Source organism: Phalangium opilio, unplaced genomic scaffold (genome assembly GCF_054372755.1).
Source record: "Phalangium opilio isolate 3A_F unplaced genomic scaffold, DU_Popi_V2 ptg000070l_1, whole genome shotgun sequence".
NCBI classification, from domain to species: Eukaryota; Metazoa; Arthropoda; class Arachnida; order Opiliones; family Phalangiidae; genus Phalangium; species Phalangium opilio.
Genome location: NW_028324182.1, coordinates 9,002,982 through 9,270,542, shown reverse-complemented (window position 1 = coordinate 9,270,542; position 267,561 = coordinate 9,002,982). Strand labels below are relative to the sequence as shown.

General features: G+C 36.7%; 10 protein-coding genes and 6 long non-coding RNA genes across 27 annotated transcripts; 8 read left to right on the top strand and 8 right to left on the bottom strand.

Annotated features, from left to right (window-relative positions):
• Positions 1-15,370: 15,370 nt before the first annotated feature.
• LOC149661436 (sperm-specific sodium:proton exchanger-like) lies at positions 15,371-18,404 on the top strand. Its single transcript, XM_089842953.1, has 12 exons — positions 15,371-15,704; positions 15,761-16,018; positions 16,083-16,353; positions 16,412-16,555; positions 16,617-16,788; positions 16,853-16,934; positions 16,996-17,180; positions 17,244-17,360; positions 17,426-17,523; positions 17,625-17,685; positions 17,752-18,087; positions 18,143-18,404. Exons 2-12 carry the CDS (start codon positions 15,838-15,840, stop codon positions 18,359-18,361), a joined length of 1,866 nt encoding a protein of 621 aa, XP_089699079.1. The 5' UTR covers positions 15,371-15,704; positions 15,761-15,837; the 3' UTR covers positions 18,362-18,404.
• LOC149661435 (sperm-specific sodium:proton exchanger-like) lies at positions 18,404-21,061 on the top strand. The gene is made up of 9 exons (XM_089842954.1): positions 18,404-18,585; positions 18,660-18,824; positions 18,883-19,008; positions 19,076-19,174; positions 19,227-19,418; positions 19,482-19,619; positions 19,679-19,876; positions 19,951-20,154; positions 20,353-21,061. The coding sequence occupies exons 2-9, from the start codon at positions 18,663-18,665 to the stop codon at positions 20,413-20,415; spliced, it is 1,182 nt and encodes a 393-aa protein (XP_089699080.1). The 5' UTR covers positions 18,404-18,585; positions 18,660-18,662; the 3' UTR covers positions 20,416-21,061.
• Positions 21,062-21,124: 63 nt separating this feature from the next.
• On the bottom strand, positions 21,125-50,610 carry LOC149661434 (uncharacterized). 3 transcript variants are annotated; one of them, XM_089842951.1, is made up of 19 exons: positions 43,818-46,316; positions 43,467-43,728; positions 42,425-42,573; positions 41,604-41,721; positions 41,320-41,502; positions 40,818-40,940; positions 40,275-40,756; positions 39,483-40,217; positions 39,279-39,410; positions 39,080-39,217; positions 38,710-39,006; positions 38,535-38,645; positions 38,345-38,467; positions 38,127-38,248; positions 35,660-35,786; positions 22,521-22,631; positions 22,187-22,444; positions 21,880-22,118; positions 21,125-21,817 (listed from the first exon to the last, which is right to left on the bottom strand). In XM_089842951.1, the coding sequence occupies exons 3-18, from the start codon at positions 42,533-42,535 to the stop codon at positions 21,924-21,926; spliced, it is 3,366 nt and encodes a 1,121-aa protein (XP_089699077.1). In that variant the 5' UTR covers positions 42,536-42,573; positions 43,467-43,728; positions 43,818-46,316; the 3' UTR covers positions 21,125-21,817; positions 21,880-21,923. The 3 variants fall into 3 exon arrangements, with proteins under 3 accessions (XP_089699077.1, XP_089699076.1, XP_089699078.1); XM_089842950.1 differs by lacking the exons at positions 43,467-43,728; positions 43,818-46,316 and adding an exon at positions 50,339-50,610; XM_089842952.1 differs by lacking the exons at positions 43,467-43,728; positions 43,818-46,316 and adding an exon at positions 43,027-43,169.
• An 82,804-nt stretch (positions 50,611-133,414) lies between these two features.
• On the top strand, positions 133,415-224,615 carry LOC149661429 (uncharacterized). The gene is made up of 3 exons (XR_016368910.1): positions 133,415-133,524; positions 195,400-195,513; positions 224,408-224,615. It is a non-coding gene; the product is annotated as an uncharacterized LOC149661429 (long non-coding RNA).
• LOC149661433 (uncharacterized) lies at positions 163,460-163,889 on the bottom strand. The gene is made up of 2 exons (XR_016368906.1): positions 163,826-163,889; positions 163,460-163,743 (listed from the first exon to the last, which is right to left on the bottom strand). It is a non-coding gene; the product is annotated as an uncharacterized LOC149661433 (long non-coding RNA).
• Positions 170,465-218,265, bottom strand: LOC149661431 (kin of IRRE-like protein 1). 7 transcript variants are annotated; one of them, XM_089842945.1, is made up of 15 exons: positions 217,815-218,265; positions 194,123-194,248; positions 191,227-191,565; positions 189,334-189,444; positions 187,285-187,488; positions 184,616-184,912; positions 182,293-182,583; positions 181,654-181,941; positions 179,268-179,561; positions 175,971-176,096; positions 175,886-175,907; positions 175,376-175,464; positions 174,510-174,631; positions 173,780-173,983; positions 170,465-172,512 (listed from the first exon to the last, which is right to left on the bottom strand). In XM_089842945.1, the coding sequence occupies exons 2-15, from the start codon at positions 194,217-194,219 to the stop codon at positions 172,462-172,464; spliced, it is 2,535 nt and encodes an 844-aa protein (XP_089699071.1). In that variant the 5' UTR covers positions 194,220-194,248; positions 217,815-218,265; the 3' UTR covers positions 170,465-172,461. The 7 variants fall into 7 exon arrangements, 6 of the variants coding, with proteins under 6 accessions (XP_089699071.1, XP_089699069.1, XP_089699072.1 ...); XM_089842943.1 differs by having other exon boundaries at positions 174,510-174,654; positions 175,388-175,468; positions 217,815-218,264; XM_089842946.1 differs by having other exon boundaries at positions 175,388-175,464; positions 217,815-218,264.
• Positions 196,040-217,825, top strand: LOC149661432 (uncharacterized). The gene is made up of 3 exons (XR_016368909.1): positions 196,040-202,514; positions 216,509-216,700; positions 216,885-217,825. It is a non-coding gene; the product is annotated as an uncharacterized LOC149661432 (long non-coding RNA).
• Positions 218,865-221,103, bottom strand: LOC149661430 (uncharacterized). Its single transcript, XR_016368908.1, has 2 exons — positions 220,560-221,103; positions 218,865-220,476 (listed from the first exon to the last, which is right to left on the bottom strand). It is a non-coding gene; the product is annotated as an uncharacterized LOC149661430 (long non-coding RNA).
• Positions 224,616-225,808: 1,193 nt separating the features above from the next.
• LOC149661428 (uncharacterized) lies at positions 225,809-228,347 on the bottom strand. Its single transcript, XR_016369108.1, has 3 exons — positions 228,120-228,347; positions 227,588-227,784; positions 225,809-226,984 (listed from the first exon to the last, which is right to left on the bottom strand). It is a non-coding gene; the product is annotated as an uncharacterized LOC149661428 (long non-coding RNA).
• Positions 228,348-228,806: 459 nt separating this feature from the next.
• LOC149661427 (uncharacterized) lies at positions 228,807-231,385 on the top strand. Its single transcript, XR_016369107.1, has 3 exons — positions 228,807-229,070; positions 229,407-229,603; positions 230,233-231,385. It is a non-coding gene; the product is annotated as an uncharacterized LOC149661427 (long non-coding RNA).
• Positions 231,386-244,459: 13,074 nt separating this feature from the next.
• LOC149661426 (uncharacterized) lies at positions 244,460-247,600 on the top strand. Its single transcript, XM_089842942.1, has 4 exons — positions 244,460-244,611; positions 246,489-246,767; positions 246,832-246,961; positions 247,030-247,600. Exons 1-4 carry the CDS (start codon positions 244,572-244,574, stop codon positions 247,271-247,273), a joined length of 693 nt encoding a protein of 230 aa, XP_089699068.1. The 5' UTR covers positions 244,460-244,571; the 3' UTR covers positions 247,274-247,600.
• A 572-nt stretch (positions 247,601-248,172) lies between these two features.
• Positions 248,173-249,763, bottom strand: LOC149661425 (rhomboid-related protein 4-like). The gene has a single exon (XM_089842938.1). It carries the CDS (start codon positions 249,466-249,468, stop codon positions 248,284-248,286), a length of 1,185 nt encoding a protein of 394 aa, XP_089699064.1. The 5' UTR covers positions 249,469-249,763; the 3' UTR covers positions 248,173-248,283.
• A 91-nt stretch (positions 249,764-249,854) lies between these two features.
• On the top strand, positions 249,855-251,394 carry Trs23 (trafficking protein particle complex subunit 4-like protein Trs23). The gene is made up of 5 exons (XM_089842940.1): positions 249,855-250,063; positions 250,133-250,307; positions 250,370-250,473; positions 250,975-251,101; positions 251,169-251,394. Exons 1-5 carry the CDS (start codon positions 249,880-249,882, stop codon positions 251,239-251,241), a joined length of 663 nt encoding a protein of 220 aa, XP_089699066.1. The 5' UTR covers positions 249,855-249,879; the 3' UTR covers positions 251,242-251,394.
• On the bottom strand, positions 251,131-253,157 carry LOC149661423 (uncharacterized). Its single transcript, XM_089842941.1, has 6 exons — positions 253,016-253,157; positions 252,818-252,931; positions 252,577-252,709; positions 252,407-252,510; positions 252,146-252,337; positions 251,131-252,069 (listed from the first exon to the last, which is right to left on the bottom strand). The coding sequence occupies exons 1-6, from the start codon at positions 253,052-253,054 to the stop codon at positions 252,028-252,030; spliced, it is 624 nt and encodes a 207-aa protein (XP_089699067.1). The 5' UTR covers positions 253,055-253,157; the 3' UTR covers positions 251,131-252,027.
• A 94-nt stretch (positions 253,158-253,251) lies between these two features.
• Positions 253,252-258,659, bottom strand: LOC149661422 (solute carrier family 22 member 15-like). Of its 3 annotated transcripts, XM_089842935.1 has the most exons (10): positions 257,749-258,659; positions 257,352-257,684; positions 256,867-257,294; positions 255,826-256,056; positions 255,548-255,762; positions 255,311-255,428; positions 254,274-254,346; positions 254,053-254,203; positions 253,806-253,835; positions 253,252-253,327 (listed from the first exon to the last, which is right to left on the bottom strand). In XM_089842935.1, the coding sequence occupies exons 2-9, from the start codon at positions 257,631-257,633 to the stop codon at positions 253,810-253,812; spliced, it is 1,524 nt and encodes a 507-aa protein (XP_089699061.1). In that variant the 5' UTR covers positions 257,634-257,684; positions 257,749-258,659; the 3' UTR covers positions 253,252-253,327; positions 253,806-253,809. The 3 variants fall into 3 exon arrangements, with proteins under 3 accessions (XP_089699061.1, XP_089699060.1, XP_089699059.1); XM_089842934.1 differs by lacking the exon at positions 253,252-253,327 and having other exon boundaries at positions 253,708-253,835; XM_089842933.1 differs by lacking the exons at positions 253,252-253,327; positions 253,806-253,835 and having other exon boundaries at positions 253,869-254,203.
• Positions 258,660-258,854: 195 nt separating this feature from the next.
• LOC149661421 (uncharacterized) lies at positions 258,855-264,367 on the top strand. Of its 2 annotated transcripts, XM_089842937.1 has the most exons (5): positions 258,855-258,994; positions 260,895-260,979; positions 261,422-261,745; positions 261,807-262,149; positions 263,160-264,367. In XM_089842937.1, exons 3-5 carry the CDS (start codon positions 261,422-261,424, stop codon positions 263,675-263,677), a joined length of 1,185 nt encoding a protein of 394 aa, XP_089699063.1. In that variant the 5' UTR covers positions 258,855-258,994; positions 260,895-260,979; the 3' UTR covers positions 263,678-264,367. The 2 variants fall into 2 exon arrangements, with proteins under 2 accessions (XP_089699063.1, XP_089699062.1); XM_089842936.1 differs by lacking the exons at positions 258,855-258,994; positions 260,895-260,979 and having other exon boundaries at positions 261,077-261,745.
• Positions 264,368-267,561: the final 3,194 nt, after the last annotated feature.

Below are 267,561 nucleotides of genomic sequence, written 5' to 3'. Positions count from 1 at the left end.
ATAAAAATGAAGACCAGCAGCGTTGTGGGTTTTTAATCCATCCCTGGTTGTAAAACTAGACGACAATGAACATTAAGAAACGTTGGGTGGGTTTCCCTTCGCACCGTCTTTTTCCATTAATATACAACAAGAGGGGATTATTTAGCTTAAGCCAATTCAATACCAGAGTGGAACGGAACGGAAAAAGATTGTATGTAACACGGAAAAGGGTTTACGTAGGATCGATTGAATTTTGGAATAGTTGTCCAAGTTGTTAACTTTTGACTAGCTTGTCTTAGGTAAAACATTATTGAATATGGTCGTGGATAACCTGTTATAACTCTACCAGTTAATGTCTATTTATTACATTTTTGTTGAAACATTGTTTTATAAATATTGTTGACATATCGGGTATAGAGTGAACATGTTCAAATTTTACTCACCAAATGTACGATTTTACTAGTTCCGCGTAGAAACAGAACCGTCCTGACCCGAGGTTACTGTACCAGTTCAAAACCGAATTTACGAATTTTCCAGTGTAAAGCCTGACTTGCAATATTTTTGCATCCGGTTTATAGTTATGGTATTTGGGTGTCGCGTTTCATTCAGCCCCACCCTGTATAAAACCGCCATTATAATAGTCAACATTGCGCGGTTAGTTTTCGGAACGGCATTACATCGTATATATTCGTATCCAAGGTATTAAAACTCGTACCGAACTTTCAGGGGTTCGTGCCTTTTTCTTCCCTTTCTCCTACACACACACAAAAGTACGGTAGCTACCCTCGTTCCTAGAATTGTGTTTGGACGGACGTTGGTTGTTGGAAGACCCTTTATTAGAAACCATTTCACCGCCGTACCCCGTACCTTCCCCCGCTGTATTACACGAAGGAAGAGTGTAGGATTCGAGGCCTATTCTAGGGCTACTGTCATCGCCGCCATTATTCGTAATTGAAAGTTTCGGTTCCAGTTGTCTAGAGGCCAGGATGGGTCTCCCGGGAGTCGTAGACCCGTTGCTTCGCTTCGACTCGCTTCTGTAGTATATCCTTTGTTTCTCCATTCTCTCCGAGGAAAAAAAGGAGCCTAGTAAAGGGGCCCATCCCTCTTTCAAGGCTTAGCCTAACGCCATTTGGAGTAATTTGTAATATTTCTCCTCGCACGCGTATGGTGCTTCGTTCGACTATCGCGTGAATAACGCCATGAAAATTAATATGTTTTTCCTACATGCTTTCCCCTCCTTTGTAGTACCTATTTTAATCCTTACCCTGAGATTTTCTTGGTGCATTGCAGAGTCAAGTTCATTTGGGAACATTGAGTTTCATTTCTTAACCGTAAATACAAAGCGAGTTCTGATTTTACTTGTTTATTTAAGGATGGATTGATATATCTCTGGGGTGCATTAAAATAATTGGGCCATAGAATTCAATTATAACAGTATTTTATCGCGGTACAGTGCATTTAATGCGAACAAAAAGAGCCAGACCGAAACGGGAAAGATAGTAATTCTTTACGTTTATTAAAAGTTGCCTGAAAATTTGATACCATCTTAATCCGTATTTGCAGAGCAACCAGCAAAATTGCATTTTCCACACGCATGATATTTATTCCTCGCTCAAAAACTGTGTATATTTTCGTGTTTTAATTTATTTTTTCTGTGTCATAAGAGACGATCGAATATTGAAACGCGTGTCATTAAAGCATTTTCTAATTTGACGTTGCGACCTTCCCGCCAAGAAGACTTCAAATGAATTCTCCTCGCAGCCTTCTTTAATTAATTTCCCCCACCCCCAAGTAGCATCCCAGGACACTTTTGGATTAATTCTTGGCCCTCCAAATTTCATTTCATTGACACGTCACAACTCGTTCGCTTACGAAGCAGTCATTCCCACGTCATTAAATGTTTTTTCTATCTTTCTCCTAACCAAATATGACCCCGGCTTCTTTCTCATGAACCCTTTTAAAAGTCATCACGATCGTCGCGGGGATTTTAAAATGATTTTGTTTCCAATTAACAGCGGCTTTAGAAAAAGGAGAAAAATTGTGTATTTCCTCCTTTTGAATTTTACGTTATTAAAGAACATTTGATTTCGTTTATATTTATTTTAGATTTTTGGTAACTGCGAGATCATTAGTGGTCCATCCAATTAACGAACGTCGACCGCAAATTTAATCAAATTAAAAGGGATTGAACTATAACTAAAAAAGGCATAGAATTTTTGATTAAATTCAATAATATTTCAGTGGAATTTATAGAATTTTTTTCTTCCTAGGATAATGAACAAATTGAGGGGGGTTTAAAGTAGTCCTAAATATCATGGAAACTCTGTGACTTTGAAATTTTTTGTTTGAAACGTGAGGAGTCTTAATTTTAAGAAAATCTTAGTTAGAAAAACCCTTTCGTTTTTATAACAAAAATCACTGAATATCGTATGAAAGATCGGAAAACGTGGTATTATCGTAGAGTTTCAGTTTGTATTTTTTGGCAACCATGTACGAAAATATATCTTTAAACCAGTATTATATTTATAAAGACAGAGTTCCTTTTCGTGTAGAAAAAGCGAAGAAAATTCGTGGCGGGCGAAATGTAATATTTAGAGTTTTTACGAGCCAAGTCTTAAAAGAGGATTTTGTTTCGGTAAACAATATAACCAGATTTAAAGCTTTAAAAATTTTCTTCCTTGGTAGCTTGGTGAATTTGGTGCCCTAAATTCTCTTTTAACCACTCTCCACCGGTCTTCCTTATCCCTATTTTTCACGTCGACATTGTATAACGCCATATATTGTACATAGCCGCCGATTTTCATCAAGGGCTTTCGGAACCCTGGGAAATAATATATTTTATCCCTTGGTTCTAAGTAAATTATAGCCAGAGAGAAAAGAGAGGAAGGGTCGGTTGTTTTACGCTCTTGTTTTACGGGCCTCGTAGGTGCGGAGACCTCAACCATGGTGACGAAGAGTGGATTAGTTAGTCGAGAGCAGCCTTGAATAAACCTTTTCGATGTAAAAAGGGGTAGGCAACATGCAAGGGGGGTTGGTACATTGCCGTCTCTGCATAATCTCGTGATACAGAAAGGCTTAAGCGCATGTGCAAAAAGGCCTGGTGGAAGGCAAAGTTTGACCCCCGCGTCCTTCCCTCGTGGTTACATCGAAATGGTCTATTACCATCTTGTAATCTGGGGAGTTTATTCAATGCCAGTAATGTGATGACCATCTACGTGTTTATTAATCTCCTTGGCTTCATTGAAGTGTTCCGATAAAATTCAAGAGCACCTTTCAAAGACACGTGATTGTTTTCATACTATCCAATAAAAGCTATGGTTTCATTTAACTAAGCCACAGTGTAGCATTTTCCAGTATATTTTGATAGCGCATAGTCTATCTACAATAGAACCAACCATAAGTTTATGAAACGTCCAAATAAGTTATAAACAAACAAAGTTGTTTAAATGTAGATTTTGTGATGTTTTACTAGAGTACCAGATGCGAACAATTAATTTTCTAGTAACGTTTTCAGCATTTTAAGTTAACAAATATAATAGCAAATTATTGGGTTACTTTGGTGTTTTGGAGGAAAACTTGGTTGTTTGTCCGTTATACCTTATCGGGGGTAATTCTTAACTTATGGTAGAATATATAGGCTGGATCCGGTAATGAAGTATGCGCGGTCGAATTTCGGAGGAGGAAGGTCCGCCTGAACGGAGGAAGATAGGCGCGGTTTTTGCGCCTTTTTAAAAGCACGTGTTGGATTTACAACTTTGGGTGACGTAAGGGGGAGGCAACGCGTAAAATATAAATAGCAAAAAGTAAAGAAAGTCATAAGCTCGGACGCGTTTCGTTTTACATGCAGTTTTTACGCCGTCCTTCTTCTCTTTTATATTTCGAGCCTCTAAAATTTAAGTGTTTTTTACGAGGCGAACCCATTTCATTAATACGCTTTATTCTTACCCACTATTTTTAGCTTCCGGACCTTGTTTTATACCGATATACAGGATGGATCGGATCAAAAACTTAACGCGCAATTTCCATCAATTTTCTTCATAGAAACATACGGTCTTATTATAATGTTCTTTTATCCAAGCCACACGTTTGCAGAATATCGTAGCTATAGCTCGTTTATTTCACTGCATGCCCCGCCCTATCACCATCTCTTTTTTTCATCAGCTCCTGGGAATTGATTATTATAGCCTTCCAGTATATTTTTTTTAAAGAGTAGGATTGGAAATTCAGCTTTATTCAGTATACTTGACGTGGGTGTGTATCTGCTTTTTAGCTACGTCTAAGGTTATATAACCAAAACGTAGCTTATGGAAACGTAATTTTGAGAGGCCTTTAGAGTTATCTCTCCGTGTTTATGGAGCTCGAACACACGAAACTTTGTGAGGTTAGAATTTTGTACATTCAATATGAAATTTTTATCAAAATCTCTTTGAGGTTTAACACTCCCTGGAGTTATTTTTATTTAGTTACAATAACACGCGTAGTTATTAATATTACGTAACTGCAGTTTTTCCTTTAATAATTTAAAAACCTATTTCGTTTGCACTGAACCTTTACCGAAATGTTTGGAGCTTTCGGGTGAAGACTTCTTAAAGGCGCTAAAATCTATATGTATTTTCAATTCACCCCTGTAGAAATGTTTCTACTGCTGCACACCAATGTTTGTTTAAAACCAAACTTTTAGGGGTTGAAATTTCTGCCGCTTAAAGCAGTTTCAATTCTGAATAATTCATTAATTTCTAAAATATCATTTAACCCCGTGACTCTTAACTTTAATCCAGTTTTATCCTCCAGGAACTCGTAACATTAAATCTATTCTAAACTCCTGTGGGAAAGAAAACACATTCAATTTTGTAAATCATTAATTTATATAATATCATGAATATTTAATAATTGTTTTTATAAATAGCACGCATCGCTTGTTGCTCCATCGCTAAGTGGTTTATGGTGGATTTACCTCTCGCTATTTAATTACGCGTGATTGATAGACTCCTCGTTGATATTTTGCCTGCGCTCAAAGAAAAACTAACGAAGATAAGAAGAAAAAAAGTGGGGAAGGTTTTCTTTAATGAATTTGGGAGGACCTATCAGGCTTCTTCTTTGGCTATAACTTCGTTAGAAACAAAGTCAGTGGGAGGTGGGATGAGGGTAAATCCCCAAATCCGATTATTGCCGTCAGTCCCCAAGTATGAGCCGACTCCAAAGCGAATACGAAGTTAAGAGAAAAGATGACTTTACGCTTCATTACTTACGACACATTAGATGGGCCGATTTTTCCACCATCTCCTCCTCCTCCTTTGAGAATTAGGCATAATCTCGAGCAACTTAAGCCTTGCCAATCTCTTTAAGTACTTTCTTCCAAATTTTCGAAACGTTTAAGAAATTAAGTTGGTTCTATTAGGTTTAAACAACAACGCTTAATCACGGTGCAACTTATAATGGAGTGGATAATGGCCTATTTTCTCCCTCTCTCTCTCCATCTTTCCAATCATATAAGGAAAAGATTTTTCTTATTTTTCCATACCCTAATATTTGTTTTTAGGATATTTAGAGAGTGGAGAAAAGGGTTGAGGCCATAATTAAGCCTAATTGACGTTGAGAGCCTTATTTTTTTCCCCGTCTCAGTGTAACCCTACTTTCTCTCTCTCCCTCTCTCTCGCTTCTAATTGGTTGGAGGTACTTATATACAAGTTTTTGATGCTGCATTGCCCCTACAATTATTCGACGCCACATCTCCCATGCCTAGAGACTTTCATTTTGTACCGGGACTAAAATCGAGTGTTGCCTACTTGATCAGCTGATTGGAACTTTAGATGGTCTTCGAATTTGGGAATTATACACAATTCAATAATGCATGTGGGAAGAAATGATACATATTATACGGGAATTAAAATCAAGCAATTCAAATTACATGTCGAACAGCTCACAAACTGAGAAGTTATTTGTGTCATAATTCATGGACTCTCTGTGCTATAGAAAAAAATATTTCAATTTGTTTTTTTTAATTCCCAGTAACTACAGAGTCCGTGCATTGCGTTGTACCCCACTTCTTTGTTGGTCTTTCCTTTTTTGCTAGCGCTATAGTCTCTGGTATTTGGACCCTGAGATGAACAAAGGCTAGAAAGAAACTGGAGGCACAACCCAAGCAATATAATCTTTCTATTCGGAAAAGAATCGTTAATGATAGCCCATGTATAGCTCAAACAACGGGAATTAATGGAGTCTGGCTGCGTTTCTCAATTAGTCATTTCGTTCTAGCTGGTATGCCTCAATACATAACCCTCTCATTCGTCTACTGTTGGCCAATGTCATTTGGAGAAATTCAAACTAATTGCATAATCTCCAAGGAGATGTATTTTCTTGTTCGAGCATGCAGTATTTGTTTTTAAGAAAGCCACAAATCTTCAGAATATTTCGAGATTCTGGAGTACGTTTCACCCATCACCCATAACCACCAAATACTAGTATTTCAGTACTAAACAGAAACAAATAAAAGGTACATTTTCCCAAAAGAAAACATCTTTTACATTTTTAAACAATACTCCTGTCGTTCTATACCATAGTTAAAAAAATTTCAACTTCAGTTCCGTATTCTTTTCCTGCCTCTTTTATGACTTGACCCAATACTTGGTATTCTCTCTACGGATTCTTTCTTTTGTCCCGCGTCGTTACGTGACACTGGTTGGGGATCGGGATAACAGCTGTCAAAACTTTATATGAAAGTATAAATATTCATTCTCAATTGAACTGAATAACCAAACAATATTTAGGCCTACCTTTAGTTTCCTATCTCTAAATTTAAACCTAAAGAAAATCAGAGACTGTCTTTCAAAATTAAGAGGAAGTCTGGAAAATGTTACAAGAATTCGACTTAAAATACTTTTGTTTTAAGCAAAGATATAACTCTGTCTTTTCTAAAAGTATTTTTGAAGGAAGGTATTTAAGTTACCTTTTTTTAACTAGAACCTGATAAATACGAAGTTCTCTTCTTTACAGAGAGAAGAATACTAACATTATTTCTACCCTAGAGTTATAATTACTTTGAGTTTATTAACTTTTCTTCGTAAGCTACCGTATAACTCTTTTATTTCTTTCTTAGTTCTTGAGCATTTTTGCTTTGCCCCTACTTTTCTCTTCCTTCTATTTCCGGTGTCTTAAACGGGAAGGTTTGCTCAGTTTGTGGCAAATATAAGAGCGGGTAGCGAGCGATATTTCAAATATATCTTTGTTGATTTTGCCACGAAGCTTGTAAGGAAAACGAAAAAGAATTTTTCATTTTGAAATGATAAATGATATTTCTTTAAAATGTATAAAAATAATTTCATTTCCTCAAAAATGAGCCGTTTTCGGGTGCGCCCCCTCGACTTTATTACGCGGATAAATCAAAATTCCTTTTACTCAATGCCCTCGGCCGCCAGGAACGTTTTTTATCGTTCCCATTTGTTAGAGTTGGCCTTTTTCCCGCTTTTTCGGGACGAAATCAGTCCGTCTTGACTTTGCTTTTCTCTTTAGGTTTTTGGGATCTAGATTTTTATAAGGGGGAAGGGCCGGAATAAGTTTAATAGGATACGAGAAATCTCTCGAAACATCGATATCGGTTAACCGAAATCTACAGGTTTCCCCCTCATGATTCACGGGGGAAAAAAAGAAGGGAGAAATTCCACTTTTCCCGCCTTTTTTTCGCTTAGGAAAACGTGAAATTTTTATCACTAAGCGGTTTCACTTTTTTTTACACCAATAAGGTGGAATGGTGGAAAGAAATACAGCGATTTGTTGATTTTCTTTTTCTCTAAGATCGAGTTGGTTTTTTCATACAGGTTGTAATTTCAATTTGAAAATCACGTTACCTTGCACTCATATATCATGAGTTATGGAATAGTCATTGATTTAAATTAGATTGGAATTTGGGTAGATATAATGAAAAAATTAATTGAAAATTTGGGGATATGAAAGTTGCTTCATAATGAAAGCTTTTCGTATTACGAAAGTTTCTAATAGACATAGATAATCAACCGCCGTCGCTTATCTTTATCTTTGCTATACGCATTGAAAGTTGTTACTAGAGACTAAACGAACGCCTTATAGTAATTTGGCAGACGAATGTAATTTCGTAGCGTTCATTGCTACACTTGCCAAATTCCTCTACTTCTTAAACCTAATTCCATCAGCGTCTAGAATATATAATCCTTAGGCTACTAGGCCTAGGTCCTTTTTCTTTCGAGACTAGCATCTATAACTGCACGTGAATGTAAAAATGTGCCATTGTTGTTAACGTTAATTTCCGTTATGTTGCAGCAAAAAAAATCTAAGCTTATCTTTCTAGAATAAGCTGATCGCACCATCCTATATTTGGCGAGAGAAAAAAAAAGTGAAAAATAAAATAAAATAGTGTCGATCCGTAAACTGTCATTACTGGACGTATTACGATAAAAGGCTTCGTTTTTCTGGCGGCACAATCCGGTAATTGTAAAACAAATACCCGATAACCTAAATTCGCGGTTGATGATGGAGCCTAAAAACGCTTTTTCTCGGCGCGTCGGGTAAATTCGTTTCTTCGGATAATCGGTTTCTAAGCACTTTTTTTTTCCATCCACCAGCGCGAGAACGCGGCTTCTATCGCTCAAATGGGTGTGACTTGATGGATTCCGAGTTAGAGTCTGCTGCCTATAGAGAAAGAGAAAGATATAGGGAGGAAAAAAATCGTACTTGTCCAATCGGCCATCGTATCGCATTAAGTGCGCAATCGCCTTCGATGGGATCGAGACGAGATGGAAAACAAGATGAGGCGAAAACCATATATGCAGTTTAACCTATGGGAAAATCCACTAACCCTGATACGCTAAGCGTCTCCTCGCAGTGTTTCATTCGCTCCAGTTCTGACTTCCCATAGATTCTCGAACATTAAATTATAATCATTTCTGATTTAGGCCCAAGTATTTGCTACTGTTTATCTGAGTGTAATTAAATCTAAACACAACCTCAACCAATTCTTCTCTAAGCGATTGAAGGTTACTAAGATCTGACGTTCAATGAGGTCTCAAGTAATATTTATTTTCATCTCTGAGACTAAACAGAAATATCTTCGTAGAATTGAACTGCAATCAGATAAAAGTTATCCTGGAAACACCGTTTATTTTGGTTGAAACTGAAAAAGTGATGGAATGAAATATAGCAAAAAAAAATCCCTTTCCGGGTTAGACGTTTTAGCAAGTATCCACTATTGGCTCCCCAAACCATCAGACCGGTAAAAATATTTTTTTTTGTTACCGTATACGAAAAGTATTGACGAGCCAAGAGCGAGTAACGGATCTTAGATGGAACTTCTAACTTGTTTACACCACCGCGTTTTCCAAGGGAAATAATGATTTTGGAAAAGGGTGTACTGCTTTCCTCGCCTACACACTCTCTCTACCCTTCCCCCTTTTCCTCTTTAGCTCAGTAAGAAAATCCGAAAATGGGTGACGGGTCGAATCCGGCTCTCAGAATGGGTTCAGTGACGAATGGCCCCCGGATGGCGGCGGTCTGGGGCCCAGGGTGTTGGATCGAAAGAGTGTTTAGGGGTGGCTCTTGGCCCTCGCCAATTGATAATGCGAAATTGAAAGCCCACTTTCTCGGGAACTTAGGTAAATGGGCTAAAATTCGCTCGGCTAGTAGCTGTTACGCCCCAAGAATGAAGAATGGCTGCTTTTAGAGAGAGATGGGAAAAATGTACGGAAATTTATATTCGCTTCCTGTCCTCCTACGACTTACGTAATGTTCGCCATTTCCCCAAAACTCGCAATCGTATTCTCGGATATTCTAATCCCTTATAAACCCTACAAAGCCTTTTACCCTCTTGACCCCTCAAAGTTTCCCAAAGTTTACTCCCATAGAGTCAGTAGCTTGAAAATCATCTTTGAATTCCATCTTTCCTTCTTTCGATCGCCAGTGATGACGTAACAAGAAGTATGAGAGTTTCCCTATAGAAGCTGTTACTACAGAAACACAAAAAAACGCTTCAGAAATGCGCTATAATTTTGTGCCTACTCATAAGTATGTTCAGTTCAATTAGAGATCGGGAAGAGCCCAGAGGATCCCATTTAGGGACTGCCCTTAGGTTTCTTAACCATCTCCTGATTTAGCCTGAATTAAGACTTTGGCTTAGTTATCTAGAGACGACTACGTCTCTATCAGACACCAATTTCAACCGTATGGAATCTACTTTATGATATTTTGCTTTTGCAACGTATTGTTGGTGTGTGAATAAGCCTCGAAAGTTACTTTTGTTTATCGAATGTTATTTTTTAAGTACTCAGACTGGTTCACTAATAGGCCTTGATTAATTAAGTGACATTTATATTGTCAAGAGTCATAAGGGATTTGGGAAACTAAAATAAACACTACTGAAACGTCTATTATAGTGTTTTTCAAAACTGACGGATAATATACGGCCATCTTCTGGCTGTTTAATTTGATTACATGAAATGTCTATTTTCATTAATTTTACGAAAATCATTTTATTGCACATCACTCTTAATTTACCGTTAATCAATTAAAAATCTAACTTAGTTTTTGTCAATAGATGTAGTTTCAATGCTAGATGGCAACAACCCAAATTTCTGGGTGGAAAATATCTGATCAATAGTTATAGGGTTGCGTTCCCATTACACGCTCGTTTTACGGCGTCCTGATAAAATAATATTCATCATTCCTGAGTTTAATAATAATATTAATATACTTTTTAAAAAACAAATTTACTGTGAATAACTCAAGTGCCAAACAATTCTTTTAGTAAACGAATTTCCATCGGGTTTTTAAAATAATCCTTAATTCTCAAAATTGTCTCGTCGCGCATCACTTGCTTCGATCTACATCCTTTTAAGTGATGCACTAATGTCATATTTGATTCCACCATCAAATGTCTGTAATTTTTGCGAGTAAAATTCCTGATATAATGTATAGCCGCTTCCACGACGAGATAAGGTTTAAGGATAGCCTTTGACCTCTTCATTTGAGGGAAAATATATTTCTCTCTTGTCAAGCTATGAACGATCCCTAGTTGGTTTACGCGCGCAGCCTTGGGAATTTTAGGCCGACAAAACACGCTCATTCTGAAAAGAAAAGCCCCTATTTTCGGGGTATCCCAAGATTTCAACATCTGAAGGATATTTTTGTGAGATTTTTCCCTAGGAACTATGTATTCGTCAACGTCAATGGGCATGACGTATTTGTAACGACTGGTATAGCGATAGATACAGTCTTGCAGAGCGGCGATTTGCCCGTATTGCCAAACGTTTAGGTTTTTTGGACATTTCCATGGTAAAATATCAATGGTGACTGAGGCGCTTTGATTTGTATATTTGTACTGTAATTCTTGCAAGTAGAGCTTAACGTTCTCGCGCGTTTGGTAATCGTAGAAGGCGAAATGGTTGACCCCCATGACCCGATAAAACGCCATAAACTCTGCCAGGCTTCTGGTATCTATAGACAAAGACGTTAAGACCTATAGTACAATTACCAGAATAATGTCGACCAGATCTTACTTTTAAAAGGGCCATAAAATGGCCGAACGCAAATGGTCAAATCTTTCTTTTTGATTCCATCATATTCCAATGTTTTGACCGGTAACTCGATGACTTTCATCTGAGATCCAACATCTTGTAATACTAATTTAATTGGATATATGATAGACGCGTTTAAATATCCAATTAATTTACAAACAAAAGTAGCCGCGGCGAACTTCCTATGGTGATGGTCGTTTATAATATCTTTCCGTAACCTCACGGCAACTGTCACTTTCAGTCTAGGATCGTTTCTCGGTTCTTTATAAACCAGAAAACATTTTGGTAGAGTTTCATTTGTGACGATTCGTGAACCAATCCCTATGATCTTAACAACCGGTTCTTCCATTCGAGTATCGAGATACGCGGAATAAATAAACGAGTTTGATGAAATGTTTTGAAATTCATCTATTTTCAACATCGACACTTCCCAATACGGGACAGGCGGTTTATTCTTGACCAATGCATTTAACAGTTCCACGTAAAATGCACCGTAGAATGCCAGACCGAACAGAGAAATTAGAAAAACTATTTTATAAAATATCGAGTACTTTTTCATAGCTTTAGAAGAAATGTTCTTCAGTCTTTCAGATTAAACGTCGAACTGAAATCTCATCCCTAGGGATATGTATATGAGATTATTTTTGCGAGAAATTGGATACGACGCTCAATTTAACGTTTTTGGAGATCAACTAAAGCAGGCTCGTGTTATCTCGTATAGATATGTTGATAAACTATAGGATCAAAGAATCTTAGATGGTTGTGTCAGAAAATTAATGGAACTATATGCTCATTGAAAAATATTAACAAGTCTTGTTTTTGATTAAAAGCAATAGATTTCAACTATAATAGTATATGAATTTGAACGTTTAATATATGAAAGTGTACGCCAGCTACTACATTGCCTGATTTAGTAACAAAGAAGAACGTTGTCTCTAAAAAATTAACCTTCATCCCATTCTTAATCTTGGAAAAATATTTTCACCTTTCGCTGTTTGATTCAGTGATTAGATCATAACCGTGTCTGGCGGAAAAAATACCTCGATGGTGAATGGCACCTGCACCATAGCGTGCAACGCCATAGCTATAACAACAGGGTGACGTCATAAGTGTGCAACCAAAGATTATTTAAATCGCATATATTACAATAGATATTTCCCAAAACACATATCAAGGCTTTCTTCTTAAATTATATTTTATTTGGAATAAAGGTTTCAATCCAAAATTTAATTATGCTGTTAGCAATTTCATTAGTTTATGAACACATAATGAATTTGAATGACTATATTATCGCAGAAATTTCAGGAGCATTCATTAGTTTATTCTTAAATCGTAAAATACTTTCATCTCGTATAAGAGACTGATTTTCTCTACAACCTCTGTAATGATTTAATAAAGCCACGTTGGGATTTATTACAATTTCTCTCGATGTAGTCCCGATAAACTTTGTGACATAGTGGTAGCTTCCTTCTTCAATTAAACTTGGTTTAGCAATATATTTAGATCTCAAATAAGCACTAAAAATGAATTTTTCCCGATTTGTATAATTAAGAATTCGAAAATCATTGCGAGATATTTCAGTATGATTGCTATTCTTGCAAAAAAAGCTCGATCTGAATTGAACTGATGCTGAATCGTTTAATTTTATAAGCTCTAGGAGATCATTAGCTTGCTTTGGCACTATATATTCGTCCACGTCAAGAACGGCCACGTATTTGTATCGGCTAGCTTGACGATAAAGGCAGTCGTTGATAGCTGTCAGTTGTCCGAGCTCGTGGACATCTACGTTCTTCGGTAAGCTCCACGGTAAAATCTCCACAACTGGGAAACTCGCGTTTGTCATAGACACGCCGGAGATATTCCTCAGATAATTTATGACTTCAGAACTTGTTTCATAATCGTAAAAAACGAAATGATTGGCGCCCATAATCAGATAATAAGTTAAAAACTCTGCTAGCTGTCTTATGTCGTTGTATGGTCCAAAAAATGGTCTCACGCACACGGACAAGTTTTTCTTTATTTGATCCGCGTTTATTATCTTCTTTACCGGTATCTCAATTTTTTCATTCTTATAAGGCATTACTAGTTTAATCGGGTTAATTAATTCGAAATTAATTTCACCTTTTAAACCACATTGGAAGAAGGAACCGGCTATGCTTCTACCTTGATATTCCGGCATTAAATCAATGGAGAGTTGGACTTCATTCGTTTCAAGTAATTTGTCCGTGTTGTTTACAGAGCTTTTGTAAATGAGGTAACATTTTGGCAAGTGGTAGGAAGGTCCTCTCGCGTAAGCAATGGGTGCCATTCCTATGAGACGTACATAAGGGGCACCCATCCTGGTTTCCAGGAAAGCAGAATATACAAACGTATTCGGGGCTATTTCTTTCAAGTCTGGTTCTACTTCAATCAAGTCTGGTTCTACTTCATTCAAGTCTGGTTCTACTTCATTCAAGTCTGGTTCTATATCTCTCAATTTTGGTTCTATATCTCTCAACTTTGGTTCTATATCTCTCAACTTTGGTTCTATATCTCTCAACTTTGGTTCTATATCTTTCAAGACTGATTCTATTTCTTTGAACTCTGACAACAATTTTTTCAAGGCTGATGATATTTCTTTCAAATCCGATTCTATCTCCCAAGGCTTAGGACTCTGATTGTAGATTATTCTTGATCCCTCAAAGTACATGAGAGTTGCGATAAAGCAAATCCCGAGAATCAAGAAGATCTTATTCATATTCAATAACCTTAAGTACAACAAAAACTTTCATTATTTGATTCAGTGCAATTCCCAAAGAATAAAGCGAAAACAAAACAACTACATTTTTCAGATTGAACATACCTTTGAATAAAAATGTTCCAATTTGATCGGTGTGGGGAAAACATTAAAATTTTAATAGTGGAAATGAAATTGTTACACGGTTAAGTGTAAATTCAGCTGGAAAAACGTCAGTTTTACCAAAAATAAATAGGATATCCTATTTATTTTTGGTTTCACTAATGAGGATACAAGCTAATATTTGAAAGTGTAGGATTGTTAACAAGCATTAACAGTGACTGAATACGCAACGTACAGTACTAGTAAATGAAGTAGGCAAAAATAGAGATTCCTTTCGCGGAGTCTGCTTTTTCGTCCAGCTGCAACATACTGATTTTAGTTCAACGCCAACATTGCTCGTACATTGGAATAGTTCATATTTTCTGCAACCTGTTAACCTTGCAGAATTTAGATATTTATTTTCGATGCTCGAACATAATGTTTCCTTAATAATGACGCAATATTAATCAAAATTTTTCTCCCAAAAAATACTAGATTTAATTAATTTTTATTAATTCCTATAAGAATTTAAGAGTTGGTCGTATAATAAATAACCAAGGAGCTAATAACTCTCAAATTCCTTGTACGGTTTTCGTGTTATCATTTTAGCATTAGGATATTTCAAGAATACGTATCATTTCTTTAGTATAGCCAAAGATAAAGTGTGTACACTGATTACGCCGAATGAATGGCCTCTCGTTAGTAGCTTTAAATTAGACAATATTATAAAGCCAATTTTATTTTATTTATTTATTTATTATTTGTTTCTTAACTTGATAAAACCAAGTCTGCACTCGTGACATAAGAGCGTGAATTTAGTATGATAAATATATCTCGTGATTTTAATAAGCCTTCTATATTAAAAAAATCTGTTTAAATTCTCGGTTAGGCTTAAAAGTTAAAATGGATTTGATGATTTCCATCGATGCAGCGGCGCTTTCTTTAAACTCTACGATGAATGACTCAAAAGGCCTCCTCAATTCTGCATCTCAACACGAAAATCCAGGCCCAACTATGCTTTTCTTGGTTATTTGTGTTCTGGCAGGTGGTAAGCGTTTAGTAAGAGACTCGTTTTAAAATATTTTACTTTCGACAACAACTACTTTGCTATCAAGCCGCGGTTCGTTGCCTATTGAAGTCATATAGAATTTACTACACTGTGGCTCTTTTCGTCATCGGGGCTTTCTTCGGCTTCTTATCGGGGAGATTCGAGTATTTCAACAACTTGACTGCCTTTACTAGAATAAACCCTCATTTGCTATTGCGTATATTTCTACCCATATTGTTGTTTAACTCGGCATTTTCATTGGACGCTCATACCTTTAAACATAGCGTGTATCAATGTCTTTTGCTATCTGGTCCCGGCGTTGGTACGTTGTACGAAGGTTAAATCAAATTTACGGTTAAATTTTAATTGCATTTCAAGTCTTCTGTACTGGGATAACGGCCCTCTTTTCCAAATACTTGTACTGGCAATATAATTGGAGTTGGTCTGTCGCTTTCATGTTTGGATCCATATTGAGCCCGACTGACCCGGTAGCCGTAGTGTCTCTATTACGAGAAATTGGGGCTCCGACCGATTTAACAACACTAATCGAAGGTGAATCTCTTCTGAACGACGGAACTGGTGTAGTTCTCTTCGAAATATTTCTTCGCATTAACGAATCGCAAGAGACATTTAGTGGTCGGTAAACACACCAATATTGCAGAGTTCCAAAAATTATACACCCCATAAACTTTTAATATAGGATTTTTGGTCTTTTTGTACGTCTTGAAGCTAACCTTGTTAGGCCCCATTTCCGGTTACTTATTCGGTAAAGCGACAGCGCTTTGTTTGTCGTACGTCAATAACGACGCGATTGGAGAAACGGCCTTTATAATCGCTGGGGCTTACGGAACTTACTTCGTGGCTGAGGTTATCTTAGGAACTTCCGGTGTCTTAGCTACTACCACAATGGGACTGATCCTTAGCGCCCATAAGTCATGTATCAGTCCCGAAGTCGTTCGTAAAGTAGAACTGTTAGTTGCAAACTTCAACTATTTTCTTTGAAAAATTACTGACATGATTTCGCGCTAGATTCTGGTCGCTGCTATCATACTTAGCTGAAACTCTGATATTTCTGACAGTCGGAATTGTTATTTCGGAACAAGCCAGCAAGTTTATTGACAAGAGCGATTGGATACTAATTTTCGCGTCATACTTGGGAACAATTTTATCTAGGTACATACTGATGAATAACTTCACTCGTTAATTAGTGCGTATATGTTACTTAATACCTTAGAGCCCTGATGGTAGCTGTATTCAGTCCAATTTTGACCAAAAGCGGTTATGGTTTGCCTTTAAGAAACGCTATTCTTCTCATATGGAGCGGGCTTCGCGGAGCAGTCGGGCTTGCTTTATCTTTGGCCATTGCCAAAGACTCTCATCCTGTCACAAGGGACCCAGGTCAAAAGGTGTCGAACTTTAATACCGTATATTATATCGATCAAAAACTACAACGTTAAATATAATTTGTAGATTTTTATTCATTTGTCGGGCGTTGTTGTTTTAACGCTACTTGTAAATGCTCTTACCTTGAGACCCCTTTTGAATCTTACTGGTGATTGTGGTACTAGTTTCTCCAACTAATAGTTAAGTCTAATGGAATTATTTTTGAAAAGGAATGCTTCGTATTAACTTAATCACGAGAGTTAACGTAGCGAAGGCAGTATCTCACTTACGCCACGTCATTGAGAAATCAATTCAAAAACAACGAATGGATTATTTCACATCCAACGCCAACTTTAGTTGGATCGAAAAGAGAACTTCGATACGTGATCCTTATGCCAATATGAAACTTCCGGATGTTCGTAACCGCATCTAAAAAATCCGATGACGAAATTTTACAATATCCTTATATTTTATTAAGGATGTTACCAATGAAGATATCGCGAGAGTTGTTCAAAACCATCGAGAGATAACGACGGATTTAGAAAAGAGTATCCTGAACATGGAAATCAGGGAAAGGATAAGCAAAGCGGAAAGGGTTAGACTCTTTTTGTATTGGAAAATTCAAGGAATCGGTTGTGAATTCGCATTGAACCTTTAAAGGTCTGGTTAGAGCGCCTTTTTGATCGGGGATTATTGGAACGCCGTTCTTTTAAGACATTACTTAATTTGAACAAAATTGCGACCGATAAAGGACAGAGGTATACTTACACATGCCGGCATATTTAAGTCATAAACTGGCGTACATTTTGAAGAGGGTTGTTGTTGTAATGACTTACAACTCATATGATTTCATAAATAGTGGTATAGAAATTGAAGCGTTGAAGAAAGCAATGAAACTATCTTGGTTCCATAGATTTGTGGTTAGTTGTAGTATTCTTCTTAATTAAGTTATTTGTCATAAAGCAGGGTTTTGTAATTATTATTAGAGAACAGCGTTCGCAAATGTGTTCCAAAAAATACGCTTAGACCGTCAAAATCATGGATCTTCGCTTTTGGAAGCCGACGAAAATGACGACGAAGACAACCTTCGAATTGCGAATTCAATTGGGATAAAGAATTTCCGCCATTTCGCGTGGAAATACGTCAGTCATTACGCTAGTCGTAGTTTAAAAGCATTTTGTTTGATCTCGAGCAGTTCCCTGGTACTGTACGAATTATATTTGATGATCAAATTAGACCAAGTTGACGTGCCGGATCACAATACTATAGAAATTCTACAATGGTCTTGTCTGATATACTTCGTATTTCACGTCCTATTCAAAGTAATTGCTAATTGACCCTTAGAAAGTACTTGTGCAAAATCGTAATGTCATTTAGCTCTACGCTATTGGCTGGAAAATGTTCTGGTCGAAATCATGGAACCGATTCGATCTACTTTCGTTCCCCGTCATTGGGTTGAATTTAGTGGCGTATGTTGTGTCAACCCAGACAAAATCGAAAGGTGCTTTGTATTATGTCTTGCTGGCAAAATGCGTCATGCTTTTGAGACTTCTTCGACTTGGTGCTCTTACTAAGGTTAGAAGAAACCTGAAATGAAACGTAAGTGGCCAGCCATGACTTAACGTTTTCAATAGCCAATTGGGAAGCTCGTGGTGCGCGTTTACCGAAGCTATTATCATTCGGGAATTTTCACGTCTTACGATATTGGACGTGGATTTGTCGTCATCCAAAATGAGATTGAAAAGAAGCTTTCGGAATTTTGTCCTCACGGAGACGTTTACGATCAAGTTCGATCGAGACTTACCGAAAGGAGACTGGCGGTTTGACTCATTTTGACAAACACCCTAGAAAATATGTTTAACTTTATTTAAAAATAGTTTCGCCCGCTAAACAGGTCATGAAAGAAATGTCAGAGATCCAGAGATTTCACCCCGAAATCGTTGTCGCGGCAAAAACGAGATACGCGGCTCGCCATGTCCTAAATGACGCGCTAGATACTCTTGACGTTTTAGCTGATGAAGCTCTGTTGGGCGAAAGAGAATACGTTTTGTTGTCGACAGTTAGGTTAAATTTCAGTCTAAATATTACGCATGGTTAAACTAAAATTGAATTTTTAGAAAATTGACAATGAAATTCAAACGCTTGTCAAGTCTCCTTATATGATACCTTCAAACTTAAAGCCAGGAGAAATAGTTCGAAAAATTCCTTGGTTGATGGACAAACGTGTGTACAGATTTCTTCTTGTAAGATATTGCATTTTTGGTTTGGTTTGGGAAATTTGCTGATGTTTATAATTAACGCGAGTAACAGGAGCACATGGCAATTGAAAAGTATGGAGCATGCTCGCGTCTTAGTGAAATTGGAGACTTGCATAATGGATTAATGATAATCATTTCGGGCATGGTTAAAGTATAAAGCTATTTTGGATTAAATATGGACGTAGCTTTAACCAAAGTCTTAGGTTACAGGGACAGTGATTCCAAACGAATGCGAAATTATTCAAAACACTGATACCTTTAAATATTTCGAAAGTACTAATACGAAATCGGAAACTATCGAGGACTACCTATCAACTGGAAATGTCCTCGGTATGATGGGGACTTTGACCAGAAAACCCTGTTTAACCCGAGCTACCACTGAAACTGAAGTCACGGTATTGTAAAATCGAGTTTTTCCTGAAATGAAATTATTTCAATTAATTCGTGATAACGAACAGGTTGTCAAAATACCATTTTCGGCCATACAAGAAGCGATTCGCGAATTTCATACACCCGATAGTTTACTATACCGCATGTGGAGGACTGTAGCTATTCAAATTTCGACAATTATTTTGAAGGAATTACCAGAATTTAGGGTAATTTATAAGTTATAAAAAAATATTAGCGAGAACGAACTGTTTCGATTACCAATTAGGATATGGATAGCGGCGCGATTAATACCAGATTGCAAACGGCTTTAGTCCCAAATTTGAAACGATCATGTTGTTTCGTAATCAATGATCACGTTAAACACGTCGTTCTAATACAAGGAAACGCTAAAGTCCCCGACTCTGAGGGCTTCTTTTACTGTCCTTCTTACATTCCAATTTCGTCTGGAAAAATTATTTTTAAGGTTTGCTATTATATTAGACTTTGACCAGTGTAGTTAATGGTTACGTGTCGTTTCAATTTTGAAACTTTCAAAAGGATCATCCGCGAAATCGAATTCGTCCCGTTTTATTGGTTGTCACCCAAGACTGTTGCAGTTTACCCTCAAAGTTAGATTGGTCAGGAAAATCGACTTTAAATGACGACCAATGTGGTCAACATAAAGGCCGATTCGTTTGTGAGTTACAATCGTGTGAGGATAATTCGTGCTTGTTCGCCTTATCCCCATCTACTCAGACCATTGTAAGATTGGCTTAGTAGCTAGGATGATAGATATTAAGGAACCAGGATGTGAATTTACAATTATTGGGTCATTAAATTTAAGTATACCAAATACTATAGTTAAAAAAATAAACATTCTTGACCTGATTTTGGAAAATGCACGTCCTGGTTAAGTCAATTACATTATTATATGAATATTTCGTTTTTCAACTTACTGAGGCTGAACTTCAAGAACCAGAACAGGAAATTAACGATACTCCTTCGGAAGTAACTCTTAGATAGTCTAAGAAATTTAAAACTAATTAATTAGGAAAAATTAAACAAAATTAGGCAGTTTTTTCGTTAGTCACTTTAAGGATTTTTTGTTTTATTTTTCTTAAACACCAAATACTGACCAAACATGATATGTGAAGCAAAAAACGAGTTCTTTTTTTTCGTTATTAAAAATTTTGTTATAGACAATAGAATTAGTATATATGAATACTTTTTTCTCCATTTATATAAAGACTTTTGTTAAATTTGTTGTAAAGATATCCTATATACTATTTCTAGGTATTTCTTTACATATAAAAGCTATAGGCTGCCACTTTTTTCTTAGTTTTTTATGAAATCTAAGCTTAGTAGAAAATGTTTTGTTTAGGGCAGAGTAGAAATTCGCGTACAGTTTTTAAAAGGTACATTGTGAATTTTACAACAAACATGGAGTAATAATAGAGGATACAGAAGATTATCCTGATTATAAGAAATGAAGATCAGACCTTGATATCATTTAATATTATTCCTTGTTTCTGTGGTGGTATTCACGTAATTCATGGGGGTGCTTATAAAGTTATTTCTTAATAACTGTTTAAATTTACACGTTATCTGAAAAATATACTTCTATGATGTGGAACTCTTTTTATCTTGAAATTAAATAGATTTTATTATTTTTATTTTTTTTTAAATTTTCAGTTGAGGTTTTTAAGGCGCTATTTTTCGTTAAGTGAGTAAATATGAATTTGATGAAGGCACAAAATTAAATTTGGCCCATTTATTTTAGTAGTTATTACAAATCACGCTCCGCCCTTGTTCAAAAGTTATTAAGCTAAAAACAACACTTAAAGAGATGTACGACATTATAATATAGGTACATTTACAATCAGCAACGCTCTTATTTTTTTTTTCGAATCTGGGATTTTAAAATGTTTGTGACAATTGGATGGGTGACAGTTAGAAAATAGATTGGGGTTTCTTTTATATATAATTTGAAGTTCGTGTCATAATTTAAGCGAGTAGAATTGATGAAGATTTGTATTTTAATTTGAAATATCAGTCTCTTTTTAATTATTTAATTGAAAATGAAAACTACAGATAGCACCTTTATGACGAAATGAGTTAACAGTTTTTATCCCAGAGTCTTGGATTTCTTTTGTTTCCCCTTAAGTTAGTGATTATTTAAGCGAGCGAAGACAAGATTTTCATCTTAAACCGTTTCACAATTACAGCTACACGTCAGATGGTGTAAACATTTTAGCAACTGTCCATCATCTCGATGTAAAAACATATTTACAATGCAATTGAAATGAATTCATAAAAATTGCCACAACCCTTGTATCTTTCATAATTGCATATATTTGCACAATATAGTTCATGACTGGCTTTTTAATTGCGGATTTTGCGGTCCTGGGCAGTTCAACAGAAATATCTATGAGATGAAACGTTTTTTAGTTTAGTAGTTCATTTACAGTTTTGATGGCAATTGTTTACCCCTTTTGATTTTGGAGTATTTTGCGTTCGCGCCTCTTTACCGTTCACTGTTCACCTTCCGCCAGGAATTCCAGATAACCTTCAGCTCCGGTAAAGATAACGTCCACCCATATCCTCATGGCTTCAGGGTTGGGTGCCATTAGATAGTAGACTCTATCGTATGTCTTCATGCAAAATGTGGCTTGTGGGTGAGGGCTCTTAACCGAGTGCAAGTGGTCCACATAAACTTCTTCGATTGCCTATAATAATTATAGACGTTTCAAAACTGCCCAAGTACTTGTGTGTATGGCAAACAATCTTCGCTTACTTGAAAGGATACAATCCCTCTCAATTTGGTCTCGCTCTTGTCACTGCAGTAAATAAGAGCTCTCTTAACCCGGTCAAAGACAAACCACCTTTTTTTCCACGTATGCCATTTGCCACCGAGTTTATGCAAGTAGCCCCTGCAACTCGTGGCGTCAACTCGTACGTGAGGACATAATTCAATCTGATGACCCGCTGACTCAACGTGTTGGCGAAGATCAAAATCTTGACTTCGAATGGGTAGATACCGCGTAAGGGGCCTCTGTAACACAAACCGGAAAAAAGAAAAACCTTTCAAGTCTTAAACTTTCAAACTTCTAATCCTTATATAGAATTACCTGAGCTCTTTCCTTATCTCTTCGTTTTACCCCTGACGTCAAAGTATTTTCTGGTTCCGTCAGTAAGGAATTAGTGTCCTGATGGGCCAATAGATGCTCACGATTTCTGACCTGTAATAATGTAAATAAATGAAAGGATAATTAATAACCTAGAATATGCTCTTGAGTTTAATTCTAAACTCTTTTTCTTTTTTGTTAATTAGTATATTAGAAATCGCTTGGTTGTATGAATTCTTTGCCACTACCTTCGCCGCTGCCATAACGGAAGAAATTTGAAATTGGTTTAATATTTCCTCTGCCTTATCAAGAATTCACTGAACTTTGAGGTACAATGTAGTGGTAAAGATATAACTCAGATAAGACTTGGTTAGTAGTAAAACCAACCGCCGCCTTTGTTTTTGACGTATAATATCAAAATGAAAACGGAACGGACTGCATCGATATTTTGTTTTAATAGTAACATTTAAAATTTTGCGTTATCATCATTACTTAAAATGTATTTTAGTTTCCATTTACTCTATCTGTGTTTATGGTTAGTGGCCCGTAGAAAAACAAAACAAAGTACGCAATAACAAATTATAAAAACGAATTAATTTACCGGCGCCTGTAGGTAGAGGACAAACGGGTCGCCGAACATGATACCTCCCTGCTATAAATTTGAGAACGTTTCTACTATAGCAACGAAGTCTTTCTCTTTGAAATGAAATTTTTCCAAATAATTTATCGTGATAACCCTTGAAAACTGATTATATCTAAAATGTTTTCCGCGTCTAACGATAATAAAACTTCCAGTAAGCTTTGAGAATTGATAGAGCAACGGTGGGGACAATACCATAAATGACGTAAACGTATAAAAATAGTATTAGTATTGTTATTATTATTTTTAACAAGGATCGGTTTTTTGATAATAACCAACAAATAGATAATTTGTTAAAATATCACTACCATCTCCCTAGTAATACTCGCAACTAAAAGGGATTAATATTATCTCAAAGGTCATAAACGATATGAATTTTGATCCTTTTAATCGGAAATATAATAAATAGTAAAATTATATTTCACATGTCCCTGGTGCATTCAGGGACGCTATTTATGGTGTATCACGAAAAACTGCATCAAATATCGATCCATAGTGAACCGACTTCAATTTTTCTATGTATTCATGTAGAATAGATACATACGCGTGGCCTAACGCGTCACGAGGCGCAGAGAACGGTATGGTTAGACCGGGCGTATTGGAAAGTAAACCCGAAAAGGTTGATATTATTTTATCACCAGATTTTTTGGAATGAGAAAGCGGGAAATATAAAAGAGCGGGAGGGAATAACAGCTTCCACAAATGTAAATGAGGTGTCTTTCCACACACAGAGATGTTCACTAGCGCGTGACACGATTTAAAAATAAACCTAGAGAGAGCGAGCACCACGGGCACGGATAGACGCTGCCTGAAAAGTGCTATAGTTCAACCTCGAATCTGTTTCAGCCCGTTAAATTTTTTGTTTTGTTTTTGTCAATTCCACGTGACGCAACGGAACTCTAACCCTAGTTAGAAGTTGATCAACACGAAAGTATTATAATTTCCTCAACAGCATTATTTCATATCTACCAAAATCACAACAACAGTTTTTGCATATTTGGAAATACAAAAAATGGCTGCGGTTATCTTTGGAGGTGGTTTGAAGTTTGCGAAAAAGTATAACTAATCGCGAGAAATATTTGCTGAAAAATAAAAAACACGGGGACTTTGAGAACGTCACGCTAATTTATGTCTTTCTCTAACCAGTAGCTTTCAATGTTACAATAAGAGAAAAAAATTTGGTGACGAAATTTCTCTCCCTAAGTTTCTCGACATTTAATTTTAGGTAGGTACACCTTAAGGCTCATTATTTCTATCAGAATGTAGAGTATTTCTCAACCTTTAACAAGCAACAGGCGTCACGTCCAAATGTATATTAATTACTTCAATGATACGCCTCAACTACTTAACTGCGGATCTAATTGAATTCATGGTGTATTAGTTAAAAGAACATGCAGGCAAAATGACTCTGAGGTAGAACTTCAAAAAACGGAGGTTGGCTTGTACACGAGCATATGGGCCGTTTGTTTTAGATAAGACCCTAAAACTCCGAACGTCACAACGCACGCTTGAGTAAACTTTGTCGTCGCAGAGTCTCCGATGAAGAAAATGATACGAGAACGCTCTGCCTACACTCTGGACTCAAAGAAGAATGCTTTCACTTTTAAAAATAGAGAAATACAATACTGAAGAAGATGTTTGTTCGAGAACGCACGAAAATGCCAGCGAAGGCTTGATCGCGACGTTGGCGATAAAAACAACTATCTTTCGCGCCACTGAGAAACAACGGAAGCTATTTTAGTTTTTTGACTAACCTAAAGATACCACGCTCTACTTAGGAAAAGGACAAACTCTCTATTGAACCGTATTGAAACTGCATTAGAATTTCACAACAGTGCTTGCAACTTATTTCAGAGGCATTAGAGTTCACTTCAACCCGAGGTTAAAATTGATTTCAGCAAACACTGATTTGATCTGCAAATCTGAATTGTAATGTCCGACATTAACTATATCAAACAAGTCCACCTCAATGATTATATCATAAAATTTGTTCACTTAACAACTTTATTCAATTTATCCCTGTATATCACAGGGCTTGGAAATTTTCCTAAAACCAATAAAAATTTTAATATTTGGCCCTACTGAACCGTTTTGGTGTGTCTATAATCTCCTAAGACTCCTGATGGAACACATCTGCTACGTAGCTAGCGTAGCGGATCGGTATGACGCGAAAGAATGTGAGCAGCCTCTTATGGTTCAACATATCCACGTCAATGAAGATATGTTTTGCGAAACTATAGACATTACTAGGACCAACATCGCCTCGGTAAACTTGAACAGGGATAGATGCTAAGTCCATCACAAGCGCTTGTCTGGCCCAAGAGCGTTACTAAGGCGAAATCGTAACCGACAGATTTAGATCAAGTCATCTGTTGGCTAAGCTAACTTTTCGTATCTCCGGTTTAATTTTAAAAAGAATTTCAAGATGTAACTTGTTCTAACCATGACGGCAGATAATACATATTTTAGCGACTCGGGGAGAGATTTTTTTCTAGAGTTAAGAGATGGATGGAAGGGGTCACGTTTTATAAATAGGTTTTAATTCGAGAGAAAAACTGTTTGCGTTCGCTTTTTTAATCCCAAAATTTTCCACTGGCAAAAATTATAAATTACGAATGATAAGCTCGTGGAACGAGGCCAAATAAATAAATATCGTGCAAGGTAACCTTCGGACATATTTAATGTCCTTTTAAAGACAACAAGCCTTTCTATCTTAAAGGCTATGTAACTTCCATGACAACCAACGACTCTGAAAGACTTATATAACTTCCAGAACCTGACAAGCTACTTAACTACTTACAAAAATTATTTTCCCACGTTCTTAGTAACGTCAATGAGTAACTTTGAAAAACTTGAAATTAATCGACCCGAAATGAATGGCAATATGTTAGACTGTTACTAAGAGCTTCATAAATAAATAAATACCTCAGTTTAATATATTTCTGAAGATTTATAGGGTCTAGGTCGAACAAGATACGGTACATTAACTTTACGAAACTGTAACTTGCGAAAAGCCAACTCGTGGTTTTTGCTATCAAACCGAAACCATCATCGAGACCTGTATCACTCTCGTTAGTGTTTTTTACCCCCAGCTCCAGACACGAAAAATATAAATCCATGCTGTATATAAACCAACAGACTCTCCCTCCTTTTCCCACCGACCTATATAGAATCAAGAAGCGTGTTACGAGTATTTGATTGCTCTTTCAAAATAGTTTTCAAACTTCTAAGCTGTTAAGCCTAATCCTCCCGTCTCCATCTTGTCACAAGAGGGTCTACCATCGGTGCCTCAAAGGATTACCTATTCATATCTCCTTCTCTAGGACTAGGGGTCCTTTTATCTCTTGCTTATGCAAAGACATTAATATTCGAAAAACACCATCAATCATTTCACATCACCCGACTCGTAAATGATTATTTTACGAAAATCCCCAACTGAAAAGGGTGGATCAAAAATAATATTTCCTATGTAAGAAATTTACGAACGACCCCTCATACGAGTTGCGTGTTAAAGATCAAAGTTTAATAAATTTTGAGAAAGATGTTTCAGTTTTAAAACGAGTGGAAAATTTCCAAAGCTTTGTGGCGTTTCACTTTATTCAATCAAAATGAGTCATCGCTCCCTTCCCCTCTTTCCTTGGGATCGACAGATTTTATAAAGCATTTACGCAATTATGCCTATTTTCGCCTATTATTTTTCTGTTAGTTTTTAATGAGAACAGAGCGCGCATTCGTACGCCGTTTTTGGCTGCTGGCGTGCTACTCTTTTATCGCAAATTTGGCCAGTTATTACTACGGAATATTTTACTTGTAACATAAATTTAATTATAAAATGAGTTTAAGTTGAATTCAGTTTAAGTGTTAATGAAAATAATTAGAAGCTAGCGACTATTTTTCATTATTCGTGATGAGCCTTGGACTGCATTGTTTAGCGTTAAGCCCTTGGCCAGGGAATTTAAATTGTAAATGTAATTATTGTAGATTATTTATTTTAATTAATAGCTATTAATATTGAATCAATTTTTATTATTTCAGAAACACCTGTGGATTATAATCTACAAAGTGGATATTATTTTCAACGATTTTAAATTTTTCTCAACGTCATTCGTGATCTACGGTTCATCGACTTCAGGGGAAGGCAAGATGGAAACCATTTTCGTGCTCAATGGGTGAGCTTAAATATTTTTTAGTAACTCGCGTGATTGGGGGGATTTCACGGTTGATAATTGCTGATGCATATTTACGAGAAATTATCAAAATTATTTTGAAAGCTTCGTCCTAAAGTTTAACTCGGGGAAAATATGCACTTTAAATTAATATTTGAAAGGTTTTGCGTCAGGAATTAGCCATAAATTATTCGCATCTCATTATAATAAGCATCGTTAACCTCGTGTGACTTTTGCACTTGCTATTGTGGGTTTAGTAAATGGTAATAATTTATTACGTCATTATATATAGAAAGAGGGCCCCTTTTGAAGACTAACTCGCGAGTTTTATTATTAGTCCCTGGAGACGCAACGCAACGTAACTTGGCTCGTTATAAGTTTCTAAGAGTGTAGCAGGTGCGTTAAAGGTACACTTCAGTGATAATGAGTTTAGTTAGAACTTTCGACTGTGAAGATATTTGTATCCATTCATCTTTGTCTGTATAAAAATAGGTTCTATGTGTCTTGATATTCAGGGTTAAGTACACTAGTAACTAAAATAACTTCGGGTTAATATATTTAAGCTCGTGATTCGAAATAGCCTAGTTCGCTGTCACCTTTGACAAGGAATCCACTTCAAAACTCTCACGTGCAAATGAAAGGTGAACTTCAGTCCGCACGAACATACAGACGAAATAGCCCATAATGAGGTTTCACCCAGGATGCCATTCAAGAAGAAATCTTTTTGCGGGATGGCGGGTCAAAGCCGCGTATCAATAATGTTCTCTCACTCCCTCGCTGGAAATTATAGACATTATCAACTTTACTTGAGAGTGAAAATGCACCGTTACTTTATGGGGAATGGCTCCCTTCACAGGGTGCAACTAAACTATACGCTAGAAGAGTCTGGCTCGTGACTCATGCCAATTTCTATCCCTGGTACTTTTGGTACAGTACAGATGATAGCAAAAGTATATTAACCCTATCTCTCCGGTATCAAAAATGGCCCTTAGTTTCATTATATTTTTTAAAGAAGTACTGCCATTTTATGCATTTATAGTTTACTTTAATAAAGTACTTAAAATTGCGGGAGATTTCGTAAAGTGGTCCTCTTCAGCCGTGCTAACTTAAAATGAAACCCTTTTACAGTTTTGCCTATTTTTAATTTCATTTCAGTTAAAAAAAACAACTGTTCGATAGGTTGTGAAATTTTAAGAACCAAATTTATAAATAAACTATAATTTCATTAAGTAGCGGTATCTATTTGATTTTATAAAATATCAGTCAATATAAGTGAAAGTCAACCCATTTTGTTTTTATAACTTTGGTTTTACCAAAAATAAATAGGATAAAAAGTGAGGGACTCTAGGGAGAGAAAGCCTTCCGCAGCGTGTGTTATGATATTTACGAAGCAAATTCTCGTTTTCTCTCTGGCGCTTTTGGCCGACCAATCAGCGCTCTCCTTTATGACGTTATCTTTCTGCAAAATAGTTCAGCGTTCGAGGATCTCTGGGATGCTCAAATATTTTTCGCCATAGATGACGAAACCTTATTTTTCCTGCTACAGAGTGCAGACGACTGAAAATCGTACTGTTGTGCTCTTAACTAAGTCGCGTTAAGTTTTTAAGTGATAACGCAAGTATTGTTTAGTTAGTAATCCATTGGTAAAAAGAGTACTGGAAGCCCGAATAGTTTCCTGAATCTTCGCGTTTAGAGTCTTGAAATTGATCCTTCAAAACGTGAAATTGTTCCCACATAGCCTTTAAAATAGGATCCAGTTTTTCATTTTTAACTAAATATTGAATTATATCATTCCTTTTTCCAGATCTGTCTGTTGTGAAGAAAGTGTCGTTTTCATACTTGTCAATAATTGACGAAACGCTTAACCCTTGGCCTTGTATGGACATTTTATTTTTTTTTTCTAAACTACCCTAACACAAAACTTAAAAAGCCGTCTCCCGAGTCCCGACTCCCGACTCCCGTCCCGGGCTTAAGAGGCTAGCGGGCGGCTAGCTTACGACTTCACGCCGCGTGAACTATATTTACACTGCGCATTCGTATCCGTTACATGCAATTTGGTCGGGGCTTGTCGCTCGGTGCCAGTATTCATACGCGAGTCCCCCAGAATACCGCGGGGGGCAGGAAATATATTTCTCCGTGGCTCAGAGGCAACGAGAATATCACGTCGCCTACGTTTTCTATAGTCCCTCACTTTCTATCCTATTTATTTTTGGTTTTACCGAAGTCTGGTGAGAGAGTTGCCCTTCCCTGTACTGTCTGTGATTGGTAAGGATTCCCACGGAAGAATTGGGGATTGACATGCAGGGGCTGCGTTATATTTAATTCCGAAACCCCTGAAGATGGGCCCGAAATGTTTTTGGTGGGGTTCGAAACGATCATTCTTCCAAGGTATGAATGAGCTTGAATGTCTTTCTCGTGGTATTGAGGTCTGTTGAATGGAATGGGTCTCTGCTAACAGTATGGCAGCTCCCTGCTTTATAACATATTACACTCTATGGGGATATAGCACGGAATGCCCCTACTATAAATCCCCCACCGTGTATTGGTCTCTTTGAGTCAGAGTATCCCGGATTTGTATAAAGCCCAGCGGGACAATTTTATACCGTTATGGTTAGCGGTTAGTTAAAATATTCATGTTGGGAAAATGGGCATACAATAGCTCGGTAATCCCAAAAAACTTAAAACATCTGGAGGCCCCACGCCACTACGCGATCTAAACGGAACTTAAGAAGGAGATGGGTGTATTTCACTACTCGCCTTTCATTTATATAGGAATTAAATCCGGCTAAGTTTAGCAAATGTGGGTTTGGATTAATATTTCTTACCGGTCACCTACTGTGCGTTGACATTAATTTATGCATTTTTTGAGGCAGGGTTACACGCTGTGTACTTTAATATAAAAATGCCACGGAAAATAATTCTTCCAAAAAACCTTTAAGACCGTCTTTCTTGGGTGTCTGAGAGTTGGTAAGGGTGCAAAATATTAGAAATTTTGGCCTAAAAATCTTAATCTAACACATTTTTGTGTAAAAAATCACGTTAGTTTATAACTACAGATATTATATTCGCTCTAAAGATTAACTAAAAAGACAGTGACTACGTTTAACAGCAAAAATACTACAGGTACGCGAAAGACTAAGATAATTTTTCACCTGTTGCTGGGGTGTTCGCGGTAATCCTGGCGGAGGAGGCAAGGAATGATGTCGGACGTGAAGTTCAGAAACATGAACTTGCAAATGGTCATGGTGGTCATGGTGGTGATGCTCGTGATGACGGTGTTTGTCTTTCCCCTTCTTAATCCGGGACACGTAACCCATAAGTATAGCTGACATAGTCACTTACTACGAAAATAATCTCTCCTTTTAAGTTGTAAGCTAGAACCACAATAGAGCACAAACTACCTCGAAATTAACAATTTATGGAATTGATTTTGACGAGAACAAATACGTTCATTGGTTTCAACATTATTCACGATAAGATACAGTCCTCGATTGTAGTTAGAAATTCCACCAAAAATTATCAAAATAACAAGCGAAACTTGATTAAAAACTTGCAATGCGATATCACCTTAGTAACTCGGTCTTGGATTAGATCGCTTGTCGATTTCCAAGCATCCTTTTCAATAAGAGAAGAGAACCCGAATGTGGGATGCTACCCGATAAATTCTCACGTCGCGAATGTTTGCAGTGTGCTCGTGTAACTGTGGGTCGGTTCGGTTTGGTTTGGCTAGAGGGAGGTGGAGATCATCATGAGATCACGACTTACTCCAACGTGGATTGGAAAAGGAGTTTAGGACTCTAAGAGGGGGAAGAAATGACGAGTTCGGGGATGGGGCCAAAAAGAAAGAAACCGTGAGACTTTCAAAGGGGATGCTAGATACACTGGAGGGAAATTGAAAAGAGCTTAAAGCTAAAGGAAAAAGTTACATGTATCGAAAAGTTTTAAGCTTCTTATTCATGGAAGGGATTATAGAACGATGTCCTAACTTTGAAGTTTGAATAAAAAACGAGTTGCCACGCCGGCGCACGTGCTTAACTTGAGGATTAAAAAAATCTTGAAACTTTCAGATTTGGTACTTTTCCATAATTTTTCGAATATTCCCACAAAGATTATTTAAATGAAAATTGGATCACAAATCTTTAAATTTTTGGCACGTACATAAGTCACGGTTTTAAAATTGCACCAAGGCATCACGAGATTCAACAATTCTTAGAAGAATTCTAGAAAAATTCGGTCTTTGGACATTGATTCTTAGCTTTGTTTACTATCTCAACTGTAATGATAAACAAAAAGAAGTCTACAGGGAGTTGGAAGCGATAGAAAGTGGGGTGGCGAGAGTGCAACGTGTTGAATGAAACCTCTGGGGTAATTAGACTGGTGGTGATAGATGGCTTATCCGCCACTCCAGCTGTAGACGTTTCCGGAAAGAAAACCTATTTACTCCGCAAACTCTTAAAAGTAACTCTTCCGTGACACTATAAGACCTAATTAAAATTAGAAGCGAAATTCACAACAAAACCCGGACGTCGTAACTCGTAAGGCTACATGAAACTGAGCTAATGTAGCCTCGGATTTAGTGTTTGATATAATGAAAGGATTCTTGGGTAATTACCGGACTTTATACTTTGGAAGTTATTATTTTGTCTAGAGGTACAGACTACAGAAGACCTACAAGGCCAGGGATTGTATAGATTTGTTATCTGAGATGGTGGGCGTTAAACACAGAACAGGGTCATTCTTTTATGTTAAAGTCAAGCGTACAAAGCTAAAGAGTAATGAATAACAGCTGCGATATTAATTACGTGGTTTTCTTAAAATACAGAATAGATTCGAAGTAATTGGTGTGTCGGCGAGGCCTTTTAGTTCGGATTGAAAAATGTTAATTTTGAATGGAAAAATATTTTCGTATAACTCGTTAATAAATTAAAATCATACGATGCCAAGTGCGTGGTTCTCATTTTTATTCGGGCCAACTACTTCATATTTGTTAGTAATAAATACGGGTAATTAGGTAAACAGGTGTTTTAATGGATTTAATCTTTGTTTTAAAATCTTTCTTCATACTTCAAAACATAAACGTGATTCATGGTAGAGTCTAGATATTAAACTATAATGGTTTTGTCCCAAAATTCTTTTTATAAAGACGTTATTGTTATTAAAGTTAAATGTCACTTTGTTTGGTTTAGGTAACGTAAATCGTTATTTTTTTGGTTTATATAGCTTAAACGCGAGGTGTTGGATATTTCCAAATGAGATTTCCAGTTGCTTATTTCAAGAGGAAATAGATTTTTTATGTGTATTCAAGACTTAAAATTGGTTTCACTAACAACATTAACTAAATTTAATAATGGTTTTGTCCGACCCCCAAGTTGAGGCCTAAGAAGTTTCTTTTAAAAGTGCCTTATTACGATCTTAAGGACCCTGAGTGCTTAGTTTTTGTTTTGTTTTCCCTTCAACGTTTTCATCAGTGCTCTAAGAGCGAGAGAGAGTGTCTTCTGAAGAAACTCTTTAAGGTATCTCATCCAAGATAATAGAAAAGGAATAGAATCTCTGCCACACAGAGCCCGTCAGAACGTTTTAAAAATGTACCTTTAAAAATATAGTTCACCATCCATCCATTCTGTGAATGTAATGAATCTAACTGGTTTAGCTTTCATTCCTTATCCCTATTTTCATTTATCTCGCGAACAGCATCTTCCATGATTCTCTTTCAGTGTGTCGTTTCTCTTATCCTTTAAGTAACTCTCTTGGTAAAAGAGCTGATCGCGATGGACAAGGGAGATAAAAGTCCCTCGCCGACAAGTTATTACACAGTGGCTCTCCCAAATCACTCAAGAATCCCCTGGCTGCCTACTTTTAAAACTGCGAAGCTAATATAAAGGATGGAAATAATAATAGGATGAAACTCTTTGGAGGAAGGAAGGGGTTGCTCCTTTGGGATTGAGATAAATTTCGTAAATATCACGCCCCGACCAAATTCTTAAGTCGGCTAAACGTTACGACTTGCTTTCTTTGTCACGATGCCAGCCTTAACTGTAATAGCTTGTACTCCCACGTGTTAAATTAGACCCCTTCGTCGCCTTGAATACCACGCGAAATCAATTCAGAACTTTTAGTAGGATTCAAAAGTAATACTATGTGATAAAGTTGTGTCTGTCGCATCGTATACCTGTGATTTATATCCTAAAGCAGATTATTCTATTGAGAAAATTTTCCAAACCTTATGAGTCACCCACGCTAATTGATTGCGATAATAGGTCGAGATTCTATAATTAGCTACGTATTGCACTGTTATAAATATTTATCAAAAATGAAGTCTTGAATATTTTCCAACGACGCCATTGGACTATTTAGAGCGAATAAATTTCATGTTTCACTTTAGAAATAAGAGCCATAAGATTTTGGCAAATATCCGAAATGATTTTTAGGTCGACTGGAATATTACAGTCTTTTTTATGATTGGGATGTAATGGTCTTATGGATTTATTTAATCCGTGGTAATGCTAAATTTTGTTACACCACTTGCGAAGGAAAGCCTACATTTCTCACGGTATAACCCCAATGATTCTACGTGGCCCTGTGGCAAAATGAATTTGGTGATGGAAGAAGACTTCTTAAGCGAGCAAAAGACAAGCTAGGGTCTTGTTGTGAGATCCCGGGTAAAAGCGGGCCAAATATCCGTTATACTGGAAAGAAATTCAGAACTCGAACAACCACGATGTAATGGTTACAAAATTCTCAACGCTATGACACGTCCGCCAGCTTTGTTCGAGTTTAGGTTCCACGTATTGTTTCTAAGCTAGTAAGCTTCTCAAATCAAAAACCCATCCTTCGTTTTGGCAAGCCAATAACAGGCGTCTAATAAGAAGAATGAGATAATTTTCCTCTGTTCCAGAATCCGTCTATCTCTATCCCTCTCTCTGCAACCACAATTCTCTATTTTCTTCACGCATTCTAAGGTTAGGCTTAGTGAAATTTATTTCAAACTCGCATATATCTCACTCTCTGGTCTGTTAATTACAATGCAAGTGTATGCAAGACATTCTTATCGTCGTTTTGGAGTGACGTAAATAAACTGGTTGTGAATGAGGATTTACAACATTTGAAAGTCTCGAAACTGTTCAGTGCAACTGAAATGAACTTATGGTTTGAGCGGGCAATTTAAACAATGCTTTTAGTGTAAGATTGAGATGTTTGGCATAGTTTCTTGACTGAGTTTAAGTTCTTGAACTTTGCAAAATAATCAAGCTGCACCGTAACATAAAGTTCATACGCTTGTTTAGTTCAGGGCAATTAAAATTTTTAACTCTTCGCACCGCGGCGAAGTTAAAAAAGAATCAAATTCAAGTAGGTAGTTAAATAGACATATTCTCTTGACAGGAGTCAAGCGAAGTTAAGACGCGCCTCGTCTAATACGTCTTTGACAAACGTCGCAAAATCTTAGTCGGAGGTCCTTATTGTAACAACAAATAACGAGTAGCGATGGTGCTTTAATATATCCTTTAGTTCTTCGGAAAGCTAAACATCACCTCCCCTCAACCTTAAGACGGTTTGTCACTACTGGAATATTATTGTTCTCAAGGCTAAGTGTTGCTTAGGTTAATTCTAGCAATAAAAAATCCATCGTTCTTGGGAATGGGACGCTCTCCAAAAGGGTTAAACGAATGAACGAACCTTTGCATTGGAATGAAACGGAAAAACAAATTCTAGTTGTCTCGGGCAAAGACAAAATTTAAATATTTTAGTTTCTTTTCCGGTCGTAAGGACTGTTCTCAGTTGGATTGAAATAGACAAGGGCAAAAATCATTTTGAAATATTCCGCGTGGTTTCGAATGTGCTAAGGTTGTATAGCACCCTTCAACGCGTTAAGGCTATACAGTGGCAATGCCAAGAAAACGCCACAATTTCCGCGAAGTTAGACAATCTCATTTGATGGGCGTTTTAGTTATAATCTGAAAACCCATAACTACTTGTAATTCATTGTCTTCCACGCACGACGTAAGATAATGTATTGCCCACCGGAAAGCGTCAAAGGAATAAATATCTCGGGGTTATGGGGATTGGTTTAAAAATACTCTCAAAACCAAGCTCAGGGTCTAAGCAGAGGGTACTATCTTGTCAACGGTAGGTTAATTTATGAAGAGGATAGATAGGCGTAGTACACCGTTTGGGCCAGAGAATTGACGAGCCGGTCCCCGACTAACAATGTGCCAAGTTATGATAAATATGTTGTTCGATAAGACAGTACCGTCCCATCTTGAGAATATCTTCTCAAGATGGAGTCTGAGCGATGTGTGAAGCGCGTTTCGAAAAATATAAAGAAATTCGAGGCTTACGTCATAGTTTGGCTCCTCTGAATTTGGCGTGGAAACGGGACCAGAATCTTTGCTGGCAGCCGACACGGTTCCGTCTTGTTGAAGGCTGGTGGGCCGACTTCGGTCATTACTACTGCTGCTATAAGGGCTTATGAAAAATAAAAGAAAAAAATTTAGAGATGAATTAGCCAATCAATTTCCCACCCCAGTAAGATGCTGAACGTTTAATCTAATAGTCGCTAAGTTACCAACGAACAAAGAACACCGTTTAATTTTAAGTCTATTAATAGGCGCTAAATTTTTCGCGCTTTCAAATTTTATTTTTAATCTCGCTTTTGAGTCATTTTAATTCATGTAACATTAAACCGGACCATAAATATGATCGTATCTTCGTGAAAGCGAGTGTCGCCTCTGTCTTTCTAAAAGTAACGGTGTTGAGTTTAGGCAACTGAGGAAAGGAAAAAATGTCTAGAGACTTAAAGCAAATGTCTGCTCCTATGGCGCTTCTAACACGCTGGGTAATCGTCTACACCACTTGACCTCGAGGGCGGAGCTAAAACTAGCTTTTGCTAAGCTTAGAGGGCTTGTCAACTTCACCCCTCGACTATGGGGGCATCTTGTGGCAAGTCTTTAAACTAAACAACAGCCGAGACTTGCTTTAAATTAATAGAAAAAAACCGTGAAATATATATAAATCATCTTGCCCAAAATATGATATAAATAGCCCATTAGAAGATACTACTCTCCTTTTTGATAAGAAACAGCATTTGGTTTTTGGAAAAGTTTTGGAATGGTTCCTAATTTAGAGTGTAAAACTGAAATCTTTCTCTTCTACCTTATTCATTCCAACGGATATAAAATAAACCGAAGCTTTCCAATGCTATTAAAAGCAGATGTTCATGTGCAATTGTCTCGGATGGAAAAAATATCATTTGTGGAATATTTCTTTATGACAGTTTTAAGTTTAATCTACTACTGTTTTCACTCAACCAGACCGCCTACTATACAGTATTCCTTGCCAAATTTTATTTTTTATATCATTTCTACCCTGAAGTACCTATAGTTAAGAGAGGGTTTCGGATTACAGTTTTAAACCACAATTTAAAAAAGAATTCTTTCTTCAAATGGGTTCTGTAGATGAAAACGGTGGTAGAGGGGTGAAGGAATTAAGGAAGAGGTCGGAGATAAAACACCATGCTCTTCTTTAGAGTTAGGAGCAAAAAACATCATCATTAGGATTTTAATTTTTTCAAGCTCGGCTAATTTGAAATCATTATTTCCCAGCTTTAATTGTCCCGGTGGTTGTAATAACGTCATTCTTTCTGGTTTAAAAAATGTCCGCTCGTTTCACGGTCCGTTTTAATTCTAATTCCTTGACAACATGCCACCATTCTCTCTAGGAACCGTTGTTTCAATTACGTTTAGTCACGGCCAATTGAAAGATCTACTTATATTGCCCTCTTTATCCCAATTTATTTAGTAAGAGACGAGGGGCTATTCACTCTCCTTGGGTCATTTGTAATCACTGTCAGTAAAGATTACGCGTAGTCCCTAAGTACAGATACATCGCGAACACAGATTGTGGTGAGTGACGCGCCCCTCGGGAGGAGATGGTGAGGGTATTTAGATAAACTAAAAAAGGGGACCGTCCTTCAAATTGAAAATTAGGTAATTGTCTCGTTTGCGTGCAGTGGGTGGAATGGGTTATAGAATGGAATAATACTGTAAAGGGAATCATTTAGATAATGGAGTAAGAGACACATTTACGCGCAGAATAGCCCTAATGGTGTTACATTAGTCCTAAGTGTGGGGTTTCCTACAGTATTATTAGTCTGTGTTAGGTACAGAACTTCGAACTTGGGACTGGAAGAAAGTAATAACTAAACCGTGTTTTATTGCCTAGACAAATCTCGCGCCAAATTATTTGTTTTGTGCTGTGTTTGTCCTACATTTCGGAAATAACTTAAGAATTTTAAAGAAACACATTGGCAAATAGTTGTTTAGGGGAAAAAATGCGTTATAAAGCTTTCCTCGCTGTCGTATTTCTTGCAATGGGTATTTTATACCGAAAATAACCTAAATTTATATCCAATCAATGCTTGTTTTTATTGAGACTGTGACAGTTATTTTTAGTAAATCTCTTTTAGGTCTAGCTAGCCAGAACAATAAATTTTGTATGTTGTAGCTAAAGGCTAATTCCTAAAGGCTAAAAATCCTAGCTCTAGTATTTAAAACAACAAAATAACTTGTTCTGTCCATGCCAATTTTAAAGATGAGAGATAAAATTATCGTCTTCAATTATTACGAAATATTTGAGTGCAAGGATCAAGATAATGAGGTTTAAATTAGGAAACTATACTGTTTTTTCTGTTGATTCACAATTTGTTATGATTATAACTAATGTCTAACATTGAATTTCCTATAACCCCACTCTACCCAAAAATTGAAATTGTTAAATTCTATTACATGCAGTTTAAATTATGCCTACCTTTCATTGGGCATGTCGCTGCTAACTGCACTGGAGGATTCAGAGTCCATACTATGGTAACTCCTACATCCTTCATCTCTCGTTTCTCTCCATTCTTCTTTGTCATTTTGAAACTTCTGAATCTGAATAGAAAATGCAAAGAATTCAACAGATTTAAAACGATATAATATATAGCATAAGTCTATTATGTAAATGTATAGTAAACGAAGTTGATTTACCATTTTATCAGAATTTGATGATCTTGGACTGCTCTCAGGGCTACTAGCTGCCAATTGCGCACTGTTTTCTAGTTTTGTTACCCGCCTTAGTGTCATTTCCAATGAATCTAGTCTCATTTGTAACTATTTCAAAGATAATATTGTTAACATTATTGAAATTTAATTATATTTCATAGATCCAGAAACTTACTTCGCATAGCGTTTGACTAATTTGGTGTTTATTGATATGGAAAGACTTCTGTTCTTGTTCTACTTGCTCGCTGAGTGATTTTTGTTGAGCTACCAGTTCAGCAAGACGATCCTAAACCAATTTCACACAGATTGTTTTCAAAATCCAGATTTTGAACTTAAACGAATGTATCTACCTTTCGTTCTTTAATTATTGATAGCATTTCTGTAATGGCCAACATAAGAGCTTCCCTCTCTTCTTCCCTGTGCGTTTGGGACTCCAATTGTTGAAACTCCAAGTCTTCAAAAGCTTTTTTCTCGGCTTCCATTAGTTCCAGTTCTCTTTTGTAACTTTCATCAAGACTGTTAATTAGTTCTACTTTGTTCTCTATCGATTCGTTCTGAGTCAAAGCGTCTATCTTCTCCCTCATTTCCTTTAGATTGAGCTCTCTGTCGTGTAATTGTTGTTTGGCTGAATCTAGCTGTTCTTGCTCCTGCATATGCAAAATTGCGAATAAGTAACTACATCTAGAAAGGACTGATTTCTTGTTGGGGGCAAATTCTTACGTCTTTTCGGTCTTTTTCGGCCATTTCAGTCAGTTTCTTTTCTTCTTCTTGTAATTTTTCCAATTGTTTCAGTTCCTCCATCAGCAAATTATGTTCTTCTTTTTCCTCACCAGCGACTAAAGCTAATTCCATGTCCAACTACTCAACAAAATATTTGATTAATATAACATATATTTCTAAGTTAACTAGAAATTTTTACCTCTCTTAGAATTTCGTTTTCTTGAGCTTCTATGTTGGCCAGGGATTGTTTCAGGGAAGATATCTGTCGAACGCACTCAATTTTCCATCTGCAAAGCTGCCTTAGTTCGTCGTGTTTTTCAGTCGCGTTTGGCTAAATATAAAGCCAAATGAAATTATTTTTTACAAATAAGATAATCTTGAGCAAATAAACAAAGATTCATACCTTATCAGGCTGGGAAACCGGAGCTCTATTCTGCCTCACCCAAAGTTCTTTCCGCATTTCTTTAGGAGCTAATTCAATGTCGGCTTTCACCACAATTTGTTTACCCTTGTTGTATTCTGATAAGGCGTGCTGATTTTCGTAGCATTCGGAGCTGTTTCTTTCCTGAACGCTACCCTCCGTTGAGTCTAATTGATTAGGGTAACCCAAGCTTCCGATACCCATATGAGGACTAGTAGATTGCTGTTCGTTGGGTATCTCTCGCGTTTTGTCCCTTGATAAAATTTCGTTCAGTTCATCTTCGGAAGAAGCGGGTTGCAACAGGGCTTTAGGATTCATGATGAGCGTAGCCCCTTCGACGTTATCCGTGAAGGAATTAGCTAAGGTAGTTGGTAAACGGTCTCTGGGTAATGATCCGTTAGTTTTTATACCACCATGCGCGACAGGACCGTGGGAAGGGGGTGCGACAGCGTTCGAATGAGTGTGGTTATTGTGGTTATGGTTAATAGGGGTAACGTTCGTTTTGACATGAGCCGAACCAGGGTAGTTAGACGTTATGGTTAAACCGTTAGTGGGGAAACCGCCGTAGTTCGTTAGTCTTTCCTTGGGAGGCTGTACGTGAGAGCCGTTTCCTTGCCGCGATTGTCTCTCGTATTCTGCGCACATGTTGAGTATGTCTTCTAATCTCTGTTCTTCGAAACGACGTTGTTCTTCGTCCTTTAACCTCTCGAGTCTCGCCTTCAATTAATGACGAAGTTCAAGAGCAAATACTAATAATAATATTCTGATTGTTACCTTTCGATGCTGCTTCTTCAGCTCATCTTCGCAAGCTTTGAGGTTTTCTTCGCTATTGCAAACGCCACTATGAAGATGAGGAGATGTTGGTGTACATCTTCCCGACCAGAAATGAACCGGGGATCGTCTCGCGCTTATTGGTTCGGGCGTCCGACTTTGCAGCCCTTGAATCCTTTTCACACGAGGCGAGACGGGAGAGCCTTCAAAACCCAAGGCCCTAACAGTCCTGGGGTCTAATTTGGGAGAAGGGAAGGAGCTCGAGTAATTGTCTTCGACACCATTAGGAGACCAACTAGCTCCTCCTGATGAACCAGATGAAGGGGAGGAAGGAATCCTAACACCTTCGTGGATGAACCATTTTGGGGTATCTTGTGACGTCATGGGTGGTGATCGACTGTGAGCTAGGTATTCGAATTTTGAGACTTTTTCCACAAAGTCTGAACTTTCCAGGGGCAGATACGATGGACCATCGTTTTCCAACACTACCAAAATGTTATTGTTTTAACCATGGCATTATATTATCGAAGTTAACGTAGGTCTTACCTGGCATAAACGCGGCGGGTGTCATAGAAACTCGGGCCCCTGGTAAAATTTGCTTTATAATTTTGGCTTCCTGAGGATGATTGAAACGAAAGAACGTCGATCTCCCCAAACATATCATTGAACCTGATAGATGTGGATTATAAAGCCATTGCAAATAGTGGTATTCTTATTGTGGTACATTTAGATTATGAATAATATTGAGTTAAATTAGTGCGAACACGGCTTCTCTAACTGGAAAGACACGTTCACACTAAGCACGTTTTGCTGAAAAGTATCAATGACTCATTTTGAAGTAACAACTAAAGTTAGACTAAATTTTCCAACAAATATTGCATAATCTGAACAAACTTTTAACTAATGACGAAAAAGTTTAACATTAATCTTACCCTTAATAACGTCCTATTTTTGTAAGCAATTTATATTGTTTAAAATAATCAAGGTTACAATATCTTAAGGGTAAAATCTAAACTGAGAGATCAGATTAAAAATTTCCAGAACAAACCTTGGGACAAGCGAGTGGGTTCCAAGATTCTCATGCCATCCAAGGCGACCATCGAGTTCAAGGGGTGTATAGTAACAATTCCGTCTGTGCTTTCGATGAAACAATGCTCTGGTTCGATGCTCGTCCCTTCAACCACGATATCTCTTTTAGTGGGCGCTTTCCCGCTTCCGATTGTCGTTATCCCTGTAAATAAATCAGGGCCCATCAAAAAGACTATCGAGCGACGAGGGACTGACTACCTTATCGGTTTTCCCCCCGCCAAGTCATAAACAGAGTATACTCACCTTCGGGTAAAGGGTGGATTGTGACGGCGGTACTCAGTCTTCCTCCTCCCAGACTCACCAAATGCGGTCGATCAGTTTCAACTCTTACTGATCGATTGGTTTCCGTTACCTCCAAACCCTTTGAAAATCAATAGACTTACTTTACGACCAAATTGATAATGAGCTAACCAACGAGTTTAATATTATGTATGAGATATCTCGCGGTTCACCGCATTCCCATAAAACTAAACTGACTCCAGGGGAAAAGAGAAACTACTCGGTAGTTGGTACTATCTTTTACGCCTACCCTTATGACGGGTCATTAACGTTTTTAGGCCCTTTTTTCGTGGCTTATCTAACCGCTTGACCAATTCTGGGTTCGGCAAAAGAAAAGTTTAACGCGCTGTTGAAGGGATAGGCCTGTGATGTTTTGGGTCACTGCTTTGGAAAGAGAAGTTTTAGGAAATGAAAACAAGTGAAGTTTCTTTGTTATTTGCTATTATTTTGGCCATTTTGGTGACCTCCTTAAGTAATTAGCTTTCGTGTTTCCTAGAACTTACAAGTAATTTAATTTGAAATAATGGCTTGGGGTGTTTGTCTCTATATATTCAACTAAACAAAGAGGTCGAACACTTGTATCGTATTCTATCGAGAACTAAATACATCAATTAAAATCCATTGCAATATTGAATACATCAACCTTATGTCTAATATAACACTAAGGCAAAATAATAAAATAATATATTAAGCTCATATAAAAACACGTGGCAAGCTCTTTTCTATTCCAAAGATTGATGATGTTTATAAATTAATATTGAATTAAACAAATATTATTTATTTACTTTAGATGGAGAAGGCGACGACGGGCTTCTAAACGACGCGGCGTTGTCGACAGAATTGTTATTGTTTGGGAAAGAATTCCCTGGACTAGACAGAACTCCAACCGACGCCATTGACTGGTAAAGTGCCTTTTAAGATAATTTTATTTCATCTGAAAAATAAGGGGAAAAAACCATCTTATCAATTTAACTGTCCTCAACAATTGTCGAGTAGTATTTTACTCCAAAAATTCCATATCAAGCCTTAAGTTAATCTACGACGACATTTCTAATCACGTTGTATCGTAAATAACTGGGCTACAACAGACTGTAAAATACTATTATGTATTGCGTAAGGTACACCTTGCGTTAGTTTATAGATAAGATCAGTTACGCCTCGAGGGGCTAATAACTTCGAGTAATCCGGCTACACTTTCCCTGAGTAATCTTATGTTTTAATAATTATAAATAACCCCAAATAGTTTTTCCAAGAAAATATTATATTGTTACACCCTCTTCCTTATCATCTAAAAGGACACGAGTGGGATGTCACGAATCTTTAAATTATCTTAAATAAAGCCGCTTTACGTATAAAACGGAACTTTAGATAAGCTAATACAACGTACCTATCCTGACAATCGAAATGATGGTTGTGGGTTGGCTGTATATTTGGGTACATTCTTCACGGTCTGGGATGTAAATTTGGCGGCGCGCATACGATATTAAGTCAGGGAACTTCAAGTTGAAGTTGAACGACACTCTTTGTTTACCCTGACTTAAAAATATATTTTTTCCTGCAACTCCTTGTTTTAGTTTCTACGGGGAATTTTAGGGTCTCTAACAATGTTGTAAAGTTGAAACCAGTATAAAACGTTCAAAGGTTTCTTGCTGGCGCAATTGAAGATTATTTATAGAGAACGTTTGCAATCGGGGACCTTTCAATGTACGACCTTATGATCCTCCCCCGCCGTTCCCCGCGGGAGTTTTCACGTAGGATAAATCGTGAATTCTGTTCAGACCTTAGTTTGGAGAAAGCTCCCCAACAGGCTAGAAACAACGTGCTTACTCGACGAAAACGAGGCGCCGTTATGGCTATGGTTGAAGCGCCATTCTTCCCAGCCCGTAACCCCTCGGTTAACTAATGCGCAATGTGAACATAAGTGGTCGAACGTTTGCGGATGCAACTCTCTTTCAATCTCTCGAAGGACTTCAGCAGTATAGTCTGAACAAACCCACTGATTGAGGTACAAAATAATTCGAGGTCAAAATTCTAATAGAAATCTAATCTACCAAAATTCGGTTGAGCACACCACGATTTAAGCTCCCTTCTGTAAGAAAATTAAGGAAGACGTAATGACGCTTTAATTGCTTTTTTTTTCTTTCTCTCTCTCTTTTTTCTAAAAACTACGTAACGTACCCGGTCTTGGACGTGAAAGTAATTTTTGCAAGCTCCCTAATTATTATTTGGCGGTATATATTAACATAAATTAACATACTAATGTTTCTGGTAGGGTGTGTAACATGTACCCATTACCGAAAAGTCAATACCGGCCATGTAAAACGTTGTTTACATCATGTATGGGTTTTGCGCCAAGGTTTAAAATAAATCACGGTGTTCTTAGCATCTGCGGAAGTCTAGGCTTTTGCACGATGTATACCAGAAATGTCACATTGTCTCTTGATGACAGGGAAAGGATGTTTCTGGGAAAATTTGCACCTCTCATTTTTATTTGGCTCTTGAGGTTTAACGCGCTGAAATTTTGGGTCAATCTAACACTTGATAAAATAGGAAACCTCGGGGTGGTACACCAGGGAACAGACTAAACTGTCTCGCACATGTGGTCTCCATCACCCTCGACTCATCTTTAAGTCGGCGTAAATAAACCAGCGTACCACAAGTAGACAATTTTGTTGCTCCCTTCGGAAATATAATATAGTTTGAGCCGGTCGGCGTAAATAATCAAGACGTATTTACCTTTCTCTGACTCTGTTTTCTTGATAAACTGTATATTTCTCAAGGTCGAAAAATGTGTGGAAATTACGTTAAAGTGCTTTGAAACTATTCTTTTTCACTGAAACGTGGCTATAACATCCGAAGCTGAACTTGAGATTAATGTACGTGTAGTTTATTATCCCTGAAAGGGGTCTTTTAATTAATATAACCACCCGGAATTTCCTCCCACGCTCATGAAGTCGACATTGGCGAGAACATTTAAACATTCCCGAGGCGATATAGACTGCTGGGGTGGTGACGGAACATAATCCGGCGCTCCAACGCAGACTCGACTTTATTATCCTTCGTCTGAAATGCCATAGAGCGCCAAAAATAGGGGGTGCGAACAAGCTATACAAGGCCGGAAGACAGCGGACGCGAATGTAGATGTAGAATACCAAAGTTCGTTCCGAAATCCTAGCCGGAACGACTGACTGACCGGATCCGCATTTTCCTCATGAGTTACCCCAAAAAACCCCTCATTTCCGGGGACGTCCCCCCCATAAATGAGTCGCCGGTTTTTGTAACATTCTCGACTTAATCTCGCGTAATATTGACCAAAAAATGTAGCCAAATCCTGTACATTATCTGCAGGCTGTATGAACCCGGTTTGCTGACCACGTTACGAAATTTAACTGGACATAATTAAAATTTAGAAGCTTTCAAGGCTGATTTTTTTTTTATGCAAGATATCTCTTATTCAATCGTAATTGGCTGTAGATCCTGTAATTGTCTGACGATAACAACCAACAGAAACGTACACTCTGAATTGCGTGTGCATGTATACACAATTGGAAACGATTAAATCTACTATTATTGGTTAAGCCTCAACAAAACTTTGAGTTATAACGTATGAAAGACCTCCTTTACACAGCACCCAGCCACACTGGCAACGAGCCTTGGCCCTCACGCGAGATGTCAACGGTCATAAACAACTGAAAATTGGAAATTCTATTCCCTTCAATGTTAATAGCTTCATACTTTATATGGGCACCCATTCAGAGAGAAAAATTAACAGGAAATAGTTCCTTGTTAAAAGAAGAAATAGACGTAGGAAGGTGGTCTCGCTCTTTTTTTTTAATATGCATGTCTTTGAGACTGTCAGTGACAATAATAGATGAAGTACTTACACTAAGGGACCAATTCAACTCAATTCCTTTTCATATGGCTTTTCAGCCATAAAGGTCTTTAAATATATCCTTTGAATGTTATGTTACACAACTATAGGCTATAGTTTGGATCAGGAGAAAGAAAAAGGGGTCTGGTTTTTACGCCTCAAATACAAATCATGTGAAAAGAAGTCTATATGGTTAAAAACATCTGCTTTCTGAGTTCACGTTCCCCTCCTACACTCTTCTGGAAGAAGCGTAACCGAACCTCTATTTAAACTGGATTCGCCATCATCAATGTTTAGTGTACAGGGTATTTGTATAACTTGCACATTTCCTTCAATATAAACTCATGTTGGAGGGTGTAGTCGCAACTTCTTGCTTGTTTTCTAGCATACTTCTGAGACTCCTTGCAGCTTCCGCAATATTCCCATTGCAAATTTCACGACTAAAACTATTACTGTCTCTAGATATCCCCAAGAAAATCACAATAATATCATAACATCCACTTAGGAAGAGATTCTAGTTTCATGTTCGTGTGAAAATTCAAGTTGAATTTCAATATATTTTACGTTACGATAAATGTACACCGATTTCATTAGTAATTCTCAAGTTTTACTTCCTCATCACACCCTGTATCTAATGTCATAATAACGTGTAGAACGTTCACCCACACTGTTAAACCTTTGCAGAGAACGAACTCTTGAGGTCCAGGACCAAATACACAACGCTACGGTTATCATTCCCCCTAAATCTACTCGATACGCCTCTGTCTTAAATTGAAAATAAGCCTACGCTGAAGATGTAATTTGTAACCGTCAGATAAGTTTTTTTTCTTTATTCCAACACGAATTTTAAGCTAAGTCAATATTTGAAACCCGTACCATCCTTCATGCCACAAAGATAGCAATTCCTTTTGAGAGATTTTTTTTCACGAAATTCAGCGAAATTAGCGCTAGGAAATGTTTATACACGGATTTACTAGTGTTTGTAAAACGAGATCTGAGAAATTTAGAAAATTTCCATTGGCAGAGGCCCTTTAAAATATGATTTTTAAACCGTCCTTGCATGCTACCTACGCGATTACCGTAAATACCACAAGGTATCGGACACTTACTTAATTTATAGTTTAAATTTATAATTGTATGTCGAAATATTCAATCATTTTAAAGAATTTAGTCATCAACCAAAGATAAAAATGAACTGTTGCCTATATTGCAAGAGTTGATGATCAATACATTACTCATAGCAGAAGTGAGATGAGACTAGAAGTGAAGGGCTCTAGCATTGGCAGTAGATCCTGGAACTAGTGAACAAATTTGAGGATTTTATGCCGCTTCCCACGCGCCTACGCTAGAGAGAAAAAAATTGGTCGAGTTCCAAAAACATTTCCTACCCCCTTCCCCTCAACCTAAAGCGGCGAAACACGGACGCGGGTGCTTGAATCTAGTTCGGCCGTCTACCGCCACGAGCGTCTCACGTTTTGGAGGGATAATTCTGAAACCGCTACCAGAGGGCCAACCGTTCGTGTGTTATCAAGAATATTCACTTTCGCCGAGTGAAGAATTTGGTTAGCTCAGTACTTCTAGTCTCATCTCACTTCTGCTCATAGTAAACTGAGTGGCAATTATCCAACGCACTGATATACATATATGTATGTATGTATGTATACCTTTCGAAACGAGAATGACGTTAGCTAAGTTATTAAATATATACGAAAACTACACTTTATATTTTAATATTTTCAAGTACACGATTTTTCTCTTCCCTTTTTGTCGAGTTGGGGCTCGGAAAAGAAGTATCGCGTGGGTTTTATTAAGACGATAAAATTGAGCGGAGCCGTTCAACTCCAGGCGATAATCTACCAGTCATTCCTTTTTTTCATTTTCTTACATATTTTATGGGATAAATAGGGTTATTGTTTGGCGAAAAGTGCCCGTTAAACCGAGAAAATTAAGAACACCTGCTGCGAAAACGTGGGCTCTTTATGATTTGATTAAGATGAAAGAGTATACATTTTTGCCTCTATACCAATTGTTCGACGCACCTTGCTGGGTGTTACAAGAAATTGACCATTTAAATCGTTAGGAAACAAACGCATACACAATCCTTCCTTCCTGTCATTATTTTGAAGAACAGTATCTCCTTCAGATTCGGTAAATACATGTTGCAGCCTTTTTTTAGTTTTCTGATTAATATTGCATTTCAGTGTTCAAACGTTGCACGTATACGTTTCTAAGGTTATACATCTATCTTGAGCTTTATTTCGATTTTTGCTTCAGTTAAGTTTGACTTCAAGAGATGGTGAAACAAGCAAGATTTTTTATTCACCTGGAAATTTAACAGAACTTAGGGAATTACGTAGGTTGATACACTAAAATCAGTACTGATGGAAGTTTAACGTTATCAGTAACAATCGGATTCAAATTTCTCAGCAGTTATTGCAGAATAAACTACAGCTCATTCGCTAAACAGAAACTTTTAGGTTTTTTACAAATAAAGAAATCTCCATAACGAAATACATATCGTTTTATCATACCTTTATTCAATTTAGAGTCGACCACTTACCAAAAACAGTTCATTAATATTTTATGAAGTTTCTAAAGATGACGTATTAAGCCTACCGTTAATTTTTAACAGATATAAACAGCACTTGCTGCTGAAAACTCACGTAGTGTCGCGGTTCTTATAGCGATTTTATTTTAGTTAAAATAATTGTTAGGCTTAGCATGCCAATAAAAGTAACTGATAATTTTTAGTACATGTTTTTCAAATGTGTTTGATGTTCTTTTATTATTTCAAAACGATGAAGAAATGGTTGCTGTTTCACAACCACTTCATTCTCCCTTTAATACAATGTACGCCTGGAAATTGCTTTTTCCCAAAAAACCAATAAGAAAAGTGTCTGCTTATCAAAAGAAAACAGTCTAGTCACGTTCCTTTGGGTGAAACTAACTTCTTTTTCCATATTATCTTCCGGAATAATAACTTATATAAGATGAATCGCGTAATTTGATACACGAAACAAAACCAAATAACGATTTATCATAAATAATCATCACCCAAAAACAATACACTGTATTTTGAAATAATTTTTTTTATGAGGCTCCACTCCAAAAATGGTGAAAGTATTTTATACTAACCACGTGTAAAAGGGGGTAGATATAAAACCGTAATAACAGTAACACACTTTTTCCTTAAAAAAAAAAATAATAAAACATTGCTTAGTTTCCTATAACCCTCTGGCACATTAAATGACCGAGATATTAAAGACATATAACTTTAATACATAACTTGACTTTTGTAGGTGTATGTTTTTAAAATATTTCGTTCGAAGAGAAAGAGGGTATAGCTCTAACCATAAGTAAATAATTGACTATAAGTTGAAGTGAATTAGACGTTTATTTCAGTTTATTTATAGGTGGGATTGTTCTAGCAGAGGGGTCAATCATTCAATAACCGAATAGAATAAATATTTATCACTTTTCTATTAAATAAAAAATATATACACTCTTCAATTTTTAGTTATAAATAATAATGGGTTTAATTATTAATACTAATCCAGGTGTTATTGTTAAAACGATATAATGTCATCTTATTTTATTTTCGAATGCTCAACTTATTGAGGCTAATTATTAATTTATGCTCTAACTACGGGGTGCCCTATTACAAAATGTTGACAGAAATATGTGAAATTAAAAAAAAACATTACGACATCTTAGGAGGTAACTTGAAAATTTCGAATAACACTCTGTTTCCAGGAAACTATGAAGAAATTATTTATTTTAGGCATATTTCCTTCTTTTTTGGTGGGTATAGAAAGTACCTTTCCCTCGCGCGTGTTTTATGAATTTTACATTAATCTGAAAATTAACTTTAATTGTTAAGATTACTAATTATAATAAAACAAAAAACTTCAAAACAGCTAATGACATCATTTAGAAACTTCAGTTTATTATCAATATAGACTCATGATCTATAAATATAGTTTTAGTATAAACATATTTATTTATTGAGGCTCTATAAAATTAAATGTTTACGCATAGAAAATTATATAGAAACAAGCCTCTACGTCCGATTAGGATCGGCCCATAAAATAAACATGTACATTAAGATAAGGCAATCATGTTCTAAAAACCTTTCCATGAACTAGTATATTGTAATCGAAAGAATATACAATAATCCATTACCACGTTTAAACAATTTAACTAACCATTAACTAACATATTTATCCAATATAAATATAACCTTTTAATGTTTAAATCCATAAACTGCATTCCATAAACCATGCTTTTAGTTTCTGGATCGATTAGATCGAGGGGTAAATCACTCCGAAAATACTGGAAATTAATTCGAACCATTTCTCTCATTTATTTTATTTTATTTATTTTCTCCTAAAGTTCGAGATATTCCCTTTTAATTCCACCCTGATTCCATGAAAATACAGCGAAAAAGGTTAGATATATTTCACTAAAGACTAAGTATATAATAATAGCGAATTCCCTTAAATTTCAAGGGATAATCACATAGTGTAAATGCCCCTCGATTAGACACTCCTATTTATGATATAACACGTTACTATAAAGTAAACAAGCACGGCCGGTTTCAAGTCTAAAAGCTTGGAATTTTAAAATATTTAATTTTATAATCAGCGTCGGTCCCCCGTTTAATCTGGAAATTTACCTTTACTAATAAAGGGATAATACAACGTTGTCAACTTAAAATTTAAAAATATTAACGTACTAACGCAAGTAGACAGTATTATACACATTTATTTGACCAAGGCTTACAGGGAGTAGTATTTAGGCTTAATACTAGCATGGAAAAGGCACTTACTATCGTATCGAACGGTTATCGTTAGTTTAAAATCCAGAAATCCATTCGGTTTTAAGCAGATTTTCTTTGGATCACATACACAATCATTCCTTTTTAGATAGTAGCCCAAAAATGGGCAAAATATACTAGTATACACTTTATAAACGAATAAATATAAGCTTCCTCCGACAACCCAAGCGCTTTCTGCATCATACACTTTTCCCGCTCTAGCCGAAGCGACTCTCTCTATCGCTCTCACTAAAACTCTCTTCCCTCAAGTTCTCTCTGCTCTGTGTGTGTGCTGTTTTCTTTGCCAATGGAGATAGCCTACAACGGGGGTCCTACGTGGGGGAACGCTCTACTATGTAATTAAGGTCCATTCACCAGCGCCTTTATCAGTCATCTGGGTTTGCCACAGAATTTTCATTTCAAACACTCCTGGACGCCTACACAAATTTTTTGGTCCAGTTCCCACACGTTTATTAGTAGAAAACTTAGAGTATTCTGTTTAGAAATGAACTGATTAGTAATTAAAAATATTAGGTAATGATATACATAGTTTTCAGAATAGGAGGATTCTTCCCATTTACACAAGGGAGTCTGGCACTCAAAGCCTGCCTAAACTTTCCCTAGTAGAAATTGCTTTTCATACGATTCTAGTTAGCTGTGAAACATAATATAAACCCCTGTCAACTTGTTTTTGTTGTGTAAACACTATTTTTTTTTTAAATTGAAATTTTTCTCAACGCCCTTTAAGCGAGAGTAAATAGAATTTAGATGGAAACGGACCTTTAAACATTCATGTACGATTGTAAAATATCAAGGAAAACGGTTGTGCTTTATTATACCACGTCTGTATTTTGTACAATCGCTCTCAAACTAAAAAAATCTCTAGCTTGCTAAAGACAACAAGTAAGGTTTATTTTAGTGATATAAAAATTTCAAGGACGTTAAAGTCCTTTAATTTAACATTTCCCCCCTTAACATCCTCGCATTACCCTTAAATAAGTAATTTGAATAGATTTAAGATAATGACTTTTTATTGTACACGGAAGAAATTAGATTTTATTTAATTAAAAGCAAAAGCTTATATTATTTAAATTGAAAATAATTGAATCTGAAAAAAGAAAGTGTAGAGTCGACTGTCCCGTCGATATTGATTTAAAATAGTTTAAATATAAATGATTAAGATTAAAGGATACGTATTAATTTAAAATTTAATTCTGCATTTTTAATTAATTATCCTTGATGAAAAATTTAATCTGAATTGGTTTTTTTGCATTATATATACCATAGTTAAAGATGGCGCTTTATAATTGGTACATTTTTGATAAAATTTAATCCCTTTCGATACTTGAGATTTTGTCTTTAAAAAAATTTGTGTAAAATTCTGAAATTTATTGATTGATTTTTAGTTTAAAACATTACACTTAAATTCAAATTATCTGGTAGAAGTCGCTATGTTACGTCTTTTCTAGCCGCAATTTCTGTTTCCTCTCTTCTATAAGTTGTGTTCGCACTGACCAAACCTTAACCAGCTGCCAAAAAGAGCAATTTCACACAAATCTAAAATATCCACGTCGAAAAAAAAAAAAATAAATAAATCCCAGATTTTAAAACAATTTTCTTCATTAAAATATACCCTTCCGTTTTGGACCAAAAGTAACTAGAAATTAATTACATTTCAAATTAAACTTTCCCTTTCGAAATCGTTTTTAATTTAAAGCAAATTGGAATGGAGAAAAAGGTACTAGTAAAAAAACTTGTTTTTCGTAATTTCAAGTTTCAAGAAAAGTAAAAAGAAAGATTTAGTGAGAAAAAAAAACATTTGAACCCCGAGATAATTAAGTTTTCTTTATTTTATTTTTCGATTGAAAGAAAGTTCTAACCATACGTTTTTGGCGGGAAAATATGGTAGGAGAAAAGGCGGGAATGAGCCATGGTTACCTCTCTCTCTGAATAGAAACGTAACATACGCTCACGAGATTAATTAACTGGCATCATTTTTCTGTTAGGAAGGGGCGAGGGTGTCACGATGTGAAAGATAGAAAATTAAGAGAACCATCTGAACAAGTTTCTCTTTCAATTTCTCACCTACAAATGGTTCTGGTTGCCAAACAAAAGCTCTAATTAAGACCTTTCCCTGGGTTTTGTTTCCCTTTTCATCTTCTTCCCAAGAGGTGGGATATTAGTCGAATATTATAATGTAAGTCGGTTCATTTAAATACCATTATGGAGATCTAGTGTCCTTTCTCTCGAACTTCCCAAGCTTTTTCGTAGAAGAAAGGTTTTCTTTTTACTCGCCAATCCAAAAAGCGTCGAGAATATGGCCCCAAAACCTAACCAAGTACAACCCAAGATCGGAAGGCCTGCCGTGGGTGGTAGTACTTGTTTGCTTTTGTCTTTAGTTGCCAACTAAAAGAATAGTCAAATTAGTCTTCTCTTTTTCAAGAGAGAGGGTGGTCTCACTCCGCTTCTTCCTTCTTTCGCTTTCTGTTGGAATTAAGTTACGGGTTAAGGCACCCTTAGCAAGCGAGGGTCCCTGAATTTTTGTCAGCGGTAACTTTGGAATAATAGCTATAGATTCATCGTGGCTGCTTGTATCTCGCTCGCGGAGTAATTAAGCTTCGCCTTTGTTTTAAGTTAATTCACGGTGACTCACCTTGATCTGAAGCAAATGGAAGGGGGTCTGTTTCAATGAAAACATGTATAATACTAAAGATAATTTATATTTTTCCATCTGGTGTCGTCTGTAGATCAGTCAATTCGATCGAAAATTACGCATGATATTTTTCAAGTTGGCTTCGTAGCACGTCAGATTTAGAAATAGTCCCAAAATAAGGCTTACATTTTTTAAAAAAGTTTTTTTAGGAAAATTCCAAAGTGTTTAATTTTGATAATTCTATTCTATACTAGTTTAATATCAATATTTGTTCTCATAGTTCAGTTTTATACTATTTCTCGTGTTATCGTGCAAAGTTCTATTAAATTGAGTTGACCGTTCCTTCTTTGCCTCTCATCTTAACCCGATTCTCTCTAATCTTCTATGGTAAAAAGGTCGAGAACGACCCGCCGCACCCGGTGCTGGAAGTAGAGGTGACAAAACCCTACACCATCCTGCAATTTTCTTAATTATTTTTCACCGCTGCCACTTTTGAAAAGGTGCACTGGCTGTGCGTAGGTTGCTACGCCTGAAAGGGTTTTTCTTAGCTCTATTCACACCGAAAAACACAAAAATGATGAAGCGAGATACGTAATTAACTCGAAGTAAAAGAAGTGAACTCCCCTTCCCCAAAACGTTTCCTCCTCCTACTTCTCTTCTTAAGCTTTGACATATTCATGAAACTAACCTTCTTTCCCATGAATAATTGTTGGCGAGAAGCTCGTTGAACAAATCAGAATATTTTATCTAAAATTCAGTTATAACCTGAAATTTTAGTAGATTGTTTTAATTAGTAATGGGGTTTCTTCGGATAATGATATTAATTTGTGGAAACAGTTCATATGCTACGTTTGCAAGAATTTCTCTGAAATAATCCGAGTATTTAATAACTAGATGTAATCTAAAAATCAGCTAAAACCAAAATTTTTTTTAGATTTCTTTTTAGTAGTTGTTTTTCTTGGGCTTATGATATTAATTCGTGGAATATATAATCTTGGCCTTAATTTATTTTCGTTGTCGTTCGTTCTTCGTTATACGAAGTCGAGTGAGGTAGGAAAAAAGTTGTAAGAGGCTGCTATGCGTTGTTATAAGCGACCTATTATTAAACAGCTCCAGTTCTTTCTTTCAGAGTGCTCTCTATCCAAAAGTAGCTTCGAATTACCGTCCGACGAGAGAGGCTTAGCTATATTAAAAAGTTCCCATTCATTAGGGATAATTGCCAAAGAGGCCTGGCACCCAAAAATAACCACTTACATATAAATTACTATTAGCTTGTAAATAAATATATCTTAGATAATCTCCTTCAAGTTATCAAAGGATTCAATAAAGAAATTTTCGTATAGTATAATGTAGCTTCTATGCTCAACCAATCAGCACTGAATATTACGACGTGGTTTTTATTCTGTCTCCTATACGAAAATAGTTAAACTTTTGAGGTATTCGGGTTGTTCAAACATTTATGGTTCATGGTAATCATAGCTATGACAGAGTATAATTTTAAATATAATTTGATTAAACTTGAATTTTTCCCTTCTTCTATATTTATTTTTCGTTAGCTAAGAAGCAGTTTTAATATCTGCGTTATTCTTGCCGTTTCACCTTCGACTTCACTCCTGCTGTAGCATTTACGGAAATTTTATAGGTGCCAGAGTTAACAAATATTACACAAATGTTGTCTCACTTCCTGAGAATAATTTGGCGTTAACTTCAATGTTATAACGCGGTAACCCTTCTACCATTAACCATTATAAGTCGGGGTAGATTGCGAAGGGAATTTAGGGTTTGCTTGTATAACGAGACGAAGATCGATTTTCTTATCTCAACTCCGAGAATTACATTATTCTCAGATCGCCTTAGTACTTAGAACCTTCCCAGTATAATATTTAGTTCGCACCCCGCTACTATTTATGGCTGTATAACCAAATGGCCCGATGGAAATTCAACGCTTTTAATTTTGCGATTTATCCCTTAACGATCGTGCAAGATGTTAATGTCGCAGAGTGGTACAGATCAAAAATGAACATGGCCATTGTTTCTACATTACTAACGTTTAAATTCCGTGTTAATTTACTTCGGGAGGGTAAAAACTAAATTTTCCCTGATTTTTCAAACCTCAAAACTTCATCTTCTACAGGAACATGTGTACGAAATAGACTAAATGCCCAAGGAGTATTTCTAATAGTACGTGTTCAAAATCATAAATTTTATTTTTTTTTTAGTTTTTTTTTATCCGAACCACCCTGTATAGTTTATGGAAAAATCCATAGGAAAAAAATTCAGAGCAAATATGGTGACGATTTACTTTTGGGTTGGTCATTTATTCTTGTAGGATATGTTCCAAGGCCTAGTTCAGAGTGTGAACGAGTGTAACGATAAAAATGAACACCCGCCTTCATATGTACTAACGGCCTCGCTATGGATCTGTACTAAAAAAATAGAAAGATGCTATTTAGGAATTGCCTTTTATGATTTACGATTTTACTTTTTTCACCATTTACTTCTTGGTCTAAATTCACTTACTTTTTTAGGGGTCCCACCCTTTTGTTGATAATATATATGTTTTTACGCGTTAATAATAACGTTTGTCAAATGTTGGAACGGGCGTGGACGTTGTTAGCATCCGAAACGATGCCGCGTGTTAGCCACAAAAGATTAGGTTTTGTTTCATTTATTAGGAGGGGTTATGCTGTAAAGGATAGATTATACTGTAAATATGGACGTACATTTGGCACGAAAAAGCCGTCTTGTAGGGGCTGAGTCTCTAATGCGTTTTCCCATAGCGCCTGTAGAACGGTTCAACCGCAATGCATCCGTGTTCGAGGTAAAGTTGGGACATTTATTGTTTTTAATGTAGTTTAATCATAGTCTAATTTTTTAAATAGCGATTTTTATTCGTAATTCAATCAAACAAATTTATATATTGAAATTAATTGAAATTGCAATTAAATTTTAACACCGAATATATTCATATTTTTAATTATGTTGACATTACGTGGGGATGCTCTAATTATGACTACATTTAACACTGATAATAATAAAGCAAAATAAGCATTTTAATCACCTTCTAATCAGCTAAACGAACGAGATGATCTAAAAATATATAATTTAGAATATTAATGCAATTAAGCCGGTTAATTTTGCGATGGGATGCGCTGTCCCTATAGGCGCTGTCAATTAATTCTTATTTAAAATTGAAAATGATGAATTTTGCCTTAGGCCTTTTCTGACATGTCTGTCGTCACGTGAGCAGCCGTGATTAAGGGTAATCGCTTCGTACAATATTCACGAGGATCATTTACGCGTTTCTCATCGCTACTATTGGCTATAAAGGTCTAGATGTTACGACCGAGCTCGAGGAGGATAAGATCTATAGCTTCTGTCCAATAGTGTCATATCCGATGTATTGATTACCTATAAAAGCTAAGACTAGGCTCCTTTCCAAATCCGACTCAAACTTTCTTGGTTTTTTTTTTATATTTTTATTTCGATTTTGAAATGTCGTTCGTCCATTTCTTTTCTTTATAAAAATATATATTGACTTCATTGGCGGTTTGACAAAATATCGTACGCGCGGTCACACCACGTCTGCCTTGAAGAGAAGCTACTAAATTTAATTTTAGTTGATGTGAGCTGATAAAATATTCACGATTTTACGAACAAAACTCATCAAAATCAACCAAATACGTTAACCAGTTCCGTCCTTTTTTTTAAATCTCATAGAATACAAAGCCATCCTGGAAAACGCAATTAGGCTTAACGGAATAATCCTAATTTTTAGACGAATATATTACTTCATTTAAAGAAATAATAAATATCATTCGGAATTGCATTTGATGGATCTCTGTGAAATATTATTTGTCTTTTAACGGCGCCTGAAAGAATAAAGATTCAGACTGTCTGGAACATCGATAAAAATATACTTTGCCTGGTGACACAGGTTTACCGTTATTCCAATGCCCTCAAACCAATGTCCGCCGTAGATTACAATTTCCGTAACCCCTTCCCTCTCTCATGACGTCATGTTTTATTCATATGTTGGTCAAGCCATCTATATTTAGAATTGGGTTTGTGTTTCTTATTGTGGTTTGTGATGTATACAAATCATTACTAGATTAAGAAAAGAAAAAGTACGCCAAAAAGAAACTCATGTAGCGGTTTTCAGAAGAAAAAAAAACTATTTGGAAAGGTGAAAGTCCTTGGAAGTTGAATGAATCGAATCTGTTAAAAGTAAGGGAAAATATTTCCAAGTACTTTGGCTTAATCCACTTTTGGTAATAAGCTTCTTTAGGATGTGATCTCAAAGAAGAATTTAACTTAGCTTTCCGTACAATGAAAGTATTAATTAAACAAACCCTGTGCTATATCCACATTTTTACCACTAGAATCCACCACTGTTCCAAGTTAACAACCTAGATACGATAAATTATATTGAAAATACATGATATCCTCCCTATAAACTCTGGTTAAACTTCAGGTATATAAGAAGCGAAACAGTATTATTAAGGCGATTTACTCAGGTTTCTCTGATCCTGGTGTACAGAGAATTTTATTGGTTCGTTGGAACTACCAACAAAGTATTAACTACTACTACTTTTTTGTCTATTTCCTCACCCCACAAAAAGATACTTAGACCAAGGCTTAAAGGTACTTTGAGATGGAAGCTATCGGAAGAACATGTTTGAGAGCAAACATCTTGGTGGTTGGTAAACCAGGCTCTAATCCAAAGCCTTAGACCACGAAACAAGGCAATATTGTATATCTCTTCAAAGTTATTTGGAGCTTAGACGTTAAGTTTTCAAAAACAGTATACCATTTTATCCTTCGTTGCACTAAAATTGCTTTTGCAACAAACCAAGCTAACCCTTCTTATACGCAACTAAGACAGACATAGAAATAATATTGTAAGACAGTGTAAAATGAAGTGCTTTTTCTCACAACCAAAAATGCATGGAAGAGTTGAGGAAACCTTCCTCATTAACGTAACGTTACGTACAGTGGAAAACGGAAATTGCTTTGTAATAAATTTTTTTTGCCCATCCCTGTTTCTTGGCTTAAGATAAGAAACACTCCATGGATTAGACGAAGAAAAACACGCGGGAGATTCTCTCCTCAATTTCAATAGGGAAAAGATAAATTAAATTAAGCCGTGGCGTGCTGTATTTTATTTTTACCCAAATTGTACCTTTTTATTTTCCGATACTAGTAGCCGATAAGGTTCGGTTCGAATTTTTTCTTTAAAATTTATGTTTCTAAGCTTTTTTATTTCCTATGGATTAGAAAGAGAAATTTTTATTTTTTATTATTGAAATGGAGGTTATTCGCTAATGATGAGACTGAATGTATGTTACAATATTGCAGCAACGATTGTTTAAATGTTCTTTGGCAATTCAGAAAAAGATTGAAATTGGTAATGTCTTTTAACCAAGTTACACGTAGGACATTTAGAAATGTTTCAGTTTTTGTTCAACAAAGCAATCGAGACTGTTTCTTTCTAAAATGGCTAGTTAAAACTAGCATCTTTTAATAAATCTACCATATTATTCGAAAGGAAAGTTTTCAAGTTTAAGTTAGATTTTGAATTTTATCCTGGGGACCCTAAAACCAAATATTTGCATTAATTAACGTAACATACCCAAAGTTATTTATAACCGCTTTTACTTATAAGTTAAATAATGGGGGAAGTTTGCTATACAGTTTAAAATTATGGAAGCGTTAACTAAGTCGAATTAGTGACAAGTGTGAAAATGCGCATAGCGTAAACTGTCGGGGCGATCCTTCAATTTTGCAGCAAAATAACAAGTCGTTTATGGAAAGCCGCGATCAACGGTGCGAACTCCCTTCGAATTTGTCAAGACCCTTATTTATCCTTACAGGATATTGGGAAAGTACACTTAGTTAAAGGCGTATTAATACGCAATAATAAGTATCGTAAAAGAGAAAGTAGTGTGGATCAAGCGCATAAGAACTTGAGTGTAATGAAACTCGTTGGTTGGTATTTAAGATATAAAGGCTCTGTGTCCAGCCGTAGAGCGAATATCGGTACATGGAAGTACCACCATGTCTTGTCTCTGTTAAAAATAGACCGATGGTAAGGCAAGATAAAATATAGCTAGGGTAGCAAACATGGGTAAGGTTCACGCAAACTTGAACCTCAGTAACGGATAGTCCCTATATAGGGTGAATGGGTCTAAAGATATTTTGAAGCTTTTAGCGAAAGCTAAAACTAGATTATAATGAGAAAAGGGGTTTTTAATATTAACACTTCGTTGGAGGTCCTTTTCCAGAGAAGACCTACCGATTTTTAAAGGTGGCGCTCGTCTAGTTATATGGCGCCAATTTTCGGAGAATCGATTCTTTCCTGAACTTTCCTTTCAAAGGAAATCAAGAAGAGGAGTATAAGGCACTGCAACGCAACGCAAAGACGACGTTGTTAGAAAGCCCTCTTGAACGATTGATTATGTTGAAAAAATTACGAAGTTGGACGTTTTATAATTTATATTTCCTAACTATAGCACGATCAATTTTTAAGATATTGCATTCTCGCAACGACAGTGGAAACGAATACATTTTGGTTTCACGTCCATTTTTAAGTTTTTAAGCCTTTATCAGCGTGCCACTTTACATAAATGAACATTATTGATAGCTCGTCTAATTTCTTCCCTTCCCTTGTCTTAATTTCTAAGATTAGTCGTTTCGTATATCGGCGTAAAAGAAGGGGCGTTTTGTAGCCTGTTTTAAAATTAGTTCAAGCCGGAGACAGATGTTAAAATAAAGTATAAAGGATGTAAAATTTATCAGAGATGGGAGAAGGGGGTGTGGCCCGAAACGAACGTATTACAAAGTTTATTTACATTGAAAATCTTCAAAGAGATTCTGCATTTTTAATAGAGGACGGCCTGGATTAAAAGTTTTAGAAATTGTCTATTTTTCACTATGGAAATTTGTGGTCAAATAATAAGATTATTATATACTTAATTTAGTTTGATTTACAGGGTTTTTCAACTGGGTGGGGTCTCGCGATTTCGTCCTAGAACAAAATACCTTTTTTATTCTGGCATACGATTCATAAACCGTTATTAATTTGGGTTGGTATGTCGGTTTCGTGCATGCTGCCATAGTAATGTATAAATAATAAGCACGAATTTATTAAATTCCTCCATGAATTATTAATCGCAACGAGTGCTGGAAAATACTTTACTATTCAGTCGTCGCGCCACACCGTTACCTTACACGCGCTTACGTAATTTAACGTTCTGGTTTTTGCTTTAACATAAACTAATATAAAGTTATTATTATTTATTTTTCAGTTTCAGGACGTCAAAATTTCTTTTTATCTTATCTATTTGTGAAAAGTTCCATTAAGAAAATGGTCTGCACGCGAAAACGAACTCGAGCATTACTTTGGTATATAATAGATTATAAAAGCATTAACCTAGTAAGGGTGGCCTATCACGTTCGACCATCGATTTATTGAGAACGAAATAAAAGCGGCGAGGGCCGTTATAATAAGGCCAAAAACACCTTTAGCCCTCGAAATATTTCCGGAGATATTGTCACCCACCTAACGGCTATTTCCCGCTTCAAAGTTCTCTTCAGGACCTCTATAGTGGAACCTCGCGTCTAGTCTTTTCCTCTTTTCTTTCAACTTACCCTCTCCACTTTTCCATCCTCCTTCCTTCTCCATCCTTCTGGGGCTCTTGGTCTTCTGGCTTAGGCTTATGGTTGGATGGCGAGCGCGCGAATCAAACTGGACATGATGGACGACTGAACGCAGATGGTCTGCCGGCCGTTTATTTTCAAAAATGCCCAGGACGTCATAATCGCGTGGACGCTAACTTGGTCGCCAAAACCCTAGCTCGAAACGCGATTAATCATAAGTTATCAGAATTAAATACTCTCAACAAATCATTAGGAAAGCATGCAAAATTAGGAAGGAATATTGTCTATAATGTTCATATATATCGGGTTAAAATGGCCGTGTTCAAGCTCTGAAATCCAATTGAATAATACTGTAGAACCCTTACAATGAAATCATTTGCAAAAATTTTGTATCAAATATTGCGTTCCCTGGTTTGGTCTTTCTATAGTGGCTATTCCATTTCAGTCTGTCAAGATCATGATAGAAAACCTTCCACATGCTCTTTTCACGCCTTCCTCATTTGACTAAAAACTTCAGTCTCGGTTCAAAAATATCTACTTGACTAAATAAAAAGAACTTAATCTCACATCAAATTAGTGTTTATAATATTTTCCGATTTATTTACTTCATACTGGACCCAAATGAAGACGCCGCTCGACGCTGATAAAGCTTGAAGTGGATCATTTCTTTTCACAGCGTCTCCGCTAGCTCTTTCTCTCTCCCCCCTTTCCATCTAGCACGACTTTACAGCCAGCCAGGCTCTATTCAAAAGGATCGTTCATTTAATAAGAAAACGCCTAATAAACTTTGAAACAAATATCTTTGCGCCAGACGGCGTTTGCACCCTGCTATCCTAAACTAAACTGACTTTCCTTTAATATATTAATTCTATCCGACTTTTTTTTTTCGAAAAAGAAAAAAAAACTGAATCGAGGCTTGCAAACTCTTTTGTCTACACTTCCCGGACCTTTTTCTTAGTCTTTTTTAACTCGCTTTAACCATATGATCCCTAGTTTACGTTATGTCGTACTTTTTCTGGTAAATTAATAAATATAACCTTCCTAAGGATATTCTCCCTGGTCGACATAGAAAGCTTTGATAGGAAAAAGCCTTTTTGGATTGAAGCGGGGCTTTTTTTTTCGGGAGATTTATACAGTGTCAAAGTTATAAGGCAAAGCGCAGGGTGACATGATCTATGATCTGTCCAGGGATGGATTACCGCTCTAGTTTTAATGACGAACCTTGTTAGAGAAGCGGGAAGAGCTACAGGGTTTGCAAGGATAGTCCGTGGTTTATAACGTATTGTCTAAGAGTCGTAAGAAACTATAGTTTTCACCAAGAGGTGCAATTTTAGGATTCCGGGTAACGTTTTCTCACTACAGTCTTTCAAAACCTGATTGGTGTAGGTTGAAGAGGTAAATTTGGGCTATATGCATCAAAATTCCAAAATCTATTGAATTCAGTGTTTTTATTTTGATGTTCTAAAGTTGGGGTTCAGATCGAAGCCTCGCATGAAAAAATCGCTTATATTATTGATAGATATCGTTATCTCAAGGCCTGATTGATTAGGCTTAAAGGTTTGGTATCAAATCAAAATTTTAGCTACAGAAATCTCAGCTTTTAATACATGTTTTATTTCAACTTCAATAAAATTTAAAGTCTCCTGAGAAAGATGTGTCACTGATTTAGTTCTCCTATGTTTCCCCAGAAGCGTGTTCCCATCTTCGAGGGTCGGCTTTGGTTCACTTCTTTATTCTTTTTCTATAAAGCGCTTTTGGAGTTTAAACTTGGAGTCTTCGGCGTCTTTGGTACAAGCAGACGGGAAAACTCCATTAAACTTTGGAAAATAGTTTTTTTAAGTCGGGTTCAAGCTAAAATCCTCGGTGTTATAGCCTTCTTCGGACGTCCCTAGGGTGCTGTCTGCCGTTTATAGCCTGTTAAGCTCGGTTTTCGCGTCTTTGGTCGGAGATTTTTCTGGATGGCTTTAAAAATGGGATCAGAGATGCTATAGGCGGAAGTGGGGAACGGAATCACAACGAGTTTTATCGGCAAACTCTTGCCACTTTTCTTTATACTGTCGAATTTTTTTAAATAATTATGCCTAGCGTGGTAATTGGACGGGATGTACTAAGCTCTTTCTGGTGCAATATAATTTTTTACTGAAAAATAATAACGTAGGAGAACCCACACTGCAAAATGGAGTCTCATATATGGTTTGAATGTAATTCTAGATGAGTGCATATATGGTTCAACATTATTTTCATGTCAACGCGTGATGTTACTCCCCCAAAGGTATTATCAACTCTTCATTTCTTTCCTTGGCGAGGCCTGTCCCTTTTCCTATAGCTCTTTGGTAAGCCGATTAGTTAATCCTGGCGAGCCGTCCCGGTCTTACCCGATGGTGGGTCATTAGAAGAATGTTCGGTTATTTTCGGAAGCAAGAAACGTGTCGGTTGAAGCCCCGTACGGCTAATTACCTGTCGTTTCTACATTATCCCCCACTCTTTTTTCAATAGTCTTAAGGTAAAAGAGCTCCGCTCAAATATCCTTATTTAAAAATAGCGGTTCGAGCCTGACATAATCCCAGTTAGAAACGTTACGACCCCAATTCGTTAAAATTAAAATTAATATATAGTAAAACTTAAACATGCCTAGTCCTGTCATAATTAAAAAATGGCTTCATTAAGTTGTATCGAACGTGATTCACGACGATGTTGCAATATTTTATGTATGTAAAATATAGACATAAAACGTAGTAATACATAGCTTTAATCTGATCAACTGGAGAAGCCTCCTGGCTTGAATAAAAGATTCCATTAATATGGTGGTTTTTCAAGGAAAATTTCGAACAAAACCAAGGCGCCGAAAGACTTGTGTTTGGATGATAACTCATTGAATAAAAAATAAAAACAAGGGAAAAATCTATAGTGAACGAAGAACAATGAGCTTCTAACCCACGTATAATCTTGGAAGGAGAGCCTTTTAGTCGTATGAAAGAACAATAGGACTAAAGGATGAAGGTTTTTAGGATGTGGAAGCGGGCTAGGTTAAAAGGGATCGCTATATAGGAAAGCAAATCCTCGGAAAAGCATTTTGGGGTTAGGGACCGATGCCCGGCTATTGGCTATAGCCGCAGTAGAACCCGTAACGTCATTCCAGATTAGAGGTTTGGATCATCAATTCAACGCTAGAACTAGATTCCTGTCACACTCCAATCTCACGGCCGATGGCCGAGCTTTTTCGATCCCTTTCGAGTCTGTTTTCCTCGAGAAAGAGCTATTGGTCTTAGATTGGGCGTATGCCGCAATATGCTTTTCAATCTTCTCTCTCTGTCTGTCTGTCTGTCTCTCTCTCGCTTTGATCTTTTTCGATTCTCCTCTCAGTCGCGGATAAAGATTTGTAAAGAGATCTATTACCCCTTCGTAATTCGTTTCCATCTTTTTCACGATAGGTTGCTTGAGGTTTTAGTTTTTCCTTCCGGTTTAAAAAAGCGAGACCCAGCCAATAAGCTCTTTTTCTTACATAGGTCCTTCTCCATAATCTAAAGTAAATTTAGCGATCTTCTGTTTGCTCAAAATTGCGTTTGAAACTAAATAAAATTAAACCAAAGTTAAAGTACCTTTCAAAAACCTATTTTAATGCATTATTAACAAACTATTACCTTATTTTTAATTTCGTATTAATCAACTTCCAGAAAGGCTTATAAAAATCTCAGATCGTGATAGATTTAGTCCTAAATGATGCGAGACACGCTATATATAAGAGGTTGCGTACGTGTTCCTCGGCTCTAGTTGTACCTACAGAATGTTATAGAAAAGTGACTGGTCACGTGAGCGACCCGGTTTTTCCCTGGGATTTCACGTCGGGGGCTTTGAGCACACGATACACGTAGACTAATCAATTGTACTGGTAGACTAGGTTCCGCATCGTGCCGCAAAAATCCGTCAATCGAAGCCGATTACCGATTATTAATTGGTATAATCCTGCTTCAGAATTTGCTCTTCCAAACTTCCTTCGCCCCACCAGGGACCATTTTTTTCCATCAACGACAAAACGTGTTTCTTCCGAATTCGTGACACCCGCGACGAGCTCGAACCGTTATTAGAGCTTACTTTCTTTCTCCCTGGGCTTACAGCAGTGATTAAATCGTAATTAGACAGATTTAGGTTACCAGCGTTCCTTGAGTTCATTTTTTATTTTTGGCTTCCCAAGACTTGAAATATTTTTAGCCAACCTAATCAGGAATATTTTCGTATACTGTCAAATAAGTGATAAAATTATTTTAATGATGTGGTTTTCCATTCAAATAACTTTTAAATTATTTCACGTCCTTCCCATAAGCTACGGTTAGCAACTACCAAACTTCGTGGAGCAATTTCCCAATCCTATGCATTACTTCATGCAAAAACTCAACTTTGCCTATTTAGGCTATTTAGGCTGAAAACTGATGATATCTTAAGCTACTTTCTCCAACAAGAGTTTATTCCGAAGTAAATTTTATCACCCTTTAGCATTTATGTCTCTTTTAATCCTGTTTCGTTCTCTACAAATCGTTTGGCTGGCAATAGCCAATCAGGTTAAGAGAGCTGCTTCTCTCTCATACACCATTAACGTTAGCCCTTAAATCCTCGGTCTATTAATACTTATTGATGATCTTAATGTTGCCTCGATACTGACAAGAAAACTTGGTGAACTGAAAGGGACACAAATTTATTATTCTCTTAAACAAGGGCTCGTGCGATCACCCGTGTTAGGGTACCTACCAGAAGTAAACGAATTCAAACCTAAATTCATTATTTTTCCAACGCAAAGCCCATGTTGACACGTGGTGAGGTAAAGTTTTTTAAGAAGTTCACTTCCGTCGTATCTACTTCCGTTTCTATAGAATAAAAGACTATATTAAGGAAGGATAACGGTCAAGAGTACGCTATGACCATGCGGGGTTTCAAATGGGTAAACCGGAATAGGAAAAGATCGAGGGTACTTTTTTTGAGGATCCGGAGGAACACTAATTGGAGAAACGTGGCTGATCTAAGGAGCCAACGTCGGGCTTGTTATTGAGGCTTGCTGGACAATAAAGGAATGACGACGTCGTAAAATAGAAAGAACGAAACAAAACCCAACTTTTCCACGTATAACCTTTGATCTCTTTGGAGATCAATAGAGTTAAATAGTTGCTATCCCAGCATCATTACCCCTTTGCTAAGAAAAAATACTTTTTACACTCTGCGGATCTATTAATTTAGTATTAAAGGATTCGCTTCCGGGTTTCAACAGAGAGGTAAATAATAGGTCTATTTAATTTATATTTAGAACATATGAATTATTTGTACAGAAGTCTGGGATTACTTTAACATAAGTATAAATCTTTATTTTTACAACGACTCGAATCATAGCTGTTATGTTTTTGAAACTATGTTGGCGCTTCTTATTAGTGGCTTTTCTTTTTTATTCCGCGAAGTGGAGACTCCCCGTCGTATAAACTAACTGAGTTAGAAAAGAAAGAGGAAAGTGTCGCCGTCCCGTCCCGCTGCTCTTCTTAGTATGCCATACTAGCTTTCTTTTAAATCCGTGGTGGCTTCTTTTAGGGAACCTTCAATTAAGACTCTTCTCTCCGCAATCCCCTATATACTTTATCCAAGCATCTTTTCTCTCGAGAAGGGGTGCCTCTCTGCCGCCGTGTTTGCTTTATAACCAGACCGCGGCAATTTTGCGTATTAAGATTGACAAAGAACTATGGTAGACTTGGAGGATCTTCCCTTTTGCCGCGAAAGAAATGACGTCCCTCTCTAAATGTGGTATAAATTAAGGACGTTTCGCGTCCTCCAAACCTTGACAAAACCGTATTATCTTTAATTAATGAAATATTAATCATTTGTAGACATAAATGCAGTTCCGATAAACCATCAGAGGAAACTAACATTTCAGTCTGTTGAATATTCTTGCTTTATGAAGCTACTTCCCTAATCAGAGCTGTTTAATTTTTGGTTAAACGCAGAAGGTATCTTTCTTAGATGGCTTTCTCTGATTGGTTTCTCTCACTAAGCTTTGGAAACATAGGCATTACCACAAACGTAGCGCAACTCCTAGATTTATTTTATCCAAGTTTCCTCGAATTCTTTGTTAGTTTTCGCTAGGGAGAGAATTCTTCCAACCAAGGAATTTTCTATGTACTGTAAGGAAAGACAATCAAACCTCGGAAAATGCAAAGTATGTCAATAGAGAAAGAGAATTTCTTAAACCCTTTTCTATGACAAGTAATATTAATTGAAGAATTTTTCTCGGTTATTCTCTCCCTTCTTTTATTGAAAAGGTACATATTTACCTCTCTAAACCTTAACTTCCCTTCTCTATTATGAACGTACTAATTCTACCTGAACTATGATTATGTTATGAAAAGATGTATTTTTGTTTAAAAGTCCTTCGTTTAGAAAACAATGGTTTTTAATTTTGGGGTATTTGTAATGGAAATGCGAAATCTGGTGAAATTTTCTGTTTATTCTGGTGGTGTGGTGCTCCTGAAACACTTTTCAGGCAACGTTGGTAATGCCTAGAAAACATAGAAGCGACAAAAGAGAATCTTTACGGTTCTGAAATGATATTTAGAAATGTGGGAGGAGATTTACAATGACGTCACCATGGCCCAAACGTCGTAGGTAGGAATAATCGAAAGTGGATATTGAATTTTTCAAAGCGAAATAGTATAAAATAGAGAAATTAAGTCACAAAATTAAGAAAAGCAATAAACCCTCCAAAACACTTCATAAACACTACTTAAACTTTTACGATATTAAACAATAAGTATTCATTCGCCTCGACTTCACCATTTATCAATTTTATTTCAATTTTAATATAATTGAACCTTTCATCTCGCTTGCGGGAGATATTCTCATCTGGAAGCACTTTAATTTATCATTTTATAAATTTATTAATTGCCTTTAAAAATCTCCTAACTAAATAAACAAATTAATAACATTAAATGAGCAAATAACGAAGAAAAATATTAGAACTAATCAAAGATTAACAAGATTTACTTCGGGGGATTATTTGGTTTACCCGGGACTTTTTTTAAATTTTAATAGAGGTTTTTTTAAGTCCTACGGCATCTAATGAAGGCAAAAGATACTTTATTTTATTAAGCCCCTTAAAGTATTTGTTCTTTTTAAATTTTATTTTATTTCAAACTTTCTTTTCTTTCGTTTCGATAAAAAATCCAATTGGAAGTAGTTTTTTCCTCTTACTGCAGTATGACTTTTTCCCAACAACTATTCCTAGAAAGAGAATTGGGAAAGAGAGATTTTCAAGAGAGGGAGAGATGAGAACGAACGAAGGAACGTGTAGTAGAATGTTAGAAGCAATTAGTCGTCTTATTAAGAGGATCGTCCATCTTATTAGAAAGGGACAAATGGCGTCCGAAGTAATCCGGTTATTCCGCGTTGCCCCCTGCAGTACCAATGAGTTTAATTGAGAAGTTTCTGCTTCGAAAGCGTCCTCAGCTGAGATTCTTTTTTTCTCCGTCATTCCATCACACACACGCATTCGTCTAACCAAGGCCTAACGAATTTAATTTTGCGCTAGGAATGTAGGATGGTTTAGTTAATCGGGGCTTGTATCTTCTTTGCGATAGTATTTATCTCCTAAATTCAAATTTGAAAAACAATTCATTCAATGAATTCTAAAATGCAATGCGTAAACACTGAAAAGTTAAAATATTCAGAATAATGGGTAGTTTTGTTGTAGAGAATTTAGTACAGAATATAAAACATCATTGTTTCCGATTAACTAAACTATTATTCTTTTTTTTAAATTCTTGTACCATTTTCTTTTTCAAAACTAAATAAGAAGGTGCTGTTAGAGATGTGTAGATGGTGTTCCGTACCCTGAATTAGATTTTGGTGTCACTTTAGACAACTTAATTGGATTTTATCAATCCGCAATCTCCTGGTTTATAAGATGTCCTTAAGGCCAACCAATCTTAGTGGCTTCCTTCAGAACTGGCACCTTTCCGAGGATATGCTATATGGTTAAAGAGAGAGAGAGTTGTTTACCAAACTCGCTCCAGCCAGTTATCTTACGCTGTGCGTGTCCCCCTACTATTGACAACGAAAGATATTTATTTGAAGTAAAACATTTAATCATTTGTACACTTACGAGATATTTTAAGAACAAAATTGAGAGAATACGGAGTTTGTTCCAGGCGTCAAAATATTGCGTTGAATATTTCGAATTTTCTTACTAACCAAACAACTAAAGAAGTTAATAAAACCTTTGGAACTCTGCTGAGTCCCTTCATTTAATGGTGTACTTCGGGTATTTGACTTCGCCGCTCAGCTCATAAATAACCCTTTCTCCATCTCGTGCGTGTAAATATTTTGCATTTAAGCAAAAAGCAGTAGTAGGGTTGTGTATTTGGGCATGTAAGGTTCTGACTTATATCTAGGTTTTGTCACGCCTTGTTACGAGTTGCTGTAGGTTTTCGGGAGAGTTTGTAACGGGATAAATATGATAAACATCTCGCGTTAAGACGTACCTGCCTTCCCACTTTAGTAACAACGCCGACTCACTCTCCGCGTTTGCATATTTATTCCGTTAATTTTGAAGGTAGACTTTTCATTACAACTGGCGAGCGGAAAAGTTATTCTCCCTAACAATAGTAGATGAATCCGAAGATAACACTTATCTTAGATACCTTTTTCACAAGTCAAATGTTTATAATGAATAATGACAAACGTCATACATAACACATTGTATCACCTGTGCTCAAGTTGAGCACACAAATTCAGAAAATGCAGTTTTAATTTAAAATTTGAAGTGAATATTGGTATGAATTCATCAGTGGCTTTTGAAAACTTTGACAGTGCGGATGTTTTTATCTTTGCTATTGTAAAGCTCCGAACTCAAACTTAAAACTTCAAGTTTGTCTACTTCAGCTCATCCCGCTTTAGCCATGCACTACCTGAAATAGTTAGGAGACAATAGAAAGCTATAGGGCGTTTTACCCTTTTCCCGTAAACATTAAACCTACAACCACTGATATAAAAGGTCCTGGATGTTTCAGGTAACCAGCTTCGTTAAGACCAAGGCCTAATCGAGCGGGGAACCTCCCCTTTTCTTGGTTGGGTTGTAAAAGATATCTGAAGTTACCACCACCACTACCACCACGCACGGTAGGGACCACTTTTAATTACCGGTTTATAGAACGGTGTAGCACCGTTTACGCGGATACGGTTTCAGTTTTGTATGGAGGTCCCTCCTATAACATTTGAATAGATTTGGTCTCCGAAGATATTCTTCTCTCCCCTTTCCTTGCCGGTCTTTCAGTAATTAAAAGGATACGCGATACCAGAACCTTACTTTCTTCCTAGTACTATGGACTAAGGGAGAACTTTACAAAGGGTACGTGGTAGCCACGAACGAACGTCTTCAATTAAGTCGAGACTCACGGCAGGCACACCACCAACTAGCAAACAATGCAACAGTTCATTTCGCTCTGATATTTATATATATATATTTTCTTCAAAAGTCTGTTAACTCGAAGCGCGTAGTGCGTTTTGTGGGTGCAAAACTAACCAAGGAGTTGATAGAATGTTTTGGCAAGGAATGTATTTTCTTTCCTTAAACATTCTATATTTTTGTGACCCGTTTGGTCTACCGATTTTTAATGGAATATTTAAACTTGATGAGAATGAATGTCTCTTGTTAATGGATGAGAATAATTATTGTAATTTCGAGTTTATTATTTTCGGATTGTGATACAATATATAATATAGAAAGGACACCGCCTCTACTTTCGCTTTATATTATTTCGGGAGAGAGAGATAATTTTGGCCGCGGAAGTGTAAAATTCCTCCATCCAAGTTTGTCACGCTGACCTCTCGCTTTCGTGGGGGGCGTAACTCGGTCGGTGGCACCATTAAAAGTGAACAGTCTCTCCTCTTCTTCCTTTTTGGCTATTCTGGCGAATCTGTTGTTTTCCAGACATTACCTAATGAAGTCGGTTCCTTCGAGAGCCTCTTTCCCACTCTTCGCCACCAGCCACCATCAAAAGCCACGTGCCAGTGTGACCTACGTTCCTATTCATTTCCGCCATTGTTTCCTTATAATTAAAATTCTGCCACCGGCGGATAGATAGCGCGCGTACGATATACCTAAAAGGCGGGAATTTGCTCCTACGCGCTCTCTTTTAATAATTGAAAACGATTATTCAAATGGAGAGAGAGAAGAGCGAGTGAAACCCTCGAAAAATGCCTAAAAGACAATTCTGATATATTTCCAGGGGATGAAATTCCTTATGCCATATACAGTAATCGAGGGGAAAACCACTTGGAGGAAAAAAATAAACACTGATTTATTCTATTAGAAAATTCAAATAATAGAACTCAAAATAGTTGTATAGGCTTCGTTATTCTGTACATCCGAGTGGTTTCCCTCTTTATTCCAACTTACTATAATCTTTTGGCACAAAAACTCAAGAGAGCAGCGAATTAATTAACTAAATCGGCATATTTTTGCCCGAAAAATGATAACAATACACATTTTCTTTTGCCAACTAAGCATTTAATAAAATCCTTTACTTTTACTCCTGTTCAGGAGCAGTTAACGTAAGAAATGTTAACAGGGTGCACGAATGACCCCGTGCAAGACCAATTCTAGACCTTATTCCTTCGAATCTTGATTGGAAATGAAACAATCTTTGCTCGGGCCAATTACCGTGGCATTTTCAGCTCACTTAAGTGAATGGGCTAATTTAGTTTCGGGCTTTTTTCCTCATTCTGATTTCGATTTAGCATCGGCACTCCGCATTAGCGCGAGTACCAAGGGCTCTCTTGGCCCCAATTTCTTAGAACTTTGCTCCGTCAAGGAGTAGTAAGTAGCGCTTGTATAGAGACGTGAATTACTTATTCCGGGAGCTCTTTCGTTTTAACCTAATGTAAGCTAAGCTCGACACCACTGCGAGATGGAATGAAAAAATACATTTCTGTATTTTAGATTCGCCCGAAACATTTTTGTGAAATTAGTTTATTGTTGTGTTTTAAAGATGAAGTTCGAAATTCAGTTCAAAAGAAACAAAATATTATGAATTTTCAAACGCTAGTAAGGCAAATAACCCCAAAATTAAATGTTTTAACGGGAAAATGTGATGAAGTAATCCCGAATTCGTTGATCCCTGTTAGGTTTTCAATAAGTGTTTGATAACAGGTCATTTTATTAATGAAAAATTTCGTTTTGTAGTGAGTTTTCTGAAATCCCACAAATATGTAGCTTGATTAATAGAGGACTTAGGAAGAAACTAAATTAGGGTATTTTTCATCTTGTTCATTCACGCTCTTCTTATTCCTTGAAAGAATGAAAATGGAGGCTAGGTATTGGAGATGGAAGCCAGGAAGCGGAACATATTCGTGTCTAGATTCTGATTCTATACCGTATAGAGTGCTTTAAAAGGCCGAATCCCCGATCCCGGCCCGAAAAAAACAGGCTTCCGACTAACGCGCAGACATATTATAAGACGATGCTCTTTAAGAAAGTTGCCAATGTTCTCTTCTTTTTTGTCTCGTTCGGCCCCATTTTTCCGGCCTTGGCATATACGGTAGTGAACGCGAGCGCGTTTCTAATGGCACTTAATGTTACTCGATAGGCTTTTTACTACACTAAAGGGATACAAGCTACTAATCGAAGGCCCCAGATGCCTAATACAAGTACTTTGCAAACAGAATTAGCCGCGCTCTCCTTATTTTTTCATTCCACGTACCGAAAATAAATGAACTAGATGTTACCAAATCATACCGTGTAACTCTCACCTAACACTCGAACGTACTTAAAAATCGTCCAGATATTTCATATTTTTGCGTTAATTTATTTCTGAAATACATTGCTTTAACGACTCTCTCTTTCTCTTTCCGTTCGAACGTCTTTTGTTTCGACTTAAGTTATTTTAAATCAAGGAAAATGGTTAGGTTTCGTCCGTATTAGTCTAAACTCGCTGCATATTTTGAGTTTAAAATAGCATATGTGTTTCTCAGTAATCTTCTTACATTTTAAGGAATTTGTAATTTCTTTAATTATTTTAATTTCGCATTTTAGGTAAATGCCTTGCAAAATTATTCCAACGCAATTAATTAAAATAGTTTCCACTGTTTATTTTTCTTATTTTAATTTTACCGTATTATCTTTCAAAGGGGTCTGGTGGCATTAACATAGCGTTGTGTTTCTCTGCCCAAAATATTATGGAATGCTTGAATGGAAAGCTTACAATCAAGGGACTCTTGTCTCACTTGAGATAAGAATCAAGAGAGTCTCATCTTTGAAACCTTATATGTAAAGAGGTAGACTATGCATAGTAACATAATCTGATGTTAATTAAGAGAAAATGTTAACAGAGAGGGCTTCTTAAACTCTAATACATTTATAGAATGAAATCAATCATGGAATAGTGAAAAACAATTAGAAATTGGAGAAATTTGCATCGGAACACTCGTCAAATTGAATGACGCGAGTCACAAATTTCTGCAGACAAAATTCACAATCTGAGAAATATGATTAGGTGTAGTGATTCCTCAAATTTTATTAATTTGAAAATAATTTAAAGGGAAACTCGATCGTGAATGGGAGGTTTTGATAATGACTTTGTAAGATTTCATCATCCCTTTAAGACGCTTCGCGATATTGTTCTCGTAAAATCCTCTGGAGAGTCCCAAAATATTAAGTTTTGTAAAAGAAGATCTGAGAAAGTTTCGTCGAAAAAAGAATGCGCCATATGGAATAGTTTGTCCAAAAAAAAAGAGAGAAAGAATAAGTACTTTGTTGTTGTTCACTGGGGCTTTAAGCCCTTAACCCGTCACTTTCATTTTATGTCGAACGCCAAATCTCTCAGCGCTTTCTGACTTGAAGAAGAAAAACCAATAATATCTATGAGAGTACCTAGTAAGCTCAATAGGCGCCTCCTTTGTGTTTTTCACGTTACGACGACGTTACGATCTTTTTATACATTTTCCGAAGTAGATAAACATTCGAGTTTCCGAGTTGTAAAATGCCTCTAACCTGTCCGTAGTTAATGTTTAGTCCATGGGGAGGCAGAAAAAACAAACAAGAAAAAAACCAGACTGATTTTTTAACATTTATGTTTGTGTAAATAATTTTTAGGGGAAAAGTATTTCTTAGTTCGTAGAATCATTAAATTTCGATTAGTAGGCCATCGTTTAAGTGAAGATGTAAGTTGTTCCAGAAAAATCTAGAGTAATCTTAAGCGTCGGGTCGAAGTTTAAATATATAAATAATAAATTAAAAATAATATTAATGCTTAATTAACAATTTTATTTTTTTTTCTTTCTAATTTTCAACTAAGCCTAACAAATCCAATTCATCCTCCCTTTTAAAACTTATTTTTGGAATCCTTTTAAACTCTCTCTCTCCCTATCCTCTTTCACCATCCTCATCTTTGCACTATGGAATAATTGAAACGTTGAAGTCTTTATAAAGCGGTCTACTTGATGATCCCTTGGCTGAATGTTACGAATCATTACCGCCCTCGCGACTATTCTCTCTCAGGGGCCTTTGCCGCTTAACACCTTACTCTCTCTCTCACTCTTGCAATTTTTATTTTTCCGTTTTTATCTTTAACCCTTTTAGTAAAAAAGAAAAAGAAAAACGAATTTGTACTTCTCCGGATTATAGCAAGGACGGTTTTTCACGCAATGCGGGTGTTAGGATGCATCTTTTTTTATTTCACATAGTTTTTCAAAATTACATCTTTAGACATAATCAGAAGGAAATGAAAACGAAGATTTTAAAAGTATTTAAGGTTAACCAATTTAAATCTGATTTTCTTTCTTTACTTGAAGAGCTTAGGCGAGTAATTATGAGGACTAGATTGATAGAAAAATAAGTTGTCAAAGATGGAAACATAAAATGAACTGACACAACTTTATTTATCCAAGTTTTCGATAACTTTGCGTTACTCTATTTTTATCATAATGAAAGAAGAATTTTTTCACCTTGTCTTTTTGTTATAGTCCAGAAGATGATGGGGATATTTTTCCTTTTTTTTACCGGTGCTTTCATCTCTTTCCGCTTCTTTTCTGTTCAGAACCTGAAGATGAATGTAGATAAGTTTAAAAAACAGTACCTTTCATCGTAATATCGAGGCTTATCTCCATTCAGTTTGGTTATGTGGATAACATATATATGAATTTTCATGAAAATGACAAATATCGAGTCATTAGTCTTTGCCTGAAGCTTGAATTTCAACGCTCTTTCAAAAACTTTCCGCATAATAACTAAGTCTTTTATACAACTTCGTGGTTGGTTTGTATGTATTTGACTGACTCTTTTTAGCCATATCGTAGTATACGATAGGCTCTTAGTTTGACCCGAGCCGTAGTAGTAACAGTAGTGGCCGGAGTTTTCGCTATCGTTATCGTTATATTTTAGCTTAAAAGGAACTTTATATTACCACAACCCACCCATAGGGGTAACTGGGCTCGGTTAGAGATTTAATTTTAATTTTTTCAGGTCAGACCCGGGAATAGAACCCGGGTCGCCGGCGCAGCAGACAGAGATTCTACCACTGAACTATAGAGACTTGATAGAAACCCCGAGTTTTTTATTATTTATTTTTATCTCTAAAATGTCGGGGTGATGTGGGGTGGGGTACCTCTTAATCTGTGGGGTCGGATACTTTTGAATTTTTATCTGTGGGGTCGGATACTTATGAATTTGTATGTTTGGGGTTTTTATATTTATTTTCTTTTTATTTATGTGCTAATTAAATAGATAACGATTTTCCCTGTTTCCTACCGCGCTTCTCATGTGTTTCGTTCTGCTTCGGTAGCTATCGTCATCTATGTTATGTTTGACTGGAACGTTTTGGTGGTTAATTCAAATGTGGGTTTAGATAGAGCTAACATAGTGTTAAATGAGCGTTATCCGTTTGATCATTTTAGCATTGCTAAAGGTAATTCGAGGGGACAATCACTAAAATGCGTAATCACTATAACTAAACTTTCTCTTTCAAAGGTTTCTGGGCATAAGTCCTTGTTAGAAATTTATAATATGCGATAAGTGTGAATCGGCATAAGTCTATGTTGTAAACTCATCAAGGGGATTATCACTAAAACTATCTGTTCTTCGAATCGCCGGAATATTAGAATTACAGCATAAGTAAATTTATACGGTTATAATTTTATCACTGTTTAGAGTAGGGAATCGAGGGGCTATTATCTCTGATTTTATGCACGGTACATCATTTAAGCATTGAAAAAGATAGCGCTATACACTCATTAGGGTAAGGTATAGAGGGGTTATCCACTCATTAGGGTAGGGTATAGAGGGGCTATTCACTCGTACGATATGGCTACTATTACGAGCCCTTGGGCCGTCTTGTTTCTTTTATGCACTTAAGTCTTTATTCTTAGAGGGTATTTTTTTTCGTCGGAACTTGGGTTCTTCTGGACGCGCAGGAATATCTGCTTGGGAATAAGTTTTGAGAGGCCTCTACTCCGATTTTCATTATAATAAAAACAAAGCCCCTTAACTGCAGCTAGCCCTTGGTTAAAAGAGAGAAAATTAGAGGTTGGTGAGACTCGACCGACGAAGCATCCCAAGTTTGAAGAATTCTACATTCCTACTTTTGATAAATGAGAGATGAGTCTTCATGGGCTACTAATACATATTGAAATTTTCAAATAAATACCAAAAATATTTCGTATTACAACATAATGAGCTCAAGAAATCTGGATGTGAGCAATAAAGATAGAATTCTCTCATCATAATCCTTAGAACACCTAAACTTTTGATGTGTTATAACTCAATTTTAATAATTAATAGATCAAGGGTTTGAAATTTTGTAAACACCATATTTGAAAGCAATCGCAATCGAGGGAAGACTGTTAACTAACTGTACCTCTTCGTTTACATTCTATTAACCTTGGAAATAACTTGGAGTCGCAAAATACAAACCGTTATTTAAATGCGTTATGCATTTGAACCTCTCGAGGTTTCTTCTTACAGTTTAACGTTTTCTTTATCTCTTCTTACGAACGTCTTTGGTCTTTGGAGATTTTTCTTGGGAGGAAAATAAGATTGCGCCAGTTAGAGGAAGAAAAAAAGAGAAGTCGAGCTTGGGGACTCGCAAAGTATGTATGCATTTTTTCCATTCTTTACCTTCTAAATTCTAGAAGAAGGAATAGGGATGAGCAGTTTTCATTATTTTTTTGGGGGGTCTTTTCTTCGGAGATCTGTTTTTTGCGAGTGAGGTTTTCCTCGTGGGAAACGAAATTGTTTTTCTACTGAATCTCTACTCGCTCTAATAATGTTCCTTATTATTGGCCTACAATTGTCGATGGTCTGCAATTAAGAGGAATTATAGGCATAAAAATAGTGAAGGTATAATTAATTTAATTGAATTATTTCTCTAGTATTTATCGACTGTAGTTTAAGACGTCATCCGCACCGTATTTTTGTAATTTAGAGTTCAATTTCAGTCATATCCTGAATGTATTTATATTTACTTGTAAAAACTGGGCGCACCATTCACTAATCTCACTCAATATCAAGTAATTCTTTCAATTTTAACTATTAAAGCTGTAAAAAAAATTTACTTACTCGAGTCTTTAAGCGTCTTGTATTTCCCATTATATCCCATATATAGAAAAGCACTGTTTTTCAGTGGAAAACAAAGCCGCTCAATGACTATAAACTTGTACTTTCATTTTTTTGCGGGGCCTCGATTTAAAATTCAAATCCCGATATCGTTTAAAAGTTTTTGAAAGAGATTGAAACTGATTATATTTCGAGGAAAGTCGATCGCCTAGAAATATTTAATTACCATCGAGCGTAACTTCTCTTCACGGCTGATCTAGCTCGAGGTTCGGGACTCGCTTATTCCTTTCAGAGATCTTTCTTTCTTTTAGAGCAACTCCGAAATGATCGTCTATTGATCTTCATTGTCCTTCTAATTCCAGCGATTTAGTTCGTCTAATTTAATTTCTTTCGCTTTACGAGGCTTAAGGAGACGGATTTCTTCTAAAAAATATATATAGTCTTCTTAACATCAGAAGATTGTAATTTGAAGTAAATCGTTTTCTAGGGTCTTGAAATGTAATTTTTAATTTCGTGGTAACGCTCCATTATAACAATATGAAATCTAGCAAATATTTTTCCTTAATTAAAGCTATTATTAAAAAAGCATAAGTCGAAAATCCCCTACAAGTTACGAACGTCTTGTATGCTTTCTAATTCGATGTCTTTACCGGGATGGAAAATCGTCTCCACTCTTAAATCCCTATATTCCATTCGCCTTGTAAGTTCTGAAGTACTTAGACGCCAGTCAGAAAGAGTTAACAAGAATCTTACCTAGATTTCACGTTCATCTTAGAGAATTCCAAGATCGACCTTTATTTTAATCTTTTTTCTTTGATATACCCCGGAGACTGTTTTTAGAAGGCAAATGCTCTTCAATTCTGATAGCTTTTTAAATAGGAATGAATAAAACTTTTCTCTCCCATTATGATGCCAAAGAGAGATTTCTTTTATCGAAAATTGAACAAGAAAAAAGTCGGTATCGGTTTTCAATTAATTTTAACAGTCAAGATTTTAACGGATATCTTTTAGCTATAAGTAGGCCTAGATGAAAAAAAATGTTCTATTCTATTCTACTCGATGATGTTCTCAGTTTTTAACTCGTATTTTTCAAGATCGATGTCGAATTCGAGGAGTTTTCTACCGTTTTTATAAAAATTACGCCGGAACTTGTAATTTTCCCAACAATGTCTAAATCTTTTGTTGAAATATAACGTGAAAAGTCTTTGCTATATAATTTTGTTCATAAGCATCTGTGTAATTTCTCCGTTATTTAAACAACTTCTATGGAGGAAAAAACTCTTCCATCATTTTAACACCCTATAAGTAGTAATCAAACTATCAATTTAATAACATTATAAATCGACAGAAAAAAATAAACACACTGATAAATCGATTCCAGTGGTTTTCCTCTGAAATATAACGGGATTTAAACTGCAGGGGGATTATTTTCAAACCTACTGTGATATAAAGATTCAGTAGTATCCGCGTTACACAGATAATTGTACTAAATATAAATTATGTGTAGGAGAATATACTTGTAGATCTACTTATAACTTGGCAACAAAGAATAGCCCACACCTTGCCTATAAGATTTCGTAAAGCTGGACTCTGACTCTCAGTACTGATAGGGATATATCTAGTTTTCCCTTTGATCCTCCACCGATCTTCTCTTCTTCGTTGTCGGTCTAGAAATCCTTTAGAGAGGATTAGATACGAGACTGTTTTGCCTACGAGAGGAAAACCCTTTTCATATGATGCAAGCGGGAACTGCAAGGCCCACGGGGATTTTAAGAAGAAAATCTGTTCATGCCCCGTTGAAGGGAAGATTTACCAGGACGCTATATTAGATTTTGATGCGTCGATAGTGATGGAGAGGTCTTCCTTATCTTGGGAGACATCTCCGTACAGAAACCTGAGCCCATGGAGGTACCCGCATTGGAAGTAGTTTAAACCAAAGATCTATCTACCTTCTACATTCATTGCCAGCTCTGTGCCAGTGCAATAGAAGTTTCTTATAACTATTGAGTAATTTACTTCTACCCGTATCTCCGTAAGTCTAAAATAAGAGACCCGTTGGAAATATCTTTCCTCCAGGCAGTTTCGAGTCGTAATTCTCTTATTCGAGGCTGAAACTTCTCGAGTAGGTGATGCGATATCCCTTTTGGAGGATTCTTTTGTCCCTTTTTCTTATCGCGGGCCTTAGTCTTGTTTCTCTTAGTGAGCTTTTATATTCTTTTCACTACCTACGGAATGCATGCGCTGGAAATGAAGAGTGTGCGTTCGCAAACTGTTCCCTTTTTTAGCTTCCTTTTCTACCAGTAACCTCTCGACGTCCGCATTTTCGATGCTATATCGATTTGGCGATGATAGAGAGGTATACTCGTCTTCGTATTTATCGATGAATATCCATTAGTTAAAGTAGAGAGCATTATCTTTATGAGAGAAATTAATTCCTGTAGATTCTAAAGTTCTCATCACTTTGTCGGTGAAACGAGTTCAAACCTAGATCTTAAAGTGCTTGCACCATTGGGGAAATATTAACTTAGTTCATTTTCTTCAAGCTCACAACTTTATACTACTTAACATTGCGTATTCGTTCCCTATTTTATCAACTGCACTTGCACAAAATTATAGAAAATATGTAAGTTTTCAGGTAATTGGTTGATTTAATTTTCCTTTTCTACAAAGAGTCAATTCGACTCTGAAGTGAGGAAATGTTGCGTTCGTTCTAAATTAAGCAGAAGTGTTACCGTAATGTTGTCAGGAAAAACTCAAATTCCTTCATTAGCTTACCTTAATTTTTCCGCGCCCCTAGATTAGGTATTGGTTGGGAACTTAGTGGTGGAAAATCTGAAAATGGATGGTTCTCATTGTTCCGGAAGGCTTTTGGGGTTGCGGGAAAAAGGTTAAACCTTTCGTATCCACGAAAACTAATCAGGCCAGAAAGGTTCAGGGTAATTTTTAACGAGGCATAACTCAAATCGCGTATCGCCCGCCGAACTAATTAAATTTATCTTTTCCGTTAGCTTCATTCCAACAGCCGCCCCCATAACCTAGCCTTTTAGAAGGTGTAAGCTTGTGATGAGGCAGTTTTATGACTGATCAATATGCGAGCCTCGACACTCTCCAAGGTAATCTAATTTCTCATCCTTTCTCTTTTCTCGCCTTGTTCCTAGGCGGCTCCACCTTCTCCGGTTATAAAACAATCCCAAAAGCGAATTATGTCCTGTGTCAGTAAAGGAACCGCGATTTATTAAGAAATAGTTGATAATCCTGGGAAATAATTAGTATATTATTGAGGGAAACAAACAGCAAAGGCTTAACTTTGCATTTTATCAATTGAAGCGTGCAATATCGACGAATATATTTTTGGGTAAATAATTGTTTGAGAAGATCATAAGAGACGTGTTTGAGGGTTATTTTTATTTATGTTGTAACGAGAGATTCTGAGGTAAATATTCCCTTGAAGGGACTACCATTAAACAATTTTCAACTTTGGAATAAACTCTTATTGCCAACGCGTTAAAAATGGCGTAGGAGCAGCGAAGTAGACATCAGCAAGAGTATATGTCTTCTGAAGGTTATTTTCAGCTAACGATATATAGGGAGTAAAGGGTTTTTACTTCTTTCGAGACCAAGCAATGGGGTAATATGCTTGGCGAAGAACCCCTTAACCACCCGGCCATCTGCGCGCCGCCTCGTAACGGTGATTTAGTAAATTGGACAAAACATAAAAGAGCGCTGCAGCCTGCTCTCCTTGCCACTAGTTTGTTGAAAAATATTTTAGGACAGCTCGCTTTGATGTACTCCGGAAACTAAACCAACGAACGATGTGTATATCCAACATTTTACCAGACCCTTCCACTCCATCCATTCCTAGTTATTAATACCCTATGGATTTCAAATTTAAGACGTCATTTCCTTCCCCAATGGGAAACTATATGTTTAGCACCGTTATACTGATCCTTAATGATTAAATCGAAGTTATAGTGAGTGATACGCAACATTGTTTCAGAAAATGAGGTACCAAATTGTACACGTTATACTTCGAGTTAATTCATTACTTTTATCAACTTCTATTTCTTCCACGATAGATCCGGATAGATGGAAGTAGATTTCTTTAATATCTTTACCGATTTACCAATGGTATGTATCTCGTAATGTTGAAATACTAAGCCTAACGTATCTAGTGATGGTTTTTCCGGTGTTACCTAATAATTTTTCCGATAGACTTAAGAATAAATACAATAGCACTTTTTAAGGGTTCTCGACTTTTCGTTTCTGCTATAGCGAAGAAAGCGCATCAATTTTTGTCCTCAAACTCTCATAGAGTGGCAGCTTGACTCTGTATGATTTTTTTCTCTTCCATTCTTTTGGAATTTTTTGATGGTGGGCTCGTCAAGTTGTATCCCGGGGCAGATGTATTCCATAGAACCATCCTCTCACCTATGTTTTCCGTCCCTTTTTAATAGAACTAAAAGTTCTACGAGAAAAAAAAGACCGATAAATTTCTTCGATTTTTAAGGTAAACTCTCGCTTCGTTGGGAACTTGAGAAACGTACGCGACATTTCTCGGGGCCATTTTTTAACAAGGAGCGGGGAAACTCAAGAGGTCAGATACTTGCCTTAAAATACAAAACGGGAACTACTTCAGAATGGCACTAAAAATTAACCAAATACCACGCGCAACCCTTATCTATTTACATTGCAATGTTGTCAATATCGTTTTCAAATTACATGAAAAGGTTTCTTTGAAGTGCAAGTTAGTACGTAGAACTCGTCTTCAAGGTATTATTAGTAATGTCCGAGCCCAATGGGTTCGAATGCTCCGGTTCAAAAGCCACCGGAATAAAGTTCTAGCAGCGGCAAAGAAGTCGCGCAGTGCCTTCAGCGAGACCCTAACCGATAAAAGTTCTTATAGCTAGCTCCCTTTCTTTTATTTCGTTTTAGTTTTCGTTAAAGGGACAAATTGCTTGCCTTGTAAACGGGCTTCCTAGATGTACGAAGAGAGGAATAGGTTCTTTCTATTTTTTATTATGAACGAATGAAAGAGAGAAGGCTCGACGAGTTAAGAAAAAGCTATACTCGCTCTATAAGATGAATGGGAAAGTCTTCGAACCTTTTTAAATGCAAATAAGAAAGTATTGGATGGATTTAAGGCAAAGAAAAGGTTGGATAAATTCTTTCCACCAAATGATGGCGTCCTAAACGCTTTGAAAGAAGGAAATGGGTGTTAAAAGAAGAGAAAAACCAAGCGCCATAATTTAAGAAGGACTTTATAACGATTCTGTCTTCTTTTATTTCTAAACCCAGAATTCCGTGGGTTCTTGTTCCCATTTTTGTCCCGAAAAATTGAGCGAAAAAAAGAACAGGTGCCGCCGTACTGAGAGATTTATGGTTCGGTTGATGAGTTAACTCCATTGACTTTGGCGTTAACTCTCGAGAAAGAATGTTGTATGGCAGACCTAAATTTGAAAAGATGTGCGGTATTGTTTTCGCCTTTCAAGGCGGTGAAGCGAGAAGTCGATTAAGTCGAAGCTTTCAAAATAATTTCATACTTTAAGAAAAAATTAATGAAACAACCTAATTCATAATGGAAATTCATATTTAAAATACGAAGAAGAAATATTTCTGATCGACGTCGGAAGTACAACTTCTGCAGATCTATTCGTTGGAATTTCGCTTACCTGAAAGTGGGCGAGAATAAAGGAAAAATCTTTCTATAGTAAAGAGTAAACTAAGCCTGACTCTGAACCTTTTCTTCGCGGAAAAATATTTCGGTCGCAAACACTGAAAGGCGCTGATGAAAAAGATTTTTGAACAAGGGAAGCCGCAGCAGATATCTAATGAAGGTTTTTCAGAATCATCTCTCTTGTTTTCTCCCCTTCTTTCTGGGAAATTCTTTTTTTTTTATTATTTTCATCGAACGCCTCCTACATTCTTTTGGTTTTTGTTCTACTTTCTTCCGTTATAATACCTCTCTTCAATAGGAAGGTTTTCTTCTCTGTGATCCCGAGAGACTTGGAAATACTTAAGAGACTGTCGATTGTTCCCGCTAAAACTTTCTTTAAGATTTCCCGGGAGTTTCTTATATAGTTTCCTCTCCGAAGTATAAAGTTCGATATACACACCTCGTATTGCCAATATCAAGTTTTTGCGCTAGGGTCAAAGTTGAATCAGGAATAACTCTGAGCGAATTTCTTTCCTCGCTACCAAGATCATAAGTCAAATGATTCTTATCTAAGTTTAGGTCTTCCAAGGTTGCAATTAGTCGTATCAACCTATTTGAGTATACGTCTCGTGATTTCTATTTCTGGTGGAATAAAGAGATGGGGGCAAGAATTGGGGTTTTGTTGAGCTCGTCACCTTACTCTGCAGCGATAGCTTAGTGCAAACCCTTGAGTCTAATTATCCTTAGGCTTAGCGAAATCAGCACGTTTCAAATCCCTGGGTTTCCATCACTTTTAAAACTCCCCCGGCAGTGGAGATCATTCCATGGTTGAAAGCAACTTATCACGATTATGTAGCTGTTCAATTCGTCCCGGGGCGCCCTTATTTTTCGATATCTACGCGTTTGCCTCATATTATCCCCATTTAAGTAGGTCTCCATTGGTAGGTCTATACTATCAGTTTACCAAATTTTGCGTCGTTGGAACCTATTTAAATGGGATTTTACAGTCTCCTATAGGTCTCAAATAGCCTCCGGGCGAAATTTAAGCGAAAAATGCAGCATCAGTTTTAGCAATTTAATAGCAAGATGGTCATTCAACACGCGACCTTTCCGAACCTCTTACGTCTTCCCCATATTTCGGGGTGGCTGCCGACGTTAGCGGGAAGTATCTAGTCCTCGAGATAGGATAAGCGACAAACTTTGATCGTACCCTACATTTTGAATAGAAACTTGAAAATTAAAGGCTCCTTTAGACGCAGTTCCCTTTTTTATTTCAAGATATTTTCCCTCTCTATTTATTTCTTTGCCAATCACGTGTTCCAAAGCTACACCGAATACGATAGTACTGACACTCAGTGGAATTATGGTAAAAGCAAAATTCGTGCAGGACTAAGAGTAGTGCCTATTTTTTTCTCTTACCAATTCTTATTTAAAGAGGCTCAAGTATTTTGTATCGTATGGCAATGAAGAAGCGTTGTTAGTACTTACTCGAAAGATTTTCTTGCGTCTTTTAAAATTATGATTACGTCTGAACGTACCTTAATAGAAGTCGATTAAAACTAGAAAATAAGCGAAGGAACAGGGATTCAAAGCCCGCACTGCATCCTCCAAACCAGGCGCACGCGTTCCATAAAAACAGTAAAAACCCAAGACCGAGGCTTAGGGGTTTGGGTGAATACACCATACCGGAAAAGGAAAAATGGTAGATGGGGCGCGGGAAAAATGACAAGCAGAGATGGAAGAGGCTGGGATGGAGGAGTATGATGGGGGTTTGACGTCGGGTAGGCTGAGAAAAGGAGGTTTTCGAGTATCGCGACACCAGAGTTCCCAGTCAAAAGCAGCTGTTGATGGCCATTCGTTGATGATATAACTAGACCCCCCTCTCTCTCATCCGCATTGCGCGTGCCAACTCTATTCGGTAGGAGATTGGGGTGGGGGTCCTTTTCTGTCCCGCTACCATCACTCGGACCCGAAACAAAGAAGGAAAAAAGGGGAGAATGAGGGGAGGGCCCGTGACATTCTAGTTGGTCGCGTCCTAACATCAGCCATCTTTTCCTCTCTCGTCATCCCTCTTTCACGGTAGCATCCCTACTACTCTTGATCCTCCTTTCCCATCCTGGTACACTTAGGTTCTACGATGAAAAGGGTGATTTATTTCCGACTTTCACGGTGAATTAGGGAAAATGGAGACTCTAGGATGAACACGCGGCGAAGGAAGGAAGCGCCTTGGGATTTTAAAAGCTGCCCCGGAGGAAGGCCATACTCCATCCCCTAATTTTTTTTTTTTTTTTTTTTTTTAATTTTCAGGGAATTTCTATAGAAAATACTGGATTATTTTGCAGTAATATTTATATCCATATGAATCTAGATATTCGGATTGGCCGAGATCAAGACCCTCAATGGATTAGAACTATTTTGCAATATTCCAATACCAAGTACCCCTGCATCTATTGAGCTTTTAATCTAAACTACCCTGTATATCGGATATTTTTAGACATGATTATGGATACGATTATAGATAAAATTTAAAACTCGAGGCGTGTTTCTACTTTGAAAGCGTCTATTCTCATGTCTTTGTAAGATATATATCCATACAAAAAACCGATATAAATCTTCATAACCTATAATTCGTGGTTTTATTCTAAACGATGCGGGCCACCCTAGAAACGCGACCACCATCGTAAAAAAGGGGAAACCGTTTATCGTCATTGGGGACCCCTCTCATTATTAATTCCATATTCGCGTCTATGTCCGGACCGGAAAACGATAGTTCAATTGATCGGACAAAGGCTTAGAAATAAAAAAAGAAATCACGTATATAGTTTTAAGTAAAACTTCTACCGGGTGTTACAATGATACTCGGGGTTAAGATTAAACTTTCGCGTAAGTTAAACCTAATGCTTATCCGTTACTAGAGAAACCTTTCAACCATTACGTATACATCCAACACGATAACGTTTACGCCAATTTAATGTTTGAAAGCTTTAAATTTAGCTCGTAAACTGCGACATTAATATCGATTATAAAACGGTATCGATAAAGGACTGATTCGATTTATTCTAAAGCTATTTTAAGAACTACTTTACCGATAGTTTGTAGTGGAAGAAAAAAAATTGGGTTACTTTAGGCAGGGCTTTATATTTCGTAAATGGTAATCCGAATTTCTTTTATACGTTTTTTTTTCTTGATCCAAAAGCGGACATGACCCGATTGATCAGTTTGTATGTACTCATGCTTCGAATAAAAATGTTCTCGCATAAAAAAGTTTAGGAATCTCTGTAAACGTGCTGGTTCGTTCCATGCTGGATTTCTTAGTTTTGAAACTAGCTTTTTTTTGACTGTAGAACGTACACCGTTTTGTGTTTCTCCAGACTTTTGTACGCGTGACATGTTCAGAAATCGTGATTAGGTCATCCATCAAGGCGACTCCTTTCTCTTTTTAAATGTTTTCTCGGTGCGGTATTTCCCGAAAGAATAGCGTTTAAAATGGAAGAAAGGCGGAATCGATTTTTATTTCCGAGGGAATCTTGTTAGCTCCTGTTATAGTTTGGTATTCCAAACTTCAAGTTATCTTTAGATGCGTTTTCTCATAGAGATATGTTTTAGCTACGAAATAGTTTTTGCCAAAAGTAAACTGTAACAGCTGCAGACGTTGCAGCGAGCGACCAATTTATTACATAAATTTGTTTAATAATATTAATTTAAGGTATGGTAGGGTATTAAATCTAACCCCTGTTATTGATGTTTCGAAGAAATATCTATTATTCTTAAAAACTTTTGAAAACGTGCTGTAATAAATGGACTAATTACGTTAAACTGAACCAAACCAACAAACTTCAAAAGGTTTTCTAAGTGGTAGTTTTAGTAACTAGTATTCCTTCATTTATTTGTCGAGTTAAATATTTTATCCCAATTGACATAAAATTCATGGAGTCTACGCTTCAAATTTAATCCCTGCAAGCCAGGATTCTTGCACAATGAATGCCTATTTTGCGTCGAAATCCTTTTCCGTATTTCTAAACGGACTAACTGTATTTAGAATGTTATAAATATTTATTCATTTCCGACGAGGCGTTGAGTTTAAGTTAATATTCACTAAAATATTAATTTAGTTCAGTATTACGCGCAGGTTGCGTGGATTAATAAAATTTAGAAGCGTATTTTTCTTATTTGCGTGACTTCAAATGGCCAAAAAGGAGGTTGCAACTTTTAGTAGTGAGAAATCGTGTCAATTTCTTTTAGTCTAAGTAAAGAAACGTGTTGAATTTTTCTCTCCGTAATATATAAGAGGCTAAATAAATGGCCATTCATCGTTTCAGCTACAGGAATAAGTGTTTTCCTAGATTCGAATCTTTACACTTGGAATAGCTATAGCGCATTCTTCGAAGGTTAGGATTTAGGTCAAATTTAAGTCGGTTTTTTATTAACTTCGCGTTAATCTATAGTGAGTGTAATAGATCTGTTCTACAATGGGACGACTCATTAGGCTCGAAATCCGTTAAATTTGAAGGTGGTTCAGTGAATTTCCATTCGTTTAGCAAGCGTATTCTATGCAACATGTATCTTACGTTTTCGGTCGAGTGCGTGGCAAGCCGAATTCGAGAAATATAATATATTAATTTTCCATTCGAAATCTCTTAATTAAATCTCGATATACGTAGCCTAGAAAAGGGTTAGCTACGAAGGTACTTACAGTATTTATATCGGTATCTGAAGGTCCGGCTGGCGCGATCGAGAAGACCTATCAACTTCTCACGCTCTAATTATAACCAGAAGGTTCTCTATAGCTTATTAGTATCTTAGTTACTATTTCGAGCAAAATGGTAAGGCGCAGTCGCTCATCATGCCTGACGGGATTAAGTTAAACGAGCGTAGAACTATAAACTAATGGAAATCCGCGTCGCGCCAAATTGATGACAAACGTATAAGTTCCCTAAGAAGCTACGACCTATTTGCCCCGTAGACGACCGATAGCCATTTCAGGTCGATAATTTCCTACCCCATTTTTGCTTTAAAGCGAAAATGTTCCTATTGTTTTAGTACTTAGTTCGCTCATAACTTGGAATAAGTAACTAAGGGAGTTAAACACCGATATGACACTTTTCACCCTGTAATGGAAGATAGCAAATCTAGCCATTTTCTAAAAATAGTATAAGGAATAAAGCAAAATTATACATTTATTTTTCGCAAAGACATATTTTTGTGACGTAACCATAATTACTTTTCTCCAATGTTATACTCGTCCCTTAATCTTCTCGTCGTGTTTTGGTTGTTACTGAGCGGCTTACGCACGTTCAATTAACGCAAACCCAATCGAGAAGATCGATTCGTTCAAACGGAAACTCAACACCCATTGTATTATATTTATAGGGCATACGGGTTAAAGGATAATTCTCTTCTAAGAGCTATAAAGGCATGAAAGGTTGGATTCCAAGCTTCCGAACTAGACTGGCAATAGCTAGTACTGTCTCTCCGCGTAAATTGTAGCTTGAGTGATAATATTTACGCTTCATAGGACTCGTAAACGAATTAGACTTTATTGGGAGGAAGAGTTTTCCTTTGATATAGCTCGCGCCCTTACATTCCGGAATTACAAAGCTGCATTTCGTCTTTTGGCCGTTGGCTTAGTTACATACTTGTTTAAGTTTCGTCAAACCCCTTTAATCTATGAACTTAAATAAGTGGGTGGAGTAAGTGTCTTCTTGTTGCTCTTATCGTTCGGAATATTTAATTAAACGCGAAAATATGACCCCCGCATAATTAAAAGGTCACTTTATTTAATTAACTCGAGTTCATCCGGGCGGGATCGATGTTTAGTAAACAAAGTTGTAACGAGTTCAAGAATACTTAGAAAGGCTATATTCTCAGCTATGCCTGTCTATAAGGAGGCGAGAGAAATATGGAGATCACAAACTGAAGACTGCAAATCGGAAATCCTAATCATATTTTTCTTCGTAAGCCTTGGCTATATATGACCTTAGCTTCTCTTAGTTTCTTTGCAACGTAGAAATGTTGAAAAATATGAAAATAGAAAAACGGCTTATTGATCTCTTGAGCATCGAAAGATGATCATTAAAATGACAGATTGGTTCCTCTTCTTTTAGGTATTTTTTTCTTCGGTTCTAAATTAATCACCTCACTCGGTCATTCGCCTCTCTTTAACCTTCTTTTCTCCTCGCTTCGTTTTTTAAGCCAACGCGCCACCATCTTTTTTCTTTCTCTTTATTCCATCCTCTTCCAACAGTCTTCTGTTCGGGACAAAAGGAAAGAAGGACTAGAGAGTCTGTCTCTCTTCTTGGTGATAAATCGAGCTCCCATTTTTCAGGGACGCAACGATTTTTAGCTTTTCCACCATCTTCCATAGTCTTTTAATCATGTCTAAATGTCTTTGGTGCGAGTCAAACGAGACTCCGCAGAATTTTTTTTTTAAATTTTACTCCTCGCGCATCTAAACTTTAAAAAAAAAGACGAAGAAATTCTAACCTAAAAGTCATTCGAGTGAATGCCGTTGTTTGGGAAGAAATCCCATCTCCTTCTCATTCACATTCATTCATCCTAAGCCTAGGTCTTGCAAAAATCTTATTAACGGTTAAGAAATGACTCCCCCTCCCTATTTTCTTTTTTCTTTTGCAACGCCTTTGAAAAAGTTAATCTAAAATCAAACCTTGATATTCCAGTAAAAGAAAAAATAATAATAATAGGAATATATCGCCTGTAGAGTCCTGATGACTTATACTTGTTAACATCAATTTATTCATTGCTTACAGGAATATTAAAGCAGTAACTATAAAACGTTGAACTTTCATGTAGAAAATAGGGGTAGATCTAAATTCTTGATATAGTTTGGTTTGATAAACTCTAGGTGGCGAATTTCGAGATGAAAGAGAATTAATAGCTTGTACAAATTTTCTGGTATCAACGACATTTTTGAGCTAGATAAAACATACCTAAGCCTATTTTCTAAACCCTCTAAGCTATTAAGCCAGCACCTTTAAAGTGAGGATGAAATGCTAGAATTTAACTTCCATCTCACGTTGGAAGCATTTTGAGTAAGACTTTATTTCAGTATCACTTTTCAGATGCAGGTCAGCGAAACAATTTAAATCGTCTATTTTTAGACACGAAACGAAACTCGAACCAAAAAAATAAAAAATAAAGCATCTCTAAAGGCCTATTCAGACCAGAGTAAAATCTTACGTTCCCGTCGGTCGTGTCGATCCATCTCGACACTGCCCGACAATCTACACCCGCGAAACGTTTGCGTAGTCGTTGAAACGTGTAAAAAATCTAATTTAGCAAGCAAAACGACTTCACCGACGTGTACGTAAGATTTTAGTTTAGTCTGAAAGGGCCTTTATAGTTTAAAAGTCTCTTTAAAGTTTAATAGGGCTCAAGGGAATCGAATCCGTTACTATTTTGGCAACTTTTCTCCATTTTACGCAATTTTTCTTAACCATTATCCAGGGTACCTATAGTCGCTTTTCTCTTAAACTATATTGATAGGGTGCACGGTCGGTACACTCACTAGAATATTTGAGAGGATGGGAAAACGTTTCTTACCAGAAATAACCCATTATTTAGCCTGGTATATTGGTTCATCTATTATTCGAAAGGCGATATAAACTTCCATCCGATTCCACCCGAGAACCCTGGTCATATTTAACCGTTTTTAAAGGAGGCTTCGAATATCTAGACATTACTCTCAGTTTTTTCTCCACGACCGATGTTTTTTCATACCCCCATCTTTATCTGTAAGGTTGTACGACAGGTAGAATGTTTATACAGGGTGTTTCTTGATAATCTTCATTAAAGTTAAAACACCGATTTCTGTTTGGACGGAAATAAGCGTCTGCAACAATATCATACTTGTGAAAAATATTATTGGAAATTGATATTTGGTTTACTGAATTTGTTAAGGATTTTTCGGGAACACCCTGTGTATTGATGTATACAGTTTCTCCATTAGGATCCGTATAAAGTGGAACACGAGGCGTGGAATGGCGCTAAAATCTGCTGGGTTAACGAAAGTAACGACTGGTGGGTGTAAGGATGGGATATGTGTGAGCGAGTGTTTGGTCAGGAGTAAATTTTGCAACGGGTTCTTAACGCCATTTCAGACACCCCGCAGGTATACCACGTTACGTTTATAATACGGGGCTGGGAAAGTTGCGAATGGATAAGAAAAATAAATCGGCCAATGGTTCTACCATCTTCTCACCCTGAAACCAATTTTTTATTTCGTATTTTTTTTTAAACCGTGTTGTAAAATATTGTGTTTCAGGGTATGTTGAGCCTGGAAATAATGTAGGTATAATCGCGGTACCATTCATATTTGGAAACTAAGAAATCGGGATTGTAATTGCCTAGTGAATCTTGTTTAATTTTTCTTTTAATAATTCTTTCTTTCCATGCAGAGTCCCCGTTTAGATTTTACGAGCTTATCTGTTAAGCAATGCGTGAAAAACTCGCGGGCCTTTGAGAGCACATAGTTGTCGGTAAAAGCGTCTTCCTTTCCAGTTAGAGAAAAAATAAAACGCAAAAAATGATAAGCCAAAAAATTATATGAGTGGAAAATGATTTTTTTTTCTCTCTCCTCATTTTATACTGAAGGTAGTATAGGGTGGTTCGGTTTTCATCTGACTCTTCCTACGTAACTCGACCGGTAAAAGAGAAAATAGGAAGAGAAAAAAGTGCGGAAGGAGAAAGAGTAAAAGGAAAAAAAATTGAAAGCTATTTTTCAAATGGAAGATCGGGTGAGCTGCGTGGACAATTTAGCGAAAACAGATTTCTTTCCCTCATTGGCCGAGGATAATGGAAGAGAAGTGCTATAGTACAATACGCGATCGGCCAACCCTTTTAAAAGTTTTTAAAAAAAGAAAGTGATTACTGGAAGGCATAAAACACAAGACTCATGCGCTGTACTTTACAACCCCTTTGATCTTTAAAGGACTAGTTACACTGTAAGAACAAAATCACGTTTAATTCTTCTATTGGCTAGATCATTGACAATCAAAATTCAAAGAAATTGGTGAAGGTCTGTAAGAATTAAGGGGGCAGTCTACTTCTCCTCTTCAAGGTGATTTGAACTGATTCCTTCGTTGGTTGTGGATTTATTAACTTACGTGTCGAATTTCACTAAGCCTTTGCGGAAAAACATTCTGGTCAGTCTGAAATTCAGTCCCTAGACTCGCTCTTTGAAATATAAACTATGTTCTCCCTTACGGTTGATCGCTCGTCATTACCGTACCCCAGAATAGCCAACACGCATCGAATTTTGGCTACCTATAAAGTTCGAAGAAAGTGGCAACCTATTTTCGTCTATTTTTTGGCGAGCGCCACTACTACTTAACCGAAGTGCCAAGGCTATATTTCCACCTCAAAGTTCATTTATAATTTGCTTCTCGGTATATAGCGTCCTAATCGAGATAAAGTATATGAGCTCGCCCAAAAGTTATTGATTTTTCAGTTTTCTATAGATTGAAATTGTTTTTTTTTCTACCTTCACGGAATCTGATTTCGTAGCCGAATTTCAATTTTGGCTAAATATGAAGTTGATTAATTTGAAGTATTCATTTAATTCAACGTCCTTAGATGTCGGAGAAACACTGTTGTTTTTATTTACCTCTCTTTGCTTATTTCATAGTTAGCAAAGAGTAGCGAACAAGCAATTTAAAATCTTCAAATAATATTTCAGCATCATAACACTAGAGATTTCATAAAGAACCTATAGTTTTTTGTTAATGTATTTCCAGCATTAAAGAGGTAAAAGGGATAAAGAATCTGCGTAAGATAAGCTGGAAGATTCTTGTTTCACGTTTGCCTAAACCTAATGCGTTTCTATTTTTGGTCTTTATCAGGGAGGAGTATTTTTGTTTCGGAGAAACCATGCAGTACTGGAATAGAAGGTCCTTTATAGCACGTGTGGATGTTACAGGCTTTTACTTTCTCCTTTCGTTTCCGGCTAGTTTCCATTTAGTATTGGATCTGTTGCGAATTCGTAACAGGAAGTGCATGGAGGAAAAACGCTTTTGGTCGCAACAACTATACCGACCCTACTTATCTATTCTAGTACCATTTTCTTTGTTTTATATATACAAATATAATATTTATTCGCGAACTTGGTTAGGAATAACCAGGTTATTTTTATTTTTTAATGGGATTTCTTTGAACTTATATAAATCTTATTCATTACCATTTTAAAAATGGATGATAACAACGCATAAAGCTTCTAAAAGGTTTATGGAGAGTTAGAAACGTTTCCTCGCACGGGCTGTAACGATAAAACTTAGCCATTTCCCTAAAACTGATATTTTCTACCATTTCATGATCCCTTTAGTCATATTCCTATAATTGTATCTTTTTCTTGGAACCTTTCTGCGCGATTCTATTGCTGGTCAAAGATCGTCAGAAAGGAACCGACAACTTTAAATTCTCAAAGGCCACGAGAATTTACAAAGCAATTACCAAGCCTTCCCAATCACGCTAAGCACCCCCCTAGTTTTTATCTGGTATTCCTCGAAACTCCTCGATCTTTATCTTTAAGTGCCCCACCTGAATATTTTTACCGAGAGTTACCAAAAATAAAGGTCATTGTGTATATATTGTATATGTTATAGTGTGTGTATATATATTGCCTATCGTTAAGTTGTAAATAGTATCTGTCATCCTTTGTGCGCGAATGAAAGTATTGGCCCGCCGTAATGGGTTCTAGAACGAAAAAGATCGGAAGGCACATGTGCGGGAACGATGTCGCCGAACTAAAATATAAGGTAACGAACCTGAGGCGCCATGTAGATCAAAGGACTTAAAAGCCGAGAGTAGCTGTTCCCTCGTGGGAAAGCCCAACCTCGAAGTTCATGGTTGACGAAAAAGAAAGAACTTTTAACCAGAGAGGAGAACCTACCTTATCTACCTACGGAGAAGATGGTACCGTGGCGACTCCGCGCTAAAACTTAATGTCGTTTGAAGGCGAAAACCGCTAAGTCCTTTCGTTGGAGGGTAAACCTATAACCCTCACCAGCCAAAAAGGCTCGATAGCCGATACGGCTATTTCGCGATTGAATTTATCCGTCGCGTTGGGCGCCCGCCTCCTGACGTCATCAGATATTATTAATTCCGCATAATTCGAGCCGGACGAGCGAAAATTCTTGAACCGGACTCTCGCGATGCTGTGGTGTTTCGGACATCCGCCGCGAAAATGAACTACTCCAAAAGGACACGTAACGTTGGCCGTTATTTTATTTTATTATTTCGTTAAATTTTTATGTTGATCCCAATCTATTGCGCATGATATTTGATTATTTGTTTTATATTATTTGTACTTAGTGAAAAGGTCATGACCGAATTTAATTAATTTGCTATCGTTAATGAATTGGTGTTTAATAATGATTAAACGTGCTTTTGGTAACTCTCAATATTGTTTCTTATTATGAACCTATTCAAAATTCCCCTAGACAAACTGACCAACTCCTATTTAATTCAATTCTCCCCCTTTAACATGACCCGGACCAGCACTAATTTGTATAAACCTTTTTGTGGCGAAGTGTTATTTCCCGAATTCTCATACCTTTATTAATGGTACCCCAAAAATCGCTACAAACTGGGGGTCCGTCCGGGATTCCAATTTTAATGAAACTGAAGTTAAGATACGTATGAAACTGAATTAAGAATTTATCTCATTATTTCCTGGTTGCCAATCTGAATCTTGTAGGTTTGTTAGTTTGTTTATTTAGTTGATTAGTTGGTTGGAGATTTAGGCATTGGTTTTTCCAGGTTGTATTGTAGATTATTTACTTTGAAAAGTTGATTATTTTATTTTTAATATTGGTTCCAAGTTTTAATTGGTTTTTGAAATTATCCCCGTTTTTTTTTTTATTTGTTTTATTTGTCGTTCTTTTATTTTGGTATCCAAGAATTTTTTTTATGAGTGAGGAAAATTACAGTCCGTATTCTCGATTTAGTGCCCAAGATAGGCTTTTATGTCGATTATCTAGAAACGAGCGTTATAATATTCGAAATACGAACATGGGCTTAGTAACTCGTAGCAATCCTTCTTCTAGAAGTGCTTCGCCGACTAGAAGTACTTCCCCTATCCCTAGTACTAGTACAAGTAATGTCACGTTACTAGCGGGTAGTAATGTCCAAAATATTCCACCGAGTTCGTCGGTCAATATTAATACGGCAACCCCGACGGTTGCAACAGCGAATGCCGCGAACACTAACATGCCACTAAACGCCAGTGTGAGCGGACATGCAACTATTAATGCTACCCCGCCTGATGTTTTAACTCTTATCATGGCCCAGTTAACTCAGCAGGCTGCCGAACAAAAACGGCTTGGTGATCTAGTTACTCAGTTGCTAAATGCTCAAAATCGGAATATAACCCCTACAGTGCCCCAGGCACCTATTTCGTCCTCAACTAGTGTGGCGAGTCCACCTCAGGTTTCTAGTGCCTCGTTAGTTCAGCCATTAAATATTACCCAACCAACTCCTGGAGTTAATCCTGGTTTGGCCAATACCGGTGTTGTTGCTCATAACACTACACCCATTACATTTGCTCCGAGCGCATTATCAATAGCTAGTGCTAGTCATAGCGGCAGTAGCGGCGTAGCCCAGGCGTCCATTCCAAATCCAGTAGTGAATAATACTCCTACTCCTAGTTTAAATGTGGAAGCTACCCCTTTTGTTTATTCCGCCCCCATGCCCACTCTGAAATACTCAGGGAATCCGACAGATCCAGGACCCAAAGAGTTTTTACAGAAAGCGAAACAGCTAAGATATGCGCATAACGTAACCGATGAAGTATTTTTACAAAGGTTTATTTGTCCCTCTCTTCACGGTCCCGCGTTCGACTTTTACGTAGAAAACGCCCCCTTTCTTACATACTCAGATTTTGAACAAAGCTTAAGAGCGAAGTTTGAGAGAAAGGGTCAAGACGAAATCGTCAAAAGTAAAATTTATGATAGAAAACAAAAACAGCATGAATCCGTTTGTGAATTCGTAGAAAACATGCAGAAACTGTTTAGTCAATTGAATAAGCCTTTTTCAGAAGAGAAAAAGATTAAAGTGATCCGACACAATTTAAGGGACAATATCCAAAAATACCTAGTGGTAAAGGATCACTACGCGAGTGTACGAGAGCTCTTAGACGACGCTATGGGCGTAGAAACTATCGTCCGAAGGGAAGGTAGGGACCAAATCAACCCTAATCCTCCTATTGTTAGAAATAGCGTCTCGGTACCTAACAGTGGTCCCGGCAACTCGTCGCGCCCTTCTAATGCCTCAGGCCGTGATAATAGTAGGCCCAATAATTTCAATTCTAGATCGAATAGTTTTGACACTCGATCAAATAATTTTTCAAATAGGCCCATAAATAATAGCCGTACCGTTTTTCAACCTCGCCAGAATACTTCCAGTGTCCGAAATAACTCCCAGCAGAGCAATCCTCCGCGCGAAAGAGTTAACCCCCCTTCTGGTGCATACTACAACCCTAACGTGACTTGTTACGGTTGTCAAAAGGTAGGCCACGTACGTCCCTTTTGTCCTGATCTCTTGAATCAAGAATCGGGGTCGGGAAACGCGCAAAGAGGCGACGCGAGCGGCGAAAGGGTCGTCGTCTCGGGACCGCCCATGTCGCCAGCTTAAAAAGCCCCAAACCAAGCACGGTAAAATCACAGCCAGAGGCCCCCTCCTTGCCGGAGGGTAGAGATTTTTTGCAAATATTTTTAGGTACAATACCGTGCTTGGCTTTAATTGACTCTGGCTCCACCAACACTTTAATTCATAAAGACCTTAAACCCCTTTTAGAACGACAAGGTTATCTAACCTCTAATTACAATCTAGCTTTATATCAACCCGATTCGACTTTGTTGGCCACCCATGGAACCGTCACCGTTCCATTTTGTTTACCCGGAAAACAAGTAAAGTTTGAAGCAGCGTACGTTTCCGGTATCCCGTATCAATGCATACTGGGACGTGATTTATTGGGTTATGTTGGTATGGTAATCGACTATGGTCGAAATACCTTTTGTTATCCCGGAAAACCTACGGAAAAGTTAAGCTTTACCACTGCCGTTGATCGTAAAGGCAGTATTTTTAATTTATCTTTACAAAATATTGACAATAACATAGACCTCGAGGGTATAAATAAGGCTTTGGACGACGCTCCATTGGATGCCAACAAAAAGTCGCGATTAAGTTCTTTAGTTGATCAATACAAGTCCATATTTTCTTTAATCCCGGGTAAAACAAACAAAGTCGAGCATTACATCGACGTTGGAAATAGTTTGCCATTAGCTACCGCCCCATATAGATATTCCCCCGCGAAACGATCTCAAATCGACGAAATTATCAATGATATGTTGCGACTAGATTTAATAGAACCCTCTGATAGTCCTTGGGCTGCACCCAGTGTTTTAATTTGTAAACCCCCAAGAGCTCCAAGACTATGCCAAGATTATCGCAACCTAAATTCCGTAACAAGGAAGGACGCTTACCCCCTTCCCCGAATTGATGATATATTAGAATCTATCAGCAAGCCTCGCTATATAACCACTCTGGACATGCGCAGCGGGTATTGGCAGGTACCCCTTCACGAGGCACATCGTGACATAGCTGCCTTCGTAACACATAGAGGTCTTTTTAGGCCTAAAGTATTAATGTTTGGCCTGACCAATGCCCCTGCCACGTTCCAGAGAATGGTAAACAATATTTTCGGGGACTTATTTAATTCGGGCGTATGCGCCTATTTAGACGACCTAATCATAGCATCGTCTGATTTCGATACCCATTTGGCTACTTTAGGTCAGGTATTTCAAAGATTATTTAAGTCAGGACTAACCGTTAAGGCGTCAAAAACGCAATTTTGTAGGCAGGAATGCCGCGTATTAGGACATGTCGTTAGTTACGACGGTATACAAGTAGATACGGAGAAAACGGATTCCATTCGCAACTATCCAACCCCTAAAAACTTAAAACAGCTTCGTCGTTTCCTGGGCATGGCGTCTTACTATAGACGATTTATAAAAGATTTTTCGAAGATAGCCAGCCCCCTTAATTTATTGATGAAAAACGACGTCGCTTGGCACTGGACCGCACAGCAGGAATCCGCTTTCAATACGTTGAAACATCACTTGTCCTCAGCCCCCATACTCAGCGCCCCTGATTATCGTTACCCCTTTATTGTACACTGCGATGCGTCTAACGTGGGGTTGGGGGCCGTCTTATCTCAAATCATTGACGGACGAAAACACGTGATACAATACGCGAGTAAGTCTCTCAATGATACACAAAGAAAGTATTCCACCACGGAAAGAGAATGTCTCGCCGTGAAATTTGGAGTGGATACTTTTAGACCCTATATCGAGGGAACTAAATTTGAAATTTATACTGACCATAGCGCCCTAAAATGGCTTCACCGTGCTCCTGACCCCACGGGAAAGTTCGCACGGTGGAATGCGCATTTACAAACTTTTGATTTTGATATTCACCACGTCCCTGGTAAAAACAATTCGGTGGCTGACGCCCTATCCCGAATTCCGGAGGACTCTGTCTCACCAGTTTCCTTATCAGATGGCCAGGTGGCCGCAATTTCAAACGTCAACCCCGACAGACGTTTAGTGTTATACGAAACTAAGGAATTGATTGAAGCGCAAAATAAGGACCCCAAACTTGGTCCTCTACTTAGTTATTTACGCGACGGCCACTTACCCGATGACTCATCCTTAAAGGACTGGATTGAGAAAATAGCGCCTTTATGTGATATTCGTGATGAGATTTTGTACAAAGACACAAGAAAAACCACCCACGGATGGGATTCATTTAAAATATTTGTCCCCGAGGCGATGAAAGCGCGTATTTTGTATTTAAGCCACGATATTCCGTCCGCCGGCCATTTCGGTTCTCGAAAAACTATGAAACGAGTTCAGAGCCAGTTCACGTGGGAAGGCATAACCCTTGATATTTTAAAGTATTGTAGTTCATGTACGGTTTGCCAGAAACACAAAACTCCCCGCCAACTTCCGGCTGGATTAATGCAAAGCAGTGACGTGACTGAACCCTTTTCTGCTATTTCAATAGATTTAAAAGGCCCGTACTGTAGGAGCAAACGCGGATATAAATATATCCTTGTCGTAGCGGATTATTTAACGAAATGGGTTGAAGTTTTTCCCCTCCGTTCTGCTACCACAAAACCAATTATTAAACATTTAATTGATGACGTTTTTACCCGTTTCGGTTTGCCCTCGTCTGTAACTAGTGATAACGGAAAACAATTTTGCGGCAAACTTTTCCGCGACATTTTTAAAAGGTTAGGAATAAAGCAGAAATATACATCATTGTATCATGCTCAAGAAAATCCGACCGAACGTTTTAATCAGATTTTAGGAACGATGATAGCTTCCTACGTCACTAGTAACCATAAAGACTGGGACGAAGGTCTTCAGCAATATGCGATGGCCATCCGAAGCGCGGTCAATGAATCCACCGGCTTTAGCCCGGCCGAATTGATGTTTGGGCGCGAAATTCGCACCGTGTGCAATTTAATCACCCCCAACAACGCGACTAATTTGTTAGTTGATGCCAACGAGAGCGACTATGGCCTCATTCTGTTTCCAAAGGTACAAAAAGCCGTGGAAACTGCTTATGAAAACATTAAGAAGGCTCAGGTTAGACAAAAAGCTAACTATGACAAGAGGCATAGAGACTTTGAGTTGGAGGAAGGAGACTTAGTATTAAAACGTACCCATCACCTCTCTAGCGCAGGCGACAATTTTGTTGCTAAATTGGCGGAAAAATATGAAGGACCCTATAGAATAGCTAAAAAGCTAAGCCCACGAACGTATCGGTTAGAAAATATGAAAACGAAAAAGGTACTTTTTGGAACGTTTCACATTTCCCAATTAAAACCGTACACTGAGCGGCAGGAGTTAATCCTTCAAGAGAGTGATTTTGATCCATCCCCAGCGGAACCTAATGATAGTGAGCAGGGTGATGACTTGGAACCAAATGAGTTTAATGGTCGTGTTTTGCGACCCAGGGATCCCGTAACTGGAAGAGCCACTGCTCGTGTATGAATTTTACCCAGTTAATATAATTTTGTTAGTTTAATGAAAAGTGCACTTGTACATATTGAGATATCTCGTTCATACTAAATTATTTTTTTTGTGTTTAAAATTTTTGTTTTTGTGTTTAAAATTTTGGTTTTCGTGTTTAAAATTTCTTGTGTCCCCCAATTTATTTAGTTTAATTGATTTGTTTTGTTATTACCAATTTTCGTACTTATTACTTTTAAAAGATGATGTTTTCTAATCGTACTAAAGTGTTGTTTACGTGAAATTTTTTTTGCCCTGCCATTGATTTCACTTATTTTTTTTTCCTTGTTTATTAATTTTAATTTGGTCGACCGAGGACGTTCGAAGCCAGTCCGGGGGGAGTTGTAACGATAAAACTTAGCCATTTCCCTAAAACTGATATTTTCTACCATTTCATGATCCCTTTAGTCATATTCCTATAATTGTATCTTTTTCTTGGAACCTTTCTGCGCGATTCTATTGCTGGTCAAAGATCGTCAGAAAGGAACCGACAACTTTAAATTCTCAAAGGCCACGAGAATTTACAAAGCAATTACCAAGCCTTCCCAATCACGCTAAGCACCCCCCTAGTTTTTATCTGGTATTCCTCGAAACTCCTCGATCTTTATCTTTAAGTGCCCCACCTGAATATTTTTACCGAGAGTTACCAAAAATAAAGGTCATTGTGTATATATTGTATATGTTATAGTGTGTGTATATATATTGCCTATCGTTAAGTTGTAAATAGTATCTGTCATCCTTTGTGCGCGAATGAAAGTATTGGCCCGCCGTAATGGGTTCTAGAACGAAAAAGATCGGAAGGCACATGTGCGGGAACGATGTCGCCGAACTAAAATATAAGGTAACGAACCTGAGGCGCCATGTAGATCAAAGGACTTAAAAGCCGAGAGTAGCTGTTCCCTCGTGGGAAAGCCCAACCTCGAAGTTCATGGTTGACGAAAAAGAAAGAACTTTTAACCAGAGAGGAGAACCTACCTTATCTACCTACGGAGAAGATGGTACCGTGGCGACTCCGCGCTAAAACTTAATGTCGTTTGAAGGCGAAAACCGCTAAGTCCTTTCGTTGGAGGGTAAACCTATAACCCTCACCAGCCAAAAAGGCTCGATAGCCGATACGGCTATTTCGCGATTGAATTTATCCGTCGCGTTGGGCGCCCGCCTCCTGACGTCATCAGATATTATTAATTCCGCATAATTCGAGCCGGACGAGCGAAAATTCTTGAACCGGACTCTCGCGATGCTGTGGTGTTTCGGACATCCGCCGCGAAAATGAACTACTCCAAAAGGACACGTAACGTTGGCCGTTATTTTATTTTATTATTTCGTTAAATTTTTATGTTGATCCCAATCTATTGCGCATGATATTTGATTATTTGTTTTATATTATTTGTACTTAGTGAAAAGGTCATGACCGAATTTAATTAATTTGCTATCGTTAATGAATTGGTGTTTAATAATGATTAAACGTGCTTTTGGTAACTCTCAATATTGTTTCTTATTATGAACCTATTCAAAATTCCCCTAGACAAACTGACCAACTCCTATTTAATTCAATTCTCCCCCTTTAACATGACCCGGACCAGCACTAATTTGTATAAACCTTTTTGTGGCGAAGTGTTATTTCCCGAATTCTCATACCTTTATTAATGGTACCCCAAAAATCGCTACAGGGCACTCTAATCTAGAGTTTGATAAAAATTATATTTCTGTGTTTACTAAAACGTATTTCATTATACTAAAACTTAAATTAATCTGATTAACTATATCGGATAAACCTGAGTATCATTACTGATTACTTATGTTTATATGGTAACGCTTCATCCCTTACGGAAATTCTAGATCTACCACTATCTTATAAATCGAAAGCCTCAAGTACACGCGCCCTAATATTAAATTGAACAAGATCAAACAGACTTGGTTAACATTTATTTTTAAGCGAAGTAAAACATTTTCACCGGTTCAATTTCTTTTTAAGCAAAGTAAAACAGTTTCCCAGGTTCTCTTAAATTCATTAAAAAAACTTGGATATAATAAATAAGTTTTCGATATAGGTATAAATAAACGCGCTATTGTCTTTCCAAAAACATTTACATAAACTAGGCCTATATTGCATCTATCACTTCTTCAGATTTCTTTTACTTGTCTCTGCATAGTTGTTGTAAGAGAGAAGGGGAATTGGAATATAAACTGCAAACGTAGTGGAGCAAATATAGAAAGTTTTAGCGAATAGAAATAAGCTTATGTAGAGTGTACAGTGAGATTGTTTGAAGGCCCTTGGCCCTTAGGAGTAAAGTTTAATTAATACCTCTAGTTTTTTCTAGAGGAATCCCTTCGCCGAGGGGAGAAAAATACAAAGAAATATCTCTCTCTGTCTCTTTTCAAAACAACCCGGATCTGCAAAAATTCCCAGAACAATAAGTGGGGCGTGTAAATATGTAAATTTATGACGCGCGATTTTAGTCCTGAGCTCAAATGCCAGAAACTCTTCGGAGACACGATTTTCAAGGGAAACTCTATTCGATCTGTTGTGCATAAATACGAAGTTATCAATTATCAAAACATACGTGGAAAGATGCTTATTTAAAAGGTAGCTGTTCCGTAAGTGCGAGAAAATAGCTCGAAAACTATAAAGCCATGTTGAAAAAAGTCTGGTTAGTTAATTTAAAACAATTGATCTAATCTGGAGAATTGATAACAGCGATGCACGACTAGTATACTTCTAGTGTTCGTTTTTGAAAAGAAAGGGACGCCAGTCTAATTCCAATCGAGAGAAGAGGACTTTGGGAATGACAGTACAGAAAGGGAATTTCGAAAGGAATGATAACGCTTATTAAGATACTATATTTTGACCCCATTTTTCTTTCGTGAACTTATCTGAAAGTCGGCAAACACGTTTTGTCACCACCGATGGATTTCCAAAGCTCGGACAAAATCCAGTTTGCTCCGGACGTACGCGCCGCGTCCTTTTTCGGTCATCTGAGAAAGAGATATCCTTTCAAAAGACGTCATTTTTGTAATTAGGAACAAAGCTCGGCGTCAAAGTAACGCTGTCCCACCATCCCGCGCTTCTCTTGGGCATTGGATCACATTCTAACCCTTTTTGGACCTTATCGAAAACCCCTAAAGCTTTCTTGCGCATTTTCACAAAGTTTGGTCGAACTATTCCGAGTCCATGCAGCGTTTGGGCCCAAGCGTATTCTATCGGTATTAACGTCATGAATTTTTACGAAAGTATCTGGAGTTTAGCAGGATAATCTTTGAATGTCCTCGACAAGCAAATTTCGGAAAGATCAGATTTTCTTTCGAACATCCATCCCTTAATATCGATACTTTTCTTTTTAAAGTGTCCAAACCGTTTTCGTAAGAATACTGAGAATGTGACAGCTCTGCTTATTTGGGCTTGCAACAATCAGGGCTACAGTAATTAAGCAATTTAGGAATTGATAGCTTTCTTTCCATTGCAATCCATATTACATCTTCAATTTACATTGCTTTATCTGTAGATTTGTAAGAGAAACTAAGAATAGCTTAGTTCTTCCTTTTATAACTTTCAGCATTCGGGCCAATAAGTGAAATCAAAAAGGTGTAGTTTATACTTTGGACTTGTTCAAAATCTGTTTGTTCTTCGCTTGTAGTCGGAGATCAACACTCCTGGATAAAATTGTATAAATTCAAGGTAATACGGAACCTTTTCTCGTGGATAACGTCGTCTAAGGCATCGAGATCTTCGTCTCCTAATGAAGTAGAGCTCCGAACAATTTGCCGAAGAAGGGACGGGGTGTCGTGTAGGGTAGGGCTACGCATCTTCCCCTGTTTCTCCATCAGTTCGCTCGATTCTGTATATGGAAGACTTGTGCACGACACGAAGCCTTGGCGTGAAAGCCGTTACTCTTATTCGCGATGATCGACCCGGAATAATTGAGCGAGGGGTGCTGGGCTACACGCCGTGAGATTGCAGCTATGTAGAAATCAGGAAGAGTTTACAGGGCTTCAGGTCGGTCGGTCGGTGCTAAGAAAGAGGTAAAGAGAGGAGTGGGACCGAGGAGATGAAATTGACGAATTTCCTTTAGTTCCCTTTTAGCCCCTTTGAACCGTAAAGGAAATAGAATACGAGCCGTAGTGCCTTGGTCTGTTTTGATAGAAATTTGGCCGTACGAGGTATAGTCTTTCTCCCTTCTCTCTTTACTCTTTTCCGGAGCCCTTAATGAAAGCGATAAGTTAATTCCTTTCGATTCCAAGCCAAAATGGCCGAGAACGGAAATTTTCTAGCTCTTTTTCTTAACTCTGATTGGATACTTAAAATACTACCATTAGATTTAAGAGGCGAGCCATCGTAAATGTTCACTACGGTCAACGTTTCATTAAAAGCGGAAAAGTGACGCTTCTAGTGTTCTGGCCATCAGTTGGACCAATCTCATGATATTTTGTACCTAATTTAAATTAACTTCACTCAGAAGCTGTTAATTAAAATGTGAAAGAACTTAGTAAAACATTCATGTGAATAAAATCAAAACGAAACTAAAGTTAATTCAGAACGTCTAGGGTGTTACACGTTATATCTTTTCACTCTCTTAAGTTTTGTTCAAGCGAAATACGACAATTCTAAGTTAATGCATGAAGTTGCACCTATTTATGAACAGGGTGTATTCTCCTTTTACCGAAACCCAAAGGTATCGTTTATCATCACTTGCTCGCTCTTCATGGAACGAAAGCTAATTGGTTGCGAAAGTTTCATCAAATTTCAAATTCTTTCTCTCTACATATCCCGATGGTATAGATTTAATCAGGACTCTCTCTTGCTCGATCTAAATACACAATACATATAGTTTCGTTATCCGAGACGGAACTTATCTTAGTAATTACGTTTTCTTTTCCCTATGGTTCCGTTCTATTCTTCAAATATCAGCCCTATTGTTCGGATAATTCGGAGGAAAGATGGTAGGTATTAAGACAAAAGTATTGAACAGCCGAGAAAATAGTACGTAAATATAGGCGTACAACAAAACGGGAACGAAAGAAAGTCGATACTGTCGGACATAATGTCAACATTTAGAAGGGGGAGAAGTATTATTCCTTTCCCATATAGGATATATTATAACCCCGAGGAATTCCCCTAAATATCAACCATGGATATGCCAAAAAATACCGCCTAAAGCTAACACGTCAAAGCCATGGAATGCCGTTATTGCTAACATTTGTTACGCTCACAAACCTTTCTTGTTTCTGTTTTCAATATCAAAAATTAATTCTTACATATTTTCACACTATACGCTTAACTTTATTAGTTATTCCTAGTGAGTTAAGTAATTCGAGTATACACACTACCCCGAGAAATTTCTTAAAATATTTTGATGAAATGTATCACTTCTGTTTCAAATATCTATGAACTCTGACCCCTTCTTTCTACTGAAGATGCTTGCTGATCCCTAAACTCTAAGGGTATATTTTTGGCCGAGAAAAAAGGAAACGCGAGACAACTGTAGTTCCTTATTTGCTTTCGCGGCGCGAGGGAAAGTTGTACGTTTGTGTTAATGGGAATAAAATGTATGGGGAATGACAAAAGACGCGTCTCGATATTTGATAACGTTCGAGACATTAAAATAATTCTTATCCGAAATGTTTGCCAGTTTTATAAAAGAAGAAACTAATTTTAGTCTAGCCCATCTTTCTCGGTGGAAGTTTTGAGATAGAATTGTCGCGAGAGAAATATTTTGTGATTGATTTTACGTCGCGTTGTTACGAAATATTACGGAAATGTCACGTGAAATAAATTGACTATGATTTTTGATTTCCAGACACAAAGAGAGCGCGATCTAAAAAAATTTACTCCGACCTAAAGCTTCCCAGATAAGTATTTTGAACGCGATGGGCCTAATTCTTTTTCGATTTGCCATAAGTAAACGCATTTCTACCCAAGTTCCATGTTAGCAATGACAAACTAGCCGAATCTCCTTCAGCATAATTATTCCTAAATGTAGAAACATTTAAAATACTTCAGACATTCTTTTTACTATTACCTCGTTTGGGTCTATTGTATATTAAAACCTCAAATGTTAAACTGAACGCTTATTTATAACATTAATTTATGTCGTTTATTTTTAAAGTACCATTCGTGTGTGTTTTAAGCCCCATCAACTATTTTATTATTTCTATTAACGCCGTGTATGGAATGGCGAAATAATTTATAACTTGGCAGGATAAGGAAGAAGGCGGTATTTCGTGGTTGCGTGCGCTCGTGGGAGAGATTCTCTTTAATTAACCAGTATTTGCAGCGACCCGGGGCCGATTAATATTCATTATTACGGCTAATTGACACTCTACATGAACTCGTCATAAACTCTAGAGACGTTGGTTGCCAAGGGGTTTTCGTCCCTAATTTCCCCGGACTATTTTTCAGTTTCCACGTCAAGGATGAGCTCATTTTTTAAGCAGCTGCGGTCGAAAACCAGCCACTAAATTCTATCCTAAGCCTAGCTTCTAAAAAAAATTGAACACTGCTTCTGCTAGGCCTAATCATTTCAATTTTCGCCAAACCTAGCTAGATAGAAACCCGACAGGTTCAGTTCTGTATTTAGCTACTAAGAAAATTCCGCAGCTTTTTCTTGATCAGTTATAGAATTGACTTCAACGTAGTTGTAGTAGATGATTAGAAGAATTTTATAATAGTGAAGTTGCTTCTGAATGCAGAAGCAAATATCATATGTTGAAGTAAAACTATTCAGTAATTAGTGAACTTAGTTTTCCACCAAACTTTACAGGGTAAATTTTAAGCAATAAAATATTTTAATAACGATATTTTTTCTATACTTTAGATAATTTTAGAATACCAAACGTAACCAAAGCAGAGTGGTCAATCGTCTTCTATTTCAATATTAAAGTGTAATAACAATTTCACGTTGGATCTTAATTACGCCTTCATCAACTTGTTACTGTTCCGCCCCCTTCCTTTCGCCTGGGATGAGATAACGAGGGATGTCGGATGAAGGGGTAAAAAAAAAATAAGGCTATTCTTCGAGCGTCTTATCTAAAAGCTCCATTTATTAGCGGGGTGGGTGATTCAGTATAGGTACAGTCTATTAAATCGATATAGACCTTTCCAATGGCAAATATTCGCGGCTTCATCGTGCGCCTTGGGTACTATTAAAGACGAGAGAGACAGCTATTTCGCTGAAAGTGTTGTAAGGAGATGGGGAATTTTTTATAACGCCTTTCGGGAAAGTGATTTTTATAGGTCTTTCGTGATTTTCTTTTGGAAATAGCTTCGTCGAACGCTGTGGATACTAACTTTTAAGACGCGATTTTTTATATGTTATACTTTCTTATATATAACGTATATATATATATATATATATATATATATATATATATATATATATATATCTATATCTATATAAATCAAAGTCCTGACTGACTGACTGACTGACAGACTGACTGATAATCAACGCCCAGCCCAAACCGCTTGCCCTAGAAGGCTGAAAATTTACAGGAACGTTACTCATAAGTAGTAGGCGCGTACTAAGAAATATTTTTCCAATCCGCCGCCATCTTAATAAATGGTGCCCAGAAATGTAAAAAATCGTCTCTATGCAACAAAGTCCGCGCGTTTGAACCGATTTCACAAATATTTAGTACACTGGTTTCCTTTAACCTATAGACGGGCTGAATGGTCTTTTGGGTTCAATTTGTTGTCATCTTTTTAAATGGCGGCCAGATATTTAAAAACCATCTCCTCATGAAAAGTAATAAAAAATGTCCCGACGGGCTATCGGGCAACGCCGAGTGCCTTCGATTCCAGGGTGCTACAAAAATATTAGTCATCAGTAAAATCTACCCATTCTTTATAACATATTGATGGAAGTACTAATTACACGCGAGCGACGCCGCGGGTAACAGCTAGTATATATATATATACGTTATATATATATGTTATATATATATATATATATATATATATATATATATATATATATATATATATATATGTATATATTTTTTTCGCATCGATATCTCTTTTCTTTTTAATTTGAATCTCCCCCTTCTTCCCGTAAATCTGGAATTACCTAAGGCTACCCAGAAAAGATATGCAAATACCGAGCCACACTATCTTAAGTGCAATTGAAAAGGATTTTTACTTTACATCACCGAGAGTTAATTGGCAATTGCATCGATGCATTTCTTCACTCTTGTTTTAAGGATACGAAAGATTGAAAATTTTCTTTATAAAACTGTGGTAGACTGATCAATTGTTAATTTTGAAATGTTTGTGGTATTTTTGCAATAATTAAAATTACTTCCTATAAGGAACCCGGACAATCTCGACACGATTGTCGTCAATGGGGAAGAATAAACTTTTTGGAGAACTATTTACTTATGATGATTCATAAAATATCTCATGCTATTGGTTTGTGCGCTGGTGCAAATATGGTATGGCGTGTTGTCAATATCATGTTTAAATTGCTAGGGGAAAATCTCTATATTTTCTTGGGTTTTTTTCCCTTTTTTTCTGGAAAAATATCAAAACCATTCCCTGTATTACATTGTTAGAGCCCCCCCCCCCCGAAATAGTTGCAGTGCCAGTCAGCCGTCCATTGTGTTTTTATTTCGAGCTGCATGAGTTGGTCGATATAGGTGTATGAAAGCGCTATCTCGTCCTGAGCTCGATAGAACGTTTCAATTTTCTGAAGGATTCGTCCCCGCGGAGGAGCCAAAGGGACCCGATTAGGCCTTTCAAGTTGACTTTAATAAATCATGTACGTCGAAGAAGTTTTTCTTCTTCCGGAAATCAGTTTGAGGCAGATGGTCTTGTTCCTTCCCCTACATCACCCCTTTCCTACCTAGATTGATCCGCGCACACGCTGCTTCAAAGTAGATTTCATTTTACGTGGAATAACCGCAATGACGTTCGTAATTTAAAGTAAATTCCTCGTTCGTTACTCTCTTTTTGCAACGGCTAATTTTACAAAAGGCAACTTTTACTTCGATAAACTTTCTTCTGACTTTCTTTGGTGTATGGGAAGTTGGTGGCAAAATGAGCGACGTATGGCTAGAGATGTCCCTCGCTCATTTCATGAAAGTATATGTCTTTTCCTGCCTCGTTTTATATCGAAACTGAGCACCGCAGGCCGAGTACCGAGATCATTCAGGTGAATCCTAGCTTTCCTTCTTTCTCTACATGTATTTCTCTTTCTCGTAAAAATCTTCTGTTCCGGACGAACGACACTCCCGAAGGAGACCAAACGAGCTTCGATATTAGCGCCTGAACTATAAGCTCCGTCTTCCCATCAGAAACTATGGTAGGCCAATAACCACGTGGCTTGGCCGCATGGTGGCGTAGCAAGGAAAGGAGATGGGATCCTTTTAGGACTTTCAGTTTAAAAAGTGTAAATAGTATAAGTTGAAAACTAAGAAAAAAATTCTATATCTCACCATTTCTTTTTTTTTACCTCTTCGTAGATAGGCTGGTTGATGCTTACTCATATCCAAATTTGATCATTCTGTACATGTGTAGTTCGATTCTTATGATTCCAAGCCACTATGGGCTCTCTGATAGCTCGAAGTGATTTTCTGTGAATAAATATTTAATTCGTTAACTTTCTCGTTGTAACTCAACTTTCCAGTCTCTGAAGGCTTCTTTTAGTGTAGACATAAGGATTTGTTTCCAAGTCTGGTATACCGTTTTTCTTGGACCAAAGTTGAAATGGCGCACGATTCGCCTTTTTTTCTCTTTCTTTCGTCTTGAATCCCTAGCTTTTTTCAAAGTTCCCCGAGATTTAGGGCTTCTGAGAGGATTGCAGGGTAGTTGAAGAATTTCGCCTGTCACCAAAGTTTCTCTAGGAACGATTCCAACTAGGATGCTTCTACTTATTCCTTTTTTTGGCCGTATATACGACTGAGAAGTCGTTTCATTCGTTGCCAGTTGGCCCCTTATCCATTTCTTCTTCTTCTTCTTTAAGAGCCGAGGATCGTGGGACTCATGGACCCCGGGGTTTTAAAGAGACCATAGTCGCGTCTAAGACTAAATCTCGGGGGAAAGTTTAATATAGAAAACGGTTCTATAGCCGGTATAACCCTCTCGGGAAAAACCTTGCCGTACGTGTTACTACCTTCAACTTTATAAAATGATGTAAAAAACGGAAAAGGTTGCCAGTAAACAAGCGGCGTACTATATTGGAATGATTTTAAAGCTTGAAACCGTTCGAGAGTTAGAACAAATACCAGAAGCTCATGAAATGAACTGTCAATAAAAAGTATTTCAGTCCTGCGATTTATTTCCAAAATCCCAAATGGTCGCGTGCCTTCTGCCGTTCTATCTTGGTAAAAGTTAATTAAGCAACCTACGCTAAGATTCTAAATACAGGTTTCAAAATTGTAAAAATAATTTGTGTTTCAGCCTCGTAATCTTGTATTTTGCAATAACATTTCAGTAATTGTCTTTAGTTTAATTAACCAATTAATATTTATTTTTGCTTACGATATCATCTACTTAACAAAAATTGTTTTCAACTTTATGTTATGTACATCGTGTAGTGTAAAGAAAGAGATGGTTTCTAAGCCTTCAAATATATGGTTTTATATTTTCTGGAGTTGTTGAAAGAGGGGAAAGATGGGGAGCAAAAGAAGAAAAAAAATCGAGAAGCTAGTATTGGCTTTTAAACAAATTGAGAATTCTCACTCGGAAGAAAGGGTTTTTTATTTCGAGAGTTGCCTGGTTACGGAGGCTCAAGAGTGTGTGTGGAAAAAATCTAAACTTTCCCAAGTTGTTCGAAAAAAGCTCTGATATAATTCTGAATTTTATTGTCACACGAGCTAGTCACGATCTCTTTGAACTTGGGGGAAACACTTACGATTCAAAAATGAAAGAAGTGTTATTGGATTTTTGAATTATGAGACTTGTTACAAGTGATGATGAATATCTTTCAGTGTTACTCGAAGTAAAGTGAAATTCAGAAACAATAGATGGTAGGCTAGTAGCTGGCGAAAGGATAAAACAGACCTAAAAGATCTATACACAAAATACCTTAGTTGGTTGATAGTTTAATTTCGAAATTCGGTAGATGGGCTGGCCGCCATCTTGAATTTTTAGCTATCTGTATAGTCCACACTACTGCATGCATTCTCAGAACGTAAGCTACATATTTCAATATTAAAATGAGTATCAATTTGATCAATTTGAAAATAGGTTCTGGTAAAGGTTTTACAAAGAAATTCAGTTCGAATGAATCTGCATGTTATCATTACGCTGGATTTACGTGAAGACGATATAGGTTCTTGCAAAATATTTCCACCTCTTAATCTGGAGGCGTTTAGTGGTGACCTTTCCTTTCCTTTCTTCCTTTAACGTTTGAAAAGGAAGGAAGGAAAAAAATAATTTAGCTGACTCGGCAAATAAGGAAGGATATAGTTGAACGAACGGGGGTCAGGTGATTAATTTTCGGGTCTTTTTCAGGTGTATACCCCTTGGTTAACCCCCCCCCTTTTCCTAGCTAAATAGCGCGAATACTTTTCAAGATTTTGTCAGAGGCTTTTTTCTACATTCTCGCCCGTCTTTTGCTCTCCCTTTCGCTCGCTCTCATTTTTGTCCGAGGAAATGCGAATTAACTTGAAGTATTTGTGGAACCGTAAAGGTTTTTTAACTATATGTTAGTTGCAGTGGTTCTCTATGATTATTTCCAATTTATCGACTTCATAACATCTTCCTCCATTTCATTTTTATACGGAAATCAAATTTTTGGTGGAAATTCCAAGGAAAACCGCTGCTAATTCGTTTCCGAATCCCGCTATTGTTTTTACCGGCGCAGCTGTCATTTATGGATTATTTTAGACCATTTCATTCCGCAAATTAAATCATAATAACACGCTTGAATAAGAAGTTTGTTCGTTTCCGTAATGAATAAATGGTCAACTTAAATATTGTTAAACCAACCAACCAACCAACTCCATTAATTAAGTCGCGTGACTAGCTTCCTTTTTCTTTTTACTGGAAATAAATAAATTCCATCATATCCTTGGGTTTTAATTAATTTTTAATTTGTAGAAGTATGACCCTTAATGAGAGGGTATTTATATAAACGCCGAAACTATAAATTCAACCAAAAACTGGACAGAAACGTTAATTTCAAGATTCCAAAATTATGACCAACCCTTTTTAGTAATTGTAGGATAAAATTAAATAAATTCTCTTTCTTTTCAACGTAGTTTTTTGGGGAGTGTGGGGCCGTTTTTATTTTAAAAAAGTTCAGGCGATTTTTACCATCTGCCGTATTACCTATGTTCACTTCCACTGTGCCTTGAAAAGTTGAAATGTTAATCGCTGCAGTGAATCACCAGTTTAAGTAACTAAGGAGTTGTTGCAAATGCAAAAGGAAAAGAAGGATTTCTAGCTGCAACCATTATATGTGTTAAACCTGGTGTTTCTTACCCATAAAGGTTGTTCCGTTTTTCGTTGCAGGCGATATGGTCAACCTCTGTCTTCTTCCTTTAAATATAAATTAAAATAAGTCTTATGGGATGGGTGTATTTGGCTTCCATACTTAACTTCTCCAAGACTACGAAGATGGGGTCTCCCTCCTCGCTGATTAATAGGGGAAAGAGGTTGGTCCCATCGTTTGTGAGGGCCAAGCGGTTACGACAAGGGAGGGAAGGGCCAATTAACGATGACAAAATGGCCTCTCGGAGGCCAATATTACACGGAACTGATGAATAATCAATGAATGCTATCGCAATCTTTCTTTATTAAACTACTAGCGAAACTTAATTTTTCATACTCTCGTTAAGCCAGCTGTTAAGGGTTTCCAATTAATTGCACGACGATTCTATATGAGTCTCTTAAAATTTCTATTCATAAAAATTGCCCTGTGTTAAGAAGAATGACGCGTTTCTTCATAGATGAAAGTACAAGTGCACTTGATAACTTTTTCACACCATTTCACATTTCTAACGTGACTCGTCGTTCTCTATTTTATAAAGTGCGCTTGGAATTGAGTATGAAATTTCTTCGGGAACTTTGCAATTAGGTCTCTAAAAAAATCAGCCGTAAACGTGTAATTTCGTTGCTGCTGGCTTGAAATATACGACCATCTTAATGGGTGAAGTTTTTCAAAGGTTTTCCTCAGTAGGGCAAACGTTTTTCTACGTTAAGATTTTACTGGTATCAAAGCCGCGTCGCGTTGACGGTTATGAGGTTTAAATTGTATGGTGGTATACTTGGTTTCGTAGTATATACTGTGGAGGATAGGGTACGTCCAAGGAAATGTTTCTTTTAATTACTCAAAGTGCTAAAGACGCTACGCCGTTTTCCTGAAAATATACTCAAATAAATCAGGCTTAAAGCTTAGAACCGAGTTGGTGGCTTCTTGAGAAATGTAACGTCAGAAAAAAATTCGCCAGTGGTTTATTATCCCGCCTCTTTTAAAAGGTTTCGAGAAAAATGGAGAGGAAGTCCCTGTAATATTTTAGGCCTAAAACATTCTTAAATTATCGTGTAGACAAATTTCTTATTTGCTTGGAATTTAAATAACGTGAATAATATTCACCCTCGAAGTGAGCTTCACGCTTGATGCTGGTGTAGTGCGTGAAAAACATTTCTACAGGGGCTCGTAGAAAATACATGGGCAAAATATCGCCTAGATGTTGGCTTTCCTTTCAGACCTAATTCTAACCTTTTCTCATTAGGTAGAAGTTGTGTAAAATTGAATCTTCACCTTATATTTAAGAAAACAAGCAACAGAAACGGAGATACAAATGATTACTAGGCTTAATTTTTCATTTTACTCGATGGAGAAAATCTTGGGAGTAAAGCGCGTGGTATACAAGAAAGAATCAACTAGAAACACTGTTACTTTAAGCCAAAAGCCGAAAGAAGAAAAGAGATTATTTTTTTTATTCATCTTTCCATGTCTGACTTCTAGAGCTCTAGGAACATTGCCATCCTCCGAAGTCTCCTATGATCAATGATATAAACGCTAGGCTTTCCATCCCCGCGTTGGTGCAGTCGCTAAATCACGGGGTAATACGTTTTTTCCTTGGGGAGCATTTTCCTTTCTCCCGCCACCGATCCTTTTACTCAGAGACGGGAAGAAAGTTTGAAGAAAAAAAAAGAAAATGTATTTTTTTTTCTTGTACTTTTTCTGACGGATTATGTCAAAATTACCAATGTCGTATAAGCTCGTTTCGTTTCCATAAGCGTAAGGAATGGAGCCGGGCAACCAGTAGTCGTGTTTCTACTCTCACTCTCACTCTTACTCCGACAGTACTCGAGGGAAATGCTCAAAACTTTGTAATACTGTAAAAAGGAAGACTCTAAACGAAGGGATCGAAGCCTGAGCTTCTTAGCCCTATATTTTCTTCAGACCCTTTTCTCTGGGTGACGTTTTGACGTCGAGGTGTATATACTCGAATTTTTCGCATTCAAGTTTCGCGTGAATATTGTCAATTTTCTCATGAATAATTCTTTATTCTCTTTCAAATATTGTCCAACTCGTTATTTTACACCTTGTTCGCAGGTTATTCCAAATTACTGACGTTTCTAATTTGACACATACAGTTTTTTCCGTGTCTCTTTTACTAATTAAAGTAGAAATAAAGCTTAATTACAATTGGAGAGGGGGAAACGGGAAATCATTATTCGAATGAGGCGATTAAAATTGAACGATAAAACTCGAATTCCTCCAACAATTTTTTACAGCCAAAAGAAAGAACTTAAAAAAATAATTAAATAGAAAATTAGTAAACATTTTTTCATTTAAACCAATTGCAATTAAAGGCAAGAGCGAATTGGAGTTATTTTCTTCCCATAATTTTGCAATAAACAAAGTCTTAATTCTGATCGTGCGATTAAGAAAGAACGATACTCTTGAGCAAGCGTTATCCGTAGAGAAAAGCAAGCAAGGACAAATTTGCGACGCACTAAAACTCTAGTTTAATAAACGACATTTTGCTACAGACTATTAACATCAAATTATAATGCATCGTCCTTTTCCTCACCAATTATCTCGGTGCACGCGAATTTTCTATTAGAGGCTTTTCCAACAGAGGTTTAAGCAATTCATCATGTCAAAAATTACCCTCAATCCCATTTTAATATTTATTCCTAAAAAGGCAATTTAAGCGGAGATTGCGATTACTCGCACGCTTACTCTCGAGTCCGCTCTGTATTACATTTGGTTTATACCTTTAATGGAGCAGTTCTGAAAGAGTCTTAAGTAGGCATTTATTATAAACAACTTGAAGTTCTAGCTAAAGGCGAGCTCTGCCTATTTTTACCCCCAACGTCTTAAAAGCTTTCCGGGAACGTTTTACCTAAGAAGCTTTTTCCTTACGATAAAAAATCTTGGCTTCTGGAGTTCTTTCAGAAATACCGCGATTTTGGTTAAGATTTTTTTTTCTCATTGAGGATGCAATAGTTTATTCCTAGAAACGTGCAAATAGTTTTCGCAAAGCTCTTTCATTGGTGGTTGGTAACTAACTAATTCACTTGAATAATATAATGATCCAATTATATAAAGAATTAATTAATAAGTTATAATATTTTTTAATCAAACTAGCCAATTAAGTTGCGTGCGGTGGTTCTATTAATTTGGTTGAGAAATTAGTCAGTATCTTTCTAGTGTCACGAAACATAAATTCAAGGACGCTTCAAAATTAACTGATCTAATTTCGACTTTCAAATTAGCGACAAGAGTCGCCTCTTTAGCTTGTTCTTCTTTCCGGAATCGTTCTTTTGATTGAAAATGGGGCAAAGGAAGGAAAGACTTCTAAGACTCACGACGGTTTTCAACCTACAGTTATTCCATCCACTCTTACCTCCCAAAATTGGGCCATTTGGGGGAATAGGATATCAGCGAAGATCGCCGCGTTTAAATGACGTTTAATAGTAAAGGGCCTAAAGTTATCCATATATTACCATATAGTGTTCAAAGGGCTATAATTTCATTATGGCATTTTAGGCGAACGCGCGAATGATAGCGCTATACATCATCTAGTTGGCTTTAACTCTAAACTTATAGTCAGTCAGGATTATCAGGTTTGGATATTATGACTCGTGCGAAGCTAAACTTCCTCCTAATCTAAGTTTTGTACCGTATTAAAACTGAATAATATAACTTTGCCTATTTTCAAATTCGTAGCGCTCGCCAAGTTTTTTAAAAAAATATAATAAAATTGAAGAGAAAAATAGTACGGTACTCCATATGTGTCGTTCCATTTTCTAACCAACTTTTCAGTGGTCCTTTAAAACTTTGTTATAGCGTTATAGGAAAGGGGGGAGAGGTTGGCAAGGCCCTTCATCCGTCATAGAACCCATTTATCATCTTTTCCTTTAGCTCTCCTTTTCTGGAAGGGGGTTCTATCGTTGCAAGCTTCTCATCTCGATCCTTCCTTAACTTTCTCTTCTTTCCTTTCCTTCACCTGGTTAAGTTGACCGTGTTTCCAAGGATCTAACAGGGTCGGCTGTGGCGTTTATTCCTTTGTGTAAGGGTACGAGTGGCACTCTGTTTCGTCTGTCCATGGAGATAGTATGAATTGAAGCTAAAATGGTGCCGGAATGAACAAGGTTTTAAGAATTCCTGGTTATTCACCGCTTTGTATTCGTAATCCCTGTCAATCAATTTAGCTGTCCCATTAATTTGTTTAAAGTCAAAGCTTAACACCATTTGTCCTTTGCTCTCTCTCGTGTATACATTATGAGAGAAACCTAACCTAATAAAAGCCAATTAAATTAATCAAATATGCAGTTTACAACAGAGTCGGTATAGTCTTCTTTCTTAAGGTAATTCGCTTTTCACTAAATTAATAGAAGCCTCCTTAATTATTTAAATACGTTAAATAATTCATTTAATGGAAAGTTTCCGGATAGAATTTCTAATTTTATTCAAAAGAGCACGTAAAATAATGGATATTTTAAACTTGAATTCATTTAAATTTCATCAATCTACAATATTAAAGAAAGATATCAGGAAAAAGGCTTTCGTAAAAGGTGCCTACAAGTTAGGTCTCTCGAAATCTTCGCGTAGAGAATTTTTAATATAATGATTTTATTGGGTAGTTTTCGCATGGTTTCCACTCGTTGTTGTACTTCACAATTGCAAGCCCTCGGTGATTCTGCTTTCGAACCATATAGTCTAAGAACCCTGTACTCCTATTTTCTTTAAGAAAGCGAGACTAACTCTTACGTCCTCTGATATATTCGCTGGGGCACCGTGAATTGTAAGGAACGTCATGGCACTCTTTTCTATATGTTGGCGTTTGCGGCTCTTGTCCGTTTTTCGAGAAAGTCGATTCGGCTGCTCGCTTGATTAATATACGATCCATCAAAATATGCCAAACCCACTTCCGAACAGCATTATCAATTAACGCTGCCTTGTTGAAATCCAGAAACGGAGATTAGGAGAGAAGCCGTTTGAAATGGCCAACTCTCCGCGAGCGCCTCGAAGATTTATCGTCGTTTCAACCTACTATTCTCTATCAGTCCAGCCTCTTTCTTGCCCTCCTACCATAAGCGTCAAGATAATACAAACCGCCCCTCGTTTCAAACTACCTCGAATCCCCCCCCTGCATTCATTACTTTGCAGAATCACAGCTCAAGTTCAAGTTTTCCTACAGATACTAAAGAGGGATTATACTAGAATTATACAGGGTGTAACAAACCGTGTTGTTTTTGTCTAACTCTAGAATCAAACTGGTTCAGTAGTTGGCTCACTTCAAGTAAAATTGGACTGAAATTCGTAAATGTTAAAAGAGCAGTTGAAACTTTAGGATTAGTGAGTACCTTAGGTTTGGTTCCCGTTTAACGACATAATTCAACAAACAAGAAACATCGTTAATAAGCCAAGATTATATTCTATTAAAACCTCAAGGCGTTTTTCCCATATCAAGGACTAAGGTAGAGATATTTGCTCTGATGAATTTGAAAATTGGTGGTTTAAATATATACGAACACCCTGTATATGCCGCCTAATTAACCCGGAAAACGTGAAACGACTTGAATAAACTTCTAAAAATATACGGAAATTGGAAACTTTTGATTTTAAATTCCATTCACATTCATTCCGAATATGAATTCTCCGTATTATCTTCATAAGGCTTTTGAACGCGATAATTCTAGAGCCTCGAGACTATCAGGCTTTATTAATCTCTTCACCCACTCTAATTTTCATATTTGCCAAGTGATAATATGTACCGCTATCTCTTCCCCATTTTCTCTTAATCTAACGGAGCGGAAATATATCCATTTTCTAAAGACTCCCTTGTTCTTAGCGCAAATTTTGTAATTCCGTAAACTACTCGAGACCATATGCAATATCTAGAACTCTAAGACGCCCTAGAAAAGGGTTATTCAGTTTTTTCTACTATATTACGAGAAAATTTCATATTTTTCTTTCGCAGTATTCAAATGTAGAATTAGATTATCACGAAGTCGTCAAAATGTTAAAGTTGACGAAATTAACTACTTGACATCAAACTTTTCTTGGAGACACAATCGAGTAAATAGATAATCGAAACATGATTCACAAATTTCACTTATATTATATAACTTTCGGTTTATTTAGTGCTAGGGAGGTAAAATACTTTGTGTATAAATATTTATACCGTATATATTTCGTAATAATTCTTTCGAAGGGGTTATTTTTTCAATTTTCTTTTATATATCCGTCGAGTCTTTCTGGCTTATTTTCATCCATTTTAGAATATTGTTCTGACCATTTTCTCGGTATATTATATATTCGAGGTTATGGTTTCGGGTTTTCGTAGAAAATGTTTCCGTATATATTTGGAAGAAATGCCCGCAGTAATGGATATTCTTTTCCATGACCCCTTTACCCACCCATATCTACAGTATAAACTGCCTCTAATTTCCCTACGGACCGGACCCAAATCCACCTAAAGTATTTATTTTAATCTCTCATATCGTTTCGTTTCCCTTCTTTCAAGTTTCGTGCCAGCCAAAAACTAGCTCGTATAAACCATTTTCCTTTAATACAAACAACCCGAAAGAACTGACTTCATTCCTGCAAAGGCTTTTCTGGAATATTTCTAAGCCTAAATTCAGTAGTTTAGCTATTCGTGGACAATATGGTCTTTATCCTCTACGTTCGTGGTTTTGGGAAGCCAATCAGAAACAGTGGCTGTGGGAAACACACCATTATTGTACAAAACCTGTATTTAAAGAGCAAAAGGGATTACGTTCTTAAATTAGACAACCTCTTGGACAACTCGGAACAATAATAAAAATAAGACATTTTAGTCATTAAACAACGTTACCCTAAATTACTAATTGGCCAGCCCAAATGTTAAAATTACATTATCTAGCTGCTTAGAAACTCGTAAGAGTTGTTACTTTTTGAGCTTCTCTTATCAGTATTACGGTAATATCCTTACGTCTCGGTTGAGAATTTTTTAAATCCTTTACAATAAGCCGTCTTCAATTAAGCCTCTTGTCTCTCAAAAAGGGTTATTTTTGGAATACTTTTAGGGACTTTTCGAGAAAGAGAAAATTTGAAAAGCATTGAGGTTGACGCCTTGGCTTGTACATCACTCCAATGAGAGTGGACCTCGGCATCATTTCAAGAATTAAAGCGGTGGAAGCGTGGTCCAAGAGCTTGTAACGAAAATATCGCACACTGATCTGTTGAATAATTCTGGTGAGAACTCAAGAAATTGATTTTAGTTGTTATCTTTAGTTTAATGTTTTCATTTGGTCTCATCAAAATCGCCCTTGCATTTGGTCTGATTGATATTTGTTGCATCCTCGGAATTATCATATTTCACTGCTCTTTGCAACCTTAAACCGAGCTCACCAAGTTTGCAACTGGTTCTAAAGATAATGAAATTCAAGACTCAACCATGCAACGTGTAAAACGACTCAACGACGAGTTTAAACGTTTCAAACTTCCTCGGAAATTAATAAGAGACAACCACCGTGGGAGGGGGGTTAAAGCAAGGGTATGGCGTGTGTGGGTGGATGGAGAACTTTGTGGTATTGGGAGGTTGCCGTTTTGGAAGAGGAGAAAGATCATTCGACGGAGAATCGTTCATCTTCATTGCTGTCATGTTTTCCTGAACAACTTTCTGCCTTTTTCGCTGTTGTAGAGTGTACGGCTACAGCTATTGCTAGAGTAAATAGAGCTTTTCTTTATATTATGGGCGAATATATAGCGTCGTAAAGAGACATTAAGGCATGGGGTCGATGTCAATGCACCAAATATAGTCGTTCGTGTAGATTTTGGTTTACTTTTCAGTAAAGCGATACGCCTTAGTTGCAATTAGGCTTAATCAATCAGGCCTTTTTGAATGATTTATCTAACTTTCTTTGGGTAAATTTGATCTGAACTACTCTGGTTTTTTCTTTCGGAAATAATATTTGAACTAGAAACAGTTTGCAGTCACTGATGCGCAATGAAATGGAAGGCCAGCATCAAAACAACTTCAATAACAACAGCTTGACCCGGGATTTCGTTTCCTTCAATTGATTACATTTTGAATTTAATTTGTAGCTGTAACCACTCTATTCAAATAGCTATGAAGGCGTAATAGGTGTAACTAAAAGACTACAACTCTTTAGTCGTCTTGTGTTTCTTTACCGCCATACATTTTTTATATAGGAAATAAATTAGATCCATTTTGGAGGCGCCGCAGTCTATACGTTATTTGGGAAGAAAGAGGCTCTATTCCATATTTCCCATCATCGTTATCTCCGGTAATGGAAGAAAATAAGCCCCGGGGAGAAGGGGGTTTATCCCACGAATAGTGCCAGGCTACGCTGGTATTTCTTCGTGAAGGTTGTATTCTCTTTATCCACTCAGTAAAGCCTCGACTCTCATCCAGCCCCGGTGGCCACTCTGCCTTCTTTTTTTCCATCGATTCTCACTCGTTTCTTTTAATGTAAACGATGGACGAAAAAACTTGGCGCGGGAAGAGATACCGTAAATAGATTAACCTGAAGTTAAATAATAGGCTGAAAAACGCATCGAATTAACGTACACTATGGTAGTCGTGAAAAAGCGAAATACTTCGCGTGGATTTAGTTCGATGTGGTCTTATACATAGCGAAGAATTCGTTTTCACGGCGAAGTCACGTCGGGATCGTTGCCAAAACCCGCTGAGGCAGCGTAGAACGCCGAGGGCCAATTCGTCTAATACGCCATTCGCGGAAAGCCCCAGTCTTCGTTACGTTTATATGACCAGTTTTCCACGGGGCTCCTAAAAGAGAAAAGGAAATGGCCCACTTTTTTCAGCGATAGATGGACGCCCACGTGAGTTCAGTGAGACTCTTCATGAATCGAAGCAATTTTCCCACCAATATTTTATCTTTAAAATTATACTAGGAACTAGAAAGGAACTAAGATGGTATGGGAGGTTGTTTTGATTTTGATATTAAATTGCTTAACAATATTCATGGAGGAAAATGGAGTATTCCTTACCGATACCTACTACATATCGAATATAGAAACTGTACAGAGAAAGCCCAAAAGGGTTAAAGATCCTTCTTATCCGTCCTAGAATTTACTGCTAAGTCGCTAGAGACACGTCGTTCCCTATTTATATATATTGTTTTAAAATTCAAATAACGAAAACTGCTCTCTTAAACGACGTCAATGCCTCGCAGCATTTCGATCTTTATAAAAAGACTATTTTTAACCCTTCTATAAGATAAATTGTGAACATTTCCTTTCAACACAAGTATAAATATTTAATATACAACTCAGTATGTCTCCAAAATATATACAGTACATTCGACTCCATCTGTAGCACGAACACCCTAGGGTTTAAATCAAAGACAAAAAACGAAAACAAAAAATAATTAAAATTTTTAAAATCTATCCAATAAAAAGAAAGATAGGTACAAAATGCAAATTAGTCTTTCTTAGTCGCGTACATGGGCAATCATTTCCGATTATTTTTAGGTGCCTCTGTTTTCCCTAATTTTCTAGCCGGTATTTAGTCTAAACTCGTTTATTACCGGAGAGTGATTTTTCCTTGGCGTGTAAAACCAAATTAGTTCAAAGTTTGCCTCACGGTAAAGAGCAATTTCGTTCGTGTCAACCTCTAGGGCAACAAAATAAGTCTTGAGGATGAAAAATCCATCCTGCCATTGCAGCTCGCAAACTCCAGGAAAATGGCTGAGAGAGAGAAAGAGAGGGGAGAGAGAGAGAGAACGAAGAAGAAAAATTAAAACCGAGTGAACGCGTTTCATTTGCATTCGAACGCCCTGAGAAATCCTAATTAACCAGAGAAAGTCATGCCTTCTTCCTACTCCTTTCCTACTTAGAGTTACTGTGAAGTCCCGTGATACTTTTTTCCCTCTCCAAGATTTTTTTCTTTTTCTCTCTCTTGCTTTGGGAGCTCTTCCTGCGGTAGTCTTTTTGCACGAGTTCGTTCCCAGGCGAAAAAAAATGCGGTAAAAGTTGATAAAAACGAACCTTTCAAAGGAAAAATGATGAATGTGCGAAATTAGGTTCTGATTCGCTTCTCTTCTTCTTGGAAGCTACGCTCGTGAAATATGAACGATTTGAATGGCGCTGTGGCCATTTCAAATCCAAAGCCGTTTAATAATTACTTTCGCTTATTTTACTTCTTCCGAAGTGTGGGCGAATAGAGAAGGAAAACGTAAAGGAATTTCTATATCCAACTTTGTACGGTCTTTGGTGTAAAAAATGAATTTAATTATCCTTGTCAGAGGAAGAAGGGAGGAACTATAAGAGGAAGGAGAGTAACTGAGGAGGCAAATGTTAGCGTCCCAGCTGATACCATACCCGAATCTTCAAAGATTCGCCGTCAGGGGGACTCGCGACCCCCAGCTTCTAATGGATATCTTAATTTCGAGTTCGTGTCGCACGTATTCCGAGTGAAAGACTTTAATCTTTGCAGCACCAGAAAGAAAAAAGACATACCCGAAAAAAAAATCTGGCGGGTGGCTAAGCCCTCGTATCTTGTTCTAACACTGATTACCTCGTAAATAGAAAAGAAGAAGGGGGGAAACTGGCCTCATTTGCCAGAGAGAGAGAGAGATAGAGAGCTTTATAGGTGATCGTTGAACGTTGAAACACGATTTTTTTTATAAAACGAACGACTAACTAATACTTTAAAGAAAGTTTTAATGGGTTGAGACAGTGAAGATAACTTTCTAATTTATACCGAAACAGCTTTACATTTTAATCAACACCACTTATTCCCCTTTGCTTTGATAAAAGGACAGACTTCTCTAACTTCTGCAGGTGAAATAATCACTGTGTGATATATAAAAAACTTTTTATTAGAATGATAATTACGTATTTTGGTTGCCCCTCATCAGACTAACAATGCGCGAGCGAAAAACAAAGTTGTGAAGGTATTTTGACACTTGAATTGAAAAAGTTTTTGCGAAAAGGGGGAGTACGCCGAGTTTCCTGGAGAGAAAAGGCTCATCCTCTCCGCCTTTCCCGTGTTTTCAAGCGAAAAACGCGCGTCGCTTTTCCACCGAAAGAATGAATTGAATCTGTCCGCATAATTGCCGGCCGCCCGCTCTTCCTCTATTGTCATGGTTATTAGAATAGATAGCTTTGGGAATATGCCATTAGAGGAGCCACTCTTAATAAATTTTTCAATTTATTAGCGGTTTAACCATTTTCTCAAGAAACCTTACGCACGTTGATGTCATTTTCCGCCATCCGACGTTTCGCGCCCCGGTCCTGGCTGGGATTCTGACCAGTTAATGTTAAGATGCCATGGCTGCTTTTCTTTTATTACGATTTCACTCACTTTTAATTTATTCCTTAAAAGAATTGGGCTTGGCATATTTTGGTACCGCAAGGAATGAATGTTGACTTCCGGATTTATTTCACCGGTCGTATTCGATAATAGACTGAATTTGATTCCCGCTTTTGTCAGTGCACTCACATGCAATCACATGCAGTGATAGCCCACATTTTCAGAGCTTTGGACACATGTTTTATCCTTTCTAAAGAATCATCTCGTTCTTGTTATCGTGATCATTCACGTTTTGACATTTTTGGTGCAGTTATACTTACATTTTGGCAACAAAACTAATTTCACCACTATCTGATATCTTTGTAATTAAAATTAGTAACCTGATTCCAGGAATTTAATTTGAAATTAATTAATAGCTGTGCTTTTGTGTTTTAAGGCCTTCTCGGAAATAGCAATATCCTATAGGAGAATTATTAAGGACATAATTATTGGTTTAATACTTAAAGCCTCTAATTATTACACTCATTGTCAAATTCGTCAAATTGAACGCGAAAGGGCTTCCGTGATAATGCTGCAGCTAGGGAACGTGTTTACGGAAACAAGAGCTTTCGGGGGAGAATATCCGGAGATGTAGTTTCGATTTCCACCTCTGACGTAATTTGGAAATGGCCGATTGTGGGAAAAGATCCATCGGTTGTAAGTAAGATTTCTTGAAACTCCAGTCTCTAGATAACAAACCATTGTTATCGCCCTTCGTCCATTTGTCTCGAGATACGTTGGCCGATACTCTCTAGGCTTCTATCAGTTTATATTCTAGAAGGGTAAAGGTGCTAGGTCGAGCGGAAGTTGACTAACACAAAGCTTCTAAGGAGGTCAAGCAAATTTTAGATATTACCATATCTTAGCTAGACAAGTTGGTAACTTTGATAATGTATTGTTAACTGCGCGGAACTCGAAGTTGTTACCTTCAGTTTAATGTACGTCTGGAACTAATCCAGTGCACGATTCACTTAACCGAGTTTACCAAAGGTCGCGAATGTCCGCATGAGGAGATATAGTCCGTATATTGTAATACAGTCTCTAAAATGGCTGATTACTGTCTCTATTCCGAGATACGTTTGGGAACACCGACCTATTTGCCGATATTCTACAGTGGGGTATAGTCTTAGAAATCTCTCGCTAGAATCTCATTAATGCGTAAGAAGTCGATGTCAATTCTGAGCCTGAAAGGTGCCCTAATTAGTAGCGATCCACCAGGCATAACTTTGATCCCGCGTTTTAGTATTCCTCTCTGTGCAAAGTAACTAAATAATTAGGATTGTCGGCGTTCTTACTTGATTCATACAAACAATGCCCTCTACATCGGTACCAGGACAAGAATCTATTTTATTATTCGGATTTACTCGAATAACTAAATTATATCCTGATTGTTATTGAAGTTCCGTATCTGAATTAGTCGGATTCTAATCCCTGTAGATATAGGACCCATGATTTGTGTTATATCATCAATTACATCAGATATTTAGCTAAGCCTAATGACATAAGTAAGCCTTTTCATAATCATAGACTCGGAAGTACGTAGATTAGATTCTTGGTGCTGACATTTGAGATGGATATCCTCCAAAATCCTGATGACGAAAAAGGAAAGATCAGGGATTTAAGATAAAGTCACGCGAGTTTTACAAAAATGGTTATGAATTTACAAGTTCTCACGCCATGGTCTCAAGTACAAGCCTCGTACCTTCCAGTTTATGTAAATGGGTGTTGAATTAGTCTCTGCTCTTTAAAACTATTATGAGAAACGGCAAGATCCGACCTAAATATTTGAAGATTAGAGAAAGAGGGAATCAGACGCGTTTAATAAATGATTTTCCGAGATTTCAACGACTAAGTAAGAATTGATTTTACGCACCGAGAAACTTCAGCTTGCTGTAAGGCCTAGTATAATCAAAAGATAAGTTAGTGCTAGGCTTAATAACATCGGTGGTCTTTAATGCCGCAAACCATTTGCGAAAATTACTATTGCTTATCTTCTGTGTCTATAGGCTTAATCTGTAACAAAAGTCGGATCTCGACTAAAAATCTAAGAAAAAATAGACAATGTATTCATCCGCGTCACATAAATTCACCTGAAATAATCCTCTCACAATCTAAACGAAAGTATTTCAATTATCCCCTTCAAAACAAATGTTAATCCATGTTGGTAAAACAATAACAGCCAAAAAGGCATATGATTACGTATGTAGCTAGGCAAAGAAAATAATATAATTGCCCATGACATTTGTGTGCATTAAGAAGAAAAGTCTTCGTATTGTCTCAAAGAACTTTACTTCGTTGCGGTAGACATTGAAAATAGTAAGTCTTTTAGTGCTCAAGAACGTCGACCTAAAATTTAAGTTGTATGGCGATGGAGAACGGGTTTCCTTGCTAATTAACCTCTGTACTAGTCAAGTAGGACAGCGTTTCTTTTCCTTCAGACACGGATTAATTATCAGGCAATCAATTAGGTATCTCGCTTGCTCCCTCACTCTGGCCTTTCACCTAATCTTCTCTATTTCTTGAGACCTTTTGTTCCTGGCTCGAAAAGAAAAAAAGCTCGAAACCTCTAAGGCGATTTCACTTTTATTCGATGAAAAAAATTGGGTAATTATAAATTTCCTATAGTTCAGTTAGGTATGAAACAGAATTCAAATTTGCATAAACAGTTTTAAAATGATGCAATAGGAAAAGTTTCTTAAAGATTTGGTTTTTATTAAAGAGGTATTTGACTAATAGGATTAAAGTTTTTAAACTTTAACTTTTTTCCCCCATTTTAATTGCCTCATTAGCGAAAAGTTTGTATAACTATGAAATTCTCCGCAATTTAGTGGGTGGAAACTTGAAGAGAATATTTATTTTTTCCCTTCAGTAAATAAGCTTCGAATTTTGTGATAGTTTGCGATATATTCAATAACCCAGTGAATATTTTTGGGGCAACGTTCTTCGCAGTCGTTTCGCAACTAAAGCAAGAAATCGTAAAATGACAATTCTTCTACTATTCGATAAAATTATTCTCGTTTGAATTGAATGTATTTTGGGTGAATCCAGGCAAGGCAATCTTTGGTTTTCACTCACTAAAGCAAACAATAAACTTTCCGCTCGAAAAATACGGGCACGCCGTTTCCAATTCTTGTTTTAAAGTTTGTTAGGGTCGGAAAGGGGCCATTGCTCGATCAATTATTTTTCCGATACGCGAAATATTATTGCGACGGCGTGACTTTGAATTTTAAATCCCCCTTCCCTTTTTGGATGCCTCTGGCTTTTACGGACCGTTTACTTTTTTTGTTTATTTTGGTGAAAAATCAAGAAGATAAATTGGAAATTTTGGATAACTTTCCGCAAAATGAAGCCGCCTGTTTTCATTTTAAACACCAGAGGGAATGAACGATAAAGCCTTTTATAAAAATAAGTAGGTAGTTATTAAAAGAAAGAAATGAAAGTGGTTGAACACTTAATAACTTTGTCTTATTAGGTAGGTATGATATTTAGGTTTTCAATATTGTTTCAAAACTTTTCCGAACACGTGGAATAAATCCCGCGTCTGTTTTAGGAAAGCATTTGAATTTTTTTAAGCGGTTTAATATTTTGCTTGAAACAAATTCTACCATATTTTTTGAACATAATAAACGTGTCTGTTTAACTTATTAGAAGATATTATTAACTTATGTCTGGGCTTGACTTCTCTCGGTAATCACCTGAAAATAAAGTCGCTACGTTCTAGGGAATGTTAATATTTTCTACTCTAGATTCATGACTGGCCTTCTCTGGCTTTTGGGAATTTCGAAATTTATTACCCTTGTTGGGTGAGTTACGATCTCTATAGGTGTCAGAAGCTAGGTGGTTTATAGGTGGAACCCTCTAACCCTTTTGCTAAATTTATACTCTGGATTGGATCGTGGCACGTTCACCTAATCTCCGGTCTTTTCCCGGAGCCTCGACGATTAACTAGGGTTGGCCATTTTCCAATGACGATCGGGGAATTCGATTCATCCTCTATATTAACTCCTTCGAAAGACGCTCCTTTTCCCCCAAAATATACCGTATAGGAAAGGATCGTGGAGCATCATACCAACTAGCTAAGCTATCAAACATTTCGATCTAATGATCCGTATGATATCCAAGCCTAAGAACTATCTATCGTGTAGCTTTCTAAAAGGGCAGCAGGCGATGATACTTTCCTTCTGGAAAGGTACCTTCAGATATCTTCCGCATTAGGACTCTCTTTCAATGTCCCCTTAGAGGCCTCTATGTACATAAACGATCTTCTTCGTATCTTGTAGATTTTTGGGCTTCTTGTGGGACCGCCAAGCCTAAAAAGTACTTTTTTCAAAACATAATATTAACCAATGAAAAGTCTTTAAAAACTACCTTGTTCATTGCCTCAATAATAGAAAAAAATAATTATGTGACTATTTTACACATTAATTTCAAAACACGGATAGAATAGCTTTTGGGCATATCTTAAAAATAATTTGAAACATGTCCAAAATTTTTTTATCTCTACTGAACGTCTTGTAACGAGCAAAATTTAGTATAAGCCTACTTTTACACCGAAATATCCCTATGGCTGGTTTTCCCCCACTTCCCCCCCCCCCTATTTGTAAATATCTACCTGGCTGGTTGAAACCCTCGCGCCCGAGCAAGATAGTTAAAAAACCCAAGGATGAACTCGTTGAGTGGCCCTTTGGGGCACACGTGACCCCAAAGGATGAGAAGCTCAACATATGACGAGAGGAGAGAATAATTTAAAAAGAGAGTAGAAGACAGAGTTGGATCTGGAACTGAAGGAGAAGGTGGTCAAGGACTGACCCACCCCGCGTAAAGCTAAATTATAAATGTGCGGGCGGATATACTTCTTCGCGTCGGTAAATAATTTAAAATATGCGACATAAAATAAGCCTCCACTTAACCATCGGAATTGAGGAATACATCTTCCAATACGATCCATCTAAACATCTTCAAGAGAATCAACTTAAACATCTTCAAGGAATTTTGATAATAAGGGTGAACCAGCCAGCCATTTATTACTTAAATGTTATATAAATGTTTTGAAATACCGCTAAATCATTCTTTTATATATTATCCAATAAACAACACTAATTTCCTGGTAAATAAGGGTCGAACCTGGTCTCTTGAATTTAAGTTTTAATTATATGCGTTAAGCACAATGAGAACATGTTTAATTTATCTAACCATATCGTATTACCCTAGACAACTTAATTATTAATCTTTAGATAAAAGTATTTAGTTTTAATTTTAGTATAAACCTAAGAAAATATGTTCCATTTTGGGGGTCCGTCCGGGATCACAAAAAAGACTCTCCCAGAGATAAAATTAGTGTTAATTTTAATTATGGCCCATTTTTGATCAACTATGATCGGTTAAAATTTTTATTGTTCATTGTGGAAAATTTCCATGAAACTGAAATCTCAAGGTTACCATTGTAACCAAAATTTTAATATGAAATTAGTTTAAGTTAGAAATTTAAATTTCTCTCTCGATTAGCTACTGTAACACCTTGAATTTATGTGGTTACGTATTTCCTTTGGGTAAGGGTACGGCGGTGATTTTTCTAGCTTAATCGATGAGTTCTTTTGTTTTTCACGCCCAGAGGTCCTGGTTTCAAGAGTATAAATTTTGAGGGTCAAAGTTTAGCTTTTTGTTTGTCACTTATTTTTCACGTAAAAAGTTTTTTTCCTTTCTTTAAAAATCTTTTATTTGCGTGACAAATTTTATTTTTGAGGGAAATTCCATTCTGCGAATTTTTTTTTAATCCCCTTTGTAAGGCCTATGCCTTTTCGCCCAGAACACGATATTTGCCAACCCCAGTATAGTAGGGAAACGAGTTGTAGCACGTGCTATAGATCGTGGAAAAATTTTGAGAGGGAAGAAAGAGTAAAGCGTCGTCACGGGAAAAATTATCTTGTCCCTGTTGTTAAGAGAAGCTTTAAGCTGAAATCTAAAATCCCCAAAACTTCACGCCTTACAATGGCGTCAAATAATTTAACCCCTTCGAATAGTGTTATCAACCCCTTATCCCAAGCTAACCCTGTCTTACCTAGCTCTACCAGTTCTAGCCTTCAAGCAGGTTCGCAAACTCCCCCCACTTCAGGTGGTACTGCAAGCAGTACCTTTTTGTTACATTTGGGAGTAAACACCCCTTTGCCCATTTCGACAATGCTGAATACTAGTAGCTTTCCCTTTAGTTCAAGCCAAAGTAGTTTGATAAATACGAGTGCGACCTTAACCGCTCCCACTACTATGGTATCTATGGTCAATAACCCCTTGTCCAGTAATCAGGTCACGCCACCTATGGCGAATTCCTGTAACACAACTTCGGTTAATGACCCAATGCTAGCAATTCAAGCCCAAATGCAAGCTTTAATGCAACATGTAGCATTTTTAACTAATCAAGTGGTTGCGGTGCATCAGTCTAATCAGTTAATATTACAAGCTCAAAATAATTTGCCCACACCACCTGTTATGACCTCAAACACACCTGTCTCAAGTACACCTGCAAGCGCTATCTTACCGCCCACTCAAGGAATAGCAACTCCCGTAGTCTCTACAATTAGTACAGCTCCCTCGGCTAATGTTAATCCAATTAGTCCTAATGTTGCAAATCCACTTATTCCTTTGTTACCAAGTGGTGCAAGTAGTGTTTTGGCGGGAAATCAAAATTTCGGTTTCAATCCGCAACTGAATTTAAACCCAACTCCCCCTGGCTCCATTGTTAGTGCAGCCCATTTAATACCACCGATTCCTTCATTGGGTAGTACAACCCAATCACATAATCAAGGGGGGCTTCCAAATTCTTGGGTTCCCGCAGTCCAGTTACCAAATTTTTCAGGGTCCACTACAGGGTTAGGTGTTAAAGATTTCCTAACAAAAGCCCGCCAAATTTTCGTTAGTAGGGATTGCCCCGAGGATATTTTTATTAAAAGGTGCATTCCTAATATGCTCACAGGGTCTGCGTTTGAATGGTTTGAAAGTCAGGGTGCGTTTGGTAATTTCGCCGATTTTTCTAACGCTTTCATAGCTGAATTTCAGCAAGAAACTGACGATGACCATATTTATGATCAAATTGATAGACGTTATCAAAGATCTGGCGAAAATCCAGCAGTTTATGGTGAAGCAATTTTAGCCCTAATTAGAAAATTGTCTGAAGCCCCGTCCAATAAGGAACAAGTGCGCTTAGTACGCAGAGGCTTAGAACCAGAAACCAAAAAACTCTTATCCACGAACTCATATAACCGTGTTAGGGAATCAATTAGCGATGCGGTAAAGGTTTCCAACGCATCTCAGGAACTACGTCCCAGTTCATCCCAAGTTAAAAATTCCGCAAGTTCAAAGAGGGCTGACGTAATTTGCATGAACTGTGGTCAAACTGGACATTACCAGTTTCATTGTAAAGTCCCAGTTCAAAGTACGGTTCCCTCACAGAACCAACCAGCTTCTACCCTTAATGCAGAAGCAGCCCCCTTTGTTCCTACTTGTTATAAGTGTGGTAAAGAGGGGCACGCTAAACCAAAATGCACTGAATGGAAGAAAAACAGGGAGCACGGAAACGTACAACCGGGAGGGCGAAACACGGGCGCCCCTACCGGACACAACCAATAGGTCCCGTAGTTAACTACGTATTGGGAGAAGACTTTGATCTTCCCCAATTAGCTTGGATTGCTCTTTGTTTCGGTGATAGAGTATGTGACGCTTTAGTTGACCCAGGCTCTTCTGTTATGATAGTTTTCGACTTAAATGTAAGTTTCAAACACTTGAGAACGTCATCGCCTGGGGATTAAATTGGCCATTAAGGCTCGATTAACGTCTACTGTATCCGCAGTAACTATCTTTTTAACACCGACCAGGGAGCAATCTAACAAAATTTACTTCATTAAAATTTAATTTTTTTTCGTAATTTAAAATCTTACTCAGAGCGAGATGCCGATAAGATTCAGGTACCACAGTCTGTCGAGAGTTATTCCGAGACTAATGTAATAGGTGAGGTGATATCACCAACCCCTGTCGTGCGTGATGCCGACTTCAAACCCGATAGTGCGTTAGCGTAGTTAGTAATGAGGAGCAATCAGATTCGTGATATTAACCACAATGAACAATTGCCCCCTAATGTACGTTGCCTTCGGCCACGTGACCCGATTACCGGTAGGGTTAAATGTTAAAAAATTTTGTTTTGAAAGAATATCTTTCTCTGGGAGAGGGTCTCTCACGGACCTTTAGTGGTCGATATCTGACCATCGTGTCATGATACTTTAATTGCGCAATGTAAATATATGTTAGGATTAAATTTTCTTAAACCACTAGTTTTTGTAAATATATAATATGTTAAATTTAAAATTTTCTTAACTCACTAGTGTTTTTTTTTCTAATTATTAGTTAAATTGAATTGCTCTTGCATGCTTAGTTTTAGTGTTAGCCTAGAATTATTGTTTTAAAACTTTTCATTACGATTCACCTCTAAAGTAATTTTTTTTTCATGGTGATCTCGTATAATTAAATTTTTTTTTGTTTGTTTATTTTTAACCACAAACGTAATTGTCTCTATTTGTGGTCATTATGTATCTTACCTTGTTAATCCCCTTAACGTAATGATTTTATTTTTTATTTGTTATTTGTTCTGATTTGAATTAGTTCTAACGTGTTTTCCAATGAGCCAGAGGCCTAGCTAACCTTAGTGTTTTATTGTATAACTCTTGTTAACGTAGTTCGAATGTCGATATGAAATCGTATCACTTTACATTTTTTTGTATCAGTTTTTTTTTCTTAAAGTGTTGTTAATTGTTTTAAGTTTCACTCAAATGTTGTTTACCAATAGTGTTGTTGAGCGGGGACGCTCAAACTTAAGTCGGGAGGAGTGTAACGAGCAAAATTTAGTATAAGCCTACTTTTACACCGAAATATCCCTATGGCTGGTTTTCCCCCACTTTCCCCCCCCTATTTGTAAATATCTACCTGGCTGGTTGAAACCCTCGCGCCCGAGCAAGATAGTTAAAAAACCCAAGGATGAACTCGTTGAGTGGCCCTTTGGGGCACACGTGACCCCAAAGGATGAGAAGCTCAACATATGACGAGAGGAGAGAATAATTTAAAAATAGAGTAGAAGACAGAGTTGGATCTGGAACTGAAGGAGAAGGTGGTCAAGGACTGACCCACCCCGCGTAAAGCTAAATTATAAATGTGCGGGCGGATATACTTCTTCGCGTCGGTAAATAATTTAAAATATGCGACATAAAATAAGCCTCCACTTAACCATCGGAATTGAGGAATACATCTTCCAATACGATCCATCTAAACATCTTCAAGAGAATCAACTTAAACATCTTCAAGGAAAATGCTAGCACGCGTATCGCGAAACCGTGAGTCTCAAAACTTTAAATACGATAAGGGTTAACCAGCCAGAAATTGAAATGTTATTATTATTTTGAATGCATTCCTTTAAAAAACCATTTTAAATAAACAACACTAATTTATCTGTTAATAAGGGTCGAACCTGGTCTCAATAGTTTTTATCTTAATTTAATCAATAGCTTTAAGCACAATGCGAACGTACTATAACTTTACCCATTTAATTTAATACTTACCCTAGACAACTTAATTATCATCTTTAATTAAAACCCTTTAGTTTTAATTTTAGTATAAAGTAGTAAAGTTAAGAAAATATGTTCCAGTCTAGCTAATTTGACCTATTTTCGTTTTTTTTTTTAAGTTGATCATTTGTCATATCGTCGGGAGACTTTGCTGAGTCATGTTATCAATGTCCTTGAAGCCTTGAACTGTGAAATTTGCAACGGCATTCAAGCTCGGGTATCGTCGTCGTAACTGAAGAAGTGGGTGAGTTTTCTACGATACTTAAGCCTCTTTTAAACGATGGTGGAATACTAAGCCTTGGCATTTATTACGCATAAATTATTCCACGACTGTATCTATTGCGAAATTCCAATTATTCTTAGTATAATATAAGATTTTTAATCGTGCTTTTAATGATGGCCATGGTAATTTAAATTTATTTTGAACTGAATTAAGTTCTAGAAAAATATATTCTGTTAATAATTTTGACCTGTTAAACATTCCTGGGATAATGGATATGAAGGTTTAAAAATAATCTAAAAATGGGGATTATCCTTTTTGCGTTCCACGGAACGAGACCTAGGTAGTATTATACGGTCTGTAAGGATAGTGAATTGGCACTCCATGTTATACTCACGTAGAGGTTAATGCATCGAAATGCGTGTATCTGCCACTTCCGTATAGTAGGGGTTCTTGTCGCCCATTCCTCCTGAATGGCAACCGATTACTCACCGAGGCAGGCGCCGTAAGGTTATAAACAGATAAAACTTTTATCGTCACCCAGAAATACATAAAAAAGTGGCTCGCGAAGCCTATAGCTCATATTTTTATTATTATTTTTTCATATATATATATAAAAAGGATGAGGTGGGTGGAAAAGGTTCGATATCAGAGAAACCTTTCTCTCTCTCTTCCTCAAAATAAGAAAGAGCTAGTCCGAAGAAAAGGGTTAAAGTGTAGGCCTCATCCGTTACAAGTATGAACGTCTAATATCTCACGTGTTTTTCTATAAATTGAACAAAAGAAGTCTGCTTTTTCCGTTAACGATATTGCTTGAATCATATTTCCAATGTTGAACAAAGCTGGTTTCTAGCTATCAAGTTGACAAGCTCTTTGTCACTAGTAAACCTTTGAAGCCGTGTTTCTTCAACCCCCCCCCCCGGCTATTAGTCCTGTTATAAGGGAAAGTACTTATGTTATTCTTGGTGAAACATTTATTTCAAGGCACATATGTGTCGAAAAATTTTTCTTTACAAAGAAATCCAGCGTTTTATAGTATTTTGACTCTTTCTTACGGAATTACAGAAAACTCATTTGGGTGTGTGGTACCAAAGCTTGAGTAATTAAGTAAAATAGCAAAAGACAGCGTTAATTTTTCCCAATCCAATCTTTATTTCACCTTCACTGTCTAATAACTGGATGCGAATCTGAAACATAAAGATAAACGCTGGCGTAGTAGGTATACACCCTATTTGTTTAAAGAGAGATTGCAAGAGGTTAGTTTTATCTGTTCCAGAAAAGTTTCCTTCTCGATTGAAAGCGTCTAAGATTTACATATCTAGTAGTGATAAAGTAATTTTTGCCACTCTCTTTTTGTTCAGCCAACGAGTTACGTTTCGAGAATGGATATTCAGTGCCGTTTTATTCGAAGATAAAATATGTACGGAGAAATATATGTAGCTACCCATCTCGGTGATTTATTAGGGATTTAGAATCGGAGTGAAAAAAGAAAATGATACGCCAGTCGTTTCAGAAAAGAAGAAAGCGCAGTGCCTAGCACTCACGAGCTTAAAATATATTGCTGCTTTAAAATATGGATAGGAATTCATTGAATGTTTATATTTTGAAGCTCATATGATAAGTCTCATCAGGCTTATATTTAATGGAGTTTCATTATCAGAGATTATTATTATTACTATGGTTTTTTTTTAAATATGCACCTTTGGGGATTTAGATCCATAATGTATTGGTCCCATAGCTTAAAGGCAATTTTAGGCTGGCCGCGGCCACGAAAGAAAAACTTCTTCCCAATTGCCATTCGGTTTTCTTTTCTTCTTCTCAAATTTGTTTTTTTTTATCCAGAGGAATTTTTCTTTTCCAAATTTTCCCTTCCTCCATCTCGAGGTTTTTGTAATATTGTTTCTTTGCATTATTAAAGGTTTAAGGCCTTCCTAGTATCGTAAGGTCTGGGAGTTTTGTGAAGAGGGTAAAGGCTAGTTTTCACCGGGAGAAAGTCAAGGAAAATGGGAGAGAAAATAAGTTTTGCAAATATTCTTGGTGTTAAGAAGAGACGGATAGTCATAAAACAAACTATAGATAACTAAAATATAATTTGAAAGAGTGATGAAATTAAGGACTAAAGTTAAAAATTTTGCAAAACACAACTGATGGAGTTACTAATAGATGATTGAGTAGTCCCGAATTAGGGCCTTTTTGATGATGGGTGTCGCGAACATGTAAACTATTGAAGGTTAAAGTTCACTGTGGCAAAAGCGAAATTTATCTCCAAATCTCGTTCCGATGAAAACCAAACTTAAGAAAAAAGTTTAAAAAGAAATATATACTAAACTGGTATCTTTCCCCTTCGGCCTCTCGTAAAATATTTTTTCTTCTAAGCAGCAGTCGTTCTTCCCAATTCTATTTTAAACAATAAACATTAAAATCTTTTTTCCATCTCCGCTTTCTCTGATCTTCCCCATCCCGAGGGTTCTGTTATCTTCGGCAAATGAGTTCCCCTTCGTTTCTCTACGTTTAACTTGACGTTTAAAAAGAAAAGTTGACTTTTATTTCTCAATACTTTTCAACCCACGCTGCTCTACCATGAACGTCCACTCTTGGAGAATATTACACTGTATATTTGTATCGAGAAGATCGTTAGTTGACGTAAATAATTGGGGGTATCATTGGAAAAATAGACAATCCTTATTTTTGAAGTTATATTGAACATTCGCGAAGTATACTCTTAAAATACCCAAATTAAACTTGTCTAATTTCTTCATGCATAATGTTGAGTTTATTGAAGTATATAAATTTGAAAAGAAATTGTAAACTTCAAGATATTTCCTTCTCGTATACCGAAATGAAACCAAGATTCTAAGCATCTACGATAACTGAAGTAGGGTCTTCTTAATGCTCTAATTAGTAGGCCCAGCACGACTGGCCTGAAAAAACATTGAAGCTTTTACACTTTTGATTGCTTTCAACAATTTTCCGCTCTCTTTTTCGTTCATATTGTCCGCTCCTCGACTTCTCTCTGTCTTTATCCATCCTCTCTCTCTCTCTCTCTCTCTCTCTCTCTCTCTCTCTCTCTCTCTCTCTCTCTCTCTCTCTCTCTCTCTCTCCGGGTCTTTTTATTTACGGATGCTCTCTCGCGTGTTTCGCTTAAATAGAAAGAAGAGTTAGGATCTCGCCTGGGGCGGGATACGAACGTCGATGTCCACTCATGGACCTCCCCCTTCTTTGACGTCCTAGGACAGTACGTACGTCGAATGTTAGATAGCGAAACGTGACTACCGACCGAGATTCGCCAAGGAGAATGTCCCAGAGAGCGACGACGGATCGCGTTTTGAACTCGAAAAGATATCACTTTACTTAGCTGCTGAGAAAATAGATATGGGCACGTTGAACACGAGATTAAGTGAAACTCACAGTAGACTCGTTGCGCGTAAAATTGTGAAAATAGCCTAATTTTGAAGAGTTAATTAATGTAGTAAACCTACCAATTCAATCCCTTTGAAACTTTATCGGGTTCTAATTGAGCAACTTTTACTGAATATATTATCTATAGATGGGCATATGTATATTTTTTTCACTTTGAATGCATCACTTAGTACTTAAAAATATCTTTTTCTCCAAGTCATTTTTCCTTTTGTCTCATTGTTTTTTCACGTGTGGATCGAATTTCTTTAGAAAAGGCTGCGGAAATAGCCCCTACGTAATTAGGACTGGAGATTCACTCTGTTCTTTATTGGGAAGAGTGAAAGATAACGCGAGTTTTATGCCTAATGAGAAGGGATCATTTCCCGGAAGGAACCCAGGCAGCGCGTATCTTCTTTATCTCAAAGTCTTTCCTTCTTTCTTACCGAGCTCGCGTCTTTTTGCATTTTGCGCCCTTAGCTTCGAATAAAATTACTTATTTTCTTACCTCTTAAGGGTCCGGGTTTTCTTTTTTTTTTAAATTAAAATACTGGTAATTTCTGAAACTTTAAGCCAGTTGACTAACAAGTATATGTTTCTGGAAATTCTTTATTATATTGTATGTGAATAGTTATCCCCAAAAATAATAATGAACGACAAATTTCCAAAAGAAAACAAACTGGTCAACAATTTGAACCAAATTTTATTTAGTTCCATATACCATTCGAGAGCAAAAACAATTTTTGTTAAAAATTCGTTTCGCACGTGGAATTATATTATGAAATTTAACCAAATGAACTCTAACTCCTCAAAATTTTTAACGAATTAAGAGCAGACATGACTACGTCACGTTTCGACTCATTTGCCACCAGATCCTTCTCTTGGAGATTCTTCCTTTTTCTGGGGCGGAAGTGGATCCGGGTGACCGACTTTTTTTGTCGCTGCATTATCTCACTTTCCGAAAGTAATAGCCGGGTCTCCGCTCCCAAAAGCACGTGTATGAAACGTTTTTAGTAAGAACCCGAGTAAGGTGGAGTAAGGGAGAGGTCCTTAAGTATCAAGTTGGGTGATAGATGACGTCATTATTCTCTTGATGCTCTACGAATAACTCGAGTAACCAAGAGCAAAAGGAAGGCGTGATTTTTACAGTGTTTTTTCTTTTATCAAACTACTTTTTAACGCTTTTTTGAATTTTCTTTCCTTAATTTCGCCTTGTTATATGGAAAATGGAGCTATGATGCATTTCAGCTAAGACTATTAATGTATGGAAACGTATGATATGATTTAATCGAAAGAATAGTCAACTTGAACCCTCTATCATAGGCAATCAATCAAGTTCGAGGTTGTTAATTTAATTGCTGGCTTAAATAATTGAGACTGCTGTTTCCATACCCTTTTATACCATAGCCATAACCTTATTGGTCAGTTCAGAATTACTTAACTATCTACCAAATTGCGTTTTCTAGTCCATATCTTATTACTCATTTTGTCTTTGGATCTAAAACCCTTGTTCAGTAAAAAGGTTTTGATAAAATTTTAAAATCATCTTTCCCAACCTTCCCTTTCCCCGTGACATATTTAGGCGACGGGCTCTTGTTTTCTAAAGGTCTTCATCGAAAAATTCTCACTATCTTTATCAATTCTTTCAAAAAAATTCTTAAAAGCAAGCCTCTTCACCACTTTTTCTCATATGGATTGGACGCAGTCTCACTTTGGGCGACAAAACCTTACGCGTGAAAGAGATGCTTTAAGAGCACTTTAAATTCTAAGGAAAAAAAACTACACCCGCTATTGAAGACTACTCAGCTATGTATTTAACGGTGCAGTTTTTAAAGTCAAAAATAGAAAAGGAAAACATTGTAGTACCTCTTAAGATTTCTTATTGAAATGCTTTTAAAACGTAAGATATGAGTAACTAAACTAGATTAACTGGAAGTTTAGAAATACAAACTTCGACGAGAAGTTTAATTCTCTTTTACAAAAAATGTATGCCATTCCAATTGTATGTTTTGTTATGACACAAAAACCGTAGAGAGCAAGCGCCTAAAAGCCAGATAGAAGTCTCCTTTCTCTATAACTTGGTTTGCGAAATCCGAAATAAGTTCAACAAATCTCGCTTAGTTTATTTAAGTATTCACTCCATCACTTGTGGCGCATTCCTACTTCGTTTTAATTTACTTCTTCCTTTGTATACAACTGGAAAAAAGCTAAATACTCGAGATTTTCCCCTAAAGGAAGAATTTAGCTTTGGATATATAAGTATGTAAAAGAGGTAGACGTATAGTAAAGCCTAACATAAAAAACGGGATGTTCTTTAAGAATTTAAAGAGATGAGGTATATATATATAGAGGGAGGTACCGTATATTATATAGGAATTTTTTTTTGTAAGATGGTAATATTTTGCATAGTGACGCGTGTTCCTCCCATATTTTGGTGTCAAACGCGGTTTACTCGCTCATATATCAACGTGATCGAAAGTTTCCTACAATAGCGTTATATAATACTTCTATTGGCGAACGGACCCACTCCATCTTTCCCGAAACATTTTTTTTTCTATCCTGTTTTTACTCGAGAAAGAATAAGCTTCCGAAATTAAGGCGATATTATTCTCTTACATGGGGAAGTAGGTGTTTCTCGTTCAACAGATTACTTCAAACGCACCCTCTTCTTCAATGTCGCGCCAAAACGATCGCCTAGATATCACTTTTTAATGTAATACTATATAGCCCTATTTTAGTTTTCGTTTTTTGCCTATAGGGAATTTTCACTCTATAAATTTTCAACCGTCTCTACATTATCTGGGATAAAAGTAGTCAGTCCGTGGGGTATAGCTATCATAAAGCGAGATGTATTGAGACGAAATACTTAGTATCTGCTCTTGTCGGCTTGATCATATCGGAATGTTTAAAAATTTCAGCATGAGGAGTTAAAAATTAAATAGAAAGTCTGTATTTGCTCAGTCTGTAACTTTAACAAATAAGTCAACTTCACGTCCAACTTTCCAGTCCGATTGATAGTTTTAATCGTAATTTATTTCACACAAAATTTCTTTTATTAAAAATAATCTATTTATAGTAGTTTGATATCTTGATTTTATACAAAGTTAATATTAGAAAGTTTCAATTTTCGAAAATATTCAGTTTTTGATTTCGAAAAGGAAGGAATCTTATTAATTTCGTATAAAATCCTTTTATCGTAATGCATCGAATTGAATCAATCGATGAAAGAGGTTGAAACGATTTGTTGAAATTTTCCGCCCATATAGGTATAAATTTTCGGAACTCCATATCGCGTTTTGGAACTTTGAAGGTATCATAAATCTGATTTGATAAATGTCGCGAATCTTTTCGTAATAATCGCCCTAAGGATTTCGCCAAGTAAAGAGGAGATAGATTTCTAGACTCTGATATCTCTGGGATGTGTAAAATGACGTCTTCCGATTCCCGACAGAATCTCTTCGCTTTTAAAAGCTCTCTTAAAGGGGAGGAATCGAATATTATTCGCCTTATTCGAATCGATTAGTCCGAGTATATAGCTTTACAAGAATTTTCCAGTTACTTTCTAATGTCCCACTATCTGGTGAATAATGTTGTAAATATAAAATCTTCTACAGGGATGGCCTATCTGTACAAGTCCCCGCGTTTCATTGAGAAACGAAAATAATTTCGATAAAACTTATACGAGGCCGCCACCCGTAAAATTCCAGGTTACTTTTTTAGACGGTTAACGTATGTCGAATGGAGCGAAATTAATAACGACCTTTAGAACAGTTGTAACTCATAGTATACTTTATATCCGATACTGAAATAACGGAGTTAACTCTCTCACACTCTAGGCCTTGGTTGGGAAGCTGGTTATGGCAGCGTTTTTACCCCTTTTCTATAGATCTCTTTTATCTTCCGAAGGTTTTTCTTCTTTTTCTACCGCGTCTTACTGTTTCTCTTTTTTCCCAATGTGAGTTTTACCGGGTATCAAATTAATCATATTTTTTCACATTCCGAGAAATGGCCCCAATAAATATCTTTCTCTGTTTTTTCTTACGCTGGAATGATCTTTCTAAACCTCCATTATTTTTGGTTATACGCGATCGTTTGTACCCCGCAACACTGTTCTAAAGCTTTTGCTTGCTTTTTCTACGTGGTTTTATACCCTTTGAGTCGTTTGAAATCACCAAAGGTCCACGTTAAATTTTGGTTGGGTTTAAATGTTCACTTTAATTGAAACATTTATTATTGTAATAGTTTTATCATATGAGTCAGGGCCCAGGAGGCCCACTCCGCGTTGAATGGTCAATGTCAACGGTCTCTAACAAACATTATTCGTAACGTTTATGTCTTTCTTATTTGTTGTCAACATCAGGGAGTATACGCGGAGTTATTAGGCTTATTTGCTTGAGTTAAGAAGCCGCAGTTTACTTTCTCGGATATACCCTGTTGTTATTTTTGGTAAAGCTTCCCAGAGTCTATTTCTTATTCTATCTCTTCTCCGTTTTATCGCTTACACCGAGTGGGTTTTGGGTTTAGGATGGGAAAAGGTCGCTTCTTGCTAGAGTGACTCTGTGACAACGTTTACGCTTGAAGCGCTCTCCGGGGAGTGTTCAACACAGCCATCGTCACTGCTAAGTACTGCGGGAGAAGCGGGGGTGGACTTGAACACACACACACAGAGAAAAAAGAGCCCGTGTAGACGCTAGTGATTGTGCCCAGACCCTGAAACATTAGTTCAGGTGGTGATGAGGAGTACTACTGTTGAGAACCATCCCATTAACACCGCCATACCTCGATACCTGCTATTTATAACTTGAAGTAAAAATGATAAGGTTATCGGTATGAAAATACAAAAGATATTAATCTTCGTAAATTTTATCAGTGCGAATATCGTCTGAAACTTCATTTTATGACCTTTTCCTGATTTAGCAGTGTATGAAGAACCAAGGGTATATATAAATTCACCGTGAATTTGCCTTCTTTCTGTTTCACTCTCTGTTGAAAGAATCTCGTAAAATGATACTCTCAAGTTGCCCATTAATTTTGTGAGTCGATTTTAAAAAGGGCCATAAGCGTTCTTCGTTTTTTGCGTTGACTACCTCCGGACCCGTATCAGGGAGGCCAGGTTTTTGAACACCTTTTAGCCTAGTTAAACCGACTTATATTTCGCCGTTATAAAACGGTCTACCAGGGATCCATTGTAATAAATTATTTTCAATGTACCTTTGGGAATTCGAAGGGAAATTCACTTTCAAACGTCTCTCCATCCCGAAAGGAAGAAAAAGAAAGAGAAGCGAAAGATAACCAAACCTTCCGGCTATACTAAAGCGAAAATAAGAGGTTCTATTTCCTGATTTCCAGCCTACCTTTAAGATATTTGGGTTTACCTTCAATAAAGGATTTTTTGCCGGAGACGAGTTGATTGCTAAATTCGAAATTTAAATTCTCAATTCCTCCTAAAACGATTTGAATATTTTATAACTTCAGGATGAAACGAAAGATACGGAAGGAGTATTAATGTACTAATTATGAAATTTAAATTCGATAACCTTAACCTAATGTACAATCGTTGCCCTCTAGGCGTTTTTGTTGTTATCCAGTTGAGAATAGTTTTACGTAGAATTACAATTTAATGACTACGAAAAAAAGGACAATTGTAGATTACTGGTTTTGTTTACACGAGTGGGGTTGTGTGTAGTAATCCGGGCACGACCGCTGTTTTGATTTTTGAATAAACCGTAAATTTATCTTATTAGAGTAAGGAAGTTATGAATCCCTTTTAATAACACATTTGACATGTTAAATTTTTATAGAATACTTTCATCTCTGCACAAATTTATTGAGAATTTTGGGTGCAAGTGTAAAGGCTCGTTTACATGTGAGCGAGAATTAAGCTTAAAGCGGAGAGTAGAAGTTGAAAGTCGAATCTTTTTCTCGCGCCTAAAAAAATCGCGTCTGAAAAAAGCGTTTTTTCCCGCTGCTCCACCTGCTCCTTCGTTTACATACGAGCTGGGCAGTAGCATGAGCCTAGATTGCAGAGTTGTCTTTCAGTCGGAAGTAAACAACTAAAATGGCGTCGACTGTCGTTAGTTTACTTCTGCTTAAAAGGAAACTATTGCTTTTGAAAAACATTCGCCATTTATAACAAAAAAACAACAGAAAATTAGAACTGAACGTCGTTGGTGGGCACATCCTATATGGAGAAATAAAAACAAAGAAGGCTATTTTCGCCTTTTGGAAGGTTAATTGATATAATTTGTCAAGATGCGTATATTTTCTCTACTTGAGCTTGAGAAAAATTTTGATTTAATTGTCGAGCTTGAAAGGATGAGGCAAATTAATGTGATTACACGTATTTAAAAAATTTTATCTTGTTCTTTTAAAGATATTCTCAATGGTGGTGCCTAGGCCTATTTCGCGAGATAAACAAACGCCAAAATATCAAACGATATTCGGTCCTTGGATATTATTGGCTTGGAAAATCACGTGACTCTTTGCGAGAAGCAAACACGAGCTGAAGATTCTACTGCGGCAGATCGGAGCTTATTCCGAACACCCGCTTCATCTATGAGCAACAAGCGCGACTTAAAAAGCTTTCGCTTGTTTGTAAACGGTATGCCTAGGGAACGCAAACCCCAATACGCCTCATCTCTCAGCTTTACGCTTCGACTTTTTCCATTTCTCGCGCACATGTAAACGAGCCTTAAGGCGGATATTTTCCCTCAGTTATGTCCGAAGCTAGTATGTATACTATACTTTTATATCGATTGCTTCGCGTCGATCTTGCGGTGAGAACGTGTCAATATCACGCTAGAACATCGGTTAGGTTGAAAAATGAGAGCGTGCCTAGCGGCTGAGACCCGCCAGTCCAGGCTCGCTCTTCTTTTAAGCCTTGAACGCTAAGGCTCCAAATAGATCCCGGGTTAAGATAGAAAAGAAGACGAGACATCCCCATCCCTTCTTTTCCGAGAAACGCGAACGTGGTAACGAAAAATTGTATAATACAGATCCGCGCCACCATCAATCGCTAATGTACATATACTAATATTGAAAATCAGCATTCTCCTATAGAGGTCTTTACAAACTGAGTTATCTTTCAGTTCCAGTTAACATATATGTATTTCTTTCTCTTTTCTCGCGTTAGCCGATCTTCAATACTAGAAAATTTTCGTTTCAAGACGTGTCACGTGGGAGGGGACAGTAATTAAGATAATTAGATTCCAAAGCTCTTTCTCTAACCCTTTTCCTGCATCTTCATAATTTATAATATAATCCATTGAATGTTGTCATCTGAGAACTTTCCCAACAAAGAAGATGAAAAGGTTATTATCGAATTAAATCAGTCCTTATTAAACTGAGAACTGTGTTATACCTTAAATTGGGGTGCACTAGGGACTCGGGTTGTTCTGGGTTCCTCTACAATATCATCCATCTTACCTCAGTCTCCGATATTATAATCTCGTTATATAATTTTTGACGCCTAATCGCGTAGTGATATGTAAATTTTTGGTTCGATGTTATTCGTAGATCAATTAAATACGGCTCAATGGTCTTCTGATAAATGGTTATCCTCGCTCCTTCACCATCGATAAAAGATAAATTAAGCATTTATTTGACGTTTTATTTTACTGACTCGATGGAATCAGCCTGAGTGCTAAGTTGCTATAGATTAATCCCAGTTTTATTTTTGTTTTTTATCTACATTTTTTCCCCCAACTCATTTACGAGAGGTACATATTTTAACTATTGTGTTATGGTGTTGAATAATAAAAACTGGAAGTTATTAAGTACGTATAGGCTTCGAATGGATCTTATTTCGAATTTCTTAATAACCTATAGTTCATACTATGACTGTGATATGTATAAAAGGATGAAAAAAGATAAACTTTTCAATAAAACCTCGTGTCGTTTTTTCGATATAGCTGATAGGTTTTTTTTTCTTATATCGTTTCTTTATGACAGTGTCAGAAACATAGGTGCGCACTATGGGTGCCCTCTCTTATAGTAGCTATAGGAGTGTTTCTTCCATCACGCGACGCACCATATAAAAATATCTTTCGCCATTTCCGTCAAAAACCAATAGCGTTTTTCTTGAGTTCCAGTCCCGGTCGGCGTTAAGCTCATAGAAACTTTTCTTTTGGCTTTTCGCCCATTCCCCTCAACCTCTCTTTCCCAACGCATCCGTTCTGGAGTTTCTAACGAAAGGAGTGGTATTTAACCATCCAAAACATTGTGCATTTCCAACATTGCGATCGAAAGTCGTGACGTTATGCTCACGCTAACAGCGTTGGAAAAGTACGACGTAACTATTAAAGCCGAAACTACGAAATTTCATGACAACCTCTTCTCAATCTATTTCTTATAAAAATGTTTTCCCATGACCAAGGCTTAGTTCCGTTTAAGCTAGAATAGTTTCTACTCCTTGTACTAGAAGCTCCTTGATCCATCCCAAGCGCGAGACGAAAATGAGTTGATGTGGAAGTGCTAGCTGGATTGTCAATATTTTTTTAACATAGCGCAGGACTTGGTCCACATCTTGACGGAGAAAAAACAATGAAATACAGTATACCATCACCGAAGAATGCCTTCTCTTTCTCCAGTCTCCATGGCTTAGGGTACACCTATGTACTTCAAACCATACGTGACTGGCGTTTTGAATTGGTGTTGTACTTGAGAGTTAGGCTTAGCTTAGGAAAGGATATGGGTGTCCTACCTCAAATGGTCCGTAGCTTTTAATTTCCCCATATGTTCCGGTTAGTTAACCGCCTCTGCGCTTCTAATCGAAGCTCCACTAGAATCAATCGCTTATCTAAAAATCTAGTGAATTTTTTGTTATATTCTTTCACACAAGTTTTACCCCTCCACTTCCCACAATTTCCTTCGAATGAATAGCTCTATTTGATCTTGCGACCGTCAGACGTTGCTCTATTCTGGTTGAATTCAATTTGTACGAAACGAAAAAAGAATGTTAGAGAAATGAATAACCCGGGGAAAGCCACCCCCGCAAGTTCAAACCGTATAGATACACCCAAGTTGAACCAGAAGTTAATAAACAGGAAGTGTTTTTGGTGATAATATTTAGAAGTTTCTTCAATAGAAGAAGTATGAAACGTGTAAAAGAACTTGCGCATTGTAACGGGATTACCAACAGAAACAAGTGTGAGGAAGGAAGATAGTATTGATAATTTCATGTTAATTTACACTGATTTTACAACAATCCAGGGTCGTATAGGCGCGTGATATATGGAAGCTTTCGGGTCACCATCTCCCTTTTTTTTCTGGTTCGCTCTATTCCTTGTTGGGAGACATCTGCCCCGCTCGATATACGTTCTACGTATGCGTACGTTGGTATAGACGTCGGGGAATGAGGCGTATTTTGAAGGGAAAAAAAACTTCTTCGTAAAGAGAAAACTGTTACAGGCCGATTGTTTCGGAGCAACGGAGCGAACCAAATATATGGATCGCGTTCCTGCTCTAACCCGGTGGTGGTGGTGGTGGTGGCTAGATGAAACGGGCCAGTTCTTCCTCGTCCTTCGAAACACCGGGCCTGTGCACGATGACAGGCGGTGTTCCCAACCGAATACTTTATCCACTTTGTACGGTGTTCTTCGAATTCTAATCCATTCGGGGATCCTAATGTTTTATTTTTAGTATTTTTAACATCAAAGCTTTCCCGCTAAAAATAATTTCAGGTTTGTACCGAAACGAAAATACTAATTCACTTGAGAAGGGAAACACTCGACTTGTCGGATGAAATTGGAAATTGTGAATTGTCATGTAGGCCATATTAGGACGGTACCTTCCGAAATAGATACCTACAACTGCTTCAATGGATCGAGATTTTCATGCACATATATCGATTAGTTTATCTATTAGCCACCATACAAAAGCCACCGGTTCTAGTATAACGTTATTTGTCTATGGTTCCCCCGCTCGTATGCAATTCCCCCGCACCCCGAATCTTAGTCTTTGAAAGTATAGCCTCTTAGAAACAAACATAAATTGAAAAAAAGTCTGCTAGAAAATGTTTTTTCTTGGTTCCTGGGTAAACTGTACCAGCGATGGGGAAGGGAGATAAATATATTTGATACTGAACTTCAAAGATAGCCCGCGCAACCTTACAGCGGAATGATACATTATGTTAAATTTCCATAAAGAAAAGTAACCCATATCTTCTTCTTATCGCCTCTTCCATAGGATGGATGAAAAAATGTTCAAACGTAGGGAGAAAAAACTAAGGCCTAGATGCTTTCAGTATGCATGGCTGATCAGATTCCCGACCCATATTCTAAATCAGCTTTTGAAGGTTTTAATGCGATTTTTTATGCAGAACCATTCCCATATATATAAGAAAATAGTTCTTTCATGCCTTTTTTATCTTTCTTTGCCTAACGGTTAATACGCGCTACTTCTTGGGAAATTTTTCGAATTCCTTGGAGGCTAAGGTAATGAGCTTAATTTTTTGGCATCGAGATACGTACGTAATGTTCTCGTAAATAAGATCTGGGCTCGTAATTTCTTAGCCAGGACAGCTCAATGACTCCTCATTTTTAGCTGGGACTGGAAGGTTTGAATCCATGGTAAACATTCAGTTTTATCCCTCGTTCATGCCTTAATGACGCATGATCGTGTGAGCTATGCTTTAGCAGACGACATATGAAAACTTTTAGGATTCGCTCAAAGCGGTATTTGTCCTTGTGGGCAAGAAAGGAGTTGACTAGGCCCAGGGTTTTTTTCGAACAATTTCAAAGTCTCGCCTTATTTGTTCCACACATTGATTGATGGATAACGGGGCTGTTTTTCTCGTAATTTCCAAAAATAGCTCTTGGCCTCGTGAATAAATTAATTAATAAACGCGTAACTTCTTTCCCGGACCTCCTAAAGTATTTAAATATTACTTCGTATATGGTTTAGCCTCTGGAGGGTTTAATTCTTCTCGGTTCAAAATTTCCGCTTCAATAAACAAATTACCTAAGTTCCTACCCCGGGGTGCCGAGAACCTCCCAGCGGCGACGAACGTGGGACTCGCTGTAACCCTTTAAGTAGAAGCTAATTCAACGGAAGTGTTACCCCTGGTTCAAAAATAGTTATCGAACGTTGCGTTTTACTCTAAAAAGCTGAAAATTTGCATAGATACATGTAATTATAAGTTGAATATCATACTTTTACTGGAAACATGGTGAGACGGATAGGCCATGTTGTTGATACGACCACGTGAAACACCTCGTCCTGGAGCGTGGAATTTAAAGCTTACTATCATGACGGTCTTGAAAACCATTGGTTATGATAACTTCGATTGAACTTCAGTTTGGCTTTACTCCAGGGTAGCCCTTCGCAGTCATGGGTACTGTTAGTTCGTGGTTGGAAGAGCCGCTCCTGGATTCGGGCTTCGGAAACTCCCGGTTTATTCTCATCTCTTCCTCCGTCCCTTCTCTTTCCGTTGCCGGTCACTTAATCATCTTCTTAAGCTTTCTCTGTCAGAATATAACGAGCTTGGCAGGCACCTTTTCTATGGCTTTGCAACCGAAATAATCTAAGATAAAGCGGCTATTTTTACTCGTCAGAAGTAATCCGCTGTCCGCTATTCATTATGTGGGCATTAAAGAGGAGTTTGCGGCTCTAAGACCTTTCGTTCGCGCGCGCCTTTCTAGATAACCAAACCCCCTTCACTATCTCTAGAGCGATAGAGAAATTTTAGCAGACTCGATAAACGATATAGAGCCCTTCGATATAGATAGTCGTATAGCAACTAAGGTGGTGAAACTTCAGGTGAAATTATTTCAAGTTTGGTAGTATCGCAAATTATTCCACATACGGCGAGGGAAACAAACTTTAACACTCCCAATTTGTTTGACACGTGACTCTATCCAGAAAACCTAAGGTAGTTAACGTCCTATGAGACTATCTCTTTAAACGTTGACCACCTTGGGTTGAAATATTCGGTCGAAACAAGCCTTTAAAAGATACAAAACTAAAAATATTCAAAACTGAAAAAGAAAATTAGCTTAAAGAATATGTCTAGAGAAATAATTTATCCTCGCCTCCTTGAAACGCATAGAGAAGAGGGAAGATAACTAACGCGAAAATAATTTATAACAAGAGAGAATTAGGCTTAGCGAGTTTTGCCTAATTAGGTTTTGAATTTTATATTTGCTCTCCCTCTTAAGACAAGTGGGGGACCGTTCGGGTTTTAAGCTAAATTCATGATTAAAGTTTTATCTTAAATTTTTTTTATATTTCCCGCCTGATTTCTAATGAACCAATTAGTTGTGGGAACTCCTGAAAAGTTTGATTTAAATCCTAGTTTCCTTTTTAAGAAGTGGTAGGTAATTGGAAAGTAGCTTGTAAGGAAAGCCACCTTTTAGACGAATTGCAACCAATGCTTTATCTATGAGCACCTGTAGAAATACTTTTCCCGTTGAGCTTTGGTGTTCGTAAGAAAGATGTCTAGCTTGTTAAATAAATAGAATCCCATGGTTCTCCATGTTTCACTTTACAATTTTTGTTTAAAAGTTTAAGTTTCTAAGTAATTTTTTCGAAATAAATTGCGAAACTTAAATAAAATGTACTATTTATTTTTCCTAAATCATAAAAGTTAAAAGACTTTTCAAGATAGAATTTAAAAGCTCTTTAATGAATAAGATTAAATGTAATAGGAAGTAGTATTAATTTAGAATAGATACTTTTGCTTCATCCAAAAAGAAACTATAAAATCAGTAACAAAATTTTAAAATGGCCCTGATGGAATTAAATTTTCTCTTAAATCCTAAGACTTTAAAAGACTTTTCGAGAACAAATTTTGAAACCTCTTTAATGTATGAAATTGAACCTAAGACGGGAGGAAGTATTATTTAATTTAATACAGTTTTTCTCCATCCAAAAACAACTATGAAATCAGTCACTAAATTTGACAGATCGAAATAACGCAAATGGAAAATTAAATTTTTGGTTTATATCGTTCCTTAATTTTGCAATCTTTATGATATTTTTCGGTCTTTTTCCCCGAAATGAGTTTTGGAATATAAACAAGAATATAAAGCAATCTTCCCGCCAGATTTCTATTTACAAATACGTTCTTGGCTATGGAATTTCTTAGCCATTTTTCGAAGCAACACCTGCTGGCAGTTATTTCTCCGACGCCAGAAATCGATCGACTTATTGAATCAGAAAGAATTTTTATATAAAACCCTTAGGAAAGGAAAGAAAAAAATCTTGAAAGATACTATACGCATTTTTAGAAGGCGGCGAGGTCTAGCAACTTTAAGGATATATTAAATTTTCCAAACAAAATCTCAAATTCCTTCCGTCTTTACGTTTTTCCGTCCTCTAGACTTTTTAATATTCGTTTCAAGTAAAACTAAGTTTAGCCATTTTCCTCGCCCATATTTTTCCATGGCAAACGTTAAATAGAATTTCTTCCGAAATTCTATTCGTATAACCCTATTTAAATATTTAATTTATTTTAGTTGAAATTGAATAATATTAATCCCTCGAGAATTCTAAAACTGCACACTAAACTTTATAGTATAATAACAGTAAAATTTAAATAAAAATACTATGAAATTGGATCTGATTCTACGCTGAAGAAAATTCCGTTATAACTAATTTAATACGGTTTGAAGATTTCTATGTTATATTAGATTAGATTAAATTATAATATTATATAATTTTTTAAAATACGAAAGAACCAGATTGCCAAAATCATTTGTATTTTTTTAATATTTATATTAACGAAATTTCTATTGGCCTGCCCAAGTAGGTTCAAACAATGCATGGTGACACTATAGTGATACATGATATTTCGCTTAAAACTATACAGTTTGAATACTCTATGTTTATGTTATAAAGTGAAAAATATTGGATGATTGAGCATTGAGTAGAATTAGTCGGCATAATGAAGAATATATGCGAATCAGACTCCTTTGGGGTTAAATTATACCCGTATAAAATTAGGTATTTGGTCATATCACTACTTAATTTATTAATATCAATTTTCTAAGTCTTCCGATTCTAAACGGCTATTCCTTTTCTGTCTATACGGAAGCTAAATAAAAATAGTCGGTCATTTTATCAACCATATTGATTTTTCGTCTTCACTTCCCTTATATGATGCTTTCACGTACCGCGATTTGGTTCAGTATTTTTTTCTTTATACCTAAAACTGAACCACATATCGAAATAAATGGAAACCGGAAGGGATTTAGGCTTTTGCGGAGGTTTTTTTTTCTCGTCTGTTCCAAATCCTCATGCACAGCTAGTTTTGATTTCTAGTAGGATCATTATAATCCCAGTTTAAAACAAATGACCGAGCCATGTATTTCTGGAGCCAACCAGATTTATTGGGGTTAAATATCCGTAGACGAAAATAACCTCGTTTTCAAGCCAATGAATAGTAAACCTTTCAAGCTACTGCGGATGTACAAACAATGGTAAATTTCATAGGAAAGAAAGTAGTGTTGATTGAATTCAAGTGAACATGTACTATTTTCTTTCGTCCTATTTTTAGTTTTATTACTCTGGCTATTTGATTTCGCATTAGGCCTAACGTCTTTTCGCCAAACCAACCCCGTATCCAGTTTCGATTTGTTTTGTTTTGGCTTTAGAATCCTTCTTCCCCATCAGTTTATACAAGTCGAGATAAAACGGATTTTCAACTAAACTCTTTTTTCTTCGCTATCTCAACTGAAAGTTATTTGAAGATATGGTTTAGGGTGTAAAACTGAATTCAACAAAATTGAATTAGCTCCTCTAACTTGGCTGAATAGCTGACTGAACTATTTGGAAGTATGATTAGGAAAATAAACCAAAGTTTTAAATATTGTTGGTTAGTAATATTTTTGTGTTTTAATTAATTCCGATAATCTGTTATGGATGAAATATCTCTGAGACATTTATGGTAATCCATACCATTTTGTTAAGTAACCCTGAGAACTGCAGTTTTTGTATTTTTTGGTGAGAATTGTAAATCGGAACGAACCGAATAAAACAATGCTTAAACAGCAACTACTCTGAGCTTGTAGTACAACATAGAGGTCTGTGTCGAGAGCTCTCGGTTAGCTAAATCTATCCAGAAGTACCCGAACATACGTTTTGGGGTGGAAAACGGAAAGAAAAACTCTCGGACTCTTTCACTCCCTTTCTCTCTTTCCTAACTCTTTTCTTGGTATCGCTACCATACCTTAAGAAAGAAAATCCTTTTTTAAAGACGTTGACGTTTGGCAAATATTTTTTCGACGCAAACAGATATTCGTTTTACGTAACCTAGACGCTGTAAGTTGTATCTTAAAGTCGCTTTCTCCTATTTTTAAGTATTTTAACGCGTTTTGTTTTAGGCAGTCTCTGAAGGGAATGCGAATAAAAGTGGGTGAAAGTTTGTTTTCTTTCGAACAAAGAAATTTTATTTTAAAAGGACAAAAGTTATTTTTCTTTTTCCCTGGAGGTATTGCCATCAGAATAGGTATACAGAAACAAATATTGTAGATATTGGATACATCAAGCAGACAATATGTGAAAAAACGTTTTAAGTTAAAATACCAAAGGCATGTCAACTCCTTTGGAGATTGGATATAAATAAGTCGCCCTGGGGGTTCCTAGTTATGGATACTTCAATTTTGCAAGGCGAAGAATTGAAAATTCAAGGTACAAAAGGGTGCATGGTTAGGAGGAAGGGCTAAGTATAGGTACGAGTGTTTGGGAAATGAAAGGAACTACTTCCGTTTTGGTGCGACACACGCGTATATACACCACTCGAAAAGGCGAGTCGGTTTCGGGGGATGGTTGGCAGCTGCCGCTTTTATTTACAAGTTAATGAGGTCGTTAAGGAATACAAGCTGTTGTTTTCTTCGTCGAAGAACATAACCACGCGGTATCGCTTAATACACCTCTCGCGGACTCCTTTTTCCGTCGCGGTATACGTACTCTTTCCTTTTCTTTTACTCTCCCGCCAACTGTTCCAACGTCCGTGTAGAAATTGTCAGTTAATGCTAATCGGAAGAGGAAACGGGGGTACGAGCGTTTCCCATGACGAGAACTTAGAGTTCCTCGTGTCGTTCTGGGAGTCCTGGTTCGACGCCTCTCTCTAGAATGTCTATACACCAAAGACATGAGAATAGACGTCACAACACCAAAGTTAACTTCCTTAAAAACCCAAAGAGGAGAAGTTAGTGAGTGAAAGATCCCCTTCTTTTTTTCAAAGCTCCTCCAACCCCTAAGATATTCTTCGTACCTTTGTCGTTTCCTTAGTATTGTCTTCGATCCCTAGTTTTTCGCATGGTTTATAGATAGCCTGGATGACTTAACAAAATATATAAGAACAAATACATTATTCAAATACGTCAAAGGCTTACTTCTTTAACTTGATCAAGTTTAAGAATGGTATGTGCTGGTCATATCTAATTTTTGTCGTTAAAGTCCAGTTTTATTCGAACTTTTAACAATTTTCTATTTTCTTCATTAGGATACTGAAAATGTTGAGGTAAATTATTGAGTGGGAAAGTAATGGTTTCATAAATTGTTTACCAACCATGATCGCTATAAACCATGGTTGTATGGGGTTGTCGAATTCCCAATACATACCAGGGATGAAGTTTTAGCTAGAGCCCTCTCACACAAAAACGTATCAACCTTCAGTATCTGGGATGCAAAACAATTCAGAGTATATATTAGGGATGCTGAGAGGATGGCGTGCATTCGCTTTATAAGTTTCCGGTGATTCCCATCCCGGGATTCCGGATGAAGAATGAGAGATGAGCGGAAAAATAGTCAGAACCAAAAGAGGAGAGAGAGAGTGCGAAAACTTTTGTTTTCCCGCGTTGCATTACTCTCTTTTTTTTTTCGCGACACTTAAAGCCAGAGACTAAAGAAGAGGCAGAGAGAAACGTATGCCTTCTTCTCTCATCATGCTAAAAAGGCGGTCCTCTTCTCACCATCTTACTCGTCCTTCGTCCTTTTTGGCCCTCGACACTTGGAAGAATAGAAGCTTGGAAAGTTTCTCTCTGTTTCCTGTTTCACAGGCTGTGCTCTCGCCGCAGTTGGGTTGCTTTTTTATTATTATTATTCAAATTCGTCGGACTGTAAAGAAAAGGGAAAGAAGAGTCGAAGCGGGAGAAAGTTAAAACGAATAGAAAGAGTGTGTGTGTGTCTCTGAGTATGTTAGTTCTTGTTGTTGAAGATACGGCGGAACAAAGCAGCTCGGAAAAGTGGACTTTATATACTAACATATGTTAATAATAGGCTTTTAAAGTTTCTGATAAATTGTCTCTGTCTTGGTTACGAGTCGTACGATACTGTCAGGGGTAGGCACTATATGGTAGTTTCTCCACAGGATTGTCCTTGCTAGCATGAGAAGTTTTAATTAGCTTAGATGAAATTTATTTTACTTATGATATTAAACCAAGGATGTTATTGAAAAAAATGAAAAAGAAATATGTAAAACATCCAGAAGCAAGTTAAATCAAAAGTTTGTAGTGTCTATTTGCAGTTGTTGTCTCATTGCATAAAGCTGAATCTTTTTTCCTTATACTTTGGATTTATCTACATTTTGCAAAACGAATTTTGCACTTCATACTTTCTCTGTTCCTTCAGTTTTCACTCTCACTCTCTTAAAGATGCGCCCAAGGGGCGGAATATATAAAGATATCTGGAACGTGTGACATTGAATATCTCAACAATGTTTAAATATATTCTCAACACCCTGCTCTTCTATTTCTTGAGAGGGTATCTCCTATCCATACCAAGGCTAAAGAATTGTCAAGGGCTGTTCACCACATTCTTTTGAATATCTTCCTTTTTATTCGTAGTTGGATATATTCCATTTCTTATACTACGAGGTTAGAAAACTTATACGCATCTCATATCAAACAGGATCTGAAATCACGTTAGAATTTCGGTTTTCGTGGTTTTTGGTTTCTTTGGAAAGGTTTTAAGACGTGCTTTTGAATCTCTTTGACCGCGTAATTAGGTTTCCTGTTGAATTTCATGACGTCTGGTATTTGTTCGGTATATACCCTGATTTCTGTCACTTTTCCCGTCGATGTTCGACTATAGCTTCCTATTGGACACATTCTCGTCTATGGACAGTGACAGTGTCGGATTCGATGCGAGAATTCATGACAAAATAAATATAGAGTTTCAGTGTTACATAACATGCCCTTTGTCACTGGGCGAACTATATATTTCGCTCGATATAAATCTCCATAATATATGCAACACGTATAAAGAAAACCGTTACGTAGCTCGATGCGAGTGTCGCGTTATGTCATCGATGTTGCTTTCGTTTCCTACCAATTTCTTTGGTGAAATTTTGTGAAATGAAAATAATTTTGGCTTGTAGTCCGTCTGCAGGTTTTGCAGCATAGCTCTACGCCAGCACATGCCATATTATATTATAATTTTCCTGACCAGAGTGGAGAAAAATTGCAAAATCCGATAGGGTTACAGGGAAATTAAACTTTTTCAATCCTTCAATTAACAAGGGTTAAATATTTTCCATGTACCATCCAAAATGGTTTAAATATTTACACTACACTCCCGATTCATTTCTTCAAGTATTTTTACAGTTATCAGTGGAATTATTATATATATATATATTTTTTTCATTGAAAGGGATAACCTTTTCGTAGAAATATCAGCGAATCCCTTTTGCAGAAATCATTTCTTATATCCCATCCTCATCTTCTAGGAACACAGGGAAGCGAAGGAACTTGCGATGGCGTTGGCGGTATACTCCGCGGGGATCGGACGCAGGGTTCGCATGAGCGGTCAACCTGAAAACTGAGCTCATATTTCCATATTCTTGTAGCGACGCCAACGCCTCCCGCGGGTTTTTATGTTTTTCAACATTTTTTTCCGCAATTCTCAAATTCCGTAGCCCCTTCTTTACTCGAGGTCCCGTAACAATACATTGTATAATTCCTTTCGGGCCTTGGATATACCAAAAAAAATACCTATTCAACTTTTTGCTTTGTACAACATTTTCACGTTTATATTTAACCGTGCCCTAAAAGCCTTAAGGGCTTATGCCTTAATAATATATTTCCTAGCTTTTATTAGACGGTAACTGGTAATCCCTCAAAATGGGATCTATAATGATTCTTCATGGTTATTCGATGACAAGGTTACGATGCTTGGATTAAAACGTCAAAGAAAAATAAGATATCGATGCTTCAAAATTCCTCACGCTGTTATACAACACAGCATCTTCATCGAAAATACTGCGCTTCTGATCGGAACCATCTTTGGAATTGAACCTTTTCTCTAGCTTACCTTGGTACTTTTAGAATTTTGGTAAAGTTTATAATCCGTGAGCGGCTTTTCAACCCGATATACTTAAAATCCTCTTGATACTTTATCGCGCAATTAAGGCGTAAAATTAATCAACTCAGCTAGTAGGTATAGCCAAGATAGCGCGATGGGATTAAATTCTAAACCTCCTTACTCCGCTTACTAGGTTGTTTTCCAATTGATCCGTTTATAGTTTGAAACCTCAGCGAAATTCCTTGTTATTATTAGTTAGAGGGCGTTTTACCGAAGGAATTTTAATTCTAGAAGTGAATCCGCACCGATAATTAGTTATCGACGGCGCTAAAACCGCATAGAGACGCGGAAATTATTGGAGAGGGAGCGAAGAGAGAAATAGACCGTGACATTTTGAATGTAGCGGGAGTAAAGAGTGACTCAAGTTCGGGGTTGGGGTGAATGATAGTTTTCCTTCTCGAGAAAAATGTTGGCGATCGCTATCATTCATTGGTTATAATCAAGTTAGGAAGTTTCATTGAGACTAATCAGCGTACATAAGCAAAACATTTATGCAGTACGTTTGAATCTTCCTATATATGTTTCTAATTCATAAGAACTGTGTAGTCAGATGATAAAAAAATTCTCCTCTCTTCATTAAGAAGTGAATCATCCGGAGAGTGACAATTTCTGGATGTCCCGTCGCATAGCACCAGCTTTTGCTGTACCATGTGACATAAGTAACTTAAAGTACCATTATTTACATATGTATAATGCTCTTCTAATATATGGCATGAACCTTTAGGACTCCTCCTAAAACGTAATTGTAAATTTCCCTGGAGATTTCGATTTATAAATATTTCATTAGCGATCTCAAAACCATAAATTTTTATCTCCATTTTTTTCTGTACTAATTTTTTCTTCTATATATCAGCACCATAAATTTCCTCAAGCCGCCTTTCCTTTTATACAACAGTGGTAGATTCGTACAGTACGTGTAGCTAGCGAAGGGGTAAAGTTAGTTTTTTTAAACATAGTACGATCTCTCGCTCGGGAATGGAAATTATCAATTAGGTCAAGACTCCTAGCAAGCTACCCTCCCTCTCACGGAGGAGCTAGTTTAATTCGCTTGGGCAGCCATGCTTTTCTCTCTTCCTCTTCCTCCTCTTTAGCCTAATTCTCTCTCTCTTTCTCTTCCTTGACTCCCTCATTTTAGGATAGGTTGGGTTCAAGAAGGTTTGGACTTGGTATACCCATACATTCATACATCGGCCCTTGCGTACGTAAAAAAAGATACTGAAGTAATTCTTCTTCGTACGTATATACATTTTTTATGGTTAGGAAAAAAAAGGAAATACTAACGGACAGTCATTATTCAAAGACGAAGGCAATTCGTATAGATAGTCAAACGCTTATGTAGAAAAACTTGAAGTTATTGTATCAAACTTGCCATGAACATTCTAATCTCGGTAGGCCAAATGGTTGCTCCGCCGTCTAAGAGCTTTAAAATTTTAATTTTAAAAATTTCAATGTAACTTAATTGACGTTTCCTAAATGGACTTTAACAACATCGAATTAATCTACTTCTGACAAAGGAAATAGAGTAAAGTTATCGATAACCTCAATGTCTACCCAGAGCCAATATTATTGTTTCCCCATCCTAATTATATTTATTCGGTTTATTATGCTTGGGCCAGAGGAAAAAATGTTCTTCTTTGAAATATATGTCTTGCCTCGAACGAAAGGCATAGGTCAATCAAGCTTCACCCGAACCGATTGATTGCTCTTCGTACTACCCCTTCTTTTAGTAGCGCTTCTTAGGTGGTTTAACCCTATCCTCTATCCAGACCAGTAAAGAAATATCACTCTTTTCGTTGTCTCTAGCTACGGCTCTAGAAGGGTTCTTATCCTTTAGGCCTCCAGCCTCCCATCGTCCAAGACGGTCCGCTGACCTCGCCAAAACCGCACCGCACCCGCCTTCCCTCTTTTCTCGCGAGATTGGTTCTAGCACGCACACGCGTGGACACCCTTGTTGCTGCTCACCGGGTCGAATTAGGTTTACGGACTTCCTTTTTTAGTGGTCCCCGTTTCCCCAGCGCGTCGATCCTTGTCCTCGCGAGCAATACCGGAACCGAATTGTTTGAGCTTCGTCAATTTCGTTCCAAAATAGAATCCTAGTCAAAAAACCACCAAAGCTAGTTGGTATACACAATGAAACCTTGTGTCATACCGCTGAAAAAAATGTTCCAGAGACTCTGGGCTCTTCCGTTGAACAGAGGTAGGCTTGACACCAAGACCCAACACAAAATGAAAAGAGATACATAATTTTCTTCTCGAGTTAATTCTGTTCCCTTATAGTCATTTAAGTCTCCAAAGTTTATTTGGTAGCTTTTTCCTTGATCTATACTCGTGTCTCGAGCGTTAACGAGGTTGAATGATAGAAAATTTCTTTGAATGAGCTTCCACAAATTACGCTTTACTTGACCCGAATTTCGAACTGAAGGATCTTTGTCGTGGTTCTTTAACGCGAAGGGCTAGCTCTTCTTTGGTATACATCAGCGGAAGATGGTCACACAGGAAACGCTCCAGAATAAAAAAGAGGCTGACATCAGTCCTTCCTATTCATTCATTCAAAGAGAAGGCGGCGGCCTGAGAAGGAAGCTAATTTTGACAGGGCACGCCATTCCTCTGTTCCACCAATCAAAAAAGAATTAATCAGACTCGTGGACCCTTTTTCTTCGCCTTTCATGAATTTTTTCTCCCCCCCCCTCTCCTTCCCTTCCCTAGCTATAGTGTAAGATTTCATCTGGAAAGATGTTTCGTGGAGTCCCGCGGGTCTCGGAAGCGTAATTAACCCGATTATTTCAACGAATGGACGCGTTCACATACACCTATGTAATAAAAATTTCCCATGCGGAATTCAGTACAACGAATCCTCTATGGAGCATTCTCCGGTAAAGGTATCCGTTCTTTTGGTTCACAAATTTCGCGGATATAGGTCAATACGGTCCATAAGAAGGCAGAAATCCATTCTTAGATGGTACAAAAACTTCCACGTATACAAACGCGGAATTTTCTACTCGAAAATGGTCTCATTTAAGAACGAATCGAAATAAATTACCAGAGAATATCTTCCGCTTCAATTCCGATAGTCATGAAAAATGCGATTGAGCCAACTTGTGCGAAAAATACTTGTGTATGTTTTGACCAAGCTATCTCGGTATCTATAGTGAGACTCCATATAACGATTTAAAACTTCCTCTATGTATTTGCCTTCATTCCATCCTTCGTTTGTTCGATGACTGTGGGTATAGTATAGGAAAAATTTTATTTCTTTTTTTTTTTAACATTTCGTCCGATAAACGAGGTCAGTCAGCTCCCGCGTGGATATCGATTCTGGCCTCTCATTCTAGCTGCCGAATGCTAAAAATGTGCCGAGGTATTTGCGAGGTATACTATCTAGGGTATACTCTATAGAGTACTGCTGGGAAAGAAGAGGCAGAGCTAGTTTTCCCTTCCGTGTGTGTGTGTATATATATGTGTATGGTATGTACATAGACGTATCCTTACACCCTTGGCCCCGGGCCAAATGCTTCCTAGCTTCCTGGTACGAGCCAACGAAACGAGTTCGTTCAAGCCCCTGAAAAGGTATAGCTCCAAAAGTAGACAAACAAGAAGCTAAACCTCTTGGTACAAAGTGTTGACGTTGGGAACGCTGTCTAAATCGGAACTACGGACCTTTTTTGGTTCTTTTTATCACAAATTAATATTATGGAGCAATATATAAAACAATCGCAGTTATAAAGTGCTTAGTGTGAATTTAGGGACAAATCAAGACTCGCAACGACTATGTATTCTTTGAAAGTGATGACCGGTTAGAGAAAGAGACCCTTCAAAGTATCTTTCCCTTTTTACAAAAACCATATTGATGACCTAGATATCTGCCTACTCTTTTTCAACAATAAACCAATGGAATGGCAAGAAAAGTTTAGGCGGGTTACTACGCTTTCTTGGGTCATCAAAGCAAACTTATAGGATTATTTCATTCGACGACCTGTTTAATTAACCTCATTTGTATTAATTTCTGTTTAATGTATTTTAGCTATAGGTTCTCTTCTGTGTTTCCCTCGTGAGTGTTTGTATATATTGGTCGTAGTAGCTTTGCCCCCTTGATCCGGACGCCAAAAGAGAACGAAGATAATAGAAAAACTCCTACTCTAACATACACTCCCATTGAGGGGCGGAAAGGAGCCGAACCGAACCGAGAAAAGAGAGCTTTTTCCCGACCGATTGTTTGTTAGAGTGAGTTGAGTAAAGAGGATCCTCCGAGAATAAAAAGAGGAAATTTTGTTGAGTGAATTAAACGCGATGATGCTTCTCGATTAAAAAGGTTATCTACTAAGTTATGTATATATAATAGCATCGCTCGAAACGTGCTTAACGGAATGGAGAAATGAAACAGTTGCCTTTTGCAATCATACATCCCTTCATCTATTGTTCGACTAGATGGACAAAATTCTATTTCAATTTCAAAGTTTATTTCTTCAACTTTGTGTGTACATTTGAGTTACGTAAAATGTTTTCATTTCATCGTCTGAAAGAGTTGAACCTTGTTTCCTTTCTGTATGCAATGACTGTTATAGTGTCAATAACGACGTTTGATAGTTGCCTATAGAAGCTGGTGGGATATATAAGTAAAGCTTGAATTTCGTGCATCGCAAAAAAATTAAAAGAATTATATTTAGTTCTAAGTCTTCAATGGATCTCAACTTACAGAGGATTGAAATACGGTTAAGTGATACGATGCCAAATATTTATTTTTCTCCTTGTAAATCCAGCGATTCCATTAAATATCGCTTGAAAACGGAATAAAACGCACGATACTCAAGACGTACTAGGCCTAGCCTATGTATGCTCTAACTCAACGATAAGAGAATTAGGATCAAATTCTTTCAGGAAAACATTCCGTCTTTCCATATAGCACCCATCCGACCCGGGTTTGTTTACCCTGACCGAATTTGATAGCGAGAATGTTGACTTTCATTAAAATAATTGAGTGTTTGTTAGAATGCATTTCCGGAGAGTTCTCTTGGAATTAATCTCCTTTAGATACGATATTTTGAGACGTTCTTCGACTCCACTAGTATTTTCATGCGGATCTTCTTTTTCTCCACTCAAATTGAATACCTCTTGAACTTTTTGCCTCTTTTTACAAGTCTACATTGTGATTAGAAATTCATCTTTTGATGAAAACTACATCTAGTTATCGCGTGCACAGACAAAGCATGGTTTCCGGGATAAATATGTATGTACATCATGGTACGAAGATATGAATTAAAAAACCAACACGTACTCTTAAATAAGCCACTGCAGACAACTTATCTCAAAAAATTATAGTATTTGATTTACATCAGGCAATGGGTTTTTATCTTCTATACACATTTTGCTTCTCAATTTGCTGTTCAGTTGAGAGTGGAGAGAGAAACAGCCTCTTAGGATGCGATCAATTTTGAAATAGCGCGACCGAAGTATAGCGTGCACAGGGGTGTAACCCTCTTACCCCTTTCTCGATGGACTAACGTGGATAGGGGGATAAGAGACTCTCTTCTAAATCATTTATGATTCAATTCCTCGTAAGTGGCTCTCAGAATCAGCGCCATCCCCAACAACATCCTCTCCTATAGCGTTGTTTACCGATTAAGGAAAGATTTACTTTTTTCTTCCTATACCACTTCTCTAAAAGAACCTTTCTACCGGCTGGAGCTGATCTGATCGCCAGCGGCGCTCGACCAACTCAACAGGTTTTTTAAGGATAGCTAGACAAAATCAGAAACAAAATTTGTCAATATGGCACGGCTTCTTAGTACTCCAATTCAGATGTTTTTACCTCTCCGAGTGACGTATGTCACGGAGAGGCTCTAATTTCGACGTGTCTGTGTGTCTGTGTGTCTGTCTGTGTGTCTGTCTGTCCGTTGTTACACCCACGTGACCGCGTTCGCAGTTTGCAAATCGGAGCAAACGTATATTCAATTTCCAGACCGCATTTACAGTCCCGGAAATTGTATTCGACTTACAGGCTATTACTCCATTGCCTGTTTAACAACTCTGTTCATTTGTCCACCCCACATGGACACTAGTCTGAACTTATTGGCTTCTAAACACCACCATCTTCTAGTTTTTCGCCCATTCCACATGGACGGACACCAGTCTGTACTTACTGGCTTCTAAACACCACCACCTTCTCGTCTTTGTCCATTCCACATGGACACCAGTCTGTACTTACTGGCTTCTAAACACCACCATCTTCTATTCTTTGTCCATCCCACATGGACACCAGTCTGTACTTACTGGCTTCTAAACACCACCATCTTCAATTCTTTGTCCATCCCACATGGACACCAGTCTGCACACCTGGCTTCTAACACCACCATCATCCTTAAGGTTAAGACATACGCGGCGATCGGCTAGGGTTACGAGAAACGTCTAGCCTTCCATTGACGGGGTCTTCCGCCAAGGTTCACGCAATTGCGATGTTCTTATCCATAGCTGCGATTCGAAACCCTTATATACTACCTATTTGAGTAAGGCGACGCAACGGGCGTATGCTTCATTTCAAACGCCAATATTAGTCAGGTCTCTCAAGAATGTTTAATTGTTCTTTTTTAAAACGATGTAACGTTCAATAAGGCGAATAACTAACGAAGAAAATATTAAATATTAATTATATTTATTTTAATATTTAAGATAATCTTGTTTCTCAATTCAAAATTAATACGGAAAGAGTTAAAAAGCAGTCTATGTTATTGTCTGTGTGTGTCCGTCCGTTATTACACTAGTGCCGCAGTGCGCTGCGTTAGAAGTTCGTTTTGTTTTGATGTGTAAAGAAATCCTACAGAACCATAATATTCCCTTTATCCTTAATATAAAGTGAATATGATGAAATATTTTTCGTAATTATGATGCATTTAGTGCTTTTGTAGCTTTAAAGCTCTGTTTCATTTTAATATTCCAAAGAGTTTTACTAATATTATTATTTGAAATGGCTGTTTATAAATTACTAAAGCTATACTACATCTGTATATAGAATAATCCTTGGTTTAGTAATTTTATGAAGAAAGCTAAGAACTAGACTCCGGCGGGTATATCTAGTACTATTTGCAATAAGCTTAGTGAAATATAGAGTAAATAATTGAGGCCTGAGGTGATGTAAACTTTGGGTTTTGATTTTCGTGTCTGAAATGAAGAGACATGAACGGTTCAGAGTGAGCCGAAAGTAAAATACACTCTTAAATAATCAGGTTAAGATTTTATAATAGAAGAAAAGATCATGTTGGCAATTAGATTAGTAGGGCTAAGCTACAGAGTTTTTATTCTCTTTATGGTGCGCATTGACTATCAGTGCGTCTAGCTACAATTTAGCTTTGGTATTATCATAAGTTAATTATTTAACGTTAACACTCATGTTGGCAAACTAAGAATATTGTTTAGGTGAGACGAGACGATAGTGTTTACACTGCTAACCAGTTGTGAATGTAGCTATCAGAATATAGGGTAAACAGCTGAAGCGTAGACTTCATTTCCTGTTCTTTTTGCCATTAACTGATTTCCATGGGTCCAAGATTTATCCTTATTGGATGTAAAATGTCGTCTGCTTTACTGTATATTCTTTATGCTTGGAATACTGCTTCAATATTTCGAAAATTTTTACTTCAAAAAAGAGAAATAATTCCATATCTAGGTAAATAACTTTGTAGTAGTAGACCTCTTGACTCGGAGAGGTAATATTTTGGTTTTCCCAACTTGTTATCTATGTTATCGTTGTTGTTATTATTCACTCCTCTTGTCTAGTGATGTTTAGATATTTGAATTTGGCTTCAAAATTCATGTTAGAATAGAATAAATTCGTACGAGAGTAATACCAAAAGTGGATGAGAGGAAGAGTATGAAAATGGCCAAAAATCGCGAGTCATCAGAGTTTCGCCGTAGTTGGCCGTTTTATTGGCGTAGCTATACTGGGCCTGTTCACTCCCATAAACTAGTAGGTATTTTGTTAATTCGCGGGTACGCGGTTACCGACGTCTGCTATTGTGTATGCTAGAACTTCCTCGATTTGTGTTTGTAGTCAGGAGTTCAGGACAGAGTAGCTGGTAATGTTTTAAAAGGTATTTGAAGGAATAATATGGATTTAATTAAGGTTATCGAAGCAATAGAAGAGCACGTAAAACTAGTTACTTTTAAAACAAATCTCGGTAATTTAGCTATAGCGCGAGCAGCTTGCGTCGTGATGCGCGTGATCGAGTGGGCTATGGATAAACCAAGGAGCATAAATGTCTGAACTACTTTCAGTCGCGAGTTTGTAAGTCCATCAGTCACTAGTAAACTAAATAGTTATTGGCGAAACTTTGATGTTCGCGTTTTTTAACACAGGCTCTATGGTCATTGTCATACTTTCCCTATCATCCGCATTTGGTAATACGTATTCTCCTATTTGCCCAAATCGAATAAACAAATGTTGATTTCTTATAGTTATATGTATCTGACCGTTTTTTATTTGGTGAACCGTGTTTTTTTGCAAGAATGGCACACCGTGTACCTTATTTTATTGATTACTATAGCTTTTATGCAACGTTTACTTAAAAGATCTTTCTTCCCTGATAAGTCAGGTCTTTCATATATTGTTCTTCCTTACGTTTTCTTTTATCTTTTTGTTAGCAAACGTATTTCTTCTTCGAAATTTATATAGAACTTTATTGTTTTCCCTCAGGAAGTTTTCCTCCTCCTTTCGAAGTATAAACTCTTTTTTCAATTTCCCCAGATTCTTTAATATAACCTAGATTGTTTTTCCAGTGGAAGACGCATCCCCCCTTTCTCTCTTTCTCTCTTGAGGGATACATTAGGCGAATTTCTCCGCCTCGGAGGTACGCTAAATGTAATTAATCTGAAAGATTTCTCGGATAAGTTTCCCCAAAGAGTTAGTGCCTGGAATATATGTCTTCCTTAAAGGTCCAATGTTTTCTAGAGAGAAGCAATTAGACTTTGTCCTACTAAAATTCACAAGAATTCATAATCCAATACGTCTACCAAAATTCTCTTCTTTTCCATTCTCGGCGTCTTTTGTCTCGTTGTCCAAAAATGTTCAGCCAAAAGGTTGGACATTTGCCGAAATCTCAATTCTTTTAAATCTCGAGTTGATTTAAAGTAGAGAATATAGACTGTTTTTAACTTTCCGACCTCTCTATGACTTTCTAAACCAATTCAATCGATGAATTATTAAAACACGCGGTTGCCTGTCAACTTCGATTTTGCTCGACTAGAAAGATGGGCCTATCCGTAAATTTTGCTTTTGAACTTTCCCCCATCCTTTACCGTCACGCAAAATCTGCATTGCCAATGTGATTATTGACCTCGTCCTACTTATCGTTCGTTCCCTGTTGAAATTTTAATTGATTTTTACTTTAATCTAAGCCGCGTATATTTATCCAAACCTACTCAACCCTCTCGGTGGGAATTACCGAGGCTCGAATCATCAATCGTCTATTTCGCTTTTATACTTTAACAGTATAGTAATAGACGGCGGTTTCGACCCACCAGTTCAAAGCTCGGCATAATCGAAGGCCGTTTCACATCACATTCTAGACTAATTAAATTCAGACCATATTGGCTAAGGCCTAAGTACGTTTATATTTATTTTAGGCGAGTAATGAGTTAAGTTAGTTTTAGTTGATGTATTAAATATTTACATTCTAATTTATCTCGTTTATTATTGTTTTCATTCACTTGTTTAAGAACGGGAAAATGTTCAATGACACCATAAACAAATATTGACGTGAAAAAAAGTTACATTTTAAAAAGGGTGCATTATTTAAACTTTAAAAACCTTGTTCGGCTAAGGTTTAATTTTTTATTGTTTTAATATTTTACCCACCATCCTCCAGTGCTTACTCCAACCATATTTAACATCAACCGTAATAATTCCATGGGCTAATTGTTCCTCAGTACAATCACTACCAGTATAATATTGGTAAAATTCCGAAGAGTTGGTCTTCCATCCAATTCTGACCTATTTATGGTCTCGAAAAGTCCAGCCTTATCATTTAGACTGTTTCGTTTTCCAAAATTAATAATCGTTGTCTGTAGTATAACCAAGGCATAAGAAAAGATTACTGTAATATCGTATATTTTAATTAACGAGCTTCGAACGGAAATCACGTCTAGTTAAGTGATATTTTTTATTTGTTTAATTTTTTACTGGTAAATAGATGTCTAGACAAATTAATTCAATTATTATATTTAATCTGAGGGCCTTCCCCAGTCTAACCAAACAACTTTAATTTTCTTTTAATCGGAAAGAGCCCGGGCCACTCTTTTCTGTTGTCGTTTTGTAGTAGTTTTGCTTTTTCAAAAAGGGCCACAATTCGTATATTAAGGGGGACCAAAAGGGCGATTCGAACCTCGTTCAGAAATTATGGCATTAATTCGAAGTTATTGAGTACAGTGGAGTTACTAATCGGTGTTTTATTATATGGCAAGAAGCCAGAACAATGGTCTGATTACTAGCGGTTAATCTATTTTTCTTTCCTAGTGGGGGAGAGATAAACAATACGAGTTTACTCTTTATGTTTACCGTTCCCCGGACATTAATTTAACTTTTAACGGAGGCGAGTTTTGGGTTTGGTTTTGTAAAGGAGGTTTGGCGGCTGCCATTTCGACATATACGAATGAAGCTCATGGGGTCCTTCTAAGTCGTATTCTTATTGCACCCTGGGGAAATACCCCTAAAATGGAGGAAAACGGCCTTCTAAAATACCAGCTCTCACGCGTTATATTCTCGTAATAACTCTCTTTCCGCTTCTGGAATCCACCTAGTTCCTTTTCCAGTTCAGTTTTTGGAATAATATAGAGTAGGCCATCGTATTTCTCGAGCATATATATATATTGCATCATTGTCTTTTATTATTTACGTGAAAACCCTGGCGGCTATCGCGCTCTAAATAAATGATATTTTCCACTCAGATTGCGACGTTGTTGGACTATAGATTAAAGACCACGATAACCGAAATTAAATCGCCTTAAGGGAGAGCCAAAAAGGCACGCGAAATGTTTAAAACATTCGGCCGACCATTTTTCGTTTAAGCGACCTCTCTCTCTTCTATCAAAAGCTTATTACACCAAAGTGCACGAAAATATTTCATAGCCATTTTGCACATAAGACTTTACGTTTTTCTCCAGGGTTAAACGTCATTAGACACTACGGAAAAACATTTGTAACTAATAACTTCAGACTAAACCACTTCAGCGTTTACCCATTTTCTTATACTCAAGAACTTAATTGAAGCCGCCAGGTTTCGAATTAAAATTTAAATAATAATTCATAGTCCAATTTTAATATTTTTGGTTGGTTTATACCGTTATAAGGGCTGATGGACCTTAAGTTTGTGAGTAATATATTTTCCCAAGGATAGGGAATTAAGACGGTCCTGTGAATTCCGTCTTCCATTAAGAAGATAAGAGGTTTAAATCTCTCTTACGAAACGGGTTGCATTCGATATTGGATATTTTCTATAGCACGCCGTGTGATTATTCTTTGAAGTTAAATCTCGCGTTTCTCTTTACTTTAGCTCCAAGCCTTTGCTAACAACCCTAAACTATAAGGATTCCATCGCAATTTTCTTGGGAGTCGCGCGAGCTGTTGACTTTTTTCTCTCAGAAAGAATTTGAAAAGTCCGTCCCAGAAAGTGCCAGCTTCTCACGTAAATGCCATTAGAAAAACTGTAGAAAAAAGAACTACTTCGGAATACTTACGGCTTAGCGAAAAGGGTCTTCGTCTATATTGTCGTAACAAGTTGCTCAAGGAATATTAATGTCTTCCTTTCGGAAGTTGGATCTGCAGTATTATGAATGAATTTTCCTGTAGCTCTTTCATACAGCGTGATTTTTAACGTACAATCGAAACAACGATTAATAGTTTTATGGTAGCTAATCGAAATTGATGTTAGTCTTGCATAATTAAATGATAACATAGACCTGTTTACGTACATTTAAGATAATTACTTATGTTATATAATTAACAAAATTAATTGACGATTATAACGTAATAAAGCTTCAACAAACCTACCTTAGCTTATGAAATCAATATGATATTTAATAAAATAATTTTTGTTGAAGGGTGAAGTGAAAACTATCGAAGAAATTCTCGAGTTTTCGGGAGAAAAAGTTTGTCGTTTACTCGTGCCGCTTTTCGCTAGGTTGTCGACGTATTTGGGGTATTTTCGCCGTCTTTTTCGCTTTAGAATTTATTCTCTGTCGTACCTCAGGCCGCTTTTTTTCCTGGCTATTTTCTTTTAGCGCGTACGCGATCGACGCGATTTTTTCGTCATCGGTCATTTTGGTTTGGAAGAAGCCGAGCTCCCGAGAATTGGAATCCAGAGGGCTGTCTTGGGATGGAGGAAAGAGTAAAGAGAAGAAAAAACTCTAATATAAGGCTCCCGAAACGTGTTCCATTGAAAAATGTTTATCGAGCCGTGGAAATGGAAACATTATTCTTCCGAAATGTGTGACACGACTGTTTTTTTTTGTTGTATAAAACTTGCCGCACGTACCAATGTAAACCGTTAGATTTTTTATTCTTTCGGTTCTTGATATACGCTAACGTCGGAAAGCTAATATAAATGCACGACATAACACAGTGACTGTCTCCTTATCGCTATAGCTAAGAACTAGTAGTCAAACACGACCCAAAGCTGTCCTATAAGAACCAGGAACCGTTTCCGTAGGGTAGCTTTGATCGTTTCGGAGGAAATTGGTTAAAGAGTTAAACATACTACGACGTATCAGTTTCAGTTTTGTATGTTTTCCTTAACTACGCCGCAAATATAGTTGTCAGCTTGGTTAATACGAAATTTTCTATTAAAAACGGTTGAGATTAGTGAAAAGCAGCTGAATGGCTTTACAAGATTCCATTTGCACGTTTTCTGAAGAAACATGAATTTAATTCCGGAGAATACCTGTAAGATGGCTTCTCCTTACACCGCGGTGTGCTGCGTGTGAAACATTTCTACAGGCGCGTATTGAAAATGCATAGGGAAATTTGCCCCTGTAAGGCATCTTACTAAAATATACAGGGTGATTCAGATATGTCATCCATAAATTAAGGGGGATACAAATATATTATTGAATTGAAAATGAATATAAAAATGTTTATTTAGGGGGTTCAGAAACCGTTTATCGGATTATATTTGATATTAATATTTTATTTCGACCGTTCTGTCTAATGTACATCAATTTTGGACATTTTTGTTTTCCAATTTTCCCTAGATCTCCCTCTTCGTATATTAAAATATTAAATTATTTCGCGTGCATCGTAAGATCATCGAATAGTTTACTTTATCGTTTAAGAAAATGATGTTGGTGATATAATAGGACACCGATCGAGGGGATCTCCCCCTAACAAAAATATCTATTATTCGCTGAGGGAAGAGACGATCGGGATCTTCGGCCACCGAAAATCATTCGGAGGAGTAGGGGTGTAGCCCCATGTACATTACTGTACATCTGTAGATACTAGTGAAGGAGAAGAACCGGGGAAACTAAACGCGACGAGGAAATTTGTTTGGCATCGAGCCAGTTCCATCGCAGGATCGATAATATGTCTCTCTTAACTTCTCTACTCTCCGGAATCGAGGAGAAACTCTTATCCCTCCTGGTCCATAGCAGCATCTCGACCAAAGAAAACTAAAAAGTTTTGAAACGTTTGTAAAATTCTCAGAAGACGCTTCGAGCGTGTATTAATGGAGAATTTAATTTTCGACTCTCTTTGATATATAATCCATATATAGAAAATTGATTGGACGGAAAAATTTAGTCTTGAAGGTAGCTTAAATATTTCTAAGGAAGTTTTTTTTTTATTTTTGAATTTTTTCAAAAAGAGAAATATGGAAGGGAATTATAAGTTTTAGTAAAAGCTTTTCCATTCCAGTCAATGTTTCTCCAACTATATAGGGTAATTAATAACTATTAATAATTAGTTAACACAGATAAAAATATATAATTTCCGGCATCCAATTTTTATCAATGGCCTGTCATCATCATTCATCAATCATGAAAACAGTTTAGTTTTGAACTTCAGAGGAATTTTTATTCATACTAACGAAATAGTTGGAGAAATTTTAAATTTTTTCAAACAGTTGGAGCTCATTCTGTTCTGAAAGGCTCTTCAATTGAGCAGGTACCGGAAATTAAGGATTTTTTTGCTACCACCTGAAACCCTTCCCAATTTTGAGGAAAATCGTATTGAAAAAAAAAAATTCAAATAGCTAGGAGACGTTTGTTTGTTAATTTGTTTTTAAACGCTTTTTTATTATTTGTAACAAAAATACTTGGAAAAATCAGTCTTTACACAATGAGAGAAAACCCAAGAATGATGGAATGTTGTCGATCCTTACGCGATAATTATTATAATTAATATCATATTAATTACTTTCCTTTTAATTATTAACACGTATCTCGCTCGAATTATCGAATTTTACATTTCTCTTTTCATTAAGTATTATTATCAACATTATTAATACGGTTTGATACCTTTTTATATTTTAGTTAGATTATTATTATTATTGTTATTATTTTTCCTAGACCTATATCGAATGAGAAAGCGTAAAATTCTATTATGTTTTTATATCGGTTTCTTTCGTTTTATGCCCCTAAGAACGTAAAAGATTCTATAAGTACAATTCCATTTACAATTAATTTAACCTCGGCTTAGTTATTATATTTCTCCCCCATTTTTCGTAGACTATTTAATAGAAGAACCGACGATTTTTTTATAGTATCTAAAGAGTTCTTATATTTGACGCGATCCGTGTACAAATTTGACAAATTAAGTTACTTGTTTCGAAGTTATTTGTATATTTTCCAACTTTAATATACGGGAAATAGGGACGTTTGCTTCAATGGCGATTTTTTTTCATGTGTCCTATATTTTAATTGGTTTTTAATTAATTAATAGACATTAAGGGTCGATGTTTCTTCGGTATGAGGGACGTTTAATTAAGGTTGAAAATCCCATATTTTTGTTTACGTCTCTTCTCAGAAGAAATTATATGTATTATTTACGAAATATTATGTACACTTTGCCATTCATCTCTTATCAGATAATTTTTTTTCACTCTTGTTTTTGGTGGGAATTTATGGAATAGTTTAAAAGTCGATAATACAATCGATACAGCGACCCCAACTTGTTAAGATAATTATCTGAATGTTCTTTTTAATATATATTTATCCGTTTTCTAACTTACAGCTCGTTTTCTTTCTTTGAAATGTTTTTAAAGGTATTTGTAAGTGATTTACGAGTACGTCACTTTCGCACCATTGTCCTTAGAACACATACGTCGAACCAAACACTTTAAAGTATAACTTCTTTTCCATCTGGTTGTATTTTTATTTATATTTTAAAAAGGCACAACTAAATCGTTTTAGTTTTTTTATTTATATATATATTCGAACGACGTCTTTATACTTTTCTGAAAGTTAAAGTGATCCCCGGTTTCTGTTTGTGTGTGTAAAAGTTGGGAAATATCTGATGTTTTTTTCTTTTTCATCACTTTCTCTCGCACGTAACACTCGCAAAGATGTTCGGAAAAATGTTTCTTTTTTTTTTTCTTTATAAACACGATTTTTTTTTATCTCAAATTTTTCTTGGATGAGGCGCGAAAAAAAATCGTTACTTCTTAAAGATCGAGAACGTCGTTTAAAAAAGAAAAGGGTCTATGTTATAAAAAAAATTTGAGGAAAAAAAATGGAAAAGAAAAAAATCTGGATTCTCTCTGTTGAGAAAGAGTTGGGTCTTCTTTTTCTTTTTCATCTTGAGGGTTGGGCGTTCTTTTTAGTGGCGCAAACGGGCTACCGCGTGTCACTGCGAACGTCAATCGATGAAAAATACAGTAAAAACGGGGTCTGCTGCCCGTGGTATAGTCCCGAGAAAAAAACCTCGGCCCCGAGACTCGCGCAAACTCGCGTATCAGATTGAGTAGGAATATCACTGAGAACTCATCCCGACGGATTTTTCCTCTTTTTTCATATATATATATCGCGCAATTTCTTTTGTTTCTTTCTTCTATTGACTCTTTTTCTTCTTGGCTCATCTCTCTCGACAATTTTTATTACATATTTTTTTTCTCTATATAGATATTTTTATGTTTATTTATATATATATATTTCATATTTATTTTACCCCCACATTAAGCGAGCGAGCGAGCGAGTAGAGCGACGCGTACGTTCGTATATATACCATTTATAGCTCATCGGTATTTCATATAATCCGGCACAGCTGGTACGAGTTTTCATATAATTTTAAATCATGGTAGATTTTATTCGAACGTCGTGACTCGGCCAAGGAGGAACCTGTATAAATGTTTGTATAAAATGAGATAGTAGTTAGATCAAGGAAAAGGGATACCCTTGGTTTCGTTTGGTAAGGCTTGACGTAAAATTTATAACGTTATTTTAAAAATATTTTAAACACGTCCGCCAGAATTAACTGTCTACCAACGCTTGTAATGAAGTCTAGTTAGTTATTTGTTAAATTGATAAAATATTAAGGAAGAAAAGTGGCTTAATCTGGGTATAATTCATATGCCAAAACCGTTCCGTTTCGCTGTTCATATATTCCCAAGGTTACCAGCGGCTGTTTTCCCTTGGCGCTGCTATTAGAGTCATTCATCGCCTCGGTCAAACAGGTATTTCTCCGTCGCACGAGTGACATCAGCTTCGTTCGGAATTAATATACTTCTCTCTCTCTCTCTCCCCCCTCTCTCTCTCTGTTCTCTCTTTCCCTTGTTTGCTGAAAATTTATCTAGGACAACTTTCCCCAAACTAATTTCGTCCTCCGTTCCTTATTAGCTTTGGCTCCTCCAAACGAGTAAAGGATTATAGTTGAGTTCCCGCTCTTCTCCTTCCTCTTTTGGCGCCAAATAACGATTTGTCACTTAAAAGATTCGCCTCTTGATATCTCATATTTTGGCTTTAGCGCGAGAGTTCGAGAGAGCTGAGGAGAGAAAGTTGAACGATTGTAGCGCGCCAACGTTTTCCGTGATATATATAGGTTGCGAAATACAAAAGGAATGTCCGTAAACCAAGTGCGATTAATTTTGATTTATATTCCCTTTCTCACACTCTCACAGTCTCTCTCTCTCTCTCGCTTCCCAAAGCTAGCTTTCTCAGTTATCCCTTATTGGAGTTTGGCGCGTACTGCTGGATAAATACTTTGAATCACGTCGCGAAACTTTATCACGCTCGTTTCCTTGAAAAAATCTTTTTGGAGCAATTTTTTGGAAGAAGTGGGGCGAGAAGTTAACCACACGGTGAATTCCGCTCACCTTTTTCAATACATTTTAAGGAAAATGCTTTGAAATTATTCCTAAGGATTCGTGGAATTTTGAACGACTTCAATTACATTATTTGGATTTAACAAAACGGTTAAATGAATTTCCGCACGAGAAATAATAATGCCTAAATTTTAAACTAAGGCCGAAGAGGTTTCTTACGTTTGAATATCTGTGTTAAATTCACGGTTAAAGTTCTAGAGGCTAGAATAAATTTGAGCGATAGTTTTGACGTGTGGTTATTTCCTCGGATAAGGGTGCGAAAAAAAGACTGTCCAAAAACTCACCTCCATCTCGTCGTAATAGGAGCTGCACGGCGCGTTGGTCACGTCGGCGCCCCTGCCGCGGTAGCGCCTTTCGCTATCGACTAGCGTTTCGGGCCACTGAATTTCGTCCCTGTCCTGGTAAGGCAAGTGGTGAGTCTGGAAGCCCGGCTGCTCCACGTACAGGCGATGATGAGACTCTTCCTCCGACGGAATCTCTTGAGAATCCTTCGCAAAGATTTCGTTTCTTATTTCATATCTTTTCCGAGATCTCCACATCCTTTTATTTTTTCCTTTTTTTCTCGCCCCGGGACCTAGCTAGCTAGCTCGCCTTATTTTTTGGTTTTTAGACGTTTTACGAAATCATAGACGTCCCGCGCGCCTATCCGGATAAAGAAACCGCTTGCACGCCACGGGCCATGGAAATAAATTTACAGCGAAAATGTCTGAAGCGTTTATGCTAGTCAGCTACGAAGTCAAACCTACCTTAAGTCGCTTTAAAATTTATGGAAAATGTCAACCCATTTAAGATGAAACTACCCACCCTTTTAGTTTAAGAAAATGGGATAACTTACTCTTTACCAGGAAACTTAACTTATTTTAGCTCGCGTTTATTTTCATTCCACGTATTCGTGTCAGTGTTAAAGAGCAAAGCCATTATTTTTTTTTACGATAACCGACTGAAATGTATTTCCGCCTATTTTCCCGCGAGGTGGGAGAAGCTACCGTATTATTTCGCCGCGCCATATCTTACGTGATAAACGTTCATCTCCACTTCGTGATATCTCCTGTCATTGGAATTTAGATTGTCGTAATATTTTTGAGTAGCCTTAACGCATCGCACCGGATACCATTCTTGATCTTGATTCCAATTATCTGGAGGAGTACACACGAAAGAACTGAATCAAAATGAGTTACATCTTTCAAGCTAATTCTTTCCAAAGGAAAGACCATCGAAAAGCAAAGATATTTCAATTAGCCTTAATTAGAAAGCCTTAAATGCTTTAACGGTAAAAATAAAATTAAACCCCCTTATTACCCGATAGTATTAAAATTAAATTAATTGGTGGCCATTTTAGGAGGCGGAAAATTTAAGCTTTATCCGATTTATCGTAAGGGCTTGGGTTTACTTAAAGTCCATTTGCTTTCTTTTATGATGAAAAAAATTATTCCTATTTCAATCGAGAGTGTACCGTTTAAATAATCTCGAGACCAGAATAACCTTTGACCTATAGGATAATATTAAACGCAAGATGCGAATCTATCCTTTGTTTATATTTTCCATGAGATATTGCAATTGGACTTTAAACTGTGCTAGAATTCCTGGAAATGGTTGCTTTTTATTGGTTCGAGCTATTTGATCCCTTTTTTCTCTTTCTCTCCGATCGAGTGTACGATCAGGATTTTTCTCGCGGTTCAGTTTGGGAAGGAAAAAAGGGAACGTAACCATACTGTAAGGGATCGAAAGGCTTTTGAGGCAGCCCTTATCAAAGGATTAGAGCGCGAATTTTGAGAGAAGCGATCTTTCCTTCAGCGTCAAAGAGGAAAGGTATTCGGTTGAGACAGAGAAAAGGGGGCGTAGGATGAGCTTAATTCCCGGCCTCTGTAGTGATGGCTTACCACAATACTCACTCCTCAAAGGGACCACATCTGGACTGTTCTGAGAAGATGGAAATCCCTTCCCCTCCGATTTGGCTTCGGAAGACGATCTGCCTTGAAGGGGTGGGAGAAACCAAATATATGGAGTAACCCGGGTCACGCGATGATGTTTCTCCCTTTGTTGGCCTAACAATTCTTAATTCTCACGTGTTTTAGGATATAGGTACCGGTTAGGTAGGCCTAAATTCGACTTTCCCCAACACACAAACATTCCAGCTCAGATCTTAGGTTCAAGAAATACTTTGTCACAACTTCGTCGTGTTTCTCTAGGTTTCGAATGTCATAGTTTTTTTGTCTTTCGGAACAAAAAACACCGCGTTCGACTTTAAACCTAGACAAGCACTACAAGATTGTCATCAATGCTAACATGGGTCTTAGAATAGCCTTACTTTACTCAAGGTACAACCGAATTAAGGGTCAGTCGAATTACTAGAGTTTTAAGGAGAATTTTCGTGAATTTAGATTACTCACTTTCCCTCGTCACTGTGGTTTTCTGTAATGGAATATTTCAAAGTATGTTTTCTTGATTATAACTTTGATTATAAATTTGAGGTACCTGTTTGCTTTTGTTGTCTCCTATATCTCAGGACAACGACAATAATGACGGCACCGACCACTAGGGCTAAAATGACTCCCGTGATTATTCCCAGAAGTGGACTTAACCCCGTGTTCGTGTCCTTCCCTGTTGGAAAATGTTAAGTTGAATTTAATACTTTTCTTGATTTGACTCGTAACTTTTCTATTCCCCTAGCCACCCATTGAGGTTTTCGCTGACTCTGAAAACTCTTTCTCTTTTAAGAGGCGTTTAATAGGAGTCGACTACAACTATACTGATTGGACCGAAAGTTTTAAGGGATTAGCAAAGCGGTTCGTGAATTTTGCAACTACCCCGCTTTTCCCTTAAGAGGGTTTCACCTTCTAGCTTAGAGTAAACAACTAGCGGAGTTCATAAATTTTTAAATTTAAGGTTAAGAGGTTCATAATTCTGATACATGAAATTCCTTTAAATGTGTTATAGTCCTATTTCTCCTCTTTCCAACTATACTAAATACCTGGGGTTTAAACAATCACAAATCACGGGATTTTTGATAAAAATAAAATTGTTGAAATGGACTAAAATCAAAATTTGAGACCAAGAGTTTAGTAATATTTTTAGTTATATGCTGGTGGTGATTGCATTTGTTTCAAGACTACAAATAACTCTTAATGAATAATTTATTGCACTTCAAACATTGAAGGGCTTTCGTGTAAAGGAGTTCACCCTTTAAAATTTAATATTAGACCTAAATTATTAATAAAATAGCAAGGAGTTCAAATTAATTTGATCACTCTTATGAAAAGTGAAGATGAAGTTTTTTATAGTTAGTTTCCTAATCGAAAAAATTCTTAGCTAGTTCTTCCAAGATATTGAGACTGGTTGGCTTTCTCTATCGATCCACTCAAAGTACGTCAAGTGACTAATACAAAATTCACGAAGTTAGGTACGTGAAAATATAAGAGTGCTACCTCGTTTTTTTTCGTCTCGTAAGTTAAACTAAGACGTAAATAAAATATAAAATGCTAGGTCTAACCTCTTAAAAGCCTTTTTATATATAGGAGGTGTAAGTTGCGAGTTGCCTTAGGAAACTTGAGTGACGTTCTCTCGCCGGTCCTAAGTCATTTGAAATTGGAGCTTGGGGAATATATCGCTACAAGTTTTACAACAGGCATGCACGCGTGCTTTTCTCGCTTAAGCCGTATAGTGGGAAATTATATTACGAATCCATGTCTTAAATGTCGCCTAAAATTAAGCGTTCTCTGCAAATATGGACGAAGGTCTGTCGTAACGCTACGACTCTGGTGTTTTTCAAGAATGTTATAAAGGTTTTAGGGCTAAGAAAAGGCGGCGCCCATATGTTCATCTTCCCACAAATTATATCTCTCATAGGATTGGTATGATGCAGTGTGGTTCAGATCAAAAAATATTAATTTTAATTGACTTTTCAAGTGCAATATAAACATTAATGGAGTGGTTTTAAATCAATCTAGCGAGTGTTCTTGATCTGAACCATCCTGAATAGGTAGATAAAAAAGGTAACGTTTTGCTGCATCCCCCACCCAGTCTTTCGTATCTCATCGTAAGAGTGGACGGTTTGAAGCGTTTTATATCCGGAAGGTTAGTTCTTTTGTTACAACCCGCGGTTGCGAAAAGCGCCTTATCTCTTGGACAACTAAAAATTATACGGCTCTAGTCTAGCGGTCTCCGCTCCTCCCTCATCTCTGACGTATTTTAAAGAAACAGTCTAGTACGTAGCGCCTACGAAAATACTTCAAAAAGTTTCACAGTCTATTTTAACTTAATCAAACTGCGGCTGATCAGTTTCAGGCTCAATGTCGTCAGTTATCGAATTCTATGAGAATACGTAAATTCCATTCACAAATCTCTTACAAGACATTATCCTTAAAATTGTCATTGTCATTTGAGACTTGCACTTTATAGATGAGGACGCTCAGAGGATGGAAAGAGAAAAACCTTTAAGCGTCTAGCAAAGTAAGAGAAAAAAGATCCAGGAGGGAAATAGGTGCTGTACCTTCAATAACTTTTAGCCCATGAAAGATAAAAAAAATATTTTGGGGGGTGATAAAAAGATGGGAGAATTCTGCGTGGCTAGAAAGAAATTGGGAAAAAACATAATAAAAAAAGGTGGTGGTGTAAAGACGCGCTACTTCTTTGTGCCTATCCCTTAGATCTTTAATCACAAACGTAATTTGGCCCTCCTGGAATTTCATCATAAAGTGTTTATGCTCGTGGACTTTATTTTCACCAATAACGTTTTTCAACGCTCTAGGAAAAAAAAAAAAGGCTAGCGGCGGTTTCTGGGCCTTCTCGATCGTATCAGGCCTTTTTGGTTAAGGCTTTGAAAGGGGTATTTCTGCGCTTAGAGAAATATGAAACTACTTTTTTTTCGTAGCATCGGCTTTGATCGCTTCAAGCCCAGCTAACGCTCTGTTAGGGAGAAAATTACGAGGCCCGGTAGTGGTGGCTCAGAGTTTTTAATTCCAACGCTAGTCTTTTGATATTGGATACGCATTTTTATTCGAGGGATCCTAGAGTTTTTGGAAGAGTACGATAAAAATTTCTCCAAAAAATAAAAAAAAAACAGATTGCAAATTGAATTTTATCACACTGGCTTTAGCTCGAATGAAACTTTAAACGAACTTTTTGGAGCCGAGGCTTAAACATTTTTTGGGGTCGACGGTTCTATCCTTATTCAAATTAAATCGTTTTAATTTTTTTTTTTTTTTGCGTTTCTTCATCTTTTCCCTTTGTCCTTTTTTGAAAAGTGAGAAGATCTTCATTTTCTTTCTAATTGAAATACTCGGTTTTCAAATTTATGTATCCGAACTCGATTAAGACGTTTTGTGGACAATAATTACCCCCGAACCTTCATTTTCGGTTCTTTTAAAAGTAACGAAGGATAATATACCCGCACTGAGTTTAAATTAGTTTCGCAAAATGTTAATTCGAAAATAGAAGTTTTTGGGTGAAGATGCTTCATAGGGGTTTTGTACCCCATGTATTCCCTATGGCCCCTATAAAAATGTTTCACGTGCTAGACACGTAAGTTCAGGGAGAAATTTGTCTTCCGAAATTTGAACAATTATCTACTAAATTCATCTAAACAATAATCTTTGTAAGATAAACATACTAAATTCAGTGATATAGTGGACTAATTATTTTTAGCATTATGTATATTAGATTCTACGGAAGAAAAGGTTTGTTGAATTTGTGAGATGAAGTTTATAACCACGATTTAATCGTCTTTTGTAAATGATTTGAAACGCGAGTAGTATATTCTAAAGTTTTTCTTACCAACTTGTTTCTGAGCTGCGGGTTTCGTAGCGGTGGCCAGTGTGAAGGGGTCGCTCCTGCCTTTAACATTGGCGGCGTACAGAACAATGCTAAATTGCGTGCCCGGTGGTAAGCCGTCGATGTGAAAATTGGGAAAATCCGGCCTAGATACGTTCCTCTCAAGTTTTTCCTTGTTATATAGTTCCATGAAATAGCTTGGAGGCAGACCGTTGTTGTCTCCAGGTTGGCACTCTACCGTAATGGTTTCCGTCGTGAAATTGGTCACGAAGCAACTCTCTAACCGGTCCGGAGGTCCTGAAGAGAGAGAGAAATGATACGGACGATGGAGGAGAAAACCAATGAAGTAGAAGGATGGAAGGATTGATAGGAAGAAACTCCGATAAATAGAAAAGAAATCCCATTTTCAATTAGACTAGGAGAAAGAGATCCATGGAAGAGGTAACAAAACTCCCTCGGAAATAATAAGCTTATTTTTAAACCCCGTAAGTGAGGAACAAAACTACACCTAAGCCTAAATATATTGACTATACATTACGCCAGAGATAGACCGGTTAAGTTATTTCCTCTCTCATGCTAAAGCATAGTTTTCAGCAAAAACAATGTGCTTTAACGGGCCACAATCTCTTACTTAATAGGCTTATGATACTACCCTAAAGATATCGAACGTCCGTGGTGCCGTTTTTCAAGAAATGCCTTCGGGAAGGGCGCCAAAAAAGGATTAGATCCTTTTGTTGCGCGAAGGACACCGAAGACAAAAAAGAAAAATAAAGAGATATTGCAAAAAAGGAAGAAAATTCAGACAGGATAAATAAAAAGCAGTATCTGAAGAAGAAAACTAAAGAGAAAAATAGAAGAGAAAGCTATACATGTACGTGAGTGAGAAACGGTGTGCTTAAAAGGAACGCGAGGGGAAACGCGGAATTGTACTGTGTAGGAAAGCGATTTCGCTTCTTCCGATTGTTCTTGTTGTTCGAAAGACCTCGGGTTTCAAGGTTTGACACCTAGGCTCGTCTCTCGCCTTCCGAAGGTCCACTTTCTCTCTAAGACTATATTCTCACGCAATCATGGAAGCGCCTCGATTTTCCATATAGAAAACGTAACGTTTTAGGTCCTTCCAACGTTGAAGAACTAAAGTTCTCGCGAGGAAAGCTATAAACGATCAATAGAAGCATTTTGACCTCCATAATACAACAAAAGAACGCCCTGGCTTCGAAGAAAAAAAGAATTCGGATCCATCCAAGGTTCTATTCGGAAAAACTTTTTTTCTACCCAATATACGCGAAACACGCCGATGCTTTTCAACTTAACTTCCGAATAGTAAAGAGGAGAGACTATACTAGATTCTATAGCGAAATAAATTGAAATGGTGAGATGTCAAGCTATTTCAAGAAATTATTCGCGAGGGATATAAAATAAAAAAAAGGGAAAGAATTCTAGCGCGGAAATCCTATAGATCAAAAAGATTCGAGCCAGCGACAAACGCTCATCACGGAAGAACTGAAGACGCGGCTATCTGCATAGAGAGAAAAACAACAATGAAGACGAATAATGGAGCGACGGATATCCGAAAAGAAATTCACTTCAGTCTCCTAATGTCCGGGAAACCTGTGATTTATATATATACATATTCTTACTTGCACTATTTGTTTGCGAGCTATAGAAATTTCTGCTCTGAAAATAAATGGCCTAAACAACCCAAATTTAGTTAGTTCTGATCCAATTTTCAACATAATCCTCAGAGTTGAAAACTTGAAACCAATTGCTAGGTACGACTTAGAGATCAAAGTTAGTTTTAATCCACTGTAAGTTTAATTAAGGTTAATATTTATTACGAGTTTCACTTTAGTCGGACAAAGGTCTGCAAGGTGTCGGGTTTAATTTTAATTCGGAAAGTAACAGAATTGTAGAAGCAGCGAATAACGAAGCTTGATTGAATCGCCGAAGAGCTAATTCGATAATCGAAGCCCTTTCATAAATAATAACGAAAAGTCACGTTTCCTATAAATTCGGAATTGGAGAGGCTATAGTGTTGTACGAAGTTTACCCCGTTACTTCCCTATAACTTCGATAAACTCTCTCTCTCTCTCGCTTTAGTCTCTAGTTTTACTAGAAATTAATAAACTCAAAGTTAAATTACATTATTGCCAAGATACCTTTTTGAATATGAAGAATTAAGTATAGGCTGACGTTGATATTTTTCAATCTTAATTCAATCGTGCTTAATTGTTTCTCGCGATTGAAAAGGCACCATTGGATATTGTGCTTGATAACTTCGCGTTAGTTTTCGATTTTCCGTGTTCGGGATTGGGGTCAACTTAGTGAGGAGATGGAGTTGGAGGTGTATATTGGAGCAAATTATAATTTTGTTAGAAAGGAGTCGAATTACCCGCAGGCAAGATGCTGAACGTGCAAGGCGTTCGTTGTCTTCCCACGGAGTTTTGGGCCCAGCAGTACATATTGCCAAAGTCGTTCATCGATTTCGGGGTGTAAGAGGCGACGCTTCGGTGTTTGTAGCTCGAGACGGTAATGATGTCCCTTTCAAGGACCGTGTTGTTAAACTTCCAGGCGAACGTGTTCTCCGGAGGATCGCTTTCGACTTCGCAAGTCACCTTTACCGTTTCGCCTCGAGCCGCTCCGAAGACCACTTTTAAAGCTGGCTTGCATACCGGAGCAACTAGGTATTATATTAGAGGAAGCGATAAATAGACTAGCAGTTTCTTCAAAGGCTCTCGTGATCCGCTATTTGACTAAACTAAAACTAGTTTGCTGGGTTTTTGCGCGGGAAACCCCTTAGGGAAAAAGTGCTCGAACAACCTCCCCAGTTCGCTTGATTAGCTATTGAACGAAGTTTAATTTAGCGCCATCCCCGGAGTAAATACTTCCCTTCTCGCATCTTTATAAAAACTGAAAGACCTTCTATTACAAGGTGGGTCAAATAAAAAAACTTGCTAAATTCGATAGAGCTGCTTGGGGTGGTTAGACGTATATCATCCGAAAGAATAACAAGCGTAAATAACGAACTCACACAAAACAACCAAGACAAAGTCGTTGCTCTCTCCTTTTCCGACTATATTATTGGCTGTGCAATGATAGCGGCCACGATCTCTCCTTGTGACGTTCTCGAGTACGAGGGTCTGATTTTGAACAACGCGACCAGCGTTTACGTTCCCGAACATGGGTTTCTTGTTAAAGAACCAGGCAATGTCGACGATGGAGGGGTTGGAACTAATGTTGCAGAAGAGTCGGATGGACGTTCCTTCCCTGACGGTCGATTTGCTCTGGCCGTCAATGGCCGCTAAAGACATTTGAGGAGCGTCTGGAATCAGATAAAAACAAGAATTGTGAAATTTTTCCATTCTCCAAATATTTGATGAACGCCTATGCTCTAATATAATTATAACGAAATTAGGTTATCTCAATTTTCTTCCCCAGCTAGACTTTACTGTTACTTCTTTGTTCTAAGCGTCAATAAAAGTATATTGATTAGAAATTGTCACGCAACATTTTCAACTTATTTGACCCATATTGGCAACATTTTTGTAAACGAAGTTATCATATACACTAATCTCACTACATGGTGTACTAAATAAAGAGGGGACATCAGAGCGACCAACAAATCCTTAACTTTGCGTTAGTTTACTTTTATCGTCGAGTAAAATTTAAACACTCTCTGTTCTTCTTAAAAATTTCTTGTCTGAGAAACGCGTCTTGGGAAAAATGAGTTTAGTGAATTTTTGTTTCCAATTTCTTTTTTCTCTAGGATCATTTTCATCCCGCGTATCAGTGGGCAGCTAATTCATCACACGTCTCTTATCTATCTCTATTTTTGCTCCCCAATCTCTTCCATCCCGCGTCTTCATTTTCTTTTTATAAACTAAGTGGTATATTTCCGAGAAAAATAAATCAGATTATAGTTTAGGATTGATAACGAATTGGGAATGATAGCTGCTTCTTCTTCTCCTGGAGCCCTTGATAATAACGACTCCGTAGAAAAACCGTCAAAACCGGGCAACCCAGTCAAGCTTACTAATTCTTTTATCTAGTCAGCGAATATATTTTTTGTAACCTAGAGTGTATCCATTTTCATGTCAGTCTGCTAGACCTATTCATTCACCCGTTTAATATTCGGAATCCGAGGATAGGACAAGAACCGTGCAAGTCTAACGCTGAAATATGGTTACAATTTACTTTTTACGTGCTCTTCTACAGGTATTTGTATCCCTGGTTCTTTCTAAAATTTTTATTAGAAGTAGGAATAGGAGAAGTTATCGACAAATGTTTATATACGATAATCAGGTTGTTATCGTTCTGCGCGATGGACACTCAATTTCAGTTCGAGATCTTCAGATTAATCTATAACTGATTCTTAAAGATAAGTTGCTATATTTTACGAACGCATAAAAATAGGCGATTTTAGAAATAATTTCGCTAGAATCTTTTTATAGCAAATTTTACCTCGTAACGATATTTCATTGAAATAACGTCTCCTTATAATAGGACCACGCAAACCGGATTATCTCAAATCGATAAATCTTTTACTAGGACTATTTTCTCCTAACTATCACGCTACCCAATTTTTCAACCTATTTTGATGAAACTTAGTTTTTCTGTTTTAACAATAAAACTTGGAGAGTTCGTTATTAAAAAAATGGCAACCCTTTTTTTTCAAATGGAAAAGAAAAAAAAAAAGCTTTATTCCCAAATTTCATTTGTCAGACGTGCTTTCCATATTCTTGTACCCTTAGATATAACTATATTCAGAAGTAAACTAACCCTGAAGCAACAAAAAATTCACTTTATACTCAAGGTAGAATCATAGGTTTAAATGTTCCTTAAGATTCATACGGGTTACTAGCTGTAGCATTATAAGGGTTTAGAAAGTGTGTCATATGATAGAATACATGCGTGATAACGTAAGGTGAATCTACTTTGGCAACTTCCTATGCGGATATTTGATTTCACTCTCGAGCGCGATGTAATAACGTCCTGGAAAACGTTTCTTTTATATGGATTTTTTTATCTTTAAAGGCTGGAAAAGTATCCAAATTCCCTTTTAAAGATATTAGACTTATATAATACGGTAGGGTACCAAATAAGTGCCCGCGTTTTCTGCTCTGTCTCACGAAAAATGGTCTCTGCGTCTTTTTCCTGTTTATGTACTATGTATAATATTTTGGGATGTAATGCAAAATCTAGACTAACGAATACTCAGATTGAATCTAGTCAGAAGATTACATTAAGAGAAAGGAAAGATTTCGAAAATGTTTTGGGGGAGGGGAAGGGTGTTCAATATCTGAAGTTGGTTTATGTAATGTTAATAGGTCATGCATTTTGACAAGACAACTTACAGTGAACTTTCATGATGTATCCGTCTTCCAGTAAACTACTGGGTAAAATGGGGTTATCGGCCCGGCAACTGAGGTACTGTCCGTCATCCTCTTTTCGGGGTATAAAGGTCAGTGTACTAGTGGTCAAGTTGCTGTCGATGGACGTCTCCTCTTTCACTTTATGGATTTCCGTGCCGCCTTTTCTCCAGCTTATACGGGCTTTGGGTCTGGCGCCGTACGACTCGCAGACGAACTCGGAACGATCTCCGGAGATGAGAGGCTGTCGTCGACTGGTAATCTTGACATCCAAAGGCTTCACTGTTCATGCCAAAAGAGAAGGAAGATCCTCGAAAGGATGAGAAAACTATTCCCTCATCGCGACGAACGATTTATGTAAGCCTCGGTCAAGAATTAAGGAGGGGAGTTGTTTCGGAATGACAAGACTTCTGTTCACCGGCAGTCCAGAAACATTACATTCTATCCTATGATGTTTGCCATCAAGTATTAATGCGTCTCAACTATGGCAACTCTATCAAGTGTTGCTTGAACAAAACCATAGAAATAGGAATGAAAGAAAGAAGAAAATATTACTGATCAAAGAGAAGTTGAACATTAATTATAAATCTTTGAAGAATAGTATTGCACGCGAGAACAAGATATATTTATATTAATTCATATTTCTAGCTGATATTTTGATATTTAAAATGAACCAGCTAATGGAAATGAAACAAATCATATTAGTCGATTGAGTCGAATATCCAATCCCACGGAAGATGAGAAAAAGAGTAAAACCAGGAAAAGAGGAAGGAAGATGCGATCCAGAAGAAAGAAAAAACGATAGTGGTGATTGACACGGACAGTATAGCGGGAAATTACAGATCGCTGTTGTTTAACCCTCGTCGTGTTTAGGGGCCGTGTTTAATCCGGTACCTATACCTCTTCTTTCTTTTACCCCAAGCTCAGTCGTCTGATTTCTTATTTCCGCTTGGTGGACGGTTTCACCACTGCCTTGTTGAACCCGAGAAAGGGTTGGTAAGGCATTCACCAGGTGTCGATGAAGATACCGGACCCGTTCCCGGTTCTCGCTTCTTTCATCTCGGTGTTAGGTAAAGGTTCTAACGAAGGGGTTTTCGATTCCCGCGAGTTTTAACGGAGAAGGCTAGTTCTTATAGCGGATAATGTTGAATCTTCTCTGGAAGCCTATTGTGAAAGAGGGTTCCCTCGAACTAACCCTTAGTGGGACTCGGGGATTGCGAAGTCAATCTAAGCTGATAAATTGTACGGCATTAGGCGAGTTAGCCCCCGTACCGCCAATCGATTGGCCCCAGTACTAAATCAAATTGCTTTTCCTTCTTTTCTTTCAAAGATCTTATATAGCCAACTCAGCCGAAGCTTAAGCTACTGCCAGAAATATCCCTTTCATATACAGGGTGTTTTTAAAAAAGATATCGTCACCATGAATCAAAACTGCCAAAATATATTGCAGAGGGTGGAAACGAAATATTTATTTCAAAACCATACACGAAATGAGCTCGCAAAGTGTTGGCAAATTGCGCGAGTAACATTCACGGTTTCCAATCCTAATTATTTGAACCGATAAGCTTTTTTGACGCGTATGAACCTCCGAATTTGTGCCTTAACACCCTGTGTATGAATTTCTTTCCGTTTTGCCAGCGCTCGTTTGCTGAACCCACGGTGGCGCCCAGCAGGGCAAACGAAACGAATCAACAAAATAGAGTAGGCACCAGCCCACCCTGCCACGTTTCTAAAATACGTTTTACAAGCTTACAGATATGGTAATTTATTACCCGAAGGAACCCAGTAGCAAAGCGTTTCTTTTTATCTGTATACATATGGGTTTCCGGGGAAAATTTTGGAAACCGCTTTTTCCTTCGCCCGGTGCTCCTAGATTATTTTACGAGCTGGCGCGTCCGGATAGGGTAGGAATTCTGCTCGGTTAACTCGACTTGTTTGTCTTGGGAAGATCGGAAGGGGAGCGGGGCTACACCGACTTTAAAATACGACTGGCCCATTAAAAGCTGGAAAATTTATAAGTCCGAAGGAATTAGGTTATCTAATCATAACGCGGAAAAATCGTGTTTGGGAATACGTTGCTTTTAATTAAAGTTTGCTTTCATTGACGCGACAGTCTTGGCCACTCGGCCATCCCATTTCTCGGACATTCTCAATTTAAAACGACGGGAAGCAATTTTGCTCAGTTGACTGAACGAATTTCGTATAAAGGATCGAGACACGGTTCGCGTTATTGATCCCTCTTCGGACAAGGACGTTCAACGCATCAGGACATGAAATAATAACAAATTTTGAAATTTTAACTATTAATAGTGATTGTGAAAAAAATCACTATTTTGTTTTCTGTTCTAGTCCTTACAAACGGAAGTCCGTTAAAGAATTCGGAGCACCAATCAACTCGTGTAAATCTTGGCCTCGGAATAATTCAGTTAATATATTAGCTTTAATCGTGAGATAACTTAAGCTTAGACGACGTGATTCTTAGAATTCTCGTCCCAGGGTAGCTGTAAAGTCCTTTACCGATGGAGGTTAAGACGCTTTACGAAAATTAATTCGCGAAAGAATCTAGGCGCCTAATTGAAAAAGCGGTGGAATAAGGAAGGGTCTCTCGGCTAAAATATTCGTAGGGTTACTTTCGATAGTGGGAGAAGACTTACGGTTGAGATCGATGGTGACGGAGAGTGAGGTTGGCGTCGTCTCGTTGTTATTGGACGCTTGGCAGTCCATGGTCGTCATTAAATCCTTTCGGTGAAGGTGACTGAAGATGAAATCGTTCTTTACGCTGCCTTGTTCCGTCGCTTCGTAAGTATCGTCCAATAGTTTTCCATCGCGCCACCAGGTGACCGCCGGTGGAGGAATTCCTGGAAAATAAGGAAGCCAACGGGCTATTAATACTGGCATACTTCTAACTTCAGACCGAATTACGGTAACGCGAAAGTTTTAGACCGAAGAAGGAAGGAGAACGAGTTGCCGTTGGCGAATGCCATTAATCAAAGGACCCAGAACGTCTAACTAGTTAATAGGTCCCAGCCGTTTTAATACGGCCCTTTTAACTCCGTGATTTATTAAACGAGTCTGCACGTTCCAACCTTAATTTTCCTTTCGAACCTTTATTCGCTCTTCTCTTAATAAACTGTCGCCTTATTTTTATTCCTTCATCTTTTAAGACGCGAAGATATAAAATGGTTAGATTATCAGCGCAATTGCTGTTTAATATATGTAATAATATATATTAAAATCGCCCATCTTCTAAATTGTTATCTATGGCCACGAAACTTTACATTCTTCGCGGTCGATGTTAATGGCCCTGAGTCTTGTCCTATGAACGCGGTGGAGAACGGCGTCTTCGATTTTAAAGCTTTTAACCAATTTCCAGGACGTATTACCGTACATGCCTGACCAAGCTCGCGTTCGTGTCCAAAAAAAGGCTGCCTCAAATCACCATTTTAAATCGAAGGCGCTTTACTCTCGTTAGCTAAAGAGGCTATCAAGCCGTGGGCTAAAAGAAAAGAGCTTCGGCATCATTGGGTCGCCGCGTTCGACTTGCTCCATACACGAGGATGGACGAGACTGATAATTGCTCATTTGCACTTTAAGCTATAGAAGCCGCTGACTTCCTAGAGGCTTCAGAAACGGAGAGTTTCCACAACATCCTCTAGCCATAACCCATGGACCTTCCCTACCCTCCTATCAATTCATAAGTAAATTATAACCATCAATAAGTTAAACAATAAAAGTGAAGAAATTTAAAACTATACAAATCATTGTACATTTAAAATTATCAATACAAGGTTGACGAACGTCCTTTTTTATATTCCTAGAACAGTTAGTAGTCTGTTAAACTTAGTGCTTGTAATTTTTAGCTTATGTTATTGCTCAACTCCTTTCCTTTGCTGGCATGGGCTGCGGGCAAAATGTGGGACCGGACTTTTCTAGTTTGGCGCGATAGCTCTCTCTCTCTCTCCCTCCTCCAAAATTTGCCGTATGACTAATTAGCAAAGCTATTATTCTCGCGCCGGCTAAATGATGCGGTTTAATAGCTCAACACGACTTTCAATGCAAATGAAGAGATCGCTTCCTATCCCTCTTTGCTTAACTGTACCGCTTGGCCGTTACTTAAACCATTTCCCTTTCCTCCCTCGCCCTGTATTACATCGGACCACTCTCGGTTGGTCTCTCGTTCTTTTCCGAACCAGGCATTAAAGCCAGAACGGAACGGAACGTTTCCAACAACCACAGCTCGATACGACCATCTATCTTCATTTCCCTCCCTTGCCCTTTTGGGATAAGGAAGGGTAAGAGTCATATCCATATTTCCCTCTTAACCTCGCGTCATATTCATTGGTAAAAAGTTAAAGATACGTGCGCACAGTACAGAATATGACGTTTCTGAAATATTTCAAGGTAAGCCCTAAGTTGCATTTGGATGTTACCTGCCCGAATTCAAAATCTTTAGGCACATTTGAGAAAAGTCTTCAACAGGTATTGGAACCTAACAATGTTGGTAGCAGAGAGAATTGTAACAGTAAGAGTAGAAACTCTGTGTCAAAGGGAGCCAGTCACCTGAATACCAATAGCACCTATGGTCTATACATTCTTTGCTGTGGCAAAATTCTCTCTGCTTCTCATTACTATAAGCCATAAATGTCTTTGACGTATCGAGTACTGTGAGATACATTCAATAAAAAGTACGCGTATAATCTTACCTCCGAAAGCTTCGCATGTTAACCTGAGTGGTTCAGCTTGATTATACGGTCCAGTGACTCCCGATAATTTCTTCTTACTGGTATCAGAAATGAGGACCTCCTTCGGCGGAACTGTTTAAATATAAATTATGGGAAATTTACGGTAAATGGTTTAAAATTGTTTTGATACGCAAGCGCGCGCGTTTAACCCGCTTATGCATTCCGTAACCATTGTACCAAATTGGAGCTGTGGTATTTAGCTAACGCTTCTATGCCATAACCCTTTATTATAAGCCTTTACAACCGATGCAAATTGGAGTTTAAGATGCCGTAAGTTGATTTTGTAACTAAGGATGGGACGTGGGAGTATTCCGAAGAGCTATTGATTTTTGGTGCTGGAACGTTTGCCCCTTTGATAAGACAACGGACGTTAGCCAACTAATTGTCTTCCTTCTAAAACTAATCTTACTTTCCGCGGAACATAGTTCATTAAATTTTCGGAGCTCGACCGGGGAATTATGAACAAAAATAAAAAATTAATTCTGGTTTCTGAAATACGCCTACTTGGAAGGAAGATAAGGGTGGAAAATTGTATACAGAATGGCTTAAGTATTTGAGTAGACCAATTGTAGTATTATAACATAGTTTTTCACTACTAGTAGTATGAAAATGTCCAAACTATGGTGTAGTTTGTTTTTGTTATTTTTCATCATTCTTTCGCGTATTGCGAAATTGAATATTTTACGAAGATTTATCTTCTTTTCATTCAACATTGGTGAACATTCTATATTACAGTAGGATAATACTAACTGAAAGATGTTATATTGTCCTCAATTAGCCAATTAAGCACCCCCTCCCCCTAATACAAATATATGATAATGTGATCCATTATGCTATGAAGATGAAGCCTCGAGGACTTAACAAAATGTATTAAATTGACTTCGTAAACTTCATTTTATTGTTGAGAAACGTTTTGTCATTTTTATTCCTTAAAAGTGTTCTTTCTTTGAAGACTTTTATAGCAAAGTACATCCGGTTTAAGTTGGTCGAAGGCAAAAAAAGCTATTTAAGAAATCGAAAAGTCCTCTTCTCTTCCTCTATCTCTTCTTAAACTTTTGAACAAACAGAGTCAATTCGTATATAGGTTTGTTCTAAGAGTAGTACTTGGTAAAGAGGTTCTAGAAACGAGAAGAAAAAAATACGAGGAGAGAACTACAGCAATACTTTCTCTAGAGTATTAGTTTGAGTTTAAAGCTCTCTCTATATTCAATTTTCTCAATTCTATACTCTCTTTCTTTCGGGAAGGGCGATCGTAAGTTTCTAGTTTCCCACTAAGTCCCGTGGAAAAGATATAGTAACAGTTTGCTGGCTCCGAATATTTCGATTGAAAAAAGCTTTATCAGGTTTCCCTGTCAACGAAAGTGTATTTTTCTTATCAGAGTGCAAAAAAATACACTTTGTAGATGATATCAAATGATGGGCTGACCGGATAACCGCGGGAGTTTTCAATTTGTGTTTGATGGCATCTTCTGACCAGTAACAAATAGGCCTATAGGAAATTAAGGTGCAACACGCAGCGAGATAAATTATTCACAAGCTCATATGGCTCATACATAATGATTAGGCTAGCTCTTCTCACAAAATCCGCCTTGATACGTTGATAAAATGGCTAGACAATTATTAATATTAGCTGCTTTGTAATCCTGGATATATTTTATTTTGATTGCTTTTCAGCTTGTCTTAAAACGTGTGCCTGCATGCAATCGCGAGTACCAAAAAACCACGTTGACAAATTACCCTCTTATATGTAGGAGCGAGTTTGTATTGACATTCTCTGGAGATATGGTATTTACGCAGTTTGTGGGGATTATCTTATGATTAGTTTAAGTAGAGTATGGAAAGGGTTGTTCTTACCAATAACGGAGAGCCTTGAAACGGTGCTGTGCGTTCTGGCGTGCCGATAATCAACCCTGCATCGATAATATCCAGCGTCATTCTCCTGAACGGAGTTTAGTCTGAGAATGGCGCTATTGCCCGAAGCTTCGAAATATCCTCGGTTATTTAAGAGCTTATTCAGAAAATGCTTCGCTTTGGTGATAATATTGGCGTTTCGAGCGTCGACGCTGTAGAAGGGCGGACCCGAATGTCCCTTGTACCACAGGATTAGAGATATGGCGTCGTCGTTACCAGGAACAGTAATATTGCACGGTAACTCCGCGATCCCTCCTAAAACTGCCGTATACTCAGGCACGTCTGCCGTGTTAACAGTCAGATTCGTATCAGTGTCGTACAGGACGGGTGAAAGGGAAAGCAAAAAGAAACGACAACATCAATTAGGTTATATAGAAATATTCTAGTAACCTCCAGGAGTATTGAAATAACATTACAAAATTATGACTAACATTGCAAAGGTGACAAAGTTTCATTTATCGGCGCTGTTTACAATATTTAAAGGCATATATATCCTTATTCACTTAATCTGGACTTTTCCTTGGGAGTACTTATAGTCTGTCTTAGATTGGATCCCTTGGTAAGGTAAATTAGATTACATAGATCAAGGGTCGAAAATTTTCACGAAAGGCGAAATTCTACTTTTTCCTAGCTCTGTTAGCTTTCCCAGACATATATATCCGGACAGGGAAGGTTGAATAAGGTCAAAACTGGGACTGAACGTATTTCTTTCACGACCCCATTTTAGTTCTAATAACGGAAGGTCATTAAGAAGGACAGACCCCGGACCCTGCTTTTATCGTTCCTTTATAAAGGTTAAAAGAGAGTCTCGTAACGTTTAATTACGTTTTTACGGGCCTCGTTCCACGAAGGATGACCTAACCGTTACGAGCTTTGGCCGAAAACACCCCTGTCGGGGCCGGTGGGCTTGTTGCTTATAAAGGCTAGTACATTGGTCAGATAAATTTCCCGCTTGGCTAGATTGCCAAGCTCTACGGGACTTGACGAACCCGCCAGAGAGTACAACGGTAAGAAAAAACAAAAGCTTATAGAAATTTTTTACACGTTGCTCGAGCTAAAAATGGCAGAATTAGATACTGTAAAACCAGTTGGGTCGTATTTATTCCCTTTTTGGACAGTATCACGTAACCTTCTCTCATATTTATAAGTCCCTAGTTAGTCATACAGGACAAATTTTTGTTACAAACACTTATACCCTTCTCTAGCAGAAAATATTATCTAATTTGCCCCTTGAGAGGGTGTTTCACGAGTGATTTATATCTGGTAGTGAACTTCCGGTATAGTAAGGAAATAATTACTTTTCTTGAATCGTTATGAACTTTTCGTATTTTTAATAAGATAATACACATTCCCATTCCAAGGCTTAGCTGATATATTTATTCTTTCGGCTTTTAACCCGTCCCGAAGTTGAGAGGCGGTTATAAATAATTCAGTACTAGGAAATATATATGGTAGGGCTTCCCAAATTATGACGAAGTTGAGATGGAACGTTTCAGAAAGAGGCTGGGGGAAGAGGATAGGGAAAAAAGCGAAAGTAATCAGCTTTTGATAGCGGATCAAATGGAAGAGATATCGCGGGATGGTCCTCATCTCCCCAAACGCGCTTGGTTCTGAATAAAATATTAGACGAAGAATATTTTAATTTAAGAGAACGTTATGGTCTTGCATCCCTTCAACCCTTGCTTAAATTGAGGGCATAGTCCCTTATAGACTCTTCTCAAGGCTACATTGATCCCTGGAATTTTGTTAAGGGAAAAGGGGAAGCGTAAAAGAGGTAATTGAAAATCTGTTTATCAACGTCCGCCGAAAAAAAACACGGAAAGGAAAAATAGGTTTTTTTATCTAAAAATATCCTGGACGAAGAAAGGAGCTATAGGGCTTTGGGGACCAATGTCTGAGCTTATGTCACTGCGACGATCGACCCGTTGATGCTTTAGGTTACGTGAGGAGTCAAAGGTTTGGTTTTTGTAGGTGAAGCTAGGGTTTAAAGATGGGAAAGGTGTCGAGAACTTTTAGCCGAAAGATCGGTGACTTGCGCTGGTTATTTTCTTGGTTCACTAAATCCTGTTTTCAACTTTTTAAAAATTAAAAGTACTTTAATAATTGATAGGCTAATGTCGTGTACCTGTGAGAATACATTAATATTTGTTTAGCTTTTGCTTTTGAATTTTTAAATCTGACACGGTTTAAGATTAACGTCACGTGAAAAGTGACACGAGAAAGAAGAGTCCATTATGTATACCATACAAAAGTAGTCTAAAATTTAATCAACGTTTTTATATCTTTAAAATATTTTTATTACGTCAAACGTTAGATACCGTCCCAGGTTCCCTGGTTTTTATATTGAATACATTTTTTTTTTCAATTCCAACAGAAAAGTATTAAAAACTATTGACGAAGCAAGCGAAAAGCTGAAAGAGATGTTGGGTTGGGTTGGGTTATGGATGTAGGAAAATTGGCGACATTTTCGGGATAGTTTTTTTTTGCTTCCAGGGCTCAGCAATTTCTACTATACGATATTTTTATAGTTACAGGTCGCGGAAGAACCTCATATAGTCGAGACGCTTTGCGGTTTGAATATAACGACGAGAATATATGTCGAACCGATCGAAATAAAAATGAAAGCGAGGTATAGGAAGCCATCCTGGGTTGGAAGAGGCTGGTAAGATGATGGCATGAGGGACGAAAAGCCAAGGCAGAATGATATTGCGTGGCCTGGGAGTCGATATTATTAGACTGGGGCTATGGGGTTTAAGGAGGGTGAAGTTATTCGCTCATAGCGTAGTACAACTCGCTAAGACGCTAACTCTTTATTACGTCGACGGAAAAATATACTCACCAGCTAAGGCCGAAACGGTGGTTGGGAATAATAAGACCATATACGAAATGCTGCCCAAAACACGTAGAATCCTCCAAGTTCGACTGGCTACTTGCATAGCCGCTGCTGAATCCTCTTAGAACAAAACTGTAATGAAAAAAAAAATGGGTTTCGTTAATAAAATAAATAATGTCTGTAAAGTAGGTTATGTTGAGTAAACATGTTTGTTAGCCACGATTACCCATAGTTCGGGAAAAAAATTGTCTTACACTCGCAACATCATGTTTGTCATTTAAGGCTGTCAAGACATTTTCGTAAGAGTTTATGTTGAGTAACAATTAACGCTTAAATTTTTCAACAACTGAATAACCAGTCTTCCAAAGCGATGCTTTTTGTTGTCAAAAACCAAAGTTAATTAAATAGTGGTTAATTAAATCTATTGCCAGCATTGTCTGCTGGACTTAGTTTGGCACACGTAGGATACCAAAAAATTATCAGCTACCAAGTTTTTACCGACGAAGACTGTATACTTAAAGAAAAATTATTTAAAACACTTTAGGGGCAAGGCAACCACTTCTGTGTTCTAGTTTGTAATGGAAGGGAATAAAGGCTGTCATTCTGAGTTAGGCTTTACCGCATAAAAGGTTTAACAAAAAAATAAACAATTTTCAAAAAGCTTCCTTTAATCGAAGTCAGAGAAGAAAAAGACGTTTTTCCAGACACGAGGGCTTACACTAATTAAAAGAAGACCCCAAAAGTGACAAGCCGAGCTCTCTCTCTCTCTCTCTCTCTCTCTCTCTCTTTCTTTCTTTCTTCTATCCATTCTTTCTATCCTTTTGAAATTTCTATGGCGTCAAAATTGACTAGAAACTTTGGGAATTGAATAAAGTCGAGACACTTGGGTTGACACTTTGAAAACTGGCAATGTCTTACGGTCATCTTAACTTAAGAGAATCAATGGAGTGATGTAAGAGGTATTGAATATATTCTCTAGTCAATTGCGTAGATAACCGACCCAGAGCAGATTAAATTGTATTGTGGCATTCAAGATGAACATCCACTCTTTTGGAAAGAATACGGGGAAAAGAGGCAAGAAAATATATCACGCTGATTTTCGTATATTCTACTGCATTGACCCGATTTTGATGGACGAACAAGGATATTTTTTTTTTCAGGAAAAGTATGAAAAATGCTCCAAAGAAGGTCACTCATCGTACATTATCTTTAACTTTCAAAGTTATTCTTAAAACACAAATGAGAATTGAATTACAACATCTTTTTCTCCACACTTCTTTCAGCTAAGAACATCTGCGTTTGATGTCTGGCAAGAAAAGGCCGAAGACGCTATACGCACCAGACTTGAACGGAAAAGTATGGCTTGCTTCTTGCGAAACGTGATCGATAGCCCAATCGTGAGTACAATGCTATTTTTGCCTCTAATTAGCATTTTTTAATCGAGGTTTTGCGCCTTTTGTTCACGATTAGAGGAGAAAGAGAAAAAGAGTGAGAGAGAGAGAGAGAGAGAGAGAGAGAGAGAGAGAGAGAGAGAGAGAGAGAGCTTAAGGATAAAAGCAAAGTGTTCTCATATTTTTTTTTAAAAGGATTAGTTTAGTTTCTCGGGTAAATATAAAAACCACTTTCTCTTTAAAATAACTCATTAGGACTGAGATTTTTTAATGGAACTGCTCTAACCGGTGGATTTTTAACCATTTCCTATGTAAACGGTAGATCTGAACGGATCTGATTAATATTGCTTTAGCTCGTCTGTATAATTAATTAGACGTAGTGTTGTTGTCACTGAGTGAAATTATATTTATAAATATTAGTTTAACTTATCGATAATTAGTAAAATATTAGTACAAAAAATGGTAGGAGTTAAAGTAAGCCAAGGTTTAAAATTTGAAAATATCTAGCTTACGGTCTTCATTTACGTTAAAATGTAATAATTAAAATGCAAATATGCAGGAATCCTGAGGGAATAATGAGTCAAAGGTATGCATCCCACGCGAATTTTTACGGTTCAAATATACTACACGCTGGCGTTAATTCTTCGTACTGGTCCTTTGAATCTTTAGCAACTTTGTATTGTTCTTTTTTGGGTCTCGTAAATATAGTTCGGCCTGATTTTCTTCTTTCGGTATGATCCTCCCCCGTGGCGTTGCCGTTGTTTGAAAGCAGAGTTAGTTATCTATACAACTACTCCCTAATGTATAACAATGCCAGTAGGGTAAAGTGGAGAGGGTGTTAGAGGCTTTTGGAAGAAAGATGGCGAAGAAAAAATATTGGGGAAAGAGAGAAGAAGTCGTCGTTCCCGGTTGTGATAAATTGCGTCCTCGCTAATATCCTTTCGCGTTCTTCCAGAATAAAGTCCCTCAAAAATGAAAAGTGACGGCTCATTTAGAAAAGAGATACAGAGGGCTTATCGATTCTCCCTCTTATCATCTATTTTTTACCTATTTTCTCTAGAGTAAGGTGTTTAGTAATTGATCTTGGGAAGTAGGAATATTTCTGGAGCGCATTTAATATTTTAAATATAGTTGTTACATTTAGAACCCCTCATCAAAATCCAACATTTACAGTGGAAGAAGTAGGACTATCGCACATTTTTTTTTTTTAATCTATTATTTTCAGTATTGAGTTGGCAAAAAGGGAGGAAGTTGTAATTGTGGATTTATTATTGCTTTTGACAGAGAAAAGCTCTAACAATTCATAGTTGTAGTGATAATTGTTGCTACGGTTTTGTCGTCTTCAGAACTTGGTTTTTCGGCCGCTATTTAAAATTATCCAAAGTTTTGTAGTAATAGACAGTTTTATATTAAGATTTTGTAGGATTAAGCGTTCTTTTCTAAAATATCCTTTATATTCTTATAACGATCGTTAGTCTAAAATCAATTTGGCTGCAAAGGCTTAACTATGGATGACGCTTAATGAAATTTCTAACTAAATCGCGCGTAATGAATTCGATTCGGCCCCTTCATATTTCCTCTTAACGAGGGTTTAAGTCAAAAGCATCGGGTTACATCTAGGACGAACGTCGAAAATTCTCTCTCGAACTTTGTTGTCAGATTTTTGACCCTTTTCCCAGTTGGGCTAGCGAAATGTTCAATCTGACCCTAATCGAATACACCGATCGAACTTATAGAATCGAGGGTATCGAGATAATTGTCTCCTTTACGTATTACAAGCGCGTACTCTTCGACAATGGCCCCATTTTAGCCCCTCGTGAGAGAAAACGAGAACGAGGGTTAGAGAAATTTTGCTCCGTAAGATAAACGTTTTCTTTATAAGATCAGTGAACCTTGAAACAATTTGCGCTCCCGTTATTAGTATCACTAAGCAAACAATGTTCATCTACAGCCTCTCTCTAACCGTTTTTAACTGAACGGTTTCAACCCAAAATGAAATTACACCCAGTTTAATTATCTACATGCCATATCTACGCTCTCTTGTTGGCTTCCCAATTAATTTCTCTGCCTCCCACTCGTAACAATTTCTCTAACCGTAGGTAGTCCCAATCCTAAAAATTTGTTTAATATCTGTTAGTTAATACGTACAAAGCTGGGAAGAAGGGGCATCTCTTCCGTCGTGTTAACCTTTTCCCTGTGTTAGGCCCTACCATCTATTAACTCGCAGAAACTGAACAATTCCTTTTCTAAAATAGCGTCTCAACGAGGCGTATTAAGACTCGAACAAAAGTTCTTCGTACAAAATATGACCAAGGCAAATCTCATTAGAGAGGTTCGTTAAGGCCAACTCGCTAGCTTTCTCTCGCACTCTTCCTTAAATCGCTGTTCGTTGCAGTGTAAAGAGCTACATTATCTTTTTCTCTGCCTTCTCTGGTGTTATAAGTAACATAGTACTAGAAAGTGTGTCACGGACGTTGCTAAACAGTTTAGATACGAATTATGTATTGTTTCTTGGATGCTTTTGTCACACGGAGGAAACTGCATAAACAACTCTTTATCATGGCCCTGATATACCAACATAGCTGTTTTTCCGTTAAAATATCATCGTCATACTTTTTCTTACCATATTACTTAGGCCATACCCATAACACCAGCACCTTCTCGAGCATCGATCGAAATTTAACATCTTTCGTTATAAGAGGCTCGATTTTCCATTCCCCAAAGTTAAATTAACTTAAAAGAAATCTTTTAAAAGTTTCGTCTCGTCTCGACGAAGCCAAGATTTAATAATTCGAAGAGTCCTTGTCGAAAATATTCCTCTTTCTCTCGTCATCTCTCCCTTCCCTCTCTTTTCTAATTTCTAAACGCGTTAGGTACCCTTCTTCCCGTTGTTAAAACTGGTATAGATTTGACTGTAAATTTAGTTGGCGACGGGATCTCTCGGAGTAACCGTATACGTTTCTCTCGTTCGTCTTTAACAATGAGGATCAATTCCAGTATAGCGTATTCGCGTTGACAGTTTATAGGAGCATTTTAATTAAATCTAATTAAGGAAAACGGACCTCCCGACCCAAACGTAAAGTGTAACGAAGCAGGATTTATCTAGTAAACTAGAGAGACTGTTTCCGATCGCGACATATTCGATCCGACAATGTTGGCTCCGTGAATTTACAGGATATTTAGAATTTTCAATAGCTGTCAAAAAACAGAATCGTAGAAAAGAACCGGCTGGGGGTGACGTATTTGTTTTATTAAAATCCCATTTGTATATGACAATGTCGAAACGTAAAATTGTTTCAAATTGAAAGTGACACGGAGTAATCAACAATTATAAAGAACAGACGAATTTATCCTGCCCTTGTAACGTAATTAAGAATCTTTGCACAATGCCATAAACGGATCAGAAAATTTTACACGCGTCTGTTTCTAATCGTATATGAGGTCAACCTATTCATCCAGTTCTGGCGAATCTTTCCGATATTCAGTATGGCGTCACTTCATGGTGAATAGGGCTAAAATTGTACGGTAGTTCTATAGGGCACCAAAGGAGATTTGACCAAATGTTCTGGAATCCCCCAAATCGACTCGTCTTTATGGCCATCGTCGATATACCCAAAAAGTACTTTAGATGATAAAGAAAAAACTGTGAAAAGTCTGGTCTATACCAACCTATACATAAAGTCATTCTTATTTTGATGGCCGTGTGGAACTTTGGTCAAAGTGAGCGCTATTACGAGAGCCAATCGGTGCCTGTACAGGGTGTGATGAGGAGATGGTACTTTCCTTAACACTTGAGATGAAATAAGAAAAATAATAGCGCAGTTGAAGATGCATTTCCAACAATTTAATCTAAATGTACCGCGAATGCTGGAAGAAGTTTATCAACAATTAAGATATCTCAAATGCCACATCTTAATACTCTAAACATTTCCTCAGTATCACAACCCGTGCAATTGAAGTTTATCCTACACCTAAATGATACAATCGATATCGTTCCATCTCTCATTATCAGGTGTGTCCGCGTTGTTAGAAAAAATCCTTAATTTCTATCCTACTCCATCTCTCCTTCTCTCTAATTAGTGTAGTCACCAGTCCACCGCACCATCAATGTCTTTACGTTTAGGTATCCACGTTTTTAATACCTCTGGCCATTTCTTTATCCCCGGGTCCTCGTTTAATCATTGTTTCCCACTTCAGGGGCTTGTACTGTGTCGCGAGACATTGATAGCGAAAAAAAGACCAACAACGGCGTTTTTTTTCTATTCGTCCTACGCTCCTTAGCTACTGTTACATCCAATTTGCCTCGGGTCTTTTTTCGTCGCGAAGGATAAGGAGGAATTATCTCGATATCTAAGAGCCTCTCTCTCTCTCTCCATAATTTTTTTCTTGGATACGCTCTGGCTCTTCCATCGTTCGCTGTAGCTCCTTGCTCTTGGTTTTCTCTATTTCTTCCCATCCTGACTGTACCTAGTTATCGTGTACCGTGTTATTCTTTGGTGAGAGGAAAATGTACGCGAGATTCTTCGGTAAAAGAAATCGAGAGGATGCTGGGATTAATCCCTTTAAGAGATGGGGATTGCAATGGAGCAGCTACCGGATGCCTAGAATGTTTTTGATATGATAGTACAAAGACTTTGTACTCTCATAGACTGTAGGTATGCTGTAAGGTACGCTCATCATTGGAAATGGATCGACAAGTAGCAGTTATTATGTAGAACGTGCTATTGGTGCATATTCCAATTATCTTAAAATGTAATTCCATATTAAATCATTTTTAAGTTTAAAACTAGTTTATATTCTGTACGAAGTTTGTCAAATGAACTTTAAATACAACTCTGCAAAAATATTTTACATCAAAGTCCTTAACTTCGTTAAATATAGAGGTTCGCTTAATAAGTTTTAACGATCATTCCATACATATAGTCAAAGTAGAGCTACCTATAAAAAATATTCGGATCGGGCCTCCTCGGGTTTCCCTTGACTAAGTGGTAAAAACCTTTACCTTTAGGGGTCGACGTTGAAAGATAGGGTTATATTCTAACCTACCGAAAGAATTTTTGGCTTACGCGGCCGGTACATCTAAGGCCTTTTTTTCTTGTGGGGGTTCTAGAATTCGTTTTTTCTTCTCCAACCCGACCAACCGACCTACCAAACTCTGTATGGATACTATTCGCTTCCTTCTTCCGCTACTTCGGAATGGTTTTTTTTTTCTTTCTTTCTTTTTCATCTCCTTTTTCCTATTTCTTCGAGTTCTCTTTGGCTTCGTTCCTTTTAGGTTAGGATTCCGCATTCTACGGATCAAAGAACGTCTATAATTTCCAACGTAAGGGTAATGAGGCGAATCGCTGATTCCACTCATAACCACTAGCTGCTCAAAACAGATTTTGACGAAATCTTCCTCCTCTCTCTCTCTCTTCCTTGCTCTTTCTGGCATCCTTAAAAACCTTCCTCTCAACTCAAATCGCGAAAAGAAATCCCCAAAGAGAAAAAAGAAATAAGTGAAAATGACTTTGGTATTGAATGCACCTACGCCACAAAACTGAAAAAAAAAAACGGAAACTGGATTCCATTATATTTGTAGGTAGAAAATATCTAAGAGTATCTGCTTGCTCGCGTTAGCTTAGCGACTTTAGACCAATTTTTCTTTGGAAGGTAGGAATATTTTACTGTAATCTAGTGGTTTCCTACTGTTAGAGAAATGTATTTAATCATCAGGATTGATGAATATAAAGGTTTGGTTTGAATTTTTACAAAATATTAATTATGAATGATTTTTTACTTTCTTCCCACCTTATCTCTTCTCCCATGAGAAGAAAATAATTATAGTGTGCTATTCGAGGATCTACCCCATTGGTATCAAATAGCTAAACCACACTGTATTGTATTTCCTCGAAATGCTTTTATATTGAGATTTTCCTTGAAGTCAAAGTGCGAAATCTTTTGTCATGCAAATTAATGTTATTTTAGGAGTTTATTTGGAAAAATCCCTCGCGCGTTTTCTCTCTTTCTAAATATTTTACTTTTATCTCTTCATTTTTGATACGAAGAAGGAAAGGCGGTGTTTAAATACGGGCTTGAGATCTAGACTTTCATTTTTTCCCGGGCCATACAATATTGTATTAAATTTAATAAAAATTCTTTTGAAAAGCCTTTCCTCTCCCGATCCAGATGTAATTTTCTCCCCGGATCGAATAACGCCCCCGGAAAATTTAATTTACTATTTTTTTTTCATCATCTTTGGTAAAGATTTAAAGTAACCCCCCTCCCCTTCTTTCGTCATTCACAGCCTCTACGGGGATCACGATACTTCAGAATTAAGATTTAAGATGCGAAAAATCTCATTTATTTTAGTATAAATTTTAATTGTATATTTTAATCTTGTATACTTCCGCGAAATAAGGTAAGTCTAGGTGGATTAATAATTAAATATATAATGGGAATGAAAGTCGACTGTAAGTGGTGTTTAAAAAGTGTGAATGCGTAAATGAAGGTTTGAAAGAATTGGGAAAGTAGACCATCAATATTGTCCGTGTAAAAAACAGTGGAAGTTGAATTTGGCATATTAAGATTAAATTTGTGAAGTAGGGCAAAAAAGTAACTGACCTAAAACTATGTAACACTCCTTTTCTAGTAAAAATCTTAATGAAGCAAAACGCCACTATCCGTTCTGGCGATATGAAGCCGCTTGTAAGATAGCTACGTCACACGTAACAGAATTCGCTTAAAGTTTTACTCGGACAGTCGAATTTGTTAACGCAACGGTTTTAAAGCATTTTAAATACAATATTGTTAATTTATCAATGGTGATTTTTAAATAACATTCCACGGGAAATAACAGTCTGTGTTTAATTAATATTATTTATAAATATTAATTGGGCCTAGTATTTTATTTGTTTTTTAAGAAAATTTATAACCTTTGAAAAAATTAATTTCATCAACGAATAATTTCCGAACATTTTAGAGGTCGAGTTCCGACGGCAAGAAAGAGATTACTGAAATTATAAAATGTAAGTACGCTTTTGACCTATTCTGCTAAATACTTGCGCACTATTGCCGCGTTTAAACCCAGTTATAAAGGTTACACCGTAAATTTTGAGGAGGGGGTAAGGTTCATAGATCCTTTGGGGAAAATTCTTTGAATTACGTATATAGTTTATTTTAGCGTGCAATATTCCCATCGCAAATAAAAATAAATACGCATACTCTAGTGAGTGTAATTTTAAATTCAGATTTTTATGAAGATTTCCTTTCGAGGGTTTATCTTTCCATAACCAAAGCCATACGGTATTTCAAATTAGCTCCATAGCTGTAGAACCGGAAACGGAAGGCCCAGTGAAGTAGGATTTGTATGAGAACCGACGTTGCGAAACGTAAAGAACCTGACTTTAAAACGAGAGTGAGAGAGAGATATCCTAGTGACAAGAAACTTTATAAAAGAGGGACTCGAAAATACATGAACCGTAAAAATATTCACTCTCGTTTGGTAAATAAAATATTTAAGCATATTTCTATACGCCAAACATATTCCGTTAGAATAAACATTGAACCAATCCCGATAGGTCGACTGCTAGGACCAGGGGTACGAAGGAGGGTAAGAGCTCGAGGAAAGAATTTTGTTTGCCCAAATGCAAAGGGCTTATCCTGGCGACGCCCCAGGGTTGAGTAGTCAGGGCGGAAAGGGCCCGACCTCATCTAGACTGCAATATCCCCGTAGCTTCCGTTTATTCCCGGTAAAGATTTGAGATTAATCTTACTACTATTCCTATAGAACGTTTCTATTTTTGGTATATTAAAACCTTCTTGAGACCGTAAAACGCGAAAGTAGACTGACGCGCTGTTTTAAAATAAATGTTGCGAGCTCCAGACTCATTTAAATTCACTTTCAAAAGAGCGACAAAGACCCAAGTATAAAAATAGATGAGCTATTAAAGGAAAGTGAAATGGATAAGTGTAAAAAGTGTTGTAATTTTTACTAGTCGGTAGAATCAAACGAAAATAAAGCGGTTGATCTTAATCTTAGCCCTAAACCGTCTGCATTGAAACAAAATCGGTGACGAATATACTTCTAATATTTGAGCCCTTTTTTTCCTTTTTCTTTTTGTTAAACTTCTGTATAAAGGTTTCTGCCATGTAGTAAACATGTTTACGCAAAATATCTTGAGATTTTAATTATTTACCTGCCCTGTTTTTACGACTATCCATTAAAGCTATTCCCCCCGTAATTAAACGTAGCATTTTATTCGAGGGGTCGGACGTTTAGGAAAAAGTGTACGGGATTTCGAAATCCAATTTGATTTCGTCGGATTTCGTTTGATTTCGTCGGATTTCGTTTGATTTCGTCGGATTTCGTTTGATTTCGTCGGATTTCGTTTGATTTCGTCGGAATTTGTTTGATTTCAGATTTCGATAAAATCCAATGGATTTCATCGAATTTTGAGATTTTTCCCGTGATTCCGTCAGATTTTGCTATTTTTACCGTGATTTCGACTGATTTTGCGATATTTCCCTTGATTTCATTGGATTTTAAGGTTTTTCGCGTGATTTCCTCGGATTTTGAGTTTTTTCCCGTAATTTCGTCGGATTTTGTGATTTCTTTTGATTTTGGTTTTCGTGAATTTTGTAATGGATTTCACGATTTCTTTACTGATTTTGTGATTTCGCTTCTGATTTCGTGATTTCTATGTTGATTTCGTGATTTCTTTGTTGATTTTGTGATTTTTTTTACTGATTTTATGATTTCTTAACTGATTTTGTGATTTCGTTGCTGATTTCGGATTTTTTTATTTGATTTCGAAATCAGCATTGATTTCGGATTTCTTAAATTGGATTTCACGGGTAGCGTACGGGATTTCATGAATGACCGACCCCTCGATTTTATTCCTTATGCATATTTTAGTAGTCATTATTCCGAGCACACGATCGAGTATTAGTACATTACACCAATACCGCGAAGTTATCGGCCCCTCGAAGTGTCCTTATCCGTACGTGTCCCTACTGTTCCTACTATGAATCAATTTAAGTATTTTTCCCGCGGATTATGGCCCTCTTAACTTCTTCATACCTCGGCCTCGTCTTTTTTTCAAGAGATGGGAAAAGAGAAAGAACTTATGGGAAAACGAAATAAGGGGTTCGCGCGTCTTGGAAAAATTCGACGGGCATTTTTCCCATCCAAGGCACGTATTACCGCTTGATTATTTGTAAGGAAAGCGAAACCTAGGAAAACTTCTAATGAAATATTTATTTCTCTCGCCTGGATGAACATTTTTTGGGGTGTGGAGGCTGCTGAGAAAGAAGCTAGAAAGATGACTCGGGCGTATGCTTTTCATGGTAATTCTTTCACGGCGGATCTACTATATATATATATATATATAGCATCCTTTTCTCTCCTCTTCTCTTCGTTTCTTTGCAAACGCTTCACTCGCGAGTATCGCGGGCGCTTTCGCTTCTCGTTAACTCTCTTCCGGATTTGGGTGGTTGTCCAGGGAGCGTAGAATCATTAGGCTGGTCCCTTCTTCCCTCCTCGCCAGAGCTAAAAATTACGATACGATTAAACTCTATGATACATGGAGTTTAAATTTCCTTTATTGTATCAGGAGCGAATTTCGAATTCTCATCCATCCAAATTTACCCCCTCTTTCCCGTTCCCTCCCTCTCTCTCTCTCTCACTCTCCTCTCGTTGTTTTCCTCTTTATTATTATTTTATAATGGTTTCTCTTCTTGCCTTCGTAATATCAATTAGTTAAAAATAATCCCCCTTTCGTTATACGACAATTTCGTTAATTCGCAGTCCGTTTACCATTCATCAAACGTCGCCGTCTCCCGACTTCTGACGTTATAACTTTTAAAACTGTAGAGGAATCCGCACGATTGAAAATTGTTTAACGATCCACGAACGTTTATTTTTAAAAGGCGGATAGCCTTAATTGTAAGATATAGTTTTAAACCAAGAATTAGTGCATTTCAATGACCCGTATGTTTCTAAAGAACCATAAGTAAGTCTTTCACGGTTGTTACGCCTATCATTGCTCCTTACATTATTATATAAGTATAATAATTTAATAATTCCAGTATTTTAACTGAATGTACGTGTTTACTCTCCACAGTGTTAAGTTTATTACTCTTGAAAATAGATGCGGGAAAAATAGGATTATTGATATTTTTCTCCTCATGCACTAACTCTTTTTGTGATTCAGTTCATTCAACGTCTATTTACACGACCCAACTGGTTTACTCAACTCGAGTTGGTTCATCTAGTTGAGTCAAAGTGTTTTGTCGTCTGAAAAGGCCCTTGGGTATTTACGCTAGGTATCTTCTCCATTATAATTGGCTCTCTGTCGTAGTTTGATCTGACGAGATGGTCGTGCGCAGACTGTTCGAGTGAAGAGTCGCTTTACCCTTAATATCACACAGCAGTTCTGGAATATTGGAAATTCCGCATTCCTTCCTTGTCTGTCAAGTGTCTGACATTCCGCCTTAGTGACTCGCTCTTCAACCGTCCATACACTCGAGTATTGGAGTTCAATTTGAATTTCCACTCTCTTGATATATTCCGCTTTACACTCTCTCAACTTGATATACACTAAGTTGAGCAACATGCATTGTGATCGATTTTCTCCATGTCAAACTCGGGATATAAATATGCTCACTGCATCCCCGCAGAACGTAGTTTTTATCTGTACAGCCCTGTACTTCTGGTTATGGTAAACGTTGCCCATTTAGAAATAGGCTGTATTTTATTTGCGCGCCGAAACTCTTCATCTAACTATGCAAATTTCCCCGGTCACCTTCCGTTAGTCGACCGATCTTATTGGATTATTTGTTGTTTTCTTTTCAGACCCCCCAATACCGTAGCTCTCTACGGGGCGCGAAAACTTTTAGACCTTTTAAAAGAGAAGGCAATATAGGTTAGCGAATCTGTTCTATGGGTTTAGTTCGTAGTCGCCAGGCTTATTTAGAAATACCACTATCAAGGGAAAATACTCTTAGGCAAATCTCGGGAGTAATCAATAGCTTAAAGGGGAGGCTCTTTGGAAAATCAAATTAGAAGAGTACATAGATAATCTAATCTAGGCTTTCTGTAATGAGCGAACTCGGCCCCCGAGTGGAGTGAGTACCTTCGCAAAGAGGCGCGTAGGGATAGACCCTTAAAAGGACTAACGTACTCCTTATTTCTCTGGTCCCTTAGCGAGCCTTTGTCTGCGTTGACTTTTAAATTAGGAAGACATTACTTTTCTTCGCCGGGAGTTCGAGCCATATATTTTCTAAGACTCAGGTGTTCACTCCCATAAATTAAGGAAACAAAATTCTACGTCTTTCTCTCTCTCTATTTGCCTCCATGTTTACAAGAATTGTAAATTAGGCTTAGTTCTCTCTACTTTATTTCCGTGTTGGGCTGAGAGATTTCGAGGACTTTCTCGACATACTGTTGACAAGGACACATGATGTTTCTGAAAAACCAATAATGCCTAATTTTGAATAAATTCCCCTAATAACGTCTTGTCTTAAGACTTGGACTATAAAAACGTATTTTACATGAAAGCCCTTATAATGTAATGAATATTTCAAATTGAAACCACGCATCCATTTACAATAATAAAGAAGATACAAGCAGTTAGGTTTTCTTCCAGGACCATAAGATGTAGGCCTCTTTGTTTAGCAGAACATGACGTAATGTTGTGTGGAGCCTATAATTGGTCGCACTAGATTTAAAACGTTAGCAGCTTAACGAAGAGGCCTAGGATTCTTTAACAAAAGATAATTACTAGTATCTTCTTTAATTGTGTGTTTAAATTTTTAATGATAATTAATATCTTATATGCATTTTTGAATAAAACAAGGTATTTTTTAGCCTGATTCTTACCTTCAAAGTTAAGGAGGTTTCGTTTCAGTCTTTCTTCCTCTAGTCGTGCGACAAAGGGATAAATGGGGTATAGCGTCCTTGTAGAAATGGGGGAGGAGAAATTGGGGAATAGAACTATATTCTATGTATAGAGAAGGAAGAGAAAAAAGAATGAAGAATCAGGAAAGGAAAGAAAGCCGTGGGCTGGTGTAGTCTATATAGTGTTTATCTTTCGCCTTCAGCGACACCTGTCTTAAGTTTTAAGGAAGGAGTTGCGGTGGGAACGTTAACGTTTCGGTACTATAGATACAACGCCTGCCTAGAAATAATCTATATATTCCCGTCCGTAACGAAAAATGTGTGTATTGACAGCTCCGGCATATGGTTCGGATTGGGGGATCGTACGATATGTCTAATTTTTGCAAATAGAGAAGGAGTTATTGTGTAAGAAAAAAAACCAAACTGTGGATTTGGTAGAATTAATAATTCTAGCACCTAGTTCGAATTTGCATCGAAAATTTCAATTAATTGGGAAAAATGCGCGTGCAAATAATATGCGATGAAATCCAATTAAAACTGAAATTTATTCAAAAGTCTTGAAATTCTAATGGATTACACATCCCTCCTTTTTATGAATATTAGAAATTTATAGTCTGTATACACGACAAAATTAATTCCGTAAATTTGTTTCATCTTATATACACAAGTATACATGCTGGTAAATATGCTCTTGATCAAATAATTTGGTTGGGAAAATATTATTTCACTCATTCTATAAAGTGAATTTACTCTCTTCGCGTCTCCCTTCTCCTTGTTTAATTAGTTATCGATTTTAGTGCGAGACTCTAATAATACTGGAGCAGGCTGGCTAAGGTCTCTTCGTTTTGAACTAATTAATGTTTCAGAAACCAAAATATTATTTTTAATTAAACCTCCAGAATACTAATTGGATCCTTTTTCATACACTCTTTTTCTACCTTTTTTTGTCCCTTATTAATTTTTCAAATTCTTCCTTAGCTAATTATGATCGTGGTTAAAAAAAATCCATTATTCGTATCAAATTCTTTCAAAAAATAATTAACGGATATAAGTTTGAAATAATTTTTATTATCGTTGGAAAAATACCATTTGGGAATGTTTATGCTAACTGTTAATTAATGTAAGAAGGTCCGTTTTTTTACATCGACATTTATAATAAGAAACGATATTTTTCATCAATCTTCGGAGCATTAAAGAAAGTTAAGTTTTTGTTAGTATAGAAGGTCTTAAACGTTCGAAAAACTATGAGGGGGACCTTTGGTCAATTTAATTAAAACGATGGATCAATAGACTCATTTCGAGATGAGGCTACGGATTTTTTTCCCCAAACCGCCTTTTTCTCGGTGGCTTCTATCTAACGATCGACATAATTAAATAAGAGAAAATGTTTTTCTAGCCAGCCAAATACTTTAGTTCTAGATCTTTTTTTATTAAGCCTCGGCCTCTTCCGTTGTTATCTCAACGTTTTAAGAGTAGGACTACCAGGGTAGCTCTTCTCATTAAGTTTTCTTCTAATTTTTTCCTTGGATATTTTTTTTGAAGAGTTTGGCTTACTTTAGAGTTTAGCTCTAGTACTAGTTGGTTTAGACAAGTAAGTCGATCTGGAACTTGTCCATTTTTTATGGCCCACGATTAATCTTAACTTAGAGGATACAGACTGAGTGACGTCAGGCTTTGAAATTAATGATTTATATTTATTATAAAATTGGCATAAAAAATTAAGGTTCTACTAGACGTAGAGAATTAATGTATTCTCGTGGATCTGGTTTCGAAGGTTTTATATTTAAAAGAACGCTACTTTATTTAATCATTTGTATTTTTGCACTAGGACGGGATTGCTTGATAACGCGAAAAGTGAATGACGTCTTTTTTTCTAGGCCACGTGGCGTGTTTGGGAAATATAACCCCTTTAAGTAGTGAATTAAACATCACACCAATGATTCAGATTTCCCATCGCTAAAAATGGGAGAAAGTCACGTACATTAGATTATAACGCGTTATGGGAACAAAACACTCAGTTCCTATCCCTTCTTTTGTACATAAATAAATTGCAAATCCTAGCTATACTATTTTTCGCTTTTCCCGCCACATCAGCTATTATAGAAAGCGGTAGAATACCACTTGGGACTGGTACTTAATCGGGATGTTCCACGTTCGGATTGTAGTTCTTATTATACATCATCCCATCCTATTCTCATAATCGATTCCACTCTTTTATTTGCTTTGTCGACCTCCAACACCCGTCATCAGCTCTCCTAGTACGAATCATTCTCGATGCTCCCGTTGCTTTTGCTCTCTTGTCAGTTAGTTTTTTTTATACCGACCAGCAACGTTGCTGTTTACTCTCCCATCTAACCATCGTGCTAGCAAATAAGCCTTGGTCTTTCGTTCCCACACTGAGCCCTATTGACGCTTTTTTTTTGTTAATATTAAAAAGAGAGAATATGTGTTAGGTTGAACAAACGTAACCACTTTGTTTCCCTAAACGTTGTTATTATAAGGGAAATTACTAAAATTCAACATAGCTTCTGAGTTTCTGTTGGATCGGTATGGAATCGAGCTAAATAGAATCTTAATTAAGCGACCGTAACGAGGATAATATTTAAATGAACGTCAAGAGGAGAAAGAGTTTTGTTTATAAATGCGCTCGATCCCGATAGCCTCCTATCCTATCGTCTCTCTCTCCCTCTCTCTCTCTCTCTCTCTCTCTCTCTCTCTCTCTCTCTCTCTCTCTCTCTCATGATTACTATAGCTAACCCTTGGCTTGTTCCTCTCTTAGCATAATGTTGTCCTTAAGGTATATATATATGATATGGAATGCATCAGCTTTGTATAGTTCGAGAGATACCTTAATATTATGCTCGTTTCCCTGGGCACTTGCCTGCCTCGATTATTGTATACCGTTTCCCGAATAAGAGAAGGGCAAAGATAAAGTTGAAAATCCTTGCCTTGAAAATGATAAGATAAGGTGTAGAAATATGCTTCACTTTTAATTATATCTGCGCAAAAAAAACAGTTAAAGTCATTTTATATCGCTTCCATTTTTAGATTCATAAATTCTATATTTAGATAATAATAACTAAACACGACATTATTGTCTAACTCTTTCTGCGTACAAAAGTGTACAATCAATTTATGGATTAAGTGTAAACGTTTGCGTGAGGAAATTCCCGTAAAGACAATCATGTTGTCACGTGTCGTGTCCAAAAGTTGTTTTAGGAAACTAATATAAACTTAACGTGAAACTTTCCTTTATTGCTTTCCTGAACTCTACTTTTCGACGTTTTTAGTTTGGCTTTGAGATTATTTTTGCTTCTTCGCAATCATAAATTTTGTGAAGCACACTTGGCAAATGTAATTCGGATTGCCTGAGTACGTACTCGTTCTGATTTTCTTAGGCGACTTTTCTCTTACTGTGGGGAACAAGTATATCTTTTTTTTTTTGGATGGCTCAAAGCCGACGTGTGATGACACGCTCCGTATTGTCTCCATTTCTGTTATTTATATTTACATGTAGTAGACATATAACTGATTTTCGTTTCGTTTCCGGAAATTTCAGCTATATTTATCGCCTTTAAAATCCCTTTGTTATTCCGGATATGTTAGTAGGCGTAAATTTGTACGTGTGTATCAACCGTTAATTTCATAACCTAATTCCGCTCCATTTCAAAACGCGGACGTTGATGCGGGCTCTTTCTCTTACACTAGCCGCATTTTCGGCTCTTTGAGAATGAGAACAATATGATATATTGTAACCGTTTGCCTCGCGTAGCTATCTCGAAAACGACGATGTAAATCGTCGCCTATCCTTTTAAGATGAGTTCCTCCTTTTGTCGCAATCTGTTCTAACATAGGAAACGAATTAGGGGTTTCTGCCGCCTGAGTTTCCACATCAGGTTACATTTCGTACCAATTGAAAACCATCGTTTCCTCCTCTCTCCTCCAGGAAAACAATGACCCGAAATGTACCGTATGTGAATATTTCCACTCATCGAAGGACCAGTTTCTCGAGACATATGCTGGTTGCTTTTAACTAAGAACCGGCGCTTGTTCAAAACTCATAGTCGAGTAGTTCTGTTCCGATCTATCCGTATCAAATTTACGGTTGGAAACCCCTTACCTATTTTGTATCTTTCTAGACATCTAAGGCGCACGTCTGGCTGGAGCGTACGTCACTTCACGTTAGTGCTACTTAAATATGTTCCCGAGCATGTTGCTAGGGCAAGAGAAAGCCCGATCTTAATTTCCCATTTCACGCGCGGCTTGACCCCCTGAAACTACTCTAATATAACCATCTTGCCGCGGCATGACTCTAAAAATGGGGGTACGACCAAATTTCCGAGCACCTTTTCATCTTATTGCCTATAATCTAAGCTTAATTAGCGTCGACGACTAAGTATTTGGAACTTTAAATAAGGTCTGTTATTATAACGCCCGGCTATGTACACCGGCATTCCGTAAAGCGACTATGATTAAACTATATTATAGTATCTCAAGAACGCGGGAAACATAGGATTTAAAGTGACCCGCGAGCTACAGGGAAGAGGTAGACACGGGGAATGGGTCGTTTCAAGCTATTTATAAAGCGTAAAACGTTCGGCCCTCTGTACAGGGTGCTTTCTAAAATTCTGCTTCAAATTCAATGGAGGATAAGGTTAAGAGTGTAGCTCAAAATATAAAAATTCTAGGGCATTCGTATTTACATCATTTCAAAAGTCAACTTCTTTTTTTCTTCAAGTGTTTACCTACAAAACCGAAAGTATAGAAATGAATTTCAAACACCCTCTATATACTTAACTTTTGATAGGTTTGGCAACGGCGTTCTGCTTGACGCCCGTGTTTACCTTTCTTATCCCAGGCGGAGATAAACAGTGATTAAGAGGAGCCTAGTAGTATTATACGGAGTTAAGTTAAAAACCTTAGGGCTTTAATCGTCAGTTCAAGTCCTTATCTCTCCGCAAAATCTAGAATATTCCGAGTAGGAAGAGACGGAGGTAGGTTTAGTAAACCTTTTCGTTAATAAACGGGCGGGATGCACGCTTCCCGAAATGTTGCGGTGGTTCTCCGGTTCGTAAGCCTTTGTTATTACCCCGTAAAATGGTAGAAAACGGAAATTAAAGGGGACCCTAGACCCTCGTACTTAAATCAAACTGGCTTTAATTTAATTTATCCTCGGACTAATAAAAGATTTTGGAGAAATAGACCGAAGTAAAACGTCTTTAGGGAACCACACGCTTGGCTCTTTTCATATGGACGATGTTGGAACCCTTTTCCAGATGATTTAAAAGAAAGAATCGTGGCAGTACTGCGATCTTTTGTTCAGCCCAATTTAGGCTCTTGAAAGATTCATTCTCGCTCCTTATTCGACCAATTAATATTTCAAAGCTTTGAGGTTAAATTAAATGCATTCGTAGGAAGGATGGAAGGAAGAGAGGTCTACAAGAAAAGAGCATTTAGGACGGTTTAGCTATATTACGGATTGGGTGTTATTTTTCCTCAGTGTTCCTTGATGAACATTTTCATCTTGGTTGCTAATCATCAGCTGGTCTGTGCAGTGGAAACCACTATAAATATTAGTAAGTAAATACTACAACATTTCCTTCAAATATCTAAGCCACTCTGTATGTGTTTCTATGAGAGATTTAAATTCGGAAAAAGCCCCATATTCATTTATTTGCTGAGCTAGAAATTTTATTAAATGTAATAAAATATATATGGAAGGCTATAACGGTAAAGATAACTCCATTAAGGGAGAGCTCGATGAAAAGGATGCCTCGCCGCGGATGGCAAAGCGGGATGAAGGAAGAAAAAAGATATTTCTTGGAAGCCGGACTATGATAAGCGTACGTGTTTTACGGAGCACCGACCGTGTACGGGACACGCATATCGCCGAAGAGACGAGGATGAAGTTGTCGTCACTCCTATCCATCCTTTACCAATCCCTCCTTCATCATCCTTACCCCTCTTTCTCTCTCTCTCTCTTTGGTTCCATCCCTTGCTGACTGGGCAAGATAATTCTCTTTCTTACGCCGAGACGAACGGGCGGATTTATGTCGAACAATTCTGCGATCGAAATTCCCAATTGAATCATCAGCAAACTGCCTCTTAGTCTGGAAACCTTGCAATTTGCTATTGCAGCTAGAACAGACGGGAGAAGGGGAGAACGCCGAGCCCCTTTTCATTACAGCATTTTTATTTTTAGACACTCATATTTTTCCGATGAATTATTCCGGATAGATATATATATGTTAACTTTTAGAATTCTGAAAGTGTCTTTAATACGACCGCTTTTAATATCACGCTGAGATATTTCTGGAAAGTTTTAATTGCGTTGCACGAACAATTTTGAATGACGGCGTAGTGAGCGTCGACTCAGTCGATGGAGCTAGTCAGTGCATGGGGAGGATAGTATTCTGTTTATTAATATCTACGGAAGTAGATAAACTTGAAGTTACATCTAAACCGCAACTTACGTCGTAACTCTAGGTTGGAAAAACCACAGAGATATTTGAGTTTTCTTAGTACCGACCATAACTTTCAGTTTATATACGATGTCCTCATTTTGACGACCAACAACGTATTGAGTGTTTATGAAAGACTAACGCGATATTACTTTCGTCCCTAATGTAAAAGTAGCTTAAGATAAACAAACCTTTTTTATTTCAAAATTAGTTAGCCAAGCAAAGCTTGAGCCATTGGCGACTTGAACTTTGTTAAAAAGTTTCCCCATGAAGTTTTTGTGAAAGAGCTCAAAGAGGAGGGCGCAAAAAAGTTGAAAAATCTAATAATGAAACCCACGAGTCGTTCTTGGACATCGCGTGGGAAGGATAAGCAAAAACCTAACCAAAATGGCCAGCGGGTATCGAGTGGGCTCAAAATCGAATAAACCTCGAATAAATTGCTCTTTAACTTCTTCATGGGGAAAGCTTAGCGGTCTCAAAAGCTCGCTTGGTAACACCAACACCGAAATAGAGAGACGGTATAGAGAAAGACATAAAAAGGAAAAAAATTAAAAAGTCTGTCTTAACTTCCCGGGAAGATTGTTGGGAGCTGCGCTAAAATGGGGGCCTGGATGAAGATAACGTCCGTAATCGAATCGTAGCGGAAATCAAGAGTTTCCTGGGCACATTTTGCGCCGGATTTCTATTCTTATTCTATCTTTCTCTCTGAAGTCATCTCTTCCTCCGCCTCTCGGCCGCTTGCCTCTTCTCTCTCAAACTCTGTTCTCTAGTCTCGATCTTTCCCCCGTTGCGCAATGCGGGGACCCCCGTCCGAGGCTGGAGCCGCATTCCGAGTGCGCCCGTGGGATTCGTTTTTGCTCGCGACCGAGTGGCCCCGGGCCCTGCGTGTAACGTGGACGAGAGTCAGCTACTAAACATTGGCGCACCGCGAAAGTTCGCCCCTGAATTTCTCGCTAAAGTCACTATCATAAGAATAACATTTTTACCACAAAGTTTCCAAGAAACCCGAGGGCGGTTATCTTTATTTTCAGGTGAGGGCATGGAGGGTACATTGAAAACTAGATTAGATTCGTCCCGTGAACATCCGCGGTTGGCATTGCAGAGTAATATACTTAGTGGTGACATTCTTATACTTATGATATATACCATATAAGAATTTCCTGATAGGAAAAAGTTAGTAAAGAAAGCACCCGCCGTGACTGTTCACCCATACAGATTGAGAAAGGCTCGAGAAAATGACCTTTCGTAAACGAGACGCTCCGTGAAGGCTCGCTAGCGTCTCCACCAGGAAGAAAGGTCCTTCCGCGTTTTTCACCGGAATCTAGCAACGGTCAACTCCGGCCGGAATTATCGGTTTCTGAACGGTAGTGGTGATCGTCACGTATAGAGAAACCTCCGCTATTTTCCTCTTTCAAGGAATCGGACGGAGACGCGTCTGGGAAAATACCGGGATATTTAGAGAATGGAAGACACGTCGTCGACCCCGGATTTGTTATTGCCAGCCCGCTCTTGAACGGAATAAAACGTCCGTAAAGCTGATTCAAAAGAGAAGAGACAAATACTTCCCTACTATGAATGTAAAAGACACTACACCCCGATGTATAAATACGTCAATTTTCCTGCTCGATTTCGTAGCGCCAAAATCTCTAACCGAATCGTAACGAAATTTATACTCTATATTTCCTCCATACTCCTTAGTCCGTTAGATCAGGGTTCAATGAAGTATGGTTAAGAAACTTCAAATCGCATTACAACTGACTGAATAACTTCAAATTGTACTTTAATTTTTCAGTAAAGAATTATTTTAACAAACTCCGCCATTAGTAAACTAACCCTAACTTTTCCCTTGTGTTCGTTAATACCATCAAAATTATTTAAATTCTCTAGGCAATAGTAACCATTGCTTGACGTTTTAGCTTACAACGCTGCAATTTCCTTGCCGATTTTCCATCTGTCCCAAGACGGAAAGACGAAAATCTGTGGAAGCGATTTCCAACCGAAATGAGCTTGGGTTCAAGGAAAGACTACCTCACAATGTCAATATATCCCTTAAGATAAAGATGAAAATGCGTGGGTTCCAACCTCGCGCTCCGCTTCATGTATGAAATAACTTTTCAACAAATCTTCTCCTACTGCCGTTTATATCGATCAAAATAAACTAAACCTTCTTTACGTATATGTATAGCGTGGCTCAGATCAAAAACAGTCAATAGACTCTGTGAAGATGCAATGCATTGATAGATTAGAAATAGCGCGAGAAATATTACAAATTGGACGTGCGTAGAAAATTCTTTGAGACTTCGTATTTTGTATCCATCCGCGATGCTCCATAGGAAGTTTATATATTTATTCCTTTCCACATTTAGAGATACTTTCAGATATAGATAAGGCACGCGACGACAAGGAACGAGATAAAAGAGAAGTTTGTAGGAAAGTAAGAGTCGATATTGTTATTTTCTCTTAGCTTCGTCGACTTAACAGCCTTAAAAGCTCTTAAAAACACTCTTAAAAAAAAGAAATATTTTTCTTCCACGCATTGTCCCCTTTCCGTTCCTATACGTTTGGTTCCGTAGCGATATAACGAAAAAGTTAGGTGGGGTGGAGAAGGAACTCGCTTTTGGTAATTGAATTTAACGTTTTGTTTCTTTTGTTTTTTGGTTAGATACCAAACAACAAGACATTGTCTACGCTGCTTGGGATGTAGAAGCGTAAATAAATGTAAAGTAAGACTTGGAGGAATGCATTATTCAGGAGAGTCCCGTTTCTTACCCCCCCCCGGTCCACCCACGAAGTGGCCATGGTCTTTTGTCTCAACAGACTATACTGAAATTTTTAGTTATCTTTCAAAGGAAAGGTGAAGAGGAAAATCAAGTAATTTCTACCACTAATTTTGTCAACCAATGGAATTTAGTATTTAATAGACGGGGTTGATACTTTAGGTGTATATATATATATATACCATCATCTTTTAAAATGGCGTCCTAAAAAGTATGCAAAATGTCATAATGACCAACATCGGGGCTCTTTTTCTACTATAGTGTATTGAGAAATTTATATCGGAGTGGCCAGCTTTCAAATATGGAACGTATGTTACTGAAGAATAGAGACTTTTTCGGGGGCAAGTCGTTTTATATTCCTCACTCGAATGACCTTAGAGTTTTGACCGTTAAGTTTCTCTCTCTCTCTCTCTCTTTCCCTAAAGGGTGCTTCTCTGCCTAGCCATATCCTGGAATTTTTTTTTTCTTTTCTTTTCTTCTCGCGCGATTTGGGAAGAAGTTTCCAACCCGAGACACAGTCAATCTCTTTCTTTTATCCCGCAGTGTTCCATTTATTATTAGAAGTAAGACATCTTTCAAAAGCCGTGAAGGCCAGCCTATGATTCACTATTCCAAATGTGTGTGAAATGAAATTACCGAAGTGTCATTTCAGGAACCTTGGGTGAAATAACCACGAGTCGCTGTTTAACTAAAGATGACGGGAACGAAAGCCTAAATATATCATATAAATAACTTTATATGGTTTATTTAAACTCTAAATTCGTGATGGGTTCAGTTAGAAGTTAACTTTGGCTTAGGAACTGGAAGATAATCTTCTTTGGTTTGTTTTCATCGAAATAATTATTTGATTTTGTCGCGAATCTAGTCGCTTAACAGTTTCAATTAGAAATTGAAACGTATAAATATTTAATTGTAGGAAGAGTTTTAAAAGTAAACTAAGTCGCTCAATGTGTATAGAACAGAACGGGATATAAATATTTACAATAACTAACAACCAATCACCTCTGAGCGTTTATAGCTCTCTTTTCCCTCTTAATACGCGATTGTTGGCAGACGGAAGACTCAAATATTTAAAAGTTAATTTAAGGATTTGTCCGCTTTTCTCTTTAAATCACTCTGCCGACTAACTTTTAGATTATGCATTGAAGATATAAAATATATGAAACTTTAGAAAATGTGATTTTTACTTACTCCAATATTAGTTGCCAGGTAGAAGCCAAAGTTTTCTTTTGGAGAAGTACGTTTTATTTTTATAGGATTCACGTGCAACTCGATAAGAGAAATTCCCGTTTCATTTCAATTTCTTCTTTCTTCATTCTAAACAATATCCCAGTGTTTCAGCGAATGTTTTTCTGGGATTTTTATCAGCTGGATATTTTGTTTTATCTGTTATTTTTTTTTCCAATATCACTTTTCCCAAATCCGATGGTTATCTGTCTTAATATCTTGTATTCGAGATAGGCGATATCACGTTCGGGTTTTAAAACCTTTCTTTTGTAGAATTCCGAACCAAGAAAGTTTACGCGCAATTATTAGGCTTATCTTTTAGAAGATAAAGTCTATTACCGTTAAAAGGGGTTTCTCGTTTTTCCGTCAAACTGAGGGGGTTGTACCGAGGCAAAGCCGCACGGAAGGCTCTTTGCAGAAAGACTGCTGAACGAGCAATGCGGGAAAGAGTCACGAGCTCTTTCCTCAGCGACCTAGCGGGTTATTAGCCCGAGTTCGAGGTGAATTTCCCGCCAATAAGATGGCGCTACCAGACGGTACCCGAGTTTCTATCGTTTAAACCCAGAGCCCCCTTTCTCAATATTACGTTTTTCCAAAAATTTCGATATATGTATGTAAAATTGCTAATCTATCTAGAGCCCTAGACAATGCTCTGCATTGGTATCGAATACAAGGAGCTATAAACGATTGGTCCTCCCTTTTCTCAGAAGAATCGATAATTAAAATTGAGGTCAATTATTTAAATCTCTTCTTTCCTTCGCCATTAACGCTAATATGCGAAGATGCAAAAATATTGAATACAGAAAAATGGAACACTATAAAAAGAAAACATTAATACATGGTACTGTACAAAAATTTTCACACATTTAACTACAAAAATGTGTTAAATTAAACCGAGTTTCATGTTTATAAATCATACAATTTCATGTTAACTTGTTTCTGTTACGGGTATGGATATGAAAGCTCCATTATTGCCAAATGTATGGAGAGAAAAAAGCTCTTATTAGACTATAGTTTAATATTGACATGAGTTTGTTTATTTTGTCATACTAAATTTTAAAAGCTAAATATTAAAATATTGCGAACAACAAAGGATGGGTTCCTTAAACATTGTATATGATCTTAAAGAATGGGGTTTTTTTATTTTATTTTTATAAAGAAAAATACCATATTTTATATTAAATTTTCTGTTATAAAGTAGAAAATTAATTTTTCAGTGACTATTATAATATTTCTGTTTAATACCGTTTAATCTAATTTTAGGTTTTGGTTAAGTTAATTTAAATCTGGTCTAGTAAACCGCTAAGCTTCGCTATTTATAAAATTACTCACTTCTGATATGTATCATGCATTAAAATTAGATGACATTTTTATTTTTAAATATTAAAAACATTATTTGTACAACTCTTTCCTGCTTGGCTTAATTTTTCTACTCTTGTACACAGATGTGCAGCAGTGTAAACATTTCTACAGGCGCCTGTAGGAAAAGCATTGGTTTTCACGCGCCTATATGTTGGCTTTTTTCTCTAGAACGAAAAATAATCAAAATTAATATACTCTCACTATAACCTATATTTTATGTGTTTTGTACCCTAAAAAATAGGAATACAGAGAAAAAGAAGTATATATGCGTAAAACCTGTCTCCATTACGTGATAAATTCGCCGTGATTATTAATATAATGGTAAATTTACCCCGTTGGGTTCTTACTCACTCAATGCCGGTTCATTTTCCCCTCAATCCGTGTAAAAAATGGAATGGGAAGAAAATGAATCGCTGGGCAAGATCTTGGAAAATTTTCCAAAGAGATTAAACTCGGTTATCGCACGCGATAAAGCTATTTAATACACGTGGCGGGCGACGGCGGCAGTTAGTTTTTCTTGCTTAAGAAACACATTTCGGCTTCTTAATATTATATATCTATCCATTAGCAAAATTAATCCTCAGTGAAGGTATTCGTTTTTTTTTTTGGCTATATTTCGGGGTGGCGCGTACCAGAATGCGGGCTAAAAATCCTGGTCTAAATTTACGTAATTAGTATCCTATTCCCAAAGATGAGGGTTCTATATTAAAGAAACGAGGTGAAGGGAACTCAATTTTTTTAATTAATAATTTCTTTATTTTGCGAGTTCTGTTGAAAAGAGTCTCAAGTAAAAAATAAAGACTGTATGGCGTGTTCAATAGATTCCCTGTATCTCTTATAAAACCAGAATTTTTTCGAACCAAAATGGGGGTGGTAATGAGAGGATTGGAATGTGTGTATCACTTCCAATTTACTTTTAGAATAAATTATACGCGTTATTAACAGTGTTTGAAGGAAAATATTGTTTTAAAGGAGAGGAGAGACTGGAATTTTTGACCGAAAAGTTGCATTTTACTCGTCACCTCGGGCGCGTTTGTTTTTAATGGCGCGGAACTCAAAACTGCGCATACTACACAGCCTCAATTTCCGTCGAGTTTTCAACGTCATTGATTCGAGTAAGCCGAGACTATGGGACTCTAAATTGTATGGGGGAAAGAGCCTTCTCTAATTGGTGGCGTTTCGGAATGTCGCTTTTAGGAAATAACTTTTAAACGCCATTTGCGCTTCCACCCTTGTCCACTTACTAGAATGGAAGTTCAGGCTCCTAAAAAAAACGAAGAATTAAATCGTATCCACTTTAAGCGGTTTTTCCGGGAGAATCTAGTGTGTACGATAGAACATTTATACCAGTTGGTCTTAAAGTAAGTCCACGCTGCCATGTGGAATTGAAATAAACCGGGAAATTTGGAAACAGGTTGAAGGGTCATTTTGCAACTGGGATAAAGGCCAAGTCTTAGTAAGAATTTTCATTTTTCTGGACAATGGTACCATGACGATAGAAATAACTTCAATTTCCTCCAATCGTTTTAATTTAAAATGCTTTAAACGTGAAGTGATAACATCGTAGGACCAACCCTCTCTTGGAGTTGTTTCCCTGGATGTATTCGGCTTGATACGATGGAAAGGAAAAGGTCCTGTCAGCCACAAACCCCATATGTAGCTATACTAGGCTTTATAATAAGATTAAAAAAACCTAAAGCGAACGTAAAACGAGTGATCCACCCCTTTTTTTCTTTCCTCTATAAAAAGAAAAAGGCTTAGAGAATCGTCCGCGAAAAACGAGAGGTCGTACGTAGTACGGTCAATTTAAGAGGGGAGGGCTATTTTATTGAGCCATATAAAGTCTCTTTTAAAGCTCACCCCCTTCTATCAGGGGACTAAAGGACATTATTTTACGGGGGGGGTGCTTTCTTAGAAAACAGTCGCCTGGGTTGACTATATCTTAAGCAGTCGTATTTTCCCTCGACTAGAAAATTAGCCCGTCATATGACCGATTTTTGTGTCACATCGCGTCAAAGTAGGTACGTCAAAGTGCGTCCAAATCAACCAAGTTTCTGAGCAATGGTTCCAGAATCGTTTCAGTCATGTCTTGCTTTTTGTAGACTTTTGTATTTAGTAGGTGGTACCGCGTAGAACTTAAGACTTGCGATTATCGTTTCCAGACTGTTTTTTTTATGTGGGATTACGTTATATACGAGGTTAGTGGCTAGTCAAAGATAGTAAGGGACTACTATATGCTATAGATGAACCGAACCTCCCGGATACTTTTGGGGTTATAAATTTGGCCTGGGCCAATCTTTTTCATTGATATACTAAGTTGTTCAGATCAAAAAATTCAATAGTAAGGCGAGGAAAGGTATAAAGTTCCATCCGAAGAAATTTGATTGATTTTTTCTTTCCTTGATCTTAGCCACTCTGTATATCCATTCCGTGGTTCTGAAGATGCTTTAAGAATCACCCCCGATGGTCTCTTTCGTTCCCTCATCGCTAGTTCTCACATGCTTAAGTCTTCCCCATCCTCACAGACCCAAAAAACCTCCTAAGCGTTTCTTTTTTTCTTTCCAATGGGGTGCTACCAGATAAACAGGGCGAGAAATGTTTTTCCTTCTCTTACGCTTTTCTTCTCTTGAAGGGAACCATTTCGGCCGCTTCCTTATAAAAATGGACTTGTTGGGTGGACACCCCATCCGCGTTTCTCTATTCTTTCTCTCGCTTTGCAGTCAATGTCTCACAATGGCTTATAGTTCTCTCGTTGGACGTCTTAGACGCTATAGGATGTACCATTATTGGAGCATCGAAAGCACGAGTGCCGTAAATCGCTATATAACGTCGTTTTACTTCTCTTTCTTCTCTTGAGCCTCGTCATTCTCATCTCGATCCCTCCATTTTCTCCATCCGCTCGCTCGCGCCAAGTTTCTTCTCTTAAGGTTGGTTTAGATATTCGAAGTTGCGTTCATTAACCTAACCCAAGAAAAAATAGATCAATTACGATGTTGTTCCGCGCACTCAAAGACTTGTTTTTAAAGTTAGGGCGGTCAGGAAAAAGGACCGTAATTCTTTTTCCAAAATCTCTTAATTCTGTTATCATTGTTTTTTATACACTTGAGTATCAAACCCCTCGAAATCTTCATCCAAGGATTGATTTAAACGGATAAATATTATTCCGACTGCTTTTCCAATATGGGTCGAGTCTAAGAACTATAATTTGGTTTCTCCCGAATAAATTTATAAAGGCAGCATGCCGTTATTGAAGTTAAAGCTGTTTATAGCGCCAGAGCAAAAGCCACAAAGGCCTTATTTTACACCCTAAACACGAACAAACTGAAAACAATTTTCACCTCTAGTTTTTCTAGATATACCTTGGAAAAAATGTAAAAACGAAAGTTTTTTTGACCGAATATGGTATTACAGTAGAGAGTGCTTCACCCGTTTAGCATAATACTACAAAGCTACGAGCGAAAATACAAGAAAATTATTCAGCTTTTCTTCTACCCGAAAAGGTTCGCTCTTTCCGAGAGATGGATTTTAAGCTTCGCTTCTTTCTGTCGCTAGCATTTCTTGACTTTATTATTTCGTTGCTCCAAGCAACAAAAAAGTAGAATTTCAATTTGGGAAGATTACTAAAGTAGACGCGCATAAACACTAGCTGGAATCCAAAAACTTTCTAAACGAGGGGTTGATCACTCTTAGTTTCCAAGTACACCGATTGCGGAGTAGGTTTAATATAATGCCATTATCGCGCTCGCTTACACTCAGTGAAACATCCCTCGCTTCTAAATAACCAATCCACCTTTGTTATTTGATTAACTTCTAGCTCCGGCGGTACTTGGGTGGTCAGGTTTTATTTCTTACAATGCACCAAGAAGAAACGAAGGGTTTTACCCGTAACTAGGAAAAATAAAGAAGTGCAAAAAGAGGTATAAAAGCGAGAAAATTATATTTTCTGGGGGTGCAACGGCTGTTACCTGTCGACAGAATATTGCAAAACGAATTTAAAGTCGAAATTGAGAAAATTCTAAACCATTCACAAAGGTAGCATTTATTTTACGATGATAAAAGGCCGTTTTTATCGCGATACTTTACAAGTTTTTACCGCGGATTTTCACTTCACATCTTTAACACTGTATCAATTTTCAATTTACAACTGAATTTTAGTGAAATTATATTATGTGTTATACGCCACTCGGAGAGGTTAAAAAGTAGGCTTAACGTGATTTTGAAATAAGCGCGTGACAGTAATCACTTGACGGTATACTAAAAGGTATCGCCAGGGCTAGCTATAAGCTTACTTAAGCTCTTTCCAAAAGTAGATTATAGAGTTCAAGTGAAGAATGAAGATTTTTCTTGTCCAATTTAACATCATTAATTTTTATCTATCTGATTTTTGGATTCAATTATTCTCTTATTTGCTCGTATATTGTTTAATTTGTTACCTTATTGTTCTATTTGTTTGATATTTCTTTTATTGTGTTTTATGCTGTTTTATTGTGTTTTTATGCTGTTTAATGTGTGTTTATGCTGCTTTATTGTGTTTTTATGCGGTTTTATTCTGTTTTAAGCTGTTTAATTTGTGTTTATGCTGTTTTATTGTGTTTTTATGTTGTTTTATTCTGTTTTAAGCTGTTTTATTGTATCTTTTCGCGGTTTTAATGTGTTTCTATGCTATTTTATGCTGTTTAATGTGTGTTTATGCTGTTTTATTGTGGTTTTAAGCTGTTTTATTGAATGTTTTCGCTGTTTTACTGTGTTTCTGTGCTGTTTAATGTGTGCCAATGATGTTTTATTGTGTTTTATGCTGTTTTACTGTGGTTTATGTTGTTCTATGCTGTTTTATTGTGTTTTATGCTGTTTTATTGTGTTTTTATGCTGTTTTATGCTGTTCTATGCTGTTTTATCGTGTTTTATTGTAGTTTTTGTGCGTTTTATTGTTGTTTTTGTGCGTTTTATTGTAAATTCTGTGCGTTCTATTGTAGTTTCTGTGCGTTTTATTGTATTTCTATGCGTTTTATTGTATTTCTGTGCGTTTCATTGTAGTTTTTGTGCGTTTTAATTGCAGTTTCTGTGTATTTAATTGTAGTTTCTATGTGTTTATTGTAGTTTTTGTGTGTTTTATTGTAGTTTCTGTGCTAATTAAAGCATTCCAAGTAGTGTTTATGTCGATAATGAGTTAAAAATTAACTTTTCTAATTTCAAAGAAAAATACAAGCATCTGCCGCATTATGAGCCTATTCAAGTCTTCTTCCCAGTGCCAAGCAGAGGGGACGGGATCGACGCCATTCAGTGATAAAAGAAGGCTTCTCTTATCAAGTTTCAACGAATTTTACTTTTTGTTTTTATATCTATATACTTTTGTTTATACTTCATAAATGTACCATAGAATAAATAAATTGTTCGTCGATTTAATGAATCTCATTTTTTATTCCTTTTCTGTCAATTAAGTTACAGCAGGCATATATAGGATTTTAAAATGCATTAATTAGATTAAAAAGGACTGGGAATATGGGTTAATTATAGGATACCGGTCATCACTTAGCACAATTAAAGGCAGCGCATCGAGGGGCTATTCACTAATGAAAATTTTCTTTTATTGGTGATTTTTATTCACACTTATAAAATGGATAGGGATTCATTGGTGATTTAAAATGGATGGGAATAAATGGTGCGTCTGGATTCCGAGTAATCATCGAGGGGCTACTCACTGAAAACTCGTTAGCGATTTTAAACGGGATTGGGATTGTGGATAACTTAGGGGCTACGGGTTGTTATTATTTTACTAGTTATGAACGGATTATTAAGCATTCACACATTTGCCGCTAGGGGAGCTGCAAACGTAGTTACGTATTTACTGACATCTAAAACGTGATAAAATTCTGCTAGATATTCGTGTAAGCAATAGATAGTTCAAAAATTGCCGCTAGGGACGCTGTATTCGTAGTTACGTATTTAATGACATCTAAAACATGAAAAAATTCTGCTAGACATTCGTGTAAGCAATAGATAGTTCATAAATTGCCACTAGGGGCGCTGAGTACGTAGTTACGTATTTACTGACATCTAAAACATAATAAAATTGTGCTAGACATTCGTGTAAGCAATAGATAGTTCATAAATTGCCGCTAGGGGCGCTGTATACGTAGTTACGTATTTACTGACATCTAAAACATGAATAAATTTGCCGCTAGGGGCGCTGTATGCATAGTTACGTATTTACTGACATCTTATACATGAAGAAATTTGCCGCTAGGGGCGCTGTCTATAATATTATATAGGCCTAACGGTGTGTTCTCTAATTTGAATTAGCGCCCACGTCACACTTCGAAGCGCCCCCAACGACGGAATTTACTATAAAACTCGGACGCCACTTGTCCAGGGTTCTTTTCTCTCTGCGCCGGCGACCAGTCAACATCGTTCCTTGATCAGCTCCTCGTAATCCTGACTTTCGAAAGCAGAATTGGATGGAAAGCCACGTTTTACGCCGAGTGTGGGACGTGACTCTAATCTCTCCGCCATTGAATGTCCTTTAGAACGTTGAAATCAACGCGAAAGGTTAAGCCTAGTACGGTATGTGTGAAAGTCTTTCAATAATCCAAAGCCATCCAGCTAGCAATTTATTATTTTATTTAATCCTAGAGTTTAAATTATTTAGGTAGAGTTAATTGTTAGTTAATTATGTTTATTTATTGAAAATTAACTACAATATGTAGAAATTTCCAGACACGAGGTCAGTTAGACAAGGCTTAATTTAGAACATCTTAAATCAAGTACTTGGGCTCATATTAGGGGATTTAAATTCCTTATCTATTTTAAATAATAAACCTCGACTGTTTGCAAATTAGGTCTCATTTAACGGCGCGAAACTATATTACCTAAAATGAGTAACGTATGGTTTAACGGGGCCAGATTAGGTTGCACTAGGCTAGGCTAAACCTCTTATAAAAATTTACCCGAGCCTGGCACTAATCTCTAAGTTTTTACTTTATGCCGTCGTGTTAATTTAAATTAACGAGGGTATTTTAAAATTATTACACGTAAATTATAGATTTGAGATTCTAAAATTTCATTCGTGGCAGTATTTAATTATTTTAGATAATGAACTACGGTCTATTTAATAAATTAAAGGGTTTAAATTAATTAGGGTTAACTGTTAGTTATCATTAATTATGGAGATTCAGTCAATTTAATAATTTAAAAATGAGCCACGAACGCGAAGTTAAGGCTTGAGATTTTTAATTTATATTTACGTGGTTTTTTTCTTAAATTATTTTAATCTATGGTATTGTTTCCGTGAGTTATTAATTTGCTGGGACCTTGAGTAGCCGTTTAATTCTGATATAGAAATTGCTTAATATTTAGTGCAATTCTTACATTATTTATGGGAATATTTTACTTTTCTTAAATTATTATTTTGCTAGGACCTTAAAGTAGCCCTTGAATTCTGATTTGGCTTAATATTTAGTGTGATTTTTAAATTTTGTTTTTGGGAATATTTTACAAAGTTTTTCCTAGATAATTTACGGAAACAAAACCATAGATTAAAATTATTATTTTGTTAGGCCCCTCTAATTATTATTTGTTGTTAATATATTTTCATTTTTAGACGCGATGACGTTCTTGGATATTCTGTTGCTGGTCATTCGGAGAAGTTTCGTAGCAGATGATTTCAACCTTTGTTAGAGACGTTCCTTCCAGATGACATCTGCCTTGGTTTGGCGATACAAAATGTGGTGGCCTTGCAATCATTCTCTACAAAGATGCGATGAACATCACCGAATCTAGAAAATTCAAATTTTTATTTGAATTATATTTGCAACTACTTAATTTCTTTTTACACGTTCAAACTTATATTTACGGGACAATCTATATTATTTTTTGTTGAAAATTTTTGTAAACACCTTATTTTTAACTTTTTGTTCAATAAATTATGCCTTAAACCACTTTTTTTGTTTTCTTAAAAATTATTTGATTAAGAGGGAAGGTTTGAATTTTTTAGCTCTAAACAGATAGCCTATTTGTTGGGGACCCTCTTTTAAGCTTCTTTTAGCTTTTATATAAAAAAAGGAAACTTATATCAAAAAAAGGTAAAAATAAAAAAAATTAGCTTGAATCGTGCTTAAATTGATTTAAAGGCCTAAAAAAGGGTCCAAAAATACTACCCTGGTCCAAAAATACTACCCTAAGTCCAGACCCTAAAAAATTCAAGCCATCCCTATTATCGAAACTTTTTAAAGAAAACAAAGAACGTGAGGCAAGGCAAAAATTTTTTATTGAGAAAAAAACAATTGAGGTGTTTACAAAAATTTTCTACAAAAAAATATTTAAAGCGTTCCATAAATTAAAATTTGACCGCGTAAAATTAAATGAGGTAGGCTAGTTACCGATTAAATTTAAGAAAAAAATTAAGTTAATTGGCGGAAAAACTTTACGGTCCAATCAGTGTGAAGACCTCGTGTTTCGCAAATCCAAGAAAGATGTCATCTGGATTGAGGGTCCTTAACATCGGATGAACTTCCAAGTCTACTTGAAAACGTCTCTGAATGACCAGCAACAGCTTATCCAAGAAAATCATTCGCGTCTAAAAATTAAAATAAATTAATTACAAATATTAAGGCAATGCCTAATTTTAAAATAAGTGCTACTTTAAGCTTGACAAAATAATAATTCACCGAAATAATCCCACATATTTAAATAATTAGCGAAGTACTGGCGATATATTGCTAAGAAATTTTTTTAATAATCTAAGTTAAATTTCTTAAGCCTTGTTCAAATTTCTCAACCTCATGGTCGTGGTTTATTTAATTTTAATTCAAAATTTTTATTTAATAGACTGAATTTACGTTAATAATATTAATTAACTGCCTGTTTCGTAAAATAACTTATTAAAACAATAAGCTATTTAAAAAGACTTACATTTGCAGCGCATTAACAAGTTTGTCCATTCCAACATGGCCTTGCTGAATCGATTCCAAAAGAACATTCAATGGCGGAAAAGAGCTCTAGATTCATTCCTCGACGGCGAAAAGAAAAATGGCTGATCGTCGGCGAAAGGCCTGATTTCCAGGAGCTGAGCAGGAAACGATCTTGACTCCACAATGCCAATCGAAGAAAGAAATTTCGGCCGGTTACTCAAGAACAAAGTTCTCTCCCGCAAGATTTACACCCTCAAGACGTTAAAAGCAGACGACACTAATTGGTGTAAATTCAACCAAGGAGTAATACCGTTTTCCGTTGGCCTATTCCATGGAGTAATTTTCACTCCAAGGAAATTACTCCATGGAAAAGGACAATGGAAGGTATGGAGCAATATTGTAGGAGACAACAAATTTTAGGGAAACTTTCATTTTCGCTCCATAAAAATTACTCCATGGAAAAGAACAATGGAAGGTATGGAGCATTATTGGAGGAGACAACAAATTTTAGGGAAACTTTCATTTTCGCTCCATAAAAATTACTCCATGGAAAAGAACAATGGAAGGTATGGAGCATTATTGGAGGAGACATTAAACTTTATGGAATTTTAAAGAAAGTTTCCTTCTCGCTCCAAGAATGGAATAGGCCAACGGAAAACGGTATTACACCAATTAGTGTCGTCTGCTTTTAACGTCTTGAGGGCGTAAATCTTGCGGGAGAGAACTTTGTTCTTGAGTAACCGGCCGAAATTTCTTTCTTCGATTGGCATTGTGGAGTCAAGATCGTTTCCTGCTCAGCTCCTGGAAATCAGGCCTTTCGCCGACGATCAGCCATTTTTCTTTTCGCCGTCGAGGAATGAATCTAGAGCTCTTTTCCGCCATTGAATGTTCTTTTGGAACCGATTCAGCAAGGCCATGTTGGAATGGACAAACTTGTTAATGCGCTGCAAATGTAAGTCTTTTTAAATAGCTTATTGTTTTAATAAGTTATTTTACGAAACAGGCAGTTAATTATTATTATTAACGTAAATTCAGTCTATTAAATAAAAATTTTGAATTAAAATTAAATAAACCACGACCATGAGGTTGAGAAATTTGAACAAGGCTTAAGAAATTTAACTTAGATTATTAAAAAAAATTTCTTAGCAATATATCGCCAGTACTTCGCTAATTATTTAAATATGTGGGATTATTTCGGTGAATTATTATTTTGTCAAGCTTAAAGTAGCACTTATTTTAAAATTAGGCATTGCCTTAAAATTTGTAATTAATTTATTTTAATTTTTAGACGCGAATGATTTTCTTGGATAAGCTGTTGCTGGTCATTCAGAGACGTTTTCAAGTAGACTTGGAAGTTCATCCGATGTTAAGGACCCTCAATCCAGATGACATCTTTCTTGGATTTGCGAAACACGAGGTCTTCACACTGATTGGACCGTAAAGTTTTTCCGCCAATTAACTTAATTTTTTTCTTAAATTTAATCGGTAACTAGCCTACCTCATTTAATTTTACGCGGTCAAATTTTAATTTATGGAACGCTTTAAATATTTTTTTGTAGAAAATTTTTGTAAACACCTCAATTGTTTTTTTCTCAATAAAAAATTTTTGCCTTGCCTCACGTTCTTTGTTTTCTTTAAAAAGTTTCGATACTAGGGATGGATTGAATTTTTTAGGGTCTGGACTTAGGGTAGTATTTTTGGACCCTTTTTTAGGCCTTTTTAGGCCTTTTTTCTACTTTTTAAATCAATTTAAGCACGATTCAAGCTAATTTTTTTTTATTTTTACCTTTTTTTGATATAAGTTTCCTTTTTTTATATAAAAGCTAAAAGTAGCTTAAAAGAGGGTCCCCAAAAAATAGGCTGAGGGTCCCCAAAAAATAGGCTATCTGTTTAGAGCTAAAAAATTCAAACCTTCCCTCTTAATCAAATAATTTTTAAGAAAACAAAAAAAGTGGTCTAAGGCATAATTTATTGAACAAAAAGTTAAAAATAAGGTGTTTACAAAAATTTTCAACAAAAAATAATATAGATTGTCCCGTAAATATAAGTTTGAACGTGTAAAAAGAAATTAAGTAGTTGCAAATATAATTCAAATAAAAATTTGAATTTTCTAGATTCGGTGATGTTCATCGCATCTTTGTAGAGAATGATTGCAAGGCCACCACATCTTGTATCGCCAAACCAAGGCAGATGTCATCTGGAAGAAACGTCTCTAACAAAGGTTGAAATCATCTGCTACGAAACTTCTCCGAATGACCAGCAACAGAATATCCAAGAACGTCATCGCGTCTAAAAATGAAAATATATTAACAAGAAATAATAATTAGAGGGGCCTAACAAAATAATAATTTTAATCTATGGTTTTGTTTCCGTAAATTATCTAGGAAAAACTTTGTAAAATATTCCCAAAAACAAAATTTAAAAATCACACTAAATATTAAGCCAAATCAGAATTCAAGGGCTACTTTAAGGTCCTAGCAAAATAATAATTTAAGAAAAGTAAAATATTCCCATAAATAATGTAAGAATTGCACTAAATATTAAGCAATTTCTATATCAGAATTAAACGGCTACTCAAGGTCCCAGCAAATTAATAACTCACGGAAACAATACCATAGATTAAAATAATTTAAGAAAAAAACCACGTAAATATAAATTAAAAATCTCAAGCCTTAACTTCGCGTTCGTGGCTCATTTTTAAATTATTAAATTGACTGAATCTCCATAATTAATGATAACTAACAGTTAACCCTAATTAATTTAAACCCTTTAATTTATTAAATAGACCGTAGTTCATTATCTAAAATAATTAAATACTGCCACGAATGAAATTTTAGAATCTCAAATCTATAATTTACGCGTAATAATTTTAAAATACCCTCGTTAATTTAAATTAACACGACGGCCTAAAGTAAAAACTAAGAGATTAGTGCCAGGCCCGGGTAAATTTTTATAAGAGGTTTAGCCTAGCCTAGTGCAACCTAATCTGGCCCCGTTAAACCATACGTTACTCATTTTAGGTAATATAGTTTCGCGCCGTTAAATGAGACCTAATTTGCAAACAGTCGAGGTTTATTATTTAAAATAGATAAGGAATTTAAATCCCCTAATATGAGCCCAAGTACTTGATTTAAGATGTTCTAAATTAAGCCTTGTCTAACTGACCTCGTGTCTGGAAATTTCTACATATTGTAGTTAATTTTCAATAAATAAACATAATTAACTAACAATTAACTCTACCTAAATAATTTAAACTCTAGGATTAAATAAAATAATAAATTGCTAGCTGGATGGCTTTGGATTATTGAAAGACTTTCACACATACCGTACTAGGCTTAACCTTTCGCGTTGATTTCAACGTTCTAAAGGACATTCAATGGCGGAGAGATTAGAGTCACGTCCCACACTCGGCGTAAAACGTGGCTTTCCATCCAATTCTGCTTTCGAAAGTCAGGATTACGAGGAGCTGATCAAGGAACGATGTTGACTGGTCGCCGGCGCAGAGAGAAAAGAAACCTGGATAAGTGGCGTCCGAGTTTTATAGTAAATTCCGTCGTTGGGGGCGCTTCGAAGTGTGACGTGGGCGCTAATTCAAATTAGAGAACACACCGTTAGGCCTATATAATATTATAGACAGCGCCCCTAGCGGCAAATTTCTTCATGTATAAGATGTCAGTAAATACGTAACTACGCATACAGCGCCCCTAGCGGCAAATTTATTCATGTTTTAGATGTCAGTAAATACGTAACTACGTATACAGCGCCCCTAGCGGCAATTTATGAACTATCTATTGCTTACACGAATGTCTAGCACAATTTTATTATGTTTTAGATGTCAGTAAATACGTAACTACGTACTCAGCGCCCCTAGTGGCAATTTATGAACTATCTATTGCTTACACGAATGTCTAGCACAATTTTATTATGTTTTAGATGTCAGTAAATACGTAACTACGTACTCAGCGCCCCTAGTGGCAATTTATGAACTATCTATTGCTTACACGAATGTCTAGCAGAATTTTTTCATGTTTTAGATGTCATTAAATACGTAACTACGAATACAGCGTCCCTAGCGGCAATTTTTGAACTATCTATTGCTTACACGAATGTCTAGCAGAATTTTATCACGTTTTAGATGTCAGTAAATACGTAACTACGTTTGCAGCTCCCCTAGCGGCAAATGTGTGAATGCTTAATAATCCGTTCATAACTAGTAAAATAATAACAACCCGTAGCCCCTAAGTTATCCACAATCCCAATCCCGTTTAAAATCGCTAACGAGTTTTCAGTGAGTAGCCCCTCGATGATTACTCGGAATCCAGACGCACCATTTACTCCCATCCATTTTAAATCACCAATGAATCCCTATCCATTTTATAAGTGTGAATAAAAATCACCAATAAAAGAAAATTTTCATTAGTGAATAGCCCCTCGATGCGCTGCCTTTAATTGTGCTAAGTGATGACCGGTATCCTATAATTAACCCATATTCCCAGTCCTTTTTAATCTAATTAATGCATTTTAAAATCCTATATATGCCTGCTGTAACTTAATTGACAGAAAAGGAATAAAAAATGAGATTCGTTAAATCGACGAACAATTTATTTATTCTATGGTACATTAATGAAGTATAAACAAAAGTATATAGATATAAAAACAAAAAGTAAAATTCGTTGAAACTTGATAAGAGAAGCCTTCTTTTATCACTGAATGGCGTCGATCCCGTCCCCTCTGCTTGGCACTGGGAAGAAGGCTTGAATAGGCTCATAATGCGGCAGATGCTTGTATTTTTCTTTGAAATTAGAAAAGTTAATTTTTAACTCATTATCGACATAAACACTAGTATTAGTACTTGGAATGCTTTAGTTAGAACAGAAATTACAATAAAACACACAAAAACTACAATAAAACACACAAAAACTACAATAAATACATAGAAACTACAATAAAATACACAGAAACTGCAAACAAAACGCACAAAAACTACAATAAAACGCACAAAAACTACAATAAAACGCACAAAAACTACAATGAAACGCACAGAAATACAATAAAACGCACAGAAACTACAATAGAACGCACAGAAACTACAATAGAACGCACAGAAACTACAATAAAACACAGAAACTACAGTAAAACGCGCAAAAACTACAATAAAACGCACAGAAACTACAATAAAGCACACAAAAACTACAATAAAACTCACAAAAACTACAATAAAACAGCATAGAACAGCATAAAAACACAATAAAACAGCATAAAACACAATAAAACATACGTCACTCGGAGAGGTAAAAATGCTAGATTTAGAAAGTTTTTGGTTTTAGTGGGAATTGGGAGAAACGCCTTTGGTTTAAATGAGAACCAAATATTTTTGGGTTAATTGGGAGCATATCGAAGGCGCGATTAAATGCGGCATAAAATCCTCAAATTTGTTCACTAATGCCAGGATCTATTACCAATGCTTGAGTCCTTCACTTCTAGTTTCATCTCACTTCTGTCTGTACTAAACCTTTGACAGTGCCACAGTTGCTTTTCGAGAATATATTACGTTTCACCTACGACACTTCATGACCAGCTCTCAGTAACCAGAGACAAGCTGATGAAACATCTTATGATAATATCTTAAGCAAAATAAGAACAAGAAGTATGACACCTAATGAAATAACTGCAAATATAATTGAGTGTTAAACTAAATTCTATTATGTATTACCAAAAGTAAATAGATATAAAAATAATTAAGAATTCCCTGCCTTTAGCTGTAGACGACATGTAAAATGAGATGCAATATACCCTCCGCTTAACCCCCTACATAAACTAACCAATCAGGGAAGAGCTTCTCGACATCAAAGGTTTTTAGAAAGCAGTACATGATGCTGACGATCCAAACGTTAGTTTTTGGTACTAGAGCTAGCATCTGCTACATTATGAGCCTATTCACGACTTGTTCCCTGTACCACGGTCGGGAAGGTAATCATACGTAGAGGGTGCTCAACACTATTTTGAGGTAGAGGGGCTTGTCATATTACACGGCGCGAGCAAATTTGAACGAACCGTACTTTTTGTTTTATATCTATATAATTTTGGTATTACATGCAGACCAATATTTTACTATCGTGAAAATCAGTTAAAGGTCTCTACAAGGCTCACTTCTGGACCTGGAGTGGGCCCAAAGCGAATACGATCAAATATACATTTTATGCAAAAGAGAATGGGAGAATTTTCTCCGGTGCGCTTTTAACCCCGAGAAGGAATATTATAAAAGGCGCCAGATGGTGTTTAAAAGGAGAAAACTAAGTTTTTTTTAACTTCTTTCCTTTCGAACTGTCCTGGGTAAGTGGTTACGGTCATGACTGATCACGTTCAACGAAATTACAGCGGCGATCCAATCCACTATTACTTAGGAGCTTATCCTTCCGAACAATACCCAACTTTGTACGCTATCCTTTCCTTTTTAATACCACTTTCATCATCAGTTTCAAGTTCATCTATAATTGCTCGCTCTAAAATTACTTTAAATAACCACCTTAATATGGGCTTGGGTACGCGAATTCCTTTACAGAATACTGGATCTAACTAGGAATACATACAGCTAATTGGAATCATTGCGCCCCAAATATCTCCAACGGTAATTTCGACGCGTTTTGCGGGACGGGCTTGGGTACTCCGTCACTCCTCATAATTCTGAGGTTTTAATAACTGCTATTGGATTTTTTGGTAGCAACGCGAGGTGCATGGCGTACCGAGATAGAAGATTATTCGCGAAGTAAAATTCTCCACATGAAAATTATTAGTCTAGCTCTTCTCACAAAATCCACTTAGATAGGTTGGGAAAACTGCTACACAATGATTCCTTTTAGGTCTATGTATTCCTGGCTTAACTGAATAAGAAATGGGTTCAGAGTTCAAACGCTGTCTTTTCTAACTGGTCTTGATATAATAATAATAGTAAACCAAGCGAAGATATTGAATTCATTAAATGGCATGAGGTATATTTACTTTAGTTACTAGCTTATTACAAATTAAACTACTGGTAAGGTACTATGCTAGTCTAAACTAAAACTAATTTGAAATTCAACGAAAAAAATACAATTACGAGGTGGCCTCCCCCCCCCCCCCGTTTTTCTCCATTCTCTCCTCCTGTCTTCCATACCACTCATCCATCTATCCCCTCTACATACCACAAGGAAGCTACTATTAAATCAAGCTTCAACTATAAAATGCATTGTGATATTATGATTCGCTAATAACAAGAGCAAATATAAATTAGAAACCCTGAGTCACAAAACTAAAGCCAAGATGATTAGGATGTAGGTATTGTTTTAATCTTCCGGAGTGAGCCTATAATTAATAGACATTACCAGAAGGGGATCATAGAAGAAGGATGCCACTCTAATACATTAGTTATGAAACGTCATTCTTCCCAGGATCACCCTTTTTGTTTGCTCTCACGCTCATCAAACTACAGATGGGCATCGCACCGTAAGGTGAATTCTATAAAACTGTTTGGTACTAAATCCTCAGCAATCAACTCCCTAACCTCGTCTTGGGGTGAGAAAAAAATCCACAAGTGCGTCTTGCCAAATAGTTTAACGTAATTGATGAGAGAACTATTTATAGCGTATGTGATACGGTTTAGTAACCTTGCTCCAAATGTTCCGATGTTGGGAAGAATGACGTTACACTTACCCCGCTTCGTGGTACACTTCTCTCGAAGAGAAGTATTATATACTTCTGACAATACTCATCTAACAAGGTACTCCTAAAACTTAATTTACTTCGCGTATGTTTAACTTGTAAGGAATTATTATTTGCTTTTGGATCATTATAAAAATCTCTTAAAAAAGACCCCACGACACTGTCGTTAATTCGGAATTCGTTAAAATAGCAAATGCCCATAGGCGTAACTTATTTGCATGGCACATTGTTCGACACTAAATTTATATTAAAAATATTATTTAAACCGGCTAAGGGCACTTCGAAAGATAAGTTGAAAACACTGTAAGGGTAAAAACTAATAGAATTTCGTATAGAAGTACATAGGGAAAATGTGTTTCCTTTTAGAATAATAACTAGCTGGCGTCTTGGCTCAGACGTAAAAATGAAAATTGCTTTGGGAGAGAATTCGCATTCTTTCCTTCTATGACTAATAACCAAATAATGATTTGTTAAAATAAAAAAAACCTTAATGATGGCTTTTAGCGAAAGATAAAAGAAATGTACGTCATAGAGAAATCAATGCTACGAGTCACCAATTGGGATTAATATTATTAAGGTAGTTTTTACAAAAAACATTCCCTTAGTCGCGTTATAATTACTTTTATTTCTGTACCTAGTTCTACAATTAAGGGAGGATTCGACACTTTCTTCTTCAATATTAATTAACTAATCGGGGGCTATATCATACTAAATATTATGGTGATGTAGAATTTTCATATTTACTAATTATAATCTTCCCTATGAGTTTTAATAGTACTTATTAATAGGTCAAGCTGGTATGAAGAAGAAAATGTAAACAAATTTGTCGTCCAAATGTTTGAAAAGTAGAAGGTTCTACTTGCACGACCATAAATCTCTTATTTCACTTCGTCATGGCTCATTATACCGAATTTGATCAAATGTGATAACACTTTTTTATTTCTGTATAAAATTTCATTATTGTAGTTTTTTGTACATGAGCTCATGCGACATACCTCATATTGCTCTCAAATAAATAAATATTATTACACCATCCTATACCATCTTACGAGATCAAAGATGTAATTCTAGACCAAGGTTTATTTAATTGCACTAGTCTCTGCATGAAGAAATTATTAATTAATTTTTGAGATTTCAAATTAAGAAATAAAATGAGCTCTCATCGTGTCGTGTTACGTATTCCTTCAATTGTAAGTTTACCGTGAACTACTTTATGTTTCCTTCTTAAAAATCAACCTTCATTTAGTTGATAAAAAAACTTTCCACTATAGGATATTTTTCTAAATTTCATTTTTTAGTTGATGGGTAACCTATCGTAACAACGATTTCATTGAATAAACGACATTCAAACAGCTTTAAAATAGAATCACGCTCAAAACGTTTCAAGTAAAAGTTACGAAATAAAAAATTATAAATACCATACACTCTTAGAAAGCTCTATGAAACTCGATTAATAAAACTGAATTTCACGTCGTATTTTCATCAATTTAAGAATGTACTGCAATTAAGGGTCCCTCATCCCCCTAAAATGGGTGTATCTTATCAAAATTTAATACGTAATAAAAAAAGTATTCAGAAATGGGAGTGGATGGCTCAGTCAGTTCGCATCTCAGATGAGATCTGGAAAATTCTTAAGTCGGATTTTTTACGAATAATAAAATTAAAAAAAAATCGATTGTATAGTCATTAAGCGGCTTGGCTCGCTACAAAATTTTAAAAAGAATAACCGGTATTTTGATGTAGATTTCGAGACAAATTAAGATACTTAAAAGCTAAGGCGTGCGTGATGTAAAGGATTGAAGAAAAAAGTGGTTTCACGAGCTGCTTGCCCTAAAGAAAGTTAAAAGGAAAGAGTTACCTTCAAGGTTAAGGGAGACTAGATGAGTTAGCTAATAATAGGGTTAGATATACGAGCGAAACCGAATTTATTATTCAACTTCTAGGCTAAAGTAGAAATATACGAGACAAGACAGTATACCAGAATTTTCCCTGTTATACGAATTACAATCCGCCCATTTTGAAATTACACACGTTACGTATTTTATTGATGGACATCTGGAAGCTTGAGAAGAGTAGCCACTTAAAAAAAATTCTTTCAACCAACGACTTTTCCCACATTTAATATACTAGGGTTGATATACAATGTGTTTCTGTAAGAAATTATGGCTGGGTGATTTTCAGTGGAAAATTTTCTATGATATTTTGCCGTTCTTACCACCGTTTTCAAGTTATATAGTGTTCCGTGTTAAGAAACTGAAGAGGAAATCCGAAAAACACTGCAACCAATCTTAACTTGAATACGGTGGTCCGCACTGCAAAGTGTCATACAACATTTTTAACTCAAAATTTACCAAAGAACACGCCCTATAGTTTCTTACAGACCTATCAGAAATACCATACATAAACATTATTTTTCATTCGATTTCAAATTCTTACCGATGATATAGAAAAATAGACTGTCAAAGAAAAATTGAAAGAAATAAAATTTGTTTTGACAACTAGGCATAGAAAGTAGAGGAAATTTCGTATTTGCACGTGCCTTGAATTCACGTGTTATTATCAACTGCCAACTATTATAGTGTTTCAACATTATAATTACGCGGTTCAATTCTAATCAATAAAAGCAGGCTGATAAAAGTAGTCAGTTCAACTACATACAAAATAAAGGCTTCATTTAAATACTAGTAATTTATGTAATAAAAATGAAATAACCTTAAATAACTTTTCCTTCTATTATAGAAATCATTAAAAAGATATTAAAATATGCCAAATAAAAAGACGAGGTATGTGTTGAAACCCATTCCCACAAAAATTTGGAAGAAAATTACGAAAGTGATTGTTTGTTTTTGGGGTTAAGCTAACAATTTTACGCGTAATTTTTTCTGCCTCCGGATATAAAAAGGGAATAAATTTAAATATAATGCAATGCTTATAGTTCATTCACCGTTCGTAAATAGTTTGTTCTTTTAAAGTTTCTGAATAAACACGAAAGGAGATAAAGAATAACGTCCGGAAATATATTTCTCCCCAAATCGATTAAAATTATCGACAATAGTTCCGAAATTATGAGTTCGTTCCTAACGATAGTCTAACTAGTTTTTTTTTAAAGTCGAAGTGATAAATATTTAATAAAATTTCCTAAGATATTCGTGGGATAATAACAATAATAATCATTTTTAAAACTAATTATAACGTATCAAAAAGAGGTTTGCTGATTTTAAAATTGTATAGCCCGAGGTTTAATTTAATTTCTTCTTCGAATGCATTATTTTAACGAATGAAAATTCTAGGTATAATATCATATCATAAAAATTTTTATTTGACAACTTGCCATTAAAGATTAGACGAATCATGGCTACCGATACGCGGAAATTCCTAGTCAAAAAAATAAAATAGGCGTTAATGGAAACCTTTTTGACGTAAGAAAATGAATTTTCAACTGGTTTTAAAATTTAAAAACTGTGATGGGGCATTGAAACCAAAAATTAAAATTTCACGTAATGTTATGACTCAGGCTTTAATCGTTAATGCGAAGATTGGGTAAAAAACCCAAACTTAATTATCATCGACTATATCTAAAAATATTTTCCTAGAAATAAATTTTCACGGTCATAAATTAATCTCTCGTTGGTTGAAAACAAACCGGTAGATTTTTTTGGCTAAAGAAGTAATTTAAATAATTAATTTTTTGTAAGGATTAGGCCTAACGATTGCACTAAGGTAAAATTAACCGTGTCACGTTTTTGAATTAAATTTTAATCACGATCGACACTGCGGCAGTTCGAGGGACATTTCATTGGGTAATGAAACTATGACGAAATTATCAATGACGTCGTCTAAGAAAAAATCATTTTGTTTCTAATGGTTAAATGGTTAATATAAACCTAATTCATGTTTTTCAATCTATATTGTTTCCGATATACTGCAAGTTAAATAGAAAATTCAAATTAAGATGTCGTACTATTTTGTTAAGTTTTTCATGCGTTAAATAGCACTATATGATATATCCCTTGCATTGCATTATAATATATATGTATATAAAAAACAATATCTTTAAATTCAGCCAGCGTGGATCCGTTAAATTATTATTATGCTTCATCACATAAGAACAAAATACAGTATGTTAAGTAAGAATATCTCACGGTGAAATACCGTTTGTCGTTGTTGCGTATGTAACTGAATACAATACCTTAAGATAGACAGACAATAATAATCTTAAAAGCTATGGCTGAAGTTTCTCAGGAAAGAACAAAATTCGATGCATAAAATTATTAGCGTATACTTTCTTCGATGGCAAATGAGGCGTGATAATTTTGTAATAATTAATTCACCCAAAATATTTATGTTTGGGCACCTGGGATGAATACGCAATGTTATATATCATAACTCTGATTTGACACTATCATTTCGGTAACAAGGAAATTTTGATCGCGCCGCTTAATGAATATATAGCGTGAACGCTTCAAGTTACGCAATCTAAAAAAAACCCTCTTCGATTGTAATGAGCCTTATTTTTAATGGAAGCTTAAATTATAAGCATTTTGCATTAACTTCCTTTGATTATCCTTTTTAAGTTATTTTCGAAAACCAGTTTTCCTCGTTAAAACCAAGCATCTATATTATGTTCTCTTCAAATAACAGTAATAACGGGCAAGACTTTATGCAAAGACTTTGAAAATTTTCCATCCTATGGAAGCTAGGGGTGCTAGAAAAATATTTGGGAACCCCATGACGCGACTAGAAAAAGATTCGATCCACGTAATTGTAATAAAACGGGGCCCGATTGGCCCCATTCCACCATTCCTTCGCCAATTCTTAGTGAGCCTCTAGAGTTGGAAACCTGGCTTTTTTATAGAACCAGATTTTTGGGGGTATATGGTTTCGTTCCCCACAACTTCTCTAAAATGTAGAAGTAAAACGAAAATTAAAATTAGAAGATGATTATAACGGACAGAATTAATGCTAAGGATACTACAAGCGTACGAGTATTACTGTTAAATAAAGGCAAAGTATTTCCTGTTATTCTTGATTAACGGGATACAATTTAGTGGTTCCTGGAACACCGATATTTCATAATGTAGAATGCAATCCCTGAAAAAATAAATGTTGATTCTTAATCCACTTCGTCGAATTTGAACAATACCACTTGTCAGAGCTCTGTAAAAGAAAAAGATATTGATAGCTTTTAAATAGATGCGAAGACATAAAGAGGCCTATCGAATCTCGGATAATCGTTTCTTTACGTTACTGGCCTATAAAAAGGTTGCCGATCACTCTTCCGAAATGAGCTTCGTCGAGGGCACATTTCGCAAAAATCCCACTGACTTTGTCTACCATATTTGAACCAATGCAGCAATAAGGTAATTGTACTCAGGTTAAGGGAACTATTATTATTAATATTTCATTCCCGCCTTCCTATTCATTTCTTCTACATCGTTGAACAATTATATAGGATATAGTATATTAAAACTGTCCTTGGTTCCGATACGGCTTTACGACTCGTAAGATTCGTCTAAAAATGGTCACGCAGAGATGGTTTTACGTTGAGACTTTAACTTCAACCCAAAGTAAATTAACTATAAGTAATCAAGGGTTATGAAGTGGTTTAAGCCCGGATGACCAAGGCATACGTTGGGACAATGGCAAATGATACTTAAGATATTGACGTGTCATGAAATCCCGTGCCTTTGTGTCCCTCAAACATTGAAAAACAATCAACCCAAGTTTTCATTACAAACTTCCCTGGTAACTTTGGCTTCATTTATTTTTGTTTATAGAGTATTTTTGGTTGTATTTACCGGGATTTCTCTGCAATATAGCCATGGCATTGTTTCAGTGTCTTTGGTGCTCACGCAAAATAAAATTGTCTTTCCTTTAGAAACAAAAGGGAGTAATAGTTATCCCCGCATCAAAGATCTCAAAATGAATCGACTGATAAGAAAAAGTCTCTTAACTATTTCTTCCTTTTCTCACAAAATCACACGCGGATAATGAAAGGGAGATGACAAGATAATACACTTCTCCGTTTCTTTTCATTCAAATTTCTTCTGTTTTCAAATGAAGCGTTATAATTAAAGACAAAATTGCGAAATACCGCTTTTCGAGAAGACGGAAAATACGCTTGGAAATTTTCAAGGGAGAAAACAAAAACCTGGGAAGACAGCCCCGCCTTTAACAAAATTATAAACAAAATGATTTTCGAAAAAAAAATAATAATACGAAGCTGCAGCTTGTTTAATTCCTTCGAAATGTTTACCACTTTATAGGGAAAAACCCAGTCCGGTTTTATCTTATAGTCACACGAAGGTCTACCCGTACCTTTTACCTTAAGTACGAGATTTGATTGGAGATTTCGAATTAAAATGGAGAAAGTGTGAATCAGACGAGATGTTTTCCAACATATTATCAAAAAAATCAATTTAAGTTCAAGGATTCTTGGAAAAATTTGATGTTTATGTTAAATGTATAAGGACAGATTTTATACGAGTCACACTGTTTGCGAAAAATAAAATAATATAATTAAATTAATTTCACTCTGCATTGAAATTTTCTAGCTAGGCCTATAGTAGGTTTGAAAACTTTCTAGTTTCTACTGAATTGGGAATTATTTTGACACGCTTTTTGAACAAAACTTAAAGCTATGTTATTTTAATTTAACCCAAACACCAATTTTCATTTCCTTGAATTAGTTAATTTCATTAGTAGTTTTGTACGCACTTTCAGTAAATTGATTTCTACGTACATTTTAGCTATTGCTAAATCAGGATTTGAAACAAATTTAAATATGGGAAATTTTCGTTCGATTTTAGGATACAGTTTTAAAATCTATAAGCGTAACTAAGTGAACACTGAAAATATATCCATTTCACCTTCAAAACAACGATAATGTCGTAACTTAAAATTGAAAATAAAAAACATTGCTCAATATTAACTAAAAATAAAAAGTAAATTTGGATATTTGAAATTAAAAATAAATTTCCCGAACTCTAGAATATAGCCTTTAGAAAGTTTTGTTTGTTATAATGAAAAATCACGTAAATCCTTGGTACGTTCCTTTTTGAGGAACATTTTTTACAAAGTGTTTACCTCGACCTAACGCTCTGGGAAATGCCGATTTTTCTATAATAAGACTAGCGTACCAAACGATGACCTAATTAAAAATGTCTAGCTAAAGTAAGATTGAAAAACAAATGGATATATCACTTACGCTGTATACTTTTGGGCGGCCTTTGAGATGTCCCTGCCGTTCTAAGAAATGGGCCTTGAAAACCCTATCACGCTCAGGGACGCCCTTGAAATAAAACCTGGTAGAAATTACATTGTATCAATTAATAAATACATATTGGGTAATTAAAATCGTATATAGCGACAGACACAAATGATTACAAAACTTATTTTTCAGAGGGAACCAATTAAAGCTTATGTTTTAAGATCAAATTTCATTATTAAATTTCAGAGGATTCAACTTTTTTCCTGAAAGTTTTAGGCTTAACTCCTTAAAAACGACCAAATTTCATCCTAAATAACAGCGCTAAAAACCTTTACAAATGATGAATATGTTCAAGTTTTAAACTTATGGCATAAATGGTACTCGACCCGATTTGACTTGTATGTTAAAAAAATCAGTACTGATTACGTTGATAAATTTTTTGGAACAAACCCCTTTTAACCCTTCAAAGGTTTACAAAAATCGAGTCTCGTAATCTGAGACTCGTATAAGACTTTCAATTTCAAGTATTTTACTTTGAAAGGTTCCCTAAATCTTTTTAGTTCGTTACGAAGTTAGTATTCGCATAAAGTGACACGAAAAAAAGAGTAAAACTCGGTATCCTAGACCCAGACGCCTCGAGTTAGCAAACTCAAGAGATTCGAACTTTTTTTTCACTCTTCAAGTGTTTAGACAGACGTTTCGAGGAGATTTCTTGTACTAAGAGCTAAATGATAATGTTAATTCAAAGTAAAGTTGATAACAAACTAAAAGAAACATAAACAAGAAACACACCAATGCCATTTGAATTTCCATTGAATTTATGTTAGTAATAAAAACATTTCTTACGAAAAAGGTAGTGATTAATAGTGTCAAAATTATTTCAAAATAATCTTAAAGAGATTCGTAGATACAAGAAAGATAGATGAAAGAAGGATTAGGGAGAAAAACCTGATAATTTCCCGAAATTATTATTAAAAAAAAATAAATTTCATACGTCCCTGAACGCGTAACGATTATACTAAAACCGTTTAGTGAAAAAGAAACTCAAAATTAAATAGAATTTGGGGGGAGATTAATTATGAATTGGAAAACGAAGGTTTTCAAACGCAAATTCGACGGTTGAGAGAAAAAATAAAATAAAAGGAGGGTTAGCCGCTCTTAGTCAACGTGACGTAACTATTGACGCTTTTCAATTCGCCGAAATTTGAGAAAAAAAAAAAAAAAAATTCAGCTTACCTTCTTCGATGAAAAACGGGGCTTCTATCATTTTTGCCCTCCCCGTTTTTTGAAAAATAAATTTCTAATTTCTCTCTCTTTCTGAGTGGTCCCCCTTTTGCGAACGCGACCCCCCTTATCAATTTTGGATAGGCTCTTTCTCGCTACGGGTAATTACGACGGGTTACAGGTGCTCGGAGACCCATATAAAGAAGGGACAAGTTCCCTTCAGGCATCACAACTCACTCGCACCACCAAAGAGAGAAAGTCTTTCCACAAGTTAACTTTACTTAACATTTCGGTTTCATCAAAAACCATCTACAAACAACCATGAAGGTTGCCGTTCTCATCGCAGCCGTGTGCTGTCTCGGTAAGTACCACCAAAAAACCCATCGTGATCTCGTCTACAATGTGTCTACCCCATCCCTAAAACAAATCGGATTCCACAAAAGGATTTGCATGGATTATTACGGATATTAATAGCAATGAAAAAAATATTTTAAAATGCGCCGAGTAACTCTGAATCCTTTAAGAAAACCCTAAACTCGAAGATACTGTCCCATAGTCACTATCGGTTGAGGAGTTGAAAGAGCTTAGAGGTGTAGCTACTTTTCACTAGCAACTTAGTTGATTTTTCATGAAGTTTTATTTAACTGGTAGCAAAAATTCAGGCATTGCATTTCAAGCTAAAAACTTAATGTCACTTAAATTTTTATTACAAAGTCAAACTCGGATTGGAAAAACAAAATCAATCCAGTAATAACGAATAGGGTTAAATAGATAGAGACAGAACCCCATAGAAAAAAGCCACTAGAGATACCTTTCTCTCATAGCTAAACGACTGAAGAAACCTCCCTAAGATAATAATTAGACACAGGAAATAAATTCCGATAGAAACCTTGCTAGAAATATATTTACATTAAAATAAGTATAGTCAGGTAGTCGGGGAATAAATTATCGACGACTTAATGAGAAGCGTGTTTTAAATCTTTCCATTAGTATTACGAAAGTGATTAGAGAGTTACTAAGGAGACCGCGGCAGAAGCAGCCTGTACTGGAATAACCAGTTACCTAACGCGTAGACCAGGCACTTTGTCGCGACAAGAAAAAAATTGTTTCTTGGTATATGGGGAAAAATGTCGGGAATTGTTAATAGCTGGGGGACATAGTTGATTTTGTAAAAACTCAAATTATTTTTTAACGTCGTTATCCAGAGTGACTCGGTTTAAATAATATTCTTAGGAGATACAGCCCTCCTTTCCCTCGATATAGCAACTTGTTTTTATTGGGTTATGGGAACGCTCTTAACGACTCATTGGCTTTTTCGGTAAACAATATCTATGTAAATATAACAATGAAAAAAAAATCCCCTAGAAATAAACTAGTGATGCGGATAATGGGGTCTATAATAAGTGATGGAGATATAAAAAAAAATTCAAACTAGGTTTAACGCGGGGTTTCTAAATATTTGGGTACCTCGTGAGTTAAATCTCTTAAAATATTTCACGCGTTCTCAATTACAAGATTTAGCCTAGTTCGCGATACTTCTCTCTCAGTGGGACGCGCTTTTTTGTGGTAATATTAAAGAATAGGAGCGGCCTAATGTCGCCCATGTTTAAAAATAGCATTTAAGGTAGCATTTAACGGTAGAAAAAAAAGTCCATTTGAGAAGGAGGAACCGAAATGCTTTTAAAAACGAAAAGTATTTCGCGTCTCTCCTCTCTCTCTCTCTCTCTCTCTTTCTCTGAGGGATTCCTAGTATTTGCCCTAGAGCTGACTTAAGGTTAATGTCTTCAACAAATTTTCCTTTTAAAAAATCACAGCGCTTGAGCATGGTAATAGCAGCCCGGGGAAATGGGCTTTATTCTCCGGGGTTCAGGAAACAAGTGTTGATTAAAAAGTGGAACAAATTTTCCGATTTTGGAAAGTGGAACCGCCAGCTTCGCCTCGGAGAAAGAATATTTAGATTTTTTTCTTTTTTATCAATAACCCGCGGATTTCGGTCAAACTAAATTTGCCAGATAAATATAACGGGAATTGCTACTAAAAGGAATAATTCCAGATAATAATAATAAACTTTGGCGAGTTTAAGATAAAAAAACAACATTCGAATAGAATCTCACGCTTTGATAAAACTAGTTTGAATATGGATATACACATACTAGCTTATTAAAATCTCACCTTAGGGTATAGGGCCTGATAATTTGGCATCATCAATAACGTTTCGGTATTTTTCTTCTTTTTCAGCTGGTCCAACAATCGTGGCCGCTCAAAGTTGCCATCTTAGAGAGTTGGACTTGTGCGCCGCCACCCTCTTGCTTTTCAACCAAGGACCCGGTAGTATCGCCGTCAATGACGAAGAACTCAACCGTCAATGCGGTTACATCAAGGAAGCTTACTCTTGCTTGAGGAACTACACCACCAAGTGCATGACCCCACTCCAAAGAGAACTCTTGAACTTCGTCACCGAAGGAGCCGATGATCATCTTAACGATTTCTGTACCGAAGGAGGAGAACTCAGAACTAGTACGCATCCAAGTCACACGACGCAATCTGATGGATTGTCTCTAAAAAAACTTCTTTTCTTTAGACTTCTTGAAACAGGCTCCTTGCTTGCGTGAGGCCTACGGAGATGGTCGTCAATGCTTGACTGGTCTTCAAAGCTCCCTCGAATTCATCGTCACTGTTGACCGCAAGAAGAGAATCCCAGCCGCTTGTTGGTAAGACCAGTCATCACCATTCATCCATATAAGAAGTTGGTGATTCTAACTAGTTTTTCTACCCCCAGTACTTACCAAAAGTTGAGAACGTGTCTCGAAGACACCGTCAGGAACAAGTGCGGAGAAGATGCCATCAAGTTCATGAACGACGTTATCAATCTAATCGCCGCCTCTCTCCCAGACGCCATCTGCTCCGACTTCACCCCAGGATCAGCCAAATGCGAAGGTCTCTTGCCCGAACCCGGTAGCGAGCCAGCCACCCGATCCAACTCCGTCTTGTCCCGTCTTTTCTCCGCTTACCTCGGAAGTTAAGCGCTATTTCTTAGTTAAAAAGAAATTTGTTACCCGCCCCGTAAAGGACAACTGACCTTTCTCGGGTGGGTAGGAAAGGTGGAGACGCGAATACAAGAGGCTGTGCCTATTATTAAAATTATTATTATTATTATTATTTTTCACCTAAATTTAAAGAACTCTCCATCGTGTGAATAAGTTGTTACAAGATCTTTGTTGTATAGTAGTCAAATACATTATTTTTTTGAGTTTTTTTTTTGTTAATTTAGTTTAATCTATTCTGTGACTGATAACTGTAACAGATATAAGAAGAAAAACAATAAAAAGTAGTTTGCTTGTTGTTAGAAATCATGCTTGGAATTTACTTAATTACTACTAGACACTATTAGAGCTACCTCAGTTGTGACGTCAATGCCTAGGTAAAACGTCACGGGCTTAGCTTAGGAAGTCGGCGGCCATGTTTGGTACCGCTTTGGTTCTATAGGCAAAAAGCATGGGTGACGTCACACAAAGGCTTCTGAGATAGTTCTATACTTATGCACTCTTATAATCACGTACCAGTACCAATTTCAGCAGTTTGACCGTCAACCAGTTTCATGATCAATTATCATCGCGCAATAGGCCTATCTAACCAAGAAAGTCGTTTACATACAAATTATTCAGTTCTTTGTCCGCGCAGTTTATGCATAGTTTGAAATTACATTTTGTAAAAACATGCAAACTATACCCATGTATAGATTTGTTCAGGTTGAAGAAGTAATGCAACTTTGGAAAATGGTACTTAAGACTGCAGATTTAGGAAATAACTAGCGAAAAGTCACTGATGTTGGTATTAGGTTAAACTTAAATAGCTGAAAGCTGAAGTGTTCTATTATTATAGATTCTCAATGTCTTGTGAGTTTCAAGTAGTACAAAAAGTATTAATAATTTAAATAGACAATTTTATTTGTTAAGATCTTGACAAGTACAAAGATACAGATATGAAACGGCAACTTTATTGTGAAGCCATGAAAATTAAATGTTTGTAGATATCAATTTTGAAATCTTTGCAGTCTCCTCCTGCGTATTTCATCAAGGTCTGGATAGAGTCTATTAGAATTTGTAGGTTGTGATGGCTCTTGAGGGTAAGGCAAATGTGACGAAGGATTTGATGATGGCATATTAGAAAAGTCTGCTGGGTAAGGAAGATCATCAGACGGTGGTGCACTTGGTTCTTGACTTTCAAATGTTTCGGGTATAAAATCTCCAGAAATATCAAAGTTTCTTTCTCTGAGACTTTCCTCTATTGCTCTTTGAAGCATCGCGTCTTCTTCTGAAGCTGCGGTAAATGTCGAACGTAATTCTTCACTGCGCGATTCATATGAATTTGGTTCATAAGGGGAACCATCTCCGTGATCCCAATGATACTCATTTCCGTACGGTGAAAAATGTGTTCTAGCACTACCCGACGCAAAATCATTGGGATATGCCCAAGTTCCAGCGCTTGGTTGAAACTGACGGTAAGGTTGAGGCGTCGCGAACAAGACAGAAGCCATTGTTGACCAGATTCTACTCATGACAGATTTTAAAGGGGTATGAATATAAGCTAAACCGACAAGTACTCCAGCCAAATGACCGACGAAAGACACGTTTGGTACAAAGAGTTGAATAAAGATTAGTTCTGCCCATACTAAATATTTTGCCGGTATATCAACTGGTATACCCATTACAAGTCCTTGATTAGGTGGCCAATAATGGGTGGTTAATACTTTAAGAGCAAATAGCACCCCAGAAAACCCAACGGCACATTGATAGTAAAACATATCGTCGTATATTTCCCCCAGAAGTTTCGATAACGCGATTAACGTAATATTGCAAAGACAGGTGAAGACCGAAACTATGAAGAAAAATCTTCCACTACCAAAGAACCTTTCTAAAGTAATTCCTTTCCAAACAAAGGAAATCATGTTGTAATAAAGATGCATATCATCGGCATGTTCAAATGCACCGATTAAAAGTCTACGATATTCTTGTTTTCCCCACACTTTGTGGACACTGAGACACACATCATCTAAACCATGCCAGGGGACTTTAATGACACGCATGTAAAGGAGGATTTGAAGTGCAGTTATTATAAGTGTAGCTGGAGGGATACGGCTTATTCCTATGCCTCCAAATATTTGGTAAAACAACAAAACAAGGCCGAAGCCACCACGGTGACGGTTTCCAACTGGCATATTTTAATTTTTAACAGAAAAATTGCCAATTCTATAATACCTTACAGAAGCCTATTTCGTGTCCCTACTTCTATAGGGTCACAAACAAGTCCAAGGCTTGTCTTACAGCTTCAAAAACGTTCTTGTACAGTGTTTTAGATTGTAAATAAAATTAATTACTATTAATAATTTCTGAAAATTAACTCCGAAATTGTCAAACTAACTGCACGACATTATTCACGTAAAACTAAAACTGAGTCAGCATAGAGCAGACCACTTTAAGCGTAAGATAAAGATAATATTGCGTCATTTCGTTTCAGCCAATCAAATCATTTTTCGTTTAGTGTCCAAATTTGTTAGTGCTTATTTCCGAACCTGAGCGTGTGCTTCCGTGCATTATCGTCTGCTTTATTTCAATCAAAGTTATTAAAAATGGCGACCGGCCGTCCTTTAAGTGTTTATATTGTAAGCAAAGCCGGAGGATTAATTTATCAGCACGATTATAATCCCCCAAAGCTGGAAATTGAGAAAACCTTTAGCTATCCATTGGAGATTGTCTTAGAAATGCAAAATAAGAAGATAGCCGTAGCTTTCGGGCAAAGAGACGAAATTAAAGGTTAAGCCTTGGTTACTCAGGATAACTTTTTTAAATAATAATTACTAATTTGAAATGATAATTTCACAGTGGGTCACACGGTTTTAAGTGTAAATGGGATCCCTGTAAACGGCAGACAATTAGAAGATGGCCGAGATGTTTTTGAAATCCTAAATAAGGAGGAAAACTACCCTATAAGCATCAAATTTGGAAGAACCAAGCTTAGCACTAATGAAAAAATTGTCTTAGCTAGCACATTCCATTCGTAAGAAAGAAACTTAAGAATATTTCTACATCTTAATTATAATCTAACCAAAATTTCAATAGATTATTTGCCATTGCTACACAACTTTCCCCTGAACCTAAATCCTCAGGAATCAAATTATTAGAAGCAGATACCTTTAAACTTTATTGCTTTCAAACTATAACAGGTTTGTATAAGGGTAATGGCAGCCCTCTGCCTTCGACTGTATTAATCTCTATGGGGAAATAACATGGGGTGCCATTAGTCTATTCTTGATCTATAGGGTAATGGCAGCCCTCTGGCTTCGACTGTATTAAGCTCTATGGGGAAATAACATGGGGTGCCATTAGTCTATTCTTGATCTATAGGGTAATGGCAGCCCTCTGCCTTTTACTGTATTAAGCTCTATGGGGAAATAACATGGGGTGCCATTAGTCTATTCTTGATCTATAGGGTAATGGCAGTCCTCTGCCTTTTACTGTATTAAGCTCTATGGGGAAATAACATGGGGTGCCATTAGTCTATTCTTGATCTATAGGGTAATGGCAGCCCTCTGCCTTCGACTGTATTAAGCTCTATGGGGAAATAACATGGGGTGCCATTAGTCTATTCTTGATCTATAGGGTAATGGCAGCCCTCTGCCTTCGACTGTATTAAGCTCTATGGGGAAATAACAACTCTATTTCAGGGGTAAAATTCATAGTTGTTGCCCAACCCAAGCATATTGGAATAGAGTCTCTATTGCAAAAGATTTATGAATTATACACTGATTATGCATTGAAGAACCCCTTTTACTCTTTGGAAATGCCTATAAGGTAAAGAAATTAACGAGAAAAATGTTAAGTTTTGTATTAATTTTAATTAAAATCCATTTTATTTAAGATGCGAACTATTTGATAGTAATTTACAGCCACTTTTGGAACAAGCAGATCGTACTAGTCTCGGAAATTTATAATTAAAAACTTGGGAGATTAAGAATAAGATTCCCATCACCTTTTTTCATAATTGTAAAATGCAATGTATATATTTATATTTATATTAAGTATCACTTATGCTTATTCAATGTTAAATCTATTCAGAAACTAATAAATTTGAATAATAAAATATAGTTTTCAAAGTTGTAATATTCATTTTTGATTATAGGTGTAATCAAAAACGGATTTATGGGATAAGAATGTCGGAGTTAGCGAAGAATTCACTCCCCATCCTCGCATACTTTATTGAGAAACTTCGTCTGCTTATATTTTGACTCCACCCACAAATTCTGTATATAGCAGCGTGGGAAATAAGGTGGTGGCACAGGGCAAATGACCAGTTTAAAAATTGCCTGGACCAGTTTATAAATTAAATCGGAGGGGGGTCAGTGGTCCATGGGACCACTAAGAAAATTCAAGGATAGCCAGAATCCAGACATTATTTCAACTATTTTAATTACCCACTTCTTTAGTTTAGCCCAGGTCATGGACCAGTTTAATAATTCCAGGCCAGGGGGGGGGAGGGTTGCTGGCCCAATGTCCAGTTTTAAAAAAATCCTTATTTCCCACCCTGGTATATAGATACTTCTAGAGATCGAATTTGTGGGTGGAGTCAAAATATAAGCAGACGAAGTTTCTCAATAAAGTATGAGAGGATGGTACTAGAGGCTAAAGCTACAATGTGACGTTCTTATCCCATAAATCCGTTTTTGGTGTAATGGTTAGGCACATTTTTTATTTAAATATAGTGTTCTTCCATGTCTTAGTTATTTTTGCATTGGAGGACCAGAAGCTTGGACAGGGGCATACTAAAAATAATATTTTAGAGTAATTTTAAACTTATTTTAGCTCAAAAGACTAAAAAAGTAAAAATTCAAGACTTACAATAATTCTTATACCGAACTGAGAATCATTTTCAGATGGGCTAGTAACAAGGGCAGATTTTAACATCCCATTGGGTAATATGGCAAGGTACCGGCCTCTTTCAGAATCAGATTCAAACATGAAAAAATTCCCCCCTATAATTGGTTCTCGGACCTTTAAACGGCACTTTGGTGTACTTATTCCACTTGGTCCCTAATTTAAAATCAGATTTATTTATAATCAACTCTTCTTATGACCCCAAATACGTTAAAATTTACATACAGCTGCATATAATTGCGTTATTCCATCAACAATTGCAATGTAGTTGAAATTATTGTGGATATAAACAGCATGGGTATTTGGTTCACATATTACAGTGAAGTGTGCTATAATAACATATCAATGAGTCATGGTAACTATTATGTAAATTCAGGTGCTAATCTAAAACACACCATTATAATACTGCTGCCCTTCTGAACCCAAACCATCTAGCACCAAACGACCATCTGTTGTTTGTAAAATTTGTAAACACCTCCCTGTTGAACGGGATACTATCTGTATAACTGTTCCTGTTTTCATCCAAGCCTTGCATTTAAACAGAACCAATTATTCCATGTTTTTAACCCTTGCACATGCTTAAACTTAAATTATTGGCTACTCAACACCACCAATAATTTAAGAGTCGCTTATTACCTTGGGTGTTTGATCAAGGGCTTTGTTTACAACATTAACACCAGCCTTAGTTATATCAAGAACAGCAGAGCCTACACCCTTGCCAATAGTTGTAAGTTTACTCATCCAGTCGCCCTTATTATGACAACACCACGGAATAATTAACTACGTGCTAATTAATGTTTCAAACAATACAAACAAACAAACAGAATAACTTACCCCTTTTCCTCCATGTGGTGGTGGTTGATAACCCGCCATGAGATTCCAATTTTGTATTGTTTTTATTATAATTCCTTTTTTCTACAACCCTAAGCCTTTGCCAAGGAGAGAAGATGACTCACTCTTTTCGTTTTAATATCTACAGTTTCCTTAATTATATCACTTTCCCGATTTAAACCGCGTATAGGAGATATAAACTTTGCGAAAATTATTATGTTCCTTACGTTTAACTTCTCAATTTAATTAAAATTAACTACGGAACACAGTAGACATTTCGGAAAACGAGCTATGAATGACCTATAATATACAGGGCTGCCAGAAAACAAAAGCAGAAATTATAGCACAAACATTTTGCTTTCCAGCCAGCCTAATAAGAAAACTAGCCCAATGCCCTCCGTTTCATTTTCCCTTAAGCTTAATAATAATAATAATAAATTGTTTTTTATTAGGAACATCCATTAAGAATAATCTTGTTTACAGTGGAGTCCTATTACTAAATTAGTTAAGTAAAAATTACTCTTTGCAAAAAACAGCCCAATAGCAATTTTTCTAGCCCAATCTGGCATCCCTGTTATTAGAGCTTATGACGTCAACAAATGACTCAAGGCAAAAAAGTGCGCGGAATTCAAATTAGGAAAATAATAATACGAAACTCAACCAAAAATGGATGCTCAAAAAAAAAAATAAATAAATTTAACCAAAAATTAATTAATTTATTGTTTTGAATAATAAATAAAACAAAAAGGGAACTGAAATATTTAGTGTTAAAGATAAATAATTAAATACATACATTTCTATAAATTCTTTCTAGATTGAAATCCTGAAACAAAAAGAAAAAAAAACAAACCCACAATTAAAATACTAATTATTTATTTTAAAAATATTTAAAATACTTTCTTTTTTTTGTATAAATATTAATATTAACATTAACATTAATTTAGACATAATTAAAATCTACAGAACAAATTGTTCCATCTCCTCTTCTTTATTATCACTATTATTCTTTAAGTTTTTCTTATAAATTTGGAATGATTTACTCTTTTTAGAATCGACAGCCAGAGTTTCCACATCCTCCATTGATTCTAATAAAGGTATTCCCCCTGTTTCTGGAAGACGGGAGTTCAACAATCCCGAAGACAAAGATAAGACACCCAATGTAAAATACTGTAAACTTGGAAGAACATCATCCTGCACCAGATAAGTAATTAAGTTTAAATTAATTAAAAAAAAATAATTAATTATACTAATTAGTACTTACTAAAAGCACTGTAAATGGTGCAAACATTCCCCCTGTTCTGGCAGCCATGGCTACAATACCCATTCCGACATTTCTGAAATAAGATTTTTATTATGAAAATAGTTAAATTATATTAATTAATTAATAGTAATTAATTAATATAATTAATTAATATAATTAATTAATATAATTAATTAATATAATTTATTAACATAATTTATTAACATAATTTATTAATTAAAATAAATTAACATAATTAATTAATTAAAATTAATTAACATAATATAATTAATTAACATAATTAATATAATTAATTAATTAAAATTAACATAATTAATTAATTAAAATTAACATAATTAATTAATTAAAATTAACATAATTAATTAATTAAAATTAACATAATTAATTAATTAAAATTAACATAATTAATTAATTAAAATTAACATAATTAATTAATTAAAATTAACATAATTAATTAATTAAAATTAACATAATTAATTAATTAAAATTAACATAATTAATTAATTAAAATTAACATAATTAATTAATTAAAATTAACATAATTAATTAATTAAAATTAACATAATTAATTAATTAAAATTAACATAATTAATTAATTAAAATTAACATAATTAATTAATTAAAATTAACATAATTAATTAACATAATTAATTAATATAATTAATTAATATAATTAATTAATTAACATAATTAATTAACATAATTAATTAATATAATTAATTAATATAATTAATTAATATAATTAATTAATTAACATAATTAATTAACATAATTAATTAATATAATTAATTAATATAATTAATTAATATAATTAATTAATATAATTAATTAATTAACATAATTAATTAACATAATTTATTAATTAAAATAAATTAACATAATTAATTAATTAAAATTAATTAACATAATTAATCAATATAATTAATTAATTAATTAAAATTAATTAACATAATTAATCAATATAATTAATTAATTAATTAAAATTAATTAACATAATTAATCAATATAATTAATTAATATAATTAATTAACACTCACCTTACAGAAGTTGGATAGAGTTCAGCGGAATATATATAAATGACAGCAAAAGACGCTGATATAAACATTTTTCCAATTAATGCCAGAATTATTTTGGAATTTAAAAGAATACCACTTCCTAAAACATTAAAAATTAAAAATGCATAAAACATTTTTAAACTTAAGCTAATAGCATTAAATTTTAATTATGTTGGCTTAAAATAATGCAATACAATTAAATTAAAACATATTTATTACCATTAGGAACAAACATGATCGCCAAACATGAAAGAGCAGAAGCTAACATAAATCCAGTAAGTGTTAAACGTCTTCCAAGTTTCTCCATAACTAAAATAGTTAAGAAGTAACCAGGCAACTCAATAAGTCCTGATAAAGCTGTACTCAAATATAAACTGCCTCCTAATTTCCCTGATGCCAGTGTCATCCCATAATAAACTAAACTATTAACGAACCTTTAATTAAATAAACAAAAATATTAATTATTATAATTATTTTAAATAATTAATTATTAATACCAAGAAAATATTTGCGTTAAAGTCCACATTCTCAGAATTTTATGATTAAAAATGGAGTAAATATCTCCACTGGATTTATTAGCATTAGCGTGAACTTTAGGTTCTTTTAGTCTCCAATCTTTAGGAAGAAGATGAATGGTCCCATTTTTGATTGCAATATCATTCAGGATTTTTTGAGCTTCAGGATGATTTCCTTGTAAAACTAACCAACGAGGGCTTTCAGGCAACCATCTAAAAAATAAACACGTAAGAACCAAAGTAATCACAGGGCTCCCACTGAAATCTCAAAAATAGGGGAAAAAGGGGCTTTTCACGATTGAAATAGGGTAAAATTGGGACCTGAATTTTAAAAGTAGGGACCACTGGTAAAACAAAATGCCCTTATTATGTGAAAATAGCAGCGCACTTCCTCTGGTCCTAGGGACCAGTTTATTAATTGCTTGGACTATTTTTTTAATTCTAGAAGTATTGCATGGGGTTACTGGTCCTTGGGACCAGTTTATTAACTGCAAATCTACAGGAGAACAAAGACTGGGACCAGTTTATTAACTGCAAATCTATAGGAGGACAAAGACTGGGACCAGTTTATTAACTGCAAATCTATAGGAGGACAAAGACTGGGACCAGTTTATTAACTGCAAATCTATAGGAGGACAAAGGCTGGGACCAGTTTATTAACTGCAAATCTATAGGAGGACAAAGACTGGGACCAGTTTATTAACTGCAAATCTATAGGAGGACAAAGACTGGGACCAGTTTATTAACTGCAAATCTATAGGAGGACAAAGACTGGGACCAGTTAATTATTTCGGGGACTAGGGGGTCACTGGTCCCAAGGACTAGTTTTTTGTTATCTCTCCTTGCTTGACTACTAAATAGATACCTTTTCTGATGTTTATGGGGAAAATAGGGTGATTTAAGGACCGAATACCAATTTTAGGGTACATTAAGGACCTTGCAGGAAAATAGGGAGTTTAGGGACTTTCAGGGACCTGGTGGGAGCCCTGTAATCAAAGAACAGAACATATAATTAAAACCTACATGAACAGGAATAGATATAAAAGTCCAAAGGAAGACGTGACTAGAGTAAAATATCTCCAGTTTGGTTGAATATAGGCTATAAATGCGTGAAAAGCAATTCCTATAGCAAAGAATGCTTGCAATAAAACTCCGCAAAGAGATCTCTTAGAAGCCCCAATCATTTCAGTACACCAAACAAAAGATATTAATCCAACTCCGGCTGTGTTTAAACCAGCAAAGAATCGACACATCATAAAAGTTCCCAAATTTGTTGTAAATGCGCAATAAGAACTTATAATGAACAATGCCAACAATGACGCGAATAAGATCCTGATTCTTCCGAGTAAATCAGATAAATATCCAAAAATAATGGAGCCTAAAAGCATTCCAGCCATAAAGAATGACTGAGAAAGGCTGGATTTATAAGCATCTGTACAGATGAGGTCCCACTAAAAATTAATGATTATAATTAAACGTTACTTTCAAGTTAAACACAAATTACGAACCTCTGATGCAATAGATGTGAAGGAAGAATGATAGGATATTTTGAAACATCCACTAACATTACCAGATGGACAAGCGTTGATGAGATCTTTTCCATTTTCAATATGGCATGTAAAAGAAGGCTGGGCACCTACAAATGAAATTTGCAGTGTTTGCCCACTCATGTAGACTCCAATTAAACCAGCAAAAATGAAGTAGAAAATTTGTTGAAGGCCAAATTCTCCAATAAGAGAGTAGACTTCATCTACGTCTAATGTGGCATATTTTTTTTCAAAGTGTAGCATTTTTAAAATAGAAACTGAGAACCTAAGAAGCTACCAGACTCTTTGGTACTTCTTCAAAATAAATAATATGAGGAATATTGGTAAATTGTTTAAATAATAATTATTTAAATCATACTTGGAGATGGAGATCGAAAAATTATATGTTTACAATACATTTCTATGGCCAAGGCCCGAAAGAAAAACCATTCCAGATTTCCAGGCTGGGAAATGAGGCAATGATCAAGACATTGGACAAATTTTCAGTTTAAAAATAACATGGGTCACTTAAAAATTAAATGCTTAGGGTGCAAGTGACCACTTAATTCATTTAAAGTGTTTGTTTTTAATAAACAGCTGTTAAAACAAGGATGCACAATTGCGTTGCAAACTAGCAGACAACTTTTCGAGCACGGCTGACAAGGAGTATAAATTTGAGTAGTGGAAACTTTGTAAGCCCGACGAGTGTTTTCGTCATGCAATAGAAAGGGAGCTTCATCTCAAGCGGGAAATTCGAATTTTCTTTCGACATGTGTATAGCAGTTACTGTTAAAAGAATTCCAATTATTTCGCTTCAAATGGCACAAACATATTTTAGGTGACTTTTAAAAAATCAATTAATATAATTTTGAAAATAAGGTTTGATAGTATTGTCAATTAACGATAATCTTGCATTTTTAAAATTGAATCTAATAAAATTTATTTCTCAAATAATTTCCCATCCTGCACAGACAATGGGCGTGGGGGTGCCACAGAGGCGCGTGTAAAAATTACTTCTGCAAAGCGGGAGTGGGTTATAATTGCACTCGCGCCTGTTTCATTCAACGTCTTATACTAATTACATCAACCCTTTTAACTCAATAATTAGGCTAATTATGTGTAATTGAGCATTCATTCTAAAACCTCGAGTGGGAGAAGGGTTAAACTGGACCAATAACGTTCTCCCTTGAAGTCTCCCGTTAAGGAGAGACTGAATATATTTCTACTATGATACGAGAGGAGAGTATCGAGTAAAATCCACGTCCTCACTGTCTGTGACAATCATTCAAAGAGGGAGACAGAGAGAGCGATCCGCAGATCCTCAAGAGAGCAGCTAGCTAGAGAAGTCCCGTAAAACTGGTCTCTCCTTCGGGAAGTAAACATCGTGGCGTTACTAACTTCTCGCATATTCTACCATATATTTATAGTTCAAAAACAGGGGGAAGTTAAAAGAAAGGGATGTAAGATAAAAAAAAATATTCTTGGCTACAATTGAGCGTTTTAAAAAGCTAGGCAGCGAAAAACTTCGCGCACCTACAACAGAGTAAACCGGGCCGAATCAAAATAGGCGTTTTCCGAGGATCTCTCTAGCTATTTTGGAAAGACATTAATATAAACTTTCACAGGTAAGCGTTTCTTAAAAAATGCGTTTCATAATGTTTATGAGCTGTTTTAATAGCTATGCAAAAGTTGTTCCTAAAACTAAATGGATCCACCTCGTTTTAAACAACCTTCCAGTAACTTTGACAACCAGGTGTTTATACCTAAGTGTGTTTTATTTAGAGCCGTAAATATTTCGGAGGGCCTCTACAAAATAAAGCGCTAGGACTACTATAGATAAACGGATAAAGTTTCGTATTTAGTCATTAATAATGTGAGGGGATAAATTCGAAACCGTTCGCGGTATTAAGAGTCAATGCCAGTATTATACCAGCTTGGAATGTTGCAGCGAAAAGTTTTGGTTAAACGGTCATTAATTCCGCATTTTAAACCACAAACACAACCCTCACGAATCATACCCCGTAGTTGTTGAATGCCCTGTTTTTCTTATGATTTAGGGAGACGGGGACTCCCTTTTCATCGCTTGTTTGAAATAGAATCGCACCGTAAGTTAAAAAAAACATCTAGGAGTAAACAACATTTCTCATGCGAGATTGTGTGAGAAAAACCGGGAAAACGACTCCCTAAATATGCTAGTAAAAATACCTCAACAATAGATTCGGTGCACAAAAGAATTTAGGAAAGATTCGAGGTATAGAGGTCAAGCTATAGGGTCAATTTTAGTCTAGACTTCAAGATAAGGAGATTAGTTATATGGGAGCGAGAGAAATATTTGGGTACCTTTTGTGAATTGAACCACGATAGGTCATCGTGGGTTGATGATAACCCACCATAATTTACCAAGTACGGAAGCCAAGTACTTTTGTTTTAAAATGGCATCAAATATCGCGTAATTTGTAGCCGGTACTACAAGAAATGAAGGGAAACGTCTTATTCTTCTTGCAGGGCTTTAGTATAGCCTGAAGTATCGGGAGATAATTACGGGTTTGGAGGTGTGGCGATGCCGAAAAAAAACTACCTAGAAAATCATTTCGTTACGGAAAGAAAAGAAAAACCGAAACGAGTATTCCATCTTCATCGGCACCCGTATTAGTTCCGCTCTCTTTAAAACTTAGGACCTTTTACGTTCTGCGTGAGAATAAAAAAAAAATTAAAAATAAATCAGTCCTAACTCCTCACGAATGTCGCGTCAGGCTATAATTATTAAGGCATTATACGTATTTAAAAGTTAAATTGTGACTTTGGAATGTCTAGAGATGTGAAATTACCGTGATGGAAAAACCTTTAATTGATCGTTTATGGAACCTTTAACCATAGCGAATTTGGAATTTGAATTTCGAAGGAACCTTTTAACACCTTAAGGATTTTTTTCCCTCAAAAAATTGAGATGGTATGAGAGAAAAGTATAGAGGTTTATGCCGGAATTATGTTAAAACCGCAGTACGACCTTCTATTTAGGCCAAGTAAGGCTTAACACGCGTACAAAACGGGTCTGTAGTTGACGGAAAGTAAACAAGAAATAAAATCTCGTTTTACCTAAATATTCATGAGGTTAAAAAAGAATTTAAATTCAATTGATCTAAAAACTTTCCAAATTCATTCCGTGCTTTCACGTCAAACTATACAGGGTGTTATAAATGAGCAGAAGCATCTATCCGACGCCTTTACACTCACTGACGAGTGACATAAGTGAAGACAGAGCTTACGTAACGATCCCTAAATAACATCTTTCAACCTTATGTTGGAGGATAGGAGAGGAGATTAGTTGGCGGGGAAAAAAGTACTTCAGATATTGTTAAGCTCACAGGAACGAAGTCCAAATAAAGTTGGTTAGAAACCACGTGCTGCATCACTTCAGACTTTGCCTATGCATACGTTGGAAAAGCGAAAAATCGAACGCTCTACGCTGCTCGTTAGCACAAAAACGTTAATGACATGTACCCTATATATTTCTTTCTTTTCCAGATAGAAGCCCCGCAATTTAAGCAAACGAGCGAGGGGAAAGAAATTCGTCCGGTTTTTAAATCATTCGCTGGCGCACTATCAAACTGTACGTCTATGTGATGTTTTTATTATTTTAAACGATTCCGAGCCATTTCGTTTCGAATAACCCTTGATTTATAAGCACTACCAACATCCGGGTGATCATGTTACCATCAAAGAGATTCGTATTCTGTAAGGCTATGGTTTTATTCATAACTTTTGCCAGTTTCGTAAAACTGTCCACGTCCGTGGGCGAAACGGTTGAAACGAACGCCTGTTTATTAGGCGGAGCCCCTATGTATTGCACGTGCGACAATTCGGCGCCAAATCAAGCGCACACGGTTTCTTGCGTCTTCGTGTCGCGAACTGAACCCGGTGACCCCGCGTGGCTCGGTTTCGAAAACCAGAACGACATTCGCGAATTGGTTCTTAGTTGCATGTTGGATGCTCGATTAACCTACATCAATTCCGGAGTCTTGAATCAACTAACTAAAATGACGGTATTAAAGATGAGTGAATTCAATACCGAAATTTTATGGCCATACTCCATCGCAAACATGACGTCACTGCGTAACGTTACCATGGAGAACTGCGACATTCAGACTTTGGAGTCGTATTCAATCGCTTACCTGCCAAATTTGATCAAGTTATCGCTTTCGGACAATATGATCAGCAGAGTTCCGACAAACGCTCTTTATCGTTTGCCCAAATTGATAGAGTTGTACATGGAACGGAATGAAATCGTGGCCATCGATGACTTGGTCTTCGTCGGGATGCCCTTGCTGGAGGAACTCAGTATTCAAAACAACTTAATCGATCATATAACGCCAAGAGTAAGTTTCAAGGTTATAATTATTATTAGTACAAAGATTAATCAACTTCTTTCCTCCAAAGACATTCGTTGGACTAACCAGCTTGCAAAGACTCTACATGTACAGCAACCGACTCTACCGTTTGGATGACGGCGTCTTTAGTGGGACCCCTCAACTACGGGAATTGGACTTGAGAAACAACATGATCGAAACTGTTGATCCACACGCATTCGACGGCCTAAACTTACTAACTAGCTTGTTAATCACCAACAATAGAATCCGAACCCTTCCAAAGCACGTCTTTAAAGGCGCGCCGAATCTCCAAGTCATCGACCTAACAAGAAACCAATTGGTCACTTTCCAACAAGGCCTACTAAGGCCGTTAAGACACAGTCTTAATGAAGAATTCATTATATTCGTTAAAGGTAAGGGAACCAAAGATAATTTTCGTTTCTTAATCGGTTTCGAAGAGTAATTGGAAACGTTATCAATAGCGTAGAATGGCGGTGTAATTCATAGTAAAATGTTAGGGTGTATCAATTAAGACTTATTTCAAACGAGGATCATTGACACGCCTGTGAGAAATCTGTTTCGTAATGGTTAGGAGCTTGTTCCTCGTAGATAGAAAGTGACAGTAAGAGGGCGAGGAACTCTACTGTTTTCAAAAGAAAATACCCTAAATGATGGATAGCGGGACTGCTGCGGGAGAAATCGTTGAAAAGACCCCTCTTTCCTTGTTTTGACTTTGTGAGCATCATTCAACAACCGAGCTTTCTCCTTACCCCTTAGGAAAATCTATATCGTACCTCGAATCGACCCTAAATGAGGAAGTAATAAAGGAAGTTGCGATTATATTATGAACCTTATATTAAAACCCCATATTTCCCTGACCATGGCAGAAAAATACTCTAAATTAGAGCACCCACAATCTATTGGGGCTGATTTAACCGGATTTTATTATAATAATAATAATAATAATAATCCCGGACAGAGTAGGAGGTAATTCATCATAAAACTACAAAGGCTTACCACCAAATACTGTCACCGTCTCAGAATTAGTCATATGGCGTGGGAGGGCTCAAAACTTATTAGAATTTATCTACATCCCTTCACCACCCACCTTCGTCCAATTTAGTAGCAAGCACGAGTCAACAATAGGAATTTTTGAGTTGTCGCAGTCAACGACAATACATTACAGCATAGCTTACTTAAAAAGGAGTAGTAATCCCTCCGAGCCATAATTAATGAGGTCCTTTCGGAAAAGAATTTTACTCTTTATTTTCTTCCCCCTAAGTTATAAATGAGCTGAATCAGGTTGAATGAATAATCGCCTTAAGCCATACAACGTACAATTACAGAGCTACCTATTTTATTAGTATTAGCATAGGTAAATAATACGCAGTTAAGTAACCCTTAAAAATATTTGAATTTTCAGAAAATCCTTTGGTGTGCAGTTGCGATCTTCTCTGGATAAACAGCTATGTTAAAAACGTCAAAAGCTTTTTATTCAAAAAGGAGCTCAACCACCTAAAGTGTCATTTGGAAAATTCAACCCAAAAGATAGTTAAAACTTCGCCCGTTGACCTTTCGTGTCCCGAGGTCTCTGTCAGGCATCGTGCCACTACCATCATCCCCGATAAGAAGAAATGGAAAGAACAAAAACAATCCAGTACAACCATCGGCGGCGTTTCCCCACCACCAACCGACGTTCCTGAGGTCGTGGTACCTGATATATCTTCGCGATCACCCCCAATGTTCCACGGTGCACCCCCTAAACCATCCCCTTCAGACGCGAGTACCGAAGAAAGTAAACTGACGGAGGAACCCAGTTTAGCGGAAGCAAAACCAGACAAAGACGGATCAGATGATGGCGCCTCGAATTTAAAATTAAACTTTTACGTATGGTTACTTCTTGTATCTATCTACGGTTTGCGAAGATCACTTCTAGCGTAGATAAATATTTGAAAAAAAAATTATGAAAATACTTCAAAAATAGTCTGAGAAAACACTTGAAAAGACGGAATCATTGTTAGTCTACATTTCAGGATGTTGAAAGATTACGGAACTTTGTTATCTCGGAAAAGTTATAAAACTTTTAACAATTAGCCATATTTGCTTAACCGAAAGCGGTAAAGTTCCTGAATCTATGGTTTAAGAGGTGTCCTATCACTCGAGATAAGAATGAAGACTTATATCAACATCCGTTTTTAAGTTCACGCGTTGTTAAGAGGGGCAAACGCTCCATTCCAAGGACAAAAGACACTTACGGTATTACGAAGACTGATGTGATTATTTTAGTTTAATATTTTAGAAGTGATGAATATTATTTTACGTCCCGAGGTCAAGTGCGAGAGTCAAGGAGTTAGCCAGGATTTGTTTTAAAAATTGAGACTTAACGAATATCTCAAATAGTTTTTAGTTTGAAATTAAAACTAAATCGCGTGGGGCCAAATTGTTACGAAACTAAATTGTACTTGATTTTATAAAACAAACTGTAGTTAAATCTCATTGAAAAATTAGGGTTTTCTCTAAGTATGCCAAATTAATTCGTGCCACTGGCCTCTATTAAATTTTAAAAATTATCTGCAAGTGTTAAGTAATTAAAGATAATATTAAATAAAGCCATATTTCATTTAGAATTTTTTTCCTGCGTTATAATTTATACCAGAAATCCCCTGAAACAAAATTAGATTTTGATAGGTGTTACAAAAGAGATTCGTTTATGTAGGCCGTTAATTATTTACCAGCAGCTGTGGTTAGTAGAAGAGGTTAGGTCGGGTCTAGGGGATATTAATTTCTTTCCCATTGCCGGGATATTAATTATCATTAATGTTTGAAACCTCGAGGGTGAGAATGAAAGACATCAGTGTCCGTTTTCACACATTACTACGCAACATATTTAAAGGGATGGTGAAACGACTAAATCAGGACATAGTAAAACATAATACGTACAGGTTTGGTAAATTTCAAAATTCCTTGATTTTTCCTGGACTTCCTTGGCAGTCGAAAGTAATTTTTCTTGACCAATTAGCCGCCTTCATTAAATTCATTATTTTTTGCTACTATCGAAAAATTAATGAATGATATTTCCTTGCATTTGTCCTGACACTTCTCACCCATCAGCGACTTTTTCGGGGATTTCCAGGCACTGCAGCAACCCTGAACGTAAAAGGGCTACATAATTAAATGTTTGTTTTATCCTCTCTCTCTATTAATGACTTTCACGTGGTTTACTCGCGTTCTATTTGAAAGTATTTCATCATAATTTAATTTTAACAGAAGAAGATACCCGAAGGAATTTGAATTAAACGATGCAGATGTCCTACGAGCTCATTTAAAATATGTTTACAATTATTTTAAAGCGATGGATTCGTTTAAAAGCTACTAGAGCTCTTGCAAAAAAAAAAATATTTCTGGTATTTGCGTTCGGGCGTGAGGAGGAGGTTAAAATAATGAATTACTACCGAGGTGCCACTGTAAAATTGTTGGGGCCTCTATCTCGGTACCAGCAGCTTTAAAAACTCACTGTGGTATTTATTTCAAGATAAACTGTAGCGAGTGAATGACCTATATCCACTCAGGCATAACGTAAACGTAAAAATAGTAACACTTCCCTCGTGCCTCGTAAGTTCCGTTGAAAACGAATAGGGCACCCAATACAATAAAAGCTATAACCCTCGTTTAATCTTTGGCGCTTTAAAACTAGCACTGTTAAGATGACAAAGCTGTCTTAAACACTTGCGGGGCGGCGTGGAGAAAAGAAATATTTTGGGAGTTGCAAGTTTATCTAGAATCATGTTACGGAAGTTGAAGGTAGCCCGCCAAAACCAAGGGCGAATGATTTATAGTTAACTTCTAACCTTAATAGGTCTTAGTTAAAAAGAAAACGCAAGTGTTAGCCGAAAGGTTGAATGTAAGAAACTCCGGGTCATTACATGGAATCTCTCTATTGATATTGGACACAAGTGTATTCATTCCCACACCGGTACGAAATACTTAACCGTGATGAAAGGTTTTAAATTTCCAACCATCTGTTTCTTTCCGCTTTCCTCAAGACCATAAGAATGACTTCCGTTTCGAATTACGAATCCTTATTAGACCGACGATCGTTATCTTTTCTCATTTCGTTTCGTACCGTCTGGAACTAGTGCTCAGCTTAAAAAGCAAAATAAACTTTGGCATATGAAACGAGCTCGTCATTCGTCCCGCAAAAGCTAAGTGTCAGTATATGGCGGCCTATACAGACAACCCGTCTAGCTGCTCCTTCTGAGAGAAAGATCTTTTGGCTGACTTCCTTCAGTCGGACATGACTGGAGTTACGCCAACTTCGCGTCCTTCCAATACAAGTACCCAAAGTTTGTTCAGGTGGGTGTAATAGCGACACCGTTAGTGTTTTACCTAAAAAAATAGGTAAAAATTGAAAGGAAAGTTTGAGGTTATAAACTTTTGTTTTTGTTCGAAAGAGTACATAAAATACTGGATAATTCAAATTGGAACCATGAATTGATTTTTCTTGATGACTCATGCGTTAGGAGTCTATGCATATAGCCCTAACACGCGTCTTTAATTTTACAGATGGATAAACGTTTCCGTGTAGGCTCTTTGGAAGGAAAAAGAAAAACTGTAGTGTGGCACATTCCTTTAAAAATATATATACGAGTAATATTTTTAAAGCCAAATGCTTATACAATAAACTTATACCGGAAGAGACATTTTCTTTTACTTCCTGTACTAAAGCCAAACCAAAGAAACGAAAAACATCGAAAATTGGCAACGCACAGCGAAATATCTCCCAGAAGGACAAGTCTCGCGTCATTGTACAAGGCAAAAAAGTTCTTTGAACTAATATTTGGTATACTTAAAGTATTTGGTTGTAACTTCTTCTTTAAAGCCATTTTTACACCCTAAGAAAACAAAACACGAATTTTAAAGTTTGTAAAATAACAAAGTTTTTAAAGAGTCCATAAAGCGCAATCCATTACGGACTGGTAATAAAAAATTAGACAAATATTAACATAACGAACTATCAGCGGCTTTTACGGACATAGAAGTAAGCTATATTAATGGCCTACACTTTATAGTCCCTTGGCACAACGAAAACCATTGAAATATACAACATTATCGTACTGCAAATTCAGATAATATTCATTCTAGGCTGGGTCCTAATTGACTAGTGCTAAACATATATTAATTTACACGTAACGATTTACCTTTACAAATAAGCTGAAGTTAATAATCTTATTAGACCTAAAGTGAAAACGAGGGCAAAATAGCAATAAATCTTGCTTAACAACGCCCACACCTTTTAGGGTTGAACGTGGATTTTCTTCTAACAGTGCGTGAGTAATTTTATATTAATAGCTATTCGCCATATTGCTCGGGCCTTTAGAGGTAAATCGCTTACTTAGGCTCGAAACAATGCATTTCATTTCAAACGCGTGTCGAACGCCGTCTAGACTATTTTAAGTGTTAATCTTTTCTAACACCAAAGACAGAATTCATCAATATTCATAACGTCTAAACAGGTGAACCCCGATGTATAAAACTAAAGACTTTATATTTTTGTATAATTCTTAGATCGTGGTTTAACGATTTATAAAAATAAAAACACCTGTCCAGTGCACTATGGAAAATACCTTAAATCTACTTAAATTCAAAAGACTACTTCTGTAAAGGCAAAAAATTATGATGCATAATTTGATAAAAATTTAACTTCAAGATAATATCTTCTACAAAAAATCCAGCTGCATTCTAGAATTAATACCATCACCCTCTTCTATAGGTCAAGGTGTCAACTTGAGTCCTCTCCCCAAAGACAGGCTCTTGACCTTGAACCA

Excerpts from the sequence above, each read along its gene's own strand:
- LOC149661431 (XM_089842943.1), bottom strand. The coding sequence starts at position 194,219 with ATGCAAGTAGCCAGTCGAACTTGGAGGATTCTACGTGTTTTGGGCAGC. Across the intron at positions 175,469-175,885 it reads AACCACAGTGACGAGGGAAA|GCAGATCGTCTTCCGAAGCC; the intron begins GTGAGTAATCTA and ends CACCCCTTCAAG. Across the intron at positions 174,655-175,387 it reads AGATGTGGTCCCTTTGAGGA|TTCTTTCGTGTGTACTCCTC; the intron begins GTGAGTATTGTG and ends ATTTTGATTCAG.
- LOC149661422 (XM_089842933.1), bottom strand. The coding sequence starts at position 257,633 with ATGCTACACTTTGAAAAAAAATATGCCACATTAGACGTAGATGAAGTC. Across the intron at positions 254,347-255,310 it reads CTCTATCCAACTTCTGTAAG|AAATGTCGGAATGGGTATTG; the intron begins GTGAGTGTTAAT and ends ATCTTATTTCAG. Across the intron at positions 254,204-254,273 it reads CACCATTTACAGTGCTTTTA|GATGATGTTCTTCCAAGTTT; the intron begins GTAAGTACTAAT and ends TATCTGGTGCAG.
- LOC149661421 (XM_089842936.1), top strand. The coding sequence starts at position 261,077 with ATGTTACCATCAAAGAGATTCGTATTCTGTAAGGCTATGGTTTTATTC. Across the intron at positions 261,746-261,806 it reads TCGATCATATAACGCCAAGA|ACATTCGTTGGACTAACCAG; the intron begins GTAAGTTTCAAG and ends TTTCCTCCAAAG. Across the intron at positions 262,150-263,159 it reads ATTCATTATATTCGTTAAAG|AAAATCCTTTGGTGTGCAGT; the intron begins GTAAGGGAACCA and ends TTGAATTTTCAG.
- LOC149661426 (XM_089842942.1), top strand. The coding sequence starts at position 244,572 with ATGAAGGTTGCCGTTCTCATCGCAGCCGTGTGCTGTCTCG. Across the intron at positions 244,612-246,488 it reads CGCAGCCGTGTGCTGTCTCG|CTGGTCCAACAATCGTGGCC; the intron begins GTAAGTACCACC and ends CTTCTTTTTCAG. Across the intron at positions 246,768-246,831 it reads AGGAGGAGAACTCAGAACTA|ACTTCTTGAAACAGGCTCCT; the intron begins GTACGCATCCAA and ends TCTTTTCTTTAG.
- LOC149661434 (XM_089842950.1), bottom strand. The coding sequence starts at position 42,535 with ATGGCGTCGGTTGGAGTTCTGTCTAGTCCAGGGAATTCTTTCCCAAAC. Across the intron at positions 40,757-40,817 it reads ACCCGCCGCGTTTATGCCAG|TGTTGGAAAACGATGGTCCA; the intron begins GTAAGACCTACG and ends ACATTTTGGTAG. Across the intron at positions 38,646-38,709 it reads CAATAATTAAAGAACGAAAG|GATCGTCTTGCTGAACTGGT; the intron begins GTAGATACATTC and ends AAATTGGTTTAG.
- LOC149661436 (XM_089842953.1), top strand. The coding sequence starts at position 15,838 with ATGTTTGGATCCATATTGAGCCCGACTGACCCGGTAGCCGTAGTGTCT. Across the intron at positions 17,524-17,624 it reads GCGACCGATAAAGGACAGAG|TGGTATAGAAATTGAAGCGT; the intron begins GTATACTTACAC and ends TTTCATAAATAG. Across the intron at positions 17,686-17,751 it reads CTTGGTTCCATAGATTTGTG|AGAACAGCGTTCGCAAATGT; the intron begins GTTAGTTGTAGT and ends AATTATTATTAG.
- LOC149661435 (XM_089842954.1), top strand. The coding sequence starts at position 18,663 with ATGAAAGAAATGTCAGAGATCCAGAGATTTCACCCCGAAATCGTTGTC. Across the intron at positions 19,175-19,226 it reads TCATTTCGGGCATGGTTAAA|GTTACAGGGACAGTGATTCC; the intron begins GTATAAAGCTAT and ends CCAAAGTCTTAG. Across the intron at positions 19,419-19,481 it reads CCACTGAAACTGAAGTCACG|GTTGTCAAAATACCATTTTC; the intron begins GTATTGTAAAAT and ends GATAACGAACAG.
- Trs23 (XM_089842940.1), top strand. The coding sequence starts at position 249,880 with ATGGCGACCGGCCGTCCTTTAAGTGTTTATATTGTAAGCAAAGCCGGA. Across the intron at positions 250,064-250,132 it reads GCAAAGAGACGAAATTAAAG|TGGGTCACACGGTTTTAAGT; the intron begins GTTAAGCCTTGG and ends ATAATTTCACAG. Across the intron at positions 250,308-250,369 it reads TTAGCTAGCACATTCCATTC|ATTATTTGCCATTGCTACAC; the intron begins GTAAGAAAGAAA and ends AAATTTCAATAG.
- LOC149661425 (XM_089842938.1), bottom strand. The coding sequence starts at position 249,468 with ATGCCAGTTGGAAACCGTCACCGTGGTGGCTTCGGCCTTGTTTTGTTG.
- LOC149661423 (XM_089842941.1), bottom strand. The coding sequence starts at position 253,054 with ATGGCGGGTTATCAACCACCACCACATGGAGGAAAAGGG. Across the intron at positions 252,932-253,015 it reads CACCACATGGAGGAAAAGGG|GGCGACTGGATGAGTAAACT; the intron begins GTAAGTTATTCT and ends TGTCATAATAAG. Across the intron at positions 252,710-252,817 it reads CCCTTGATCAAACACCCAAG|GCTTGGATGAAAACAGGAAC; the intron begins GTAATAAGCGAC and ends TTTAAATGCAAG.